Source organism: Quercus robur, chromosome 3, assembly GCF_932294415.1.
Source record: "Quercus robur chromosome 3, dhQueRobu3.1, whole genome shotgun sequence".
NCBI lineage: Eukaryota > Viridiplantae > Streptophyta > Magnoliopsida > Fagales > Fagaceae > Quercus > Quercus robur.
The window spans coordinates 35,658,347-35,946,704 of NC_065536.1; the positions used below are offsets into that span (position 1 = coordinate 35,658,347).

General features: G+C 37.5%; 12 protein-coding genes and 1 pseudogene across 19 annotated transcripts in view; 5 read left to right on the plus strand and 8 right to left on the minus strand.

The window, feature by feature from the left end:
- The window catches only part of LOC126717920 (large ribosomal RNA subunit accumulation protein YCED homolog 2, chloroplastic), a 6,410-nt gene extending 3,892 nt beyond the window's left edge, over positions 1-2,518 (minus strand). Inside the window, exons 1-4 of one of the 3 annotated variants that reach the window (XM_050419911.1) lie at positions 2,331-2,518; positions 1,506-1,688; positions 249-338; positions 101-118 (exon numbers count right to left, since the gene is read on the minus strand). In XM_050419911.1, coding sequence (XP_050275868.1) covers positions 101-118; positions 249-338; positions 1,506-1,688; positions 2,331-2,462 — 423 coding nt within the window. In that variant the 5' untranslated portion in view covers positions 2,463-2,518. Of the gene's footprint in view, positions 1-28; positions 119-248; positions 339-1,505; positions 1,689-2,330 lie in introns of all 3 variants that reach the window. The other 2 variants (XM_050419909.1, XM_050419912.1) reach the window with 2 other exon arrangements.
- Positions 2,519-13,516: 10,998 nt separating this feature from the next.
- Positions 13,517-30,886, minus strand: LOC126717921 (protein S-acyltransferase 11). Its single transcript, XM_050419913.1, has 4 exons — positions 30,609-30,886; positions 29,304-29,526; positions 26,259-26,557; positions 13,517-14,221 (listed from the first exon to the last, which is right to left on the minus strand). The coding sequence occupies exons 1-4, from the start codon at positions 30,624-30,626 to the stop codon at positions 13,742-13,744; spliced, it is 1,020 nt and encodes a 339-aa protein (XP_050275870.1). The 5' UTR covers positions 30,627-30,886; the 3' UTR covers positions 13,517-13,741.
- A 77,302-nt stretch (positions 30,887-108,188) lies between these two features.
- On the minus strand, positions 108,189-125,197 carry LOC126717922 (uncharacterized). Of its 4 annotated transcripts, XM_050419916.1 has the most exons (9): positions 124,964-125,197; positions 124,437-124,883; positions 123,815-123,895; positions 123,326-123,717; positions 120,852-121,266; positions 119,850-120,731; positions 119,150-119,244; positions 109,941-110,082; positions 108,189-109,156 (listed from the first exon to the last, which is right to left on the minus strand). In XM_050419916.1, exons 1-9 carry the CDS (start codon positions 125,124-125,126, stop codon positions 108,477-108,479), a joined length of 3,297 nt encoding a protein of 1,098 aa, XP_050275873.1. In that variant the 5' UTR covers positions 125,127-125,197; the 3' UTR covers positions 108,189-108,476. The 4 variants fall into 4 exon arrangements, with proteins under 4 accessions (XP_050275873.1, XP_050275872.1, XP_050275871.1 ...); XM_050419915.1 differs by having other exon boundaries at positions 119,850-121,266; positions 123,815-123,892; XM_050419914.1 differs by having other exon boundaries at positions 119,850-121,266.
- Positions 125,198-125,378: 181 nt separating this feature from the next.
- Positions 125,379-143,629, plus strand: LOC126717925 (alanine--tRNA ligase). Its single transcript, XM_050419919.1, has 23 exons — positions 125,379-125,692; positions 125,814-126,052; positions 126,150-126,290; positions 126,708-126,854; positions 127,042-127,194; positions 130,487-130,616; positions 131,657-131,753; positions 131,916-132,036; positions 133,040-133,099; positions 135,869-135,919; positions 136,005-136,100; positions 136,306-136,407; positions 138,788-138,910; positions 140,363-140,506; positions 140,601-140,672; positions 140,770-140,845; positions 140,922-141,064; positions 141,163-141,271; positions 141,354-141,541; positions 141,724-141,813; positions 141,952-142,134; positions 142,519-142,698; positions 143,272-143,629. Exons 1-23 carry the CDS (start codon positions 125,386-125,388, stop codon positions 143,341-143,343), a joined length of 3,024 nt encoding a protein of 1,007 aa, XP_050275876.1. The 5' UTR covers positions 125,379-125,385; the 3' UTR covers positions 143,344-143,629.
- A 14,300-nt stretch (positions 143,630-157,929) lies between these two features.
- On the plus strand, positions 157,930-159,852 carry LOC126719578 (F-box protein PP2-B10-like; the record flags this gene model as incomplete). Its single annotated transcript, XM_050422111.1, has 3 exons — positions 157,930-158,094; positions 159,165-159,286; positions 159,399-159,852. Coding segments are annotated over 3 exons (726 nt in total), but the record flags the coding sequence as incomplete, so codon positions are not given.
- A 1,769-nt stretch (positions 159,853-161,621) lies between these two features.
- Positions 161,622-166,411, minus strand: LOC126717926 (uncharacterized). 3 transcript variants are annotated; one of them, XM_050419923.1, is made up of 8 exons: positions 165,714-166,408; positions 165,442-165,615; positions 165,250-165,353; positions 165,079-165,163; positions 164,908-164,994; positions 164,662-164,763; positions 164,445-164,582; positions 161,622-162,343 (listed from the first exon to the last, which is right to left on the minus strand). In XM_050419923.1, exons 1-8 carry the CDS (start codon positions 165,849-165,851, stop codon positions 162,272-162,274), a joined length of 900 nt encoding a protein of 299 aa, XP_050275880.1. In that variant the 5' UTR covers positions 165,852-166,408; the 3' UTR covers positions 161,622-162,271. The 3 variants fall into 3 exon arrangements, with proteins under 3 accessions (XP_050275880.1, XP_050275879.1, XP_050275878.1); XM_050419922.1 differs by lacking the exon at positions 161,622-162,343 and adding an exon at positions 163,254-164,341 and having other exon boundaries at positions 164,908-164,970; positions 165,714-166,411; XM_050419921.1 differs by lacking the exon at positions 161,622-162,343 and adding an exon at positions 163,254-164,341 and having other exon boundaries at positions 165,714-166,409.
- A 2,754-nt stretch (positions 166,412-169,165) lies between these two features.
- Positions 169,166-169,822, plus strand: LOC126719579 (uncharacterized). Its single transcript, XM_050422112.1, has one exon. It carries the CDS (start codon positions 169,166-169,168, stop codon positions 169,820-169,822), a length of 657 nt encoding a protein of 218 aa, XP_050278069.1.
- A 105-nt stretch (positions 169,823-169,927) lies between these two features.
- On the plus strand, positions 169,928-170,770 carry LOC126719580 (uncharacterized). The gene has a single exon (XM_050422113.1). The coding sequence runs from the start codon at positions 169,928-169,930 to the stop codon at positions 170,768-170,770; it is 843 nt and encodes a 280-aa protein (XP_050278070.1).
- A 3,239-nt stretch (positions 170,771-174,009) lies between these two features.
- On the minus strand, positions 174,010-176,084 carry LOC126717927 (F-box protein PP2-B10-like; annotated as a pseudogene).
- A 1,104-nt stretch (positions 176,085-177,188) lies between these two features.
- Positions 177,189-242,191, plus strand: LOC126717924 (MAP3K epsilon protein kinase 1-like). Its single transcript, XM_050419918.1, has 24 exons — positions 177,189-177,455; positions 177,654-177,788; positions 179,960-179,980; positions 189,820-189,893; positions 189,994-190,084; positions 190,165-190,248; positions 205,737-205,838; positions 206,173-206,304; positions 206,610-206,681; positions 211,634-211,737; positions 220,444-220,558; positions 220,715-221,110; positions 222,214-222,552; positions 222,652-222,696; positions 233,130-233,324; positions 233,452-233,535; positions 233,997-234,088; positions 234,224-234,307; positions 236,041-236,924; positions 237,333-237,721; positions 237,829-237,963; positions 239,722-240,128; positions 240,487-240,601; positions 241,797-242,191. Exons 1-24 carry the CDS (start codon positions 177,396-177,398, stop codon positions 241,971-241,973), a joined length of 4,332 nt encoding a protein of 1,443 aa, XP_050275875.1. The 5' UTR covers positions 177,189-177,395; the 3' UTR covers positions 241,974-242,191.
- A 16,090-nt stretch (positions 242,192-258,281) lies between these two features.
- Positions 258,282-258,899, minus strand: LOC126719581 (uncharacterized). The gene has a single exon (XM_050422115.1). The coding sequence runs from the start codon at positions 258,897-258,899 to the stop codon at positions 258,282-258,284; it is 618 nt and encodes a 205-aa protein (XP_050278072.1).
- Positions 258,900-267,806: 8,907 nt separating this feature from the next.
- On the minus strand, positions 267,807-268,479 carry LOC126716391 (uncharacterized). The gene is made up of 2 exons (XM_050417247.1): positions 268,001-268,479; positions 267,807-267,898 (listed from the first exon to the last, which is right to left on the minus strand). Exons 1-2 carry the CDS (start codon positions 268,218-268,220, stop codon positions 267,813-267,815), a joined length of 306 nt encoding a protein of 101 aa, XP_050273204.1. The 5' UTR covers positions 268,221-268,479; the 3' UTR covers positions 267,807-267,812.
- Positions 268,480-279,493: 11,014 nt separating this feature from the next.
- Positions 279,494-282,936, minus strand: LOC126719582 (probable metal-nicotianamine transporter YSL7). The gene is made up of 6 exons (XM_050422116.1): positions 282,493-282,936; positions 281,797-281,960; positions 281,555-281,652; positions 281,290-281,424; positions 280,744-280,933; positions 279,494-280,606 (listed from the first exon to the last, which is right to left on the minus strand). The coding sequence occupies exons 1-6, from the start codon at positions 282,869-282,871 to the stop codon at positions 279,494-279,496; spliced, it is 2,079 nt and encodes a 692-aa protein (XP_050278073.1). The 5' UTR covers positions 282,872-282,936.
- Positions 282,937-288,358: the final 5,422 nt, after the last annotated feature.

The window sequence follows — 288,358 nt, forward strand, 5'->3', positions numbered from 1 at the left end:
GTGAAAGAGAGAGAGTTTAGAGACTTAATGATGGATCATCGCCCCCGATTTCAGGTAGTTGATTTGCATCATTGTCTCTGCTTGAAGGAAGAACCCATACATTGAAGGTTGTGTCAATCTATTACATCATGTACGAAAGTAATTAGTCATGCAAGTGCTGCATAATATTTCATAGCATATTGCTCCTTCTGGAAACAGATTTGTCCTAATTAAACTGAAATCATCTTTCTTGAAAAATGAATGACTACCTCTCTGCAGTATGGTGAGGCACAGATACTACATTTTCTTGTGAAGGATGTAAGAATCCTTCCATCCACTGAAAGACCAAAGCTAGCGTGCTAGCAAAACAAAAGGGAAATAATTAGATACTCATACATAGTGTCATAATATAGGACGAAAATTTTGGTGTGGGTATTAACGAGTAAGTAGATGTTGCTGAAAGCAGGTGAAGTCCATTGAGATTTTAATACACAACACATTAAAGCCCCGAGCTTATTAATAATGCTATGTGTGAGAGTGGGGTGTCTACACTATGCTTTGAACTTTGAAATTGTTATTGCCATGTATAATTAACTTGAAGAATCATAATTTTATTAGCAGTCATTTCCACCGTCACTTTTGTTTTAGTAACTATTATAATAATAGTACGAAAAATGAATAAAGATAAAAAGGTTGTGCCCAACTCACCAAATTCCACTTCTGCATGGTCTAGGAAAGGTTGATTGATAGACAACTTTACTCTTAATTTTTTTTATTTTTAAATAGAAAAGAAGATACTTTTCTCAAACTAAGTAGAAAAAAGAAAGTGTAGTTGTGAATGAAATTTTTTTTTTTTTTTTTTTTTTTGATAGGGTGTATTTGTGAATAATGGCATTATATAAACATAGAAGCATTAATTATTACAGGAAAAAAAAAGAGAGAGAGAGGTTTAACCTTTTTTTTTTTTTTTTTTTTTTTTTGAGAGCTTACATAATACATACTGTAGGACTTGTTTTCTAAAAAAATGCAGAGCACTTATGCTATGTTTAGAAGTATGGAGGAAGAGAAGAATAGAGAGAAATAATTATCCTCCACCATATATAAATGTTTTTAAAATTAAGGGAGAGGGGAATAATTAGTCTTTTCATAATTTGTAATTTTATTAATATGGTAAGGGTAAATTTGGTTAAGCATTTCTATACTCTACTCTCCTGTTAAATCTCTCTAATTTGGGAAAATTAAAAATGAAGGGTTAGAAGTAATTAAAATCCCTTCAAACCCCTCCAAATTCCTCTCCTCCTTCCTTAAAAAACATCTAAACAAGATAATTTAACTTACTCTCCCTTTCTCTAATCTACTCTCCCTCTACTTCCCCCTCCATCCAAACATGCTATTAATTTTTTGAACATCTACCCAAAAAAAGAACCACCAAAATATGCATTAAGATGATTCATAACGAAAAAGTAGTTGTAAAAGGAAAAAAATAATAATAATAATAATAATGTTAAAAGAGGAGTGTGAGTCACCTTGTGGATGGCAAGGTTGATAAAAACTTGTGCATCTTTTTTATGTTCATCTTCCACCAAATCTTGCAACCGCAGGTCCTTCAGAGACAGAAGGTAGTCGCAGGTCCATTCCCCCTGCCATCTCCCGTCGGATGTTGATATTTTGATCATTCGGCGTGGATTCCTGCTACTTTTTCTTTTAATCTTTTTTTGATATATTGAATTGCAAACATCCGGTACAAATAACATTAGTCATGACTCATGATCATGAGAGGAACCAATCAATGCCGCCTATCATTATAATATATAGATAGTTGCTCAAAAAGAACGGTATAAGCTAAAGCTACCAAAGTGCTTGCTGTGCATGCATAGGTATTAAAAGTTTATGCTAGATTCTATAAGTTTATCTTTACCTATAAGAATTTATAAGTTAATCTTTACTAATAATAATAATTTTAAATAAATAAAAGAAGAAGAAGAAGAAGAAAAAGAAGAGAGAGAGACCAAACTTATAGATTCTATGGTTATTTGATCATCTAAATTCAGCTAAAGAAAAGGTGTAGAATGTTTCCAAGGCGGCAAGGCATCTCATGCATGATTGTACGTAGTTTGGCTTTAACATTTAATTGAGCCAGTGGGAAGCCATGTTTTGACATTTAATACTAAAATAATTGCTTGTTTTGTGTTAAATTTGGCCTTCCAACATAGTACTAGTAAAAAATTCTTGTAAAACACACACATAGATGGGTTATGGTTCTGGAAATAAATACAAGATCTTAACAGATTGCAGAGAGTGAATTCAAAGAAGAAAAAGTAAAATCAACTCCCAAATGGGGTTCACAATACCAGTGAGAAGTCATTTCTTTTTGAAGCGGCTCTGATTCTGCACTGAAACTTGAGGGATTTAGCCTTAGTTGGGTAGGAACTGGGAAATGGGCTGACGTTTCTCGCTGATACCAGATGGCCAACTTCTGCCATTTCTCTCTCTCTCTAAAAACCAAGTGTGTGATAAGTTGGAGACTACAACCTTATCTTCATATAATTGGCATATAAAGTGGGATTTTTTTCTCCCTTCCTCCGTATCTTGATTTTGGTCTATGGTTGACCTTTTTCTTTTGCTAAATTATAATTTTTTTCAAACTTTAAAAAAAAAAAAAAAAAAATTTAATGTTACACTTTTTAAGTTTTTTTTTTTTTTTTTTTTTTTTTGGAAAAATAAAATTCCTTAACTTACATTCATTCCTAACACATTCCTTTTTCCATACATTAACTCCTGACTTAATTTCTAGTAAGCAGACCCATGTAAAAACCCCAATTTGATTCTTGAACTTAAACCAAGTGGCGAATCTCAAGAGAAAGCGGGCCATGCAACTCATAAGTGTGGGGTGGTGCGCCCACACACGTCTATTAAATAATTATTAAATATATTATCTATTTATCATTAAACATTTATTTTTATATATAACGTTAAATATATATCAAATTGAGATTGACAATGGATAATAAAGCAAATTCATGACTATTAAATGATATTTAGAAATTAGAATACAAATCAAGAATATAGATATTTATTAATTTCCAAATTCACTATTACTATTCAAAGCATTAATCCTCTCTTTGTCTTGTGAAAGGGTATTTGATTCCTTTTGTTCTTATATTCTGGTCATGTTTTGCAATTTCCTTTTTTTTTTTAAAAAAAGAAGACACGCATGTAGAAGTGTCCCAAGTGTGCTAGTGTCTAACATAGATATGACACCCCAAATGAAGTAACTGTACTTCCTAGATATGAATACTCTTAGAGGTTGATATTTTCCATGGTTTAAGATTTTGAAAATGGGGTTTTAGAATATCAATGAAAGACTATTGAGAAAATTAAAATTCATGCATTGATCTTTCTATATAGATTTGAAAATTAGTATCTAATCCCCAGGTTACAACAACATTACTAATTTTCTTTGGATCACAGTGCTCAACAACTGTGCTGGTATTGATATTGCCCTTAGAGCAGCCCACGAATTGCTCAAGACGTACTGTAACATTTGGGGGACAAAATGGGCTTCTGCCCTTTTCAGGCAAATTAATTAGCCTTTTGCCCTTCTTCCCAAACTAAATAGGGAAATACCCCTCTTTTGAAAATCGAGTTTTTCAAAATCAATTTAAGCCCTATAGTGACGTTTTCAATGACCTATATAGATTCTTAAAATGTCACTATAGGTCTTTAAAAACGTCACTATAAGGCTCCATAATTTTTTTTTTTTTTTTTAACTCAATTTTGAAAAACTTGATTTTCAAAAGAGGGGCATTTCCCTATTTCGTTTGGGAAGAAGGGCAAAAGGCTAATTAATTTGCCCAAAAAGAGCAGAAGCCCATTTTGTCCAACATTTGGGATTCGTGAATTGATTCAAGGTTTATTTTTACTTTTTAAGAATGAGTATTTGGATGACACCCATGTCATGGGTTATTTAAAAGATGTTGGAGCACTTGGGGAAAGTAGGAAAATGGATCTATCGTGTTTATCTTATTTGTAAGCATATAAAAGAGTCAATCGTGAAGGTTTCAGTTGCAATGGTGAAATTTGTGGTTATTCAATATTTCATTTCTTTCACATTATGATCTCACATTCTCTTTCCTATATAATTCTTTAGAGAATTAGAAATCCTAACTTGACTACAATTAGAAATTCTTCACCCAATAAAATTCTTCCAATTTTATAAATTCTCGATTTTTCTTCACAGAGTGAAATTCACTCACCTCCTACTTACTTTTAAGGACAACAACTTCTCCGATTAAATCCACCGGTCCAATTCCCATGTAAGTTTCTTTCTATTTAACTGTGCTTTCAATTCTTCTCAAAAACAAAAACAATAAATAAATAAATAAATAAATAATAAAAAATAAAAAAAACTGTGCTTTCAATTTGTTTTAATGTTTAGAAATTTGGATTGTTTTTAATTAAATTTGGGCTTCAGTTTAACATTGTTTTCTACACACATATATGGTTAGTGTATATTGATGCAGTGATTGAGGCTTAAAACGCATTACTTATGTAATCTCCTTTTATGTTACTTATTGGTTCATTAAATTTGTGTGACACAATGATCCTATAGTTAGATATGGTTTTATCAAGATGGACAAGCTAAGTGGGAGATATAATCATTTGAATAAAATCAACACTAAAAAAATTGATTGGAATATTAGAAGAAGATTTATTACCTTCAAAATGTGTATTTATTATATATTTATTAGGCGTTATCCCCTTCTTACTATGCTTAATTTTTATAATTAAACCAAGATTGCAGTATTCCCTATTATTTGAATTTACATAATTTCTTCAATAAAATGTCATTTATTGTGTTTAATTTTCTCTTTTCAAGAAACCACGTGAAAAAAGAGCTTACAAGAATATGTGGGACAAGTGAGAGAGGATGAAGTTGCTACCTGGAAGATAGTATCCAAACAAACTAACAAATAGGTGGTTTTGTATCAATCTAGTCCTAAACCTAAAGAAATATCGAAATAATTTCATGAAGCATATATGGAGGTCAAACTAGGATAAAAGAGAGCCAAAAAAAAAAAGTCAGTAATATCATGCTTAAATGTCTAAGGAGGGTAGTTGAGCACTATTTGGTATTTTGGGCATAACTCTTTCCTCAAAATCTAGAATGACACAAGGCTGGATAATTTGGAACAACAACTTTGAGCACTACAACTTTCTAGTTTTGAGCATTCCTTTTTTGCAAGTTTTGAAAACTGAAATTAACCCATGAGTTACGGCTGAATTTATGGGCAAAAAATTACTGTGGGGCCAGAGAATTCATGGCCCAGGCTCACTTTACATTATGGCCCAAGGCCTAAGCCGAGGAGAGCCATTGCCGAGGACGCATAATGAAATCCCAAAAAGAGCATAAGGATATTGCCGAGGACTACCTCATGCTCAGCACCTCACAAAATGCCTGAAGAAAGGGGCAAACTCAGTATAGGGGCAAGATAAGGGAAAAAGCTGCCAACATCATAATACAAAACCCAGTATCTGACAAGCCCATACTCTAAACCATGCCCTTTAACTTTCCCAACGACCCCTAACCACTCTAGGTATGGGTTGACAGGACAGGTCTGCACCCCAGAAAGTAAAACTTACACGTGAACCCTAAAAGGGGAAACGAACACTAGTATAAAAGGGAGGAGGAGGAAGCCCCCCAGGAGGAAGGAAGATCCCTGCAAAAGGGAGAAAAGGAAGGATACAAGGCTCCGAGGACGCTGTCCGAGGACTTAAGTCCTACAACCCGTACTAATGGAGGGTTTAGCTAGTCAAGCTAAGTCCGTCTATACATAAGCTCCCATAGAAACTACAACTAAACCGCTCACCTGTGCCCAAGGACATGCCTTTCAAGCCCACTCTCTATAAATCATATTGATAGGGCCCTTTACATACGAGCCCAACGTCATTCTTGGGCCGTTAAAAATCGTGTCCCTACAATTACGAAGTCAAGATTTTATTTTTCTTGTTTTCTTTTAAATTGGGGATTCAATAGGCTTTAGGAGACATCAATTTTGCAGAACAGAATTTGTATTTCCTTTCTTCTCTCATGGCAACTTAAGCCCTTAGCTAGGACTAAGGGTTATATTTCCTCTATAACAGTATCATTGTGATTCTTTCTAAGATTCGATATGACAACATATTTGATTGTTCAATTAGATTGTTATTGATGTATGAGTTATTCCATTCTTTCAATAAGTTCATCCATATTTTTCTTATTATCTAGATGAATTTCTTGTAGTTTTAATTAGAAATAAAGTTTTAAATGGGTGGGTTTCTCCTGAAATTTGTTCTAATCACATTGTTATTGTGGGGCCAGAGAATTCATGGCCCAGGCCCACTCTACATTATGGCCCAAGGCCTAAGCCGAGGAGAGCCATTACCGAGGACGCATAATGAAATCCCAAAAAGAGCATAAGGATATTGCCGAGGACTACCTCATGCTCAGCACCTCACAAAATGCCTGAAGAAAGGAGCAAACTCAGTATAGGGGCAGAACAAGGAAAAAAGCTGCCAACATCATAATATAAAACCCTGTATCTGACAAGCCCATACTCTAAATCATGCCCTCTAACTTTCCCAACGACCCCTAACCACTCTAGGTATGGGTTAGCAGGATAGGTCTGCACCCCAGAAAGTAAAACTTACACGTGGACCCTAAAAGGGGAAACGAACACTAGTATAAAAGGGAAGGAAAGCGAAGGAGAAAGGGGGAGGGGGAGGAAGCCCCCAGGAGGAAGGAAGATCCCTACAAAAGGGAGAAAAGGAAGGATACAAGGCTCCGAGGACGCTGTCCGAGGACTTAAGTCCTACAACCCGTACTAATGGAGGGCTTAGCTAGTCAAGCCAAGTCCGTCTATACATAAGCTCCCATAGAAACTACAACTAAACCGCTCACCTGTGCCCAAGGTCATGCCTTTCAAGCCCACTCTCTATAAATCATATTGATAAGGCCCTTTACATACGAGCCCAACATCATTCTTGAGCCGTTAAAAATCGTGTCCCTACAATTGGCGCCGTCTGTGGGAAAGGCTTGCGCGTTGGCACAGGTGGCGGTGGAGTTGAGCCTCTGTCAAGCAAAGGTCTGCGAGGGCTCCTCCATTTCCAGCGACATGCTGTTATTGTTCCAATATAAATTTCCACTAGGAGCTATGCCTCGCAGTGCCAAGGGCACGAGCAATTCTAGGGGCTTCCAACATCAAGCTAACTCCCCCCACCTTGATCAAGGGGCTAACCTTTGGAAAATAAATCAATAAATAAACGAATACAAGTTTTGGACAGAACTAAGGCCTTGTATGGTCCTTGGACCCAAGCCTCTGGGGAAACCAACTACTTAGAAGAAAACTACAAGTTTTGGACAGAACCAAAGCCTTGTATGGTCCTCGAACCCAAGCCTCTAGGGAAACCAACTACTTAGAAGAAAACTACAAGTTTTGAACAGAACCAAGGCCTTGTATGGTCCTCGGACCCAAGCCTCTGGGGAAACCAACTACTTAGAAGAAAACTACAAGTTTTGGACAGAACCAAGGCCTTGTATGGTCCTCGGACCCAAGCCTCTAGGGAAACCAACTACTTAGAAGAAAACTACAAGTTTTGGACAGAACCAAGGCCTTGTATGGTCCTCGGACCCAAGCCTCTGGGGAAACCAACTACTTAGAAGAAAACTACAAGTTTTGGACAGAACCAAGGCCTTGTATGGTCCTCGGACCCAAGCCTCTGGGGAAACCAACTACTTAGAAGAAAACTACAAGTTTTAGACAGAACCAAGGCCTTGTATGGTCCTCGGACCCAAGCCTCTGGGGAAACCAACCACTTAGAAGAAAACTACAAGTTTTGGACGGAACCAAGGCCTTGTATGGTCCTCGGACCCAAGCCTCTGGGGAGACCAACTACTTAGAAGAGACAATACGGGGTTTGGACACAACCTGGACGTTATATGACCCATAGAATCTACCCCGAAGAAGAGTTCCCCATTGATAGTTGGGTTAATCCCTAGAGTGAATGGAATCCCCAGTCTACCCTCAGATCCTCAATACCAAGGGAACTGATGCGACAGTTGTAGGGTCAGATGTTGTCAAAAACACGATCAAAGTCCCTCACTGCTCGGCTACCCTCTCGGACGAATTATTTAGAGTTTATCGTTCTCGGACGGCCGCCTCGCATGCATTATGAAGCACTCAGCCGTTATCTCGATTAGTTTCATGAGTTTAATCTACTGGGAATTATCATTATTATACTTGATAATGTCGATAAGTTCAAAATTGGTAGGATTCTGTTTCAAGGTTTTTCCTGCTCTAAGCATCATTAAAGGAAAATACACATATAATATCCCATTCACAAAGTAGTTGTTGCAGAAAAGAAAAGTATTTAAGAGGAAGCAAATTCATTTCTTATTAAGACAAAGAAACAGTACGGCGTACAATGAAAGAGCTTAAATAAGCTCATACTGAAACTAACTACATAAGCGAGAAGAAAATATACAAGGGGGTGAAGAAAAAGCCGAAGAAGAGGTGCAGAGAAGAGACGTGCTGCCGCTCCAAAATTTTGTCTAAGGAAACCATTCCTTAATGCTTTTACATGCCTATAACTCAGGCAACAAAAGAACCCAACTTGGGGCTAGCACCGTTGAAGAAAAGGTGCAGAAAGTCCAACTTGAGGCCAGCACCGTTGAAGAAAAGGTACAGGGAGCTAGAAGTTGATGAGCCTCCACCTAACCACACCTGCGATAGAGCAGACGGCGCTGATGGCGGAAAACCTTGCTCCTGACGCACCAAGAATCTAGTGCGACCAGTACCTGCTTCGGATTTTGACTGAAAGAGGGAGAAATACCATTTCCCCCTTGTCAAGACGGAAGATTATCTTGAATCTGTGCCTCCCCTGTCCAGACCACGCCACCTTGAGTCTCAGAAGGACCCGGCGCCTCTGTGGCGGATGTAGTTCCTTTACCCCTGCCCGTGTCTCAAACATGTTGCACAAAGGGTGGATAGCACTGAATATGAAAAATGTGATTATAGCTGAAGGATTATGATTTTGAAGAGAGCCGAAGGGTTTGTATGTACGGAGAATAACCTCCTATCCTACTTATATAAAGGGTAAGGTGGTGGCATTCAATTTGTGCAGTTTTCCAAGGAATGCTACGAACAAGGCAGATTTGACTCAATTTCCAACACCATTCGCAACCGTAGGATCTGAAGATCCTCATGAAGACGCGCCTCGAGTATTGAAGCGTCAAAGGACTCTACGTGAGTGGATAAAGGAATGCCTCTTAATTTGGCACATCTCCCATGTAAATAGAAAAACACAAATATTAGTAGAGTACAGAATTTGAGCGAGCCATGATGAAGGCCCAACATTACCAAAATCCTCCTCCCCAACTAGAAAGTCGGGCAGCAGAATTTTGAGGGGCTATTGTGGGGCCAGAGAATTCATGGCCCAGGCCCACTCTACATTATGGCCCAAGGCCTAAGCCGAGGAGAGCCATTGCCGAGGACGCATAATGAAATCCCAAAAATAGCATAAGGATATTGCCGAGGACTACCTCATGCTCAGCACCTCACAAAATGCCTGAATAAATGGGCAAACTCAGTATAGGGACAGGATAAGGGAAAAAGCTGCCAACATTATAATACAAAACCCTGTATCTGACAAGCCCATACTCTAAACCATGCCCTTTAACTTTCCCGACGACCCCTAACCACTCTAGGTATGGGTTGACAGGACAGGTCTACACCCCAGAAAGTAAAACTTACACGTGGACCCTAAAAGGGGAAACGAACACTAGTATAAAAGGGAAGGAAAGTGAAGGAGAAAGGGGGAGGGGGAGGAAGCCCCCCAGGAGGAAGGAAGATCCCTGGAAAAGGGAGAAAATGAAGGATACAAGGCTCCTCGGACGCTATCCGAGGACTTAAGTCCTACAACCCGTACTAATGAAGGGCTTAGCTAGTCAAGCCAAGTCCGTCTATACATAAGCTCCCATAGAAACTACAATTAAACCGCTCACCTATGCCCAAGGTCATGCCTTTCAAGCCCACTCTCTATAAATCATATTGATAGGGTCCTTTACATGCAAGCCCAACGTCATTCTTGGGCCGTTAAAAATCATGTCCCTACAGTTATAATCTAAGTTACCATGTGTTCTTAAATTGTCTCAGTTCAACCAAATCATAGGCTTTTCTTTTTCTAAAAACAATCAAATATAGATTTTTTTTTCTTTTTTTCTTTTTATTTATCGGATCACAAAGAATTTCATATAAATATAGGGAAAACTTTGATGCCCTAGCATTTACATTATTGATTTATACCCATCATCATTTTTTTATTGATAACAATTACTAAGCAACACTACTTTTCTTCTTTACAACAATTGCTATTTGATCTCATTGTCTTTAAATCTATCCTGCTCCTTTGGTGTCGTTGTTAGGGAGCTGATATTCTGATGCATATTCAAAGATAATTTTCATGGAGCAAAGCACAACCAGTGGAAATTCTTCTATTGGTAACTTCATTCCATTCTCCCTTATTTCCATTTTTATTTTGATTTTTCATTCACGGTTGCATGAGCATCTAGGCTAGAAAGAAGTGAGGCAAAGTAGAAATATTTTAATCTTACTTTGGTAATGTATTTGGCATGCCTTTGCCTTTGCATGCATCATCAATCATGGGTGACGAAACATGTAATAATCATGATGAGAATAGAACTATGTATGAACTGTTGCATTCCACACAAAGTTTTGTTCCTTCATGCATTATGTTTCCACTCAATACACCACATGTAGAATTGAGTCAAGGTTTATTAAAAATACTTCCTGACTTTAGAGGGCAAGAAAATGAAAATCCTCTGTCAAAGCCTCTGAAGAGATAATAGTTTATATGCACAAAATGTTATTGAGATTGCTAAGTTACACTTCCTTTTTCCCTTAAGAAAATGCAAGAAGTTGGCTTTACACATTGAAACCTAGGTCTATAGGTAATTGGGGGGAGATGGCCCAAGAGTTTTTTAAGAAATATTTCCCTCCTTAAAAAAGTCTAGCAAGTAAAAAGAAGGATAGCTAGTTTTGTTCATAGAGAAAATAAGACCATATATTAAGCTTGGGAAATGTACAATTCTCTTTTCAATTTCTACCTAACTCATGGATATAAAGATTAGATGTCAATTAACTATTTTTATGAAGGTTTAGACCTAGGGACCGACAATTTGTTCAACCCTCATGTCAGGGGATATTTTACAAAAAGAACCAAAAGAAGCAATGGACTATCATGACGAGATAGCTGAAAACTCTAACATGTAAGCTGGACCTAACCCTATGTACTCCACAAACCAGACCAAAATAACACTACCACTTCTAGTGGAATTGTTTTCAAGTTGAGGGAAGAGAATAACATGAGTGCCAAAATCAGCATGTACAAAAATAAAGACACTCAAAATGAAAGGAAGCAAGAGTGGCAGTGCCTCCTTTAGAGAGTATCCAATGGAGGTATGTAAAATATGCCATGAGATAAACCATGTTACAAATGAATGTGCATCACTTTCATCATTCTTAAATGTGCCTAAAGAACAAGTTCTTGAATTTAACTCATACCGGCCAAATAATTCTTCATATTCTAACAATTATAACCCAAATATGTAGAGTCATCCGTATATGAGCATAAGAGTGATAATGTGTTGAACCCTCCTACTCCAAGGAACTTTAATTCACCACATGCATCATAATCATCTAGACCTTCTTTTGGAGGATGCACTAAATACTTTCAAACAAGGGCAAATTGAGCAAAATTAAAATTTTGTATCCATGTTCACTATGCTAAATGAAGAGATAAGAGAGACCAAGAGCCATGTAACTAGGCTTACAAATTCGTTGAGTGGGACAAAGAAAAGGAAGCTTTCTTTCCAAACTCAACCCAATCTCATTCATCAAAATCTAAAAATTGGTTCGAAGGATAAACATAAGGAAGTAAAATTTGTGACCACTTTGAGTGGTAGAGAGATTGATAAAAGTGTTCCTTTAGTAAATAGTAACTAAGAAATCTAAGGAGACCCTAGTTGAGAGAGAGAGATGAGACTGAGTTACATGGGCTTAATAACATTGAACAATGCTCATTCCCTACACTATTTCCACAGGCCTTAAAATTACTTAGGAAATTGGACACCAAACCTGAGATATTAGAGCATTTGATCAAGTCAAGATAAATAGTCCATTATTGCACATTATCAAGTGCCTACATAAGCCAAGGTAATTAAGGACCTATACACTGTCAAGAGAAAGCATCATGTGAAGAAGACTACATTCCTAGCTGAATAAGTAAGTGCAGTTAATTGTTATCCAACATAAGATCCTACCACCAAAGTATAAGGATCTAGGTTGTAGTACAATCTCTTGTGTGAAACTTCCAATTGAAATTTGCCAATATATCCCCTTTTGCAGAGTGGCCTTCCAAACCACCCTCCTTAGGCTTAGTGATTTTCTTCCTACTCGCCACTATATGTAACTTACACTGGGTCTCGGAGGGCCCCCTATGAAATTTATGTTCACTCTATCTCAAGTTTCTAATAGCTTAGCTAGAAGAGCAATACCCTACATAATGAGGTAATGCATAAAGTAGCAAGGACAATAATGAGGTTGTAATGCATAAAGTAGCAAGGACAACTCACTCAACGAGAAATTGAAATATTGATTCGTGGATCTCACATGCATTATGGGAAACCCAAAGATACCTTCTCAGGTTAGGGGTTAAATGAAACCCCAAGGTACAGCAACGGTTGGGTTAAGTGAAACCACAGGGTACAGCAAAGCTCCTCCATAGTTTAGCTTGCCACATTTGAAGAGTACACTTCAGATTTTCCTAAGTTAGCTTTCTGGCCTGATAGGTTACAAATGAGGACCAAAACTTTTGGGACGCCCTAACAATATATATATATATATATATTGGGTTTGTCTTTGCAAAGAGAACCCTTGCAAAACAAAAAAAAGTGTGAGAAAAGACATTCATTTCTTGAAACTGATAGGGTTCCAAAGTTTGTATCATACTAAGATGGCTAAGAATTTCTATGCACAAGATAAGAACGTAATGAGAAAGAGGATTCCCTTTGATGAATCCCTCTAGAGGGATGAAAAGGATAAAGGATAAATCCATTAAAAAAAATGGAGACTGTAGATATGATAATACAACGCATAAGTCAGTAACATTATCGGGCATATTAAATAGGCAGAGAATATCCTGAACAAAATTCCATTTGAATCAGTAATAAACTTTCTATAAATCAATTTTCATAACCATAAATCCAGCTTTTCCTCTCTCGTTACTCAATGTGAATCAATTCCAGCACAATAATTGCAGTATCTAATATTTTCCTCTGTTGCACAAAAGCAGATTGGAGAGACAAATAAGCTTAGGACTCAAAGGTCGAATAAATATTGCGTTTTCATTTTCACATTTCATTCCTATCAACCTGAAGTATCAATTGATTCATCAATGGCGGTAATGTTGACAATTTCCATGAACTAAATGCACCCCCACTAGTTTTTTCTTATTTCTTTTTTAAATGTAATAGCAATGACAACAAGGCTACAAATGTCTTCATACAAACCAATGGGATGGAGGCTGTAGTTTCATCTCACAGATGACCAAAATCACAACCCCACCCCCACCCCTCACACCCCAAAAATAAATAATACACAGTCACTGCATGGCACTGATTTTCAGAAATATACATACCTCCCTCTCACCTCTTGTGCCTCTTCCGAGATCTCCAAAAGTTTGGCAAATATCTTGATATAGAATATGGGCAACCAAAGAACCGGAAAAGATTTTGGCAATCTTTTTTCCCTACTTCATCATTTCCCTGTGAGCTTAAATGACTTAAATAAGTTTTCCCTTCATATATATAACAAAGCTGCTGCCACAAAAGCATGCTCAATCCTATTTCCACCGAAACACTTGAAATAAACAGATATACTAGAACAAGCCCTCTTGTGGATAGTAGCGCCGCAGACCTTAGCAAAGAAAGAAAAATTTCCATCACAACCCTGAAAGCCATATCCCTGTTAAACCCATTGAGACGGCCAAAATTATAAGCTAATTGTGGCCATAGATGCAACCCTGCATATATAGACAAGATTGATACATAAATTGTACTGATGACAGCCGAGATGAGGAAGAGAATGAAATGCCGGTGATTTGCTGCACCCACACAATTCCCAATCTGCAAGATGATTATGATTGTTAGTATGCAAGTAACAAGCTATACTTTTCACAGAAACATTTCAAAATCCTAGCGACAAGATCTTCCCAAGTATTTCATGTGGTCAAAATATTGTAAAAAGAATTTGTGAGAAACAATGAAAAACAGATTTTTTTTTTTTTTTTTTTTTTTAGATAAGTAGGAATGAAAAGCAGATCCTAAAACCTCCCTAATCTCCAACATCAAAAGCTGAAACCCTATCCCACTAATTTTTTAAATTTTTCAATATTTCTATTAATTGTACACAACCAAGTTTGATTCTCAAAGACACGAATTTTTTAACAATTGTCTTGGGATAATTATAAATTTCAGAGCAGATGCTATTTCTTCCAAATCTAAAATCACATGATCAAGAACATCTTCAGAAGTTGAAATAAATCCTTAAATCCCCCCTTAAGGCCTCAAGCCCCTATACCTTGAAGCCTTTTCAATCAGTTGGAATCCTGATGTGCCGAATGAAAATTTTATAAAACTTTCTCAGATAAAAGAGAGGAAACAAGAGAATTGAATCGTGTCAACTATATCAAAAGATGATGATCAAACAGTTCTGTTTTTATTTTTATTTTTTTAAGGATATTAAAAAAATCTGGAGGAGCTGTTTTGATAAAAAATTTAATGGAAGTCTAGCAGCGAATTTGGGGAATATAGTAACTCTATTGATTTGAGGAGAGGAATGATAGGCTCGTACAAAGAATTAGGATGATCCAATGGATACATCGAGGAGAATGAAAATGAAATAACCAGTGCCCACAGGATTAACTAAGCCTTTTACTTTTTTTTTGGTTATATAAAAGAACAAAGGAGAGAGCTAAATTGCATGAATTATTGTAAGTTAAGCTAAATAGTCATATCATTAAACTTTGAAAGAAAATGATTGAGCATACAATGGTACGTGAACTAACAAGTGTTCAAGAAGTATTTAAATTGTCATGACAAACATCAATAGAGGCTATTTTCTTATTTGGATGTTTAATGAAGAAATATAAATAAATGGGCAAATATTCCCACCTGGTTTTATAAAACTCTATGATTATTTTTTTATAAGTAATAAAAAGTATATTAAAAAAATAAGAAAGGTGTCACCTGAGTATACAAGAAGTATACATCAAGGACAAAATACAAATCAAGTGCATAAAGTACAAAAGTCCATAAAACCATGAATTGAAAAAATAAGAGTTTAAGATCTGAAATTGTTCTCTAAATCCTCAAAATGCTGGTTATTCATCTCCCGCCAAATGCACCACATCAAACAATGAGGGACAACCATAAAAATAGCACTATTCTAATGTAGCCCAAACTTTCCTTGCCAACAAGCCACTAACTCCACCACAGTCTTTGGCATAACCCAGTGAATGCCAAACAAGGTAAACACCATAGTTCACAAATCAAAAGCAAGAGGGCAATGGATAAGGAGGTGGTCTACTGATTCCCCATTTCTTTTACACATACAATTCCAATCTAAAATCAAAATCTTTCGTTTCCGAAGATTATCAATGGTCAAAATATCCCCAAAGCTGCGGTACAAACAAAAAGCAACACTAGAAGGGACCTTAAACTTCCAAACAGTCTTCCATGGGAAGGACTGATCTATACTTTATACTTTTTGTCAAAATCTGGTAATAAGAGCAAACTGCAAAAGTTCTTCCCATAGTTGGTTTCCAACAAATCTTATCATCCCCAACTTCCCTTAGAGAAACTCCATAAATACTATCCAGGAAGTTAGTTAAGGACTTTAATTCCCAATCTTGAATGGCTCTTACAAAATTTAAATCCCTATAAAAAATAAGAACAGCATTTGGGAACTTCATCAAATCAGCCACATAGACCTCCTTATTTGGACTTATAGCAAATAATTCTGGATAACTCAATCTCAAATGGGTTATCCCCACACCAAATATCCAGCCATAATCTAACAGTAAACCTAGCCCCAACCTCAAACTAGATGTGACGAACAAAAGAAGGCCAGCCACAGCCACAACCAATAGACTTCCACAAACTCACTCCATGAGGGCCAGTAACAAGAAGAGAGCACCAACCTCCCCCTTCATAGCCATACTTCATCCGTATCACCCTCCTCCAAAAGGCCTGTAGCACATTCCCAAATCTCAATAACCATTTTCCAAACAACGCTTTGTTAAAACTTCTCAAACTTCTAATAGCCAAGCCCCCAAAATGAAGAGGAGCACAAATCGTAGCCTATTTCACTAGGTGATTTTTTTTTTATCATCCCCCATACCACTCCAAAGAAAGTTTCTTTGAAGTTGTTCAATATGGTTTGCAACCTCCACCGGGATAGGAAAAAGAGAGAAAATAAGTTGGAAGAATGGACAAAGTACTCTTAATTAAAGTAACTTTACCTCCTTATGAAAGATACAATTGTTTCCATCCTGCTAATCTCCTCTCCATCTTCTCAATAATTGGATTATAAATAGAACTATCTCTGACATTCCCACCTAGTAGAAGACCTAAATATTTCATCGGGAAGGAGCCTTGATTGAACCCTAGCACATCCACCATATCTGCTATATTTGGAACACAGGGACTAATTCAGACTTTCCCATATTAATTTTCAGCCCAAATACAACTTCAAACCAAAAAATCACCGGTCAAAGAAACAAAATCTAACAAGATCAACATCACATAAGACCGAGGTATCATTGAAAAAGAGAAGATGGGTCACCTGCAAAGAGTTACCCATGAGACCCACACTAACTCCGACATAAGACCATCTCTCATTGCCTTATCCAACATTTTACTAAAAGCATCCATAACAATGACAAACAATAAAGGGGATAACAGATCACCTATCTTATACCCCTAGAGCTTTCAAAGAAACCACAAGGGGTGCCATTGATAAGAATAGAGAATTTGACTATAGAGATGCAAAAAGAAACCCACCTTCTCCATTTTTTAGGAAAACCACAATGATCCAACATATAAATGAGGAAATCCTAGTTCACATGAGTAGATGCCTTTTCTGCATCTAGCTTACACAAGAACTCCTAATTTCACCCTACTATCCAAGCATTCATTGGCATTAAGAACGAAATCCAAAATCTTTCTTTCTTTAACAAAAGCATTTTGAGATTTGAAAATAATGTCCCCAAGCACCATTTTCAATTTGTTAGCTAAAACTTTAAAAATAATTTTATACAATCCCCCCCCCCCCCCCACCCAAAAAAATAAAATAAAATAAAACTAATAGGCCAAAAGTCCCTTACCTCCACTACATCAAATTTCTTAGGAATTAAGGAAATGAAAGTGGCGTTCAAACTTTTATCAAACTGAGCATTCTCAAAAAAATACTGAAAGACTTCTAGAAGATTTGTTTTAATAATTGGCCAACAAGTTTGAAAAACACCAAGGGAAACCATAAGGTCTAGGAGCTTTATCTCCATTGAAATCCTTAACCACCCAAAATCTCCACTTCCTCAAAAGGTCGTTCCAACCAGTCAGCCTTATCCTTAGAAATCATGGAAAAATTCAGCACATCTAGGTGAGGGCGATGTATCTTATCTTTTGAGTAAAGACTCTTATAAAACTGAATAATACCATCTTCAATAATTTACTGATCTGATGTCAACACCCCATCAATATTGAGACTGCCAATGCTTTTGTTCCTCCTATTAGAATTAGCCATATGGTGGAAAATTTTCTTATTATTGTCCCCCTCCTTTAAACATAGTACCCTCAATTTCTGTCACTAGCTAATCTCCTCCAACAAGACAGTCTTCTCAATTTCCATGCAAATCCTCTCATTTTCAAGCTTCTCATCCGCAGATAAAGAAACTCTCTCCGTTTTATAATCCAAGGCATTCAAATCATTCCACAACTTCATTCTCTTAATGGTTACACTACAAAACTCTGTTCCATTCCACTTCTTAAAATCTCCCTTTAGAGCTTTCAACTTCATAGCTAACTTATAACTAGGAGTTCCATAGAAGTGATAAGAGTCCCACCAATTTTTTACCTTCCCCACAAAACCATCCACCTAAAGCCACATGTTCTCAAAACAAAACAGCATGCGTCACTTATGAATACTCCCACCATCTAACTTACCAACCATTTTTTATGAAAATTTGGATAGTGTTCCTCCCACTCAAAAGAAAAGAGAAAACGATCTATCTTGGAACTAGACAAAGAATTGGACAAAGTGTAACTGCCACCCTCCAAGGGATATCCATTAACCTATTAAAAAAGAGATGAAATCTGAGAATTTGTGCATAATCTGAGTGATGTTTACATCCCCCAAACGTTCCAAAGAAAAGCAAATAGCATTAAAGTCACCACCCACACACCATGGTAGACTCCACCAACTATTCAGTCCCTCCAATTCCTCCCACATCAATTTTTTCTCCCTATCCACATTAGGACCATACAAACCAAAAAACCCATTCAAAATTGTCCCCCGCATTCCTATTCTGCAAGACACCGAAAATTGACCCACAGCTTCATCCAACTTCTCCACAGCTCTGCTATCCCACATTACCAATATTCCACCTAAAGCACCTATTGAACTCAAATAAACCCAATCAACATGCTGACAGCCCCAAAGACTTCTAACAAAGTCCGTAGTGATAAGCTCCATCTTTGTCTCCTACTGGCAAATGACATCAGCCCACCATATTCTAATAAGATTCCTAATTTGAAGCCTCTTATCCTTCTCATTCATCCCCCTCACATTCCAAGAGACTATCTTCACATTCATTGGAACACAATCACAGCCCTTTCCCTATTGGAACCACAAGATTTACCAGAGGCGGAATCATAATTAATAGAGCTCACCCTAACTCCTTTAAGCCCTTCCCTCCTCCCTTTAATTTTTTTTCTCATAGCATTGCCCTTTGTCTGATTCTTTCCTCAACAGCCAAGAGGAAATTAGAAGCAAGTTCTTCCAAACCTTCTATCGACGTCTCCAAAAAAGAGCCAAATTCCTAGAACTTGCTCTGAAAAAAGGGTGACATACGAGCCTGATTTCCAGACTGACCATCTTCAAACAGACCGGAAAGATCCTCGGTAACATGGGTCTCGATACAATACGATATAGCCAATGGAGTCACATTCAATGGTTCTGAACAATCCGAATCTAGTCGGGCAAATTCCACCATCTCACCACCTTTGTCGAACCAATCCTTAGAATCCACACCCACCACCACTACTCTTTCCCACACAGATTGTCCCTCTACAGGCATTAAAGAATTCACTGAATAATCCACAACATCAAGCTCACCCGAAGTAGAGTCCTTTAAAATGCCTAATGGATGTCGCTCGATCTCCATTGGCACCACCACCCTCTTCCCATCACAAAGTTCTAAAACCCACTTATTAGAATAACCTCACGATTTACTCATGTCAGTAGCTTGATCAAATATAAGCTGCTTTATTTGTCGGTGCACCAACTCATTGTCAACACCAGAGTTGAGATCAATTGCCAAAACCACCATGTCGTTGAATGTTGGCACCGATACTTGTGGAGTGGGGCTTGACTCAGCATTGTGTGGGTTCACATCTTCCTCAGAGATCTACTCCATGGTGGCCGAAATTCGTTCCGAAGTATGGGTGGGAGCTCTATTGAGAACTCGGGATTCCAAAACATTTGAACTGACCTCCGAGTTACGGAACGCGAGGGTAGATATACCAATATTGGGGCATGGATCATCGCCGGTAGTGGAAGAGCCACAGCACTCGACGCATTTGCGAGAAAAAACCAAAGAAGGAATAACTGGAATGGGCTTTTTGATTGAAGCTGGCTGGTCTTTGGGCAGATGAGCAGACCCAACTTGGCCCATAAAAGAGCCCTGAGGCTTCCAAGCTTTAGTTGTGGGCCTAGACTCCTAAAAAACATCTTGATCTAGCTGGACTTTAAGTGTGGGCTTGATTTCGTTTAAAACAGGAGCTGGCTGTCCTAAGCCCACTTCCTTAACTTCAAAAAAAACCACACCCCACCTCCCATCAAAACCTCGCTAAAATCCAAAGTGAACTTTCCAAGCATATCGTTAGAAACAATCCCATTTATAACTGACATAACTTTCGCCCCAGACCCAACCTTCTCTTTCCTAGAATAAACATTGCGAAAATCGTTGTGATTTCCATTGGAATTTTTTACTTTTGAAATTTGAAATTCCAAAATTTTCTCCATCCCTTTATTCACAATTCCATAATTATTCTGCCTCCCCTCCACCATCACCAGAGCAAGCTGCTTGAGATCACCCTTTTGATTTTTGGGATGTCCAAGTTGGAGAAGAGAAGCCTCTAACGTCTTCCTCAAGTGAAGTCCAAATCCTCTTCATCCCCTCCCCAACTTTCCTTCCGGTATCACAATGGACCCCTTAAGCCGGCCTCGGATGAGTTCAGAGATAAGCAAGAACATGCAATGAACATTAGAACCCAACTGGATAATAAAAAGATTTTATCTCCCTCCCTAAATGTTCAGGAAAACTGTGTTGGAGAATGTTTCAACACCAACCCTTCCACATTAAACAGCAGCCTCTTAGCATTCTCCTTCCCCAAAGCAACAAAATGGGATGAATCTTGACCTTTTTCAAAAATACGTAACAATAACAAATAAAAAGTACCACTTTCTTCAATTTAGAATTCAGGAGTTTTGGATTTGACAAAGAAAAACATAGATCCTCCCATAGCAACAACAACAACAACAACAAAAAATTAAAAATAAAGGAAAACATAAACCAAACAGAAACAAAAAAGAACAAGAGCAGAAATTTATGGCTAATTTGAGGTAGCCAGGATGTGTTGAGAGAGAGGACAAGAGAAGGTGAGAAAAATTTTAGGTTTAGTTCCCAAGCAACAATTTCATTTCCTAGTTTATTACCTTCAGTCAATTTGCTCTATGATAGAGAACCTAGAGAGGTAATGTGCTCAATTTTGGAAAAGAAATATGTTTATTGATATAGGTTCACATCAAGGATCAAAATTAAGTTCTTATGTCTTTGCATTGCTAATATAAATGAGCTCACCAGATTGATCTAGGAAGAGATCCTCCTATGATGTATGTTATTTGCAGATGATATTGTGTTAGTCGATGAGACCAAAACGAAGTCAACTCCAAGTTGGAAAGTTTAGGGGCATAACTAGAATCTAGATATTTTACATTAAATAGGTGTTGTAGGATAAATTGAGGAATTTGTCTGTGTGATTGTGGTGGGTTTTGGGATTGGAGAATTTTGGATCTAAGGTTACAGATTTACCCCTGAATATAAAATTGACCATAAATAATAAAATAAAACACAAATAAATAAATAAAATGTTTCAACAGTAAAACACACATAACTAAACCTTTAAAACAGATGCAGGAGGCAGTGAGAAGACAAATTTCCTATTAAATTATTTGATTTTATGTATCAAGGGCAATTTTGTAATTTCCTAATATTTTAGAATGGGCTGTGCTTATAGTCTATTGGGTCTTACTTTAGTTTTATTTTAAGCTTGGTTATTTAGTTTGGGTTGTGTAATAAAGCCCAAGGAGTCCAAGTCCAAGTCTTATTAGGGTTTTAAGAAATCCTAGTTCAACTAGGATTAGGTATTAGTCTTCTATTTAAAGAGTTGTAGTACTTTCTATTGAGTTGATTATTAATGAATGTTTTCAGAATTTAAGAACTATGCTTTCTTTTATGGTTTGTGTGATGCAACCTTCTCCGAGGTGTGATGCCAAGGAACCCTAGGTGTGATGCTTAGGAAGTCTAGGTGTGATTCCTAGAATTTATCTATTTTCTTTAGTTTTACTATTCACATCACTGTTCACAACAACCCAAATCTTGAATTTCACCTTTGATTTCATTCCTAAAATCCTATTAATCCTTGTCCCTTTTTCTAGCCTATTTCCCACCAAAACCTAACCCTAATTCTTCAAAACCCAAGCTATACCAGATCTGTCCCTGGTGTTCTAAATCAAATTACCTTGTTCCCCCTTGTCCTATATCAGTTTGGTATCAGAGCAGGGATTTTGCATCATGTCTACACGATCAGGGAGATTGTTTAAGGGGAAATTGAGTGACGGTGAGTGCGATGATTTTATTTTTCAAATCTTGGCTCAACTCAATGAATTTAACCTTCAATTGAATGATTTAGAGAGTCGAATTTCTAAACCTAATGATCAAGAAGTTGCTGTTACAATAAGGGAAACATCCGAAGCCAATAAGGGTGAGAAAGATAAGAATGAAGCGGAACAAACAGCAAAAGAGCATGTCAACACCAATCAAGGGTCTAAATTGAAGGGGTATCGTACCCAAGGAGTACCACAAAATTCAATTCTTGAGTGGGCTAGAGAAATATTAGAAACAAGGCGATATGAACCTTATGATATAGCTGGTGATATCACAAAGAAGGTGAGGATGGAAGTTCCAGATTTCGAAGGAAAGGTTGATCCCATGGTATTCTCAAATTGGATTGCTTCTATTGAAGAGTATTTTGATTGGTATGATACGGCGGATGATAGGCAAGTAAGGTTTGCTAAGATGAAGCTTGTAGGCTTGGCAAAAGTGTGGTGGTTTGGTGTCGAAAACAATATTAGGAGAATAGGCCAACCGCCCGTAGGCACATGGCAAGAGATGAAGGTTAGCTTCGAGAAAAATATATGCCTGCTAACTACAGAGATAAGTTGTGCGAACAACTTTCTAACTTGAAGCAGGGCAGCATTTCAGTAGCTGAGTATATGCAGAGATTTGATGAAATTAAGACTAGGAGTTAGGTAGCCGAAAAGCCTAGTCAAACACTAGCTCGATTCAAGACTAATTTGAGGCCTGATATACAGAGGGAGATGCTTAGACAGTCTGTTTATAATGTGGAACATGCATTCCAAGTGGCTCTTGACATGGAGGAGTACTTGAGAGATCCAATTACTAGGAAGAATGGGTGTCAAACCGAGGAGGCAGCGTTTAAGAAATATTTTGAGTTAAAAGCATCTACCAATTTGGATGATTCTAAAGGCAAAGGGGTTATGTCATATAATTTTAGTGGAAGAGAGGCTAAATGCTTCAAGTGTGGTGAGGTAGGTCACATGAGTTTTCAATGTCCAAAGAAGAGAAGTTTACACATTAAGATAAAGAAAGGGCAACACAACGAGATGAAGATCATAAGGAGGATGCATTTGATTATGGAGCTTTTGCTATGGATGACTTGGAGGAGGATGAAGTGGATACTTCTCTTTTATCTATAGTGAGATGTATTTTAGCAGCCCCTAAAGTAGAGAAAGAGGATTGGAGGCGAACTTCAATATTTCAGATGTATTTTATTAATGAATGTTTTCAGAATTTAAGAGCTATGCTTTCTTTTATGGTTTGTGTGATGACCTTCTCCGAGGTGTGATGCGAAGGAACCCTAGGTGTGATTCCTAGAATTTATCTATTTTCTTTAGTTTTACTATTCACAGTTACTGTTCACAAAAACCCAAATCTTGAATTTCACTTTTGATTCATTCCTAAAACCCTATTAATCTTTGTCCCTTTTTCTAGCCTATTCCCCACCAAAACCTAACCCTAATTCTTCAAAACCCCAGCTATACCAGATCTGTCCCTGGTGTTCTAAATCAGATTACCTTGTTCCCCCTTGTCCTACGTCAAAAACCCAACAATTTTTCGCTTCATTTGGATTTCATACATGGGGCCCCATAAAATAAATCTTTAAATAGGTGAATTTACAAAGTAGTAACAAACTAATCATCCATGACTGCATCATATGCAATAAAATTTTGATAAAAGTATAGATAAGGATGGAAGCATAATAAAACATAATGATAAATAGATGACAAACAATTATCAAATTCAGTATCTTAGATAAATAAAGCATAAGGATAATGAGCTTAAGCAGGATTTATGTGCTTGAAACAAAGACCTGTTTAGCATGTAAGGGTTAACAAGGTGTTGGAGGAGAAAAGGAATTGGATATGAAGAAAGAGACTAAGGACTTATCCCAGGATGACTGATTAAAGAGAATGGAACAAAAATCTGAAAAATGGAAAAGCTAGCTCATTTGAGGAAGTCACCTGGGGTTGGCAGTCAAGCAATATGGCCGAAGAAAGATGAAAATTATACAAAGACTTTTCATTAATTGGCTAATTCTCTCAAGTAAACTTCTTTGGAAACTTAGAAGATGATGGAGTGTCACGTCCAGAGGATGGTGAGGTTAAGGAATCCTTTGGTTTTACTGGGGATTATATATTGAATCATCTAATTGGAGACCTCAGGTGGGGGTTAAATATGTCCTCTATTGATGAAGACGCTAACAAATGGATGTAATACAATATGAAAAAGAAGAAATACTTCAGCATTGCAAGATATAGATGGTGATAAGGCTCCAAGTCTATGCATGGATACAATCACATTGTTTTTAACATTGATGGGGAATCTTAAAGGCTGATATCATACATGTCTTTCAGAGTTGGTATGATAATTGTAGGTTTGAGAAAACCTTGAATGCTACATTCATAACTTCGATTCCTAAGAAGAGTGGTGCCATTAAAAATTTAAAATGATGCTAAGAATTTGAAAAAAAAAACAAAAAACACAAACATAGAAAATAAAAAGAAACCAAGGAATCAACACCTAGGATTGCCTGGAATCAACACCAAGGCATTAGAAAAATCCTAACTAGAATCTTATTCATAAACTAGTCTTCATTGGAGTACAATAGCACACTTGTATAAAGACTGCAACTCAATCAAAAAAAGGAAAGCAGGAGATGAATCCGGCACATAAAAAGAAACAAACCAACCCAATGGTTACCCAAACAGCAGATCAAAGACCAAAAAAACACACAATTTAAGTCATGAAGGGTCACATTGGCCCCAAAGTTGAAGATAAAGAGGTGGCAGCTCAGCGCGAGAGCAGAAGGCTACTCTGTGGTGTTTTTGTGGGTTGCCAGAGGAACACAACTAAACCTGTGAGTGAATCATGGTCAGGCAATGGCAGTTGTGTGCCATGAAGACCACCACACAGTCTCACTAGAGCTTAGCTGACGTCTCCAGCCAGTGAACCCCATTTTGTTTTGCTCATCGGTATGAAGAGTAGACCGTGGGTGGCTAAATGGTTGTGGATGCAGTTGCCGATGATGGAGAACAGTGGGTTGTGGTCGCCAACGGTGCACAAATAGTGGGTCATGGTCAACGGAGCTAAGAACGCTTGGTGTTGTATGGCTCTGATACCATGTTGACTAAAAAATGTGTTTAGGGTTAATTTTATTGTAATTGCCCTAACACATAAATATTATTTATATATAGACAGTGATTAAAATAATATTATTATTTTGCCCCTAACTTAATACTCACTCATAACAACTTTCTTAATTGACATGGGGGATGCCCCAACATGTATATGTCATGGATCTATTCATAATAGAGTGACTAAGTTTTATGCTGGCTGTGACCACAACCCTCCTCCTTTTTCCAAGCTTAGGATCAGCTGTGAACAAAATACATGACACTAAACATAGACAAATGCAGAGTTAACCTAATTTACTAATAAAGCCTAAAATAAAATCCAATGAAACAACTGAAAAAAATAAAAACAATTGATTTCTGAAATTAAATAAATAAAATTGTATTCATCATTCCCTGCATCTCCTATTCAAGTTATAAACTTCAACTACAACTTAACTACTTAATGCAATTAATCTCTTTAAAAAAAAAAAAAAATTAATTAATGGCAAAGGTTGGTATGAGCATACAGAACAAGAGTAATTTTTGTTTTGCAGAAAACAGAAACCAAAAAAAAAGGGGCAGGATTCCATACATAGGCAAACAATCTTATGCCTCCATAAACTGCTTCTAAGGACTGACCAAAGGAACATGAAGCCAACGTTCAAAGCACAGAAAAGCAAATTTAATAAATGAACCAGCCCCTTGCTTAATGCCACATCCCAAGTCACCAAAGCCCACTAGATTGCAGGTTCAACTCAAATAATAACATGTTTATAGTGGGCAGCAAAACATCTAATTAACATATCTCAAGTTATTAAATAAATTGAAAAGGTCATAACCACTTACAAATGGGCAATGATGATCCATATCCAATATACACATTCCACATGAACGGCAGTGATGAGTCCTAGGTGACTTTGGTTTTGAGCAGTAGTGACAGAAGGTATAGTTCTCAAGGTCACCTTGCCGCACAGATGGAAAGCTACCCCACTGCATGCTTGGAGGCATGCCAGCACAACAAAATGCCGCAAGGCTGAATGAAGAAAGGGTAGTTACAGACAAGATCACCGTTATGATGGAGTGGAATATCCCACAGAAGTAGCTAATAGAAAAAACAATTGGGCACACTGCCCACACCCCACCACCTGCATTTTTAGGAAAATGTATCAAGATGAGATGGAAAAAGATCATCAAGAATATGGGATCCAGTAAAAGGTTAGTAAGTAGTGCACTGAGACTTGAGATGGAAATGAGGGTGTACAAATTCAAGATAAAAAAAAATAATTCATTATATTTAGTTAATGGATAATAATATGGCTATGGGCAGCATTCTTTTGGGTAGACACAACAAACTGCACAAATAAACTTAAGTGGAAGATTCAATATTGAAATGTGTGTTAACCTGCACGACAGTGGTTTGTAGCAATATCTCAAGGACCAGATGTCTTAAGTTCAACTACTGATGCTTTTCTTTCCCTTCTCATAAGACCTAGACTGTTTAGGTTTGTGATTTCTGTGTGATAACATGCATGATATAATCCAAGGGACGTGTGTGTGTGAGTGTCTGTAGAAGAGAAACATAATTTATAAGAACATTTACCAGGCTGGTGATGGAAATACGAAGGTAACTCATGCAGGACCTCTTATACCATATTAAAACTATTTAAGACCATCAAGCAACTGAAAAAGAGATCAGATCCCCCGTGATTAACATCTCACCAAAGCAGATGCCAACACACTATTAAGAAATCAAAAGAATATATGTTTTCGGGAACATTACACCAAGACCCCCTAAATTTTATGTTGTTGCACTAAGACCTCTATTTGTTTTTACCAATTTAGTACAATTACTTTAATACCGTATCAAATAGACCCCTTCTGTCAATGGTCCTTTCATTTGCTAACAGAGAGATCACATGGCTATCATTTGAGCCTAAGATATTGGCACCAATTCATGAAAACAATGGGAGAACCCTAAATCCCCAATCAAATCCATCCCAAAATTATCAATAAAAACCAACAGAAAACCATAGGGTATGTTTGGTAACTGTTTTTTTCTCTTATTTTCTGTTTCCAAAAACAATTTTCTATTTTTGAGACTAAAAATCTTATTTGGCAACCCAAAATAAACAGAAAACAAAAACTGCTCTCAAAACTCAATTTGTGAAAAAAACTGGAAACATACAAAATGCTGTTTTCAGTTTCTAATTTTCAAAAGTCAATAAAAACCTATGAAGCACGGACGCGGCACCGGAGGTGCCGCACCCACGTCGGTCGCGGCCGGACGCGGCGACGCTCGAGGGACGCCGTTGCCCGCGCGTCCGACCGAGTCCTGCCACGTGGCAGGCTCGAGATCTCAGCCGACTCGCGCCGACTCGCGCCGATGCGGCTCCGACTCGGGCCGAATCGGGCCGACTCGGGCCGTATCGGCAGATATCGGCCGATATCGGCCGAAACGGCCGAAATTTAAAAAAAAAAAAAAAAAACACACACACACACACACACACACACACAGAACGCACCGTTTAATCTAAATACTAAACCCTACTCACTCGTTTCTCACTCTCATTAGCTCTCTGCCTCTTTTTCATTAGTTTCAATCTTGTGGGTTGTGTTTAATTTATGAACATCATGTTTTAGTTATTATCTACTATTGTTTATTGCTCTTAAATTTGGTATATATTTGTATAATGTAAAAAGTATGCTTAGCAATATATTAAAAATATAAATAAAAATATTTTTAATAATTTTTTAATCGCCGAGTCCCGCCGCACCCGCACCCACCTTTTTCAAAAATTGCCGAGTCCCGCACCCGCACCCGCACCCGCACCCGAGTCCCGAAACGCACCCGTGCTACATAGATAAAAACATGCATTTGATTTCATGAATCTGTCTCATTTAATGAGTTAGCATTAGAGTTCAAATCCTAGCAACAACATATTTTAGTATTTTCTATTTTTTTCTTTAAAAAACTATTTTTTTAATTTCAACTAACCAAACATGTTTTTGATTTCAAAAATACAAGAAATTTGTTTTTTTATTTATATTCCCAAAAACAAGTTTTTGAAAATAGAAAACAAAAATTGTTACCAAACATAACCTTAATTTCTCTCAAACAAAACCCCATACCAAAAATAACCAAATCTAAAGCAAAATAATCCAGAATGCTCAAGAATATTTCACACAAATCAAAAACATCATCGCATGATGAAGCAGCGAAGGTAGATTTTAGAAATCTTACCTTGCTGGAAAGCTCTATGATTTCTTCACTGGTGATTTACCGTTGTGCTAGGTCCAATCAGTGATACAATTTTCCTGCAATTTATTTTCTTTCATTTCAATACCTTCCCCTCTACATTTTGACATTTTTCTTTTTCTTTTTTCCCCTAATTATTAACTCTTCCAACCTTGATCTTGTGCGATAGACTTGCTCACATCTTGTGATGTTATGGATTTGAAAATGACATCTTGCACATAATTTTTTGATAAGGACATCTTGTTCATAATTATTCCAAATCCACATATTAATAAAGCTCAAATGCCTCCTAAATTTCATCAATAGAAAATAAATGTCTCCTTTCATACTTTCTAAACTAAAACATGAAATTCAAATCCTTCTCTTTATATAATTCTATCTAAACGAACCGTCAGCTTTATTTATAATAGTTATGTAAACCATATTTTCTAGGCTCTCTTTTGATGAAGGAAAGGATGCCCACCATTTGACATACATCAATTAACTTTTGAACTACTAAAGATAACTTGCAGAAGCGAAACTAATAATATACCTAGTTCTAATTGACAAAGAAGGGAGGGGGAGGATCTCAGTCATGCATTCAATAGAGATTAGATATCAATTTTCCAAATAAAGAGAGAGCATTATTGGCTTACTTATCACAAAGAGCATAAACACAATGAGGACACAAACAAAGCACCGGTCACGCAAGCACCTCCACCGAGAGCCCTTGCTTTCACATTTCGACGTGTTTTGATTTGTTATGGCCCCACACCAACCACACTTGAAAATAGGTGCATGAGATGGAAGAAGAAGGCGTAATCCACAACCCCAGCATGTTGCCTCGTGATCGTCATTGACTATTGTTATAAATTGCTCCTATATGTGACCCTTCCATTAGCAACATAGTTTTTAAATCACAACGAAATGCGCAAAAAAGATCATCCAAAAAGCCATATGTAGACAACAACTGGCCATGCACCAATAATCATGTCCAAATACAAGTGAGCAACCAAGGAGACTACAAAGTGCAGAAATTTTAATGACAATTCATAAAGATCACTAGAAAGGCATAATTACAGTATGATTGGCCCTGCACCCATAAACATGCTCACTCACTCATGTTATAGGTGTAAGAGGAATAGGCACTATTGGCAAAAGTGAGCTTAAGCGCCAAAAGCTCAGCAAATTTCAACTCTAAAGTGAGGTATGTTTACAAAAGTGCGCTTTTTGGAGCTTTTCCTATCAGCTCATAGAGCACTTGTTGGAGCTTTTTATTTTAAAAAATAAAACAAATGTGAAACGTAGCGGCCATATCTTAATGGTTTTTATATACACCATGGATTAGTTATACAGAAGTCAATTTTATGGTATGATACCATACAACTAAGTCATTTACAAATTCTAGAAAGTAAAAAATCCATTCATGACCACCCTCTTTTTTCTTCTTCTTTTTCTCATAGGATTGTTTATAGTTCACAAAATCCTGAAGTCCATAAAATCCTCTCTTTTTTCTTCTTCCTTACAATCACAAATCAATTCCTTGCCTAAAACCTCACATAAGTTCTTCTAGAAAAAATAAAGGCATTAAATAACTCATAAAACCACCCTTCGCTTTAATTCTTAACACAAGTCACAGGCTCATAACCCTTTGTTCAACAATTGTAAACTATAGACCCACAAATACTGATATCCCTATACCCACCAAAAAAGCACATGTAAACAAATTCCTAAACTTACAATTCATTATTTGGCTTCCAACAACACAATATTCAGAAACTGGGTATCAGTTATTTATCATATCATATCCATATCCATATCCATATCCATATACAGCCTGTGAAATTAATAACACAAGGAAAGGAAATGGGAGCAAGCAAGAAAAAGAGAAACCCAAACACCAAAAGACGTAGTAAAGCCAAAACAAAAGTCAAACAAAAAAGTTGGAAGTGGGAACTAACCTTGGGGAGGTCAGCCATGTAACTGAGATTATTTCAGAATGATGAGGCTATCTATCTATGTATGTTCACTTGGACCATTTTTCTTCTGAACTCATAAAAGTAATTTCAAAGAGAATATAAATAAATAAATAAAATTTAATAGTTCCTCCCCAGACCCAGAGTCGGAGGAGAGGAAGAAGACTTCCTACTTCTTGTTGGTCCAAGCGTCCAGCTCTGCTTTGGGGAATTTTTTGGATGCTCCAATCATCCAGGAAAAGTTGGGCTTGGAGCATTGGCCTTCCGTCTTTGGTTTTCTTTTTCTTTTTTAATTATACATATATATATATATATATATATGTAATATGTATATACTAACCCCTTTGCTTAAATGTTCTTCTATTTTTTTGAAAAAAAAAATTAATAATTTATATTCATTATAATTTGAAGTTATTACATTTTTAATCACAAAAAAGAAAATTAAAGAGTGATAAAAATTTATTTCACTTTCAAATGCATAATACTCATCACACCTCTAAATCTTTTATTAAAAAATATAATAATTCCAAATTATAATAAATGTAAATTATTAACTTTTTCTAAAAAAAAAGTAAAAGAGCCTCTAAGCACATGCGTAAGCGCATGCGTAAATACTAGTATTAATCTAGTTACCAAAAATGTGAGCAGAACAATTCCCCTCCAAGTATATGCATTTTGTAGAACTGAGGCACATTGGATATTGATCTTTCTAGGCCATTTGATAAAAAAGCTCTTCACTTACATTTTTATTTATTTATTAATGAGACATATGATAGAATATATGCACCACTTTTTTCTTTTGCAACTTCAATTTCTTTATAGGCCATTTCTAATCTACTTCTTATTTTTTGTCTATAGGCCAATGTAAAGAAAATAATAATAATATTTTGACCAATTTTTATATACCCGTACTTCTTATTTTTTGAATTATTTGACTTTTGCTAACTTTGTCATATTCGCTATCAAATAAAAGTAATTAAGTCATGTGAATCTAATAAATATGATTTTTTTTTAGATTGTAATATTTTCATTTAATTTCATAAGTGGACTTAAAATAATTTTAAATGAATTTAAAGAAATTTAAAAAAAAAAAAGTAATACTTCTCACAAAAACTATAATGCACCTAAAATCTGTTGAAACACTCCATAAAAGAATTAAAATATATTGTAACACTGTGAAATCTATTGAAATATTTGATGCAAAAATACTGGGTACAAAAATTAAAGTAAAACTTCATCCATGCTATAGTAATTATAAAATAAAGTAATACTTGACACAAAATCTAAAATGGAATTGAAATCTCCGAACACTCCATACAAAGCTGTATATATTGTAACACTTTGAAAACGAATGGGACGGTTCATACAAAAAAATATGTTTGTTTAAACGATTGGTAAAAAAATATGTTTGTTTAACCATTTGGTACAAAAATTAAAGTGGAACTTCATGCTAGAAATCCCACTTTCTTGAGTTTCCATTGCCACTCTCTTGTATTTGCACATCATCTATATTGATGTCATTAACATAGCACTACAAAATTATATGCAAGCGTTATATAACAATAGCCAAAACAAATTCATCCCAAAACAAATAAACAAACAATAGCTAAAACAAATTCTCTTCAAAAAAAAAAATAGCTAAAACAAATTCAACTCAAAACAAACAAACAAACAAACAAACAAATTGATATGATTCTATAAGGGGAAACTTGAAATCTATGTACAAATATTTGGCACTCCAATTAGGGATCTATAGGAAGATGCCAAAAACATTGAATAAAATTCAAATTTTTAATTAAAAGCAAAAAAGTACAATAATTACTAAATCAAAAGAAAAAAAAAATTCAGGAGATAATCTTCCACTTTCTTGAGCAATTTTTTCTTGAAACCTTTTCACGCTTTCTTCTCCATTTTTCCTTGTGAGAATTTTTTGTGAGAAAATTTGAGGTGTTTGAGAACATTGAGTCTGTCGCTACTCTTTTGAGTTTTGTTCGAGGGGAAAGTTTGAGGTGGTGGAAACACATATTTGTTTTCTATCCTAATATTTATAGGAATATTTATGAGAATTTTTTAGCATATCTCTACGGTTAAGGATGTATGGGTTTTTTTTTTTTTTTTTTTTTTTCAAACCGTATAGGACGTAAAAAAACGTTAAGAGTGTTTTTTTTTTTTTTAAGGAAAGAATAATGAAACTTGGATAAGTTTTTAAAATATTAAACCTGAAAATTTTGGTAAGAGAAAAAAAAGGCGAAAAACACATTTTGGTCCCTACATTTTCAGCTGATTCCCGTTTTAGTCCCTAAGTTTTTTTTTTACCGCTTTTAGTCCCTCTCCTGAAAAACGGTTCCATTTTGGTCCCTGCCGTTACATCATAAACGGATATTGCTGATGTGGCAAACGGCATTGATAATCAATAATAAAATAATGGGTCTACAGTAACCTGACTTGCTACTGTTAGTTATTCCCGCCCTTAATAGTCACGTGCCACTCACGTGACGGTCCCTAACCCAAGCAAAACCCCAAATCACCCAAATAGAAATCCCTAACCCCCAAATTTCCTCAACTCCTCGCTCATCAGTCACCACACGGATTGAAGTCCCTCACCAGTCACGAACTCAAAAACACCTTCAAATCAATTGCTCCTCGCTCACCACACAGCCGAAATCAACTGCTTTCCATGGATTCAAGCTCGATGTCATCGAGTGGAAGCTTGAGGAAAAGGGGCCCAGCCCGATGCTTCTTCTCGGAGAAACCCGTTGTGGTCATTTCGTGGACATCTGACAACCCTGGAAGAAGATTCTACGGTTGTCCAAATTACTGGGTAAGGTAGTATCTCTCTTTGTAATGTTTTTAAATTTCTGGGTTTTTAACTTTGGAAGCACTTCAGGTTCCCTTTAGCCTTTCTGTTTTCCTTTTTCATTTTCGTTTCAATCTTGCAATCCCCTTTAGTCTAAGTCTAACCCCTCTCTCTTTCATTTACAGACCTTTTATTTCTCTTAGTTTTCATTATTGTCTCGCTAAGACCGTCATTTTGATCTTAAACCAACACAGCTTCATAATATTTGACAACCAATTTTTTTTTGCTAATTCGTAGAGAAAACCCAACTTGGTTTTCTTGTCTTGGGAACCCAGAATTTGTTTTCTTAAATAAATAAAAAATTAAAAAAATTTAAGGAAAAAAAAAAAACTCAGCTTGTTGCTGACAATATAAATTGTGCTAATACAAGAACATTGTGCTAATACTATTTTAGTTTCTGGTAAGGTAGTATTTGCTAATACTATTTGTTATTGTTTTTCATGATTCTGGTTGTTCATTTAACATCATTTATCTGGCCCTTAGGTGTCAGGTTGGACGCAAGTGTAAATTTTTTCAGTGCTTGATGATGAAATCTGCGAGCGTGGCAAGGTGCTGATTCTGGAGCAGAGGCAACGGATTTTGACCCTTGAAGCTGCCATTGTAGGCTACAGGAAGAGAGAGAAGAGGCTGCTCATTTGCCTGGGGCTGTCTCTGGTGATAAGTGGGATGCTACTTTGTTTGATGCTTCTTCTGGTTGGCTAAATTGGTTGGGGGGGGGGGGGGGGAAATGGGTCATTAGGTGGGTAGGTATTAGTGGAAAAAGGCCTGAATTTTGTTGTATGTATTAGTGGCAAAAGGCCTGAATTTTGGTGTATGTATTAGTGGAAGAAGGCCATAATTTGTGTTGGAATTTGTTGGTATGTAGTAGTGGGAAAAGGCCTGATTTTTTGGTGTAATTCTCTTTGCAATCCAAGACTTTAGCAATGGAATATGGTCTTTTTAATTAATCTATGATTTGTGTACTAATTTATAACATTGTTGTTAAGTGTTTGTGCCAAAGCAGTTTGTGATATTAACTGTGCATCAATTGTCAATTTTGATATTAAATGTGCAATTTGAGAAAGCATCCTGTTTTAGACAGCAATTTGACACAACAATTTGACACTGCAATTTTGAATGGAAACAGCAATTTGACACAGCAATTTGATACTGCAATTTGACAGCAATTTAGAGAGCAACTGGTTGCAAAATAAAAGAGGCAGCTCTTTATGTATTAAAGGAGCTGGCTGCAAAATATTTAGCATCACTCAAAATGAAGGAGCTGACTGTAACATATTTAGCACACCAACAGCCTGCATAATTTACCAAACCTGTATAATATACATTTATTCATACATACATCATTACATCATTACACATTAATTCATACATCATACATCATTTCACATTAAACTGGCTATTGCCTAGCACATTAAACTCCAATACTCACCAAACCTGCATAATCACCAAACTGTCCAGCAAAGCTAAAAACCAGCAAATTTGAGTTTAGGTCTTTTAAAAACCAAAGCTAAAAACCAGCAAATCTGAATAATGGAAGCTGAATCATCATAACAATGGGAGAATAATTACAAAATATTTAACACCAATAATAGTTTTTGGTGTACCACAATAATTACAAAATATGGGACAAAGTCTACCAAGCACATTCATACAAAAAAGGACTTGGTCAGCCCATAAACATATGCCAATTGTTCTAGCAGTTACATAAACATATGAAGAGTGCTTCAACATATAGCACAACAACAAAAAAAGGTCCTGCTTCAGTTTGCTATCTTTTAGCAGATCTCATTGCTGCCTTATATCTTGCTGCATTCCCAGTTGCATTCAAGGTTTCAGTAGTGACTGCACTTCTCTTCCTCTGTCTTTTTGGTCTTGGATTGGACTGGTTATTAGTGGGGGGTGGAGGTGCACTTGTGGTCACATCATCATTAGAGCTTGGTTGTGCCCTATGTACTGTTGGCTGAGCATCCTTGGCTGCCTGCAAGCACAAGCACAATAACAATTAATAGTTTGCCAACTGAAAAACAAAACAATGAGGATATCTAAGTCAAAGTGTATATTTACCCTCCTAGTGGTCCTACTGGCTTGGGATGCACTCCTAGGCAAGGAGGACTTCCCTCCTACTTCTCCCTTGCAGCTCTTCTTGTTGTGTCCTAATTTCCCACATAACTTACATTGTTTTGAGATGCCTAGGCCTCTATTTTTTCTGTGACTTCTAGGTTCATCAAGCTCCAGTGCCCTCTTCTTCTTAGGCCTGCCAGGAGTCTCCTCTTGATAGGGGGTTGCACAGGTGGCAGTCCACTAGGTCCCCACATATTCTGGCCATTGATGGGCTCTATAATGGGTTCATAGCAATCAATGTAGGTAGTCCTTTTGTAGCAAGCATTGACATACTTTTCAGCATTTTTTTTGTTGAAAAATATACAAGAAATGGCATAGCAACATGGTATGCCAACTATGTCCCACTTCATACAGCTGCATTGCTTCTCTTCCAAGTCCACAATGAAACTCTCAAGCCCATTCTTTACTTCAAACTTCATACGACCAGCCCAACATGCTATCCACTTGCTGCATGCCAACTTCTCCTTGTACAGCCTCTTCCTTATCTTAGGACACAACTCAGATTCCACCTTCATAATCATTTCTCTGTTTACTTGAAATCTAGTCATCAGATATAGCCTAATACACTCAAGCTGCAAGCACATAGAGAGAAATGGAGAATTAATCATTCATGAATTACATAGGTCTATGGATCATAATGCACATGAAAGGAAGAATTATGCATACCATAGTGATTATAGGTTTGCTCCTGAACTTAACTATCATTCTGTTGAAGCTTTCACACATGTTGTTCAAGACTGTGTCACTTTGGCCATCACTTTTGAACATGTGCCTAGCCCAGATAGTTGGTGACTGAGATTGCAGCCACTTGAATGCATCTTCATCCACCTCCTTTAGCTCATTCATTGCCCTCTCAAATGCTTGCCGATAGGTAGCCTTGGCTGCTTTCCAAAAAAGGTCTCTAATAAGGACACCAGGATGATTTTTCCTCAAATTTTGGTATAAATGTCTGCAGCAGATCCTGTGCTCGTACTGTGGCCAATTGTCAACAAAGGTGTTCACCAACCCCTGCAAGGCACAATCATTTAATTCAGCAAGCAATGAAGCTACCATTAACTACAATTAATTCAACAAGCAATAAAGCTACCATCATACCTTCTGCTGGTCAGATATGAACACCCATATCTTGTCATCTCCTATGTCAGCAAGCAATAAATTAAGAAACCAGGTCCAAGTGTCCTTTGTTTCAGCCTCTACTACTGCATAAGCGAATGGGAAGTATTCATCATTGGTATCTCTGCCAACAGCACACATCAGCTGCCCACCAGTCTTGGTCTTCAGATGGCATGCATCTAGACCAATGATTGGCCTGCACCCTGCCAAGAAGCCCTTCTTGCAACCTTCAAGGCAGATGTAGATCTTTTCAAAATATGGCAGCCCGGTTGCCAATCCATGCTCAGCTGCCAAATCACCATCATCATAAGTATGCACCTTCATCAATATTGTGCTCCCAGGACTGCACCTTCTCAATTCATCACAGTACTCCCATAGTTGGTTGAACTGTGCAGTATGGGTCCCATCAACAGCATCTTGAGCTTTCTCTCTAGCCCTACTTGCCTTGCCTGCACTTATGTCAACCACATACTTCTCATGCACAGCATCCTGAATATCCTTAAGCTTTATGCTAGGCTATCTCCTAACCCTCTTCACTAACTTCTTCCCAATGTATGATGCTGTGCACCTTGGATTTCTATAGCTTATGCTGCATGTGTGTTCCATGTTCAGTGTTTTCAATCTAAAACTCTTCTCCCTTGGCACCTTTGCAAGGTAGGCAACAAACTTGTACCCTGGCTGGCATCGGACTCTCACTCTCACCAAGTCATTTTTCACAAATTTTATACCCCACCCACCATGGACTGCATAATCAGTTATAGCATCTTTAAATTGTTTGGCTGAGATGAACAACATATCCTTTTCAAACCTAAGGTTCTCAGCTTTGGCTACTGGCCTAAAGATTGGGTATTTGCTGCTCCTAATAGAATTGTCAACCTCAGCAACAGGGATGTCATCATCACTTGAATCATCACCACCCTCACTGCTTGATGATGATTCATCAAGGCTAAGCAACTCCTCACTCTCATAGTCAGAATTCATGACACCACCACCCATTTGTCCTGCTTCAACCTCAGCATCTTCAGCTTGATTGTCCCAACTATCAGGACTATCTTCACCAATATTCATTGGTTGCACTTTTGGCTTTTCTTCTAAGTTACTCCTCTCATCCTCATTACCCTCACTGCCTTCACTGCCCTCACTACCCTCAATGCCCTCACTACCCTCACTACTCTCCTCAACTTGGTCATCAACAACTGGTGCTTTGCCAGCCCTCCTAGCACAAACTTGCTCATCATCTACCTCATGTGGCTCACCATGGTCAACATTAACAAATTCAACATGATCATGGCCTCCAAATTGTGAAAAATCAGGTATGTACTCTTCATTATCATACTCACCTACACCTACACCTACACCTACACCTTCTACTTCACTACCAGGTACTCTAGCAGCTAAGGGATCAAAATCCTCCATTGGTAACTCAACTAGTTCATGCACTGGATGCTCTACAAAGACATGAATCTCCCCATATCCCTTCACCAAGTCAGTCATGAACATAGCAACATCATCATCAACCACCTGATGGAAATTTGACCGCTCTGGGTTCACACCAGGCATTTTATACCATAGCTTATCTACTTCAGAGTAGCCAAAATCCCTACATATACTCTCAATCTCTACTTTTGACCACCTATCTGGGTCACAATTATCCACTATATTAACTGTTGTTGAGGTCTGAAAAAGAAAAGGCCATAATAAAATAAGCCCAAAACAGAAGAACAAGTCAAGCCCAAAAGAAAAAATTCAGGCTAAGCCCAAAGCAATAGATACGGATGACCCATGGGGGAATAAAAGGCCCAGAGGATTCTGGAGCCCAGAAAAGAAAAAAGCGTCCAAAAAAGAAAAACACGGCAGAGTGTAAAGAAGCAAGGATCCTCAATAAGCGCAGATCCCTTCAAGCACAAATAAAAAGGAAGACTGGGACAAATCGATAGAAAGAAGACAGAAGAAGAAAAACAAGAAATAAAAGACGCGAGCGACCTTTCAATGGCACAGACAGAAAAGGACCTCGGGGAACCAGGACAGGGAAGAAGAATGGTAACAAATGACTTTCAAAAATGGCAGAACAGGATTCCGCCCAAAAAGGAAAGAAAGGGAAAAGAGGAAGACGCCAGAAATGGGGATGCCGAGAAGGGCATACCTCAGCACGTCCCAAAGAGGATAGCCAACCAAAAGCTTTCGAAGGAATCAGAACCAAGAGAAGGAAAGAATGAGAGAAAACGGAAAAGAGACTTACCGAGGCGATGGAGACAGAGCATGCTCTGTTTGCAAAAGAACAAAACAGGGGAACCAACGGTTCCCCGGGACGCCCAGAAAACTCCACTATAAAAGGAGGGGATGGGTTGTGAAGAAGGCATCGAGAAAAAAAGAAAGAAACACAAGAAAGAAGAAATTCTCTAGGAAAAACTATCGGAAAAATCTGTGCAGAAAGAAAATACTAAGGGAAAACAAATACTGCTTCCCAATATCCTGTAAAGGCCACTATGGTACATACTCGGATTCAACGAGAATCAAACTTCGCAAGTTTTGAGGGCTGAAATAGCCATTCAAGGCTGCAATTTTTGAGCTTGATTGGACCTTGTATCACGTCCTAGTGAGCTTTCTGTAATCAAACAGATAATGTCTTAATGAAATACTGTTTCATAATTCCCAGGATCCCTACAGCACTCTTTTTTTTATCGTCTTGCTAATCCTTTTTTTTTTTCTTTCTTTCTGAACTTACGTTGTTAATTTTTTGGCACTCTTCGATATCCTTGTTTGTCATGTTGTCAGGAGTATTCTCTGCATTCACTTGATTCTTAAACAGCTTGTTAGCTGCGGTGAATCAAGGCCCGGTCCACCAAATCCTTCCCTTTTCATTCAGACTCGGGATCCTTGGGCCTGAGTATCCCGAAAAAGACACTCTCACATTTTGGCGACTCCGCTGGGGACTGGGCAAAGAAGAAGGAAGAAACAATCCCTTCGCAGAGAATGCCTCAAAGACAAAGAAACAACAAAGGAACTAATGTGCCACTTACGGCCTCTGAGCCTGTAGGAGAAAACGAGGAAGTCTCCAGGCAAGGAGGTGGGATACCCTTGGTGGAACAGGAGGTTGTGTCGGAACAAAGACACGCAAGACAGGAACCAGACCTAATGGCCAGGATGACAACAATGTTAAAGGATCTGGAGCAAGAAGTTCGTCTTCTCAAAGAAGGCAGGACACAGGAAATCAGAGACAATATTCCCCCTACTGGCCACCAAGATGGGACACAGCCGGAAGGAGGGTCAGCAGTGGGAGGAAGAGCCAACCCTCAGTACTTGATACTGGCAGACGTCAATGCCCTCCTGGATCAAGAAAGGGAAAAACTCTCAGGGATCCCCAAGCAATTCTCTCGGGATCCCCCGTTCCCTCCAGAACTTCTTGGCAAACCATATCCTAAGGGATACGAACCCCCAAAGTTCCATCCTTTCGATGGGAGGAATGGAAGTGCCGTGAAGCATGTGAGCAGGTTTGTCCACACTATGGGCCCCTATGCAGGAGACAAAGAATTATGTCTAAGGGAATTTGCCAAATCCTTAGTGGATAGGGCATACACTTGGTACACCACGCTGAGACCCGGGTCCATCAAGACCTGGGATGAGATGATGGAAAAATTCTGCGCCAAATATTACCCTGGTGAAGACAAAATCACTTTCCAGAACCTGCAAATGGTAAGGCAGAGACCTGGAGAAGATCCTGTTCAATTTATTAAAAGATTCGAAGATGTGTCCCTAGACTGCTATGGAGACCATGAAGAAAAGGAGCTCGTGGAAACCTGTATAGCCAACATGCTTTTTGATTACAGGCTCAACCTTGAAAATTTATGTATCACACAGTTTGCTGACCTGCTACAGAGAACCAGAAGGACGGCGCAAACCATGAGAACAAAAAGGCTGCCCGCGTCCCAAGCTATGACAGCATCAGCAGGAGAGAAAAGGAAGAGGCCAGATGGGAAGGTGTTCGAGGAACCACCGGTGATCCCATGCACAGCTGAGAAGTTAAGTCATGTCCTAGACAAATGGATTGGAGATGGGGTTGTCAGGCCATTCATTGTGTCCAGGCCACCAACCGAAGAAGAAAGGAAGAATCCTCTATTTTGCAGAATCCATAATTATGTGAAGCACTCCACTAAGGACTGCTGGACCCTTCGCAGACTCTTCCACAAAAAGTTGAGAGAAGGAACCTTGGAACTCACTCAGAAGGAGCCAGAAGTGCAGAGGAACCCCTTGCCTAACCACAAAGGAAAAGGGGTGGTAGCAGTGGTAATACACGGGAACCCGGCAGAAGCAGGAGAATCTGAGGGATCCTTCCACCCAAGCACAGTCAGAACCCTCCAGAAGAATCCTAAGTTCAGATCACTATTCAACCAATTAGGATTCGGACCAGAAGCAAGAAGGGTGGCCACAGAATCTCTCATGAGCATAGCAGCAGATTCAGGGATGGAATGCTTTACAGCTGAGTCACATGCTAGTCGAGCTTTCCTAGAAACAACTAATGCAATAACCTTCACTGATGAAGACATGGAGATTGAGCACCCAGACCACCGTAGACCCCTTTATCTCATGGCCACTATAAACGGTGTTCAAGTCAGAAGAGCACTGGTGGATACGGGGGCATCACTCAACCTCATTGCCTTAAGTACCCTGGAAGCTGTTGGCTTAGTTGACAGAAGGATCCTGGGGGCCCCCATGGAAATAACAGGATTTGGAGGATCGGTGGAATCAACAGAAGGATACGTGCAGCTAACCTTAAGGGTAGGGCCAATAGTAGCTTTGACAAGGTTTCATGTGATTAATGCAGAAGTTTCTTATCACGTGCTGCTGGGACGCCCGTGGCTTCATAAACATCGCCTTATTCCATCCACATTTCATCAATGCATTAAAGGGAGACTGAATGGGAGGCCCATAAGGATCCCTGCCAATCATAATCCTTTCAGTCAGGGAGAAGTGAACTTTGCAGAAACGATGTTTTATGATGAGTTGGAGCCAGATGATGAGAACCCCACCCCGGGGACCTCGGGGGCACCTATCCTAGAAGAAGAAGAAGGAGGAAGGGGCACCCGTGACTTGAGAAACCTTTTAGAAAGAAAAAGACAAAAGAGGGAGCCCAGCTCTTCAGGATCCCGAGAATGTGTGGTGGTGCGGGAACCTGGGGGAAGGCTAATTTATCGTTTGTGAAGGTGCGCGGGACCCGAATGCATTGTGCAGGAAGGTCCCGGACCACCAAGCTGCATGATGGCCCAAGAAGAAATCCCAGAAGAACCAGTTAAGGAGGCTCAGATTCAGCCTGAGGAAGAACTAAAGGAAGTAGACTTGGGAACAGAACCAGGATCCCGAAAACCTGTTTTCATTAGCAGTCAATTGGTGGCTCAAGAAAGAGAACAACTGGTAACTTTACTTCAAAAATACAGAGATGTGTTTGCATGGACCTATGATGAGATGCCTGGTCTAGACCCGGAGTTGGTAGTCCATTCTCTTAATGTGGACCCAGGGATGAGGCCAGTAGTCCAACCAGCTAGGGTCTTCCACACTGAGGTAGAAGCTCAAATAGTCCAAGAGGTCAAGAAATTACTAACAGCTGGTTTTATCAAACCCATCCAACACCCAAAATGGCTTTCCAACATTGTACCTGTGAAGAAGAAAAATGGTCAAATCCGCTGTTGTGTAGACTTTCGCAACCTGAACAAGGCATGTCCTAAAGATGAGTTCCCCTTGCCCAATATCGACCTCCTTGTAGATTCAACTGCAGGAAACTCAATGTTCTCGTTTATGGATGGGTACAGTGGATACAACCAAATCCGCATGGCAGCCAAAGATGCAGAGAAGACGGCATTCAGAACTCCGATTGGGAATTTTTACTACACTGTAATGCCCTTTGGCCTAAAAAATGCGGGGGCTACGTATCAACGGACCATGACAGACATTTTCCATGACATGATGCATGAGGAGATGGAAGATTATGTAGACGATATTGTGGTCAAGTCAAAAACCAGGACAGGACATTTCCAAGTACTTGAGCAAGTCTTTGAAAGATGCAGGAAATACAAGTTACGTATGAACCCCATGAAGTGCGCCTTTGGAGTGTCTGCTGGAAAGTTCCTTGGGTTCCTGGTACATCACAAAGGCATAAGCGTGGACCCAGCCAAGGCCACAGCTATTGCCACGATGAGAAGACCAACTACTGTTAGGGAATTCAAAAGCTTCCTAGGAAGGGTCTCCTATATCAGGAAGTTTGTGCCTGGTTTAGCCTCAGCTACAGTAGGCCTATCCAAACTATTGAAAAAGGGAAATGAATTTACCTGGGGAACAGAGCAGCAGGAAGCTTTTCAAAGAATTCAGGGCATTATAAACCATCTGCCCACCCTCCAAGCACCAGTACGTGGGCGACCTCTGTTGCTATACTTAGCATCAAACTCTCAGGCAATAGGAGCTTTGCTGGCATAAGAAGATGACCAAGGAAATGAGCAGCCCATATATTATGTAAGCAGAACACTCAAGGATACCGAGACTAGGTACCCCAGAATAGAGAAAGCATGCCTAGTAATCGTTTATGCATCCCAAAGGTTGAAGAGGTACTTCTCAGCTCACCAAATCCTCTTGGTAACCAAGTCCCACCCCATAAAAGCACTCCTGCACCAGCCCCTTCTCACGGGAAGAATAGCACAATGGCTAGTATTGCTCTCACAATATGATATAGGTATAAGAACTCCCAAGGCTGTCAAGAGCCAGGCCATAGCAGATTTGCTAGCTCAATTCCCAGGAAAGGAAGAAGGCCCACTGAGCGAAGAAATCCCTGGTGAGGTAGCAGTGATGGAGATCCCAGGGAAGAAATGGACCATGAGGTTTGACGGGTCAGCTACAGCAACTTCAAATGGGGTAGGAATTGTACTGAGCTGTGAAAATGGGGATATCATGCCCCTGTCTTTCAAGCTTGGTTTCTCATGCTCTAATAATCCAGCTGAGTATGAGGCATACTTAACTGGGTTGGCTATAGCACTCAGCATAGGAGTGAAACATATGAGAGTGCTGGGAGATTCTAATCTTGTAATCTCCCAAGTGAAAGGTGACTTTGAATTACGGGAACAAAGCTTAGCAGCCTACAGGACTTGGGCACAAAGGCTGGAGATGGAATTTCAAACCTTCAGCATAGAATACACTCAAAAAAGTGAAAACAGGTTTGCAGATGCTCTCGCCACCCTGGGATCCCAAATACCATTTAATGGGAGGGATACGCTGATAAAAATAGGAAGGCAAGAACATTCTATTGTAAGGATCCTCCAAGGGATGTACCCCAGAGAATCCAAACAGTGGGACTGGAGGGACGAAGTTAAAGAAAGGATGAAAGAGGCGAGCCCTAGAGGGAACATCAAAGAACTAATGGATTACACTCAGATAGAAGGAGAATTGTATAGAAGACTGCCAGGAGGGATACTGTCTAGATGTATCACCGAGAAGGAAGGAAAGTTGAAACTAGAAGAATTACACGCCTAAGTATGTGGAGTTGCAGAAAAAGTCAGCCTATACAGAAGGATGCAACGCATGGGGTATTACTGGCCAGATATGGACAAGGAAGCAGCCATCATACAGGGGAAATGCAAGGAATGTCGTTTGGCAATCGATAAAGAAGAAAGCTACGCGGTGTTTATTGCAGAAGATTGACGGGTTCCTTTCATAGGATACCTGGCTCGGGGAATCCTGCCAACCGACAAGGAACTGGCCCACAAGCTCAAAAAACTAGCGTGCAGGTATTTCTTGCAGAACGACATTTTGTTCAAAAAAGGATACCATGGGGATCCCCTCAGGTGCCTGGGACCAAAGGAAGCTAGAGAAGTAGTCAGAGAGGTGCACTCTGGAGATTGCGGAAGTCACCCAGGGAAGAGAAGGCTGTACAAGCAGTTACTGTTGTTGGGATATTACTGGCCAACGATGAAAAGAGACTCTGAGGAGCTGGTCAAAACATGCCATGCTTGCCAAGTCCTAGGAGATGCAATTCACACTCACCCAAATGTCTTACAGGATATGACGACGCCATGGCCTTTTCATACTTGGGGGCTCGATCTCATAGGGCCCATAAATCCTCCATCCAATGGTTATATATGGATCCTGGCAGCCACGGAGTACTTTACAAAATGGGTAGAGGCCATCCCTTTGAAAAAAGCTACTGGAGCAGCTGTAGCAAATTTCATTCGAGACCACATCATTACAAGGTTCGGGATCCCCAGAAGATTGATCAACGACAATGGAACCCCATTCATAAACAAAGATGTGAAGGGATTAACTGAAGCATACCACATCAAGCATGGAAGATCTACCCCATACTACCCACAAGGAAACGGCCAAGCTGAAGCTACTAATAGGGTAATATTAAAAATCCTTAAGAAAATGAAGCATGAGTATGGAGGAAAATGGAGTGACCATCTGGCAGATGTGCTTTGGGCATGTAGGAGCTCTGTAAAGACAGCAACAGGATTCTCCCAATTCTCCCTGGTTTATGGAACAGAAGCCATCAGCCCTGTGGAGTTAATCATTCCTACACCAAGGGTAGTTCTCGAGGAAAATCAGGGAGAAAGTGAGGACGCAAGCAATGAAAAGAGGCTAGTAGATCTGGAAGGAGTAGAAGAAGAAAGAGAACTGGCCAAAAAAAGGAGCCAAAGATACCAGCAAAGAATGACCAGAGCATATGCATAAGCAGTACGCCCAAGAGTGTTCACCAAAGGGCAATTAGTGCTAAGGATGGCGGAGCACGTGAGGAGGAACCTGCCAGGGCCTTCCAAGTTCACCCCAAAATGGGAAGGACCCTACATCATCAATGCAGCTCATGAAAGTGGATATTATTACCTTGCCAAAGAAGATGGAACAGTCCTGACAGAGCCCATAAACGGGAAATGGCTGAAGCAATACTATGCATAAGGACAAGGGGATCCCAGTACCTCAGGGTCCTTTCACCAGCTTCACTATCTGCTAAGTTCTTTTTATTTTTGTCTTTTTATTTTTCAGCCTTTATCAAGAATTCTGGTCTAAGATAATTTTGTTCAGGAACATGTGATAGATTGACACTTTGTGGTCAGTGCTGCACCAAAAGACTTTTTCTTTGTTCCTTTTAAAAAAAAAAAAATGACCATGTTTTAATGAAATTCCTGTTTCTTCAACATTTAAGTTTTTCTTTAAATACTGCAAAGACCAAATGTGGATAAATTTAAGGAAGGATACCTGAGTCAAAAAAAAAAGGGGAAAATATGTAATACCCTTTTACATATGGCCCAGGATTCACCTCACAAATAATTTCAGATATCCCACAAACAGTCCCAAGTGCATAGGTCTAGGATCACAGAATAAAAGTAAAATATCTAGGATACCTAGCCTAGCACTTGGCAAAAGGGGAACCTGTCAAAGTTCATGAACTGGGACCGTATCTCAAAAAAAAAAAAACATACATAGAGAAGGATACTAGTGTACCCAGTTCAGTACTTGCACAATAAATTACCAGGTACCTGGACCAAAACTTACAGTGAAGCCTGTGGAAACCATGGTCCAGGACTCAGGAAAGAAAAGAGTCACAAGAAAGTAAAGGCAATATATATATCCAAGGGAAAGGGCAGATTCACATACTAAGAAATAAGAAGCAGTTTTGAAACACAAAAGAGAAAGCAAAGAGCAGAGCAATGTTCAAAAAAAAAAAACTTATACAACCCCAAATTGTTCATGTAAATCTAAAAAAAAAAGGGCTAAGGAATGAGGCCGGCCAACAGGGAGGCATCCGGAGAAATAACAGGCACAGCCAAAGTAGAAAGGATCCTCTGCCGCTTGACCTTCAAGTCTTGTAAAACCTTGTGAGCATGAGCCAAAGCTTCCTCAGCAGTAGCTATCTCAGTGTCTACACTCTTGAATGATTGCCTCTGAAACAGCATATGAGCCAGCAGACGCAAGTGATCCAGCAGAAAAGACAAATTGAACTTGGCCTCTAGAAGGTCCTGCACCACCCCTCTCCACTCCAGAAGCTTTTCTTCAGACAAGGAATCTACAGAGGAATTCCTTAGGGAAATCAACACAGCACACAGCAACTCCATCAAAATATTGCCTAGAAAAACGCCTCCCCTGAAGCCGCTGGTAAAATCCCCGTGACTCTTGAGCAGGCTCTCTAGCAGCGGCAAGCCTTCCACAGGAACAGAGAAGCGCAGGAAGCTGCCATAAGAAGACCCAAAAACATGAAAGTGGCTGGCAGGAAGACTGTTGAATTCCAAGAGATCAAAGCGAGCCAAGAAAGAGGAAAGCCTTGAATCAAGATCTGAGGCAGCCATCTTCAAGGCATCCCTCATCGCCGTGTCACCACTTGCAGAGGCAGGAGGACTTGCAGCCTTTTGCTCTGGATGAAGGTCAGCAACTTCAACAGGTCTTGCAATTCCTTCAGGGATAACAGGCTCAGAACCTGCAAAGCCTGTATTAGTATTCAAAGAAAGAAGAAAAAGAAAAGGAAGAACAGATTTAGTTCTTTTTAAAGGAAAGAAAAAGAAGAACAAACCGGTTCCAGTTTCTTGGGGCAGAGCCTCTTCTTCCTGATCTCCTGACTTCCCCGAAGATTCTGGAAAGGAACATAAAGCAAGTTGAAGGAAAGGTGAAGGACCAAAAGCAAAGTGGCTAAAGGAAGGGATAGATGCAGGGGGCTTCGCCATATAAAAGAAAAAAAAAAGGGGGGGGAAGAAAAAGGAAACACGATGGGAGCAGCTTGCACTCACCTTCTAAGCTCTCTGATTCTAAAGAAGAGGCAACACTGGGAGCAGATTTCTCACTGGTTTGACCTAAAAGGAAAAGGAAAATGAGGAATTCAAGAAAAAAAAAACTGGAAAAGAAAGTAAAAAAAAATATATATAACGCTATTTCAAGGAAACAAGGTTTACCTGTTTGTTTGGATAGAGGAGTGTCTCCCAAAGCACCTTTATCTGACAAGGATTGAGGAAACACAGTCCTGATAGGACTAGGAGTGCGTTCAAGATGGGGACTTTGAGATGACGGGATCCTAGAAGCTTTGGGATCTTGAGAATCCTGGGAACCTTGCATCGGTTGCCCGGTTTCCTCAGCTGGATCATCAGTAGGGGGCTCCTCCCCCATAACAGGAAAAACGACAGAAAGAGCTGTGATAGTTTCCTCCCCCAGAGCCTTGTCAGTCACAGGAGGGGATACCTCCACCTAAAGGAAGAAGAAGCGGAGAAGGCAATACCAAGTAAAAAAAAAAAACACAACAACAGGGAATGTTAACAACACAATGTCAGAACAAAAGGGAAAGAACAGAAGAAGGGGGAACACACGTACCACGTCGTCTCCAGAAGATTGGCTCTTACCCTTCTTATGATCAGACTTGCGCTTGGACTGCAAAGGAAATCACTACTCGTCAGCAAAATAGAAAATGAGTGCAACAAGGTGAACAGGTAAAAAAAAAAAGAGAGAAGAAGGAAAGAAGTCTTGCCCTTCTCTCTCTCTCTACAGATTCTCTAGAAGTCTTTTGCTTACTACGAGTACGCCCAGAGGGTCCTAAAGGAGGTTGGGATACCAAACCAGAGGATCCTAAAGAACCATGGACTGAAGCAGTCACAGGAACCTGGGGAAAAGAAGACTCTACCTTGGTCTTCTTCCGGGTCCTTGAAACTAAAGGTTCCCTGACATCCTTGCCTTCCTGAGATGCCAAGTGTGTTTGAGATTTCCCCGTTTTCCTTCTTTTCGCCTCAGAGCCTATCTCCACACCCCCTGTACTTTCACCAACATCAGCAGCTTTCATTTTCTTCAACTTGACATCCTTACCTTTACTCGGAGCAATGGCAGCACTTATTGTCTCTGTTGCACCCTTTTTGATGGGCACCCCAGAGGAAGCACCAATGATGAGACTATCACCCAGCCAGGTCTCAGGAAAATCCTGTCCATAAGCCACCCAACCTCCCCTGGAGGCATGCTACTCTGCAAACCCAGTCTTGCTGCTTGCAGCAGCAGAAACAATCCCAGCAGTAGGAAGGGATAAACGTCTATTGGCTGTCGGAGCAGAAACAATGCTAGAATTCGGGACTTCCCAAACTGTACCAGTACCAACATAGTCAACAAAAGATTTTTGTACTCTTCTCCAATAACTGGTATAGCCACTAGAAGCAAAGACTCCTCTCTGGGAGTTAGGCACTACAAATTGGGGGCTCTTCCGTGACCAATAAGAAAAGGCCAGCAGCTTCAAGAAAGGATCCAAGGAAGGAAGGGATGGCACCACATCCTTAAAAACTGGTGGAATGTCTTGATCAAAACCAAACTGTCGGAGCACCCGGTGTGCTGAATAATGAGTATATTTTGGGCCACTTGAAGAAGGCACAGGAAGCCAAGAGGGGCTAATGCAAGCAAGATAAGTCAGACTGCCCTCATCACCACGGCGCAAGTCAAAGGTATTACCTGTAGAAGATAAAAAAGAAGACAACACAGAATCACATGCAAAGCCAGGACCAAACTCACGAGGGGATCTCCAATATAAGCTCCCTGCTTGGTCAAACAACTCCACAAGATTAAGGCCACCACCTTTCAAGCTAATCCAACGAAAAATAATGGGAAAGGCATCAGTAGAATTACCACAAAGACCCTTCACTATGTCGGGGGATCCTTGGAACTTGTCCTTCACAAATTTCAAATTCCTGCACTTAGCCAAAGTAGCTGCAGAACGGTCCCACATGAAAATCTGAAGAATGGCACAGTGAAGAGATGAAGTGATCACATAACAAGAATCACCCTCAGCCTCATCTCCATGAAGCTGGTCCAGTTGAGAATAAACATGACCCAAAAACAGAAGGGCCAAAGGATACTGGGTACCTTGAGCCAACTTGATTGCCAATGGAAAAAACGAAGACTTAACTCCGTACCCAGGGAACTCACTAAACAAAAACTTACTAAGCCAAAAGGCCAGGAAACCGGCCCACCTCACTTCCTTATCCTTTTCACGAGAGAGGGTCATCACCCATCTCCCCATCCTAGCCGGCTTACCACCAGGAGAGGCGGAGCGACCACCAAAATGACCAAATAATTTCTCTTCTACCACGAGATCCTCACCAGAAAGGTTAATATCAAAGGGATTCTCTTCACCAAACACCGGGAGGAGGAAGTTATTAACCACATCCTCCAAGGTGATCGTCAATTCACCAGTAGAAAAGAAAAAAATATGAAGGGAAGGACACCAACGACGTACCAGATGCCTGAGCCCTTTGGCGTCTCTGAAACCCTCAAGGTTTCTGGAAATAGCCATTGCCTTTAGGATGCCGGCACGCTCCAAACGACCCACAAACTCAACATCAGACAGTTCCTTGTCTACCCATATGGGCCAACCCTGAATCTTTCCCGGAACAAAATCAAAGAAAATAGGAACCGCCTCTCGGATTCCTTGTCTGATCTGGAGATTGAAAATCTCTCTAGGGTCAGGAACCTGGGCGGAACCAGCGAAACCCGCTTGGCCAGAAAACATCCAAACGTGAGGGGATGGAAGAGCCTCACCATGAGATATATGAGGAAAAAATAAACTGAGAGAATACCAAGGATCCCGTAAAGGGAAGGCCGGACGTTCAGCAACCTCGTGAGAATCGCTCGGAGCAGAACCAGAAGAACCTTCACCCTCAGAAGGACTGGGAGTACGCTCTCTCCTCTTTCGAGAAGAAGAAGAAGCCATGGAAACAACACACACTATGAGAAGAAAAGAGATTGAAGGTGCGAAAGGGAGGAAGACCAGAGTAACAGAGAAGAAGAGAAAAAGAAAGAGAAACACAGAGTGAAAAACTCAGAGAAGCAAAGTGATAAGATGAAACGGCTACAATAAAGGCGCAAATAGCAGTTGGGGAAAACAGTTTATGGAAAGACGCGCCAGTTGCCAAAAAATTTAATTTGAAGTAGGGATTAATCAGCAGTTATTAATGAGAAATAACGGGAAACGAGAAAAGTGGGTAGAGGAGTTTTACCTCAAATACCCAACTGCCACGTCCCGTATAAAGAGGAAGCTGCAAAAAGTAAGGGAATACAACACGCAAAAAGGAGGTGACTAGAAGCAGCAGAAAAGAGCCGGGATCCCAAGTAAAGAGGAAGGGAACCCAGTAGAAGTTGAAAAAAAGGGGGATACCACAAAAATCTTAGGAAACCTAAATCACTCACGCGTGGGTTTCAGGCAACCCACGAGCTCGGGGGGCTAAATGTTGAGGTCTGAAAAAGAAAAGGCCATAATAAAATAAGCCCAAAACAGAAGAACAAGTCAAGCCCAAAAGAAAAAATTCAGGCTAAGCCCAAAGCAATAGATACGGATGACCCATGGGGGAATAAAAGGCCCAGAGGATCCTGGAGCCCAGAAAAGAAAGAAGCGTCCAAAAAAGAAAAACACGACAGAGTGTAAAGAAGCAAGGATCCTCAATAAGCGCAGATCCCTTCAAGCACAAATAAAAAGGAAGACTGGGACAAATCGATAGAAAGAAGACAGAAGAAGAAAAACAAGAAATAAAAGACGCGAGCGACCTCTCAATGGCACAAACAGAAAAGGACCTCGGGGAACCAGGACAGGGAAGAAGAATGGTAACAAATGACTTTCAAAAATGGCAGAACAGGATTCCGCCCAAAAAGGAAAGAAAGGGAAAAGAGGAAGACGCCAGAAATGGGGATGCCGAGAAGGGCATATCTCAGCACGTCCCAAAGAGGATAGCCAACCAAAAGCTTTCGAAGGAATCAGTACCAAGAGAAGGAAAGAATGAGAGAAAACGGAAAAGAGACTTACCGAGGCGATGGAGACAGAGCATGCTCTGTTTGCAAAAGAACAAAACAGGGGAACCAACGGTTCCCCGGGACGCCCAAAAAACTCCACTATAAAAGGAGGGGATGGGTTGTGAAGAAGGCATTGAGAAAAAAAGAAAGAAACACAAGAAAGAAGAAATTCTCTAGGAAAAACTATCGGAAAAATCTGTGCAGAAAGAAAATACTAAGGGAAAACAAATACTGCTTCCCGATATCCTGTAAAGGCCACTATGGTACATACTTGGATTCAACGAGAATCAAACTTCGCAAGTTTTGAGGGCTGAAATAGCCATTCAAGGCTGCAATTTTTGAACTTGATTGGACCTTGTATCACGTCCTAGTGAGCTTTCTGTAATCAAACAGATAATGTCTTAATGAAATACTGTTTCATAATTCCCAGGATCCCTACAGCACTCTTTTTTTTATCGTCTTGCTAATCCTTTTTTTTTTCTTTCTTTCTGAACTTACGTTGTTAATTTTTTGGCACTCTTTGATATCCTTGTTTGTCATGTTGTCAGGAGTATTCTCTGTGAAAGTTCAAAAACGTGTACAAAAACACTTTTGAACGTTTAGACCCCCAAAAACCAACTTAACCAACACAAGCAATATGTCAAACAACTAGTGTGCGGAAACTTAACATATTCTATAATATGAAATTGGTTAAACAACTATCTAAGCCATAACAAAATAAAACCACAGCAGATAATGTAAAGGCAGAGATAGAGAGGAAGGAAGATGCAAACACAAAGATAACACCCGATGTGTTATCGAAGAGGAAACCGAAGACCTCGGCGAAAAACCTCTCCGCCGCCCTCCAAGCGGTAATCAATCCACTAGAAAATACAGTTGGGATACAAGGACAGCAAAAGACCCTCCAAGCCTAATCTACCCAGTGCACCTAAGCCCTCCAAGCTTCTTGCTCCAACGAGGTTGCGCCGAACCTTTTTCTTTTCTAGCTTCCCGGATTCCGCTACTACACCGTAGCATCAACCAATGAAGATTGGCTCCTTCCTAACTGCTTCCCAGAACTCCAAACGACTGTCTCACAGAGATGATAATGGTGAGAACCAGGTTTGGTATAATGCCTCTCAAGGTTTTGACAATGGAGAGGAAGAGAGTGAGGAAATTTGATGAGACTCTAAGGTAGGGATTGTGTGTGAAACAATCTTGTTTTTCTTTAGGGTTTCTCTCTCAAAATTCTCTCTGGAAGCTCTCCTTCAATCGTGGGTTAAAGGGGTATTTATACTGGAGTGGAGAGGAATGTGAAACGTCAGGTTTTGGCAAAACAGGGGTGGCTCGCGGCTTGACCTCGCGGCTTGACCAAGTCGCGAGATCCAGTCGCGAGTTAACCGTATGGCCAGTTGTCCTGTTTTGTCCTGTAGTGCTCCAGCTAGCATGACTGTTCATCTTCTAGCATGCTTGGCACGTGTGCAGCTTCTGGCGGCTTGCAGCCGCGAGTCCACCCGCGAGTCCCAGCCGCGACACTCTGTTTTCTTGCACACTCTTGAGCAAACTTCACTCTATCTCACTCACTACCCTTACAACAAACCCACCTAAATACAGGGTCACTAAATGCTGAATTACAAGCAAATTTGGCACGGAATAAAGCCAATTAGATGGTTGAATAAATTCAACCTTACAATCTCCCCCTTTGGCTATTCCGTGACAAAACCCTAAAACAGACTCTAGACTTAACATGTGAGTTGGGAACAGTTGAACAAAACTCACTCACACCTAACTCTAGAAGCTGTGAAGCACTTGAATCATATGAACATAAACTCCTGAAACACAACAATACACCATGATCATTGTAAGCAGAAAATTATAAATGCATATGAAACAGGCAATATGAGATCAAGCAAAGATGGAATTAATAAACAAACCATGGCTTGATCAACCAAGTGAACACCACAAGGTAGTGATCACAGTGCTCATTCACACTTGGAATGAACACAAGAACATACAAGTTAACAAGCACAAGGCAAGACACTTGTATGCTCAGCACTCAACCAATGCATATCACACAAGGCATATGCATCTAGGAACAATCCTACAAGGGCACAAGAGTGACAGTACATAAACCAAAATGCATAACATTTAGATTAAAGTACTGATTTCAACATAGCATAAAGGCTGCACTTAAGCAAGGTACATACCATAAAGCCTACAAACTATGCATAAAACATTAACCCTAAAAGCTTACAAAAGCACATGGGTACAAACCAACAAATAACCTGAATAACAGTTTTACAAAACACAATATATCAACTTAAAGAGAAAAAAGAAACAAAAAAAATAAAGACACTCCCCCTTAGGGTAATATCCTCCCCCTCTGATTATGCCTATCACTCCCCCTTTTTGTCATGGAATAGGCTAGTCATCCTCTTCTAGCTTCCTCTGAATTTGATCCAATTGAGTTTTAAGAGAAGTAAACTTCATATCCCATCGGTTGCTTTGATGGTGTAGAGAAGCAGTGAGTCCAGACATCTTTGTATTCAACTCGTGGACAGAGGAGACAATGCGATCAAGTTTCTCATCGAGGGAGAGATTGCTGAACTGAGAGTCATTGTGAAATGCAGAAGTTTCTGGTTTGGCTCTCTTCCGACTATGTCCAACACTTGCATTGTATGTACGCATTTTGATTGGACTCGGTTTGGGGATAGGAGACTCATCAGCCGTTGGATAAATTCCCTTGAGCTTCAAGATCCGTGAAATGAGACTGCAGAAAGGAATGCATATCCGAGACTCACTTCGAAGAACCGTTTTGCGCAGAACATGAAAGATATGAGCACAAATGTCGATTTCTTCATCAGAGATTAGATCATGAAGAAACAAAGCACATCCGAGATTCATATACCCAGTACTTGATAAAGGGTACAAATTGTGAAACATCACAATTGTAAGCACTCACAGTTTCGGAGAAAGGGAGGAAACACTGATGGATTTGCCATTGGGTGAGAACTCCAAGTCTTGACCAAGACTTTGTTTGAGAAGCTCCTCATCAGGACATAGATCATCATAGACCGGTGAATGACGAAAAATGGGTCTGTTGATGTGAAGAATTTCTGCCAGGTATGTAGGAGAGACAGAAAAGCTCCTTTGCCGAACCCAGCACTTAAGTTCATCTCCTTCCACAATTGCGTTAGCATAAAATTCTTTAACCAACTCTTCATACACGATATCCGGATCAGAGAGAAGGTAATTCCAATCCTTGTGAGCAAAACCATATCGGAATGTCAGTGTTATGAAGTGAGGGCAGATCCACAGCTCTCTCTAGTAATGGTGTGGCATGAAGAAAAAAAATTCTCATATGACTGATAGGCTGCATATGATCTGAACTTATTGGGATTGAATCGCTGTGATGAAGAGCGAGTCACTTTCGGGAGAGGTGTGTCTTCATCAACATCAATTACGGGTTCCTTCCCTTTGGAAGAACCTCCTTTCACAGCAGCCTTTTTGAATGGAGACATGACCAGTCTGTATTATAAACAAGGGAAATGACAGAACACAATCCAACAGACTATATCAGCAGTGGGTTAGTGAAAAATTAGGAACAATGAAGAAACCCTAACAGCTGGATGAGTATGGTCAGAAAGTAGCAATGAAGGACACCAAAGGCCCAAATTAGAACTACACAGTATAGAGAGATCAAATATAACCACATAATCAGCTGAAAAAGGACCAAAATCAACACCACATCAACAAGATACCATACAGGATCAAAGTGAAACATGATAGCAACAGCAGATCAGACAAAAAATGCTAACCCTAGCTAAGCACAGGATGAAGAACACAACCACCAACATAAACTAGCTCAAACCCAGAAACATAAGCACCCAAGCGAAGCTAGAACAAAGAATAATAGTTGAGCTAAAAACCCATCACAAAATCACAAACAAATGTGAAAGAGCCAGAGGGAAAACCAAAAGAACAAGTAAAATAGAGTGCAGGACAGAAAACCATACCTGTTAGGCGACGATTTTGAGCTGAAAAGAGACAAGTATGGGAGATCGAAAAATGGAGGCACGGTGATACAGTGTAAGAGCAAATGAGAAAGACAATGAACAGTCACAAAAAGATCGAGGGAAAAATGAAAAGTTTAAAAACTGCCCCTGTTTATCCAAAACACGCGATTTTCGCGACTGGAACGAGTCGCCAAAAAGTCGCCAGAGCAAGCCGCCAAAACACTGAAGAACAAAAAGTTGAAAAATTTTCTAAGTGTTTTTCGCGACTGGAAGATCTACCCGCGAGTGAGTCGCGAGCTGAGCCGCGAAAATCTCTGAGTGAACCTCGCGACTGGACCTTCCACTCGCGAACAAGTCGCCAAAAATGACCAGCGAAGATGCGACTGAGTCTCGCGACTTGACATACCCGCGACTGAGCCGCCAAAACAGGGCAAAACAGGATTTTTGAAATTTTCAGAATTTTCAAATAAAAATACTTTCCAAAAACACCTAAAACACTCAAAAATTTTTTTGTGCTTGAATTAACAAAGATTGAGCATGTGAAAACACATTTTATCAAGTACAATCACACAAATGAATATGGCATTTATTGAACATAAACTTGAGTGTTGTGTGTGGATATCAACAATGAGATAGTCCTTTGTCTAATGTGAAGCTTCAATGATCAATTCAACCAAGGCATACACAATTAGCACTAGATCATGTGACCCATCTCAATTATAGAAATATGTATATATGACCTCCCACACAACTTGATAATCATAACTTGGAGCTTATCATTTTACTCCACTTTCAATCAAAACATTTGATCTTTTTGATCTTTTGATGCAATCATCTCTCATTGTGAGAGGGATAAATAACATTTCTCTTTGAAGAACAGGCCTTTGGCCTTTTTGAATGAACATTCACTTTTAATATAAGGTCGCTTACCCTTTTTCCTAGTCAAATACTAGAATGTGCGACAGGCTTTTGCAGCTCAATATCTCTTTTCATTTGGAGATTTACATTTGGTGAGCTCTTTTTAGTAAAAAAATAAAAAGTGGGAAGATATATAGACACAAGTCTATACATGTCTCAAGATCAACATAGCCATTCACTAATCATTCATGACAAGTTTGAAGATCTATTTACAACAATCACATAGGTTTCAAGATTTTTCCCACAGTGATATGAGTGCATAAAAACAAGCGATGCTCGAAAATGCACAAAGCCATTAGCACAAAGGTACAAGGCAAAACAAGTTTTGAGACAAAACTCAACAAAGTCAATCAAGCTTTTTGATTTCCTAATTTTTTATGTGATTTTTGGATTTTTGACACAAGAAGCAAAAATGATTGAACAAACATAAAAAGAAACAACAGTATTCACAAATGGACAAACAAACAAGAAACATGTTGCACAAAAAGACTAATCAAAATGGTGTGTGCCCCAACACAAACAGATTTAGCATATTATAAATATGTGAAGCACACAACACACAAGAGAGTCAAGGAATTGTACCAACACCAATGGTCTTACGGAGTGATGCAAACCGTGGACCGTCGAGAGGCTTGGTGAAGATATCCGCCTTTTGATTGTCGGTGTGTATGAACTCAAGACACACAACTCTTTCCTCTACCAAATCCCGAATGAAATGGTAACGTATCTCTATGTGTTTGGATTTTGAATGCTGAACAGGATTCTTGGAAAGATTGATGGCACTGGTGTTGTCACAGAAGACACACATCGTTTCTTGAGGAATTCCATAGTCATGAAGTAATTTCTTCATCCAAAGAAGCTGAGTGCAGCAACTTCCAGCAGCGATGTATTCTGCTTCTGCAGTAGATAGAGACACTGAATTCTGCTTCTTGCTCATCCATGAAACCAGATTGTTACCAAGATAAAAACAGCCGCCTGAAGTGCTTTTCCGATCGTCTACACTGCCAGCCCAGTCAGCATCTGAATACCCAGCAAGGCAAGCATTTGAGTCTTTTGAATACCACAGACCATAGTTTGTAGTACCATTCACATATCGAATGATTCGCTTAGCAGCAGTCAGATGAGATTCCTTCGGATTAGCTTGGTACCTGGCACAAACGCCCACACCGATTTGTGGGTTTTTTGTGCTTGCCGATTTGTGGGATTTTTGTGCTTGCCGATTTGTGGGTTTTTTGATCGGTCTTATGATGAGCAACGGGTAAGGTAAGAGATTAGGGATTTTCAGCAACGGGTTAGGTCTAATTGGATGATTTGGGGTTTTGCTTAGGTTAGGGACCGTCACGTGAGTGGCACGTGACTACTAAGGGCGGGAATAACTAACAGTAGCAAGTCAGATTACTGTAGACCCATTATTTTATTATTGATTATCAATGCCATTTGCCATATCAACAATATCTGTTTATGATGTAACGGCAGGGACCAAAATGGAACCGTTTTTCAGGAGAGGGACTAAAAGCGGTAAAAAAAAAACTTAGGGACTAAAACGGGAATCAGCTGAAAATGTAGGGACCAAAATGTGTTTTTCGCCGAAAAAAAATAGTTCAGATTTAAAAAAAAAAAAAAAGAAAAAAAAAAGATAAGATAATAAAGCTTGGATAAGTTTTAAAAATTAAAGCCAAAAATTTGGTAAGTGATGATGCCGAAAAAATCACCAGTAAGCCACACAGTCCTCGCACACTCGAAATAGCACTTGCACAACAAAAAGAGAAGACCTAATAGAGAGCACCGGCGTGGTGCTGGTCAAATACCCTCCAAAGGTCAAGTTAGAACTATTCTCACAACTCTAGAGTGCTAGAGAGGGTAAATTATGCGTACCTCAATTTGTGAGAGCACTGGGGCTTTTATAGTAGTAGAAGGCTGACACCTCTTTCTTTGTGTAGAAGTCTTTTCCTTATAGGACTCTACTTGAATAGTTCCAAAAGTGATGAGCAAGACCTTTCCTTGTAGAGAAGATCTTCCTTCAGTGCGCGTATCTTCCGGAATTCCTTTTGCGCAAGGATTCCTATTTTCTTTGGGATTCTATGATGATTCAGGCGTGGGTAGCAAGTACACTTCATCCAGGGTTTTTGCTGTATCTATCCACGATGGGCCTTTGCGCAAGTTGGGCTAGCTTTCCGTCGGCCCACAGACCAGGATCTGTCAGGCCTATTTAATAAGACCGGTCAAGCTATATTTTATCCCCTTCAGTTGCCCCCTTCACCCTATGGGTCCGTCACAAATAAGTGGAAGGACCTATGGGGTGACGATCCAAAGCTCAGGGGATAACGGTTCAAAGCTAAAAGGATGATAGTTTGAAGCTAAAGGAGATGACAGTTTGAATGCAGACGCCGTGAACTGTGCCAACACCTGACAAGCTGTCCGGAAGTCATTAAGACGCATGACACGCGTCGCCCTTTGATTGGATTTTATCTCAGATCGAAGCATCACTTCGTCTTCCGTGCACCTCCTCTATAAATACCAGAGTCTTCCTCTCTCATTTCTCCATTTTCAGCTAAAACACACTTGTCAGAGCGCAACCGTCATACCTGTCAGAGACAACCTCGTCTAGTTGCTACGTCCGTCATCGCCACACTTCCTCCATTCATTCACAAGATTGGTAAGTGCTTTCTTCCCACAAATCCTACAGATATACTTTGCTCCCTTTTATTTTAATTCATTCCCCTAAATTTTATACACCCATCATAATTTCTAGATCCGTCAGAGTCTTAGGTTTTGTCGTCACGTGTAGGCAATGTCTAGTGCGTCGAGTAACCAATCAGTTGTCTATGACGGGGTGGATTACGAGGAAGTATATCCGTCCGGTCATAAAGACCAAGAGAGTCCAGGCGAAGATAGGAATCCGTTCGCCTCCTCCTCGTCCTCAACAAATGAGGATGTGGAGATGGTTGAATAAGAAGAGGCTTCTGATGACGGTGAGAAACAGATAGTAAGATCCGTCATAGGTGCTAATGGACTTAGGGAGTTCATCATGCTACCAGAATGGACGGTGAATAACTTCGTGTCCACCATCAAGGAAAACCACTTCAAAACACTTAGGGATAACTACCAAATTCCGGATAGCATCCCCATCCGTCTGCCCTATAAGTCAGAGAAATGCTACTACGACGGGGTTGAGGGCGTCCGAGTATATGAGCAGATGCTGAAGGCAGGACTTAGGTTTCCGCTAAGCTCCCTTCACCGTGAGCTCCTCAAATATCTGGGAATATCCGTCAACCAAGTTTCCCCCAATGCCTAGAGGGTCTTCATAGTAATGGAGGTCTTGTACGGTGCTATGACTGACAGTGCTAGGAGGCTGATAGTGAGGGAGTTCCTTCACTGCTACCGTCTGGATGAGATTGACAGGTCGAGGGGGATGTATAGTTTTTTATCCAGGAGTCCGTTGTTGAAGGTTATTTACGACACACCAGACTCAAATAGGGATTGGAAGAGCCGTTACTTCTTCCTAAAAGGTGACGGTTGGATGTGTCGCCCAAGGGACACGGAGCATATGCCCGTCGACACGACTTGGGGCATATTGCACCCGTCCAATATTCACCCATCCTAGTGTGTGAAAATTTTTTAACCGTCCATTTCATAACTTATTCGACAATTTTAACTGTTCTTCTTCTTTTGCAGTTAGACAACGCCCCCAAGTTGATATTAAGGAGTTTGCCTTCCTTGAGAAAATTTTATCTAAGACCCAGCCAGGAGAAAGGACTTGGGCAAAATTGGTTACATTTAATACCATCCACTGGTATTATGATGAACCAGAGCCAACGCCAGCAACCGTCAAGTACGAAGAAAAAATTCACAAACGTAAGTCCGTCGTCTTTATTCTTATTTGAACGGTCTTTATTTCCATTTTAGTAGCTAACATTACCCGTCCTCCTTTTCAGAAATGGACGATGCTAAGAGGAGAGCGTTGATCAGGTCTCAGGCCGTAAAGAAAAAGGAAACAGGTGACGTGGCTCCTACTGGGACGGGCCCGAGTATCCCGTCCACAAAGAGGAAACCGCTACCTAAGGGGGACCGTCCTGCTAAAAAAGACAAAGTCTCTTTGGAGCCCGTTGTAGGGCTTATGGCTGAGGCTGTAAAGACGGCCACCCCAGTGAAGCATGGGGTCGGTAAAGGCCTCATGAAAGGTCCGTTGACCAATCAAGAGAAGCCGCCTGTCCTCTTCTGGGAGGATTCTAAACATGCCTTGGAGCAAATCTCGTCCATTATCTCGTCAGAGGACTACGAGGACTTGGGGAACCACTCCACGAAGGCCATGGGGGAGACGGGCCTTTTTGCAATTGCTCAGGTAACCCAACCCGTCACCTTTATGTTTGTCCTTTCCTTTTGCTTCCTATCTAACTCCTTTTTTTCATTTCAGGCAATGGTTATGATGAAAGGCCTGATGGGACGATGTCTTAGCCACGAGACAACCCTAGAGCGTGTACAGGTGAAAGCAGAGCAGACGGAGGATGAGTTGAACCAACTACGAAGTTGGAAACCTAAGATGGAGAAAAAACTTGAACTTTCAGAAAAGGCGAGAAAAAATCTTGAGCAGAGTACGAAGGAGGTGAAAAAGGCCCTTGAGGGTAAGGATAAGGAGATACAAGACCTGAAGGATAAGCTCCGTCAGGCTTAGGAGGCGGCGATACGTGAGTACCGCGACTCCGACGCCCTGATTTCCAAGCTAGGAGACTCATTCCTTCAAGGCTTCGACGACGCCATCCGTTAATTTAAGAAGGCCTACCCAGACTTGAACATTTCGAACATCAAAGTTGAGGACCAAGCTCAAACCTTCGTCATGCCCGTCGCCTCAGAGGATACTGACGACCTCTTTGCTAATGACAAAGTTCTTGGTGACGGGGAGTCAGCTCAAGCCCAAAATGTACAAGTCCAGCCCGTCGTAGAGGTAGCCCATCAGTCCGTTGCCGATAAAGCCCCTCAGCCAGACAATTTCATAGAGCAGACAATTGACACTTCGGTCCAACAGTTGCTGTAATTAGCTAATTAGTCTTTTTTTTTTTTTTTTGGAGAACAATTTTCATCCGTTGTGGATAATATGTAAACATTTCCTTTTAAGGGCTTTATATTATTTAGTTTTGTTGTTTCTGTCGAATGCATCTGTTTATTTTGTTCCATTGTGATAGCCATCTAGCTGAGTATTTTAATCTTTCGGATTTTTAAAGTTACACCCAATTGGAGTTACTCACATCCCAATTTTGAGGATTTGTTCAGTAAGTCCGGTTTATGGGTGCACCTTGCATTTTGATATTTTCGAGCTAAACCATCCACCCTGGACTTAAAAAGTCCGGTTTATGGGTGCACCTTGCATTTTGATATTTTCGAGCTAAACCATCCACCCTGGACTTTTTAAGGGCGGTCCACCTTGTTTACATCCGTCCACTTATTGGGCTTTTTGTAAAACTTTCACCCTCTTTGGATGACTTGTCCACCTTGAGGACGTTGTTTTTACTTGTTCATTTTTTTATCTGAAGAATTTTTTATGATCCATCACGTTCGTGAGCATTTAGATTTTATCCGTCCACCTTGTGGACATGATTATAATTTTCATCCTCCAGGGATGCTCCGTCCACTTTGTGGATTTTGTTTATACCCGTCCATTTTGGACTTGAAATCTTCATCCTAGTGGGATGATCCGTCCACTTTGTGGGCTTTGGTCTATATCCGTCCATTTTGGACTTCAAATTTTCATCCTCCTGGGATGATCCGTCCACTTTGTGGATTTTGGTTTATACCCGTCTATTTTGGACTAGAAATTTTCATCCCTTGGGATGATCTGTCCACTTTGAGGACGTTGGTTTATATCTGTCCATTTTGGACATGAAATTTTCATCCCCTTGGATGATCCGTCCACTTTATGGACTTTGGTTTATATCCGTCCATTTTGGACATGAAATTTTCATCCCCTTGGATGATTCGTCCACTTTATGATCCGTCCACTTTGTGGACTTTGGTTTATATCCGTCCATTTTGGACATGAAATTTTCATCCCCTTGGATGATCCGTCCACTTTGTGGACTTTGGGTTTATACCTGTCCATTTTGGACTTGAAATTTTCATCCCCTGGGATGATCCGTCCACTTTGAGGACGTTGGTTTATACTCGTCCATTTTGTTTACTTAATAAAAATTCATGTGGAAAGCCATAGCTGTATTTGAATATTCCTCTTAAAAAAAAAATGCGTTTGTAGAAAAAAGTATCTGCCTCTTTGGGCTTAAATAAATGCGTTTGTAGAAAAAAGTACCTGCCCCCTTGGGCTTAAATAAATGCGTTTGTAGAAAAAAGTACCTGCCCCCTTGGGCTTAAAAAGGCACATAAAGGATTGTAGTAAGAATTGTCAAAGAAAAACTAGTAATTGTAGCTAAAGATTAAATAAACTGGGAAATTAGGGATCGTCGTTGTTCTTCATATTATTTCTACTGCCCATAGAACGCTTGGTAATTCGTCCGGCCAGATACCTTTTACCCCCTCGAGTCGGGTCTTGATTATCTTGAGCAAGGATCGGTTCGTGACTTCGACTTGCCCATTAACCTGTGGGTGCCCCCTTGGGCTTAAAAAGGCACATAAAGGATTGTAGTAAGAATTGTCAAAGAAAAACTAGTAATTGTAGCTAAAGATTAAATAAACTGGGAAATTAGGGATCGTCGTTGTTCTTCATATTATTTCTACTGCCCATAGAACGCTTGGTAATTCGTCCGGCCAGATACCTTTTACCCCCTCGAGTCGGGTCTTGATTATCTTGAGCAAGGATCGGTTCATGACTTCGACTTGCCCATTAGCCTGTGGGTGTGCGGGCGACGAGTAGTGGTTCTTGATCCCTAACTCCGAGCAGAAGTCTCCGAACGCGCTATTGTCGAATTGCTTACCGTTGTCAAAAACCAGTACTCTGGTATCCTATACCTACATATGATGTTTCTCCAAACAAAACTTCGAATGCTCTTCTCCGTGATAGTGGCTAAGGCTTCTGCTTCTACCCACTTAGTGAAGTAGTCTATGCCAACTACCAAAAACTTTAGCTGCCTGACCGTTGTTAGGAATGGGCCCATGATATTTAGTCCCCATTGAGTGAACGGCCAAGGTGCCGTCATCGGGGTCAGCTCTTCGGGCGGTTGCTTGATGAAGTTGCTGAACCTCTGACACTTGTCGTAGGACTTGACATAAGCTTGCTCGTCCTTTAGCATTGTAGGCCAGTAGTATCCTACTCGGATCAACTTGTGTACTAATGACCGTGCCCCCGAGTGGTTTCTGCAGACACCCTCATGGATTTCTCCCATGGCGTAGTCCACTTCTTCCGTACCTAAGCATCTCAAATATGGATAGGAGAAACCTCTTTTATACAAGACATCTTTTATCAAGACGAATCTTGCTGCCTAGACCTTCATTTTTCTCGTGGCTTCCTTCCCACCTGGCAGGACACCATTCTTTAAGTATGAAACCAATGGTGTGGTCCAGTTACTCTCAAAGCCAATCTCCTATACATTGTCTAGATCTATTAATGGATAAAATTGAACAAAAGAGAGTACGTTACCGAGAGTGATTGTATGTTCTCCTGAAGTGGCTTTGCAAGACGGTTGGCTTGCTCATTTTCTCCTCTGGGGATCTAGATTACTTTGGCTTTCAAGTCGCCTACTCTTTTTCTTACTTGATCCAGATACCTCTTCATCCTTTCATTCTTGCACTCATAGTCTCCATTCACTTGATTAATAAAGACCTGAGAGTCGCAATAAATGACTACGCTCAAGGCCCCTGCCGCTTTGGCAAGATCGAGCCCCGCCAATAGTGCTTCGTATTCCGCTTCATTGTTGGTAGTGGGGAAGTCGAGACGGACCATACACTCAACCATGTCCCCCTCGGGTGATAGTAGTACAATGTCAGCCCCTCCAGCTTGTTTGTTCGATGATCCTGTATGTATGCTCCATTGGGGAAACTTTCCTGCCCCCTTGCCCTCGACGCTGGTAAATTCTGCTATAAAGTCCACGACAATCTGTCCCTTGATAGCAGTCTGTGGTCGATACTGGATGTCAAACTTGCTCAACTCTATGACCCATAGTGCCAATCGACCAGTGACTTCAGGACTACTCATTGCCCGTCTCAAGGGCTTGTTAGTCAGGACGATCACCGTGTGGGCTTGAAAGTATGGTTTAAGCTTACGGGCTGCTGTGACTACTGCGAAAGCGAGTTTTTCCATGGGCGGGTATCTTTCTTCAACACCGCAAAGCGCCCGGCTGGCGTAGTATATGGGCTTCTGCACTCTATCCTCTTCTTTAATCAAGGCGACGCTAATGGCAGTAGGGGAGACGGCTAGGTAGAGAAAAAGCTCTTCACCTGGCTGCGAGGGACTTAGCAGCGGTGGGGAAGATAGATAAGCTTTTAACTCCTCGAATGCTTGCTGACACTCGACAGTCCACTCGAAAGATTTCTTCAGTGTGCGAAAGAAAGGTAAACACTTGTCTATTGCTCTTAACACGAATCTATTCAATGCTGCTATTTTGCCGTTGAGGCTTTGTACCTCCTTCACATTTCTTGGGGGCGCCATCTCCATTATGGCCCGGATCTTGTCTAGGTTGGTCTCGATGCCCCTTTGAGACACCATAAATCCTAGGAATTTTCCCGTCGTCACTCCGAAGGCGCACTTTCCCGGATTGAGCTTCATGTTGTAAGAGCGAAGGGTGTTGAATGTTTCCCTAAGGTCTTCCAAGTGATCTTCCTCCCTTCGGCTTTTTACTAGCATGTCATCAACATAGACTTGGACATTTCTCCCGATTTTCTGCGCGAACATCTTGTTCATAAGCCTCTGATACGTCGCGCCCGCATTTTTTAGGCCGAATGGCATCAGCTTATAATAGAAAAGGCCTTGGCTGGTTACGAACGAAGTTTTCTCCTAATCATCTTCGTGCATTCGGATTTGGTTGTAACCCGAGAAAGAGTCCATAAAGCTTAACAGTTGATGCTGAGCCATAGAGTCTAATAGAACGTCGACATGAGGGAGAGGATAGCTGTCTTTGGGGCAGGCTTTGTTCAGATCAGTGAAATCCACGCACATCCTCTACTTCCCGCTAGCTTTCTTAACCATCACCACATTTGCCAACCAGTCGGGGTAATAAACCTCCTTAATGAAGCTCGCCTCCTGTAGTTTGCGGACTTCTTCCGCTATGGCCTGATCTCTCTCGAGGGCGAACACTCGCTTCTTCTGTCGGACGGGTGGAAAGGAGGGCGATACATTCAACCTATGTACTATGACCGAAAGGTCTATTCCTGGCATGTCTTCATGACTCCAAGGGAATATGTCCCGATTACTCCTGAGAAAGGTTATGAGCTCTTGGTGGATCGCGGGATTAGCGAGGGTTCCAATTTTGGTCGTTCGCCCAGGATCGGAATTGTCAAGGGATATCTCTTCAAGTTTCTCTACCGGCTCCGTCACCATCCTATGATCTTCTATATTCATGGCCTAGACCTGATCCTCCATTTCCATCATGACTACATAGCATTCACGTGTGACCACCTGAATTCCGCGCAACTCACCCACTCCATAGTCAGTAGGGAACTTAATCATTAGGTGGTAGGTTGAAGTTACAGCCTTCCACGAATTGAGCGTGGGTCGCCCGAGGATAGCGTTGTAGGCAGACGAGCAATCAACCACTAGGAATGTTACGTCCTTGATGATCTACTGGAGGGTAATTGCCTACCATTACAGACAATGTGACCGCACCCAGGGGGAATACCCGGCTCCTTCCAAAACCAACGAGTGGGGCATTTGTCGGAATCAATCGTTCCTTGTCGATCCTCATTTGCTAGAACGCCGGGTAGTATAGGATATCTACTGAGCTGCCGTTGTCGACCAACACCCGGTGCATGTTGTAGTCTCCTACTCGTATGCTGACGACAAGCGCATCGTCATGTGGGTGGTGAAGACGTCACGCATCTTCTTCTAAGAATCCGATAATGGGGCCTTCTCTCCGTGCTATCTTTGGCACGGCTCCCGTTAGCTGAACATTTTGTACTATCCTAAGAGCACCCACACTAGATGTGGGATATGTGCCAAATGCTAAATATTTGGCACATATCCCACACCAAACCCAATTTTAGCCCATTTAGTAGATGTGGTATTTTTTTTTTTTTTGCAACATTAAACAGTACCGTGGCAAATTTGCCACGGTACGGAAGATATGTGGGATATTATTTGTTGTTTGTTTATTGTGTTGATGAGTAGTAAATATTATTTTAATGTGTAGTAAATATTATTTTAATGTATAGAATTGAATTATAAAACATTTGATAAATGGGATGTTGTAAAATGATGTGGTAAAATAATAAAGTAGGCATTTGATGTGGTAAAATGGCATAATTTTTGGAACATTTGCTACGGATGCTCTAAGGTAGGTTTTGCGAGCCTTTTTTGATGACCCAGTAGCCGCCGTTCCTCCCACGATCATCCTTATGTCCCCTATGGGGGGTCTCAGTCGCTCATTATCCCGCCGAGGGTGCTGGTCTTGAGGGGGCGGATATGTTCTCTCCTTACTGACGAACTTCTACAGTTTTCCTTGTCTAATAAGGGTCTCAATCTGCTGCTTTAGGTCATAGCAATCGACAGTGTCATGACCATGGTCACGATGAAAGCGGCAAAATTTATCCCTAGATCGTTTGTTAGGATCGCCCTTCAGCTTTCCAAGGAACGTTAGAGCCCCATTGTCCTTGATTTGCATTAGGACTTGATCTATCGGGGCAGTCAATGGAGTGAAACTTGTGAATCTTCCTTCCAGGGTCTTAGGGCGCCTTTCATCCCTTGGGTCTCCTGTCCTTGCCTTCTTCCTGTCTTGGTCCTGCCGCGTGTCTTCTTGCCTCTCCCTCTTCTTGGGTTTTTCCTCTCGGGCCAGCAGCGCGTCTTCAGCGTTCATGTACTTGGTGGCCTTATAAAGCACTTCTGACATGGTCTTCGAGTCGTTCTTGTACAAGGAGAACAAAAATTTACCCTTCCTCAGCCCATTAGTGAATGCCGCTAAAAGTATCTTGTCGTCGGCTTCGTCAATTGAAAGTGCCTCCTTATTGAAACGGGATATGTAGGATCTTAGCATCTCCTCCCCTTGCTACTTGATGCTCATCAAGCAAGTCGTAGACTTCTTGTACCTGTGTTCCCCGATGAAGTGCGCAGTGATTTGAGCGCTTAGCTTCTTGAAGGTGCTGAAAGTTCAAAAACGTGTACAAAAACACTTTTGAACGTTTAGACCCCCAAAAACCAATTTAATCAACACATGCAATATGTTAAACAACTAGTGTGCGGAAACTTAACATATGCTATAACATGGAATTGATTAAACAACTATCTAAGCCACATCAAAATAAACCACAGCAGATTAATGTAAAGGCAGAGATAGAGAGGAAGGAAGATGCAAACACAGCGATAACACCAGATATGTTATCGAAGAGGAAACCGAAGACCTCGGCGAAAAACCTCTCCGCCGCCCTCCAAGCGGTAATCAATCTACTAGAAAATACAGTTGGGATACAAGGACAGCAATAGACCCTCCAAGCCTAATCTACCCAATGCACCTAAGCCCTCCAAGCTTCTTGCTCCAACGAGGTTGCGCCGAACCTTTTTCTTTTCTAGCTTTCCGGATTCCGCTACTACACCGTAGCATCAACCAATGAATATTGGCTCCTTCCTAACTGCTTCCCAGAACTCCAAACGACTGTCTCACAGGGATGATAATGGTGAGAACCAGGTTTGGTATAAAGGCCTCTTAAGGATTTGACAATGGAGAGGAAGAGAGTGAGGGAATTTGATGAGACTCTAAGGTAGAGATTGTGGGTGAAACAATCTGGTTTTTCTTTAGGGTTTCTCTCTCAAAATTCTCTCTGGAAGCTCTCTTTCAATCGTGGGTTAAAAGGGTATTTATACTGAAGAGGAGTGGAATGCGAAACGTCAGGTTTTTCCAAAACAGGGGTGGCTCGCGGCTTGACCTCGCGGCTTGACTAAGTCGCGAGTTCCAGTCGCGAGTTAACCGTATGGCCAGTTGTCCTGTTTTGTCCTGTAGTGCTCCAGCTAGCATGACTGTTCATCTTCCAGCATGCTTGGCACGTGTGCATCTTCTGGCGGGTTGAAGCCGCGAGTCCAGTCGCGAGTCCCAGCCGCGACACTCTGTTTTCTTGCACACTCTTGAGCAATCTTCACACTATCTCACTCACTACCCTTACAACAATCCCACCTAAATACAGGGTTACTAAATGCTGAATTACAAGCAAATTTGGCACGGAATAAAGCCAATTAGATGGTTGAATAAATTCAACCTTACAATCTCCCCCTTTGGCTATTCCGTGACAAAACCCTAAAACAGACTCTAGACTTAACATGTGAGTTGGGAACAGTTGATCAAAACTCACTCACACCTAATTCTAGAAGCTGTGAAGCACTTGAATCATATGAACATAAACTCCTGAAACACAACAATACACCATGATCATTGTAAGCAGAAAATTATTAATGCATATGAAACAGGCAAAAAGAGATCAAGCATAAGATGGAGTTAATGAACAAACCATGGCTTGATCAACCAAGTGAACACCACAAAGTAGTGATCACAGTGTTCATTCACACTTGGAATGAACACAAAGACATACAAGTTAACAAGCACAAGGCAAGACACTTGTATGCTCAACACTCAACCAATGCATAGCTCACATGGCATATGCATCTAGGAACAATCCTACAAGGGCACAAGAGTGACAGTACATAAACCACAATGCAGAACATTTAGATTTAAAATACTGATTTCACATAGCATAAAGGCTGCACTTAAGCATGGTACATACCACAAGGCCTACAAACTATGCATACAACATAAACCCTCAAAGCTTACAAAAGCATATGGGTACAAACTCATTATATTGAATAAAAACTAAAAGTGCTTAAAATTTCTCCCCTTCAAAGTGATGAGAAGTTGTGATGCACTTAGAACATATATACTTGTAACCTGAAACACTTGCACAAAATACATTAGACCCTCAAGGTAAAGCAAGTAATAAAGAACAAGTATAATATAGCAAGTATAGAAATGGCTATAATGATCACATATCAAAGCAAATGATCAACTGAACATGCATTCAATGAAGCATAATAGCATAGGGATATATGCATGACCAAAGCACAAACATGATGCAATGAGAACACCAAAGCATAACACAAAGCACCATAAAGCCAACAAGAAAACAAACAGAACAAGGTTTTCTAGTTAACACAATGTCTTCTCCCCCTTGGTATATGCATCTCCCCTATGGAATATCTCTCCCCCTACAAATGTGCATGAGAAATAGAATTTCTCCCCCTAAGGATGTGCACAAGAGTCATATAGAAATGACAAAATACTCCGAAACATACTCTAGAGTATACTCTCCCCCTTTTTGTCAGGAATAGACAAAGGGTCAAGAAGAAACGAGGGCAAGAGATGAAGGTATGAACAATGCTAATGATGCATGAGGGGTGCAAGATGAATGAGAAAATGAAGCTCAAACCTAAGTCAAAGTAACATGCTACAAAGCATAAGGTAAGCATGACATGCTAGGATGAAGAAATAAGGTAAAGACCAATGCATGACAAGGGTAGCAAAGGTATGTGCAAGAGGTGGCTAAGTGCAATGCATGATCAATGCATGAAAAATGCACATGTGGGGCAAAGTGTGTTAAAATACACAACCAATGAACCAAACATGTTCCTAATGAGGAAACATGAGAAACCCCAAAATTTGGTACTCATCGGAGTCCAAACAAGCGAGAAAATGTCTAAGAGGCATTTTATCAAACACCTAGCATGCACACTATAAACAAAAATGAGAAACAATGCATGAACATCATGAAAACCACCCTTAATACATGTTCTTACTGCCACAAGGGGCCAACAACCAATGCATATCAACAAAAGAAACCAATCCCATGAAGAAAATTGACAAAAAAAAAAGTTTTCCCAACCCCTATGATGAAAATCCCAACCAAGAGCACAAAAACTCTCCAAAACATAGTCTAAGGATCAAAATCAATGAAAAGAGTTTATAATTACCTTAGAGATGTTAATGGATTGAAAAACCATTCAAATTGGTTGGGTTTTGATGTAAAAATATTGAAAGAGGGGTTTTAGAGAGGATGGGAGAGGTTTAAAACAAGTTTCCCACGAAAAAGCTCATTAAAAAGCTGATTCTGGGCGACTCGCGACTGGCGAGTCGCGAGCCAAGTCGCGAGGGAGCCGCGAAACCTCTCTGTCTGAGCTCGCGGCTTAGACTCGCGGCTTGCAAGCCGCCAAACCGACCAGCCAAAACTGGCAGCTTGCTGGCAGCTCACGCGACCAGCCAAAATGAGTGGCCAAAAAATCTGACACTTGTTTTTCAAACCAGAACATGTTTAAACATTGAAAAACAAAGTAAGCACTAAACATAAACTCAGAGAGTGATAAAAATCACTTCCAAAAACATATAAAATGATCAAAAATCTTTTTGGATTGAACCATATATGATTGAGCACACACACATCACATTTAGACAAGTACAATCTAACAAATGAATGAGACATTCATTGAACATTAGGCATGTGTGTTGTGTGTGTGTATCAAATGTGGAATAGTCCTTAGTCTAGAGTGAAGCTTCAATGATCAATTCAATCAAGTCATACACAACTAGTGCTAAGTTAAGTGGTCTATCTCAATTATAGAAATGAACATATATGACCTCCCACAAGAAAATGATTACATAAGATTGAAGCTTTTCATTTGGCTTCTTACAATTCATATCATATGATCATTTTGAAACAATACAACTCATTTTGAGCAATACATCTCATTTTTGAGATTGATGCCTGAAATTTTTGATATTTCAATTTGATGAACAAGCCTTTGGCTTTTTGGGCATCATACATTTTCATATAAGTCGCTTTCCCTTTTTCCTAGTCGAATACTAGTATGTGCGACGGCTTTTGCAGCTCATTATCTCTTTTCATTTTGAGATTTACATTTATTGAGCTCTTTAAGCAATAAAGATAAAAGAGTGGGAAGAGATATAAGCACAAGTCTACGCATGTATCAAAACCAACATGACTATTGACAAATCATTCATGACAAGCTTGAAGATCGATTTACAACAATCACACAAAGATGACAAGATTTTTCCCACAAAGATATAAGTGCTGAAATTACAAGCTAAGCTCGAAAATGCACAAAGCCATTTGTACAAAGGTACAAGGCCAAACTCACATGTGATATGTGCTCAAACATATACGATCAAACTTTTTGAATTTTTCACTTTTTATGTGGTTTTGGATTTTTACTCACACAAAATAGAAACATAAAAGTAAGATCAAAAACGAAACAATGCATGCAAAAAAATGCAAGATGCACAAAATGCATGAAGATATGACATTTAATGCATGAAGGGTCCTACAAAGATCGAAAGAATTAGATCAAGGACCAAAAGAGCAAAAGCTCAACCATAGGAACCCTTCCTCATCCAAACGGAACAATTGTTTGGAATGAGTGTCTCAAGATAAGCGAGACGAGGGTTGGAAGAATGAGAACCGGAGATGCACATAGTCAAGGAGTTAAGAGCATTAAACATTTTCTTTAACAACATGCTATTTTCACTCAAATCCAGTTTACTCTTTTTAGCACAACTTCCAAAAAGCTCAAGTTTCTCTTTTCTTTTGATTCTCTTAAGAGCTTGAAACTTAGAGCAATGAGGTCTTAGATGACCAAAGGCACCACAATGGTGACAAATAATGTGTTTAGGTCCACTAGGCTTTTTAGGAATGGATCTAGCAACATGGTTTTGTTCCCTCTTCAACTTATGACATTGAGGTCTTATATGACCAATCACACCACAATGGTGGCAAGTTGGAACAAACTTAGATCCATCCAAAACCTTAGGTTGAGACCTAAACGAAGGCTTTGACTTAACAGCCTTTCTCTCCACCTTTTGATTTCTTTTATGTGGAGGAATGTACACCGATTTGTCCTTTAAGGTAGAACACACACTAGGCACAAAATCGGGTACCACAACATGATTGCAACAAACATTATCATCCTTTTTAACAATAGGTTCAGCAATGAAACACTTGGCATGCATCTTAAGAGATTCATTTTCACATTTAAGATCATCAACAAGTTTGTTAGACAAAACAAGTTTAGCATCCAAGTCCATATTCAAACATTCAAACTCTTTCAGCTTTTCAAGAGAAATTTCAGCAAGTTTTTTATATTTCTCAACCAATTTGTTGGATTCATTGAGCTTAGCAATCAAATCATCCTTTTCACAAAATAACTTGCTTAAATTCTTTTGAAACTTCTTAGCATTTTTCTTGAAGAGTTTGTCAACAACACTCATAGATTCAAATAACATGTCATCACACTTATGAGGATTAACACTCATAGAGGCATTTTCACAAACACGTGGCATGTTACATTCATCACCAACCAAATCATGCAAAGAGTCATACAAAGCACAATCCATGGCAAATAAACACAAGGGGTCAAGGATCACACTTAGGTATTTAAACCACAACAAGTGTACCCGTTCTGATACCAATTGAAAGTTCAAAAACGTGTACAAAAACACTTTTGAACGTTTAGACCCCCAAAAACCAATTTAATCAACACATGCAATATGTTAAACAACTAGTGTGCGGAAACTTAACATATGCTATAACATGGAATTGATTAAACAACTATCTAAGCCACATCAAAATAAACCACAACAGATTAATGTAAAGGCAGAGATAGAGAGGAAGGAAGATGCAAACACAGCGATAACACCAGATATGTTATCGAAGAGGAAACCGAAGACCTCGGCGAAAAACCTCTCCGCCGCCCTCCAAGCGGTAATCAATCCACTAGAAAATACAGTTGGGATACAAGGACAGCAATAGACCCTCCAAGCCTAATCTACCCAATGTACCTAAGCCCTCCAAGCTTCTTGCTCCAACGAGGTTGCGCCGAACCTTTTTCTTTTCTAGCTTTCCGGATTCCGCTACTACACCGTAGCATCAACCAATGAATATTGGCTCCTTCCTAACTGCTTCCCAGAACTCCAAACGACTGTCTCACAGGGATGATAATGGTGAGAACCAGGTTTGGTATAAAGGCCTCTCAAGGATTTGACAATGGAGAGGAAGAGAGTGAGGGAATTTGATGAGACTCTAAGGTAGAGATTGTGGGTGAAACAATCTGGTTTTTCTTTAGGGTTTCTCTCTCAAAATTCTCTCTGGAAGCTCTCTTTCAATCGTGGGTTAAAAGGGTATTTATACTGAAGAGGAGTGGAATGCGAAACGTCAGGTTTTTCCAAAACAGGGGTGGCTCGCGGCTTGACCTCGCGGCTTGACTAAGTCGCGAGTTCCAGTCGCGAGTTAACCGTATGGCCAGTTGTCCTGTTTTGTCCTGTAGTGCTCCAGCTAGCATGACTGTTCATCTTCCAGCATGCTTGGCACGTGTGCATCTTCTGGCGGGTTGAAGCCGCGAGTCCAGTCGCGAGTCCCAGCCGCGACACTCTGTTTTCTTGCACACTCTTGAGCAATCTTCACACTATCTCACTCACTACCCTTACAACAATCCCACCTAAATACAGGGTTACTAAATGCTGAATTACAAGCAAATTTGGCACGGAATAAAGCCAATTAGATGGTTGAATAAATTCAACCTTACAGGTGCTGATGGAGTTGGGCGTCGGCCAGCTGAACCAAATTCTTGCTGCACCCTTTAGCGTTGTAGGGAAGGCCTTACACATGATCTCATCTGCTACTCCTTGAAGGTGCATCAAGGTCTTAAAGGTCTCCAGGTGATCTAAAGGGTCCTTGACCCCGTCGTAACTATCTATCTGTGGCATGCAGAACTTATTCGGCAGGGGGAAGGAGTTGATGGAAGCGGTGAAGGGCGAGTCAGTTCGGTTAACAAGGACGTCAAGATCACTGGACACTCGTCCCTTAAGAGCGTTCATCATAACTTCCATCTGTTCTTTCATTGCCTGCATCTCCACGATAATAGGTGGTGGAGCCGTATCCACGAGGGAGGGAAGGCTCACGTTTTGTCACTCTAGTCTGCTTGGGACATTACTGGCTTGTGGTCCCTCTTGATTCCTTCTTTCAGCGCTGCTTCCTTCTTGATCTGCTCCTTGGTTATCCGGTGCTGTGTTTTTCTAGCGCAGCTGCTCTTCCAAGTCGCGATTTTGTTTGGTAAGGCATTCCACGGCAGCGGCGAGAGTTTTAACTTGTCTCTCAAGGGCGGTCGTGGGTGGTTCTTCTTCTTGAATGTCGTTAGTGGTTGCCATTGAGTGAGTGAGCATCATGCACATCTTTTGTCCAAGAAGTGATAATACGGCTTCCAATCTACGAAACGCGTTTCCCACAGACAATGCCAACTGATGATGCCGAAAAAATCACTAGTAAGCCACACAGTCTCACACACTCGAAATAGCACCTGCACAACAAAAAGAGAAGACCTAACAGAGAGCACCGGTGTCGTGCCGGCCAAATACCCTCCGAAGGTCAAGTTAGAACTATTCTCACAACTCTAGAGTGCTAGAGATGGTAAATTATGCGTACCTCGATTCGTGAGAGCATTGGGGCTTTTATAGTAGTAGAAGGCTGGCACCTCTTTCTTGGTGTAGAAGTCTTTTCCTTATAGAACTCTACTTGAATAGTTCCAAACGTGATGAGCAAGACCTTTCCTTGTAGAGAAGATCTTCCTTCGGTGCGCGTATCTTCTGGAATTCCTTTTGCGCAAGGATTCCTATTTTCTTTGGGATTCTATGATGATTCAGGCGTGGGTAGCAAGTACTCTTTATCTAGGGTTTTTGCTGTATCTATCCACGATGGGCCTTTGCGCAAGTTGGGCTAGCTCTCCGTCGGCCCATGGTCCAAGATCCGTTAGGCCCATTTAATAAGGCCCGTTAGGCTGTATTTTATCCCCTTCAGTAAGAGAAAAAAATTAGTTCATTTTTTTTTTTTTTTTTTTTTTTTGTAAAGAAAAGATAATGAAGTTTGGAAAAGTTTTTAAAAAATTAAACCCAAAAATTTTGGATGAGTTTTAAAAATAAATCCTAAACGTGGGATTTGAATTTTTTTTTTTTTTTTTTTTAAATTATGCTTGACTACTAATGTGTGTTAGAAATGTAGAGGTGGGAGAAATGTGTTTAAAAAAAAAACTGCTTTTTTTTTTTTTTTTTAATTTTGCTAAAATATAGGATTTTTTAAAATCAGTAATTATACATATTTAACCCTAATATTTAAGTTTTACAAACTGGTAAATTTAAGGGTATTTTGGATATCAAAATTGAGGAATCCAAACAGAGGAAACCCCATAAATAGTAGTATCGAATATAAATCACTATCCTCTTTGAGCATGTAGAAACTGTTTGAAACAAAATATATATATATATATATATAAATAAATATAATTAATTACCTTTTCAGGTTGCTCAAGATGGTTATCCCTTTGCTGCTATTATCTCAAGATGGTTCTCAAGGTAATTATACTAGCTCGAAATGTTATTTGACCTCGTAGACTAGGGTCTGAGGTTTGGAACCACCGAACTTACTAGGACTTCCTAAAACAACTAAATTACACTACTAGCCTACTTAACTAAATCGGATTGCATCTTCTCAAAATTAAAGAGCTCAAAGTAAGTTATCTAGAACTAAACTAAGGCAAATCTTCTTGATTAAAGTCATATCACAGTAATTCAGTTAATTCAATCCTAATAACACTAAATTGCATCGAAATTGACACTCTTACAAAGCAAATTATCACAAACATGTACATAAAACATCAAACTTCCGAATATTCACAAATACAAGTACTAGGACATAAACTTACAAGCATTTGAAGATCTCCTTACAGGCCTAAACGACTAAGAGACTAAATTCCTAAGAACCTAATTTAATGATTTCTTGAAGTGCTCTAATATGTGCTTTAAATAAGTTTCCTGGTTAGTGATGTCCTTTGTTGAATGAGACCCCTATTTATACCTTGAGGACCCAGAAATCTATGATATATATTATAAAAGTTGGATTCCAAAACTAGTGGATGCATGCTACAATGACATTTATTCATTTTCAAAACATACTGCAATGACACATGGCAACTTCCTATATTTAATTGGTATGATATGGACAGACAAATTCATGTGTCAAAAAATTATTTGTACATGTCAGTATGCTTGCCATAATACTAGACACATGGCATATAATTAAAATTTTTGAAAGAAATAAATGTTTTTTTTTAGTAGGGTATTTAAATTCACATTTTTGTTATTATTTATGGCCACTAATTCTTAATTTTTCATTTGACTTTTTTTCCCAGTTACTCCTCTTCCAAAGGCTATTCAAATATTTTGTTCTAAATAAAAAGTAATTTGTTGAAAAAATACTTTAATTTAGTAATATATGTGTAATCCAATTATCTATTAGATATTATCTATTATCTATTGAGATTTAAAATAAATAAATAAACTTATTTTGGAACCATAATTAAATACATCACAATTAGAAAAGAAGCCTAGAAGTCATTTTATTTTTTCCACTTTTTCAACACATTAAATTAAAATTGTGCATATGGGGGGACGAACTTGAGCTTGGGCTGAGAACCAAAGGCCCAATAGATCATATCTTAATAGATGGGTCCAGCACAAAGATGTGAATATGAGTAAAGAAGCCTGAGGAATAAAAGACAACTCCTAGGAACAAATTCCATAGAGGTCCGAAATAGCTACCACTACCAAGGCTCCCTACCGAGGTAATAAGTAGGGATTTTCCCATAGCAAATACGCAGGGAACCACGGGTAACCAGTTCCCTTCTGGTCCGAGATGCCACTGTCATCAAACTTGCCTCGGGAAATGCCATGAAGAGATAAGGACCACAGAGGCAGTCACCTCCGCATTAATGAGATGTTCTCAACCTAATCTCTTTCACATTAAATGCGAATTGACAACAATGACGACACCCCCAAAAGTCCTATTTCGTGATGAAAGAATGGCAGAGTAGATGGGTGATGGGACAACTATCCCCCGAATCCAGCTGGAAACAATCTAGCTAGGGAGAGAGGCAAGGGGGTAAATGCCTATAAAAGGAAAGGAGGTACAACAGGGGTTAAAAAAAATTGAGAGAGAAGACTTGGAGAAGAACAAGAGAGAGAAAATTGTAACAATAGAATATGACTTAGAGTTTTTAGTTTTCAATCCAACCTTTTGTACCTCAGGAAACCTTTTATATATCAATAACAGCCTGTTTGCTCCTTATCATTTTTCTATCAATTGTTTAGATCTCCCATTGTGGAATTCTTGCCCTTTTGTTTTTCATAAATTAATTGTGTTAGTCACCTACCTGGGCATTACCTTCACAATGTTTGTTTTTTACACCCATTCTACACATATAATAATAAAATATATATGATATTCTCCTAACCTCTAACTTTTGATGTTTCTTCTTTTGACACAAAGATATATATATATATATATACACATACACGCATGCGCACACACACTAGCCTTATGAGCACGTGCTCAAAGGCTTTTCTATTTTTTTTCCCCTAAAAAATAATAATTTTCAACTTGTTCTTTCTTTGTATTCTATATAAAAAATGACAATTTAAAATATACACAAATTTTAGTGTTGAAGAGTGTTTCAAATTTAAACACCTAGAACTAGGAGTGTACAAACCAATACCGGAGCCGACAAAACCGACCAACGCTGATGTAGCTACACCACTGGTGAGACCGACCGACTAGGCCAAGGCTGGCGATTAGAAGGCGAAAGGTAGTCCGATGCTAGTGTGGTGGAGCCAACGGATATATGGATTAAGACAATGTCATTTCACTATATCATTATTTTTTTAATAAACAAATGCATCAAAATGACGTCATTTCTCTTGGTTTTGAAAAAAAAAAAAAATTTTTAACAAAGGCACCAAACAGAGTCGTTTTCTGCTAGGTCAAGGCTATTATATACTATATATATTCTTTCTTTTTTTCTCTCCTCTCATCTTAACTCTTTCTCTCGCCTCTCGCCTCTTAAGTCTCACTAGACAGTAGGTGTCACCAACCAACCCAGTAGCCACAAGCTGCCGGAAAGTCTTTGTCTCTCTCTCACCTCTCGCCTTTAACTTAAGTTCTTAAAATTCTCTCTCTCTAAGATTCTAACTATCTAGGACTTTGTACTACCTTTTTTTTTTTTTTATAAAAGACTTTACACTACTTTGAATTTGATAGTGCCTTACACGACTTTTATGTCTGTAACTGTAAAATATGAAAACAAGAAAAAAGTTGATATAGCTTGAGCTATCTAACAATGTGAATGTTTGTCTCTTTCTTAACAAAAGGTGAAGACCATATTGTAGACACCTCGTCTTATACCCCTTATGACTTGAGCTCCCGTTCCCCAATGACGACATTACTTTAAGGCCCAAGGTTGATTTAGGGTCCAATCTTGTAAAATCTTGACTTGATGAATTATTTATGGCAAAATATAACTTATTTTTAGAGAAAAAAGGTTGCAGGAAACCCTAAGTGTGTGTACACATACACCCATATGTGCCCGCACACTTAAAGCATGTGTACGCAAACTAGGGTGTGCGCATGCATCTAGGGTTCCAAAAACTATAAAAGGAAAGCCTTTTTGGACATAAATTCGTGTAAAGCGAATCCCACATCGTTTGAGAGCTGCCACACACCCCTATTTTACCACTATAGAAACCCATAAAAAACACTTTTTCAAAAGAGGACGAAATAATACAAGATTCACTAGAAAATAAGGTATTGAAAATTAATTCAGATCTGATTTTTGTTTTAGAAAAACAAAAGAAGTTTTAAAAATAAATTTAGATCTAATTTTTGTTTTAGGAAAACAATAAGGTTTTTGAAAATTAATTCAGATCTAATTTTGTTTTACATAAAGAAACAGATCTAGGATTTAATCATATGCATTACATAACTACATGAACAAAACACATACATATAAATAGACATTCATAATATAATCACTAGAAAAAAAAAAATCAAAACAAACAAAAGAAAGAACATGTAAGGGAAAGCTTGGAGAATTGAATCAGTTACATGAACATGTAGATAAAAAGATGGAAACTTACCTGCATCAATGAATTTTACAAGGGAATGGGGAAATCACTTTAGAGTTAGAGAGAGGGTGAGTCTCTCTAAGTCCTAAAGAGATTATACTTAACAGAAAAGAAAGTCCTAAAGTTGAACTTCTAGAATTTCTTTTACGTTAAGAGCAAAGGGGTGCTGATTTTTTTTTTTTTTTTTTTGTATTTATAGAGGTGTTGTACTTAAAAAACAAGCTAAGGTTGCTCTAAAAATCAACAGGCCCGAGTCAGGTCGAATTTTATCTCTAAAAAATTGAATTTGATGAGTTTTAGCTTGATCTGAAGGTTTTTGGGCCGAACCTCAAGGTTGTGCCAACGGCACTTGCCATGTACCGATCAGCACTCCTAGAGTGCTGGGCCCATTCTCCTCTTTTGGTTCCATTTTTTAGGGATTTTCTAAGTCAATAATTGCACTTGGAGGTATCTTAAACTTGTATTCTAAAATAAATTCCTTTTAATTTGATAATCAGATCCTTAAAATAATAATTATCTAAAAGATAATTAAAAAGGGATTTATTTTAGAATACAAGTTTAAGATACGTCCAAATGCAATTATTGAATAATTATCTAAAAGATAATTATTAAAAAAAAAAAAACCTTAATTATCAACAACTCTCCTATTATCTGATTATCCATTTTATTCCTATGCAACCTAGCTTATTTTTTATCAAATCCAACAGCCAATCACATAAATTACTTAATTAATATTAATTGTTGACCAATCAGAATTAATTTCAATTAATCACACGTGTCCAGCTTCACCCATATAAAATGCATGCAGACCATAAAAACTTGATCTTGTGATATCTTTCAATCTGACAGTCTGATTTGGAAATCAGGCATATCGTCGCGATCGTTAGAGTCTCAAGATCATTTTTAAGACATGTGATGAATAATTTAATGCATGAAATGAAATTATGATTTTTTGGGTATTTAGAGTGATCATTTTAGTTATCTTCAAAGATTAAATTATGGGAGCGAAATTGAGTGTCTACAGCATAATTTCGGCCATCTGCTCTTTCAAGAGAGCAATCTCATGAGTGTTTTCCTCAATGGGGGAAGGACCACTAGTAGACATCTCTTTAGCACGAGACCTAGTGATAATAGGATCGTGATGTGATGGTAACTTGGACTGTTTCCTTTGAGCAATCTTTTCTCTTTGAAATCCTGAGAAGGAAAAGAATGGGATGGAAAAGAAGTGGGGTGCATTTGAAAATTTGACAATGTGGAAATACAAAACAAACACGAAGTTAGTTTAGGTTCTTGCTCATTAAAAATGCACCTATCATTTTTGAAAATATTGGCTTGGACCCTTGATTGAGTTTTTATCATGATGAGTTTCTATAGTGGTGCATAGGCTTGGCAAGTAACCAGAACTTTCATATCGTGCTTGAAATTGCAAGATGGACCCTTCTCTTTTGATTGCATAGAAAGCAATGCTTTTACAAAACATTGGCTATTTACAATGCCCTCAGAACATGGGCTATAAACAATGGCTCCAACAGTGGGCCTTTTACAATACAAGGAAATTCAAATTTACAATGAAGAGGCTTCATTCTGGATGGCCTTGCCTTCTTAGAGAAGATCTTGAATTCTTGGCACTATCCTTCTTGGTGCGGAGTTTCGGCTACTTGCCACAAATTTTATTTGTACACATTTACATGATAGAGCCATTAATGTATGCATGCAAGCCCTTATAGGGTTAGAAATCCTTAAGGATTGGGTATGATCTAATGTGCAAGCAATGAGGTTGCTTTTCCCTAGGGGTTAATCACAAATGCTGTATAAACAAGATGGATAGAACCTAGAGTAGAGCACAACTCTTTAACACAAGCAAAAAGGCGACCCTACAAATGGAAACTGGACACTTTCCCTTTAACACATTTTTGAAAGCAATCCTATGAAGGATATCCTATCCTAGGCTTGGATGCTCACATGGCTTAACTAGTGAGTTGGTCCTATTCTTAGGAGGGACCTCGATAATCTAATCCTTCCCTTCATAGAAGTTGTGGGATAGAGCGGATCAAGGGGGCCTTTTCAGCATAATCCGGTCCACCCATGAACTTAGGAAAAACCTAAGATTTGACATCCAGTAACTATCTAAGGTATACACATCTAGCATTTGCCTTCAATGCTGAGTCTAGGTTCGACCCAATATGAGGGGTGATGTCATGCATTTTGAAATGAAAGGGGAAAGACTTTCTAAGCACAACAAATATATGCACAGATAAAGATGTAGCAGAAATTAAGCCTACTATCCTAGGTTTGTACATGTGAAGGAAAGCTGTAAAGCATGCTTTAGGAAAGCAGGAAAGTGTCACGCATACAAAAATACCTTAAAGCCGGTTCTTGGAAAACCATTAGAAAGACATTTTTGGAAAACATTTTTGAGTTTTGAAAATAGTTTACTAGGATATAGCAAAAGCATTTTTCAAAAGGAAAGCCCTAGAGGCTAATGCCAATTTCAATGTTTTTGAAAGCCAATGTCCAAAGATTAAGATCTTATCAAAAGCTCAATAGGCTAAACTCTCTAAGTGTCCCCGACAGAGTCGTCAGTCTATTGATGCCTCACGACTATTCGACCACCCATCGCGGCGATGCTTGCACACTTCTCCTTTCTTTCGAGAGGAGGGGGTTGCACCTGCATACATAGCTCGAAGCTCGGGTGCTATGGAGGAAGGTTGTGCCTCGGGTGTGTGACTAGAATATAAGTCAATTTTAAGAAAATTACCAAGGGTAAGTGAAGTTGCCACCAATCATTGGGTTTTTCTAAGGTGTGATTGGTCACCTGACTCTATTTGATTTTATTACCGATCCCAGGCTAAGAAAAAAAGGCATCTTTCCTAATCTAATGTGAATGGGTAAAAAATATTGATTCTTGAGTTTGGAAGCCTGGTCATGTGTGGGAAAGGTGTTAGGCACCCCACAATGCCTGTCCATAGACAATCCTTTGTTTTGGTAAAATCATAATTTAAGAACATTGTCAGTTGAAAACAAGCAATTGGCATTAGCTTTTGGAGCTTTAAGTGAATTGGGTTTTGAGGTTTGAATTCGGAAAGGGTGTGGTCTCGATCGATGCTTCCTAAGTGTGTTTGGAATCATTGCATTTCACCTTATTTTCTTGGTAGAAATCCGGTAGCATTTCGCCTTATTTTCATGGCGAAAATCCGGCAGTGCTCCACCTCGTGTGCGTTATAGCACACAAAACGCTATCCTCTCCAAGCTTTTGCCATGAGAATACGGAAATGGGGATGCCGCATTTTCACGGCAAAAATTCGGTAAAGTTTCGCGTTTGGTGCGCTATGGCGCACCAGTAGGGTTTCATACCTGTGTATACGACGTGTGCAAACATGCTTATGCTAGGACGAGCTGGAGCCTCTCAAAGCATTGAGCAAATTGATACATGTCACATACATGGGGAAACCGATGTCACTTGGTGACATGGAGCAGGAAGATCACACTGCGGTGATTATGCACATAATATGACATTAATATGCACCTATAGCAAATGCCTTGAGCGCATACTCATGCCACAAGGTCAAGAGCACTCATGACTAGAGAGGGTCGCTCACGTAGCCACAAGGGTCCATCATACAAAGTGCACAATCACCCACACATACACAGGCATATATATATATATATATATATACATGTATCATGCACAATGCTATCACACAGAGTAGGAAAGTAATCAGACATTGCCAACATTCCAAGGGTATGGCCTAACAAGGTACAGGAAATGTAAAACAGACATTGCCATACCTAGGGAATGCGGCCCAAGCAAAGAGCAAGAAAAATAAAGGGTACAAGGAGAGGGGGATCCCTAATACAATGCTCTAGAGAATAGGCTAAGAAAGAGGGAGAAAGATATAACCACTCGGGGAGGCTAGGCCTCCTAATCTACTGAACATTGCCCTTTGTGGGGCTTGCATCTTCTTGCCTGCATCCTTGCCCTTTTTGCTTGTGCCTAGGAGGTTGCACCCTTGCTCCAAGTGTCCATGCTCCATTTGTTTACGTGCAATGACAAAAGAAACAAGCCAACAGACAAGCAAAGAAACAAGAAGGAAAGCATGCTAAAAGACAAGCTATCAGAGGGAGAGCCAAACGGGGGCAAACAAACATGTTATCAAACAAAAGAGGGTGTCCTAGGAGGACAAATGTAGGTTTGAATCGGGTGTTCATAGTTCCATTAGATCAGAGTATGGACGACACACAGACTCATGCATGAACATGTAGGCAAGTGTGCAAAGATGTAAAGAAGCAAAGAAAAGCCAAACGGGTGGCACAAAGCAAGCAAGACAAGCATAACAACATCACATGAAGCGAAGAAATGGTATGCATCAAGCAAACCGACACCACAGAGGTGTGTCTCATAAGTGGTAACACCCAAACAATCCATAAGAAGGGCGAACGCAACCACACAAGCAAGCGACCTCAAAGACTGACAAGCACAAGCCCACGGAGGGCACAAAGCATGCCAAAGCCTAAATCTAGACAAGCAAACATGGATATAAAGTATAGAAGCAAGTAAGCATACACGTGCATAAAGGAAATGATCCAAACCCTTTGATATAGGCCTAGGTGTATGGATGTAGGCCTAGACCACAAGATCTAGATCTACACCCTACCTAAAGGGCTAAAACACAAGAAAAAGGGATAACAAGAGATAAAAAGGCTTTAGAAGCACATGGCATAGCAACTAGCATGTAGATCTAGAAACATGAACATGGCATGGAGCACACAAAGATATAGATCTAAGCATAAGCATGGCAAGGAGCACATAAACAAGTAGATCTAAGCATAAGCATGGCAAGGAGTACATAAACAAATAGATCTAAGCATAAACAATGGCAAAGAGCACCTAGGCATATGGATCTAAGCACAAACATGGAATTTAGGCATATCCTAGCCCAAGAAGACTAGGCCAACATCATTAAAGTATTAAAACATGGCAAAAAGCAAGGAGACATGCTGGGAAAGCTATAAAACATGCTAGAAAGCAAGATAAAACAAAGATATGCTTGGAAAAGCAATAGAGCATATTATAAAGCAAGATAAAGCAAAGAGTGTAGATTGTAGCTAAAAACCTACATCTACACCCTTTAAGCCTCAAATCCAATGTCCTAAGACCAAGGAGAGAAGAAAGAGTGCAAGAACACTACCTCTTGATTGTTGAAAGAAGAGAGGAATCAAAAGTTTTTTTATGTGTTTGGGAGAGAATTTAGAGAGGAAAAGAGAGAGAATCAGCCTAGGAAATGCTCCAAAATTACTCAATTTCTTCTTTTTTGATCTGAGGGGTGTCTGGGGGTCTTTATAGCAAAAAAGTGACCTTTCAGCTCCAGCGGCCACTTAGTGGCTGTCGAATTGGAATGGCCTGATGAAGGCCTTCTTGGGCTTGGATTGGGCTAATCTTGTTGTCCCTGGAAAGGTCTAGATGTGTAGTTTCTGCAACACTAAAGAACTTGGAAATCCAACGGTCAGATCAAAAGTTTGGCCTCGAGAAACAAGTTGATGCGATATGCACAATTTTCAAAAATATCTAAATCATTTTAACTCCAATTTCGACCCATGAATAGTCATTGGAAAAGGAATGCAATAATCTTTTCAATGATGTTGGTCTCAACCCATTCTGACAGTTGGATCAAAATTAGGATTTTTAATGCCCCCGAAAGTCAACTTCGGGTCAAAGTTGGTCAAAGATGACGAAAATCACCAAGCGGCGTGAGTTTGATATAAAAGTATGAAAAATTTTGTTTTGGAATGATTTTGACCAACTTTGACTTTCAGTCAACTCAAGGTTAACCAAGGGCATTTTGGTCAATTTGACATGAAATAGCACTTTAAGTGCTCCAATGTCCGAATGAGTCGTGCCACGTCAATCTAGATGTTTCGGCAGCCTCGTGGAAGAAATTTAATATTTTTGAGATTTTTGAGGTGTGGAACGCAAATCGAGGGCGGACAAAATATGGTATCTATACATCTTTCTACATTGTTGGCTAGAAGTACTCGGCTCTAACGACCTTGTTTACCAATGAACTTGGACCCGAGTGGTTTCCACAGATTCCTTCATGATTTTCTATGAGTACGTAATCTTCTTCTTGTGGGTTTAAGCACTTGAGGTATGGCTATGCATACCCACGTTTCTATAATTAGCCATTGAGGATGGTGAATCTTGCTGATCAGACCTTGGTTCTCCTAGCTTCATCAGGATCTTATGGTAATTTCTCTCCTTGAATGTATGAAAGGATTGGGGCCATCCAAGTGCTTTTGGAATCTACTTGTAAAGCTTGTATTTCTATCATCAAGCCTTCATTCTGGGTCTGCTATTTTGACGAGGCTATCCAAGCAACCTCATCTACTTCTGAATTCTCTTCTTTTGGCACTTGGATGAACTTAATTTCGTCAAAATGACTGGTCATCTGGATGGCTAATCTTTGGTACTTCTGCATCCGTTCCTTCTTTGCTTCATACTCATGGTTCACTTGTCCGACAATGAGCTTGGAGTTGCTTTTGATCACTAAGCTTTTGACGCCCAGAGCTTTGGCTAGTCTTAAGCTAGTGAGTATTGCCTCATATTCTGCTTCATTATTTGTGGTTGGATACTAAACTGTACTCCATATTTGAGGATGTCCTTGTTTGGAGATATCATGACAATTCCTATGCCTCCCAATTCTTTAATGGATGATCCATCAGCTTGGATCGACCAAAACTATGTTTGGTCGTCACCTGAAAAAGTGAATTCAACAATGAAATCTGCCAATACCTATGCTTTAATCGCTGACCGAGGTCTGTACTCGATGTCTAATTGACTAAGCTTGACGGCCCATTGCACTAGGTGTCCGGCTACATCGGGTTTATTCTTGGCCTTCTTAATAGGTTGGTCCATCATGACAATGATCGACTGTGTCTAGAAGTATGGACAAAGCTTCCTCGATGCTACAATCAATGCAAATGTTACCTTCTATAGACGAGGGTATTTTGCTTCTGTAGTAATACACTGGCCTCTACACCTTTGTTTTCTTCCCTAATCAAGGCTAAACTCATTGCTATTTGAGAGATTGCAAGATACAAAAAAAAGTCTTCTCCCTTTACTAATGGGCTCAGGATTGGTGGTCTCGTCAAGTACTCCTTCAAGTTTTTGAAAACTATTTCGCATTCTTCAGTCCACTCGAAAGCTTTCTTGAGTGTCTTGAAGAAGGGCAAGCACTTGTCTGTAGCTTTCGACATAAACCTATTCAAAGCTACGACTTGTCTCGTCAATCTTTGAACCTTTTTCACAGTCTTGGGCGATATCATTTCCATAATGACCTTCACTTTCTCAGGATAGGCTTCTATTCCTCTCTGGAATACCATGAAATCGAGGAACTTTCCTAATTACACTCCAAAGGCACATTTTGCTGGATTGAGCTTCATCTTGTACATTCAGAGCATGTCAAAGGTTTCTCTTAGGTCATCCAAATGTTCTGAGTTTGTCTTGCTTTTACAAGCATTTCATTGACATAGACTTCTACATTCCACTCGATTTTCTTGCTAAACATCTGGTTTACCAACCTTTGATATGTGGCCCTAGTGTTTTTTTAATCTGAAGGGCATTACCTTGTAGTAATAGAGTCTTTGGCTTGTGACGAACATTGTTTACTCCTAGTATTCTTCTCTTATGCGAATTTGATTGTACCCTAAAAAGGCATCCATAAATGTTAGTAGTTCATGTCCTGCCGTTGAATCAACTAACTGGTTGATCCTTGGTAGAGGAAAGTGTTGACACCTCATTTTGCAACCTGCATTTAACCTCACATGGAGGGTAAAAGGGTAATTTCATCTTAGAAATATACATCTTGATTCTAATCATTAGAACTTTAATCTCATTTCACCAAAATGATTATGATATTGTAACGATCAAATCGACTGGTCATAAACCCTAATCGGACCACCAAATTGAAAGTTATCATCAAATTAAATTTTTATAGCCGAGATGCACTATCACAAATTAAGTCTGACTATATGTGATTATGAACAATTGATTCCAATTGGTTATAATTATAATCAATTTGAGATTAATAACGTGTCATAATTTGATTGGTTAAGACTACATTTTGTGATAAGGTTGAGTTGAGGTCTAAGGAAAAAAAAAAAAAGAGATCATAGTAAAATAAGCCCAAGAAAGAATAAGCTAAGCCCAAAAAGAATGAGTTGAGCCCAGAAGCCAAGTCCAAAGGGATTATACGAAAGGCCCAGAGGATCCCGAAGCCCAGAAAAGAAAAGCATCCAGAAAAAAGAAAGGATCACGGCAAAATATAAGAAGCAAGGATCCTCAGGCACCATCAATAGGCGCAGATCCTTTCAGGCACAAAGAAGAAGGAAGATCGGGACAGCTCGATAGAAAGAAGACAGAGAAAAGAAAAGAAGAAAACAAGAAAAAACAAAAAGCGCGAGCGACTTCTCACGGCACAGACAGAAGAGTCCTCGGGGAACCAAGACAGGGAAGAAGGATGACAACAAACGATCTTTAAAAAGGCAGGACGGGATTCCGCCCAAATAGGAAAGATAAGGAAAAGCAGAAGGTGCCAGAAGTGGGGATGCCGAGAAGGGCATACCTCAGCACTCCCAAAGAAGATAGCCAACCAGAAGCTTTCAAAAGGATCAGAACTGAGAGAAGGAAAGAATGAGAAGAAACGGAAAAAGGACTTACCAAGACAACAGGGACAAGACGTGCTCTGTTCGCAGGAAAGCAAAACAGGGGAACCAATGGTTCCCCGGGACGCCCAGAAAACTCCATTATAAAAGGAGGGGATGGGTTGTGAAGAAGGCAGCGAGAAAAAAAAAAAAAGAAAGAAACACAAGAAAGAAGAGATTCTCTAGGAAAAACTATCAGAAAATCTGTGCAGAAAGAAAATACTAAGGGAAAACAAATACTGCTTCCCGATATCCTGTAAAAGCAACTATGGCACATACTCGGATCCAACGAGAATCAAACTTCGCAAGTTTTGAAGGCTGAAATAGTCATTCAAGGCTGCAATTTTTGAGCTTGATTGGACCTTGTATCACGTCCTAGTGAGATTTCTGTAATCAAACAGATAATGCCTTAATGAAATACTGTTTCATAATTCCCAGGATCCCCACAGTACTTTTTTTTTATCGTCTTGCTAATCCTGCTTTTCTTTCTTTCTGAACTTACATTGTTAATTTTTGGCACTCCCCGATATCCTTGTTTGTCATTTTTTTCTGTATGTTGTCAGGAGTATTCTCTGCATTCACTTGATTCTTAAACAGCCACTTAGCTGCGGTGAGTCAAGGCCCAGTCCACCAAATCCTTTCTTTTTCATTCAGGCTCGGGATCCTTGGGCCTGAGTATCCCGAAAAAGACACTCTCACAGGTTGCACACACTTAATTAATTAGATAGTCAAACATTAATTATTCAATGAGTAATTTGTGCAATTATCTTTTAATTAGGGTAAATTTGGAACTAATTATGTTTAAAATGGGAGTGATTGGAGCCTATTAATGTTAATTGGAAACTAATTTGGGACCTATTAATGTTAATTGTGCTAAAATGATTTTTCTATCAAATGACCTCTGCTCATCACTTCATTGATATCACTCATAATATTCTGAATCTATGAATGAGGTTAATTTTCCCAGAAACTAGACATCCGGGGCTTCAATTTGAGTACAAGAACGAAACAATTCCGATCAGAATTGAGTAAGATATGATTTTTTGAAGTTGGCTCTACAGGATGTTACAGTAGCTACGGGAAAACCGAATTTTGCTTGCTCCTCACTCCCACCAATCTCTACATTTAATGCACTAGATTTCCCCAAAAGCTAAAATAAGGTCTAGGTTCATGATTCTTTGTCAACCCTTATTAAATGACATTCTGTTCATATTTTGTCCACCACTACTATATAAACTCCCATCTCCTCTATTCCAAGACACACAAAAACTCTCTCTCTTCTCCTCTCTTGAGGTCTAGTAAAGTAGAATAGTCTTGTCATATCTTGGTCTTCCTAAGACTCAAGGTATTGAGTGAGACTTACTCTCCCTCTCCTAACTCTTCTTTTCCTCCACCTTTAGGATCTCCACCAAAAGTCTCCTCCTCCTCTGTATGGATCTTGCATGAAGGTATAATCCCCTTCCTTAACTGTTTTTTTATGTTGCCATGATGAGAATTTAAAATTAAAGCATGATAGTAATTATTTAAATTTCTTGAATATGTTTGAATGTTCTTATGTGTTCTTCACATGTTCTTAGTTGTTTATTACATGTTCATGCATAACACTAGTTTTGATCTTAAATCCACATCAAAAACATGAAAAAGATGTTTGTTTCATAATTCTTTCAAATCCTTAAATCTAGGATATCACCATCCACACACATTCACTAGAATTTATTTTTCAATCTAAATGCAATGCTTAATAAATTGAATTAGGGTTTATCACATGCACACACATTAAATTCAACATGTAAATTGATTGATAACATATTGGATGATGTGATATGAATGTTGGCCACCATAGTCTAGAAGACTGGTTTCAACAGGCAAGGTGAGTGCCTAACACCTTTCCACCTTGTAACATAGCCTTCGAACTTAGATCAAGGGTTAGTAGATCAAGTATTTATCCATGTAATTTTTAGTCTCTAGATTGTAACTAAGAAACAAAGCCATGTACTTTATCTTAGATTGTATCTAGGACCAAAGACATGTAATTTCCTATGATCAATGTACATTCATTTGCAAATTAATAAAATGAAGAATTTTTCAATTATGGTTTTCTTATTTATTCCAACAATTAAATAAGTGACGATTCTATTGTAAAACCCTTAATCTAAAGGGGGAAAATATAATCAGTCGAACCTCCATTTTGAGAGGTAATAACATGATTCCACCCATTCATGTGAGTTTGGCCCAATAACACCTAAAAAAAAAGGAGCCAAAGGCACGATCTCTCACAGAAAGCTATCCTTTGGGCATGCTTGGTTGAGATCAATGAAATCAACACACATCCTCCATTTCCCGTTTGACTTTTTAACCATGACGATGTTAGCCAGCCACTCTGGGTAATAAACTTCTCGAATGAAACCTGCTGCTAGGAGCTTGTCTACTTCTTCCATAAAGGCTTTGTTTCACTCGGGGGCGAATACTCGTTGTCTTTGCTAGATAGTCTTCTTCTTTGGATAAATGTTTAGACGGTGTTCTATGATACTTTTGTCTATACCTGGCATGTCTTTATGAGTCCAAGCAAATACATCCAAACTCTCTTTTAAGAAGGAGATAAGGTCATCTACTATTGTTGAAGGCAGAGTCGTCCCTCACATGGTGGTTTTGGATGCATCACCTTTTACTAGCTCCACGGTCTTCAACTCTTCCACTGGTTCTTGTTGCTTTTTTTCAATGATCCTGGTGTGATTTTGTTTCCCTGCTAGCACTACTTAATAACATTCTCGGGCTAACACCTGATCTCCATGAATCTCTCATATCCCATGGTCAGTTGGAAACTTGACTTTGAGACAGTACGTTGAAGTGGCAGCTTTTAGGCGATTGAGAGTTGGTCGTCCTAAAATGACATTATAGGGCGATGGACAGTCAACTATAAGAAAATTAATATCTTTAGTTACCTGTGCAAGGTAGGTTCCAGTTGTGATGGATAGAGAAACGATCCCTTTTGGATAAACTTGGTCTCCACTAAAACTGACCAAGGGAGATTCAAAAGGACAGAGCCTTTTTGGGTCGATCTTCATTTTTTGGAAGACCATCATATACATGATGTCAACTGAGCTCCTGTTGTCGACCAACATTCGACAAGTATTACATCCCTCTATTGCAATCATAATCAACAATGGGTCGCCATGAGGCTGTTTCACACTGGCATTGTGTGCCGAAAACACAATGTCCTTTGCTTTATTCCTTCTATACTTCGTCATTGGGTGTCCTGTATGAACACTATTAACCTTTCTTTAGTAGGCTTTTCGCAAAGATTTGGACGACCCCCCAGTGATCGGTCCTCTAGTGATCATTCTTATCTCACCAACAGTGGCCTTAGCATCTTTCTTATTATCTCTCCCAATGTTCGCTTGCTTGGGCTTCTCTTATGCCCGATGATGATGATGGTCCTTTTTCATGAACTTCTGTAATTTTCCCTTCTGTATTAATTCTTTGATTTTCCCTTTTAGATCCCTGCATTCTTCAGTTGTATGGCCATGATCTTTGTGAAACTGGTAATACTTCTTTTGATCCCGTCAGTGTGGCAGCAAGGTCAGAGGCTTTGGCCACTTCAAGCTTGGATTGTCTTAAATCTACAGCATAACTTTTTCCATGGGCATATTCAGAGGGGTGAAATTTACCATTATCTTCAAGAGGTTCGAGCTTCCCTTTTCACTCTTCTGATTAGGGGAGTGATACTTCTTTTCTTTCTTCTTGTGCCGAGGCTCGTCAAGGTCATCTATTTGTCGCTTGCCGTCCATCCCCTTTGTCGTCAATGAGTCTTTTCTGTTCATGTATTTTTGAGCTTTGAAATTCTACACATCACTTCATCAAGTGTCTTCTGAAGGTTCAGTAATGTCTTGGAAGACTCTATGTGATCTAATAGGTCTGTATGCCTATCATAAGATTCCAATTGAGGGAGCCAAAACTTTTATGGGAATGGGCATTCTAGGACTTCACTGGTAAATGATGAATCTGTTTTTTTGATCATCCCATCTAAGTTTTTGGTCGACTTCCCTTTCAAAGCATTCTTCATCTTGTCCATTTCCTTCCTCGTGTCTTCAAAAGTTCATCATTATTATGATTGGGTTGTTCTGTCTGCCTAGAACTGGACTGCCTTGTTTACCTGGAATTTGCCGCTCTGTTTGCTTGGAACTTTCTTCTCTATTACTAATTGGAGGGCTATAGCCCTCATCGTCATCACTATTTCGATTATGCTAGCGAGGATTGAGCATATTGCTATTCTCATGGGAGAGGCGTTGCCTCAATTCCTAATTTTGCTAGGTCAATTCTTCCACACTTACTACTAGTATTTGAATCTACTGGGTCAGCTGCATTGGATTAAGTGGGTTGATGAACTTTGATTCATTACATCGTTTGAATGGTAGAGCTACGAAAATCTGTATGATTTAGATCTATGTCCCCATAGACAGCTTCAAACTGATGATGCCAAAAATGGTTGTTAGCCAAAAGCCTCATCGAAACTTATGACAAGGTCACATTCCTTGTAAAGATGAGAGAGAAAGACACCGGAGTGTCATTAGCCAATGGTTCTTCGATAATTAAGTCAGTAGAGTTCTTAATATCTCTCAGAGAATAAGAATTTAATGTTGTATGTTTGAGATTGTGTACCTTATTTCTTGTGTTTGGTGGCTTATTTATAGCCTTGATATAGCAGTTGGGAGCCTCATTATTAGTGTAACCATTGTTGGCTTCTTAATGGCTCTTTTGGTTGTTTGAATTACGTTTGCCTAAGCTTAAATGGAGGTTTGAATAGCTCATGATTGGCCTTTTTGACCGTTGGAGCTCGTCAGTTATGAAACTATTAATGGCGACGCCATTCATGTCATATGGCCGTCTTCTCATACGATGACCTTATGGACTGTATGCTCGTCATCTGTATGGACGAGCTTATTGACTGAAGGTTCGCCAGTTGTATGACAAACCCATAATTTCAGTACTCGTCAGTAGTAGTTTCAAAAACTAAGTATAAAATTTATTTAGAAAAAGATGGCGTTGGAATCAAATTAAAATTCCTAGGCCTAAACTCTCTAACCATCCCCAATGGAGTCGCCAAGCTATGTATGCCTGGTTCTTCCGGTTTTTTTGTCGGCCCATGGGGTTGTATTAGGTGTGATTGGTTACCTAGATGTCTAATTTATTTTAAATTACCTAATTAACTAAACTAAATTTTAAAGGTACATTAATTAAGGTAAACCAAAAGTTTTTGAACCAAAGATTTGAGATTCGGGAGTTTGGTTACGTGTGGGGAAGGTGTTAGGTAACCCATAATGCCTATCCGAAGATAGTACCTCATTTTAATTAAATCACAAATGTTATCTTTTGGTAAAGAAATTAGATGCTTGGCATTTTGATATTTTTTGAAAAGGGTTTTTACAAACAATATACATATATTCATGTGAGTAAATATTTACACATAGTATTCATGTGAATAATAATGCCATTAAAATATACAAGCAAAAATATGTGATATATATATATATATATATATATAAGTAACATGTGAAAAAACATACAAGTATACTGTACAATAACAACTATACAAAGAAAAAAAACAACATGAAATGAAAAAGAGAGGGTTGGAAGAATAACTCCTTGTTGTCATCCACCATTTTCTCATTTGTATTCATGCAAAAGAGAATGACAAAAAAAAGTTGTTACTGCCAAATTTATAAGGAACAATATATGCTTATGGGATGTTCAAAGACTCAAGAAAATGAGCCTTGAACACAAATCCGCAAACCACCGCTATCCTATGAAAAAGGCTTAAAAAGAAAGAGTTATAATTTTACCGTTATTATTTTGGAAAACCACTTTTTGAAAACATTTTTTTTTGGAAGAAGGGTTCATGAAAAGCATATTTTTCTCTTTTGAAAACCACTTTTGATTCGAAACCCCCCCCCCCCCCCCCCCCTATTCGAAGGAAAGTATTTTAAAAGAAACATTTCAAAAACAACCGTTTTAATTTATTAAAAAAAAAAAACGTTTTTGAAAACACTTTGGAAAGCATTTTTAAAACAACTTTGAAAACTTTTTTTTTTAATTTTTAAAGTTTCGGCCCTCCTTAAAAAAAATCAGATTTTAGTTTCATTTGAAAACAGATTTTCTTTAAAAAAAAAAAAAAAAAAGAGTTTTGATTTAATGCAGAAACAAATTTTTATATAGTGCAGAAAACAGATTTTATACAGTGCAGAAAACTTTTTTTTTTTTTTATCAAAACAGATTTTTTATTAAAACAGATTTTTTTTTTAGGAAATAATGATAAAAAAAAAAAAAAAAAAAAGAGTTTTGAAAAACAGATTTTTTGTTTTGAAATTTTAGGTTCCCCTAAAAAGGATTGTTATTTTAAAAAAACTTTTGAAAAAGATTTTGAAGAGAAGCATTTGAAAAATACCTTTCTTAAGAAACTTTGGGGAAAAAAAAAATTGTATTATTTTCTAGGGTTTTGGCTTTCGTTTTAAAAAGATTTCTTTTTGAAACTTTCTCTCTTTTTTTTAGAAGAGGGAGAAACGTAAAGAAAAGATTTTGTTTTAAAAACTTTCGAAAGACATTTTTTTAGAACCATTTTTGAAAAAGACTTTATCTTTTTTAGAAAAGAACCTTTTTGAAAAAGACTTAAAAAAAAAGGACATTTTTTTTGGAAAAGACTTAAAAAAAAAAAGAACCTTTGTTGAAAAAGACTTTATTATTACTTTTTTTATAAAAAAGAGGGAAAAGAGATTAAAAAAAGAAGAATGAGAAATTACACTTTATTACCTCAAACTATATACCAGATTACACTTATCATCGTAAAATATTTGAATGCACACTTTACACCCTAAACTATCACACTTTATACCCAGTATTATTTTTCCTAATAAATTAGACATAAAATAATAGTACATGACTTGCACATGATCTTTGCTTAGTTTGCACACCGTTTAAAGACTAAAACACCATTCTCACATATAATTAAAAACAAATGCTTATTTCCTTTTTTCTAGGTCTTCTTGTCTCTCTCGCCCAGCAAGTCTTTAAATTCCACTTTTAGATGCATATCCATGAATAATGCATTTTGTGACGGTGGTTTCGAGCATTGTGGCACTTGTATTCCTTCCTGCACGCACGCAAGAAAGGGGAAGACTTGGAAAAAAAAGAAAAAAAGAAAAATGCATTTTTTCTCAATTGTTTGTGAAAAGGGTGTTTTGGTCTTTAAACAATGTGCCACCTAAACAAAAATCATGTGCAAGACATGTGTTATTAATTTTTGTCTAATTTTACAGTGAAATTGATCTTGGGGTGCAAAGTGTAATTTTTGAAAAAAAAAAAATACATTTTCTTAGAATAGGGGGAGTAGGGGAGTTGTATACCCAAGCATTTTCTTCATGCCACAGTATCAACAAGAAGTAGATAGAGAGACAACAACAAGATAAAGTGCATAAGAAAACTAAAGCTTTAAAGGTAAAGACTTGAAATATAAAGACTTGGAATATAAATGACGAGGAAAGTAAAAACTTGAAATGTAAATGGCTTGAAAAGTAAAAGCTTGAAAAGTAAAAAACTTGAAATATTATAAAGTTGATTAAAAATGTTTTTTTTTCCTCCTTAAATAGAGTCTAATCCCTTTCAAGCCTTATGAATCCTTCAACACAAAGAAGTGGGAGTTCTTACGCCATCACCACTCTTGTGAGACAAACCCATATTGTGCCCTAATGGGGGGTTTTAAACACCATTTAAAGAGGAAGATAGAAAATCTTTTTTTTTTTGGTGTCTAGAAAAAAAAAAAATATATATATATATATATATATGTATGTATGTATGTATATTTACATATATAAGAGCAAGGAAAATAAAGGGGGATTGGGATGTGCAAGAAAGTAAAGGGGCTTGCAAGAAATGTAAAGGGGATGGGGGTATTGGAAGAAGATAAAAGGAATTGCAAATAATGTGAAGGGGATGGGAATGTTGCAAGAAAATAAAAGGGATTGCAAATAATGTAAAGACAAGTAAATAAAATCCTAGATGCCTAGGTGGTATGTGATTTCATCCCCTTAAGGGTACTTCCCATTCATTGCCTAGGATGATAGTCCAATGCCCATCTAGGATGAACAACACAAATATAATATCTAACAACAATATTAAAAGCATTGAAAATAAAGGGTTAGATGCAAACATAGAATATACAACAGAGTAATGTAAAACAACTATTTACACAACAAAATAATGAAAGATTTTTTTTTTATTTATAAATTTGTAAAATGATTAATGGTAAAAGGGAGAGATGAGTTTAGTTATCAAGGAATGAAACCCACCCCCAAATCCTTACCCACAAAGATTACAATGGGGGAGGAAGGATGGAGCTTTTAGTATAGGGTTTCCTAGAAAGAGAGAGATTTTTTTTTGGGATTTAGTAGGTTTTTTTTTTTTTTTGGATTTTTTCTTCTCTCTCTCTCTCCCCTAACTTCTCACTTTTTTTTTTTTCTCAGTTTTTCTCCTTACGTTTCTATTTTTCCCCACAATTTCCTTACACTTTTTTCTTCATCAAACTCTACATGATTTTTCCAAAATTGGTGGGGGGGGGGGGGGGGGGGTGTATTTATAGGAAAAGTGAGGGAAAGGGGAGACTCCAATTCCATCCTTATCCACTTCGTAAGCGCCTCGTTAGCATTTTTTTTTTGTCTTTTTTTTATTTCTAGTCTAATTTTCGCATGGCTGTTTGGAGGCCTTTCTGAGCTCTGTTTTCTTTGGATTTTATATGCACAGAAATATTTGGATGTCTACTTTCCAATGGTTCTGGTCTCGTTCAATTTGGAGCTATGTTTGTCCAGATATTGCGCTCAGAAGGGAGGTGACGCAAAGTTGAAAAATTTTGGATGTCTTCCCTTGAAAAATTCATATCTTTTAATTTGGAGCTAATATTGTCGAGCCCTTAAATTAGCCAAGACCTTGTTCTTCAAGATGGTCCAACCCGTTCATTCCAGTTCTTGCCCAATCGGTAAAGTTTATTGCACGAAACTGGGTAAAAAACTACCATTTTTCCTGAAAAATACAATGAAGTAGGGTTTCGGTATTTTTGTGATATCTCATCCGTTTTAGCTCCAATTTTGGCTTGTAAACTATCTTTTTGATGGGGGAAAACATGCCTTATAAGATGGTCCAAAATCTAACATGATGCAAAGGTTGGATCACAAAGTCAACTTTTTGACCATACCAGTTAGGGTTTTGGTTAGATTTTCTGTAAAATGAGTTTTTCAAATGATGCGACTTTTTAATTCACCATTCAAACATGTTGTATTTATTTTTGCCCTTTTTGGCTTTAAAACTTATGTTTTTGCACTGTTTCTATATATATATATATATATATATATTTTTTTTTTTTTTATCTTTGTTTTGACACATGAATCGAGGTCGAACAAAATATGGTATCGACAGTGGCTTATCGTTTTGATTCAAGTAATATCCTTCCTTGTATTAATCATACAAATATCACTCTTATTCCAAAGGTAAAGAGTCCCCGGAGAGTTTCTGGTTTTCGCCCTATTACTGTGTAACATTTTATATAAGTATGTTTCCAAGGTTTTGGCAAACAGGCTCAAAAAAAATAATGTTTGACATTATTTTTTTGACTCTTAAAGTGTTTTTCAGTCAAATAAGGCAATTTTAGATAATATTCTTTCTACCTTTGAAACTCTACATCATATGAAAACCAAGAAGATTGGTAAATCGGGTTTCATGACCATGAAGTTGGATATGAGCAAGGCTTACGATTGCATTGAGTGGATTTTTTTTATGTCAGCTTGTGGTTAAAATGGGTTTCAATGACTGGTGGATGAATATGATGATGGAATGTGTCAGCTCCATATCGTATTCCATCTTAGTCAATGGTGAACCCCAGGGTGATATCAAACCTACAAGTGGGATAAGATAACTTCAAGGGTGGAAGGAAAAGCTACTATCCCAAGCAGGAAGGGAGATACTGCTTAAGGGAATGGTTCAAGCAATTCCTACGTTTGCTATGAGTTGCTTTAAACTTCTGGTGATGTTGTGTCATGATATTGAGATTATGATTCATAAATTTTGGTGGAGCCAATGTGGCGATAGGAGGAAGATTCATTGGAAAAATTGGGAATCTCTTTGCTTAGCTAAGGGTGGGATGGGTTTTAGAGAATTGATTACTAAGTGTTTGGTTAATCAGAAAATAGAAGGAAGGAAGAAAGAAAAGAGTGGAAGAAAAAGAAAGAATTGAAGTAAGGGGTTGACAGTTACTTTGAGGGTAACCACCTCCAAGCAGAGAGAGAGAGATTAGAAGGAAATTGAGAGGGAAAGTTGATTAATTCTCAACATGATCTTCATTTCCCAAAAATTAGCATCTTTTATACAATTCATTACTCTTCCCGCCAAAACTTACAACCTAACTAACTGAATATGTAATAGACACCATAACTGCTACTAACTAATAGAGCACAACCACAATTGCTAATTATCATACATAGCACAGGCCTACTCAATTACAATGCCAATCACACAGTCCACTAACTAGTTTCCTAACTTAACTCCCCCCTTTTAGAACATCTTGCCCACAAGATGAGGAAACTATTGTTGAAGACAAAACAGGTCTTGTCAAGTGGCATCTTCAATTGAACCTCCTTGCCATTGAATAAGGAGCTGAATAATAGTCCTCCTCTGAAGCTGATGAGACATGGATTGAAGCACAGCTGCTGGTTCAGGAGTAAGGATACCTTGAGAGTTAACAGAAGGCAGCACAGAAATTGAAATGTTGTGGTTAAGGCAAGACATATGGAACATAGGGTGAATGGTAGACTCAGCAGGGAGGTCCAACTTGTAAGCTACCTCACCAATCCTCTTTAAGACTTTGTAAGTACGAAAAAACCGAAGGGAAAGCTTGTTAGACCCTCTATATGCATTAGACTCCTGCTTGTAGGGTTGCAACCTGAGGTAAACCCAGTCCCCAACCTTAACAACCCTTTCAGTCTTGTGGAGATCACTCTGCCGCTTCATCCTGGTTTGAGCATCCACCAAATTTTGCTTCAACAAAGTGAGAATCTGTTGTCTAGAATGCAGGATTGAGTCCACTACAGTTACCTGAACGGTGCCAGGAACATAATCAGCAAGTCTTGGGGGACTAAAACCATATTGTGCCTCATAGAGAGTCATCTTGGTAGTAGTATGATAGTTAGTGTTGAACCAAAATTCAGCTAAATATAACCACTTAGCCCATTCAGTAGGGTCGTTAGCAGAGAAAGATCTCAAGTAATGCTCTAAGCTGTTATTCACTACCTCAGTTTGCCCATTTGATTGAGGGTGATAAGTAGATGTCATGGCCAACTGAACACCTTGCAGTTTAAACAACTCAGGCCAAAACTTAGAAGTAAAAACATGATCTCTATCAGACACAATGGAATTAGGTTTGCCATGTAACTTGAGGACATTCTAAGCAAAGAGAGCAGCCACTTTAGCAGTTGAATAGGGATGGGACAACCCCATAAAATGAACATATTTTGTTAATCTATCCACCACCACCATAACCACATTCATTCTTTGAGATTTAGGCAAGCCCACCACTAAATCCATACTCACTGCAATCCAAGGCTTATCAGGTATGGGCAAGGGTTGGAGCAGACCGACAGGATGACAAGTTTCATGCTTCATTTGTTGACACACCCCACACTCTCTTATATGCTTCTTCAAATTTGCTCTCATACCAACCCAAAAATCCTATTTCAATTTATGGTAAGACTTCAAAAATCCTAAATGGCCACCTAGGGGACTGTCATGAACCTGCTGAAGGACCTTAAGCTTTAAACCACAAGAAGGACTCATATACACCGTTCCTTTATACAAGATCAAACCATTATGCAGAGAAAAGAACTTTGGCATATCAGAACCATCTTGTAACTACTGGAGCAAGGACTGCACAACTGAATCAGACTAATAACTAGCCTTGAGTTCATCAATCTAAGAGGGGCAAGGAAAAGAGATCAAGCACAATGAAGAAGGAGTGACTGGACTGACAGTGGTCTGGTTTGTAGAAGCTGAGTCTGATCTCTTAGACAAAGCATCAACAACTTTATTCTCACACCCTTGCTTGTATTCCACCACAAACAAGTAACCCAAGAGCTTAGTTAACCACTTCTGTTAAGGAGGTGTAGCAATTCTTTGCTCTAAAATGTACTTCAAACTTTGTTGTTCAGTTTTGATGATGAAAGGTCTTCCTAAAAGATAAGGCCTTCACTTGTGCATAGTAGTGACCAAAGCAAGTAACTCATTCTCATAAGTTGACAGTTGTAAGACTTTTCCTTTAAGCAATTGTCTCTGAAAAGCAATAGGCCTCTAGTTTTGCACCAAGATAGCCCCTAAACCCAAAACTTGAAGCATCACACTCTATAGTGAAAAGGTGATTGAAATCTGGTAATGCCAACATAAGAGGGTGGCTCACTGCAACCTTTAGCTATTGGAAAGCAGCTTCAGCCTAATTAGACCAAACAAAGGAGTTTTTCTGCAAGAGTGCAGTGAACGGGGCATCTATCTGTCCATAATGCTGTATGAACTTCTTATAGTAGCCTGTTAAGCCCAAAAAACCTTTCAAGGCTTTGATAGATGTAGGGGAAGGCCAAGACATCATGGCAGCAGTTGTTCTAGGATCAATACTCACACCCTGGCCAAAAATGATGTGACCAAGGTACTCCACCTTTGAACTACCAAATACACTCTTACTTCTCTTGGCATACAATTGATGGTTCAACAACAACCCCAACACAGTTCTGAGATGTTGGAGATGTAACTCCAAGGTTGGACTAAAGATAAGTATATCATCAAAGAAAACCAGCACAAACCTCCTCAAATAAGGCCTGAATACATCATTCATTAAGGATTGAAATGTTGATAGAGCATTGGTCAGTCCAAAGGACATAACCAAGAACTCATAATGTCCATCATGTGTTCTGAAAGCAGTCTTATGAACATCCTCCTTTCTCATACGAATCTAGTGATATCTAGACCTTATGTCCAACTTAGAGAAAATTATGGAACCAGCAAGCTCATTAAGCAACTTATCCATCACTGGAATAGGAAACTAATCCTTGATCGTAGCCTGATTCAAAGCCCTACAGTCAACACACATTCTCTAAGAGCCATCTGCTTTCCTTACCAACAACACTAGAGAAGAGAATGGACTCTGACTAGGTCTAATAGAACCAACTTCCAACAATTCAGAAAACTATCTTCTCAATCTCAGCTTTCTGGAAATGTGGGTACCTATAAGGCCTTTGACAAATAAAGGCAGTACCCTCCTTCAAAAGAATCTGATGCTCATGACCTCTACAAGGAGGTAAACCAATAGGTGTGGCAAATACTGAAGCAAACTCAATCAAGAGCTGCTCAATAGCAGGGTCACAAGGTTGGGAAGAGGTGGTGACAAACCCTTAAGGACACAATCTACAAAAGAATGCCCTTCCTCACAGATTTTTTAAAGAATTTCTTGCCTTCCTGTAGAGAGTGATTAGTAGGGTGCAGTCCTACCAATGTCACTCTGGTACCAAAATGTTGGAATTTCATAGACATAGCCATAAAATTTCATTGAATAACACCAATGGTTCTAAGCAATTGAGTGCCTAAAACCAACTCACAATCACCTAAGGGTAGAAATTTAAATCTACTGCAAAAGCATGCCTTTGCACAGAAATTCTAACATTTGCACACACACCTTGAGTCTGAATTATAGCACCATTAGCCACTTTCACTTCAAATGTTAAGGTAGGGTATAATGACAATTGTAAAATAGCTAGGATTGCAGTACAAGAAGTTGTGTGTGCTACCAGTATCAATTAGAATAGAAATCCAGTGACCATTAATTTTACCCCTCACTCTCATGGTACCAGGTAAAGGACTACCCAACAAAGCATATAAGGAGATTTCAGCTACACCATTTTCAGGTTCAGATTTTTATCTTCAGGCTTATCCACGTCTAATTGTAACAAAGTAGCCTCAGAATCATCAAGCTCCACCAATTGAACATTAGAACTAGATTCTTGAAAAGGAAAGAGACCTTTTCACAAGAAAAGCTTAGCAGACTTACATTCAAGTCTAGGTTGGAACTTCTCAACACAATTGAAACAAAGCCCTTTCCTTCTTCTTTCCTCCTTCTATGTGGGTGACAACCTCTGCAAGGGAAGCCTGAATCTGGATTCCAAATTCACCTTAGGCTTTGGACCCAAAATTGAAGGCTTGGTATAGTCAATTGAAGACCTCTGACCTTTACGGTTACTATTCAAGTACTCTTCTTGGATTTTAGCTAATCCAAAGGCTTCATTAAGGTTCTTGGGATTGAGCATCTTCACGGGTAACCTCAGCTCATCCTTGAGACCACTCAGAAAGTAACTTAATTTGTTGCTATCAGACAAACCCTTGATTCTATTTGATAAGGCTTCGAATTGCCCTTTGTAAACCACAACATTGGTTGTTTACTTCAATCTTGTGAGTGATTCCATAGGGTCCTTATATGCAATATTTCCAAACCTTGTCAACAATGCTTCCACAAATCCTTCCCAAGTTGTAAGCACCCCAGTTTCATCACTATCTTGAAACTAGATCAGGGCATCTCCACCCATGTGGAAAGAAGCCATTAACAACCTCTCATTGAATAGGGTTTGGTAGAAATTAAAATACTGATTGGCTTTGTACACCCAAGATGCAAAGTCATCCCCTTTGAATCAAGGAAAATCAAGTCTCACACTTTTTGACAGATTCGAGAGAGGTAGAGAAACAACTTGTGATACTGGGGATTTTGGGGATTGAGATGAAGACTTTGGAGACATAACTTGTTGCCTGTGTTCTTCAGCTTCAATGAGTTTCTATAGATCCAAACTAATGGCGTTCAATTGTTGAGTGTTGGTATTCAGTTGTTGAGTGATCTCTTATAAAGAATGGGCATGGTAGTCTGTGGTAGTTTTGAGAAGGGATAAGGATTCATTGATGTAAGAAGAGGATCTAGTTTCGGCCATGGTTGCAGGAAAGTAGGCTTTGATACCAATTTTTAAGTGTTTGGTTAATTAGAAAATGGAAGGAAGGAAGAATGAAAATAGTGGAAGAAAAAGAAAGAATTGAAGTAAGGGATTGATAGTTACTTTGAGGGTAACCACCTCCATGCAGAGAGAGAGAGAGAGATTAGAAGGAAATTGAGAGGGAAAGTTGGTTAATTCTCAGCATGATCTTCATTTCCCAACACTTAGCATCTTTTATACAATTCATTACTCTTCCCACCAAAACTAATAACCTAACTAACTGAATATGTAACAGAAACCACAACTGCTACTAATTAATAGAGCACAATCACAACTGCTAATTATCATACATAGCACAACCCTACTCAATTATAAAGTTGTTGAGGACAAATTTTTCACACCACATGGCTTCATTTCATTGGCGGCCCGCACCACATCAATATTATCATAGATTTTGGGAGATACTATTTCAAAGCCCAAAAGAGTCCTTATTCACAAAAATGATGCCGAAGTCCATGGTCCAAAACTCATAGTGATATAATCTCATCAAGGCCCATAGTTCGAGCTCATGGCATAACATCTCATTTTTGGCTCATGATCCAAGCTCATGAGTCTCATCGGGGGAATTTTGGGAGTCGTGGTTTGGAGAGCCAAGAAGTATGTTCAGTAAAACTCCAGTGGTTCATAGTTGATAAAGTAAAGTATGTTGCTTGGCATGTCTTCCCCAATTCCCTGAACTCTGACGGGTCAGTATGCAAAAGGTAACATTTGGGTAAGCCTCTCATATCACATAAGCACTTAAAATGATAAAACTCCCCATGCTCTTTACATAAAAATTAATGTCCATCATATAATATAAGTTTTAAAATATAATCATATCATTCCATATTAATTATTTTATTATTTTCATATAAATCAATTCCAAGCACATGACTAAATATATATTAACATCCCATATCTAGCATTAAATACTCTCTTTACTCTCCAAGATTTGGTTAAAATACAAAAAGATCATATTTATATCTCTAAAACTTCATCAAATATTAACCAACTAGTCTATTACTTACCAAAATTATATATGGACTAAACATATAATTTTTCCAAGAGAAGAAACTTAGCCGAAAACACCAAAAACGGCTCTAGCGGAAGCTGCAACAGCTTCTGCACAAGCTGTAACAGCTTCTGCAGAAGCTGAAACAGCTCCAGTGGAAGCTAAAACAGCTACAACAGATCTGTAGTAGCTCCAGCAGGTTGACACATGTCCCAAAATGATATCATTCACCCATAAATGCCCAATCCTAGCAGCTGTGGTACCAGAAATAAGAGGATCCCTTAAAGATCACCTCACCATCTTTAGTTAAATCATGAATTTAATGCCAAGTATTTTTTCTCCAAGCAAAGGATGTCATCCACATGACATCATCCAGCTGTGTCAACAACATTTAAGTCTCAAAATTTCTTCTTTTGGTTAAAAAACAAAGGACCATTTACTTTGTCAAATATTTTCCCTTATTTGCTAATTTTCTTTCAACTAAATTCTGATCTAGTTACATAGCTTGGCTCTATATAAAAAGGACCAAGCTACACACTAAAGACATCATCCATCCCCCCCTCTGTCTGAATCCTCTCTCTAATCTTCAATAATTCTGAAACTCCATTCATCTTGCTACCATATCTCTAAAAGATCTCCATGTCTTTCTTCATCCCTCTCTCATCTTCCATTTTCTAAAACTCTATTCATTTTGCTGCCATATCTCTAAAGATCTCTAAACTCTTCTATACTTCTCCATCTCCCGTATAAAAATATATCTTCCTAGACAACACCATTACACATTATCCATCTCTCCCACACTTCAATACTCTGAAATTTCACTCATTTTTATTGCCCAAAACACATCTCCATCTCATTCTTTATTTCCCATACAAAATCTCCCTTCTTAGAAAGCAACATAACCCATAACACGAATAATCTCATGTATTTACTATATTCAACCTTCATATTATCTATCTCACACTTCCATATATTTTATAAATACCTTCCTCACAAAATACCCATACATACTCATCATATATCTTTAAACTCCATGCCTCACATAGCATACAAGATCCATGTCCAACAAAGTATTTACCTACAATTCCTATACATATTACAAATATCATATCTCACAATATATATATTTCTTACCATCTCTACACATCTTAAAACGTATCAAAATATTCTTCCAAGAACACATCACAAAAGCCCTTTCTCATGGAAGACATATATTTATAATGCTAAAAGCCTTTCTTATGGAAGGCAAAAACTTATAAAAATTAAAAACCCTTCTTATGGAAGGCAATATCACTCGTGCTTGACTAAAAAACTAAAAGAGCATTATATGGGGAAAATCATTTAAGTGCATGATTAAGGGGACAAACTTAACTAGCCGATGCACACGGCTGGATATATTCTCTCTCCCTCCAGTTGCACCCATTTTTCCCTTTTCAAACATGAAGTCACCATGAAAGGATTCACTTCACCATGCTGCTGAAATGTTAAGCCCATTGGTGTTGTACGGCTGGAGCTGCAAAGTCTGAAGGTTGTTGAAATGACTAAGTCCACTGATGTTACGGCTAGAGCCCCAAATTATGAAGATAAGTCATTATATTTTACTTTCAAACTTATATTATTAAGTATATTTTATTCACTATCATTATACCACTCAACTAATGTTATTATACTGTTGGAATGTCATCAGCCCATTATTGTTACATGGCTTGGGCCACAAATCACATAAAGAACAAAGTGATGCTATATGACTGGAGTCAGAAACACACAAGATAAGTCAATCTTTCTCTATTTTCAAGATTACATTATTAAGTACTTGTTAATTCATTATTATTTTACCGCTGGATGCAAGTTATTTTAATATCATCTCACTAATACTTCATTAATGAACATACATATTAATAAATCGATCTACCATCATCTCACATATATTATTTGGACATGAACCATCCTTGGACGCATATCTTTTTTGGACATGAACTACCATTGGACATTTATTATTTAGATATGGACCATTACCGGACATACCTTATCATGTTGAACATAAACCATGAACCGCAACTAGACATAGACTATCGGACTCATCCCATTATTGTACATTGGACACCTAATTAAACACTTTCTAATATTGGACATCACTTAACAAACATAATAATAACGTATCAACTTACCATTTAATCAAAGCTATCATGCTAAGTATATTTATTTATTTATTTCAACAATTATCATGATTATAAGACTTTGCGTTTTATCTATTTTGTAGGCTTAAAAAATACACCGGTAGTCATTGGTCTATGCGGCCCAATGTCGAGTTCTGGGTTGACCTCCCCAAAACAAATCCGGACCTAGCAAAGTCACACCTCCGAAAGCCACGTGGCTACGCGCAAAAAACCGCCCCCAACAAAAGCTAATCACATAGTCCACTAACTAGTTTCCTAACATTGGGTATGTTAAACGAGGCCATGCTAGCTAAAAACAAGTTTGGAGGCTAATCCATGGCACCGATTCATTGTTCTATAGGTGTTTAAGGTGAATTATTTACCAAATGGTACAATCTTTGATGCCAAATCAAAATCCGGGTCCTATGCATGGAAGAGTATTCTTAGAGCTCAGAGAGTAATCTCTTTGGGAGCTGTATGGTGAATTGGTGATGGATGCACTGCTCTCATTTTCAAAGATAAATGGATTCCTGGGCTTGAGGGAGGAAGAGTAGTTTCACCTATCTCCATTCTGCCTGATAATGCTATGGTTGATCAATTGATTGATGGGGACTCAAAATTGGTGGAATTTTAGTCTCATAGATTAGATCTTCTACTTGTTTAAAACTCAAAAATAAAAGCAATTCCCCTCTGTTCAACTGCTCAAGCTGACTCTCTCCTTTGGCCGAATACTGGGAATGAGATGCACTCGGTCAAATCGGGCTATAATCTCTTATGAGAGCAAGATTCCAAGGACATGGATGCATCTTCAAATTCTGGTGATTCTTGGCGGTTCTGGTCCTATGGAGGTTGAAAAATGAAAACTCCCAATAATATTAAATATTTTATTTAGAGAGCTTGTACTAAATTTTTTCCGACCAAGACGAATTTGTTGAAGTGGCACATCAGTCCATCAGCAACCGTAGCTTTTGTCAAACCAAAGAAGAATCTACAATCCATGCCCTGTGGTCCTGCAAGAAACTCAAACCGGTCTAGAATTCCATTTTCATTGGTCTCCCTTATGAGTTTTTCAGGATTCATTCTTTTTCTAACCTTCTAGATTTATTCTTTTGTTCCCACTACAGATCGAATTTATTCGCGAGAACTTGTTGGCCTATTTGGAATAGGAGAAACAAACTTCGAGTGGAGGAACTAGTAATGCCATAGAACAGGTAGCATGTTCAGTTCGAAAATATCTCAAAGAATTCCAAAGGTTCCCGCCCAGCCCTTAGGTGAACCAGCAGCCTAAGAAACCAGTGTGGAAGCCCCCCAATCCAAGACAAGTGAAAACGAACTTCGATGGCGCCATATTTGAGGATTTACAAGAGGCCGGTATTGGAGTTATAATTCGTAATTCTAAAGGTGAGGTGCTGGCAGCTTTGTCAAAAAGGATCCCTACGCCCTCGTCAGTGGTTATCTTAGAATCGTTTGCAGCAAGGAGAGCAGTCCAGTTTATCCATGAAATTGGTCTACGTAGTTCCATCTTCAAACGTGACTCTACAACATCCATTAGTGCTTTGCGGGGAAGGACTTTTTTACACTTCCTCTGGTCATTTGATTAAAGACATTTTGTCTTCGACTAGCTCTTTACAGAGTTTTTCTTTCTCTCATACTTATAGGCAAAGTAATGCTTTAGTTGATGCTTTTGCCAAGAGAGCAAGACGTTTTTCTTTAGTTTGGATGGAGTCTATTCCTCTAAATCTTTATAATTGTTACTTGTCTGATTTTCAGTTTATGAAATAAAGTGGCTGTATTGGCATTCTTTTAAAAAAAAAAATTGTAGCCCATAAATATTACAAACATATCAAACAGTAAGATATGCTAAGCTCCTCTTTCTAATCATACTTCAGTGGTTGTCCACTGCTTGACTTCCCGCTTGAGTTACCCTTAAGCTCTATCATATTTGAGATGAAATATCCCAGCTGATTAAATAGTCAAATTCACGGCCAATTTAAATGTTGTATACCATCATCCGTTACATTCCAGGCTCCTTCAGCAATCTCACCAAACAGCTGTTCCCAACCCCAACTAGAGTAGCCCACGAAAAACCAAAAGTCAGCAATTGATTGATCGTCTGACTTAAACTCCTTGATTTCATGAATTGTCGCTACTTGATCAACAAAGTAGACACCTGGTAGGACTTCAGGATACTGATCTTTAGTAGCACTTCGAGTTAAAGAGACAAGAGGCATTCCGCGTATCATAAGCGGCCCCCCAAAGGACAGAGGAGCCTCTTTTAACATTTCTAACCTTTCTTCCAGTTCATGCAGAGATTCCCATCTGATATGCTTGTTGATAATTAGACCTTGAAATCCATTACTCTGATCAGCTTTCACAATGAGAATTACTGACTTATCAAATGGTTGTACGCCAAGAAGTTTTTCAGTAGCAACTAGGATAGAACCAGCCACCACATGAGGAGCCCTTTCGTGCAAGTCTTTTGATGTGTGAGATTTGATTTGATTGTATTCACCGACTCTTTCCATTTCCCTGTCTTTTAATAGGACTTCATGGGATTTGTACTTGGAAGTAGAAATTTCATCACGAATTTCAGTGGGTGACACCTCCTTGAATGGATTCTGATGCCCGCCACCTCTTTTGGCAACATTCCAAATAATGCCTAACAAAATAGACATACAAGGTCTATGAACGAGGTGAAGAAAAACCATAGAACCAGAGACCACCAACTTGTCCGTGATGCTTCAAAGAAAAAATGTTAAAAGTAAAAAGAAGGAATTAAAAATAAAGCAAAACAGCGTTTCTGTATTTCACAGGTCATTTGGAACTCCTACAGTTTCTCAGGAAACTTCTGTAAATTATTTTGTTGGAATGGAAATCAAAATGTAAGATCATTAGACATATATGACAGGTAAGTTCTATTATTTACATGAACGTACTTCCAACCAAAATAGACAGCATGCATGGCCACAATCACCTCTACTTTAACAAATGAATATAACAAGTTATTATTATCCCACCATGATCAAACTGGTGCATCAAGTACTCAATCTGACTCCACATTTTAATAACAAAACTGTACTCTGCATCCATGCTGCATTTCAAAAGGTGTGTTGTACAGCAATTGACATCAGTATCCAGTATGGAATTCGCATATACCAACCCCAGCAGTGTAATCATTGCCAAGAATTATTTATATAAAAATTAAAATTAAAATAAAAAAATAAAAAAGAAACCAACTAGCACTTGGAATTAAAGCCATAGTAGGAACACCCTTGATCTCAGCCATAAGGCCAAGAAAGGTATCTAGTAGGAATACCCACTACCACTTGGAATTGCTAAGAGAAAACAGGCAACATTTAAGTACTAAAGTTAATTTTTTCCTTCATTTGAATTGTAAATATCAATAGTTTGTCATTGAAATGTACCCTATCAAGAAAGATTACCCTTATTGCTGATAAGATTACGCGAATTGCTGCCTTGGTCAGCTATGAACCTGATTATGTCAGCTACAGCCATATCTCCATCATAGAGAATGGCATTCCGGCTTTCTGCTGGAAATAATATCAGAGCAGGATAAACTTCTCTCTGCACAGCTCAACACATCAAAAGAATATAAATAAGATGCCACATAATCTTCAATCAAAGAATGAATCTGATTGCATAACTGTTTAATAGTGTAGGCATGATAACAATAACTTGCAAGCAGGTCAAAGAGCTCCTAATCATCTACATATTACAGATGCACAAAATATTAAAAATAAAAACAAAGACCAAGGACAAGTTAATATAAATTACTTAACAACGTTTTGCAAAAACATGAAACTTTAAAGACTCATTTAGGATGCAACTGCTAAATCACATATGAAAGGCTCCAGCTTAAATTGAACTTAAGAAGCATACACATTTTTCCTAAATTACATCAATATTGGCAGGAAACTTAACTCAAGCACTTCCAATAGGTTTGATAAATGTTTAAACACTAAAGACCAGACACAGCTACCTGGTTGGACCATTTGGACAGTCAACTGACCTTAGTTCTGATCTAGTTTCCCCCTGCAACTCAAGTTTTAGTCAAATCCACTTTGGGCCATTCAACCACTCAATCAAACCACTGGACTGGTGAACTGAACTGACCTGACAGGTCAATTTTCAGAAGTGCAATGGAGAAGTTGTAAGTGGGAGAACGAGAACCCTAGACACATATCACTAGTTTTTCAAAATCTTTACCACAACTCTATATAAGATATTTGTGTATGGTTTTACAAGAAAATCATGTAGTATACAAATTTCTTTCATTCAAGTTGATGGTAAAGGATGAACTTAATCACTTAACCATTATTCTAATTGTTATGGATATAAGCTAGGGGCAAACTAGTAATATCACTGTAATCCTTTACATATAAATAATATTTTGTGTTAGGGTTAATTTATCAAGCCCTAAACACTTTTACTCTGAGAACATGGTATCAGAGCACTCAACCCATTGTAGTTGACCCTCCGACCGCCACCCATTGCTATCTATTGCCGACAACCACAATGGTAGACCCTCTTCGCCTAACCTTAGATTCAGCGACCCTAACCTGAGCTCCAACGACCATGATTTGTAGCTGGAGTCACCCAATGCTGGTGATCTTCTCGAGTCTCACAACACCGGATTGATGCCGCCTGACCACAAAGCCCATCACGGTTTTACTCACCCTCCTTTGGCGACCCACCATAGCCCTCACACTACCATTGGATTTTCCAAAATAGGGTTTCAACCATGGATTTATATGGTTTGAATCTGATTTTCTTCAATACATTTATTTTTATCTTCTGTCTTCTTTTGATAAGTTATTTTATCTTCTATTTGGGCAGCCTTAGGTTGATTTGTTGGACTAGAACTTTGTTGGTTGATGTCTAGTGGTGGATTGGGCATATTGACGTTGGTATGGATTGTTTGCTGCCTTGATTGGAATAGTTTGGTGTTGTTTCTTTTGTTGGATTTTCTTGTTGGCATAGTTTGTGGTTGATTTTGTGATAGATGTGTTGCTGTTGGATTTGCTGACTAGTTGGAGCATATCGGTGTTGAGTTTGTTTCATGGTAGTTAGTGTGGTTCTTTTTATACAGGTTCACTAACCTATTTATTTATTGTTAGTTTTGTTCTTAAGATTGCTATTATGGAGACCAAAGATAGTGTTTAGCCCACTAATTATTTCTTGCCCCCTGATATGTTATCTATTACTTTCATTTGTCTTAATGGAAGTAATTATACTCAGTGGGCATAGGTAGTCGAAGTGTTTCTCCTTGGTAGAAAGAAGTTTGATTACGTGATTAGTGAACCCCTCTATCTACGGACTCTAAATATGCTAATTGGAGAGTCAACGGTGCACAAATTAGGAGTTTCTTGTGAAATAGTATGGAGTCAAAGATTAGTTGTAGTTTGTACTGGCTGCTAAACTTGTTTGGGAATAGAAACTTTACTCTAGTGTTAACACTTTGAAGAGAATTTTTGATCTTCATCAATCTTATTTCTCAATTTCTCCCTAACTCTTAGAGATTTGTCTTTCGAAGACTAATATAACAAGTTTAAGGGTATATGTGAAGAACTCAATATTTATCGACCCATCTCATTTAATGTTAAAACTATGAAGAAACAACGAGATTATATGCATGTTACCTGCTTCCTATTTAGCTTATCTAAAATTTTGGATCCAATGAAATCACAGATTCTGGCTAGTAAAGACCTCCCTTCTTTGAGTGAAAGTTTTGGTAGACTTAGACAGGCCACATTATCTGAGTCTAATATACATTCCTTTCCTCTAATATTGATACATTACCTTCTAGTGATAAATCTGCTTTTGCCACTTCTATGGGGAGTAGTAGAGGCGATTGTGGAGGCTGAGGTCGAGGCCGTGGAGGTCATGAACAAGGGGGTCGTGGTAGAGGACGTGGCCTTCGTAAGTGACTTACTGTTATAGTGAGAATCATACGGTAGACTTTTGTATGGTAATCCCTCGGCTCACCAAGCTTGTTTTCATGCTAAAGAACCACCTTCATAGTCACTTCCACCAACATCTAGAGTAGTCTCAGATGCAGGCAACACTATGGTTTTTCAAAGATGTTTAATATTTCTTAAAATCTTGTTGGATTATTATTTAGTGTTTTATATTGTAGTTTGTGTAGAATTTAAGTCAGTCAATAAAGTCCTAATTTGAGTCAATAGTCTTATGTGACCTTTTGACTGCATGAGCTTGGAACTAGGGAGAATAATTATTATGCAAGTTGTCACTAGAGAATGTACTGCTATTTAATGTTGAGTATAGGCTGGTTGTGGACGTGTTAAACAGCCTACAGGTCATCCAGTTGATCAGAATTTTGGTGCCTATGATGTTGAGCAATTGAAGAGGAAGATTAAGTTTCTTACTCAAAGAGTAGTCGAGTTAGAAGATTCAAGATCTTTTGAAGAAGGAAAATGTTTTATGCCATCATAGTCTTTTGGAGTGGTCTCGTTGTTGGGGTTTTACTGATTGTTCTTCTCTCTCTGAGTTTTTGTCCTCCCTTAGCTTAGTTTCCTGACTTCCCTCTGTTTGTTGTGCTGTTTGTTTCTTTTATTTCTTGTTGTTCATCATCATGAACTTCTTGTATTTTTCATTTTTCTCTCATTTATAATAGTTTTCTGATTACCTATCAAAAAAAAGAAGAAGGAAAAGGGTCAAATAGTGACTTTGAGAACTTGTTTCATGGTCATGCTCCTCATAGGCAGCTACCTATTTGGGATGACAGAAGATGGGGAGATGAATATATAGCTTGAAATACCAGAATTCAGTGGTAGTTTTCAAGCTGAGGAAGCCCTTCCTGTGGATTTACTTTATTCATCTACTATTGTGACGTTGATGGATTATTGTATTCCAAACATATTTGAAGATAGTGAAAAATGCTCTAAAGAAGATATTGCGGATTGGAATTCTTCGCCAATCTATGACAAGTACCCTAATGAAGATTATAAATTGTGCAAACAAGAAGTTGAGGAAGATGATGATAGACTTTCTTTGTTCAAATACAAAAGGTTGTTGATTTTACAAAAGAGAATTATTCAAAGGTAAGATTCATTGTTGTAGCCATAGAGCAATTGGGTGTGAAGACATTATCTCTTGAGCAAAATCCACATGTTGATTTTCTTGGGGTTGACAAATATATATTCTTGATGATAAATTTGATATTGATTTTGGTCCATCAATGGAGATTAAGGGTCTTGTCCTAAAGAGATAAGTGAAGCTTTTGTGCCATGTGAATCAAAAGGGAAACAAAATCTAGGAGCTTAAGGAATAGTATAATCACTTCTTGTCTATGCATTCTAACTTTGTTGGGTTTGGTTCTACAGATACTTTGGCTCAACAAGGTACTTCCACTGCTTGTCTTGCCACTTAGGACTCTTAGGTCATTGACTCAGGTGCTACTGATCATGTGATAGGTACCTCAAGCTGACTCTCGGACCTTGGGCACTCTAGCAGTCTTCCCAATGTTACTTTGACAGATGGCTTAATCACTACAGTTTCTAGTTTGGGCATTGCCAATCTTAGTCCTAATCTTTCTCTCTTTTGTCTTATATATTCCTAATTTTCCTTTTAATCTTTTGTCGATTAGTAAGCTTATTAAACTTTTGAATTGCACTGCCATTTTTTTTATCCACTCTTTTTTTTTTTTTTTTTTATCCATTCATTGTATCTTTTAGGATCTCAAGATGGGGAGGATTCTTGGTGGAGGGCATGAAGACGATGGACTTTACTATTTGGATCGGCATGGTTCTTCCAGTTTTGTGGCTTCTCACTTGTCTATCTCACCTCTTCAGCATCATTGTTGCCTTGGTAATCCATCTCTCTAGAATTTGAAGTTGTTAGCCCCATCATTTTATTAGATTGAGTCCTAACAATGTAAAGCATGTCAATTGGGCAAACACCATAGGGTGCCTTTTATCTCTAGGTGTGAGAGCCGTGTCAGTAGTCCTTTTTATTTATTTCATTTTGATATTTGGGGTCTAATAAACACTCCCACATTGTTGGGATTTAGATGTTTTGTCAATTTTTTATCTTATGAAAGAATGGTCTGAAATGTTATCAATTTTCAAACCATTTTTTACGGGAATAAAGACTCAATTAAATGCTTTACTTCGTATTTTTCGGTCTGATAATGCTCATGAATATTTTCATGCATCTTTGTCTCAATTTTTTGATGATCATGATATAATTCACTGATCTTCATGCCCCCATACTCCATAACAAAATAGCGTTTTTGAATGCAAAATGCATCATTTATTAGAGGTCACTCGTGTCCTATTGTTTCATATGCATGTTCCCAAATCATACTGGAGTGATGTTGTGCTAATTGCCTGTCACTTGATTAATCGCATGCCATCCACTGTTCTAGGTGGTCAGATCCCCTATGTTGTGCTTTCTCCTAATGCATCTTTGTTTCATCTACCTCCTAAGATCTTTTGGTTGTGTGCTATGTTCATATCTTAGGTCCAGGGAGCAATAAACTTGATCCTAGATGAATTTAATGTGTTTTTCTCATGTATTCTTGTACTAAAAAAGGATACCGATGTTACATACCTACTCTTTGTCATAGTTTCATTTTGATATATGTCGCCTTTGATGAGTCTCAATCCTGTTTCTTTCCTTTGGTTGGTAGTGATAGTTCTCTTCGTTGTCTTCCTCGCTTATTGCCTATGTCTCCTATTGAATCTCATTCTCAAAAACTGCTCCAGGTGTATCATAGTTGGCAGAAGCCTCCAACAAAGATTTCTTCCCCACCTAGTGATCCACCTCCTGACCTTGACTCTCTTACAATTGCTCTACGCAAAGGTAAGCGTACTTGTACCTCTCACCCTATCTCTTAATTTCTCTTATGGCCATTTGTCTTCATCTATCCATGCTTTTACCACGTCCTTGAATTTTGTTGTTGTTCCTAAGTATGTCCAGGAGGTTATGTCCATCCCTGGTTGGAAGTCTGTTATGGAAGCAAAAATGTCCACCCAGTCTCAAAAATGCTACTTAGTCTTTGGTTGTTAGGTGTATACAATAAAGTACTTGCCTGGTGGTTCTAATGAGCATTTGAAGGCTTGCTTGGTTGCCAAAGGGTATACCTAGATATACGCTGTTGATTATGCAGACAAATTCTCGCCTGTTGCTAAAATTTCTTCTGTCTGAATTTTGATCTCCTTTGCTACTAATTTGGTTGGCCACTGTTTTAGTTAGACATTATAAATGCCTTCTTGAATGGTGATTTGAAGGAAGAGGTGCATACGGAGCAACCACTTGGGTTTTTTTTCTTCTAAGGGGAGTTTGGAAAGGTGTGTAGGTTGCACAAGGCCATCTATGGTCTAAAACAATCTCTTGGAGCTTGGTTTGGTAAATTTAGTGAAGCCATGTTAAATTTTGGATTGCAACGTTGCCAATCTAATCTCTGAGTTTTCTCATACCTTTGCAAGAGGAAAGATATTGTAGATAGTATATATTGATGATATTATAATCACTGGTAATGACAGGAAGGTTATTGATGATTTGACGAGATACCATCAAAACTCCTTTAGAATTAAGGATCTGGGTAAACTTTGTTAATTCTTGGGTATTGAGATAGCACGATCTAAAGAAGGAAGCAGTTTATCACGAAGAAAGTATATGTTGGATATTTTGGAAGAAACTAACTTGTTAGGATCTAAACTAGTGGAGACTCCTATGGATTCTAATGTCAAATTTTATGAAGATTAGGGGGAGCTATTATCTAATCCTAAGAGATATCATCATTTGGTTGGAAAACTAAATTATCTCAAAATTATTCGCCCAAATATATCATTTGCAGTCAGTGTTGTGAGCCATTATATGAAAGATCCTTGCCTTCCACATTGGGAGGCAGTTATTCGAATTGTGAGGTACCTTAAAGCACATCCAGGTTGGTCTTTTGCATAAAGCTAATGGTCACCAAAGGGTAGAAGCCTATACTAATGCTAATTGGGCAGGATCACTGTCAGATAGAAAATCCACTACTAGGTATTGCATTTTTCTAGGAGGAAACCTGATTTCTTGGAAAAGTAAGAACTAGATTGTTGTTGCCAACTCTAGTGCAGAGGTTGAGTATAAAGCCATGGCACACACATCATGTGAACTTATGTGGATTAAGCTTTTACTTTGAGGAATTAAAATGTGAGCTTATGTGGATTAGGAATTTACTTAAGGAATTAAAATTTGTTGTGAAGGTGCCTATGACTATGCATTGTGATAATCAAGCAACAATTCACATTGCCTCCAATCTTGTGTTCCATGAGCAAATCAAGCACATAGAAGTAGATTGTCATATTACTTGGCAAAAAGTAGAAGATGGTGTAATTGTTACTCCATATGTTTCTAGAAGAGTCCAAATTGCTGATAAGTTAACCAAAGCTTTATGTAAGACTCGTTTGGGTTTATTATGTAACAAGCTAGGATTGTATGATATATAAACTCTCCCGCTTGAGGGGGAGTGTTATGGGAATAAGCTAGGGGAAAAATAGTAACATCATTGTACTTCTTTATATATAAATAATATTTTGTGTTAGGTTTAACTTATCAAATCCTAAACACTTTTACTCTGACAACACTAACAATATTAGAAATGATAAATTTTATATTGATAAATACTTAAATTTATTTAAGACATTACAGTCAACAACTATCGATTTGACGGTTGAACCTTTGACCCTAAATATTTTTATTGGTAAGCTACCAATAAAGTTAGCGATTCTTGAACCCATGACATTATCATCAGCCTCATTCTTAAGGGGGGATGAAGTGCCTCTAAGCTAGATCCCTTTGGCTAACATTCTCACTTTCTTGTTTATTGGATAGTATGGTTTTTAAAGCATTGGGTTTGAAAACGTGAAAAGCAACTGGAAACTACCCACCCATAACTTCAAAGCAAGAAGACAAAGGCAAAGGAAAAGCCTGAGAATTGATGTTAATATAGGATAGGTTCTAATTTTCATTAGATTTCCTGTTTCATTGGGTACACTTTTAACATCTCATCATCAATTGTTAAGCGAGAGAATAATATGATTTTCAAAATTTTAATAATAAAATAGTGATTTAAAGTTTAAGGAATTTTGGTAATAGAATTTCATCTAGAATAGAATTAGCTTAATAATCTTAAATGTATATATACTGCACTGAGGACTCTTTTATTATACATGTGGCATAAAGGTGGAATATCCATTTGTTACAACCATTGCCTCCAGGACCCAACTTTTAATGGTAGATGAACAGAATAATTTGAAATAAATAAAGACATTAATTTTCTTTTAAAAATTTCAAGCTTCTAATATAGAATTTTAATCAAAATAGTAATTTAAAGTTATTGGAATTCTGGTAATAGAGTTTGATCTATGAAAGAATTAGCTTTATAATTCTACTGTGGTGAGAACTCTTTTATTATACATTTGGCACGAGATGATGGTACACCCACTTGTCACAACCACAACTTATTTTATATCTAAAAAATGAACATAATAAAACAAAATTTACCAAAATGCAAACTTGACACAAACTCAAATGAGAAATATAATTTCCAACCAGAAACTAACTAACTATGCCCACCATTATCCTTGGCTCTAACCTCACCCAAACTCATTATAAGCTTCTGTTTGAAATCCACAAACCCCAAATATTGTCTTCAGGGGAGCAGCTAAACAAATGTCCACTAGCCTCACATAGAATGCTGCTCCTCTTTGCCATATGTAAACACTTCGACGAGAAAGGATGAATCATACTTCCAATGGTGTTCAAAAGCCTATAATTGAGATCAAATCTGTCTTATTGCATTCTTTGTATGAGCAATCAGCCGTCATATGAGGGATTTCTACTCCTTTTGTTGATTTTTTATCGACTACATATATTTTAAATTGTAATTTTTTCCAGGATTCTCTTTATACATCCTCTGTACAAGAGTTTCTTTCTCAATATATATATATATAAGAAATAAATTTTATTAGAAAAAATTCAACAAGTACCCCAAGAGTATACTAGCTGAAAGTTACACAACAGCTCTAAAATTACAATGATCAATAAGCTCAAATCAAGAAGAGATGCATATAATGCAAATCAAGTTCTTAAACTACATGATTAAAAAATAGAAAGTTCTTAAGATACACAGGTCAACAAAAATCTCTACTTTGAAAGTCAACCTTCTAAAATACTTATAAAAAAATAAAATGAATCAATTTTCTAAAATGGAAACTAACTTATTCTGAATGTTGATTGATAATAGTAAAACTTTTAAAGTTCTGAAAAATAATGAGGGAAATCAGTGACAAGGGACCTCTAGGCTCTAGCATGCATTTGCACCTTCAAAAGCACCAAAAAAACAAAAAAGTAAAATTTATTGATATCAAAACTACATCATTTCTCAATATACAACATGACAAATATACACAATCAAAGATTCAACACCAAAAAAACAGAAAAATAATAGCCAAAGAAGAAAGTGAAAATTTGTGCCAATCAAGTATCAAATTTTGGTTTATAAAAAATGCAGTAAAGCATCAGATGTTGGAGAAGATCATAACCTTCAAACATAAATTGCATAAAATAATGAAGATACAAGAAAAATATACAAAAATTAATATGGATACCCCAAACAAACCTGATCCATTGATTTGAGTATCAAACTGCAATCATTCAATGTGCAATCCATTAAATAGATCAGTGGAAGTTCAACCAGGGCATCCTTCAAGTTGTCTGCCACACAAATGGCCAATTGTCAATATGTGCGATTAATAGAAAGTAAATTCTAACATTCCTATTCCATTTCTTAATTCAAGGGAAAACTTTACTGAGAAAACAAATGCAAAAAAACCAAAAGTAACTAAATAATTAGGGGGTCAAAAGAAGTAATTGAATGTTTGTGGACTAAATTGTGAGTGGACAAAAGCAAATGGGGTAAAATATCATTTTCCTTTTTTTAATTGTCAAATACTATATATCTTATGCACCCTTATAATATTGAATCCTCAAACCTAACCTTCACCCCTTGTTAAGAGGAACAGGAGATGCCATTTGGACAAGAGACAACTGGCTAAATTTATAAATATGTCCATCATACAAAAGACAGCTGTTGTACTTTAGTGTAGAAGTTGAAAATCCATGGACAAAACTCTATCCAGTATTCCCCATTGTTTATATCAACTCAAAGTTAATAAAGGTAAATTATTGACCTACTAGTTTACTAAATGCTATGAAAATATTTGTCATATGAACCAATGAAAGATGCATCTACTTTTTCCAAGGCAAGAAAAAGGAGATAGTAATGTCAATTTTTAAAAAACATTTTACCAGGCACTTACCACCATTAAACACCTTTTCTCCATTCCTTGATCCACTCCTTAACACATTCATGTAACCCTTCACAGCCCGATAAACCTCACGAACAACCAATTCCATTCTCTGACAAAACCCACACCAACTATTGCTAAAAAGGACCAACACATCCCTATTCCATGCATGGACCACATTGTTGGTGTTAGATTGATTAACACCAAGAACCAGCTCAGACAATCTATGAATCGTAATTTGAGGGATTGAATCCACCTCGTGAAAATCCACATTAACAAATGGAGGGACAGTGGCCTCCCTAGGGCTTCGAATAATGGATTCAGACAGTTGATATGGAGGAAGAGTCCCATTAAGAAAACCAGAGAGAAAATCAGCCAGTGAAGAGTAGCTGAAATCTGACTCTTGGGGTAATACATAATGCTGCTGCAAAAGGGGATCAATTATTACCAAGGATGGAATGTTTGAGCCACCGGTCAGAGCTCTAAGTAACCGATAGTTGCCATCAGAAAAGAAAAAGGAACCCTCAAAGCCTTGAAAGTGAAGCTGTTGCTCCCTTAAGTTGTCCACCAACAAAAAACCTTTTTCTTCCAAGACTGCATCTTCAGAGCTCTTTTCTTCAACCACTACATTTTCAAAACTTTTTTCTTCCACTACCAAATCTTGAGCAGTGGCAACTTCTTCAAGAGCGGTTACAGATTGGTGAGCTTCTAATGATATTAACTGCTTACTTTTATCATCATAAAAAGCCGTCTTCTCTTCATCATACTCAGAAGAAGGCTCACCATCTGTGAGTTCAGAACTTTCCTCATTCATCTTAGCAGATAAACTTGCCCTTTGTGGCAATTGATCTTTATCTAAATCAACACTGTTTGAGACAAGGCCTTCCTTAAACACTGCAGGTGACACTTGATTAGACTGAACTGCATCCGATGGTAATGTATTTACTGACTTAATGTCAACATCATCAGATAAAAGTTGGAAACCCAATTCCTTTGCAAGGGAGCTTAATTTACCTTCTTTATTTTGCCGAAGAAGGTGTGCTAGGATCTTATGCAAGGAACTACCTTCTTGATCTGAAGATATTTTATCCAAAGTGACATGTTTATCCTCATTTAGGATCATGATAGTAGACAGCTTCTCTTTTAATTTAATCTTCTGAGCTGTCAGAGATAGTTTTAATCTAGGATGTTTAGATTTACCACCCCATGCTTGATAATATTGGACTGAGGATTTCTCAGGCTTGGCCCTCTTAGGCTCACCCATCTGATATGAAATATGATAGTGCAGTGCCAGTTCTCTAAAAGTATCAAGAGCCTCTTTGCCCTTTCCTCTGGTTTCAGACGAGTCAGATGATCTATCCACAAATAAAAGTATTGATGGCTTATTTGCAGGTAAAACAGGCTCAATATCATGCCTATCACCTTCCAGCTACATTATGAAAAGAGACAACTATGGTATTAATGAATGAAACATGCTAGCAAAGAAATTACTAAGAAAAAAAAATGTATGGGGGAAATGAACAAAATAAAAAAGGGAACAAACATGTAGAAAATTAGGACACAGGTACAGCAATGATCCGTATATTAATTAATTAATTTTTTTTTTTTTCAAAGCTTATAAAATTTTTTTATAACAAAAATATTATTTGTTTTTAAATAATTGTTAATTTTTTTTTTAGAAGAATATTAAAGCCTAGCTACTAATAATATATATACGTGTCTACTGTCTACCTAGGTAATGAAAAAAAAAATGTAAAAAGTTACAAGTTTAATTACTTACGTGGCAGTGGCATGATGGGTGGTGGACTTTAACTCATTATAGACAAAAATTTAAAAAGAAGACCTCTTTACCTTTTTTGTTCACGTCTTCATGTGTGAGGTGGACAAAACAAGGAAAAAAGAGAAATAGATATAAGAAGCTGGGACATGCGTGCAGCCAGAGGAGAAAGAAGAAGAAGAAGCTGGGCTGCTGAAGAAGAAGAAGAGGGAGAAGATCAGCATGAGAGACTATAAAAAGAAGAAGAAGAATAAGAAGAGGAGGAGAAAAGAGAGATAGATCTATGAAGCTGGGCTGCTGAAGAAAAAGATCGGCATGAGAGACTACAAGTGGGTACAGTACAATGCGTTTCAGCTTTTTTTTTTTTTTTTGGCACATGCCGTGTCGCAACCGTGTCCCCGCGATGTCCTTGCAGTGTCCATCATTTTTTCAAAAATTGAAAAAATAAAAAACAGCTAGGACACACGTGCCGCAGTGTCCAACGTGTGTCCCATGTCCGATATGTGTCTAACATGAACACAGCATCCTAAATGCCATATCCATGCTTTCTAGCCCATAACCCACACCATTGATGAGACTTTCTGTGTTCAAGTACAAAAGGTTATTGATTTTATTGATTACAATCATAAGTTGGGACAATTGGTTTGTTCAGTAGTAGATGAGTTCTCTATTGATGAACGAAGTTTCAATCTACTAAAGCTTGAACTTGAACACATTCAACACTATGATTTCATTGGGGTTGATGAGCTTCTCTCAAATTTTCCTGGTAGTACAGTTAATATTAATTTGGAAAGATTAATGGAACACATTCCTAATCCTTTTTGGGAGGATTTTATTGAAGAAGAATTAATAGAGGTGAACAAGAGGCGTGAAAGAGTGATTTTAAGTAGCCTTTGTGGAGGGAGGCAACATGAAGTTTATAAACGCATGCATACAACATAGATGTGTAGAAGTAAAATCTATAACACACAATTACTATAACTCTTCCACAAAACTTAAGTTCTACAAGAATACTAGGCTAGTAGCTAAACGAATAGAGAAAACCTCTCAAAACAAATTTTTATTAATAATCCACCTCCCTATAACGAGTATTTTTAGGAATAGAATTTCTCCTATTCCTTTTAGGAAAAGAAATAATAAACCAACATCTACTAGAGAGAGAAAAACAACTTCACTAGGAAAAGAAAGACAAATAAAATCCTAATTCAACTAGAAAAAAATCTTAACTTGAAAGAGCAAATAATCCTAATTCCATTAGGAAAGAGAAAACAACATAAATTATTAAAAATTTCTTCTTCTCCCATAATGGGAGGGGAGCCACTGTGAGTTTTTGTAAAATGTGTTACCAAATTTTAAAGGTAAAACATTTTATAACTTTTTATAAAGGATTTTACGGTCAAATGAGATGCTGAACAAATGAAGCTTAAATGAACCCCATGGAAAAAGAAGGGGCCCTCAGCTTGTATATGAAGGATGAGATAAAAGATTATGCGCATCATGATCTTCTAAATTTTTTTCAGATGAGTAATTAAAATCTGTAACCACTTTGATGAAACATGCTAGGCCAAGCCAGCTCCTACTGAACTCAACTTGAATTGAATCAGCACGGTTTTAGCCACACATAATTTTTGGCAAAAGATAACATGACACAAAGAAACCTCGTATAAGACTAGAATCAACAGCAAGTAAAGAGCAAACTGATTAAAATTACCTCCATAACAACAGAACTATCCATCTGTAAAACATCCTTGAGGTCATCCTCTTCTTTAAGAATCCTTGAACATGTGGGACATCCAGCAACATGAAGTACTGCTAACCATGAACTAGAATCTTCAAGACCAAGAGACGAAAGCATTGATCTTTCTGATACCAAACCAAATCTATGCCTTTCAGGGGCCAGGAAAAACTCTCTTGCAACATTCATAAACTTCGAGAAGAAAGACTCAAACTGCTGAAATTCTTGTAAGGTACAAGATGATATAACACCAGAGCTTACATTCTCAACCTCCTCGAAGGAAGCAGTTTCATTTACCGAGCTGAATTGCCCAAGCCAAGGAACTCCGTTGAAACTATTTTCAACACCACATTTCAATATTTCATCCCCTGATTTTATAAAAGAAGGAAAAGGTGACAAACATATTAGTTTTGTTTTATTTTCACTTCAAAATCAGTCCCATAACGATGTGCAATTAGAAACTACCAGCCACCTTCTGATTATTCTTCCTTGTATCTGCCAGTGTTTGATTTGCCTCTGCATTAAAGTCATTTCCAAGAAGATCTTCTACAAAGAAAACTATTGTCAGTATCATGAAAGGACAAATTAACCCTGCAAAACCACATAGTTTCCAATAGAGACACTTCCTATCTTACCATAACTTTTGTTTCCACTACCCCAAAAAAGTTGATGAGGTTCATAATCAACAATAGTGTTGCTAATGGAAAATCCTCCCTCCCCTTGTACGAGCAAGGTGGAGATTGGGATCATGGCTTCAAAACCTAACGGGTGTGTGTGTAACTAACCAGTATTGAAGTAAACTTAAAGAAACACGAAGCGGAACTTGATTACTTGAAACAAAAACTCATAAAAGCAGCTAATCACAATTACTACAAAAAATATTTAAGGTTTTCTGAAAAATAATGAATATCTCTTTTTTTTTTTTTTGGTTGGGAAAATTCAATAGTTACAATGGGGGAGGTGGGATTTGAATCCTGAATGTAATGGGCACAGCAAGAGGTGGCAAGCAGTTGAGTTACAACACTCTTGGGCGGCTGGTAGAACATAAAAATGTTAAAATTTAAAAATGTTCAAATGTGAGACTAACCTTGCACACCAACACCAAAATGATTAATGTTGTGGTTGGCCAGCAAATTAGGAGTCCATCCGCAAAATTCGAGGAGAAGTAAGGCCTTGTCAGTTGAAGCAAGAAAAGAGTTCAAGTGGTCAGGAGTGTTGAGGAGGGGAGGTTGAGGTTGAGGTTGATTGGAGCTGGAGTTGGAGTTGGAGATATGGGGTAAGAGTGAAGACAAAATATTGAGTGCACGAAATGGTCCTCGATATTTGTAAGATACAGAATGGAGGTAGAATAAAATGGTAATTTCCTCCTCCTCCTCATTAGGAGGAACAGCAGCAGCAGCAATAATAGCATCTGCTAGCATCTTCTCCGTATTTCTAAACATAAACATCAACTTCAAGGATCTAAACTCCTCCTGTTGTCTATCAGAAACCACATGTGCTACTTCTTTCATAAGGGAACGAGACTCACCAGACCCTGTGCAATCAATTTTTTAAGATAACAATACAATTAATCATCATAATCAATTACAACATTGTTAATCAAATCATACATACAGGGAAGAGTGATGAAGAGGAGGATATAAGGGTTTTGTCGGATCTGAGAAGAGAAGTTTTGTTTGGTTAGGAGCTGCCATTCCGATGATGATTCACTATCAACCACGGCTACAACAACAACCAACAACAATAACAACACCACCACCAATTTGGCTTCCTTCATCGCACTCTCGCCCTCGCACTCTCTCAAACACCAGTTCGGTGGGCTTTTGTTTTGTCTACTGCACTCCTCCACTTCGGGGGTTATTTATAGAATAAAAGAAACGACCCCGTATTGACATCATCATCAGTAAATTAATTTAATTTTATGACAAGAAGGTTAAAAAAAAAAAAAAAAGGGTAAATAGTAAATAGTAAAAAAAGGAGATGGATGGATATTATAAATAAAAGAGAAATATTTAAGAGAGTTAGCGTGGAAATGAATGAGGAAGGGATTCGTTGGGAATTCGAAGAGGAGTGTGCTGTGGTTGTGCGTATTGAATAACAGAAACCCTCGTCTTTCTCTTTCTCTTTCTCATTGTTATTCTCACTCGCCGCCACCACTGCCCCCACTATCTCTATCTCTATCTCTATCTCTATCTCATCATCATCATCAAATGGCGGAGGAATGGCCGGCGAATCGCGTGAGAGACACGTTCATAAAGTTCTTCGAGGAGAAGAAGCACACAAATTGGAAGTCCAGCCCTGTTGTCCCTCACAATGATCCCACTCTTCTCTTCGCTAACGCTGGTATCTCTATCTCTCTCTCTCTGTCTCACTCAGAAAATAAAAAAACGTTTCTACTTTTTTTTTTTTTTTTTTTTCTGATTTTGATTTTGCTTCTTGCTGCTGCTGCTGCTGAAAAATAAAGGAATGAACCAGTTCAAGCCCATATTTTTGGGCACAGCTGACCCAAACACTCCCTTATCCAAATTGAATCGTGCTTGCAACACCCAGAAGTGCATTCGAGCTGGTGGGAAGCACAATGATCTGGATGATGTTGGGAAGGACACTTACCACCACACCTTCTTTGAGATGCTTGGCAATTGGTCCTTTGGGGATTACTTTAAAGCTGACGCCATTCAATGGGCTTGGCAACTTCTTACACAGGCACCCATACCAACCTCCTTATCTCTCTCCTTTATTACTATTTATTTGGAACTTCCATTCAAACCTTTCTTTCTTTCTTTCTTTCTTTCTTTCTTAGGTTTATAAACTACCTAAGGATCGCTTCTATGCCACCTATTTTGGTGGTGATCAGAAATTGGGTCTTGCTCCTGATGCTGAAGCTAGAGATATATGGCTTCAATTTTTACCACCAGAACGTGTGCTGCCTTTTGGCTGCAAAGTATGCTTTTCTACACTTATTGTTTCTTCTGACTTTACTTACACATGTATGTTTCTTTGTGTTGTTGGAATTACACATTAGTAACAACTGTAATAATACACGAGACTGTCATTCAATATATTTTTAAGAATCTGAATCAAGCTTTTCTGTTTTTTTTTTTTTAACTACGTGCCATCCATATGCCTTTGAACTTCCTCTCCCCCCATAAGAACGTGTTTGGGAAAGATCATGGGTTCAAATTCAATACCCACTTAGTGCAATGGACATCTTTTTCCTGCTTACACTACAAAGGTTCCATCTAGGAAAAAATATTCTTGTCCATTAATTTCATTTAAATTGTGTGCCATATTCAAATTATTTTTTATAAATAAAAAATAAAAAATCTAATTGGTTCATTGTTTTTGTTTCTTTGTACAGGACAATTTCTGGGAGATGGGTGATACAGGTCCTTGTGGACCTTGCACTGAAATACATTATGATAGAATTGGTAATCGAGATGCTGCGTCATTGGTTAACTATGATGATCCTACGTGCCTTGAGATTTGGAACCTTGTCTTTATTCAGGTATAACTTTGCCACCGTGTCTTGTGGATTTCCATTTAGCATTCCTGATATGATTTGTGTACTTCTTCTTCAAAAGACTCCTTACTGTATTTATGTATATTATTATTATTCTTCTTCTTCTTCTATGTGGCCTAAGAATGAATTTGATTTATTATTTACTCTTGTTTGATTTTGATTTTTTTGGCAGTTTAATAGGGAAAGTGATGGTTCTTTAAAACCCCTGCCTGCTAAGCATGTTGATACCGGCATGGGTTTCGAAAGGTTGACTTCTGTACTTCAGAACAAGATGAGCAATTATGATACCGATGTGTTCATGCCCATCTTTGATGCAATCCAACAGGTAAATGGTGATGCTGATGGTTCAGTGTTGGTAAAAGCGCGCTTAAGCTCAAAGCTTGAAGCCCCAAGGCTCTAGTGCTTTTTGCCTCAAAAGCTAGGCTCATTCAAAGCGCGCTTTTTTGCACTTTTTCAAAAAGCTCAAAGCTCTTTTGGCACTTTTTTATATTTTCCCAAAAAATAAACCAAAACAGAATTAAAACTATTGACATAAACCATTGATTTGGCATATTTTTAGTGTAACTTGTCCTGAAACCCACAACCTCCCCATTATTCTCTATTTTTATTTTTATTTTTCTTGATTTTTTCTCCTTGTAACAGTAATCCACCCAGCTTCTTCTTATTTTATTTTTTCCCTTTTGGATATTTGCTTGGTACCAATTACCATATTGCAATGTCCTGATATTCTTAGCTCATTCATGAAAAACAAAAAGTATGATATAATATATTTGTGGTAATTATTTAGTTACTTTAGTGGTTGATGTTGACCATAGCAAACTAATTCTTATAGACTTATAGTCATTAAGTGATTAAATTATTGACTAATATTACTAATTAGTCATAGGGCATTATAGATATTAGAGATTTAAGAAGGATATTACATGGAAGTACTCATATCTAGCTGATCCAAAAAAAAAAAAAATGAATTGACTTGCAATTTTTGTGTTAAAATTGCAAAAGTAAGGCTTATCTAAATGTTATATGAATTATATAAAAATTTTAATATCAATTTATATGATAATTTGATTGTTGCATTTCTCATTAATAATTATTTTTAAATTTATTAAATTATTTTTTTAAAATGTGCGCTTCACTCCAATTAAGCATGCGTTTGCGCTTTTTCGCCTAGTTTGCAAGAGGCCTTAGCGCTTAAGTGCTCCCCCCATTTTTACAAACACTGATGGTTCTACAAATTCTTTTTGCTTTAATATTATCATTTAGCTCTCTTAAAATTTTAGTCAGTTTCTATAATTACTTTGTTGAGCTATAATATTGAAATGATGCAGCCATGGAAGTTTAGTTTGCTATTACTTTGCAAATTTGCACATACAAGATTTGCATATTCAAGATTTGTTTTGTTAGGTGCACGTGTGAAGTCTAATTGAAGTAAAAGTTAGTGGTTTTTAAGGTCTAAGTATGAGTCTTTTAGGGTTAAAACAATATTTTATTTGGCTTCTTTTTTTTTTGGTCAAATTTATATTCCAAGGCAAATCTGTAAGTTTTGTTTTTTGTGAATTATGGGTATTTTGGTAATTTAGTCGAGTCCTGAATTTTCTAGAAGATCCTTTGTAATGCCCTAGATTGATTGGATATTGATTGAATGTAAAAAGTGACCTTAAGGTGTCAGAGCCTTGTATCGCTTGAGGCGTGAGGCAACAAAAAGGCGCTAGCCCGAGTAACAGGCACCAAATTCTTAATATATTTATTATACATATAGAACTTAAATCCTATGTAGCTAGTGTATTGAAATATTATAATGAAGTGTTTTTCAATGTGTTGCATGAAGAAATTAAGCCTATCAAATTATTTCAAAATATGATTAACATGGTTTGGCTTCTTTTAGTTATTCTAACAATAGTTTTTACGACAAGCTTCTATATAAAATCAATTAATCTAACAATAAGTTTCACAACAAACTTTTATAAATTAATTTAACTAACAATAGGTTTTATAACTTGCCTTTTGTAAATTAATTATCTAATAATAAGTTTTAAATTACAACAAATTCTATAAAAATAAATAAATAACTAAACATATATATATATATTTTTTTTAAAACTTAGGCCCTCTCACCTTAGCGCCTTTTTCATGGCTTGAGGCGCCGCCTTACTCTCCTAGGCTCTAAAGGCGAGCGCCTTGCCTTAGAGCCTTTCTTTCTCTCTTCTTCTTTTTTTCTTTCTGTTATTGTTCACAGGTACTGTTCATACAGCCCTTAAACACCATAAAACCTCTATTTTATTCATCCTTATAACCCTAAATCAAGCCCTTTCTTTTACCTATCAAAACCCTAAATTCCCTCATACTTCTCCCAAATAGCCATCAAATAAATCATCAAACCACCTTTTAACTTTTAGCACAACCCATAGTACTTTCGTCAACAACTTTAAATCCTATTTCCAGTAAACCTCCTAAACCTTAATCCATCACAGCTACACATAGACAAATTCCTCCAATTTGTCCTACATCAAGAAATATGAAGTAGACATGCAGTTTCTACATTGACATGTTTTTGCAACATGTTTAAGATGGACAAGATTGTTTTGTGTTGGATTTGTACAAAATTTTCTTCTGATTCAATGCTTCCATTCTATATTTTCATTTTTTTTGTTGCTTTATTTTTAATACATTATGTGGCCTTGCAAGTGTACAAGTTTTCTTGACTTGTCGTTGTAAGGCTAATTGCAGTTATCCATTCTAAATAAAGTGTTAGATCAAATCTGCATACAAGTCATGAATAGTGCACGTGAACAATTATAGAATGTCCAAGAGAAGGGACAGAGACTAGAAAGGAGGAAAAACACATTTAGTCCAATTTGCATCATTACTCAAAAGAATCAATTTTTTCAATTAATGAACTCCATTTCTTGAGTACATTGAGGAGAAGGGGCTCTTTTTTGTACTTGTATTAGGCCTCCTAATTTGAGTAGTAAGCTAAAAGTCAAACCCAATATAGTAATGAAAGACTAACTTAGCCTTAAAGGAATCAGACCTAAGATACTTGGAATTCTGGACACCAATTAAATTACCAAAATACGCTCAATTTGCAAGAGCTTTTGAAATTACATTTCTGCCTTTGTATACAAACTAACCATAATATGTAAAATATAAACCCAATTCAAAATTTCCCCCAACAATACTTATAACTTGACCTTTAAACTATATTTTGCTTCAGTTGGACTTCACACATTGACCCAACACAATAAGTCTTCAACGAACAAAACTTTGAAGTTACAGCAAATTAGTCTTCCTTGTCTGCATCACATGATTGTGTGTATATCTCATCAGCATTATTTGTAAACCAATTTAGATAGTGGGGTGAGAATTGAATTGATTTTAATTTAGGGTGTGATTTTTAAAATTTTATAGTTTAGGATGAATATTTCAAATGTCCCAAAAATTTAGTTTTATTGCTACAATAAACGTAATATTATATTCCTAAAATGTCTCTTTCAATCTTTCTCCATTTTGGTCACATTCTTTGGCTTGAATAGCAGTAAATTCTGCACCCAATCTGCTTATTATTTTCATCCAGAATGGTTGATGATGCTACATGTATATGATCCATTTATTTGCAGGCAACTGGGGCTCGGCCATATTCTGGGAAAGTTGGACAAGATGATCTGGACAAAGTTGACATGGCATACCGGGTTGTTGCAGATCACATTAGAACTCTTTCATTTGCCATTGCCGATGGGTCTTGTCCAGGTAGGGTACGACAGACAAGAATTCTTGTCCACCATTTTTCCTACTTGGCTCTTTTAGTCATCTAGTTGAGGTCTGTGGTTGTGATTTCCTATGGTGTACCTCTAGTGGAACATTATTGACTCTACTGATCTTTTTTTGTTAAAAAATATATTTTGCTCTATGGAGAACCTCTTGTGGCTTTTGGAATATTGTCATTGATTTGGCCATGTTTGCTTGCTAGCATGTGCATATGTAAAGTGGATGGATTAATAATTTGGACCACCTTATCAATAATTTTTGCAACTGATATTGACTAGATGGTTGTACACAACGTGGTTGATATTTTTCTTCTTTTTCATATTCCATAAAATTATCTGTACAAATGAGAGTATAATTTTTCTCTAAGGAGAGACTGCCCTTTATAATTGTATCCTTTCCCTCCTAGAATTTTGATATTTAAGTCTCTTATTTCTGGGCAGTGTGTTTTTGTGCATCAGAAGGTATTTGGTGGCTAGGTAATTTTTAAACATGTAAAGGATTCAGAGAGGTGATTTCATTCCTGTATGTTGAAAAATTAGGAATTGTAATAATGTGAAAAAATTATATTTGGACAATGTTTGTGCGTTTGTGTAGTTGTTTTGTTTTGTTGGATTATTTTTTGGGGGCAATATTTTGCGTTAAGGCTAGATGGCACCTTAAGAGTGATTTTTTAAAAGATTTATTTCATTTACTGTATCGCTTCTTGGCTGTCAAAATGTTGGAGTCTGTTGCTTTAATCTAATATAACTGAAGATCAAAATGATGGAATTTCATCTTTTAATGATAGTGGTTATTCAAAACTATCATATAGGCCCGAACTTATCTTTTGTAATCCTCTAATTGGTTTCTTATTTTTTTTAGTCTATTTATAAAATGTTTTCCTATGCTATATTTCTCTTTCAATAAAAGTGTGGTTTAGTTATTTGTGAATTTGTTTTCAATAAATTATTCAATCTTTTGCATGCTAGCAACTTCTCACAATTCTTTGTGTGTAACTTATGACAATTTTACTTGATGTGTAGGCAATGAGGGCCGTGAATATGTCTTGAGGCGTATTCTTCGTCGAGCTGTTCGTTATGGAAGTGAGGTCTTAAAAGCTCAGGAAGGATTTTTCAATGGGTATAGAGATGTATTTTAATTTTTGTGATTATTTTCTATTTTTGGTATTGTTGCATCTAAAAGTTTATCATGCAACACTACATCTCTCTCTCCTTCATGCCTCTGTTCTTTCAGAACAAATCTAATTGCCATTGGGAAATTAAATTCTTTTGTTGAATTTAGGCTTGTAAACATTGTGGTGAGAGTGATGGGCGATGTTTTTCCGGAGCTAAAGCAGAATGAAATGCGCATTAGGGACATAATCGCAGAAGAAGAAGCAAGTTTTGGTAAAACTTTACTTAAGGTAAGTGTGGATAGCATTATATTTGTTGGTCCCCCTATTTGTGAGTATTACAAATTTACAATATTTAGTTACCCCATATAGTTAAATGTAGACACTTTCTGAACGTACTCTATTTATTTATTGATAATATATTATGGTATTAGAAAGAGTACTTATAAATAAATAAATATATTATCAATAAATAAATAAAAAAGAGTACTTATCAATAAATAAATAATTAGAAAGAGTACGTTCAAAACGTTATAGCCAAGTCGATTACTCAGAATAAATACCAGAATGTATTATCAATGAATGGATCATAGGAGATCAAATATAAACACAACCCCAAGGGGTTGGCTCAAGCGGTCAAGGCCTTGGTCTTGGTGGTATGCTCCCTCCTAGTCTAAGGTTTGAATCCCCTTGGGTGCGAAAAATTTCTGGGGGCCACGCCTCGTTGGCAAAGCCAATGACTTACCTGATCCATGTTATGTAATTTTAGCAAGATAAATACTAAACAAGTCCAGGATGAAAATGGACAACGAATAGTGTTATGAAAAACTGGTTCTTCATGGATTTGTGAAACACATTTATGAATAGCCTGCTTACTTGAACTAAGACTCTCAGTGATTACTGTCTTTTGAAAATGCTGACCATGTCTATAAATCAAATTTAGATGACATTGGGGGCCTTACAGATATCTGTCACAAATGATATTTGTAAGCTAATGTATAACTAATGTACTTAAGAATATTGAATGCATATATGCGATTAAGAATGATGGGTTATCTATTTTGCTACTGGATTCCTTGGAAATATGACTTGTGTCACTTGCTAGATTCCTTTTTTTGTGCGAGAGAGAGCCTTAAGTACTTATTCATTGAGTTGCATACATTATTTTTTATGGTATTGAAATGGGAACTTTTCCTTTATGATGTGTTTTTAGCTTTATATATCCTGGCTTTGTGGAGAGATCTGTATAATTTGTCTAACATATCACGTCTTGGCATCATTTACTTGTATTTAGGGAATCGAGAAATTCAAAAAGGCTGCTCAGGATGTACAAGGGAAGATATTAAGTGGGCAGGTAAGTATTGTTATGATTACAATCTCTCTCTCTCTCTCTCTCTCTCTCCCCCCCCCCCCCCCCCCAATATCCTGTTTTAAGTTCTGTCCAATCATTGATATTATTAGAATTTTTATATTATGACCAATGTTGGTAAAAGTTTCAAGCGCACGCTTAAGTGCATAGGCCTCTTGGAGCCTAGGCGCAAAGTGCAAGCGCAAGCACACCTGATTGAAGTAAAGTGTATAGTTTTCAAATATAATATCTTATAACTTCTAATAGAAATATTCGTAACATATAATAAAAAATAATAATAACTCAAAATTTGTTCCTTTACCTATTAAGTGCAATTGTATAATGTTTGTAAGTTCATATTGAAATTATTTCAATTCATAAAATTCTTATATTGTAAATTGAAAACAATTTTCAATGGTCAATATCATAATAATCTAATCATATAAGTTTTAAACATAATATTTTATATAATTCTCTTGTGCTTTATAAAAGTTCATAAACATGATAGTTGTGACCAAGTGATATGTAAAAGATGTATATGGTTCTATCAACATACATCTAAAATTCAAAGATCAAAAAGCACAAGAATTGTAAATTAACCTTATTCGTATCTTATGAGTTATGACGTGTAAATTAAAAAAATTGTTTGTGTAATACAACACTGTAATGGTGTTGGTGAAGCACACTTAAGCTCAAAGCACAAAGCCTCAAGGCTCCCGTGCTTTTTGCCTTAAAAGTAAGGCAAGGTGCATTCAAAGATGCGTGCTTTTTTACGCATTTTCAAAAAACACAAAGCGCACTTTTTATATTTTTCAAAAAAATAAACCAAAATTGAATTAAATCTATAGGATCTTGACATTATTGATATAAACCATTGGTTTGACATATTTTTAGTGTTACTTATCATATATATATATATATATATATATTTTGAATGTAACTTGTCCTGAAACCCACAACCCCTAGTTCTTCTCTATTATTTTATCTTTTTTCTCCTTGAAACAGTTACCCACCCAGCTTCTTCTTCTATTTATTCTATTTTTTCCCTTTTGAATATCTGCTTGTTACAATTACCATATTGCTATGTCCTGATATTCTCATTCATGAAAAAAAAGTATGAAAGTATGATATAATATATTTGTGGTAAATGTTTAGCTACTTTAGTGGTTGATGTTGAACATAGCAGACTAATTCTTATATACCTAAGTCATTAAGTGATTAAAATTATTAACTAATATTAGTACTTAGGCATGGGGCATTATTATGGATATCGATGGAAGTACTTATATCGAGCTGATCCCAAAAAAAAAAAAAAAAAATACTTGCAATTTTTGTGTTAAAATTGCAAAAGTAGGGCTTATCTAAATGTTACATGAATTATATAAAATGTTTTATTTTAGTTTATATGATAATTTGATCATTTAATTGTTGTATTTTTAATTAATAATTATTTTTAAATTTATTAAATTATTTTTAAAAAATGTGCGCTTTAATTCAATTAGGCAGGTGCTTGCACATTGCGCTTTGTGCCTAGACTTCAATAGGCCTTTGCGCTTAATTGTGCCCACGCTTTTACCAACACAGCACTATAAGGATAGTGGTTGTGTAGTAAATCATTGGTCCTTGTCATTTCTTTCAAGATCAAGCAATTAATTTTGATGATCAATATCTTTTTTGCAATAAAATTAAAAAGCGTGCCTAGGCATGCTTTGTGCTTCTTCAAAAAGCTCCAAAAAAACATGTCTAAAGCAAGCTTCATTAAACGAGCTTTTTTTTGGCCTAGGGAAGCGTTGAGAGCTTTGGGATTTGAGCCTTGAGCTTTTAGGCACGCTTTTAACAACACTAATTATGACTGCTCATTTTCCAAAATTGGCTTTATGTTGTTCTCTTTAATTAGGTTGTTGTCATTCCTCTAGCATATGTAGAAGTTTATAAGTAGATTTTATTGACTTAAGGGGTTTCAAGTAATAGCCTAGTGTTAATGGCATCCTTTGTGATGTTTTTTGTTCAAACCCCACTTCACCCTCCCCCAACATATTAAAAAAAAAAAAAAGGATTTTATTGACTTAGGATGAAAGACCTATTTCTTGAAGTGCCTTACTTTACCTGCTTTCTTTGGCTTTCTAGGTTTTTTTCTTTATTTTGTACAAGTTGTACATTCACTTGAGTTTAACTCCTAAGCCTCCCAAACGGAGGGGGAGGGGGGTGGAGGGAATTGTCCATTCAATTATCCAATACATGTTATCTTCATCGGATTATGAAGTTATGATTTTAATGATTAAGCCACAATACATTGTTGAAGTTAGTGGAAATGAGTTCTTCTCTAGCACTCTGCTCCTTTTCAACAAGGTCTTAAGTTCTTATATCTGTCAACCTCATCCGTTTCCATAAATGTGTTAACCAAGAAAGCGTTGGGTCTCAATGCTTTTTATGGCAAATACTACTTCCCTTGTTGAATACATACCCCGACAATAAACTCGATGGACTTGATTCTAAGTCTGGACGACCATATTGATTCATCTTATGGAATTCAGAAATTTTGATTGCTTGCCCACAAATGCTGTTAAGAATCTATTAAAGCATTGCTTTTGAATCTTATACCTAATTAATAAGTCTAGTTGAAAAAAATACAATAAACTCTTGGGTAATTGATTTCTCATTTAATTGATATTATGATTTAGGTCTTTTCAAAATCTTATGATTTATGTCTTTTGAAGATCCATCCTCCTTATCATACTAATCACTGTTTTTAACCCAGTTGATTGCTTTCTGCAGGATGCATTTGTTTTGTGGGACACATATGGGTTCCCATTAGATTTGACCCAGGTTCCTGAAGTGCTTTGCTTTTCCCCGCCTTCTTGTTTAGTTGCATATAATTACTTTTGGAAGTTAATAATCTTTTGTCTATCAGTTGATGGCAGAAGAAAGGGGCTTACTGGTTGATGTTGACGGTTTCAATAATGCCATGGATGAGGCAAGAGAAAGATCAAGGAATGCTCAAAATAAGGTTTGAAGAGTTTTCTTTCTTATCTCTTTATACATATGCCCTTAACTATATACTGAGTTTTTTGGCTTAATCTTACATGGATCTTGGGAAAAATAAATATTGATGATTTGGCAAACTGGATAATGCCAAAGGAATGTATGGCAAAAAAATGATAATACAGGTTATATTCAGTTCTCATTTTGTTCTAATATTTATTTCTTGGCAGCAAGCTGGTGGTGCTATTATTATGGATGCTGAAGCTACTTCAGCATTGCACAAGAGGGGGGTTGCTGCAACAGATGATTCCTTCAAATTTATTTGGTTCAAGGTTTGATATTGAATATTACTTCTATTATGATTTATAAATTGTTACCCTCCTGGGTTTGAAAATAAGTCTTCAAGTGTTGGTAAAAAAATATAAATAACAACACTAGTATCTTAACTTTGAAAGAGAAGAAATAAATTTCCTTTTAACCATGCTAAGAGTATACATTCTTGGATGTTGTACTTTTTAATTTCTTTTCTTGATGAAATATCACAAAATTTGACTTTTTGGGTAGCTGATCGATTATATACTCATTTGAAATTAGAAATATGAATATACATTCTTAATCTAACAGTTTGCTCGGTGTTTACTTTACATATGCCGAGAATGGAAGAACATTTTGAATCCTTTTCTGTAGACAAATTATGTTGAACTGTTCCCTTTGTCATTTTTGAGAATATTAGGGATGGAAATAAATAACATTGTTTTGAAAAAAATACATAATTGGAGATTTGAATAGAGAAATGTTAGCTGCTGTCATTTGGTGCTTGATTTGGAGAAAAGGGGTGTGTTATGGTTTCTTTTTCTTTTTTCTTCTCTAAGCTGGAATTTATATAATGGGATTATGTTTTTCCTTTGGTCCCTCCAAGAGGAAATAGCTCCGCACTCTAGCATATTTATTCATTTTAGAACAATATGTCCACTCATGATTTGAAGGATATTTTGCAGGTTTCCCATCTGCCTGCAATTTTTGTAAATAGTAAAGCTAGTTAGTTCTTGGTCAAAGGATAGTTCTTTCATAAGAATGGATGGAGGGTGAGGGCTTGAGTTCAAAAATTTCACTAGGTTCTTTTTTTTTTTTTTTTTTTTGATAAGTAATAAGGATATATATTCAAGAACACTGCCTTATGCAGAAAAACAAAAGGCAGAGAGAAAAATACAGATAGAGCAGATAAAGAAAAGAGAAAAAAGAAAGGGAACGAAACTAAATGCAAAGGAGAGAGCTAAGGAACATAGGGAGAGAGTCACTAGAGGTGATTCCCCAAGCCCTAGACCAGTCAAACAAGGAGCCACTGAAAGCAGCCAATAATTGGTCATCCGAGCTTTCCAAGTCCTCAAAAGTCCCCCAATTTCGCTCCCTCCAAAGACACCACATTAAGCACAAAGGAGCTAGATTCCAAATGCACGAATGTTTTTCTATTTCTCATTCTAGATTGAGGGGAGACTGTAGAGCCTCAGGTCCAATTGTCAATAGCTTTTATCTCCAAGATGCAATCTGGCAATTATACAATAGCTTTGTATATTATCTAAGAGCAATGAGGTTTCATTCACTATTTTCTTCTACCTTAGAAATTCATTCATCCCCAATTGGATTTTTGAAATCAAGATTTACAAAGAAAATAAATATGGGTTGTTAAGTTTCATCCTTTAATTGAACCTATCAAAAAAAGGGTTCCATCCTTTCATTGAAAAACAAATCCTCACCTCAAAACCATGAATCATCTTAACTCAAAGAAAAACCAACTAAGAGAACTAGGGAAATAGAAGTTTCTTAGACCAGTTCTAGATCCAAGAACCAAAGTAAACACAATTAAGATGCAAAATTCTTAAATCTCAAATACCCATGTTCATTTTTACCTAAGAATAATACCAAAAATTCAAAAAAAAAAAAAAATCCCTAGATCAACAAAACCCATATCAAAATTAAAGGCTAAACTTCTAAATGAGCTTCATGGAAGGCTGAGGAGCCATGGAGGAGATGACTAAATTAACTTCATTGTGGCTGAGGTGTGGTTGATGGAGAGAAAGAGATGGCAGTTGACAATGATCCTAGTTGAAGAGTGAAGAAGAGCATTTGAATTTTTCCTTTTTGTTGTTGTTTGTTATGTAGGTATTATAGAGCTATTAGAGGGGAATAACTACTCACCATTAGTGAAAGTGCAACAATTGTTAAATACCTATTCTAGAGGAATAATTGTTCCATTACAAGCTCTATTTAACACGCCAAACATGCTCTAGTTGTAGTCACTTGTTCTAGAGAAATTAGAAAAGCTCAGTCCAATTTCTCTTACTTCTCCTATTCTTTTTTCCTTGGACTGCCTCTGTTTTTCATATTTTAAAGCATAGAATACAGAAGTGACCATCAACATTGTTAATCCTGGGTGTTAAGGGCTTTTTTTACGCTTAGAATTATAGATGATGAAATTGCACAACGGCATCAATGTGCAGGAGTGTTTTGTTGTGATTAGCCATTCTGATGATTAAATGATTCCCCACCCCCCCCCCCCCCTTCTCTCCTACTTTGCATATAGTACTCAAAGGGATTGATATCATTTAACATTTACTGGTAGAGATAATTTGTGCATTATAAGGATTGATATACTGGTTATTAGACTACTGTTTTTTGTATTAATGTAATTTTCCTTTTTATATGCTATACCAGGACCATGAAAGTGTGATAAGAGCAATTTATACCGGTTCCCAGTTCTTGGAAAGCGTTGGTTCTGGCAGTGAAGTTGGTATAGTTCTGGAATCCACAAGTTTTTATGCTGAGCAAGGTGGTCAGGTATTGTATACCCTAGGTTTTTTTTTATACCTAGTTTTGTCAAGATACCAGGTACAAGAAATATGCTTTTAGTTCTGACTTGTTGAAACCTGAATGGTTCAACACTCATAGGTTATCATGCTTGCATTGACGTAAAAGTGGCTTGGACTCCATCTATAAAAAGCTGCTTTTTATATCATATGTGTGTGTGTATTTAAGTAATAATAATGACACCAAAGAAGCGTCCGACCCAATGCTTTATTTCTGTCCTAGTTGATCCCGATTTGATACATGAAAATGTACACAAAGAAATCTAAACTACAAGCTATGAAGCACAAGTACCAATGCAATACAGGGTACAACATGTCAAGGATACAACAACTAATTAATTAATATTTAGTTTTAGGTATATTTTAGGACATAATTTATGTTTATTTAAAGAATAAGTAACAACTATAAAATGTTTGAAACCATAACAAAAATTAATTCAAAAGCAATAATAAAATATGTAAAATAATGCTAATAAATCTTGTGCACAATAACATGTTTGTACATTTAGATTAAATTCTATAAGGACATGGTGTAAAACCCATATTTTACCTCTTCAATCCTAATATGCCACATCATTTTATCACATATTTAAGAATAAGCATAACCACACTCAATCAATTCTAATACCCATATATAAATCTAACCAAATTGGAAGTTTATTGAGATTTTTTTTTTTTTTTTTTTTTTTAAGAAACGAGATGTTATTAGGAGTGGTAGAATGTATTAAATTTTAAGTAAAACCAGATTCCAAATATGGGAAAATTGTTTGCCTAACCAATTCCACCAAACAAACAAAAGATCAATGACTGTACTCGGTAGCACCCACGAAAGCCCAAAGGTGCGAAAAACAAAACTCCACAACTCAAATGCAACATTACAGTCTAACTAAAGATGCTCCATTCTCTCCCTACTACAATGGCAATACAACATCATTCAACTAACGTTTATCCTCTCTTAATGAGATAATCACAAGTAAGGATCTTCTTTCATGCTGCCTTCCAAACAAAGAAAATAACCCCCGATATGCCTGAGGAATATGGCCCATAGAAGAATACAATACATAAACTAAAAATTTAAGATGGTGTGTATGTGTAAGCCTATAGTTTTTGGAAATTGGTGTTAGTACCTAAATCAGTTGATAAAAGTATCGAGAATTTGTCACTCAGGGAGGTATAGGTGATTGCTCCATCCCAACTGTAAGAGCTGGGTGTATATATTCTCATGCTAAATATATGATACTGAGCCATGTGGTTTGCCAACATAGACAAATGCCTCCAGATCTCAATTAAAATGGTGAAAGTTGGGAGTGTTTTTGTTATGTTTTTAGTTTCTGGGTTCTAACTGCTAATTATGCAATTTTCTTGGCTTTTTTCCTTCTATTTAATTGGTCTTTTAAATCTGATATAGTTCTTGTGGTTCTAGATTTTTGATACTGGATCACTTGAAGGCCCCTTTGGTTCGTTTCAAGTTGGCAATGTTCAAATTTATGGAGGTTTCATTCTTCATATTGGTTCTTTTTCTGGAGAGAATGGTAGATTCTCTGTGGGGGAAAAAGTAATTTGTAAGGTATGATGTGCATTATGTATTTGCTATTTTTTTCTTTTTTTCCTTTTTCTTTTTTTCCCTGTAACTCTTTTCCATGCTTTAATGTCTTCTGCAGGTTGACTATGACAGGCGTAAGCTCATTGCCCCAAATCATACATGCACACACATGTTGAATTTTGCTCTTAGGGTATGCTCCTAGTTCCAAGTTATCATGAACTTGGAAAATTATCTTTTGTTTATCACTGACTCAGTATTTCTTAAACAAACTTGTAATATGAATGCAGGAAGTGCTTGGAAATCATGTTGACCAGAAGGGTTCTATCGTTCTTCCTGAAAAATTAAGATTTGATTTTTCGCATGGTAAGCTTGATTTGAATAGCCAATTAGGTTATCTGTATATACATGATCTTTTTAACATGCTGCTGAACTTGGACAGGCAAGCCAGTAGATCCTGATCGTTTGAAAAAGATTGAATCAATTGTGAATGAGCAAATAAAAGCTGAATTAGATGTATTTGGTAAGGAGGCAACCCTTGCTGAAGCCAAGCGTATCAATGGTTTACGAGCTGTTTTTGGTGAAGTAAGCTGCTTAATTTGTTTCTGTTTCTTTCCTCAACTAGTTATATATATGTCTTGTGAGAGCGATGTCTTTTAACATGTGTTCTGTCTTTGCTGTAGGTCTATCCTGACCCAGTTAGAGTTGTGGCAATTGGACAGAAAGTTGAGGACCTTCTGGCTGATCCAGAGAATGATGAGTGGTTATCCATTTCTGCAGAACTCTGCGGAGGTCAAATCTTATAAATTAGAATGCCTTTTCTTAGGGACTTACTCCGAATGTTGTATTGAATTTGATTTATGGATACATCTAGGTACCCATATATCAAATACAAGGGAAGCTAAGGCCTTTGCCCTGCTATCTGAGGAGGGAATTGCTAAGGGAATACGAAGGATTACTGCTGTTACAACTGACGGTGCTTTTAAGGCAATGGAATTAGCATACTTACTTGAGCAGGAAGTAAATGATGCATCAAAAATAGAAGGCAGCTTGCTTGAAAAGGTTTTTTCTTCTCTTTTTGGTTTTTTTTTTTTTTTTTTTTTGGGGCGGGGATGGATTTGGTGGTGTGCTATGGGATGGGGGTGGGTGTTCAGCCTGATTTGCCCGCTTTTAGTAATTATAATGTGCAAACACCAGTCACCTCCTGCCATCCGCTGTCAGTTAAATCTGTTGCCTCTTTGCAGACAGTAGCTTCTTTGAAAAGTCGTGTGGATTCCGCATCTATACCAGCAGCCAAGAAGGCAGATATCAGGGCAAAGATTTCCGTACTACAGGTATTGCAGTAGGCAAAACAGGTCGCTGGCTCATTGCAGTTTTTGCCCATTGTGTCTGATTTGTCTGATATTGTTAACTGTTTCATTATTCTGCTTGTGTCTGGTTCTATGTTGTACTTAGTTGCTTTGTTGTTATAGAATCAAGTGAGAAAGGCGCAAAAGAAGATTGCTGAAGAAAATATACAGAAAGCTGTCAAGATCACAATTGAGAAAGCTGAAGTAGCTGCTTCAGAGGGAAAGGCTTTCTGCGTATCCCATGTTGACGTTGGTTTGGATGTGGCAGCAGTTCGTGAAGCAGTTCTGAAAGTCATAGAACAGAAGGTCATTACTCTTCAGTTCTTGTTCTTTTTTTCTCTTCTTTTTTCTTAACTTTTAATTTGTCAGGCTTATCCGTAATTTGGATAGCATTACTTTTTCTTCATTTGGGAATGCATAATCCATCTCTTTAAATTGGAGAATTCAAGAACAGTTGTCATGAACATAATTACAAATCTTTCACATCTTCCAAAAAGATTGTTTATTTAATCCGTCATGGTGATGGATCCCTTTCTCTGAAGATTTAATTCTTGCTGATGGATTGTGTGTCTTAGACATCATAAATAGAGGATTTGGGCCATTCAAATTTCAAAGAACAACGAAAGAGACCCTTACTCCTTCGTGTTAACTTGAGCATAAAATATTGAGATTGTTCTGATGGATGGACAGGGGATATCTGCTATGGTGTTCAGTACAGATGAAACCACTAATAAGGCTGTAGTGTGTGCTGGGGTGCCAGAGAAAGGAGATAGGAACAAGCATCTGGAGGTGTCAGAGTGGTTGACAGAAGCTTTGGAGCCTCTAAAAGGGCGATGTGGTAAAGGAAAAGGTGGTCTTGCATCTGGCCAGGTTAGTGATTTTGACTTGTTTATTTTCAATTTCAATGAAATAAATTGGTCTTTGTCATGATAGAACTTTGCACGAGTCCTTGGGAACACTAGAAGCACAAGCTTAGGAGCTTGGGTCCAAGCAGTTAATAGGTCTTTTTTTTTTTTTTAACCCACAAAAATAATAATAATAATAATAGAAGAGTAATGCTACAGACACAAACTATTTTACAACATTTTTACAAAATGTTGATATGGCCAACTTCTTATTGGTTTTCATCTAGGCCCACCGTTAATATTACTTTTTCATTTACCAATAATCATTCACCACATTAGTAGTTTGTAAAAAATTTTGTAAAATAATTTATATCTCTAACATTATTCATAATAATAATAAAGAGAAGAACAAAAGAAAAAGGCCCAGAAAAGCCTTCACTTTTGTTGGCTGAGTCAGTAGATATCTGCCTTGGGTCAAAAACAATCTACTTTATGATACTGTTGAGTCTTTCCTGCAACATTTTTTCCTTGTCATATGATTGACCTGGTGCCATACTGGTTTTTTTTTTTTTTTTTGGTTATGAAATATCAATTTCAGGGAACGGATGCTTCGCAAGTCAATGAGGCGATTGAATTGGCTACAGCATTTGCATTGATGAAGTTGAGATGATAGATCTTGCAAATTCTTTTCCTACAGAAGAAACATGGCCTCATTTGCAGCTTATAGGAATTTGATTTGAATCATTTGACTAAATGAGACAGTTGTTTGAGAAATAACTTACTTTACTTACTTTGATATGTTACTTTGTTTAGAGCTTCCTTAAAATCGTGTTGCAACTTTGTTATGTTACTTTGTAGTTCCACTGTTGTAAAATCGTTTTATCAAATGTGTCGACCTGTTCTCATACCCAGTTGAATGAAACATTGAATGTAGGACCAACATACATTTCCAACAATCCAGTCTTTTCTTCTTTCTTTTGACTCTGCATATATTCAATGTCAAAGAACTGTGTAAAATACTCTAGGAGATGGGAAACAATGTAAACAATAAGCTTACCTTGTATCTCTAGAGCCCTAAGATTTTATTGCCTAGTGAATTCACTGGTTGGTTTGTCCGCTGACGGGTTTGAAATAGAGGCCTAAGATTTCATTTTCAAGCATTATGTTATTAAACTTAAAGCAATTGCACTTCTTGAATATTCAACTTTCTCTAATGCAAAATTTTCCCAAAACAATTGGCCATGATTGTCTCTGCATTCTCTCTCAATAAAAGAGTATATACATACTCAAAAAAAAGAAAAAGAAAAAAGAAAGTATATATACATTTCCGTCTACTTGTATTATAGAAAGGAGAAAGTTTCTCTACAATCTGAATTGGAGGAAGTCTCTCCAAACTGTGACGCGTCAATATCAAAGAATAACACCTGATGGTGTTACAAAAAAAACACCAACTCCTGAACTCGTCCAATGAAAGACCGACTAGGGCGAACCAAGCACATGAGGTGATCATCCCAAGCGTCCTTGATGACGTTGTTCATCTTTGGTCGGACGAGGTCCCATAAGAAGCTTGTCCATCCTTAGAATCGTTTGGACGGACGAGCTCTACAAGAAATTAGGAAAAAGTAAATGCACGAGGAAAAGTCGTCCCTAATAGCCTCGTCCGTCCTTAATAAAGGATGGACGAGTTTATTGGATTGAATTACTATGTGCCAAGTTCTCCATTAACCACTATGGAACACAAGTCCAATTGAGGTAACTTCCATGGCGGTTATGGGAGTTACCTCCAAATCCTCTGGACTCCTCGTCAATAGGAACGGTTATTAAACAGATAACCGTTTTACACATGCTATATAAGCATTCTTCGATGAGAAGGTAAGATTCATTCAGACACTTTTTTTAGAAATTACTTCCTTCTTACAATGAATTACAAATCCACTGACTTTATCATCGGAGGACTTTTGGCCGGTCCCCTCTAACTTAGTATTTGTTTTCAAGATCAAGCCCTAAGATCATCAGCGCCCGAGACTTATCAACCTACTGATTTCCAAGGAACCATCAGTTGGCGCCGTCTGTGGGAAAGAGATTGTTTTGCAGTTTTCTTTTCCGTGACAAAAGGTTGGATGGTTCGGACCAGATCGAGGGCTACTAGCCCAGGCCATCAGGGAAGCAGAGACGCTTCAAGTAATCCTCATCGCAATCGCTAATCTACATCGGTCATGCAGACATCGTCTGTCCAACATGTGCAATCTATGGCGGCTACAATGGCGGAGTCAACTCGCCAAAACCAAGAGTTAAGAATGGAGATTAATCTGAGAAGGCAGGCACGTGAAGAACGTGAAGGAGGAGGACAAACACAGAGTCATGATGATAGAGAATGCTAAAATTGGAAGTCAGTTAAGAGGCACCACTTCACGAACGGTACCACACTTGAAAGAAGAGATGGACCAAATGAAGAAAATCATGGAAGAAATGAAAGAGAACATGAGAAGGACCAATCCTATAGAAGATTTGGTCCATAGAACTAATTCCCCCTTTACGGCTTCCATCAACGGTCACCCTTTACCATCAAAGTTCAAGTTGCCTTCTCTGGATTCGTATGATGGAACGCGTGACCCATTTGATCACATTGCTACTTTCAAGACAACAATGCATTTTCAAGGGGTCCTTGATGAAATCATGTGTAAAGCCTTCCCTACCACCCTTAAAAGTCCGGCACGAGTCTGGTTTAATAAAATACCCCCGAATTCCATAAGTTCTTTCGAAGAGTTGAGCAAGTTGTTTGTTAATAATTTTATTGGGGGACAAAGACACAAGCGTTCCTCGTCCAGCTTGTTGACCATAGAGCAAGGAGAGAATGAGAGCCTGCGGTCATTCATCACTCGTTTCAACAGAGAAGCCCTAAGTGTAGACGAGGTAGATGACAAGTTTCTATTGGCGACCTTCCATAATGGGGTGAATTCGGACTTATTTATACATAAACTCTATGAAAAAGAGCCTCAGTCCATGGCCGAACTCGTCCATTCGGCCCAAAATTTTATGAAAGCAGAAATTCATTCATAAAATACCCCCGAATTCCATAAGTTCTTTCGAAGAGTTGAGCAAATTGTTTGTTAATAATTTTATTGGGGGACAAAGACACAAGCGTTCCTTATCCAGCTTGTTGACCATAGAGCAAGGGGAGAATGAGAGCCTGCGGTCATTCATCACTCGTTTCAACAGAGAAGCCCTAAGTGTGGACGAGGTAGATGACAAGCTTCTATTGGCGGCCTTCCATAATGGGGTGACTTCGGACTTATTTATACATAAACTCTATGAAAAAGAGCCTCAGTCCATAGCCGAACTCGTTCATTCGGCCCAAAATTTTATGAATGCAGAAGATGTGATCATTGCTAAAAAGGAAGAGATCTGAGAGAGTAGAAGCAAACCCCAATCGTCATTCCGAGCAAGGCTCTTGTCCAAAGAAGGGACAGACGGAAGAAAGGAAAGACCGAGATAATAAGAAGTCAGGCTTTTCAGCATGGAATCAGCAATATACCCCTTTGAACACACCACTTGAGCAGGTCCTTATGCAAATCAAGGATGATCCTTCCTTGAAGTGTCCGGAGAAAATGAAGGAAAATCCCAATAAGTGCAATAAGAACAAGTATTGTCGCTTCCATAGGGATCATGGGCATGATACAAACGAGTGTTTTGATTTAAAGCAGCAGATTGAAAATCTCATAAGGCAAGGGAAGTTGAGGAATTTCCTTGGATGAGACCACAAGGACGAGAAATTGAAAGGGAAGATAGAAGAATCATCGCGGCCACCCCTCTAAGAAATAAAAGTCATCATAGGGGGAAGTTCGACAGGCCAATCGTCCAGGTCCAAGAAAGCATACTTGAAGGTGGTGCAAAGCGTCCAACTTTCTGGACGATCACCAAGGGCAAGGTCCATGGACGAACAAGCAATCACTTTCACGGACGAAGACGCTGAGAGAATTCATCACCCTCACGATGATGCTATCGTCATCACCTTGCTTATTGCTGACTACACAACCAGAAGAGTGTTAGTGGATAACGGAAGCTCGGCAGACATTTTATATTATCCAGCTTTTCTATAAATGAGATTAGGACGAGACCAACTCTGTCCAGTGAACTCCCCCCTAGTAGGTTTTGGTGAAATGAAGGTACAGCCTGTGGGTATTATTTCATTATCAGTGATAGTGGGAGCATACCCGCGACAAATCACCAAGGATGTGAACTTCCTTATGATAGATTGTTCATCCTCCTAACGCGTCATAATTGGAAGGCTAACTTTAAATAGTTGGAAGACTGTTACATCTACCTACCACCTATTAGTCAAGTTTCCAACAGAATACGGAGTAGGATAGGTACAAGGAGACCAACTAGCAGCAAAAGAGTGTTACCTGGCCATGTTGGCCATGGATGAACAAGTTCAGACCATGAATATTGAAGAAAAGAGAATTGTAGCAGAGCCCACTGTAGCATTGGAAGATATTTCCTTGGATGAAAATAACCCTGAGAGGTGTACCAAGGTTGGAGCAGATCTAAAAGAGAAGATTAAGAAGGACCTCGTCCAGTTTTTGAAGAAAAACATTGATGTGTTTACTTGGAGTCATGAAGACATACCGGGTATAGATCCTAGTGTCATTACCCACTATCTGAATGTATGTCCTTCCTCAAAGCTAGTGCGACAAAAGAAAAGGGTGTTTTCCCCTGAGAGAGATAATGCTATCAAAGTCGAAGTTCAAAAGTTAATTATGGCGAAATTTATTCGAGAAGTGTACTATCCGGATTGGTTGGCCAATGTAGTAATAATCAATAAGGCAAATGGCAAGTGGAGAATGTGTGTAGACTTCACCAATCTAAACAAGGCTTGCCCCAAGAATAGCTACCCGCTATCACACATTGAGCAGTTGGTAGATTCCACTGCGGGGCACAAGTTGCTTAGCTTCATGGATGCTTTCTCTAGATACAATCAGATAAGGATGGACGAGGTAGACCAAGAGAAGACGTCCTTTGTCACCAGTCAAGTCTTGTTCTATTATAAGGTGATGCCCTTTGGTTTAAAAAATATGGGGGCAACATATCAGAAATTGGTTAACCACATGTTTCATCTGCAGATTGGGCGGAATGTGGAAGTCTATGTAAATGACATGCTGGTGAAGAGTCAGGACGAGGGAAGGCATCTGGACGACCTACAGGAGACATTTGAAACACTTAGACAGTACCACATGAAATTGAACCCTAGCAAATGTGCTTTTGGGGTATCATCAGGGAAATTCCTTGGCTTTATAGTCTCCCATAAGGGAATTGAAGCGAATCCTGACAAAATTCAAGCAATACTGGACATGAAGCCTCTGTAAAATACCAAAGAAATCCAATCCCTTACCGGACGAGTTGCTGCACTTAACAGGTTTGTCTCTAAAGCCACTGACAAATGTTTGCCATTTTTTAAGGTTCTTAAAAAAGCATTTGAATGGACCGATGAATGTCAAAAAGCTTTCGAAGATCTGAAGGCGTATCTCACCATGGCTCCTTTGCTAAGTCCGTCCATGGTGGGAGAAGAGTTGTATTTGTACTTAGCAGTCACCTCACATGCCGTGAGTTCAGCATTGATAAGAGAAGAAGACAAAGTGCAAAAGCCTGTGTACTATCCAAGCAAGGCATTGAGGGGGGCAGAAGGACGATATCCACAAATGGAGAAATTAGCTTTCACATTGATAATCGCTTCCAGGAAACTAAGGCATTATTTCCAAGCACATGTCATTAATGTCATGACAGATCATTCGCTCAAGAAGGCAATGAACAGACTAGAAGCTGCAGAACGATTGATCCAATTAGCTGTAGAGCTCAGTGAGTTTGACATTAGATATAAACCAAGGCATGCCATAAAAGCTCAAGCCCTAGCAGATTTCATTGCGAAGTTTACTCCAAATCATGATGAAACGGAAAACAGTAAGAGATAGGTCGTCCATATGGATGGTTCGTCTACACGGCACGCAGGAGGAATTGGTGTGGTCCTACAATCCCCAGAAAGAGATAAACTGAAACACAAAGTTCATTTGCAATACTAAACAACTAATAATGTAGTCGAGTATGAAGCCCTCCTCAAAAGGCTAGAATTGGCTAAGTTTATGGAAGCCAAGTCCATACTCGTCTTGGGGGATTCTCAGTTGCTTATGGGCCAAGTGAATGGGGTATATGAGGCTAAAGAAGAACGGATGAGGAAATACCTTAGTAGGGTGGTGCGTCTTATCAAAAGGTTTGAAACAGTTGACTTCGTTCAAATCCCAAGGGAGGAGAACGTGGAAGCTGATACCATAGCGAAAGAAGCCTCAGCAAATGAATCCATGGACAAATTTGATGAGATTCAGTATATGCCAAGTATAGATATCCCAGAAGTACAACAGGTAGAGAGCAGAGGAAATTGGATGACCCTGATTGTATCATACCTGAAAGACGGACGACTCCCAGAAGAGAAGGACGAAGCCAGGAAGTTGAGGGTAAGATCGGCTAGGTACGTTCTTATGGACGAAATGCTATACAAAAGAAGTTTTTCTCAACCTTATCTTAGATGCTTGGCTCCGGACGAAGCAAACTATGTATTGAGAGAAGTTCATGAGGAGCGTGCGGCAATCACTCAGGAGCCAGGTCACTTATCCACAAGGTCGTTCGTGTGGGGTATTATTGGCCAAATATGCAAGCTGATGCTAAAGCATACGTCAAGGTCTGCGACCAATGCCAACGGTTTAGCAACATCCCCAGACAACCATCAGAGTATCTCACCCCGATGATGGCACCGTGGCCCTTTGCACAATGGGGACTAGACATTTTGGGTCCCTTCCCACTAGGCATAAGGCAAATGAAGTTTCTAGTGGTGGGTATTGATTATTTCACCAAATGGGTGGAAGCTGAATTGTTAGCAAATATCACACAACAGAATGTTAAAAATTTCGTGTGGAAGAACATTATGTGCAGATTTGGAGTGCCTAAGGTATTAATGTCTGACAACAAACGATAATTTGACAATGCACTCTTTAGGGACTTCTGTGCACACTTCGAAATTCAAAATCATTATTCCTCGCCCATCCATCCCCAAGCCAACGGTCAGGCTAAAGTTGCAAACCAATCCTTGTTGAAAATCATCAAGACTCAACTTGAGGGGGCAAAGGGAATATGACCAAATGAGTTACCAGGTGTTCTATGGGCGTACAGGACGACAGTGAGAACCCCTACGGGGGAAACTCCTTTCAAGCTAGCCTATGGAAGTGAAGCAGTCATACCTGTAGAAGTGCATATGGCCAATCATAGGGTGATGAAGTATTAAGATAAGGATAATGAGGAGCAACTCCGTTTGAACCTTGATCTAATAGACGAGGTAAGGGCAGATGAAAAGCACAGGGCAGCAAAGTACAAAAACCTCATGGCTAGGCAATATGATGCAATGGTGAAGTCAAGGCATTTCAACATAGGAGATCTTGTCCTGAGAAAGGTCTCTTTGGCAACCAAAAACCTAGCTCATAGGAAATTAGGCCCTAATTGGGAAGGACCCTATAGAGTTATCAATTGTAAAAAGCAATGTTCCTACTACTTGGACGACTTGGATGGGAGAAAATTGGAATATCCTTGGAATGTGGAGCACCTGAGGAGGTACTATCAGTAAAAGTAAGCCTGGACGAGTATCACTATGGACGAGCTTGGAGCTTGTCTGTCTACTTACGTTCTACTTATGTTTGATGCTGTTTGTGTTTGATACTATTACTTTATTATTTATGTTGTGGTTATTTGTGTCGTGATTATTGATGAAGTTATGGGCGTACAAGATGATAGTGAGAATCTATACGGGGAAACTCTTTTCAAGCTAGCCTATGGAAGTGAAGCAGTCATACCTGCAGAAGTGCATATGGCCAATCACAGGGTGATAAAGTATCAAGATAAGGATAATGAAGAGCAACTCCGTTTGAACCTTAATCTAATAGATGAGGTAAGGGCAGATGCAAAGCACAGGGCAGCAAAGTATAAAAACCTCATGGCTAGGCAATATGATGCAATGGTGAAACCAAGGCATTTCAACATAGGAGATCTTGTCTTGAGAAAGGTCTCTTTGGCAACCAAAAACCCAGCTCATGGGAAATTAGGCCCTAATTGGGAAGGACCCTATAGAGTTATCAACTGTAAAAGGCAAGGATCCTATTACTTGGAGGCCCTGGACGGGAGAAAATTGGAACATCCATGGAATGTGGAGCACCTGAGGAGGTACTATCAGTAAAAGTGAGCCTGGACGAGTATCACTATGGACGAGCTTGGAGCTTGTCTGTCTACTTACGTTCTACTATGTTTGATGTTGTTTGTGTTTGATACTGCTACTTTGTTATTTATGTTGTGGTTATTTGTGTCGTGATTATGGACGAAGTTATGGAGTTTGTACTTATTAAATAAAAAAGGCATTAGCATGCATGTGCCTTATCTGTAAACGATATTTATGTTATGTACAAAATGTTGTGTGAATTTCAAATCTCCATGCTATTCTTGTTCAAGCTAACCCAAAAGGGAGCTAAAAGATTCAAGACGAATAAATTCTCTGTACGCAGAGATATAATGTCTATAGGCATACTCGTCCAAGTCATGGACGAGGGAAAGCCTTATGAAGCATGTCCGTCCAATTTAAGGACGAGATTCAATAGCCAACTAAAACAATCCAATCCTTGGACAAGTGAAAAGTTAGGCAAAAGAAACTGGATAGTATGTAAAATTAGCTTGCAAGTCTTAGGACGAATAAAGCAAAATGAAAATACTATCCACAAAGACGAGTTACATTAACAAAAATAATATAAAAATATATATATTTTCGCCATGGACGAGCCAAAGTTGGAATTGATATAGATAACAGCATTTGTCCATGCAAAGATAGAAAATAAACTTTCATTCAGTAACTAAAGGGTGGACATCCTACGTCCAAAAACCCTTGTTAAGTCAAAAAACTGAAATGATTGTTTGAAACTCCATTCTAAAACCATGGACGAGGCAAATGTACTTAGGTCACATAAAAAGGTCCCAAAATAAAGGATCGAACAAAAACCAAATGAAAGGAAAAGAAATACAAGGATTGCTTTGAGTAAAAGTCTCGTCTTTAAGAAGAGGGGGCATTAGCATTGGGGTCGTCTTGGGGTGGCTGAGTACTGGCATCATCTTCCACATTGACGTCCTCGGAGCTAGTTTGAAGAAAAGAGCTGGTAGCAGCAGCAAGGTTAAGCTTAATAAAGCTAAAGTCCACTTCTGGGAAGTTTTCCATAGCATCCGCTTTGAAGTCCTCAAAACCTGCTGCATAATTGGTGTCCAAAAGATCAGTGTATTGTTTGGACGCCTTAAATTCAGTTACTGCATCCTCTTTAGCTTGGATAAAAGAACACTCAGCTCGTCGTTCTTCTTCTATAAATGATTAAGACGAGTGCCTTTTTCAGCTACATCAGTCTTCAACTCCTCAATCAATTTCTGGAGCTCTGTTGTCTTCTCCTTAGCCTGAGCAGCCACCCCAGCCCATTTCTTGGATTCCTCCTTCACCTCTTGAATCCTCGTCTCCAGCAAGACTCTCGTCTTGTCCAATCCTATAGCCTGCCTAGACGTTGCTATAAATTTTGACATAGCCTAAAAAAAAAATATATATATATATATATATAAATAAAATAAAATAAAAAAAAGAGAGAAATGAGATGAAGGTTAGATGAAAATGTATATATATTGGCAAAGACGAGGAAAAATATAAAATTACTTACCTTGAAAAGATCGTGAACACCAGAATGTTCAAAATCCTTCAAGGACATGTCATAGCAAACATTTATGTCCTCGTCTAAAATAGCCTTTTGAAAACGCTCCCAAGCCAGGTCTTCATTTTCAATGATATTTAAAGGGACCTGTTGAGAAGGCTGGGATGTGGCAGGCACAGTCGTCTTGGACAGAGTAGTCTCAATTGGAGTGGACGAGTCCACGTCGTAAATTTTGACAGGCTGTTGAGACTAGGAAATGTTGGGCTTAATTATTTGGGATGACCCATGCTTGGCCTTTTTGCCTCGACGGTTGGGGAGATTTCCCAAATCAAGACTTTTGGATAGGGATCTCTTCTTATCCCCAGCCAATGGACGAACTTGTGGTTGGGACTCAGGACGATCTTCTTCATTTACAACCTCTTTTCCCTTATTTTCTTTCATGGTTGACACTCCTAAAGGTGAAGAACAATGACAATAAGTGAGAAATTTTAAGTAGATTAGGAAATAAGTTAAGTGTTCAAAATGATATTAGGTAGAAACTTACTTCTTCTGACTGTGACCTCGTGAGCAATAGCCTCGTCTGATGGTTCAGGGCCAAGTCCCCACTTGGCAAGACGTCGTAGGGTGACTAAAGAACGAAAATCCCTATCAGCGAAAAGACGAGCTCTATGGACGTGATCACGGTGAAACTTGCTTAAGGACAAACGTTTAACACCTATTAAACAAATAACGAACAAAAGTTAGAAGAAAATAAAAAATAAGTTGAAAGAAAGAAAGATGAAAAAGGGGAGGGACGTACTTTCAAGACAAAGGTTCCCTAAGTCCCCAGAGTAAGGAGTAAAAGGGTCCCTGCCAACGTCCACAGGATTCCCTGCCCAAAAACCAGAGACAGATAAACTCTGTCTTCCAATTTCTGTCAGACGAGGCCAAAGACCTGATTAACCTACAATCCTTACCCCTGGCTATGAATTGGTAAAAGCCAAGGGATTGATTTATTTCTGAAGGTTTGTAACAAAAAAGGAACTCGTCCATAGTAAGGGGACGGCCCCTTCCAAATACTTCATTCCACAAAACTTGCATAGAGATAACTAGTCTCCACGCATTAGGGTTAAACTGACACATACCTAAACCTAACCTAACCAATAATTCTCTAGCAAATGCATTCAAGGGTAACCTGAAACCCCCCAAGAAATAAGCCTCGTAGACGCCCACCCCAAAACGGGGATTGCAGCACCACTCTCCACGGACGGGCAACCTAGGGTTAAGCTCATCCGGGATCTGGTACCATGCCCTAAGATTGTTTAGCCTTTGCTCATTCGTTTTAGAATGAACACCTACAGCACAACTATAAACTGTCTCCTCTTCGTCCAAAGGACTAAACGGAGGCACATTGGACAAAGTGCCAGCCTTGGAACCAGAGGCTTTCCTAAGTTGTTCTTGGATGACTTCTAAAGGAAGCCTGGGCACACCAGAGGTATACCCCTCGTTCGTAGAACTCTCCCCACTACTATGACTACTGTTACTTGAACTACCATTACTGGTTGAATCATAATACTCGTCTATAGCTTTCTTTGTACTATCGCTAGACAAGGAAATAATAGTTTGAGACATTTTTTGGAAACCAAATACCTAAAGACGATCAGGAAGAGAGTACCTGGCTCTAGATGAGAGAGGACTATGGACACAGAGAAACTTCTAAACGAGGGCCCTAGACGAAGAAGGATTTCAGAAATGTAAAGGGTAAGGGAGAAATTCCACTATTTATAGACATCTGACCTAGGTATTCGAAACGGTACGACCAACTAGGATGCGACACGTGGCCTAGCCCTCGAAAAAATAAATCGACGAGACTGGACATCAGTTAAGTTATGACACATGGCACGTATAGTTTCAGACATTAAATGCACAAATCCTTTAGACGATCCATTTGGACAAGGGGGCAATTGATGGTGTTACAAAAAAAACACCAACTCCTGAACTCGTCCATATGGCTCGTCCAATGAAAGACCGACTAGGGCGAACCAAGCACATGAGGTGATCATCCCAAGCGTCCTTGATGACCTCGTTCATCTTTGGACGGACGAGGTCCCATAAGAAGCTTGTCCATCCTTAGAATCATTTGGACGAACGAGCTTTACAAGAAATTAGGAAAAAGTAAATGCACAAGGAAAAGTCGTCCCTAATAGCCTCATCCATCCTTAATAAAGGATGGACGAGTTTATTGGGTTGAATTACTATGTGCCAAGTTCTCCATTAACCACTATGGAACACAAGTCCGACTGAGGTAACTTCCATGGCGGTTATGGAAGTTACCTCCAAATCCTCCGGACTCCTCGACAATAGGAACGGTTATTAAACAGATAACCGTTTCACACATGCTATATAAGCATTCTTCAATGAGAAGGTAAGATTCATTCAGACACTTTTTTCAGAAATTACTTCCTTCTTATAGTGAATTACAAATCCACTGACTTTATCATCGGAGGAGTTTTGGCCGGTCCCCTCTGACTTAATATTTGTTTTCAGGATCAAGCCCTAAGATCATCAGCGCTCGAGACTTATCAACCTACTGATTTCCAAGGAACCATCAACACCTGTCCCACTCCACTAAAACTCAAACTCAAGAGATAACTCCCATTAACTCAGGCACTTTTCCATATTTTTTTATTAAAAAAATGATTAATTATTTCACACCACCATCACCTAAACTATCAGTCCTTTCTCTCTCTCTCCTTCAACACAAATTGGTTCCCCATTTCTCTGTTTTGTTCCAGACCCTTCTCCCTATATTCGATCGTTTTCAGCCCCAACCAATGCTACCTCCGCCGGTCCCCCCGATTTGTCTCTTGTCTATGACGATCCCACCCATCCACCACTTCCACCATTCCACCCATACCCAAAATAAATAAATAAAAACTCAGCAAACCCCATCACCCCACTGGTCCACAACCTACGTTCACCACCACCGGTCCACCACTACATCGCCAGCGACACTAGCAAGAGGTGGCTGACACCTTCATTGCTGCCATTCACGGCTAACCTCTACCTCTGAAAAACCCATCTCTCTTCCACTTCATCCCTCTCAAAACCCACCCACCGCAACAAAAAACCCTGTAAACCCCAACTCCCCACCGGTCCACCACCTACCTTCAATGGGAACACTAGCAAGAGGTGGCCGAAGCCTTCACCACTACCATTCACGACCAACCACTGCCTCCGACAAACCTATCTCTGTTCCATTTCATTCCTCTCAAACCCACCCACCCACCCACCACCATTTTCATCTTTACGCTGAAGGATTAATAAGGATTTGTTATGACTACTCAGATCAACCTGCAATAATCTCATTTATTTTCAAAATGGTATTGATGATTTTGCTTAAAATTGATGGGATTGTTGTTTTAACCAAAAGTTCGATTTGGGTAATTATTTTTGGGTGAAATTGGTGGTGGGTAGAAGGGAGATAAGTTCGTTGAGGCAATAAGTAGGCCGTGACTGGTAGAAGGGAGATGAGTAGGACTGGTGGAGAGTAGGAATGGCAACGGGTTTGGTTCGGGCCGGGTTTCTTTATACCCAAACCCGACCCGCGGGCCTATACCCATAACCCGAACTCGACTCATTTAATAAACGGGTTTTTTTGATTGCACCCGAACCCGCCCCGTCGGAGCCCGTGGGGCCCGTGAGCCTCGACCCAAAATACAAACAAAGAAATCGGTAAAAACCCAAAAGCACAAATCATCACAAAACAACATTTTCCTGGCAATTTTCTTGGCAGCCAAACGAATGCCAAGATCTAACAAACCCAGAAATTTTGCAAATCCAAAAATAAAACTAGTAAATCTGAAAATTCCACCAAAAAAAAAACCAACAAATTTGGCTCACAAAAACAAAACCCAAACCCAAATTTTGCTCACAAAAACACGAAAATGAAAAATCCCCAACCCATCCAGTGGTGGGTCTGTAACTGGTGAGGGGTAGTTCACGGTGGCTAGGCTTGTCGGCGAGGATTTTCTTGGTCGCTTAAGGAAGGGCTAGCGTGGGGCTTGATCACTTGAGGGAAGGCTTGATCAATGATCGCTTGAGTTGAGATTGAGAGTGAGAGTGGAAACTAGAAACTAAGGTTGAGGCGTGAGAGGCAGAGAGGGGCGGCTGCTGAGTGAAGGTAGAATGAGAGAAGAGTGAGACTTAGGGTTAGATATATGGTAATATATATAGTTAGGTTTTTTGGTAATTTTAGCTAAACTAAGTGGGTCGGGTTCGGGCCGGGTTTTTCTTAAAACCTGGACCCAACCCTATTCTTTATCAGGCCGGTTAAAATCCGACCCATTAGGGTCGGGTCAGGTACCCGCGAGTCGGGCAGAAATTGCCATCCCTAATGGAGAGATGGGGTTTGCTGGGTTTTTTTTGTGGTGGTGGGTGGGTTTTAAGAGGGATGGAGTGGAAGAAAGATGGGTTGTCAAAGGCAGAGGTTAGCCGTGAATGGCAGTGACGAAGGTGTTGGCCACCTCTTGCTAGTGTCATCGGCGATGTAGTGGTGCTCCGGCGGGGTGATGGGGTTTGCTGATTTTTTATTTTATTTACTTTGGGTATTTCTGGAACAAAACAAAGAGATGGGGAACGGATTTGCGTTGAAGGAGAGAAAGAGAGAAAGGACTGAGTTTAGGTGACGGTGAGAAATAATTAATTATTTTTTTAATAAAAAAATATGGAAAAGTGCCTATCGTTTGAGTTAACGGAAGTTATATATTGAATTTGAGTTTTAGTGGAATGGGACAGGTGTCGCTCTCTGATATTGAGTTTGGAGAGACTTCCTCCAATTCAGATTGCAGAGAAACTTTCTCCTAAAAATATACAGCTAATATTTGGGTGGGTACCATACCCACTAAAAATATAGGTGGGTACGATAGAATGACCCCTAAATAAGTCATGATTGAACATAAAATTGGCTCGGCTAGTTCACCACCAAGCCAAAATGGGTAATTAACCTTGATTTTCCAACTATTTAGTTAGTAGGCCCGGTTGTCAAACTATATTATTTACTAACATCTCGAATTTATAAGACTCGATTTTGACCTATAAATCGAGTCTCAAAGACTCGATTTCCATGGTTTGATGTATTACACATGGAAATCGAGTCTCTAAGACTCGATTTATAACCCTTATATTTTTACACCATAAAGAACCCAGAACATCAGAGAAGAACCCAGAGAGAGAGAAAAAAAAAAACAGAAAGAGAGAGAAGATCGAGATTGGAGTGGGAGAGAAGAAGACGGCAGAGAGAGAGAAGAATCAAGCCTCAAAACTTTCCCGATCCCTCACTGTGAGAGAGAGAGAGAGAGAGAGAGAGAGAGAGAGAAGAAGATGGCAGAGCCAGAGCGGCAGAGATTACGCTCAAATCTAGAATTACCGGAAGAGTGCATCAGGGAAATAGTATCACTGACTCATTGTTGAATCCTAAAGAATGGTGCAGAGGGTGTGCGGTTTCGTGAAAATTCCGTGAGGCTTCTGAGTCCGATGAAAACTGGGTTAGATTATTGCCTCCTGATTGGCTGGCAATCCTTTCCAGATCATCGGCTCACTTGCATTTCACTTCTTTGAAACAGCTATACCTCGATCTTTTCGATAACCCATTTTTAATTGACGGCGATACAAAGGTACTTTCCTTGTTTTCCTTTTTTACAATACAACTCTTCAAATACGGGTTCATTTTGTGGGTTTGGGTTCAAATTTCAAAACTCTTTTGACAGTGTCCATGGAAACCGTCCAACCCGCCGCCACCCAATCCGATGACTACGGCGGTCAGACGCAGGTTTTGACCTCACTAACCCGACCCCAGCGAGTCGGTTGTCGGTTTTTAATTTCAAAACCCGTGAAACATGACCCGAACCGAAGTCCATTCAAAATCCGGCCATTTTTTTTCAGATTCCGGCCACTTTTTACATTTAATTCCGTCAATTTTTGGCACAATAAACACCGGATCTGGCCAAACCAGTGATTTCTCATCACGATTTGCCAAAAATCTCGCCGGATCTAACGGCATCTCACCGGATCTTGGATGGATTTGGCAAGATCTCGCCGAATCTGGCGAGATCTCGCCGTGTTTCGAAGCATTTCGGTGATAATCGGGTTCACCCGAAACCGACCACCTTCCGCCAGCAACTCAAATCGACAAATCCAGAGCTTTCAATATCTTTTTATCAATTTTGTGTCAGCCTCTAGTTCCCGTTCACATACTTTATTGTACGATGCTATGTTCATCCGGGATAAGGTTATTTTTTGGGATTAGTGTCATAATTTTCCATTCATCTCAATTTGAGACATTTCTCTTTTCTATCCAATTAAATCACACGCATAGTGATTTTTATTTTGGACATAGAAAATAAATTCATTAAAATGAAAAAAAAAATGTAGTATAAACAGACGTGAAAAGAAAACAATTCGAACACCAACATAAATAAATAACGGTGAGCACTTAATATGTTACAAACTGTCTTCCTAGTTTTCCACTTCTAGAACACTTAATTCTGTTTCTGAATTTGCTGAATGAAAAGAAGTAAAGGGGTCAGTTCTTGAATGAATTTAGTTATAGCGCCATCTGCAAATAGAAAAACAAAATAAAACACACACACAAAAGGAGCTTTTATCTCAGTGTTCAAAATATGAAAGATTTGGTTGTATGTATGCTTGTGGCCATATCTGTACTAATCTTCTTTGTTTCTAGCAGAGCTTTTTCTTGGACAAATCGAGTGGTAAGAAATGTTACCTTCTTCCTGCAAGGGAACTGTCCATTATATGCGGTGACTATCCTCAATATTGGAGATGGATTTCTCTACCTGAGGAATCCAGGTCTGTCCCTATTATATATTAGTACTCCTATATTTATTTATTATTTTTAAATTTAGACTTCTTTTTTTTTTTTCATCTAGTTCTTAACGGTGTACATGTAAAAATCAAACAGGTTCCCAGAGGTAGCGCTACTTCATGATGTGTGGTGGTTTGACATCAGAGGTAAGATGAGTACTTCCATTCTGTCTCCTAAAACACGCTATGCCGCTTACCTTGTGTACAAGTTGTGGAGCGGAGCCCGTGGATTTGATGGCCCTCCTTTCAAGGCTTCAGTGGGAACTGTTGGAGGTGAAGTTTATAAACAAACTGTTCGTTTGGGCCTTTTTGTCATGGAGCCAAGCCAACAAGACCGGATTATACTGCCGTCGCAGCAACACACTTCACATCCCAAGCAGAGAATAGATGGATGGTTAGAGATTGAGTTGGGTCAATTTTTCAATGGGGGAGGAGAAGATGACAAACTGCAGATTAAACTTAAGGAGGTAGAAGCTAATACCCAGAAGATTGGCCTCATTGTTGAAGGGATCAAGATCAAGCCAACAAAGGGTTAGTAAAATTTGTGTTTTTATTAGCACTAATGGCCTGATTGGATGGAGGGGGAGTAGAGTTGAGTTGACTAAAAATAAGCTAATTTTGTGCTAAATCTACTCTACTCTATTTCCCCTCCCTCTCGTTCAATCCAAACAGACCATAAGTGACATTGATGATACACTAAATTGCAATTCTATCAAACTTGATATTGGTCCCAAGCCAATTGGATGAGTATAAAATTTATAGTGGAATTACTATCTAGATCTCAGATCTGTTGGGGCATATTTGAGTGTACTAGCTTGTATGATTTTTATTAAATTGTATTTTTAGAATCTGGCTTTCAGAATTTTATGGCATGTGTAAGACATATAGGGTAATATCCTTGTAAATTGGTATGACATGTTGATGTGTTTTGGTAACTCAATTGAAGTTTGGAAGTAAGTTGCACTTTGTTGGATAAAGCAGTAAGAATGAATTGTACCACCTAACTTTGGGGATTTATTTCTCAAGTTAGGGTGAATGGATTGAGTTGTAAATTTGTGGGAGCTCTATTTAGTATGTATAAAGTATGGATGAATGTTCATGTACCTTAGTTCTACTGTTTAGTACACAAAGGAAAAATTATAAGCCCTGCAACTATAGTTTTTTATGATTAGTGCTCAGTTTTGTGTGTTTTGATGTTTTAAACTGGTAATTGCATGTTTGAGTGTTTGGTTGCATTTGGGATGGTTGTAGGAATTCACAGGGGCCTAGTTAGGGTGAAGAATTAATAGGTATAGGAACTTGAGGGTGTAAGTAACGAAATTATGGATTATAACACTCCATAAGTTGAATAGTGTGCTTAATAATGAAAGTGGCTGCTTTCTATTTAGGAGCAGGAGAAGACCAGTAGGGGACTCCCCTACAAGCAAAAGCATTTGCCTTGAGGTAAGGGATTGTGATATGAGGGTCTAGCAGCCCATATTTTTGTAAACATGTGTTTTAAACAAAGCTTTTTGATAAACATGATTATGCTTATGTTTCATTGAAATTAAGCATGTTTTTTTTTTGTCAAATTAAGCATCTTCAGTGGATATGGCTTTGGATATAATTAATTTAGAAGTTTGCTTTTATGTCTTGTGATTTCTCTACTCTCTAACTTCAAATATATATACTACACATTGTGCTTGCTATTTGCATATTGCCAGTATTTTGGTCATTGATCTTGTTGGGCATACATGCTTACCATATGGTCCAATGTATCTATTATTATAGGTTTCAACCCAAACAAGTATTGCTGGAAGTGGTGGAGTTGGTAGATATGGAAAAGGAGTTGGAGCTGGAAAAAGCATTGGAACTGGTGCTGGAAAAGGAAGAGCTGAGAAGATTGAAGGGCAGTAGTAGTGTTATTTTTGTAGGACCTTTTATATATTAGGACCTTCGATTATTTGAACCTTTTATGGTTATTGTTTTGTACAACTGTCCATAAGCTTATTTGATGGTGTTAATGGACAAAAGTAACCTATTTTATGTTGATCTTAGGTAGGACCTTTAGTTTGACAAACATTACCGGTCACTGTCTTGTAAAGCCTTTCATAAGCTTCTATGATGGTGATACTAGACATAAGTATCCTATTTTTTGTTGGATAATAGTTTACAAAACCTTTATGTTAACAACTAAATATTAAAGCAACTTGACTAAATTTATTTATCTTATGTGGTGTTTTTGTTGAACAAGCTATTGACCAATTTGATGGCGATACTGAACAAGCTTATGTGGTCTTTATGCTAAACAAGTTGTTGAACAATATTAAGGAAAATCAACTAAATGCCAATATCCATTGCAAGAAATGCATTTCAATTTTCAGTACAATATAATATGACGAGCGGCCATTACAATTGTCATTACATTAAATAAGATTAGAAACTAACTACTTTTTCAAAACAATTGTCACCACAATCTTTTACAATAACTAAACTACAATTTATCTATTCTAAATACAAGTCCTTGGCCATTTGCTTTCACATTGCCAAACTAATTAGCCTTCTCCAACTGCAGAATTTTAGCTTCCAACTTGTTAGCCTTTTGTACTAATCCAGTGATAATTTGCTTAGCTCTGGTACAAATTTCTCCATCAATCCATTGTACAAAGTTGCAATTTACACTTTTCTGCAATTTTAAAATATGCAGCCAATTATCCAAGTTTGATAATCTGAACAAAACTGGGCAAGCAACAAGCATTCTATCCTTAGCAAGCATGCCTTATCAGCCATCGCTTATCTCTACGCCCTTATCAACACACACTCTATCAGCATTAGCAACATGCACTCCTTGCTACTTCAGAAAAGCTTGTGTCATATCAGAGCCAATGTAGAATAAAAAAAATTTATAAGCCACATAGCCAAATTCCTCACTATCTATGCTACTAAGTTTCAAAATCAACCACATTGTGGGAGTATTCATGCTACTTAGTCTCAAACTCCATGCCAACCGAAAGGTACCAAATCAACCACAGTATCCATGCCCTGAGAGGAATTTTTGTCATCCTATTAAAATAACATCAAAACAAACAAGTTAGCTTAAGTTTTATACAAAGAAAAAGACTATGACTAACAAATTCAAAAAATATACAAAACAAGCCTAGGAATAAACAATCGACTTCAAGAATATGCATAACAAACCTAGAAATATACATAACAAGCCTAGAATCAGGACAAAAACACTGCTAAGAACAAACATTATAATCAAAATAGAAAAAAAAAGTGTTTTCTTTTCCATACACTTGAGTTCAAGATATATACAGGACAAGCTGGGCAAATGGGACACAAACACTACTAAGAACAAACATATCATCAAAATAGAAGAAATCAAGTTTCTTCTTTTCAATGCACATGAGTTCAGAAATATACAGAACAAACCTAGAACGTAAAAAATTGCCTACAATAAGAAATTGGTTCAAAGCAAGGTGCTAAGAGAGGGTATACAATCCTCCAATGGTCAGAAGTACCACAATACGACTAGTTAAAGGCTACAATGTGGACTCTTCAAGATCCAAGAGACTTGCCTGACTTACTTCCACCATCAGGTGCAAAAATGATAAAGGGCTAGCTGAATTCATCCAATCAGCATACATAAATAATAAACTGACCATAAATCATTCAAAATGTATTCATCCAATTGACAAGGTGCTTAGAGTGACTTGAAATCATCTTTTTTATTCTTTAGTTACAAGGGAAATTCAATGTTGCTTGCACCTTAAAATCAATCATAAAAAAATAAATAAATAAATAAATAAAACCTAAACAATAGCATCCAATTATTGCCACGAGGGAAAGAGAATGAAAAAAAATGTGATAAACGAAACCAAGAAAGTTTCGTTTATATCATAATAGAGTCACACTATATCTAAACCTTCACAACACATTCATATATCAAAACATAAAGATTGCAAATAAGAGAAGAAAGCATAAGAAGTTTATAACTTTGAGTTGACAAATAGCTCCTTCACCATATAAGAAATCTCATCATCTCACATTTTTAAAACATATAAGAATTTAAAAAATGTGTATAATCATATAGAAAGCCAAGATTTGGTATATAGTAGAGAGTAAACAAAGAAATATTACTACTTGTCTCAAAGATCTGCACCACCAGACATGACCCAAAGAAATGTGAGGAATCATATATAATTAAAATTCAAAGATCTACAGCCACTGGCACTACCACCAGAGAAATGAAAACAACGAAAACACAATAGATAGTTTAAGCAAAATGAATCCATATAGCTGATTATCAAAAGATCTATTATTTTTAACAAAATAAATTAATAATTAACAAAACAGAGCAACTGAAATCAAAACAGTTTGTGCACACAGCACAAACGTATGTGATAACAAAAAATAAAAATTCAGCCTCACATTCATTAGAAAAATAAAAAACAATTTACTAAATTGCTGTATGAAAGATAAAAATTCAATCTCCCATTCATTAGAAAAAAAAAAAAATTCAATTCACCAAATCACTAACTCATAAACAATATCCTATTCATTCTTTTATACTAATCTTTGAGTGACCGAAAATATTCCTATAGTGGAATGTTTCTAGCAATTTCAACAATTCTCGAACATTGATCATTATTCTTTGAATGCACTAGACTTGTTGCCAACTTGTACCGTAAACGTTCCGACCAGCTCTCCTACAAATAATTAGACATGTAATTAAGAAGTAGTTTAAACAAATTATGTGAAAATTTGTATTTAATTCAAAGAAATTTTTTACCAAAAGGGGTATATGCTTGCTGGAAGTATTTGTAAACATGCGTTTTATAACATACATCCTACAATCATACCTGAAAAATGAAAATTGTTAAAATTCTGCAATTTGAAAAATGCATAGAATAGTTATCCATATGTACTAGTACAATTTGGTACCTACCCATTATTTTGTTGAGGATTCGAGTTGGGTGATTTCAATCTAAATTTGGTAATACTATCAATATACTTGTCTTTCTCCAAAAAACTCAACAACTTATCAAGGCCTGTAACCTATTGCAAAGTTGGATTTTAACATCAGTTATTTTTAGTACAATACTTAACAAAATTACATTAAAAACAATCATTATTGAGTAGAAAGAGTAAGAAACAATACCACAATTTTAACATTTTTTGTTTGAATGTCTTGACTAGTTGTGCTTTGCAAAGAGTCCAGTATATATATAAATCTTTTTGCAAAATCAACGACACATAAGTACCAATGACAATTATTGTCATTCATAGGGATAAAAATCTACAGGTACAAATGAACAATGTATTAGCATGTGTCAATTTAATATACATGTGTGTGTGTGCGCGCTAAGTAAAATTACCCATTCACACTTCACCAAATTTGACATATACTTGTCATCGTCCCTATATGTCTTTTTAAACCATTCTAGTGCGGGATTGCCATCTTCTTCGAGCATTTTTTGCTACAAAAATATATAAAAATTTCAAAAAAATAAGGTATTAATTAAACACTACAAGCACAATCCAAAACATATATTCAAGAAAAAACAACTTGTGTACTAATTAAACACTATAAGCACACAAACCAAAATATTATGAAAACTTACAGCAAAATGCGTTGGCAAATACCACACAAACATGTCTCTATATCTGTTCTCTTCCATCCTCATCTTGCAAACGAACAAATTAATAATCTAAAATACAACATAATTGCTATAATTATTGTATAAATAAACAGCACAAATATTTATTACTGTATTTAAATTTCATATACTAACCTGACTGCTTATCCATTGGTTAGGGAGCAAGGTATTGAAAGCTGCACGATCACCATACTCATATTTCATGGAAACAAGAACTTCACTAAACATTATTCATTGACAAATTCTTATGTTAGAGCTTATTCAATAAATTCATTATTTTTAATACCAACTTCAAAAAGGATGAACCTCTTCTCAAAATTTTTATTAAAAATGTAGTTACATATGATCTTCTCCATTTTAGTAAATGGTTCGAACTCATTCATATCCTCGTCATCACCCAGTATAGATTCCTAAAAGAATATAGTATAATCAAATTAGCATATAAAAATATGTTGTATTCGCATCCTTATATATCAATGTACACATTCATGAACTCACCTGCAATGAATCTGTGATTTCTTTCCTCTTTTTGACTTTTGGAACTTCAGCTTGTAATGTGACAATTGGGCTATGTTTTTGTGATCTGGTGACTTTAGGCTTGCTAGAAGGTGTAACACATGATGCATTAAGTTGAACATTATGAGGGAAAGTTAATTGCAGCATATCCACATCCTGTGCAATAAAAAAAATAAATAAATAAAAACTCATGTTGCTACTAAACATCCTAAACACATTTAAAATAAATAAATAACAAATACTAATTCACTTACCACATTATGAGACAAGGGTGTTTTGCTGCCAGGTTTTTGATTAGATTGAGTTAGCCCAGCAATGTGAACATTGCAGTCTTCCTCCATTGACACTATCTTAGATGCTTTTTTAATGTGCTCTGTATCATCTTGTTCCATTTTGTCTTGAATTGGAGATGTAGACTCTATCTAAGATTCTTTTTTAGCACATACTGTATCATCTTGATCCATTGTGTCTTGGATTATATACGGAGATGCAGACTTCATTTCTTCTTTAACATCTACAATATCATTTAAGTTGAGGTCATTGGAATGTCCATTATGTTCCCTTGCTATTTTCTTTAACTCCAAAAGAATGTCATTCTTAAATGTGTCCATATTGTTTGCAATGTCTGCCACGGTTTTCTGCTTGACTAGCATTTCATCTCTAACACTTGTTATTGATTGCTCAATCACAGTTTTCTGCATGACTAGCATTTCATCTCTAAGACTTGTTATTGATTTCTCAATTCTACGAATTGCTTCATCAGAACCTTGTGGATTAATTTATAGGTACAATCATCAACAAATGTCCAGCACCAAATTATCATCAAATTCATAAGATTTATTGGTTGAAAAAAGATACCATATTTGGCTTGTCTTCATGTTGAGATGGCATAGCATGAGATTCATTAATATCTTGTTTCTCTAGTGGAATATTTTCTGTCTCATGTCCACCATCCATTTGTGTTACAACCAACTATGATAAAAAATATATATATATATATATATATATTATGCCAACTACATGGGGTAATAATTCACATATAAAACATATTTAACTTATTTATAAATAGTCAAACATTAAAAAAAGTCAATTATTACCTTAGGACTGTCAAAACTTCCAATTGAATGTAATTTAAGCATCCTTTGGTTAACTTCTTTCCCCCAATAACAGATACGTGGTTGAAGTCGTTTGGACACATGTTCAAGATTCATTTCAACATTGACATGCTAAAAAAAAAACAATTGCAATATGTATAAAAGGGTCATAGAAATTTAGTCAAAAGAGTCATAGAAATTTAATAAACAAAATCATATTCTTGAAAGTAACTATTTTCTACAAATTACCATTAAAAATAGCAAGCAACCATTAACGCCAACACGATTCTTTTCTTTATATTTGTGCACACCTCGAATAAGAAAATCCAACACCAACTTCGCTCAATTCAAGTTTTTGAACTCATCAATATTAAGGAAAATTGAGATAAAGGACCGCTTGATATAAGGTTTTGGAGTGGGACATAATAAAGTACCCAATACAAACAGCAAAAAACAACCAACAAATTCTTTTCCCGATATTTTCATCTCCTTCAGCTTACCCTCTAAGAGGGTAATTGGTATATCCCCTACCACATTTAATCCATGTTGTTGGCATATATGATTTATCTCTTCAACGCTTGCAACAATAGACACATCTACCCCACTTGATTTTATTCCTAGAATAAATTCTACATCTTCAGTGGATATTGGTAACCTCCTTCCACACAAATATCCAATGCACAAGAATTGTGGTCAAAATGATCAACTAACCATTTGCAAAGATCTCTATCCAACTGTATAGACCTTAAATCCAACATACTACCAAATCCCATTTCTCGAATAACAAATCTTTGTCTTTCATTTAAATTTAAAGCCATCAAACGAACACGATTAGGGGCACACCGAGTATATAATGAAACCTGCATTATATAATGAACAAAAAGGGTTTCATTACGAAATTTAATACATAGTCCTGAATGCTAAAAGTTTCATAGGTAAATACTTACTTTACATGATTTGCGAGGAATATCATGTGACAAATTAGCATACTTTTCAGAATTCTCACGTGCTTCCTTCTTGTACTCTAATTTCGAGTCTTCATCAAGATTCATCCACTTTTCTCTAATCTCCTTCTTAACCTGTAATAGGTATTCATACTCTATTAAGATCTCCATGAATATGTCATGTCAACTAAACAATAACAATAACCTAAAAACTATAAGTATTATTCAACTTACAGCTATGCTTATCTTATTGACAATGCGCATAGCTTTCATCAATTCTATTTGCTTTTTACTGAAAATCAAAATTTAATAAAATAGATTATTTTAAATATAACAATAGAAAAAATATTATAAATGGATATATAATGAAGATGAATCTTACTAATAAATTAAAAATAGTCCAACTGGTCTTTCCGGGGAGGGGGGGAACTTGGACAGCACCCTGCTCTTCAATATTTTCCACTCTCCCCATACTCCTATCTCAATATAACATGAAATAAAAACAAGGTAAGCTGTACGGCACCGAGGTCCCGAGACCCAAATGGGCCCTGGGCTCAGGCCCAATGGCACAGCCCTATCGCCCTAAGCTCTGCTTGAAACTGCCTTCAAAGAATACGAGTTTTGGGTCTCGGCTCCTGAACTATGCTCGGCATAAAGCTTCCCGAACAGTCAGTGAAACCTTGTCCGTGCGTATCATAGGATGCTCAGGGAACATCACTACCGAGCAAATTCACCTGAGTTGGAACCAAGTTCTAAGGCCATAATCGTTACACTCCACTCTCACCTAAACATCCATTTATAACAGATAATATTGGACCTCCAATTGCACTAACAATGGCAATAATCATGATCTCCCCCATTGACTTAAAGCTATAAATAGAAGAAGTTGGGGAAGAAGAGGGGGTTCAGAAAAAAAAAAAGAAAAAAAAAAAAAAAAAAAAAAAAAACAGTGATTTAGAAAGAGATGAGGAACATTACTTTGAGTCTTTGTGCCAAGAACGACCCAAAGTAGGAAATCCTGAAGCCCACTTTATAAATAAATTGTGAGCCCAAGTGAGGTTGAGCCCAACAGTCTCATTTCAGGCCTGCACAATTGGTGCCCACCGTGGGGCTCTCCTACGAAGCTGTGGTTCGATTGAGACTCAAATAAGAGAAATGTCCGAGGGACGTTCGGGAGGGTGTGCCCAGAGCGGTTCCGTGGGATCTTCTCAGGGATCCACGTGGCGGGAAAGAAGACAGAAAGGGTGCGAGGATAGGGAGCGCCTGCGAGGAGAGGAAGGGTCTGGCCTGGGAGAAGGGTCGGATCAAACCCGCTGAACGGTGTCAGGTGTTTTGGGACACAGGCAGTATAATGATAGAGACCGAGAGTTGGAGCGGTTGCGCAGACTGGCGATGGATCTAGAGCTGGAAGCAAGGGGTCGACGCCAAGAAAGGGACCGCCACCACCGGCAAAGGGGAAATGATAGCACGGGAAATCGGGGCGAAGAGGGCTCTAGCCAATCTGGTACACAACGATTTCGAAATTGATCACCCTCTCAAGAATCACACCGGCGTAGGAGCCACTCACACTCCCGAGAGACACGTCATCGCCGGAACCGTTCGCGTTCGCATGGATACGAGGACCGAGGGTCGGACTCGCCAGAGGAATGGCGACCCCACAATGCTGCCATGGATGCCATGAGCCGAGCCTTACGAAGGGCTGCTCGGTCATCATTCTCTAATGAAATTGAATGGGCCTCTATGCCGAGTAGATTTACAAGACCGCCATTCAATTCCTATGATAGGAAGACGAATCCTGTGGAGCATGTCAGTCATTATATCCACATGATGTCCCTGCATGCATACAATGATGCGTTGATGTGTAAGGTTTTCCCCTCCAGTCTCGGCTCCACGGCCCTGAGATGGTTCAATGGGTTACGAAAAGGCTCAATTCGAAGCTTTGCCGAGCTGATTCAAGAGTTAGGCAGTAGATTCGTGACATGCAGCCGAGTGCCACAGCCGGTGGATGCGCTACTTTCCATAAAGATGAGGGTCGGTGAAACCCTTCGGAGTTACGCCAGTCGGTACTGGGAACTCTACAACGAGATCGGTAGAGGAAATGAGAAGATAGCGGCAAGCACCTTCAGGATGGGGCTCCCCGAAGATTCTGAATTATGGGAGTCGTTGACGAAAAGACCTCCCGAGGATATGCTGCTTATGAGACGCATTGAGGAGTATAAACGCCTGGAAGATGATCGGCTGCAAAATAAGGGGAAAGCCCCGTTACTCGGGAGATCTCGGCAGGGCATTATCCCGGCAAGACCGAAAAAAGATTTCATGATGTAAGAGCTAGAGGCGCAAATTAAGGGAGTTAATGTGGCGTTCAAAGAACCTGTGCACAAAATTCTAGATCAGATTAAGAAAGAATCATTCTTCAGGTGGCTGAACAAAATGGGCGGTGACCCATCTTGGAGGAACCAAAACTTGTATTGCACATACCATAGGGACAAAGGGCACACCACCGAGCAGTTTCGGGTATTAAAAGATCATCTTGGGCAATTAGTAAAAGCAGGGTATCTGAAAGAGTTTGTAGTGGACTCCGCAGACCGGGATGCCAGCCAGGGTGTTCAGCAGAAAAGGAATCCCCTCCCACCACCGCTGGGAGTGATCGAAGTCATCCACGCCGTTCCGAGAGGTACAGTAGCAGCTAAAGGGGTATTGATAGTGGCTTGCACGGAAGGAGAATCACCCGAGAAGAGGACGAGAGTTAGTCGGCTAACCATCTCTTTTGGCGAAGAAGACTTGGAAGGGACGATCCAACCTCATGATGATGCGTTGGTAGTAATAGCTCGGATAAGCGGGTTCTTGGTAAAAAGAGTGATGTACCAAGGAAGCGGAGCCGACGTGATGTACCCGGATCTGTTCAAAGGGCTCAGATTAAAGAGTCAGGATTTGGCGAAGTATGACACACCGCTGGTCTCGTTTGACGGAAGAGTCGTGGTTCCCGAAGGGCAAATTTCTCTCTTGGTGGACATGGAAGGCAAGGAAGTAATAGTGACCTTCATAGTAGTCCGGTCATTCTCACCGTACACCGCAATCCTAGGAAGGCCGTGGATCCATGCAATGAAGGCCATTCCGTCCACCCTGCACGTAAAAGTGAAATTTCTCACCGAGTATGGAGTCACCGTGGTGCGAGGGAACCAACGAGTGGCTAGGCAGTGCCTGGTCACCGCGGTCAGATGGAAGAGTGAACAACTCGGACAAGCAGAGGAGACCGAAAAAGAAACTTTATAGCAATTACAGAAGCCCTGAGGGGAAACGGGGGTGGACATTGCCGAGGAGGTTTTGAAGGTCAGAATTTTTCCAGACAATGATAGGTATTTCCAGATAGGCATGAGCATGAATGACCGAGAAAAGGTAAAGATGTTGTTGTGCCTTTTACAGAACGTGGTTTTTTTTGCCTGGAGTTCATACGAAGTGCCCGGCGTAGATCCCGAGTTCATTGTCCACAAGCTTAACGTGGATCCTTCATTCCCCTTAAAAAAGCAAAAACCGAGGAGAGCATCGAAGGAGCATGTTGACGCGGTGAACTTAGAAGTCTAGAGGCTGAAGGAAGCAGGGGTGATAAGGGAAATATACTTCCCGAGGTGGTTAGCGAATACGGTGGTGGTGAAGAAAAAGAATAGTAAATGGAGAGTTTGTGTGGATTTCACAGACTTGAATAGGGCATGTCCCAAGGATCCATTCCCAATGCCCAAGATTGACCAACTAGTAGATGCCATGTATGGGCACTTGAGGATGAGCTTCTTGGATGCTTTCCAGGGGTACCACCAGATTGCCTTGGCGCCCGAGGACCGAGAAAAGATAGCATTTATTTCCCCGAGTGCAAACTATCACTACGAAGTCATGCCATTTGGATTGAAAAACGCCGGTGCCACATACCAGCGGATGATGATGAGGATGTTCCAAGAGAAAATTGAGTGCACAGTGGAAGTATACATTGACGACATGGTGGTAAAGAGCAAAAAGGAGTCGCAACATACGGAAGACCTCCGGGGAGTATTTGAGATACTCCGGTAGCACAAGTTGCGCTTAAACGCCGAGAAGTGTACTTTCAGTGTGGGGGCTGGCAAATTCTTGGGTTATCTGATTTCTACTCGGGGGATAGAAGCCAATCCCGACTAGATAGATGCCGTGAATCGCCTCAGACCGCCGAGCAATCCAAAGGAAGTACAAGTGTTAACCGGGATGTTAGCCACCCTAAACCGATTCATCTCCAAATTCGCCGATCGCTGCAGACCGTTTTATCAACTTCTGAAGAAGTGGAAGGGGTTTCATTGGGACAAGGAATGCGACAAGGCCTTTCGAGAACTGAATGAATACTTGGCAAGAGCACCCATGTTAACGGCCCCGGAGTCCGGGGAGGATTTGTTTATGTACCTCTCAGTGTCTGACCATGCCGTGAGTGCTGTGTTACTAAGGGACCAAGGAGTACAACAGCCAGTGTATTACATAAGCAAAACCTTAGTAGATGCCGAAACGAGATACCTGCCCCTTGAGAAGTTAGTTTTGGCACTGGTGCACGCCACAAGGAAGTTGCCGCATTACTTTCAAGCTCATATGGTATTCGTCCTCATCGAGTATCCCCTGCAGTCGTTGTTAAAAAGATCGGACTTCACGGGCCGAATAGCCAAATGGGGAACACGGTTGGGTTCGTTCGACATAAGGTACCGACCACGAAGCTCGGTAAAGAGACAGGTTCTTGCTGATTTCATTGCAGAATTCACCCCTAAGAATGACGAGAAGATAATCTGTAATGCAGAACGTCGTCCGTGGAAAGTGTTTGTAGACGGCGCTTCGAATGTTATAAGGGCTGGAGCTGGTATTGTCATAATCACCTCGGAGGGCATACGATTAGAACACTCCTTCAGATTAGGATTCAAAGCCTCAAACAACGAAGCTGAGTACGAGGCCTTCCTGGCCGGGTTGAGGGCCATATTGCGTCTGGGCGCAAAAGATGTTAAGATTTATTCGGACTCTCGGCTGGTCATTTATCAAATCATAGGAAGCTTTGAAACTCGGGACTCTCAGATGAAAGCCTATTTGAGTACGGCTAAGTAGATCATTGGCCGGTTTGGGACGGTGAAGGTAGCCCAGGTAGGTCAGGCATAAAACAGACATGCCGACTCGCTGGCCACGTTGGCTTCATCCTCCACCGAGAATATATCTCGGCTGGTCAAAATAGAGCTTATAAGGGAGCCGAGCATCAAGGTGAAAAGTGATGACAACCTGGCCGGGGTTGACGTTGCCATGGTGTCAATGGCAAATCCGTGCTGGATGAACCCGATCATAGACTTCCTGGCTGAGGATAAAGTTCCGGACGATGAAAAGGAGGCCAAAAAGATTCGTCGGGTGGCTCCCCGGTACTGGCTGTCGGCAGATCGCAAATTGTACCAAAGGTCTTTCGCAGGCCCTTACCTTTTATGCCTACATCCTGAGAAAGTGAACGAACTTCTAACCGAGCTGCATGATGAAGTGTGTGGTGGCCATGTCGGGGGATGGTCTCTAGCGCACAGGGCTATGACCCAGGGGTTTTGGTGGCCACCGATGTAGAAGGATGCCGCGGAATATGTCCGGAGGTGTGAACAATGCCAAAAGCACGCCCCTCTGATCCACCAGCCAGCAGGTCGTCTAAACCCCGTCAGTAGCCCATGGCCGTTCGCACAATGGGGGCTAGACATCCTCGGCCCTTTTCCAGCAATAGGTAACCGCCGTTTTGTATTGGTGGCATTGGATTACTTCACGAAGTGGGCGGAAGCCGAAGCCTTAGCCAACATTCGGGATATCGACGTGAAAAAGTTTGTGTGGAAAAATATAGTCACAAGGTTTGGGGTACCGAACTCACTAGTATCAAACAATGGGCTACAATTCGATAGCAAAGCTTTCCGGGCCTTCTGCAACGATCTCGGCATTAAGAACAAGTATTCAACTCCAGCATACCCTCAAAGTAACGGCCAAGCTGAGGCAGTGAACAAGACGATTTTAAACGGGTTGAAGAGGAGGCTAGACGGGGTAAAGGGGAGATGGGTTGAAGAGCTGCCTAACGTTTTATGGGCTTACCGTACGACTCCCAGAAGATCCACGGGTGAGACCTCTTTCTCTTTGACATATAGGGCGGAGGCCGTAATACTAACCGAGGTGAGCTTGTGCAGTGCACGGGTCGTAGGATTTGACCTTGCCCAGAATGCGGACCTGATGATGGAGCGCTTGGACTGGTTAGAAGAATGCCGGGAGTCCGCAACCATACGGCTCACGGAGTATCAGCAGAAACTGTCCCAGAGATACAACCAATTGGCTTGGGACCAATATCAAGTTTGATAGTATTGCAATTTAGTGTATCATCAATGTCACTTATGGTCTGTTTGGATTGAAGGAGAAGGAGGGCGAGTAGAGTAGAGTAGATTTAATACAAAATTAGCTTATTGTTAGTCAACTCAACTCAACTCCCCCTCCTTCCCCCCTCCATTCAAACAGGCCATTAGTGCTAATAAAAACACAAATTTTACCAACCCTTTGTTGGCCTGATCTCGATCCCTTCAACAATGAGGCCAATCTTCTGGGTATTAGCTTCTACCTCCATAAGTTTAATCTGCAGTTCGTCATCTTCTCCTCCCCCATTGAAAAATTGACCCAACTCAATCTTTAACCATCCATCTATTCTCTGCTTGGGACGTGAAGTGTGCTGCTGCGGTGGCAATATAATCTAGTCTTGTTGGTTTGGCTCCATGACAAACAGGCCCAAACAAACAGTTTGTTTATAAACTTCACCTCCAACAGTTCCCACTGAAGCCTTGAAAGGAGGGCCATCAAATCCACGGGCTCTGCTCCACAACTTGTACACAAGGTATGCGGCATAGTGTGTTTTAGGAGAAAGAATGGAAGTACTCATCTTACCGCTGATGTCAAACCACCACACATCATGAAGTTATGCTACCTCTGGGAACCTGTTTGATTTTTACATGTACACCGTTAAGAACTAGATGAAAAAAAAAGAAGTCTAAATTTAAAAATAATAAATAAATAAAGGAGTACTAATATATAATAGGGACAAACCTGGATTCTTCAGGTAGAGAAATCCATCTCCAATACTGAGGAGTGTCACCCCATATAATGGACAATTCCCTTGCAGGAGGAAGGTAACATATCTTACCACTCGATTTGTCCAAGAAAAAGCTCTGCTAGAAACAAAGAAGATCAGTACAGATATGGCCACAAGCATACATACAACCAAATCTTTCATATTTTGAACACCAAGATAGAAGCTCCTTTTGTGTGTGTGTTTTATTCTGTTTTTCTTTTTGCAGATGGCGCTATAACTAAATTCATTCAAGAACTGACCCCTTTACTTCTTTTCATTCAGCAAATTCAGAAACAGAATTAAGTGTTCTAGAAGTGGAAAACTAGGAAGACAGTTTGTAACATATTAAGTGCTCACCGTTATTTATTTATGTTGGTGTTCGAATTGTTTTCTTTTCACGTCTGTTTATACTACATTTTTTTTTTCATTTTAATGAATTTATTTTCTATGTCCAAAATAAAAATCACTATGCGTGTGATTTAATTGGATAGAAAAGAGAAATGTCTCAAATTGAGATGAATGGAAAATTATGACACTAATCCCAAAAAATTACCTTATCCCAGATGAACATAGCATCGTACAATAAAGTACATGAACGGGAATTAGAGGCTGACACAAAATTGATAAAAAGATATTAAAAGCTCCGGATTTGTTGGTTCGAGTTGCTGGCGGGCGGTGGTCGGTTTCGGGTGAACCCGATTATCACCGAAATGCTTCGAAACACGGCGAGATCTCGCTAGATTCGGTGAGATCTTGCCAAATCCATCCAAGATCCAGTGAGATCCCGTCGGATCCGGCGAGATTTCTGGCAAATCGTGATGAGATCACTGGTTCGGCTAGATCCAGTGTTTATTGTGCCAAAAATCGATGGATTTAAATGAAAAAAGTGGTCGAAATCTGAAAAAAAATGGCCGGATTTTGAATGGACTTCGGTTCGGGTTGTGTTTCACGGGTTTTGAAATTAAAAACCGACAACTGACTCGTTGGGGTCGGGTTAGTGAGGTCAGAACCTGCGTCTGACCGCCGGAGTAATCGGATCAGGTGGCGGCGGGTCGGACGGTTTCCATGGATACCTCAAGTTTTGAAATTTGAACCCAAACCCACAAAATGAACCCATATTTGAAGAGTTGCATTGTAGAAAAGGAAAACAAGGAAAGTACCTTTGTATCGCCGTCAATTAAAATGGGGTTATTGGAAAGATCGAGGTATAGCTGTTTCAAAGAAGTGAAATGCAAGTGAGCTGATGATCTGGAAAGGATTGCCAACCAATCAGGAGGCAAAAATCTAACCCAATTTTCATCGGACTCAGAAGCCTCACGGAATTTTCGCGAAACCGCACACCCTTTGCACCATTCTTTAGGATTCAACAGTGATACTATTTCCCTGATGCACTCTTTTGGTAATTCTGGATTTGAGCGTAATCTCTGCCGCTCTGGCTCTGCCATCTTCCTCTCTCTCTCTCTCTCTCTCACAGTGAGGGATCGGGAAAGTTTTGAGGCTTGGTTCTTCTCTCTCTACCATCTTCTTCTCTCCCACTCCAATCTCGATCTTCTCTCTCTTTCTGTTACTGTTTTTTTTTTTTGGGTTCTTTGCTGATGGTGCAAAGTTATAAGAGTTATAAATTGAGTCTTAGAGACTCGGTCTCCATGTGTTCGCCACGTGAAAAAATATGTCGCAAAGTTATTAGAGTTATAAATTGAGTCTTAGAGACTCGATTTTCATGTATTCGTAGAAAAATATGTCACATCAGGCGTGATTAGACCATAGAAATCGAGTTTTTGATACTCGATTTATAAGTTAAAATCGAGTCTTATAAACTCGAGATGCTAGTAAATAATATAGTTTGAGAACCGTGCCTACTAACTAAATAATTGGAAAATCAAGATTAATTACCCATTTTGGCCGAGAAAGAAGTGTGACAGAGAGAATTTTGTTTTTGAGAAAGAGAAGCGCACAGTGAATACTGGGTTCTTTTTGTTTTTTTACTTATATATATAACTTGTTTGACCGGTAGACAGTATTTGCTCTAAATTACTCTAAATCAAATGAACAGTTTGGATCAAATTTTTATTCATTTAATGGTTTAGATTTAGGTGGATACCATACCCAAAAAAAGAGTGGGTATGATAGAATGATCCTTAAAAATGAATGGCACAAGTTGAAATTTTCTTTAAAAAAAGAAAAAAGAGAAAAAAGTAGAAAGGTTGCTCCCGAAGAGAGAACATTCCATTCCATTTTGACCATCCATTTTAAATTTGACAGTTAATAGTTGGCAGTAGTAGTGATACTCAAAACTCAGCGCCAATCTAAAGTACGTTGGACTAGTAGTGATAGTAGGCCAGATCTGGCTTTTTAATTATTAGTCGAATTGTTATCCAAAAAAAAAAAAATTATTAGTCGAATCGGCCACAAATGGAAATAGGAATACTACTACTTCTGCAGCTCTGCTACCATACTACCCAAATTACCCCCACATGAAAAAAAAAAAATAACGAAGGAGTATCCGAGTCCGAGTCACAGTCGGGGTCCGGGTCCGGGTCCGAGTATTTGGGTTGTAATTAGCAAAGCATTATCTCTCTCTCTCTCTCTCTCCTCCATCCTCACCCAACAACACTTTGTTGTAGAAAGAAATGGAAATGGAAATGGAAATTGAAATGGAAATTGAGCACTGGTCTGTTAGGGTTTATTTTGAAAGAAAGCTAAGCTAAGCCAAGGTAAGGTCGAAATTGAAGGCGATCATCATCATCAGCATCAGCATCATCATCTTCATCATCATCAGCCATGTCTCGCCAAATGACCTCCTCCGCCTTCCACAAATCCAAGACTCTCGACAACAAATACGTATCATCTCTTTCTCTTCTTTGCTTTGCTTAGTGCTTACCCGCAATCAAATCATTTTTCATCCATCAAACTAGCATTAGTAATATTCTAGTTTGAATGAGTAGTAGTAATATTCTCAATCTGTGGCTCGTACTCGTACTCGTACTCGTACTCGTAGCGAAAGTAAAATTCTTATTAATTTTTTGGTTGTTGATGTAGATGCTCGGAGATGAGATAGGGAAAGGAGCGTATGGTCGAGTTTACAAGGGTTTGGATTTGGAGAATGGTGACTTTGTTGCAATCAAACAAGTTTCTTTGGAGAATATTGCTCAAGAGGATCTCAATATCATTATGGTTTGCCCAATCATCTTTTCCTTTTCTTCGCTTTCCCACGTCACCCCTTCATCATTTTCTCTATTATTAATGTCTTCTGGAAGATTTTTTTGGAACAGTATGGACCTTGTAATTAGTCACATTTGTAGAAGATTGTATATTAAAGTTGTAGTCGATAATAAATATAATTTATCAAAAAATTATTTGGGGTGCTTCTAGTTCATACCAGTTTGGGAGCTGAAAGCTGTCCTGCCAAAAAAAAATCAAATTCCATATACTTACATAACCATATAATTACTTTGCATATGTGCATTGTTTTTCTTTTCACCATGTAATTTTAAAGCTGGAAATTTGTATAGTTATGGAGTCGAGCATAATGAACCCCTTGACCCAAATACAGTAATTGATAGGGTCATTATTAACGTTATCAATGAAGAAGTTGCAAATTAGAAATGGTACAAAATAAATTTCTGGGCTTGTTTAGGTAATTTTGAGTTTTGCTACTTAACCAGAACCTAATTCAAACATATTTTGATTGAAAATAATACCTTCATCTTCTTTGCACCCCCGCCATTAAAAAAAAAATACCTTCAACTTACTACATACCATTTTATTTGAAAAGCAGAATTTGTTCAGATCCTCTAACATGTTCAATCTTTTTTTAGTGGTATCTCCAGAGATCTTTATTATTAATGCAACCTCCATTTTTCTCATTCATGGAATTGTATTTAGTATCTCTAAGAAAGATAATTATCCACTGTTAGTCAGTAATGTGGGTTGGATTGGATTACTTAGTGTTGCGCGCCCTTTCTACATACTTTTCACATGAGTTATTGGATAATATGTCTTGGTTTGGGTTTTGATAATGTGAGCTATTTGGGTATGAGGTGACATTCACAGTGACCGACTTACCTTGTTGGCTATTGGACTAGAGGTTATCACATATATTTTGTTTTTCAATTTAATCCATGTTTTCTATGCTTAAATCATAAAGAATTATTTTTCTTATAGCAGATGATGGACTCTTACAAAAGGGGTATTACCTTCTTTTACTGCCAAATTTTAATAAGCTTTTTTATTGCCATTTTTTCAAAAGTATTTCTTGTATGTCCCCGACCTTATTCCTGGTTCTTCCAGATTCTGTAGAGCATTTATTGTTGTTTCTGTTTGCCTAATTGCTTATTGTATTTAGCCTCTGTTCAGCTAATGCGCAGCTTAAAAGGTACAACCTTTTAAAACCTCACGTTTAAGTAAAACTGTAATTTTACCCAGCTTATATTTTGAAATAAATAAATCAGTGAAAATAAGCTTGTGTTTTGGAACAACTTATTTACATAGTGTTTTTCAAAAGATATAGTTTTTGGTAACATTTTTGTTAAATGTGTGACAAAAAGCTAAAAGTTAGATTATTTGCAAAAAAGTTGAGACAAAAAACAAAAAAGCAAAAGCCAAATGTACTGTAATGTAATCACCTTGTTTTTTGAAATAAATAAACCAATGAAAATAAGCTATACCAAACGCGGTGTAATCAATTTAAATCACCTTAAGAATCCATGTTTTGAAAATGTTGAAAAAAAAATCAGTGTAGTAATTACTTTGTTTGATCCTTTTAAACGATTATTTCTTCTTTTACGAAATTTTTGTTGGTTAGATATTAATTCTTCGGTGGGGCTCTTGTATACTGCCCATGTACTAGGGCGTGCTCTATTTTCATTTAATAAAATTTTAGTACATATCAAAGAAAATGAAACCTCTATTGGATGTGAGATGGGAAATTTCATGCTTGTAATGGAGTGTGAACCTTTAAGGTGTTGCAAATATATACATCTACATCTCATCAATACATGCATGGAAACTTTGGGACTTTCTCATCTTCTTTTGTATTACCTTGTATCTATATAACTTCTAGTTACCCAGCTGCCTTGTTTCTCAAAGCTCATTTTCTATCTTAGCGCATTTTTATTGTCAACCTTAATTATGAAACCTTTCTTTTTCTGAGGTTAAAAATGAGTGTGTCTTGTTTAGCAGAGTAGACAATAAATATAAGAATTGGATTTATATGTGTATTTGGTCCTCTAATATGTTATCTTTCCATATATTATTGTTTCATGTATCTACCATGTTGATTTGTCTCACTGGGTGCTTTTTTCCTTTGATTTTACTCTCCTTGGTCGGACGCTTTAACGGTTTAGCAAGAGATTGATTTACTGAAGGTACATTTTTTTTTCTTGATTTTTTAGTTGTAATGTCTTAATTATGGTTTTAATTGTGTATTCCTTTGCTTAATTCCAACCATGAGATTTAGTGTGATCCACTAATGCACACTAATACCTGTAGTGCTTGAAGGCATTGGGTTAAATGAGAAGCCTTCTTGAGATATGCTGAAGTTGTTGCATACCTAATTGGCTATGGCTTTAACCATTGATACATTATATCTTTAATTTCCAATGAGTGCTAGCTTCTTCCTTTGAGCCTTTGGCATTGCATTTCTGGTGTTAGTGTTCTACATGTTCTCTTTTCCGTGGAAGGTAATATGGAGAGTGAAGGCTACAATGAAGGTAGCTTTCTTTGTGTGCATTGCAGCATTGGAAAAGATTCTCATGATAATCAGTCTTGTTAAACGGGAATGTTTATAGCGAATCGGTGTTGTATGTGGAAACAAAACTATGACTATTGATCATTTGTCGCATTTATAGTTAAATGGGTGATGCCTAAAACAGTGAGAGGGAGTGCTTCAATATTGGTGACCAAGACCTGATTCCTTTGGAAGTAGGGTACGGATGTAGCAAATATTGAGGGCGAGGAATAGAAGGATTTTTGGGGGGCAAGAGCTGTAAATAGAGAGATTGAAACCCCCAATTTATTGTGTCTTTTCTATTGGATGCCCATGCACACTATTGGAGCCCCATCCCCCCTCCTCCTCATCAATTTGCCATATATAGTGTCCACTACCCTTCTCCACAAGGCATCCCTCTCCATCGCTTTCCTCCGTAGTCACTTCTCCAATAGAGGTTGATTAAATAGCACCAGATCTCGGATGCCTAACCCCCCATTTTGAAAAGCTGCACTGACACACCTCTAACTAACCAGGTGATGCAGTTCATTTTTAAAGCTAGCTAGCTGTTTACTAGTGCCTATATTGTATGACAAGTAGTTCCTTTATGTGTAACAAAAAGTTAGTTAGTTGATAAGATTGTTAGTGATAAGTGCAATAGCCTATTAGTTAGTTAGAGAAGTTTGTTAGGCTTTGGCCAATCACGTGGCAACCACATGGTAGGTTCTTGTAACTAACTCAGCAACTTGCTTATGTAACTATAAATAAGCAAGGCTGCCCTCAATGTAACTAGTTGAATTTGAATCCAAGAAATCTCTACCTATGAGGTAATATTCCAAGAGTGTGTCTCTTGAAGAGTTAGTTCATTCTTTCTTTTCATTAAGCAACTTAGCTTTCTAAAACAACTTTTTTTTTCACCATTTTCCTCCGTCATAATTTGGTATCAGAGCTTGAGATCCATTTGGAAATTCAAGTTCTTTCTTGTCCTTTCTATTCTACAGCATAGCCTATTCAAAGATTCAATCCTTGCATTCATTTTTTTATCCTCTACCAGTGAGCCTAAGGATTAATGTAGATGGCACCAGTAGTATTCAAAAGAAGGAACAAGAAAGCTTTTGTAGCACATGAACTTGACCATGGAGAACCCTAGGTGACATTGGAGCAGGCTATGGAGTTGCTAAGGGGGCAGCTTGCTGCCTTGACTGAGGAAGTGCGAAGAAACCAGTGTCATCATCCTAGAAATGATGGTGAACAATCTGAAGATACTGATGCAGATAACAACGGCAACTTCAACAACCCATTTGGCCAACTTGTGAGAGGAAATCAGCAAGTGCCTGTGCAAGAACCAAGGCCAGCCGAGTCTTGTGCATTTGCAAGTTCCTCAAAGAGAAGAGCCAAAATGGAAGCCAAACATCAAACTTGACCTTCCAAAATTCCAAGGGAGCCTGAATCCTTAAGAATTTGTGGATTGGTTGAATCAAATTGAGAGTATATTTGAGTACTATGAAGTCCAAGATTCCAAGAAGGTGAAGTTGGTCTCTATCAAGCAGAGAGGGAGAACTTTAGCCTGGTGGGAACAACTCCAAGTTCAGAGAGTTAGGAGGGGTAAAGGAAAGATTCGAGAATGGTTCAAATGAAGCGTTTGCAATTTCCGCCTTTCAACTATATGCAAGCTATCTACAAAAATGATTCTTGGCAGACCAAGAATGATAAGGGAAGTGCAGCAATGCGCTTTATTGCTAATGTGGCATCTGATTCATCAAAGGAAGCCAATACATGCAAAGAAGAAGGTATAGCTTTAATCCTTGATAACGCCTTTCTAGCACCCAAAGAAGATATGTTGATGAATGCACCCATGTATGATCAATATGAAGAAGAAGAAGAAGAAGAAGAAGAAATGTGTTTTTTTTTTTGATAAGTAAGAATGTTATATATACGAATGGCTACTCTATGCATAAAAAAACATAGAGCAAACCCAGAAAGTACAAGGAGGAAACAACGAAAAAGCAAAAAAGAAAACCAAACCACAAATTAATTACAAAGAGAGAGAGAGATAATGAAAGAAGGGAGAGAATCACTAGTCGTGAGTCCCCAAGCCCGAGACCAATCAAAGAGTCCCACTGAAAGAAGCCAGCATCTGATCACCGGAGCTAATCAAATCCTCAAAAGTCCGCCGATTTCGTTCCTTCCAAATACACCAAAAGATGCACAACGGAACTAAATTCCATATCTGAGACGAGTGTTTCCCCAGCCAATTCCACCAGCCAAAAAGCAAGTCTGGGATGGAACTAGGTACAACCCAAGACAAACCAAAAGTTAGAAAGACAAAGCTCCATAACCGATAAGCTATCTCACAATGAAGAAGTAAATGATCTCTCGACTCTCCACAATGTCTACACATAATGCACCAGTCCACAAAATGCACCAGTCTCCTCAATCTTAGGTTATCACCCGTTAGGATCTTATTCCAAGCTACACACCAAACAAAAAAGGAAACTCGCCTAGGGGCCTTTACTTTCCAAATAGCTTTCCACGGAAAAACAATTGAAGGAGAATTCCTTAATTTGTTATAATATGACCGGATATCAAAATCCCCATTAACCTTCAACTTCCACCTCATCCGGTCTCCCACATCCATAGGAGGAGTATTAGCTCCCAACATACAAAGAAAATGTAGCCCTTCCTCCATCTCCCAATCATTAAATTCTTGAGTAAAACGAACATCCCAAGTTCGTCTATCCTCCTCCCCTTGCCTTGACAAGGAGGCTTCAACAGATATCTCCTTATCAATAGCAATACCATACAACCTTGGGAAGGCCAAGTGAAAAGGTTGACCCCCACACCACCCATCCTGCCAAAACCTCACTCTATTCCCCAACCCAACAACAAATTGACAATTCTTACTAAAATCCTCCCAACCCATGCGAATGCCTCTCCACAAACCACACCTATGAACTCCCCTACCCAGTTTTGAGGTCCACCCCCCCCCCCCCCCCCCCCCAACACTCTTCCCCATATTTTGAAGCCACCACCCTCCTCCATAGCCGATCCTCTTCCTTCCCAAACCGCCACAACCATTTCCCCAATAAGGCCTTATTGAAAGTAGTAAGTTTCCTTATCCCCAAGCCACCATTAGCTATAGGCTCACAAACTTTGTCCCATCCTACCAGATGAGTTCTTCTATCACCCCAAAGAAAATCCCTTTGTAGTTTTTCAATTCTATTAGCCAAATGAGTAGGAATTGTGAAAAGCGATAGAAAATAGGTAGGAAGACTAGATAATGTACTCTTGAGTAACATCAACCGACCCCCTTAGACAAATACAACTTCTTCCACCCAGCTAATCTCCGCTCAAATTTTTCCAGAATAGGATTCCAAATTGAAGGGGAATTATGTGAAGCCCCTAAAGGCATGCCAAGATAAGTCATAGGTAACTTACCGACTTTACAACCCAAAATTTCAGCAAGGGCATGCACATCATCAACCACCCCTATTGGAACCATTTCACTCTTATGCACATTAACCTTCAAACCTGTTACCGCCTACAAACTAAGTAACAACAACCGAATATGAAGGATTTGCTCCACATCCGCATCACAAAATAGGATAGTATCGTCTGCAAACAGTAGATGTGTAACACATTCCCCACCACCCCTCCTACCTTCAACTTTAAAGCCACGAATCAAACCGGCTTCCTCCACTCTTCTCAACATCCTACTGAACACCTCCATCATAATCAAAAGCAGCATAGGAGATAGCGGATCCCCTTGTCTTAAACCTCTTGAACTACCAAAGAAATCAGCTGGAGACCCGTTAATCAAAACAGAGAACTGAACTGTGGATATACAAGTACGGATCCATTTACACCACTTCACTACAAAGCCCATTCTATGCAACAAATTCAACAAAGTCTCCCAATTCACATGATCGTAGGCTTTCTCAATATCAAGTTTACAAATGACTCCAGGAACCCTACTCTTCCCTCGACTATCCACACACTCATTCGCAATAAGAACCGAGTCAAGAATTTGTCTTCCACCCACAAAGCTATTCTGAGACTCAGAGATCAACTGATCTAATATCACTCTCAATCGATTTGCCAAAACCTTAGACAAGATTTTATACACACTCCCCACCAAGCTAATAGGTCGGAAATCTCTAATATTAGAAGCATCATTCTTTTTAGGAATTAATGCAATGAAGGTAGCATTAAGGGATTTTTCAAACTTACAATGTTGAAAAAACTCTTCAAAGACCGCTAAGACGTCTTTCTCCACTACTCTCCAACAGAGATGATAAAAAGCCATAGTAAACCCATCCGGACCTGGAGCTTTGTCCCCTTCCAAATCACGTACAACTTGAAGTATCTCCTCCCTCTCAAACTTCCTTTCAAGCCAAACCCTCTCCACATCTCCAATACGATCAAATTCCAAACCCTCCACAAAAGGCCTCCAACTCTCAGTCTCCTTGTACAAAGTTTTATAAAATTGTACTACCTGATTAGACACCTCGGATTCCTCCTCAAAAACCACCCCATCCACCTCCAAACTCCTTAGATGATTAAACCTTCTATGAGAATTAGCCATTTTGTGAAAAAACTTGGTGTTATTATCCCCTTCCTTGATACATAACATCCTAGATTTTTGTCTCCAGGAAATCTCTTCCAAAGAAAGAAGATGTTCCACCTGGGACCTCAAAGCTACCCTATGGCCTTTCTCCCCATCAGTGAGACCAAAATCCCCCTCCTTGGCGTCTAATTTTTTTAGTTCCTCCAATAATTGTTTCTTCTGACGCTCTACATTACCAAACTCTCGGCGATTCCATTGAACAATATCCTCTTTCAGAGCCTTCAATTTTTTTGCAAGCACAAAACTAGGTGTACCCACAAAAGAATGCCGATTCCACCAGAACTGAACTCTATCCACAAATCCCTCCGTCTTCAACCACATATTTTCAAATCTGAACGGACTTTTCCCCCTTGCCATTCCCCCTGCCTCCAAAAGAATTGGACTATGATCTGAGATAGGACGTGGTAAAATCCTTTGAAGAACATCAGGGAAGTGGTCCTCCCAATCTGGAGTGACCAATGCTCTATCAATCCTAGACATCACTGGTTGATCGGTGCCACTGGACCATGTGTATCTACCTTCGTCTAAAGGCAAATCTACCAAGTTAAGATCCTCAATAAATTCAGAAAATTTTTCCATAGCCAATGTCAAACGTGCCTCACCCCTACGCTCACTAGGAAAGCGAACAATATTAAAATCGCCAAAGCAACACCATGGTAACCTCCAATACTGCTGAATACCCACCAACTCATCCCACATGTGACCCCTCTCAACATTCTCATTTGGGCCATAAACCCCTGAGCATGCCCATATAAAACTGTCCCCCACCCCTTGCCACTAAACCGAAACTGAGTAAATGCCGTCCATAACCTCTACCTTCTCCAAAACCCTTTTATCCCACATAAGCAAGATACCACCAGCAGTCCGATCAGCCTCCAAAACAGCCTAATCCACATATGGACAACCCCACAAACTACAAACCAACTGTCTATTCATGCTAGCAATTTTCGTCTCTTGTAAACAAACAACATCGCACTTCCACTCCCGCAACAAATTTTTCACTACAAGTCGTTTTTGAGGATCATTTAAACCTCTAACGTTCCACGAAATCATTTTTATCTTCATAGACACTAAACTATCCCCAACTAATGACACCAACACAAAACCACCCTTTATCTCCTCTCATAATTCACCGAACATATCAAGTTTTGCAACTCTCTACGTCCATTGTTTTTGGACTTAGCCAGTTTTTTACTACCCATTTCTCTCCTGTGTAACACATTGGCTGTTTCCATCTCAGTTTCTAGCCTCTGTAAGAGAGCAATGCACAACTTCTCATGTCGATTCGTTGACAACCCAACCAATTTACTGAACCCAGGAATTCTGTGCTTCACCCAACTAGAAATATCTAACTTATTCTCAATACTCAATACCTCAGTGCCCTCCTCCAACTCTACTAACTTTGTTGACACACCCGGATCAATGATTTGCAGAGGTAAACAATCTGACACTTCAGTTTCACCAAACCCCACAGAAAAATCAACTGCATCCTCCACAAGTATGACCTCCCTAGGAAGACTTAAAAGTTCCTTAGTAGAGAAAGTATTAACTTCCTGACCCGATGCTCCAAAACCCATTAATCCAGCTCGCAAAAACTCCAGAAACTGATCGGGAAAAGAAGGTCCGATCAATCTCGGCACAAATTCGAGAGTTACCAGCCTCTTACCTTCAGAAATCGACCCACCCGACAGCTTATTATGTCCCAAAACACTATTCCGGTCAGAACTGAGCTTGAAACCCATTTTCAGAGGATTCTTGGTGCGCCCCGACACTTCCACCGGTGAAACCCAACGCTGATTAATTGGCATAACTCCCTCTGCCTTGGTCTGCGTCGCCCCTACCGGCAAAACCGCATGCAATGGACTGACCGATAAACTCCTTTCATCTTCATCGTCTCTCAACAAAACCTTCGGCGTCGCTAACCCAGTTGTAAGGATCCTGGAGCTCTCTTCAGTCTCATCGGGACTAAGTTTAGATGAGAGTGGGCCTAAAAAAGTGTTGGAGCATTCTCCAGCCTCTAAACTGCATGGGCTTGTACTCAATGGGCTTAAGTTAGACACAGAATGGGTTACGGGCTGTTTTGGGCCCAACCCGAAACTCAGCTTCTCTGTGACAGCCCGTGGCACCCATTTAAAGGAAGTTTTTCCTTCTTTATAATTATCCCAGAAAACCTGTCTCTTCCCATTCTCAGCCACCACCACTATTAATCCCTTCCCAGTCCATCGTGTATCCCTCAAATCACGCCCCTTCCCCTTTTCAGTTTTATTTGAATTCAAACCAAAAATTAATGGAGATCTGATTTGATTCTGTACCGGTAAATTCTCACCTACATTAATGCCCAAATTAATGCTCCTCCCTCTCCCCTCCCCTCCCCTCACGGTTGCTGTACCAGGCTGACCCGCCGGACCAGCAACCACCTGCTTCCGAGATTGATTCAGCGGCACTGCCGTCGTTTCCTTCATCCTATTCTGCTGTTTCCCCCCCATCGCATCATCTATAATATTCTGTCCTACAGCCTTGGTTTTATGGAAAGGATGAATACCACCCTTTGCCTGCATTGGACCCTTCACTGTCTCAACAAAAGACCGAGATGGATTACGTTTCTGTGCCTGAGGAATAAACTTTACTTGGCCTGAACCACCAAAGGCATATTGGTTGGGTTCTAACATCTTCCTCAATTCTAAACCAAAAACCTTCCAACCATATTTTTCTTTCCCTTCCGGGATTATGACAGACCTCCGAAGCCCACCAGTTTTGAGTTCAGTCACTAGCAAAAACTGACCAAAAGAGTTTGATCCCCGTTGCAAGGTATATGCAGTATCTCCTTCCCTAAGCGTGAAAAATTGTTTGGGATTCACCCCAATCACCATAAGTTCTATATTTTTCATCAACCATAATGCCGCGCTTTTGCCCATAAACATTGACTTCATGAAATATTTGCCCCGTTCAAAAATACGTAACGCAAAATAATTCCCTCCTTCCTCCACCACCAACTGAAAAAGCTTCGCTTCAATGAAAAAACTACGTATCCCTCCCATACTGATGAGAATCAAAAAGAAATAGAAGAAACAATATCTAACTAATCTGAGGTAGCCGGGCCTCCGCTCATAACCTCACACAAGTTAATCAAAGAAGAAGAAATGTGTGATAGTGTATTGATAATTGAAGACAATAAAGGAGGGGAATGCATTCAAGAACCTGTATATGATCAATATGTGGAAGAAGTAGATGCTCATATAGAGGAAGAAGAGGATTTATCATGAGTAATAAACTTCTTGCTAGTTCCAAAGAAAGAAATGGAGGATGACAAGTGTCTTAGAAGTACTTATGAGGATATGGTGTCACAAGAAGTTTTTAACAATCTTGAATCTTGAATCAAGACCAGCCCCAACCACAAAAATGATCTTGCTTTAAGAAAGGAGGTGAAGTTAGATATTCAAGAAAGTGCTTAGTGTTCGTAATTAATGACATTCAAGATTATTTTCTTTGTGATGTGACAACCATGGATGTTTGCCATCTCTTACTTGGGTGTGAAAGATTATGTCCATTTCAAACCATTCTGGGTGGAATGAGCAACACATTCAGCTTATACAACGGAGATTGTTACGCATTGCAACCAAAGAAGGGGAAAGCTAGCCCCAAACCAATGGTCAAAATGAAGAAGGTTGGATGCAAGAGCATCTACATGGCTGCTTACACTTGCAGCCTTGACACAAAGCAGCAACAGTCCTTAATCTCTAGCATGCTTGATACAACAACTAATGAGAATGCAGATCAGTGGAACTATCAGATTGTATGCACATCTCCAAAAGTTTCAATGTGCATCACTTAATGCCCTATCATGCACCAGATCAGCTTACAACTAGCCACACTTGAGGACAAGTGTGTTCCAAAGAGGGAGAATCTTGATGCAGTTCATTTCTAAAGCTAGCTGTTTACTAGCATTTATGTTGTATGATAAGTAGTTCCTTTTACTTGTAATAGAAAGTTCATTGATAAGATTGTTAGTGATAAGTGCAATAGCCTATTAGTTAGTTAGAGAAGTTTGTTAGACTTTCGCCAATCACATGGCATCCACATGGTGGGTTCTTGTAACTAACTCAACAAATTGCTTATGTAACTATAAATAAGCAAGGCTGCCCTCATTGTTACTAGTTGAATTTGAATCCAAGAAATCTCTACCTATGAGGTATTATTCCAAAAGCGTGTCTCTTGAAGAGCGAGTTCTTCATTCTTTTCTCGAAGCAACTTAGTTTTCTAAAATAGTTTTCCTATTCACCATTTCCCCCCATCACCAGGTCATATTTAAATTCATTTCCCAACCCTCCCCATAGAAAATCCGTGTAATAGGCTGGCTATATATAGTGCTCTCTATTTTGACCTCCCTTAGAAAGGTTCATCCTCTGTCATCTGGCCAAATGCCTCTCCATTTTCTCTAGCACACCATTCCATATGGCTTTTGCCTTGAAAGTGGAGCCTAAAGGAACGCCCAGATAAGTTACGGGCAGCTGGGCTACCTTGCATCTCAGAATAGCAGCCAAAGCTTCAACTCCCGGCACATCACCAATCAGGACCAATTCATATTAATTTGAAACCACGTAAAAACTGCTTTCCAGTGCCAAATTTGTTCTGGATATTGCTTCATAGATTTGTTCTACTCTTGATCTCATGGGAGAGGTTTTCAGTATGTAGCCAGTGCACTCTAGTTGTCCCCTATGTATCATTGTATAATCTTTTTGGTAATACAATTGCTTTCTTTAATGAAAAAGAGGGTATGCTCAACACTCTAAAAAAATAATAAAACGAACAAAATAAAATTGTCTGCTCAATGTGTTATTGATGTTGTTTGGAATATGATTCTTCTATTGCAGAACTTGAATCACAAAAACATTGTGAAATATCTTGGATCTTTAAAGACAAAGACTCACCTTCACATAATCCTAGAGTAAGTCAACCCCATTTTTTTGTTGGAAAGATTTGATTACAGCGTTATTTGTACTCTCTGCTTGAAAATCTGTGCTTTCTGTTTTTTTGCTTTCACATAGGTATGTGGAGAATGGCTCACTTGCAAACATTATCAAGCCTAATAAATTTGGGCCTTTTCCGGAATCACTGGTTGCTGTTTACATTGCTCAGGTTTGCTAGTGTCCTTGCAGTTCATTTCTATTTGCTTGGTGTTAAGGTTTGCTCAGGTTTGCTAATTCATCATGAGACAGGTTTTAGAAGGCTTGGTCTATCTACATGAACAGGGTGTGATCCATCGGGATATTAAGGGTGCAAACATATTGACAACGAAGGAGGTAAATTCCTGGCATTGTTTCTAGTCCTATATTATATTTGATCTTCTAAATATGAATTTAGAAGCAGTTTAATAGCTATGGTTGCCTCATCTTATTGCATCCAGTGCAAAGTTTACAATTGACATAGTTTAGAAGGATTTTTTAATGCTTATTAAAATATTTTCCACCTTATGCTTAAAGTATTATAGTCTCTGGAAAAAACTCATTAGCACAAAAAAATGATTGATGTAGCTTGCCAAAGGATCAAAGTTTTGACAGCATGAAAAAGCTCCTTGGGTTGTATCAAAAGATTTTACATTTAATGTGCATAATATCTTTATTAATTTATTCATTGTTGAAGTGCTGTTTTGAAGTTCAATGTGCCTTTTGTTCTCTAGACAAATCACATGGTGAAAATTTTTCTGTTATTCCCTAACTTGGTTTGCAATATGTTTTGGAGATATTGCCAATCTGCTATAGCTCAAACTGCACTTCCTCTCCCTGTTAGGACAGAGTTGAGGGTGAGGTTGTGGATTCAAAACTCATTGGGTTTGTGGGTAACATACTAATAGAAAATAAAATCTTGTGGGTCAGTTTAGAAGAGTGATTCAAATGGTCCAATGTTGATGGTTTTGAGGCTAGAGAATTATCTTAAAAGTTGGTGGACCACCGCGAATTGGATGATGTGAGAGTAGATCAATTTTTAAGTGGGGAAATGAACTGTTGCAATGGGGAATGTGTGTGTTTTTGTCTACATCCCTATGGTTTGGGTTTAGTTTAAACTGCCCTTGATTTGCTGGTAGGCTTGTGTCAAATGGTGTTATATGTGTAAGAAAGCTAGGGAGACTATGGATCAGTTGTTCCTTCATTGTGCGTATGCTTGCGAGCTTTGGTCATTGATATCCTGTCTATTTGGCATTCAACGGGTTATACCTCATAATCTAACTGCAGTTCTAGCTTGCTGGAAGGGGAGCTTTTTTAGGTGAGGTCTTCGTACGGTTTGATGTGCAGTGCCCTTGTGTGTTCTGGTTGGTGTGGAGTGTAAGCAAAGAGCATTTGAGGGGCCAAGTTTTTTTTAACGGACCTGAAACTGTTCTTGCTGCATACTTTATATGAGTTAGCGACTGTTCTATCCATTCATTCATTTCTTCTTTGCTTACCTTCATTGGTAGTTGTAACTTTTCATGATTTTTACTCTTTCGGTATATCACTTGTGTACTGAATTTCCTCTTTTTAATAAAGTTTTTTATTAATAAAAAATGTCAGTTGCCTTGGGTAACTATAATGTTGCTTCTTGACTCTACTAGGTAGGATCTGTGTTGTTTATCTTGCTGATTCATTTGGCTCTCCGAGAAGTCCTGTCCACTAGACCCACACAATCAACTTTCCAATCCTTGCTGCAGCCTGTCGGATTGGCCATAGCAAAACGTCAAGCCCCATTTTGTTTTCTAGTGAAATTTAGGAGTATCATGCTAATGTTCTTTATGATTTTGGTATAACTTTAGGTATTGTAGATGTATCTGTCGTGATGGGCCAAAGTGATACCAATAAACAAATTATCTACCTGACAGGTTCATGGAAAAAAATATGTAGGTTTGTTGTTGTAGAAAAATCAATTAAAAAGAGTCTAGATGCTTCACAATTTGTGAGGTACACTGCCTGTGTACATGAGCATACTCTTTTTCATTTCAATACAAGTTTTATTTTATCAAAAAATGCTTTAGAAAGCATAGGTCACTAGTTCGAATTTCTCTTTCCCTGTCCCCTTGAGCCAAAATTCACTTCTTTTTTTTTTGATAAGTAAAAGATATATTGATAAAAAAGGGAACACCCTAGTGCACAGGAAGTGTACAAGGGAAAAGAAATCAAATACAAAAATTACAAGAGTCTAGGAAATCAATAAAAGAGGGGAAAGGTTTATCTTGCAAAGCAAACAACCAATCCCTTAAAGTTCTAAAAAAGAGAAGTTTGAGGTCAGGAATAGAATTCTCAGTATCTTCAAAACATCTACTATTCCTCTCCCTCCAAAGACACCACAATAAGCAATGAGGAATGATGGACCAAATATAACCATTTCGATGACGACCAAAGCTGCCTTGCCAACACCATAACAGCCCCAGAACAGAGTGCGGCATAACCCAAGAAACTCCAAAAAGGCCCAAAACCATAGACCATAGATCCGAAGCAAAAGGACAATGAAGAAATAGATGGTCAACCGATTCACCATTTCTCTTACACATGTAGCACCAATCTAGAATCCACACCTTCCTTTTACGTAAATTATCAATCGTCAAGCATTTCCCTAAAGCAGCAGTCCAAACAAAGAAAGCTACTCTAGAGGGAATCTTTTGCTTCCATATACTTTTCCAAGGAAACCCAATGGAAGCGGTGCCAGCTAAAATTCTATAATAACCACTAACCAAGAAACCCTTAACTTTGTTAGGAATCCAACACATTTTATCATCACCTCGCCCCCTTATATGCGAACCATAAATAGATGCCATGAAGTCGGACATAGAATCTAGATCCCGAGCATGCACACTCCTAATGAATCTCACATCCCAAAAGAGGACACCATGAGCGAACATCATAAGCTCAGCCACACTAGCATCCTTATTCCTACAAAATCTGAACAAGTCTGGAAATCTAACAGCAAGAGAAGTCTCTCCACACCACCGGTCTTGCCAAAACTTCACTCTAGATCCATCGCCAATATCATACATAATATGGTGAGAGAAAGAAGGCCATCCCTGACTGATATTTTTCCATAAACCAACACCATAAGGGCCAATCACAGCTCTGGAGAACCAGCCCCCCCACATACAACCATACTTTGTCTCTATCACTTGCCTCCAAAGGGCATCTACCTCAACCCCAAATCGCCAAAGCCACTTTCCAAGTAAAGCTTCATTGAAAAGTCTAATCTTCCTTATCCCTAAGCCACCCGCAGAAATAGGAGAACAAACGGAAGCCCATTTAACCAAATGGATTTTAGGATCCTCTCCAAGACTGCCCCACAAGAAATTCCGCTGGAGCTTCTCAATACGGTTAGCCACACTAGCAGGAATAGGAAATAAAGAAAGAAAATAAGTGGGAAGATTAGATAGGGTGCTTTTGATAAGGGTGACTCTACCTCCCTTGGATAAGTATAAACGTTTCCAACCCGCCAATCTCCTCTCCATTTTCTCTAGAATAGGATTCCAAATAGACTTATCCTTGAATTTAGCTCCCAAAGGAAGACCTAGGTATTTCATAGGGAGAGAGCCCTGCTTGCAGCCAAGAACAACCAAGAAAAGGTCAAAATCATTGACTACCCCAACCGGAACCAATTCTGACTTGCCCAGGTTGATCTTAAGGCCAGACACCGCCTCAAACCAAATAAGAATCATGCGAAGGAACAAAATCTGATCTAAATCAGCCTTACAGAAAATAAGCGTGTCATCTGCAAAGAGGAGATGAGACACCGCCATGGATCTTCCCTCCAAGTTACCTACACTAAAGCCCGACATGCGACCTTCAAGCACTGCTTTGTCCAACATACGACCAAGAGCTTCCATCACCAAAACAAACAACAAAGGAGACAACGGATCACCTTGCCTCAAGCCTCTGGTGCTACCAAAAAAACCACAAGGAGAGCCATTGATCAAGATGGAGAAGCGGACAGTAGAAAGACAAAAGCGAATCCATTGTCTCCATTTGGCAGAGAAACCACTTCTTTCTAACATCTGAAGCAGAAAATTCCAGTTTACATGGTCAAAAGCCTTCTCAACATCCAGCTTACAAATCAGCCCCGGCAACCCAGACTTCAATCTACTGTCAAGGCATTCATTAGCAATAAGAACAGGATCAAGGATTTGTCTGCCCCTCACAAAAGCATTCTGAGATGCAGAGATTAAATCCCCCATCACCAAGCGGAGACGATTAGCCAAAACTTTAGCAATAATTTTGTAAACCCCCCCAACCAAGCTAATGGGCCGAAAATCTCCAATCTCATTAGCTGCATGTTTTTTAGGAATAAGAGTAACAAAAGTTGTGTTTAAGCTTTTCTCAAACTGACCATTGGCAAAAAAATGATGAAAAACAGCCATGAGATCCGGCTTAACAATCCCCCAGCAAGCTTGGAAAAAAGCCATAGGGAAGCCATCAGGACCAGGGGATTTATCACCATGAAAACTTTGAATAACATCAAAGATTTCTGCCTCTTCAAAAGGCCTCTCTATCCAATCCGCATTCTCCCCAGATATCATTGGAAAAACCAACGAATCCGGAAACGTCCGCTCAATCTGCTGCTCAGAGTACAAATTCATGAAGAAATGAGAAACGTAGTCTGCAATTATACCCTGATCCGACGACAAAGTACCATTAACCATAAGGCTTTCAATGGCATTATTTTTCCTGTTGGAATTAGCCATTCTATGAAAGAATTTGGTATTGGCATCCCCTTCTTTCAAATGCAACACCCTAGACTTTTGTCTCCAACTAGTCTCTTCCATAAGAGTCAACTTTTCAATATCTGAACGAAGGTTAGATTGAGCTAACTTCTCCTCAGCAGATAGACTATGAATCTCCTCTTTAGCATCCAAATCAATCAACTTACTCCAAAGGGCCTGTTTCTTAAAAGTGACATTGCCAAACTCAGTTTCATTCCACTTTTTTAAGTCCGACTTCAATGCAGCCAACTTCTTAGCAAGAATAAAACTAGGGGTACCATGGAACAAATAGGAAGCCCACCACTCCTTCACTTTGTCTACAAAGTTATCCACCCTTAACCACATATTTTCAAAACGGAAGGGAATTCTGCCTCTTCGCTGACACCCACCCTCCAACGAAATAGGAAAATGGTCAGAAAGAACTCTAGGCATCCTTTTTTGGGTGAACTGAGAGAAGTGATCAGCCAAAAGAGGGGAGAAAAGGAACCGGTCTAGCCTAGAAGCTGAGGAAGTATTAGACCAGGTATAAAGGCCCCCTTCCATATGAATATCCAACAACCCATGCAAAGAAACAAAGTCAGAAAAACCAAACATAGACCTGGAGAAGCTGGCAGCCCCCAAACGCTCAGAAGGGAAGCGGATAATATTAAAGTCCCCTCCAAGGCACCAAGGCAAATCCCACCAACTGATCAGCCCGGTTAGTTCCTCCCACATCAACCTACGCCTATTGTTCAAATTAGGCCCATAAACACCTGTGAAAGCCCACTCAAATTGGTCGCCTACATTTTTAAACTTGCAAGAAACTGAAAAATGCCCCACCGCTTCCTCCACCTTTTCCACAACCCGGCTATCCCACATCAATAAAATTCCTCCCGAAGCACCTTCAGAGCCCAGGTACAACCAATTGACATAAGGACAACTCCAAATACTTCGAACAATACCTCTAGTAATCCACTCTAGTTTGGTCTCTTGCAAACACACAATATCAGCCTTCCAGGATCGCAACAAGTTACGGATCTGAAGCCTCTTGTCAACTTCGTTCAGACCTCTGACATTCCAGGAAATAAGCTTTAAATTCATTGAGCAACGGAAAGAGCCCGATTCCTATTACTACCACATCGCCTAGAAGATGAAGAGCCATAATTAATAGAACTAAACAACCCTTTCAACTCTCTTAAACCTTTCACCCCCGAACCTTTTGAACCACACGATTTCTTTTTCACCTCAGCCCTCCGATATAATTCAGCTTCAACAGCCAATAAAAATTCTGTTGCTTGATCTTCTAAACCCACAAGTGACGTGCCAAGGAAGCTATCAAAGTTATTGAATCTCTTTTGAAACCAATCGGAGTAAGGTTCCTGACTCCTTGAAGTGTCCACACCCACAACACTATCCCCATCTACAAGAGACTGCTTCTCCTTGGCCAAGGGTAGAGAAAAAGCAATTGGATCAACCACTAGGGGCTGATTAGCTTCCTCTGAGAAGGAATCCGAAGCCCAATCCTCCACCAAAACATCATCTTCTTCGAACAGAGCCAAAGACATGTTCGTGACTTCAGAAAATTCCAACGTAACAAGCTGTTGTTGCTTTTCCAAAACCTCTGTAGCTTCACAAGGAGGCAAAGCAATCTGCACCGGAACCTCAACCCTCCTCCCATCGCGTAATTCAAGAAACCACTGCTCCGAGTTTCCCCATTTCTTGTCAAAAATGCCGGAATGCTCCTGGAGAAACAGTCGGGGAACAAGCATTAAGCTCTCATCGTGAACTGTGGAGCAAACCGACCCATTCCTGAACTCCTCGGAGTCGTCGGAGCCGAGAAGCACAGACTCGGCTACATCGGAAACAAGATTCGAGTCCGTCGTCGCCGGTGGCTCAAACCTGGCTTCGACGGACTTGTCGGTTCTGAGAGAATGGGCAGCGGCGACATCGGAGACCCCATTCCTGGCCTCCTCGGACTCGTCGGAGCCGAGAAGCACAGACTCGGCTACATCGGAAACAAGATTCGAGTCCGTCGTCGCCGGTGGCTCAAACCTGGCTTCGACGGACTTGTCGGATATGAGAGAATGGGCAGCGGCGACATCGGAGACCACCGACGACCTCAGAGGCAAAGTCGAAGGGCACGGCGACGACTGGAAGGATCTCGCGCCAGGACTTAACCAATCTGGGGAATGGGTCTCTCGCGACGGGCAAGTCATGGTAGTCAGAAGTTCTTTACAAGCAGTTCTTCTGGGCTGCCAGACCAACGAAGTCTTGGGCTTAAGTTTGGGAACATGAGGTGGGATAAGTGGGGGGGCTTCAGCTAGAGCATTGGGCTTAAAGACATCTTTCAAGGGCCCAACACCAGAACAGCCCACTTCCTTAATGTTTGAACTCTTAATGTCCCACTTGCCATTCAGCCCACGTACCAAAAGTAAAGAAACTTCTAGCGAGAGGGGAGAGTCAGCCATTGTAAGAGCGTCATCCTGAAGTTCAAGCGTGACTTCATCCTCAGGAACTGTGCTTACCTGCCCAGCACCCCTATCACGCAAATCCAGGCTCTGAGACTTCTGACTGCTCAATCTAGACTTGTGAGCTAGATTTGATTTGATAGAATTTTGAATATTGGGCATTGCAAGCTTTCCAGTTCTACTATCACCAAAGGATTTCCGATCACCTTCCACCGCTGCCGCCAGAAAAGACTTATGCTTTCTGGACTTTTGCAATGACGGAAACGGGGCAGAAAGGGGTGGCAACTTGACGCCAGGAGAGACGGGAGCAATGGCCTTGCGAAGATGAAAGCCAAAACCTCTCCACCCACTACCCAGCTTTCCTTCTGGTACAATGATGAGGCCCTTCCGACGACCATGAAGAAGCTCAGAGATCATAAGAAAGCTTCCATGTGCATTGAATCCCATTTGCAAAATCAAAACCTTATTACCATCCCTGAAGGTTCTAGCAAAGATATCAGGACGGGTATTTGACAAGTGATCCTCAATATACGTAAGCAACCGAAAAGCACTCTCTTTTCCCATGAAAACCGATCGGAGAGAATCCTTATATCTTTCAAAAATGCGTAACAAGAAGAAAGAACCACCCTCTTCCACAGAAAATTCAAACGATTTGGATTCGAGAAAAAAGAAAATGGAACCACCCATAGTTTCAGAACTCAAATACAGAAGATCACAAAGAAAGAGTTTGATAACACAAGCCTAGCTATCTAACCATGCAGTCATACAGATGTACCATCTCATGCAGAACTCAAATACAGAAGATCCAGTAATCAATGCTTGAACATGTTTTCACATTCACAGCTGAAAAATTTTAATAAAAAAAAAAAAAAAAATAGAGCAATGGAGAAAAAAGGAAATTCACTTCTTAAAAAAAAGTAGATATTCTTTTTCGCTAGATAATTATAGCATTAAAGTCATACCTAGCTATTGAAGACTGATAGGGCCAACAATCATTTTCTGAATTTATAAAGCACATACAATAGGAATAGTGTGAGTGGTAGTATAGTATGTATATTTTTTTTTGATAAGTAATAATAATGCAGGAGCATAACCAAAAGTTATTTCAATATTTCATTTTAGATTTTCAGTGGATAGTTTCAGATTGTAACATGGTTATTTGTTTAGTTTGGATTGGTATTTGAGTTTGGTTAGGATTAGTAGTTTATCATTATCATTTGTTTAGGATTATTGGATTAGTATTTGAGATTGTTTAGGATTATCAGATTAGTATTTGAAATTGTTTATGATTTGTTTAGGAGAGTTTATCCTTATCTTTGTGATTCCTGGAAGCTGCATATAAAGCTCTAGATGATTTCTTTTGTAGGAGATTATTATTATTATTGAGATTATTTGTAGAGATTGCATAGTATTTGTTTGGTGGTGATTCCAAACACCTTAGGTGGGAAGCCTAAGGTTCTTCCGTAGGACTAATCTAGGTGGGAAGCCTAGGTTGTCCTACATCAACTTGGTATCAGAGCCAGGTTCGATCTATCAAAATTTCAGCAACCCAAAACCTGTCATTCTTTCAACCACTGTCAATCCAACATCATTGTGAACTCCTTTCAAGCCAAACAGGAAACATCCAGCCACTTTGATCAACTCTACAGCCCAACCAGCAGTACAACCCATGATCATCAACACTCCAAGCATGTCTCACAAGATCTTTGCAAATTACCACCAATCAAGCCATATTTGCTCAGAAACAAAGAACCGAAATTCCACCACAACCCCAGCCCATTAGATCAAGAGAAAGAGAGTTTGAAAGTCAACAAGCAGCCACCGATGTCACTATTGGAGCAACGCCGCTGAGATTTGCCATCATTGATCTCTCCATGCCGCTTCACGAAGCTCGGAGTTCTGCCACTAGCCACCGAGATCTGACTTACAAGTTTCGATGTCCACCTTCGAGTGCCACCACTAGCCATTGCCAATGAGTTCATGCTGCCTCTGCTTTGAGGAACCTAGCGAAGCTTTCGTGATTGCTCTCTCTGAAGTTTCTTCTTTCTTAGTTTACTCTGAACTTCTTTCTTTAGTTTCGGTGTTTTAATGTTTGACGTGCTACTGTATGGTAGGTTTTAGTTTTATATTCTAGTTCTTTCTTTATTGTATTGCAAAAAAAAAAAAAAAAGTCTAAGGTAGAAAAGTTCCGGTAGACACTAGAGTTCACTTACAAGCCACGCTCATCAAGCCCCACATAATGATCAGTACAGAGCACCGGCCAAAGCCCAGATTACCAAGCCCATGTTCATTTCAGATTGTTGAAAGTCTATTCCCATGAATCATGGTAGTCTTAGAAGCACCAATATTTGATGGACGTCCAGGTCCATGGACCTTCATTATTTGGTTAGATGAAATGGATCAATTCTTTGATCAAATATGTCTGCCAGATGCTAATAAGGCTAGGTTTTCCAGGTTGAAATTGAGAAGTAGAGCTAGAGACTTTTGGCGTAGTATTGAGAATAATCTCAAAGGAAGGAGCAAGCCTGCCATAACTGATTGGAATGAAATGAAACAAATACTTAGAGAGAAATATGTTCCCCAATGCTATCAAGAGACAATTGACAATTTAAGGAAAAGAAAGGTTTGCATTTTGGGTTGGTGTTATATGTGCAAGTGTAACAGTGAAACCATTGACCGTCTATTCCTTCATTGTTCGGTTGCTCTGGAGTTGTGGGATATGGTTTTTGGTTTATTTGGAGTTTGTTGGGTTATGCCAATGTCTGTTGTTGAGCTTTTTGCTTTCTGGCAAGGTTGATTTGGTCGCCATCGCAATGGAGATATATGGATGGTTGTCCCTCATTGTTTGATGTGGTGTATTTGGAAGGAAAGAAATAGTAGGTATTTTGAAGACAATGAGGGCCCGTTTGGTACATGTGTTTAAAAACTGAAATTTGTTGTTTGAAAACATTTGTAGAAATACGTGTGGGTGAAAAAGTGTGGAAATGCGTGAAATACTGTTTAAAAACTAAAAATGGTTGTTTGGAAACACAAACCAAACACCCCCTGAGCGTTCTATGCCTGATTTCATGCTTCTTTTTTTTAGAACCTTACTGGATTGGTTCTCAGTATGGAGAAACCATCATTTTTCTTCTTTTTTGGATTTTCTTGATTTATGTAATTTATGTATTTGATATGTACACCCCTGTATACTTCCTGTGTACTTGGGTGTCTCTCTCTTTTCGTTATCAATAAATCCTTATTACTTATCAAAAAAAAAAAAAATGCTATCAATAGAACTATCAACCTCAATCCTCGCATGGGAATTTTCTACACCACAGAGACAATACTCAGCAAGAAAACTCCTCATCCTTCTGTCAAGAACTCCCTGCCATAGCTCAAGACTTAAGAAAAATAATGGTTTTGCTAGACTCTTTTACTCAGAAAAAGGATGCTCAGGTTCCACCAAAGACTAATGTTGAAATAGAGGTACAAGTGCCAATAGATGATGTTTCAACATTCATGCAGCAAGAAGAACCTATTACAGAGTCTACACAAGAAGAGAAATTTCAACAAGTGAGTGAAGATTTAGAGGGTGCACTTGATGTGGAGGTTGATTTTGATGAAAATAGTATTGAGCCCTTCATGATCCATGAGGTTGATGAACATCTACAGGTTGTTGAAGTCCAAAAGGTTGATACTATGATTCAAGATAAAATTGTGCCTGTTCAACACATTGATTTTGTGTTTCCAGAGGAGTTCTATGGTGTCATGGAATTGAAGGTTATTCTACTCTTAGTGCTTCCTAGGGTGATTTCTGATCTGAAGGAAGTATTAAGCACCAACGTCTTAATTCTTCATCACTGCAAAACTCGAGGTTGAGTTTTCTTAAACTAGGGGAGTATAATGCAGGGGCATAACTAAAAGTTATTTCAATATTTCATTTTAGATTTTTAGTGGATAATTTCAGATTGTAACATAGTTATTTGTTTAGTTTGGATTGGTATTTGAGTTTGGTTAGGATTCGTAGTTTATCATTATCATTTGTTTAGGATTATTGGATTATTATTTGAGATGGTTTAGGATTATCAAATTAGTATATGAAATTGTTTAGGAATTGTTTAGGAGAGTTTATCCTTATCTTTGTGATTCTAAAGCTTCAGGATGATTTCTTTTGTAGGACAGACTTTTATTATTATTATTGAGATTATTTGCAGAGATTGCATAGAACTTGTTTGACGGTGATTCCAAACACCTTAGGTGGGAAGCCTAAGGTTCTTCTGTAGGACTAATCTAGGTGGGAAGCCTAGGTTGTCCTACATCAAATAAACTTCATTGAATAAAATGCAAGAAAATACAAAGGAAAAAGGCACTTAGGCAATGTGTTAGAAGCTACAAAAGAAAACACTAAGTAACAATGAAAGTACAAAAATCAAGCATATCAGGCAAAGAAATGAAAGTGAAAACCCCCGAAGTGTTGGGGAGATAACACCTTGGGGAGCCTCCTACTGAGTAGTTAATATTAACTACTCCCTCTTAACATTCTTATTCAATGTGGGATTTCACTCACTTTTTGTTCCCAACAATCTTCCCTCACGTGTGAGTCTTTATCCTTCTGTGGGGTTTGACCTAGTCCTACATGCTCCCCCTTGCCTTATGGGCTTTTTCGATCACCAACACATTATTCATGGGCCTTTCATACACCATCCATGGGTGTCAACCTTGCATGTTCACCCGTGGGAACCGGCCCCCACATTCTTGTCCATTGGAACCACATGCTTCATGGTGATCTAGCATCATTGTCAATACTCCTTTTTGGGCCTTTCTCCATGATCATTTGTGTGGGCCCTTTAGGCTTGCTCTATCCCCATTGTGGAAGGGACATTGAACACCTCGCCACCTTTATCACACAACTTTCTTTGTAAGGCCTATTTTTGGGATCATTTGTGTGGGCCTTTAAGGCTTGCTCTATCCCCACTAGGAAAGGGACCCTAAACACCTTACCACCTTCGTCGCACACCATACTAAGCTCTAATACCATTTGTTGGGGAGATAACACCTTCGGGAGTAGTTAATATAACATATAGGGACACCACCTAATCCAAAAGACTTAAGCCTATGAGTTTGTTCTCAATTATGTTATATTAACCACTCTCTCTTTACATTCTTATTCAATGTGGGACTTCACTCACGTGTATTCCCAACACGAAGCATTTGCCCAATCAAGCAAAGTTCGAAAGAAGAGAAGCTTCAGCTTATGAATTGATCTTTCATTCCCTTCAAAGGACTTGTATTCCTTTCCCTCCAAATGACCCACATAAGACAATGAGGGATCATTCTCCAAAGCACCTTAGTTCTGACTCTGTTAAACTTGCTATAAGTTCCACAATACTATGCGACATGACCCAATGAACCCCAAATATTGTACACACTATATTCTACAACTCTTGAGCTACTGGGCAATGTAGGATTAAGTGGTCAATGCTCTCCCCATTCCTCTTGCGTGTGCAACACTAATCCAACACAACCATTGCTTTCTGCCTCCGTAAATTATCAGTGTTTAATATTTTCCCCAAACCTTTGTAGGAACTTTTGGTTTCCATGGGAAAAGAACAAGGTTTATGGGTTGTAAGGTCCTATAAAAGACCAAACATCAAAAACACCCCTAGGAGAGAGTTTCTAAAACTGATTTATCTGCCCCACTCCTCCAAGATCCAGAATATATGAGGTCTATAAAGGTGGCAACCAATTCTAACTCCCAATCTTGAACCGGTTGAGTAAAACTGATTTTATAATGGTAGTTTGCCCCTGAGGACGATAACAACTCAGCCACTGAAGTGTCCTTTTTACTGGCAAAATTGTATAGTTTTGGGAAGTTAATTTCCAAGGGAAGTCCCTCACACCAAGGATCATGCCAAAACTTAATACAAGAACCATCCCACACCTAATAGGATAAAAGCCTTCCACCCCTTCCTGATATATTTCCATAGACCAACCCCATAAGGCCCCTGCACACTACAAGAACACCAACCCACCCCCTTCCCCCCCACATGCTACTTGATGTAGATTGGTTAAGGAAGAATAAAATATTTTAATATTTTATGTTGTTTTTTCTTTCCTAGTGGAATTAGGATTTATTTGCTTTTACAAGTTCAATTAAAATCCTTTTTCTAGTTGAATTAGGATTTTAATGTTTTTCTTTTCCTAGTTAAATTATTTTTTCTTTCTCAAGTAGAAGTAGGTTTATTATTTCTTTTCCTAAAAGGAGTAGGAGAAATTTTATTCCTATAAATGCTCTTTATAGAGGGGTTGATTATTGTTATTATGCATTTATTAATAAAAGTTTGCTAGAGAGGTTTTTTCTATTATTTTGCCTACTGGCCTAGTGTTCTTGTAGAACTTAGGCTTCGTGGAAGAGTTGTAGTAATTGTGTTATAGATTTTGCTTCTACACGCCCATGTTGCATCAGTTGGTATCAAAGCAAGGCTAGGTTCCTACCATGGCACAAAGAGGAGCATGTGGGGGAATACCTATTGCCATAAATGACGTGTATGAACGCGATGAGGTTGCATGTGATGCACAATTAGAGGCGTTCTTTCAATGAATAAACGAGTGGTTTGATGCACTTTCAAAGCAACTCACCGCCTTAGCCGTTGAAAACCAACCTCAAAACTGCCATCCAAATCCACGTTATGTGGAGGAGGAGTATTTTGATGTTGAGGAGGAGGACTACGATATCAAAAAGGAGGATGAATACATTGTTAGAATTTGTGCAGTAATTTGGGATTCTCTACCAATTTATGATGACTATCTTGAAGATTATAGTCAAGGAGACAAGATTGAGCTTGATGAAAATAAAGTCATGTACATATGAGGTGAGCTTATAACTCATACCATTGATGAGACTTTCAACATTAAAAAACAAGAGATAATTGATTTTATTGATTACAATCATATGTTGGTACGATTGGTTTGTTCAACAAATAGATGAGTTCTTTATTGATAAACGAAGTTTCAATCTACTAAAGTTTGAACTTGAACGCATTAAACACTATGATTTCATTGGGGTTGATGAGCTTCTCAACAAAAATTTTCCCGATAGTATATTTAATATTATTTTGGAAAGATTAATGGAAAACTTTATTGATCCCTTCTGGGAGGATTTTATCGAACAAGAATTGATAGAGGTCAACAAGAGGCGTGAACAAGTGATTTTAAGTAATTTTTGCGGAGGAGGCAATATGAAGTTTATGGATGTGTGCATGGATTCTTTTTTAGTACTTGCTTCATATATCCCACCGCGGCAAAAGAGGTGAAGAATAAAAATTCGTACGTCAAGATTTATTATGAGTGAGAAAAGATTGATAAGTAGCATATTGATTCGTCTTGTCTTGCACAGAAGAATAGGATAGAGAGGATTATTCGAGGTTCCAATTGATTGTGGAAGATTGCCACAAAACTCGAGGACGAGTTTTCCCCAACCCCGAGAGAATGATGTAGATTGGTTAAGAAAGAATAAAATATTTTAATATTTTATATTGTTTTTTCTTTCCTAGTGGAATTAGGATTTATTTGCTTTTACAAGTTCAATTAAAATCCTTTTTCTAGTTGAATTAGGATTTCAATTGTTTTTCTTTTCCTAGTTAAATTGTTTTTCCTTTCTCAAGTAGAAATAGGTTTATTATTTCTTTTCCTAAAAGGAGTAGGAGAAATCTTATTCCTATAAATACTCTTTATAGAGGGGTTGATTATTGTTATTATGCGTTTATTAATAAAAGTTTTCTAGAGAGGTTTTCTCTATTATTTTGCCTACTAGCCTAGTGTTCTTGTAAAACTTAGGTTTCGTGGAAGAGTTGTAGTAATTGTGTGTTATAGATTCTACTTCTACACGCTCATGTTGCATCACTACTATATTTAGCTTCTATTAGCCTTCTCCAAAAGGCATTCATTTCCATCGCATGGTATGTATTATTCTTTTTCTTCATGAAATATGTCTCTTTTTTTTGTGTGTTTTTTGACAAATGCATAGCACTGAAATTCATTTTGATCAGTGAATAAATGCAAAATCTTATATATCTTGAGTTATTGAGTACTAGGTGTTTAACAGCCTTTTCCATGGTGTTCTGTTTATGCTCTAATTCAATGTTTTATAATATTATATCCCTGTGGTAGTGACTGTTATGAACAGTTGGAGTGTTTTACTTATTCCCTGAATTGGTATAACTTTCATAAACCAGATTTCTGCTGTGTCAGTGCTACCTAATGGGAAAGTCTCAGAGATTATGCCTCTGTGGTCTTCAGAATGAAGTAATCTTTGGTGGTAGAAGCTTTAAGTGACTCATGTTATGCGAAGTTTTTCTGATACAGTGGCTGATAACAGTTTAGCTTGATAGTTAGCTAATTTTAAGAGATTTTTAGCTTGATACGTTTCTTAATGAGGGTAAATCCTGAGGTGCTTCAGTCTAATGTCATGTGTGCGCTCCTATAGCTATTATTATTAGTGCAATGTCATTCTGGCTTCATAAGCTTTATATGTTTTTTTTTCCAACTTTGTTTCGCCTATCTCTGGTTTCACTGTTCAATTCACAGTTTTTTATCAGGGTCTGGAAAATTTCACTAATTCTATGAATTACATTAATCTATATGCTTTCAGGGTCTTGTGAAACTTGCTGATTTTGGTGTTGCAACTAAACTGACTGAGGCTGATGTTAATACACATTCTGTTGTTGGAACACCTTATTGGATGGCCCCGGAGGTACTTCTATAATATATTTTATTTGTAATTTTGTCAGCTTTTGTTTTTTCTGATGTGGCTTGAGCCCTGTGGGGAGTGACTGATACAAATTGTTGAATTGATGTTACAAGTGGTGACTTTGACTAGTTGATGAGTATTCATAGCCGACCCCCATTTAATTAGGATCAAGGCTAGGTTGAGTTGAGTTGTGCGTGTTTGTGTCCTTTATAATGTTTGTTCCTCATAGTACACATTATTTCTTGTAAGAACTGATGTTGCAATTAATTTCTTTTCCTTTTATTTTTGTGCTAGTAAGGAGGAGATCTCATCTTGACGAAATTTGTGAATGTTTCAGGTGATTGAAATGTCAGGAGTTTGTGCTGCTTCTGACATTTGGAGTGTTGGCTGCACTGTGATTGAACTTCTTACATGTGTGCCTCCTTATTATGATCTACAGCCAATGCCGGCTCTCTTTCGTATTGTTCAGGTGTGCCCATCTGTCTTTATTTATGGTTATGAGAGCATTCTGTATTGTGTGTGAATCCTATGGAGTTCTCTTTGCCAATTTTGTTTATTGTATATGTTACTTTAGACATCTCCAGTTATCCATTATTTTTACCATTTGCTGGAGAAGGCTCAGTTCCTAATCATGCTTTTACTGGTTGAATGCTATCACTCTAAGTAAATTTCTTGTTTGTCATATTTTGTCTGTGAAATGTTTATTTATTTTATTATCTTCTTTACACTTTGGATAGCAACGCTGACAATTGATTTTCCTCACCTTTCTTTCAGGACGAGAATCCTCCTATACCTGATAGTCTATCTCCTGACATTACTGATTTTCTGCGTCAATGCTTTAAGAAGGTGTGGTTGAAGTTAACTTATTTAGTAAAAAAAAGGTTCTTGTGTATAACGTTATTATGACTGTTACCATCTAATTGTTGCTAATCTCTTCTCTTCCACTATATATTAAAATACTTATTTAGTGAAAATAAGTTTTTATTCATTTATTGGTAATTAGTAATGACACATGCTTCCAATGGGTCTTCCACCCACCACCTCATGCTCTACATTACCCTTTTTCTTTTTTTCAAATTATTTTTAAACAAGAAAGTAATTACTGATTTTATGCATTTATTGGTAATTAGTAATTACACATGCTTCCAATGGGTCTTCCACCCACCACCTCATGCTCTACGTTACTTTTTTTTTTTTTCAAATTCTTTTAATTATTTTTAAACAAGAAAGTAATTACTGATTTTATGCGTCAATGCTTTAAGGTGTGATTGAAGTTAATTTATTTAGTAAAAAATGGTTCTTGTGTATAACTTATTATATGAATGTCACCATCTAATTGTTGCTAATCTTTTCTATTCCACTATAGATTAAAATACTTATTTAGTAGTTTTTTTAGATTTATTTTTTTATTGGTAATTTGTTTTTTGAGAAACCTTTTTTATTGGTAATTATTCATGCCCCAGATGGGTTTTCCACCCACAACCTCATGCTCTACCTTACTTTTTTATTCAAATTCTTGTTAATTATTTTTAAACAAGAAAGTAGCATCAAATATTCCTGAAACTAATATTAGTTAATGGATTTATTGCTATATCCTTACCATTTCATATTGTACCTGTGTCCATATCAGTACTTTCTAGCTAGGGACTACATAAGTTTGCCACAGATTTGACTTCTTAACATTAAAGTCTTCCTTGGGAAGTTCTCAGTTGCTATTTATTCTGAAGCATTTATTTACTCAGTGAAACTACTATTTATTACCATGCATTAAGGATCTGGAAATGCCAAAAAGGAAATTGTACTTGTTTTATTGCAAATATATAATTAAGATCTCGTTGTTGATAAAAAATGTTGCTTTGTATTTTTTAATGTATAACCAGCCTGAGAATTATCTTTCTTGAAATCAATATTGTAGGGTGAAGCAGGATCTTTTTAGATTTCAGCATCGTAGATATGATATATCTTTATGATATATATTTGGCTATAGTATGATGTAGCATGACATAGGGTGGTTAGGACTTGTAGGATAAAATGTGTAAAATCAAGGCAATCAACCTGTGTTTTACAAGCAATGGAACTAACAAGAAGCAACTATAGTTACTATACTCTCTTTGAAAAGTGTTATAGTTGCTTGAGAACTTATTTTCTATATCTATATTTAGTTGAAATATCATAAATGGGCTACAGGACACCTCGAGCATTAGCATCTGAGGATGCAAAAAAGTGTCTATTATACATCCTTAAAACTTACTTTATCTATTTTACCATCCCATTTTACAATCCACCAAACATCCTAGTTTCTATTTTTATATGCAACTCATTAAAATAATATAAACTATACCCACAAATGATATAAATTATAGATTAAAGTATGTGTTTTTATTTTTATAACCCATGAATAGTAAGGTTGCATCTATACAACCTTACTATTCACAGTTGACAAAATATTTTAGGTACCCATACTTAGGTAAAGCCCTCTTTTAGTGTCTTGGTAAAATAGCAATTAGGGGGGTTTTTACACCCAAAATATGCTAATGCTCTTATGCTATTAGATGGAGAATTCTAGTTATAAGCTGCAGAATATGGAAAGTGCATCGATTAAAGCAAGTTTTAAACAAATGAAGGCCACATAGAATAAGATCCATGGATCCACATAGAATAAGATCCATGGATCATATCTACAGTTCATGTCCAGAAAATTTTAAAACTACCTAATGTCTTTGAATTGAGATTAAAGGAAATTCAATTAAAATAAGTTAAGCATAAGACTAACACGATGAAACTTATGGATGGGAATTAGTTTTAACTTGGTCAGGCAATGAAGGATCTAACTTAGAACTTTAACAATCTTTTGTGGATTCTTTTGCCTCTATGCTTAATCCTTGAGCCTTTGATTTTCTAAATTACAGGATGGGCACCTCACATGTAGCCCATCTATTTGGAATTTGGTTCTAGGCTGTTTAATGTGGACTATTTGAATTGAATGGAATCGGCGGTCTTTTGAGGATGAGGCGAAAACTGTGGTTCAGTTATTAGATTTATGCCAATGGACCCTCTTTGATTGGTCTCGGTGTTGGGGTTTCTCGGATTGTTCTACCCTTATGGATTTTCTTTCGTCTATTAAAATAGCTTAGTGGTTGCTTGTGTCTTTTTGTTTCTTTTGTCTTTGTTCACTACTGTGATCTCTTTGTATATTTCTTGCTATTCCTTTATTAATAATATTTTCTTCTTACTTATCAAAAAAAATTGATGCATTGAATTTTCCCTTTCATTTATTTATTTATTTTGATAAGTAAGAAAGACGTATATTAAAAAAGCTGCTTTATGCAAAAAGGGCACAAAGCAAACCAAAGATTACAAAAAAGAGGAAAGCGAAAGAACAAAGAAGAAAATTAATTACAAAGGAGAGAACTAAGGAACAAAGAGAGAGAATTACTAGATGTGAGTCTCCAAGCCCTAGACTAGTCAAAAAGGGAACCACTAAATGAAGCAAGCAATTGGTCATTGAATCTATCCATGTCTTCAAAAGTCTGCTAATTATGCTCCCTCCAAATACACCACATTAAACGCAATGGAACTAAATTTCAAATTTTAGACAAGTGCTTCCCTAACCAATTCCACAAACCAAAAAGAAAATTTGCAATTGATCTTGGTAAAACCCATGAAATCCCAAAAGATCTAAAGACAAAGCTCCACAACCGATGAGCCTTCTCACAATGGAGCAGAAAATGGTCCACTATCTCCTCACAACAACGACACATAACACACCAGTCAACAAAATTGAAACCCCTACTCCGCAAATTATCACCCGTAAGAATTTTATCCCAAGCTAAAGTCCAAACAAAGAAAGAAACGCCGAGATTCCTTAACCTTCCAAATACCTTTTCAAGGAAAGGCAACGGAAAAAGACCTCGCAACTTACTATAAAACGAACAGATGTCAAAATCCCCATTCTTCGCCAACTTCCATCGCATATGATCTCCATCATCTGTTGAAGGTATATTGGATTCCAAGATCTTAAACTCTTCTTCCTCAAAGACTCTTTTGGATTGGGTTGCAGTGTTAGGCTTTTGTTCTTTTTCTTCATTCCATGGTTTCACGGACTTTTGTACTTTATGCACTTGATTTGTTTTTGTCCTTGATGTATACTTCCTGTATACTCAGGTGACACCTTTCTTCTTTTTAATATATTTTTATTACTTATCAAAATGTTTTCCCTTTTATTTTTTATATGTTGGTAAGTTAAACATGCACCTAGCGGGTCGTGAACCCATGAACTTACTCTTCATCACATCATTGTGGGAGGAGGAAGTGCTTTTTGATCTAGAGCTCATTGGCTTCTAGTTAAAGACTTGATCTTCTCATTCTCCATGTTCCTCAACCCTTTAACCAATTGGGCCTTCTTCAAGGATCCAAGAGGTCTAATACCTAAAACCGTCTTCCCCAAGGTCATAGGCTTCCTTATTGTTAATTCGATGACACTTACTTATTACATTTTTCTGCTCATAGAAAGTTTCTCTTACTATCTTTGAGTATGTGTAGACTTGAATGTCAAGGGGGTGAGTAAGTAAATATTCCTATCTTTGATACATACACAACTTTAATTTAAGAATGGTAAATGGAACTACCACCTAAACTTTAGAAGGTTAAATCAAGCTTTATTAGGGAAGTGGTTGTGGAGATAAGGAACTGAGGGAGGGTTACTTTGGCAAAAAGTCATTGAGGTGAAATATGGGAGCCATTGGGTGGATTGGTGTACTAAAGTCGTTTGGGGCCCTATGGTGTTCTTTTGAAGTCTGGGCCCTTATGGTGTTCTTTGGAAGTCTATAGGACGGGACTAAAGGTCTTTTTCCAGGTTCCTTCAGTTTGATTTGGATGATGGTACTAGAGTGAAGTTTTGGCATGATTTGTGGTGTGGTGATTCTCCACTTACAGAGGCCTTTTTGGAGTTGTTCCGTATTAATCATGATAAAGATTCTTCCATAGTGGATCTTATGCAATTCTGTAATTCGTTTCTTCATTGGGATGTTCATTTCTCTACTAGTTCAAAGTTGGGAGTAGGAGCCTTTGTATGTTGTTATGGAATTAATTTATTCTACTTCTATGAGTGGAAGAGAGGAAGACAAACTTTGTTGGAGGCCAGGGGAGTGTCGTGGATTTGAGGTTGGAGGATGTTACCGTTTGTTGTCTATGTCTCATCTCATGTTGTTACCTTGGAAAATTATTTGGAGATCTAAGGTTCCTCCTAGGGTTGTGTTCTTTTCCTGGGCTGCAGCTTTAGGTAAGATCCTGCCTACAGATAATTCTTGGAAAATAGGCATTATTGTAGTAGACTGGTTTCCATAGTATATCCCCTTGTGTACTTGCAATCCTTTTTCTGTCAATAAAACTTTGTTACTATACCAAAAAAAAAAAAAAAACTACTGACTGCATCTTTGGATAAGATCCTGCCTACAGATAATTTGCGGAAAATAGGCATTATTGTAGTAGACTGGTTTCCATAGTATATCCCCTAATAAAACTTTGTTACGCAACAAAAAAAAAAAAAAAAAAAATTGCCACCTAAGTCTGAGACACCTTCTGCCTAGTCCCCACTCTCCTTAAATTTACTTTGGCTGTTCCAAACATACTCTCAAAACTGCAATTGTTCTGCTCTGTTGTTAATTTTTGTTGTGGTCTATGGACTGCTGAGATATATATGTGCAAACCAGAATACAATTAGTTGATTAGACTGAATGACTAGATGATGTGTGATTTATTGGTAAATATGTTTTCTGACATTTAGTTACATATTTCAGGATGCTAGGCAAAGGCCTGATGCGAAAACACTGCTTTCTCATCCTTGGATACAAAATTCTAGGCGTGTCTTGCAATCTTCTCTCCGTCATAGTGGAACATTAAGGTAGAAGTTGTGAAGTTCATTTTATTTGGTGTCTTTGATGGAGCAAATCCTTGTATCATTCATGCATTTCTTGGCCATGTGATCAACAATATCACCTATAGTTCATTTTATTTTGTTCAAAGAGTTAGGATGGTTTAGTATCAATGGAAAATAAATAAGTTTTCATTTAAAATTACATGTTGATTACACATGTGTGGACATAGGCCCCCACACAAAAACATACTCGTTCTTGTACATACACATACAGAGTTATCCACTTATGAGACTTTTGGATGGGTGTTGTAGCTGTAATAATTGATATTGGTCTTATCTTTTAAATATTTCAATTGAAGTGTGATGCACTGTATTTTATGTGTTGCCTGTGATGTTTAGGTAATTAATTTTTCTTATGGGTCAATTTATTTTAATTTCTGTAATTCTTCTATGCTTTTTTAATAAATATTAATATGGGTATCAATTTGTTTCTGTATAGATTTGGGTTTCTTTTAGATGGTATCAATTTGATTCTAGGGTTTTGAGACTCTTCTTGTGTAAAATGTAATGGGTATTGGTGGTGAATAAAGCTGATATTTGGAGGAATAAAATGTAATGTGGCTCCTAGTTGCTGAGGTTATTACTCTATTACGGTACCATGTGGTGTGATAGTTTTTATCTGTTCTATTACATTGGTAGTGCTACATGGAGATACTACAAACATATTAAAATGCTAATTACTCTGAGGCTTTGTGCTTGTATTCACCGCATGTGTTTGATTAGAATGCATCTCAGTTGTAGTTCAAAACTGTATAATTTTTTTTTTTTTTTTTTTTTTATAATTGAAAATTTTATTAGAAAAGGAAACATGAATGGCACAAAACGATATGTGTGCAAACCCTTTTTGAAATTGTGTCTCTAACCTTGACAATGATTTTCACACAATTAGAGTATAAATGATTAATAATGAGGACATTTAAGTATGTTTCAGTTAGTTCAACCGATAAAGTCTCTTGTCTTTGAATAAGGGAGCAGTTTGATGGGCTTAAGATTGGTGATCCATTATCCCCTTTGTTATTCATTATGGTGATGGAGGTTGTGAGTAGAGTGTTGAGAACTGAGGAGGTAGGTTTCATGGTTGGCTTTGATGTTGCTGATCTGTGTCTCTCATTCATTATTTGTGGATGATACAATCTTGATTTGTGATGCTAATCCTTAACAATTTCTTTATATTAGAATGATGTTGACTTGTTTTGAAGATGTGACAGGTCTTAAGATAAACCTATGAGTGACATAGTTCCTGTTGGTGAGGTTTGGAATATGTTAGAGCTTGCAGGTTTCCTTTGGTGTAAGATTGGGTGTCTGCTCCTTCAAGGCAACGTTGGCATGATCAGTATGGAATCCTCTTATAGAGAAGATGGAACGCAAATTATTAGGTGGGAAGAAACTGTATTTGTCTCAAAGGGGGTGGATAACATTATTAAAGCGTACACCATCGTCTTTGCTTACATATTATCTCTCCTTGTTAGTGTGGCGAATAAGATTGAGAAATTGCAGAAAAACTTTCTTTGGGGTGGTATAGGTGAAGAGGTGAAACTTCATTTGGTGTGGTGGATTTGGTGTGCACTCCCAACTGCTAATGGCAGTTTGGAAATAGGAAGTTAGTAACATTTAACGCTGCTTTGTTGGGTAAATGGTTATGGCCTTTTGGGATGAAGGAAAAGCAATTATGGAGGTGTGTAGTATCTGTGAAATATGGAGAAGGGTGAGAAGGTTGGTGCACGGAGGGTGTTTGAGGAACTCATGGCTGTGGCTTGTGGTGAATTTAATCATTTAACTATTAAAATTTAATGCAAGTGTGGATAAAGGGACGAAATGTTTGACATTTTAAATTTTCAAGGGATGAAAATGGAAAATTAAAAGGTTTGAGACAAAATAGAACATTTATTATATTTCACGGGCAAAAAGAATGTTTTGACCCCCCTCCCCCCTCTTTTTTTTCAACTGATGTAATGTTGTCAAGGCTCCTAGGTGGTTCACTATATTGTGGTAGTTTGTCTGGTGACTTATTGACCTAGCATTGGAATAATTTTTATACATTGATATGTGGCTCATTGGTTATGCTGAAAGCATTGTGGGCAGAAGAGTTTAAAATCTTAGCATTTGACCAATTGCTGGCTGAAAATGATACCAAGGTGAGAACCTGGTAGGTGTGGTTTGTTCTTAGTTCTTATGATTGTCCTTCCCACTTGTGGAGTCTAGTAATGGTTTCATGTCAAATGATGACATTGTGGTGTAGTGTTTACAGGGTTTACCTGCTTTGTCGCAGATGTTTGCATGCCCGCCCAGGGTGCACCTTTTTTGTGTGAGGACTTGGTATATGGCATAGTTTTCCTTATTGCCTGTTATGAGTTAGTATAATGTTTGGGGCAGAATTGTAAGTCTCCTACTATACCCATATATATAAATAATATGTGTTAGGGTTATAAACCTAGGAAGCACCTGGGTGTGGCAATCTGGTTGCCACACCAGTGTCAGACTCTTGGGGACGATGCATGTCGCTTGTGACGCGGCTGCACGCGCGTCCCCATGAATTAATTTTTTTATTTTTTATTTTTACAGCAAACAGCCTCTTGGGGACGATGCATATCTCTCCTTTTGCTGGGTCACAACTCACAAACAGCCTTTCTCATTCTTTGATTGCTATATCACTCTAGCACAGAGGAGGTGAAAAAATAAAAGAAGAAAGAAGAAGATGATGATGAGAATAAGAGGAGAAGAGATTACTAAGAATCACGGTCTGATGAGGAAAGAGAGGAGACTGAAAGTTTGAACTTTGAATAAGAGTAAATGGTCTTTCACACGTGTAGGAGCTATGAAATGACATAAAGTGCTAAAAGGAACCTTCATGGAAGGTTCCTTGTTTACAATTACCCAAAATGGTAGTTGTATTTACAAAAAAACCATAAAGAAATATTTTTTTGCTCACAATTTCACTCTATTTGAGGTTTTTTTTTTAATTTTTATTTTTTATTAAAAAAAACTATACATATTAATTTATAGTATAACAGTAATAATACATTAATATTTATTTAGTATAATATAAAAAATACTTAACAATATATAGAAAATATAAATAAAAATATATTTAATAATTAATTAATAAATGTATTCTGCTGCACCTGTGTCTTACTTTTTCAAAAATTGCTGTGTCGCCGCGCCGCGCTACACCGTACCTGCACCCAAATCCGCACTTGTGCTTCCTAGTTATTAACTAATAAACCCTAAAACACTTTTTCATCCAAAAAAAATGGTATCAGAGTCCTTAGTCTGCTGTTAACGCCACCGACCACAACCCACCTCTTTTCTGCTGCCAGCCACCTTCATTGTTGACAATGATCACCATTACAAGCTCCAACAACCAGACCGAGCCTCGATTCTCCTCCCTAGCTCCGGCGATTCAGTCACAGTTCAGGTCACCACCTCCCTCCGGTGACACATGTTAGCCACAAGCCGTTGCTTCTACCTCGCGCTGCTGCTGGATTCTTTAGTTTAGGGTTCTGATCTGGTTTGTTAGGTTTTTCTCTGGTGTATTTCTTTGGCCAATAATGATTTTATTAGTTTTTGTTCCTTTGTTGGTTGCTATCAATAGTTGTGTTTGTTGTTGTTGTTGGTTCTCGGTGTTCTCAATGGTTGCTGTTGTTGTTGAGTATTGGTTTGATTGTTGATGACTCTGGGATGTTAGACTTATTTGGTGGTTGAGTTTGTTTAATTGTGGTTGTTGATTCATGGTTTTAGTTGCTCTCCATGGGTCCATTGGCTTATTGTTATCCGTTAATTGGTTCTTTCATACAAGTTTTTATTGTTATGGATTTGAAAGGTGGTGTTTAGCCTCATTTTATTTTATCTTTTGATATGCTTTCAATTACATCCATTTGCCTTGATGGGAGTAATTATGCACAATGAATATCTTCTTGGTAGAAAGAAGTTTGATTATGTGGTTGGTGACTCCCTTGTGTCTATGGATTCTAAATATGCTGATTAGAGAGAGGAAAATGCACAAATTAGGAGTTGCTTGTGGAATAGCATGAAGTCTAAGATTACTTGCAGTTTGGTTTTCTTACCAATTGTTAAACTTACGTGGGAACAAGCCATGGAATTGTACTCCAGCATCTTCATCAAACTTATTTCTCCCAAACTTTTAGAGCATTCACATATGAGGATGTAAAAAAAGACCTATATTACATCCTCAAATACTACTTTATCTATTTTACCAACTCATTTAACAATATACCCAACATCTCAGTTATTATTTTTACATACAACTCAATAAAATAATATAAACTACCTAATAAAATAAATATAAAACAAACCTCTCTCTCTCCTCTCCCAACTTTCTTCTATCTCTTCCTCTGTCTCTCTCTCTTTCTCAACCACCCATCACACAAACCCAAACCTAGAACAACCTTCCACCACCACCACCACCACCATTTATTTATTGTCTCTCTCTCTTCCTCTCTCTTACTCTTTGTTACTACCTCTTCCTTTGAAACAAACCAAACAGGGCAACATCTGGCAAGCCTACACCCAAACCGGCAAGCAACCCACTATTGCCAAGCAACCCAAACACACCACTGATGAGACATGGAGACAGATGAGAGATGAGAGAGGAGATATTTTATCTTTATTTGGGAAAAGAGAATAAAATATTATAAAAAATTTTACATCCTAAGCTATAGTGGGTTGTATATATAAGAGGCCACTGTTCACGGTTACTAAAATGTTTTAGCAATAGCAACCCGGTTAAACTAGGTTTTGAGCATGTGAGGATGTAAAATAGCATTTTGGAGGTTTTACAGCCCCAATGCTACTACTCTTAATGATTTCTCTTTAGGAGACTATTATAACAAGTTTAAAGGTATATGTGAAGAACTCAATATTTACTAACCAATTTCCTTTGATATTAAACCTATGAAGAAATAGAGAGATTAAATGCATGTTGCTCGCTTCCTCTGGCTTACCTAGAAATTTGGATTTGGTAAAATCACAAATTTTGGCTAGTGAGGACATTTCTTCATTGAGTGAAGTTTTTGGTAGACTTAGACATGCCACATTATTTGACTCTAGTACTACTCAATTACCTTACCCTAGTATTGCTACATTACCTTTCGATGATAAATATGCTTTTGCCACTTCTATGAGGAGTAGTAGAGGTGGTCGTGGAGGTTGAGGCCATGGGGTCAAGGCTGTAGAGGTCGTGAGCAAGGGGAAGGGGGTCGTGGTGGAGGATGTGGCCCACGCAAGTGCATTTATTGTCATGGTGAGAATCATACGGTAGATTTTTGTTGGCAGTTGTGGGGTAAACCCTCAGCTCATCAACATCCAGAGTAATTTCTATCCCTGAGGAAGAGTACAATCACCTCTTTTTTATGCGTTCTAATTATGTTGGGTTTATCTCTACAACTACTTTGGCTTAACAAGGTACTTCCATTGCTTGTCTTGCTACTCAGTAACCTTAGGTCATTGACTCAGGTGCTATATGACTGGTACCTTAGGTTTACTCTCTAACCTTGAGCATTCTAGCAATCTTTCCAATGTTACTTTGGCAGATGGCTTAGCCACTAAAGTCTCTGGTTTGGGCACTGTCAATCTCAGTCCTAATCTCTCTTTTGTCTGTTTTATACATTCCTGACTTCCCTTTTAGTCTTTCATCGATTAGTAAGCTTGCTAAAATTTTGAATTGCGTTGCCATTTTTTTATCAACTCACTGTATCTTTTAGGATCTCAAGATGGGGAAGATTCTTGGTGGAGGGCATGAGGCCGGTGGAATCTATTACCTGGATTAGTGTGGTTGTTCCAGTTTGGTGGCTTCTCACTTTTCTATCTCACCTCTTCAGCATCATTGTTGCCTTGGTCATCCATCTCTTAAGAATTTGAAGTTGTTAGTTCTGTCATGTCATCCAATTGTGTCCTTACAATGTGAGGCATCGCAATTGGCTAAGTAGCATGTGGTGCCTTTTGTCTTTCGGTGTGAGAGTCGTGTTAGTAGTCATTTTTCATTTAGTTCACTCTGATATTTGTTATCCAATAAGCACTCCCTCATTGTTGGGATTTAGATATTTTGTCACTTTTGTTGACGATTATTCTAGGGTCACCTAGCTTTATCTTATGAATGGAAGCAATAATTGTACTCAATTTTCAAATTATATATATATATATATATGGAAATAAAGACTCAATTTAATGTTTCATCTCATATTTTTTCAATTTGACGATGCTCATGAATATTTTCATACATCTTTGTCTCAATTTTTTGACGATCATGATATATAATTCACCAATCTTCATGCCTCTATTCTTCACAACAAAATGGAGTTGTTGAATGTAAAATACATCATTTGTTAGAGGTCACTCGTGCCCTATTATTTCATATATATGTTCCTAGATCATACGGGAGTGATGCTGTGTTAACTGCCTGTCACTTGATTAATTGCATGCCATCCACTGTTTTAGGTGGTCAGATCCCTTACTCTGTTCTCTCTCCCACGTTTGTTTCATTTACCTCCTAAAACCTTTGGTAGCGTTCAGGGATTGATAAACTTCATCCTGGATCAATCAAATGTGTTTTTTCTTGGGTATTCTTGCACTTAGAAGGGCTATAGATATTACGCACTTACTCTTCGTCATCATTTCATAAGTGCTGATGTTTACTTTTGATGAGTCTCAATCCTATTTCTCTCCTTCGGTTAGTAGTTGTAGTTCTCTTCGTTGTCTTCATCGCTTACCGCATGTGTCTCCTTTTGAATCTCCTCCTTAGAAACCACTCCATGTGTATCGTTGTTGGTAGAAACCTCCAACTGAGACTTCTTCCCCACCTAGTGATCCACCTCCTGACCCTGACTCTCTTCCAATTGCTCTGCGCAAAGGTAAGCATACTTGTACCACTCATCCTATCTTTCAGTTTGTCTCTTATGGCCATTTATCTCCATCTCTCTATGCTTTTACCTCTTCCTTGAATTTTGTTGTTGTTCCTAAGACTGTCCAATAGGCTATGTCCATACCTAGTTGGAAGTCTTTTATGGAAGAAGAAATGTTTGTTCCGTCTCAAAATGCTTCTTGGTCTTTAGTTACTCATCCTCCAAGGAAAACTACTGTTGGTTGTTGTTGGGTACTATGAAGTACTTGGTGATGGTTTTATTGAGCATTTGAAGGCTCACTTGGTTGCCAAAGGGTATAGCTAGACATACGGTGTTGACTATACCAAGACATTCTCACTTATTGCTAAAATTTCATCTATTAGGATTTTGATCTCCTTAGTTGCCACTTTGGGCTGGCCATTATTTCAATTAGACATTAAAAATGCTTTCTTGAATGAGGATTCAAAGGAAGAGGTGTATAAGGAGCAACCACTTGTGTTTGTAGCTTAAGTGTAGTTTGGAAAGGTGTGTGCAAGCTGCATAAGGCTATCTATGGTCTTAAGCAATCTCCCAAAGCTTGGTTTGGCAAATTTAGTGAAACAATGTTAAATTTTGGAGTGTGACGTTGCCAATCTAATCACTCTATGTTTTCTCATACCTCTGCAAGTAGAAAGATTTTGTTGATCATGTATGTTGATGATATTATAATCACTAGTGATGACAAAAAGGGTATTGATGATTTGAAGAGATACTTTCAAAACTCCTTTCGAACTAAGGATTTGGGCAAACTTTGTTATTTCTTGGGTATTGAGGTAGAACGATCTAAAGAAGGCATCATTTTATCACAAAAAATATGTCTTGGATATTTTGTAAGAAACAGGCTTGTTAGGATAGGATCAAACCAATGGTGACCCCTATTGATCATAATGTTAAGTTGTCGTTTGGTTAGTAAGTTAAATTATCGCCCAGATATATCATTTGTAGTTAGCGTTGTGAGCTAGTTCATGAAAGCTCCTTGCCTTTTACATTGGGAGGCAGTTATTCGGATGGTGAGGTATCTTAAAGATCATCCAGGTCATGGTCTTTTGTATAAAGCTAACAGTCACCTACAAGTGGAAGCCTTTATAAATGTAGATTGAGCAGGATCACCTTCAGATAGAAATCCACTACTGGATATTGCACCTTTCTAGGAGGAAACTTGATCACTTGGAAAAGCAAGAAACAAACTATTGTAGCCAAATCTAGTATAGAGGCGGAGTATAGAGCCATGGCACATACATCATGCGAGCTTATGTGGATTAAGCATTTACTAGAGGAATTAAATTTCGTTGTGAAGGTGCCTATGACTATGAATTGTGATAATCAAGCAGCAATTCACATTGCTTCCAATCCAATGTTCCATGAGTGAACTAAGTTACTAAGCACATAGAAGTAGATTGCTACATTACTCCGCAGAAAGTAGAAGTGTAATTGTTACTCCATACGTGTCTGCAAGAGTTCAAATTGCTGATATTTTTACCAAAGATTTATGTAAATCTCGTTTAGATTTATTATGTAACAAGCTGGGATTGCATGATATATACTCTAGCTTGAGGGCGCAGTGTTATGTTAGGGGCAGAACCATAGGTTTTGTACTGTACCCATATATATATAAATAATATAGTGTGTTAGGGTTATTAACGAACATATCCAAACAACTCCTGTTTTACATCTGATTTTAATTGTAATAGGTTTTTGCATTTTCTGATAGAATGAAGAGAAGATAGCATAGGTGATGGTTGTGTTGATTACATTTTTTTTTTTTTTTTGGGTACAGAAATATACAGGAAGATGTTTCAATGGATGCAGAGATCTCTAATGGAGATAATCAGAGATCTGGTGAAAGTCCTTCTGTTGATAAAGTGGAAGTAGCTGATCCCAACACTAAAGCTGTAAAAAAAACTTTTTTTTGGTCCTTTTCTTCTGGGAAAATTATAGGCTTTTGTTAAAGATTAGAATTTTATTGAATTTAGTTGCTCATAATATTTGCTTGAAGCAATTGAATTCTATTTCTACTATGTTAGTGACTTTAAAATTTTGAATTCCAGGATTCTAGGAAAGGCGAGTTATCAACTGAGGTTTCTGATATGAGCAAGTCTGATCAAGATCATGCTTCAGATACTAATAATATTGAGGAAAGGGCAGCTCATCTGGAAGATTCAGATCAAGTTCCCACCTTTGCCATCCATGAAAAGTCATCCCTCCAAGCTGCTTCCGGCCAACAATCTTCTAACAGGGAGGTGGCTACCTCTGAGCCTACCGAGCTTCATGAGCTACCACATACTAGTGCCCATGGGGAAGTGCTGATGAATGGTGATATGGGATCCCCTGAATCAAGAAAGAAGGTTGTAACTGAAAAACATGGAGGAAAAGGAAGTTCTACCCATGTTGGGAATAGATCGTTGGGCTTTGGACAAAGAAGTCAAGTAAATAATTTTCAAAGGGTAAGGTTTTACTATTTACTGCTGTATTCATTTTGATTAGTTACTCAGCATTTTATTGATTATTTTATTACACATGAATGAGTGGTTATTGTTATAAGATGCACCAACTACCGTTCCAAACCTGCAAAAGGCTTGCAGTTGATTCACTTCTTTTGAATTCATTTGGCTCATTTTGTTTAGGTGTCCTCATACTTCATTGCTTTACTTGTATGTTCTTATCTTATTTTACTCGGTGATTGTGTGTACTGTCTAATGGACCTAAAGTAAAAATGCCTGGCAATGATTTTCTGGATGATTTTTTATGGTGTTTCTGCTGTTTTCTGTGGTTGATTTTTTTGACCATCCTCTCATGTCTTATTTAATTAAGAAACTTTTTCCTCTAATTTTCTGATTGTTCTGTCTGCTATGGTTGCAGAGCTTGTCAAAAATTTTCCCCTGATTTTATCATCTTTGAGTTTCATGTTATACTAGTTGGTAACCAGTGCAATTCATGGGAAACTTTAACATAATATGATTTTTTTTTTTTTTTTTTTCTAACTATGAAATATGATAATTATTGTAGTTAGTAATAGACATTTATTATAATTGTATATGTATATGGAACCATATATTCTAGCATTAGACATTTATTATGATTGTGTTTATATATGGAACTATATATTATAATATTTAAATAAAATATGAAGTGCTAGATTCTAATGTTGGATTTAAATATAAAATATAATTAAAACTCAATTAAAAAAAAATTGAAATAATGATGTGTAAAATCGTGAGGCCTCAAGAGCTTATGTGGCACAATATTATGAGGTCAACTAAAAGTCAAATTGCTTCATTTTTAAATATATTATATATTATAGATTATAGATTATAATCTTTTTAATACCCTGGGCTTTTTGAGTTGAATGTTGCTTCACATTTTTTTCCTTGCATTTAGGTGAAGTCTAGTTATGGTTGTACCCCAGACTTAGGATCAAGTTTCATAACGAGCTTGGAATTATCATCACCTGCTATTGTCCTACCTTGTCACCACTGATATGAATGTATAATAAAGTCAATGAATATGTAAATTGAATCTCATGGTAATATAACTGCCACTTTTGAAGGCTGCAAAGATGTCAGTCACTTCAGGGGAGAATGAGCTAAGTAGATTTAGTGACACTCCTGGAGATGCATCCTTGGATGATCTATTTCATCCATTGGATAAACATCTGGAGGATCGGGCTGCTGAAGCATCAACATCAGCATCAACATCAACATCATACTTGAACGAAGCCAATGCATCTGTAGCTGATGCCGGGAAAAATGACCTGGCTACAAAGTTGAGGGCTACAATTGCTCAAAAACAAATGGAGAATGAAATGGAGCAGGCAAATGGTGGCGGTGATCTATTACGCCTAATAATGGGTGTTGTTGAGGATAATGTTATGGGTATTGAAAGTTTGGTATGTTAAGTCCATGTGGTATAAGTTTCCATACATGCCCCTTGTCCTCATTTATTAATCCTAATGCTTTCTGTTTTTTTGTGTATTTTTGTTTAACAGGTGTTTGATGACAGGTTGCCTGGAGAAAATCTTTTTCCCCTCCAGGTACTATGGAATTTTTTGAACAATAGGTCATAATTCGCCTATGTAATTTCTTGGTTATTGATATTGTTTCTGTGCTAAACTTGATTACTATGATATAAAGTAGTTTAAAGTTAATAATGATTTGCATTCTCCATGTTTTCTCCCTGATTCTGTTGCAAATTAGTTTATTGTTGGATTCTCTTCAGAGTTGGAGTAATCAAATTTCATAAAAAGTGATGATTTTTAATGTGCTAAGGCTGTATTATTGACTAATTCTTGTTTAGTTTTAATGTGCTTAAAGTAACATTCTTAAATCCATTTTGATACTGCTTTGTTGCGCATAACAGTTAGGGTTATATACTTATATGTGTCCCTTGTTAGCTGTTCAATTCTACTCAACACTACTATATCTTCATAGCATCTGATTTGAAGTTTGGCTACATGAATTCTCATTCCAAACTAATTGGGGCGGTGGATCTCTTTTTGCAAATCAGTTTAAGTTATATTCTCTGCTTTAACTTTATGATCAATATTACTAATTCTATTTTTACCTATGTCATTTTTATTCTGTTCAACCATTTTTTTTTTTTGGTTTAAATTGTAAACTAATGCAGGACTACCCCAAAAAGATGCAACCTAAAAATTGAAGAGAAGGAAAAATTGAAGAGAGAACCTGTAAACAGACCATTGGGAGTATTTCTAGAGAAATTTTTATTCATCGTCAAATTAATTCGTCTTATTATTGTGCTCATATAGACTACTAAACTAAGTTGCACCGACACAGACACGGGTACGGATACGGGGGTATGGCAATTTTTGAAAAATAAGGGTATGACACGGCGTGAGTACGGCAAATAAATAATTAATTAAATTTTATATTTAGGCATATTTTTAGAGATAAAATACGTTAATGTCTAGAATTTAAATTATGTAAGAACTACAAATAAGTAAACTAACACCCAAAGTAATACAATAATACACATAAAATGTTTAGAGTACAAACCAATAGTTTAAATAGGCTACATTCAACATCAAACTAAAAACATAAGAGGAAAACAAGCTTTAAAATTTCAAGATGACCATAGAACTAAAAACATAAAAGGAAAACAGAGGGCAGTGGGTTTCACGGTAATGATTTCTCCAAGGGAGTCAATACCGTACTGAAGATTGTTTCGGTTTAGCTAAAAAAATGAAATATTTCTGTACCGGTTAATACCAGTGTACTGTTTTGAAATTATTGCTAATTTATTTTATATATATATATATATATTTTTTTTTTTTCTCTGAGAATTCAAATACTAATACTAATACTAAAAATAATAGTCAAAATAATAATATAAATTATTTTCTTTTGGACCAATGGCATATCAATGACATCATGGCACTGACATATGGTACTCAATGGTTAAAATTTGAAATTGAAAGTTTGAAATTGACCTTCACGTGGGGTTGGCAGAAGACACAAAACAAAGAGGAAATATAAAAAGATTAGAAAAGTTAAAATGAACTAGACTAGAAGGCAGAAGGCATTTGGGTGAGAGAGCAAAGAAAAAGAAAACGAAAAAGAAGCAGCAGAAGAAGAAGAAGAAGAAGGAGAGAGGAGGAGCTTGCCAAAACCTAAGCTAACTGGCATCATGAAGGCGAAATGGTGGTGGCAACGTCAATGTGTCGGAGCCGTGTTGGCACCATGTCGGAGAAGCGAAAAAAAAAAAAAAAAATGGACACCACTCAGACACCGGAGTTCGGTGAGTCTTACTAGTATCGGTGTCTGACACGTGTCGGACACTGGTACTTTGCCAGAAATGGCGTGTCGGTGCAACCTAGCTACTAAACCCTCATTCTAATTGACTTGGGAAACCCTTTTCTAATTGACCTAGGAAACCTAATTTCTAATGGACTTGGGAAACCTTTTTATTTTTTATATAAGAACTGACCTGGGAAACCTAATTCTAAATGCCTAGGGAAATCCCAATAATTAAAAAATAACCCAATTATTTGAAATCAAGCTTTAGTCAGACTTTTGTTTTTGTCTCCATCTCCCAAATGAAGGCTTGGCTACCTTGAATTAGCCATAACGAGGCCTGGCTACCTTGGATTAGTCATCAAATTTTGTCTTTTCTAGTTTCTTTTCTGTTGTAATGGGAGGTGCCATTTTCTTCTTTGTTGAGTCAAAAAATTTTGAATTTTTGTTGGAAGACGGAGGTACTTTTTACATGTTACGTATTTATGAGAGAAGTACGGACTCTTTACATTCAGTGTTCATGGCCAAAGAGAGTGCAAAGCATTTGCTATCCATTGTTGAGGACCTCATGTCCAATGTATCTCCTGGGCAATTTGTGCGAACCTTTAGGGATGGAGAAAAAGTCTTCATTCTGCATTGGGTTCTAGTGCTCATGGTTCTTTTCTAATGATCTCAGAGCTTTTGCATGGTTGTCGAAAAGGCTTCATTGTGGTGCTGGATGGAAAATTTTTGATAAGTAAAGGAAATTTTATTCAAATACTTAATGAGTCACCCCAGTATACAAGAAGTATACAGCAGGGGACCAAAATAATCAAATATATAAATTACAAGCATCCATCAAATCATAGACCGAAAAAATAGAAGGACTTCCTATGAGAGACATCCAGTCCAATAGAGTTTTAAAGAAGAAAAGTTTTAAATCAGCTAGTCCTTTTAGAATCTTCAAAACACCGGTTGTTTCTCTCCTACCAAATGCACCACATCAAACAATGAGGGACAGCCATCCAAATAATACCATTACGATGATGACCAAAATTCCTTGCCAACAAGCAAGGAGCTCAATATAGTCTTTGGCATCGCCTAGTGGATACCAAATACGGTGAACACCATAGACCACAACTCATAAACAATAGGATAATGTAGTAAAAGATTATCTACCGATTCTCCATTACTTTTGCACAGATAACACCGATCTAGAATTAACACCTTCTTAAATAAATTATCAATAGTCAAGATAGTTCCTAAAGTTGCAGTCCAAACAAAAAACTCAATTCTGGATGGAACCTTTTGCTTCCAAATACTTATCCAAGGGAAGGATTGAGTATATACACCCAACAAAGCCTGATAGTAACTGCTTATCTCAAAGCCCTTACTCTTAGCAGGTGTCCAACACATCTTATCCTTACCAATACCTCTCAATGAGACTCCATATATAACATTCCAAAAAACAAACAAAGAATCTGATTCCCTATCATGAATTTCTCGTAGGAATTCTAAGTCCCTAAAAAGAACCCCGTTAGGAAACTGCATGAGATTAGCCACATAAGCCTCTTTATCATTACTGATTCTGAATAAATCTAGATAACACATAAGGATTATCCCCATGCCAGACATCATGCCAAAATTTCACTCTAGTCCCATCTTCAATCTGAAACTGAATGTAGCGAGAAAAAGTAGATCAACCACTACTATAGTTTTCCATAAACTCACCCCATAGGCGCCTGGAACAGAATTAGAGCACCAATCTCCCTCCTCAACTCCATGTTTAGCCCTTATAGCCCTTCTCCATAATGCGTCTCTCTCATACCCAAATCTCCTCAACCATTTTCCCAATAGTGCTTCATTAAAGTATCTCAAATTTCGAATTGCTAGACCCCCAGATTGGATAGGCGAGCATAGCTTGGACCAATTCACCAAGTGATGTTTAGAATCATCTCCCAGACCACCCCAAAGAAAATTTCGTTGAAGTTGTTCTATACGGTATGCTATATCTTCTGGAATTGGAAAAAGGGAGAGGAGATAAGTAGGTAAATTGGATAAAGTACTTTTTATGAGAGTAAGTCTCCCCCCTTTGGATAGATACAATCTTTTCCATCCTGCTAACCTCCTTTCCACCATCTTAATGATGGGATTCCAAACTTCTCTATCTTTCCATTTTGCACCCAATGGAAGGCCTAAATATTTCATAGGAAGTGAGCCCTGCTTAGAACCCAACGCATCTACTAGCATCTCAAAATTTGGAACCACTCCCACAGGAACTAGTTCGGACTTATCCAAATGAATTTTCAATCTCGATACAATCTCAAACCATGGCAAAATCAGGTGTAAAAACATCTGGTTGATATCAGCATTGCACATAACCAACGTATCATCTGCAAAAAGAAGATGAGTTACCTGTAAGTGATCACCTGTGGAGGTACCCACACTAAATCCGGACAATCGACCTTCCGTCACCGCCTTATCCATCATTTTGCTAACTGCCTCCATAACAACAAATAATAATGAAGTCAAAGGATCACCTTGTTGTAAGCCTCTACAATTCTCAAAGAAACCACATGAAGCTCCATTAATCAAAACTGAGAATTTGACCATGGATATACGGTAAAAAATCCATATTCTCCATTTTTCTGGGAACCCAAATTGCTCAAGCATATACATTAGGAAACCCCAGTTCACATGATCATGAGCCTTCTCCACATCCAACTTGCATAACACCCTTGGAATTCCTGATCTCAACCTATTGTCCAAACACTCATTTGCAATGAGACATGAGTCTAGAATTTGCCTATTCTTAACGAAAGCATTTTGAGACTCCGAAATAACATTCCCAGTCACCTCTTTCAACCTATTAGCCAATACTTTAGCAATAGTTTTGTATACCCCCCCTATCAGACTAATAGGCCGAAAATCTTTCACCTCTATTGCATTTGACTTTTTGGGAATCAAGGAGATAAAGGTTGCATTTAAACTTTTCTCAAACTAGATAGTGGTTGGACAGGCTTTGGATTTAATCTGCGGAAGGCCATTGCTCTAGATTCACTTGCTGCCTAGCCACCATCCCAGAATTTATCTAGGCTCAAATAGACTGTCTCGTTACCAGCGGAGAGGTGCTGACAGAGTTATTCCAATACACTGATGTTGGCAGTGGCGGAGGGGGTTGGGGGGGGGGGGGGGGTGGGGGGGCAGAGCAAAGGTGGTTGAGCTAATAAAGGAAAGCAATTAATTCCAAATTTTCAAAATTCAAAATTTTCATTCTTAGGCAGTCAATTTCATGATTCAAGCGAGGGGAATTCTGGTAAGGCGAATGCTCAGATTTGGGCCAAAATTTCGTCAATTATAAATGGTATAGATTCTAATGGAATTAGAGATGGCTTGGTTTTAGATGTCTCTATAAGGATGGAATGTGGGTTTGATGGTAAGTGGGGGGTCAAACGGTAAGACAAATTGACGAACTATCTTGCCATATGCAACCAATTTGTTGAAATTTGGGTATCAATAGACATGGTACAAATTAATTTTTTGAGTAATGCAACATCTACAACAACTCATAGATGACAAACTGTTGAAGCTAAGCTATACCAAAGGGTTGTTGAGGAAAAGAATCAATAGAAAATGAAGAGTTCGGGAGTAAAAGGAATAAGCGAGCTGGGGGGTCTATTCAACTCTATCATTTATGGTTCAGCATTAGCAAGGTGTAGTGGTAATAGTAGAGATAAGGCTCTGCTTGTTTCTCAATAAATTTGAAGTTGCTATCTTGGAATGTTAGAGGGTTAAATGAGTTGGAAAAGTGGCTTCTGATACGTAACTTACTGTGTACTTGGATGGCTGATATTGTTTGTTTGCAAGAGACTAAACTTGAGTGGATTACCAGAGGAATTGTTCGAAGTATCTGGAGTTGTCCTTATATAGATTGGATGTATTTGGGTTTTGAAGGTGCTTCTGGCAGTATTTTTCTTATTTGGGATTGAGGGGTTGTGGAAAAGGTGGAGGAAGTAGTGGTGCATTATTTGGTCTCTTGCATGTTTAAAAATGTTGGTGATCAATTTGAGTGGGCTTTCACAGGTGTCTACGGTCCAAATTTGAGCAAGAAGCGTCAAAAAATGTGGGCAGAATTGGCAGGACTTATCAATCGGTGGGATGTGTCATGGTGTTTGGGAGGTGACTTTAATGTAAATCATTTACCATAAGAGAGATTAGGGGTTGCAAGTTTTTCTTAGGTTATGTATGGCTTCTCTAATTTCATCTCTCTTCATGGGCTGATGGATATCCCTATGGAAGGGGGCCTTTACACATGGTCTAATTCCTCCTCAGCATCTAGAATTGATTGGTTTCTTTTCTCTCCACTTTTGGCATATAATTTCACTCTTTTCTCCCAAAAAAGGTTGTCTAGAGTTTTATCGGATCACTTTCCAATTTTGTTGGAGGCGAGAGCCAACGGAGAGGGTGAATTCCTTTTATTTTTGAGAACATGCGGTTGAAGGTAGAGAGGTTTGTATACAAAGTGAAGGGCTGGTGGGATAAGGGCATCTTATCTGTTTCAAGGGACTCCTAGCTATATATTGGCTAAGAAGTTGGCAGCTTTGAAATTAGATCTAAAATTGGATCTAAAATAGTGGAATGAAACAGAGTTTGACAATGTCACTATTAAGTAGTTATGGATTAATTTGAATGCTTAGATGTTAGAGGAGAGACCCACCCTCTAATAGCTTGGGAAAAATTATAACAGGTACTCCCTCTGTCCTAATTTGTTTGTCCTGTTTAAAAAGTCAAACTTTTTAAGAGAACATTATTTATTGTCTTGTCTGCCTTATAAAAATGTATAAGTTTACAAAATTACCCTTAAATAAATTTATCAATTTTTTTTAAGAGTTATTTTTAATGAGGCAACTACAAAGATGCTCCAATTAGATTGATTTTTTAAATATTTTTTAGTTTTCTTTTCGAATAGTTTTGAAAATAAAATAGAGGTATAATAAGAATATTAGTAAATTAATGAATTTTATTTTTAGAAACATGACAATATTTTGGGACATACCAAAATAAAATAGAGGACAAACAAACTGAGACAGAGGGAGTAAATTTCTGTAAAGAAATTGAGTTCACTTTATTAGAAGAGATTAGTTGGAGACAAAAGTTTAGGGTGCTACAGTTGAGGGAGGGGGATTCCTATACAAGATTTTTTTCACAAGATGGCCAATTCTAAAAGAAGAAATAATGGTATCAAGAATCTTCTAGTTAATGGGAGTTTGTCTTCCAATAAAAATTTGATTGTGGATTGTATTACTCAATTTTTCATGGATTTATATTATGAGCAGCAAGTTGAAACATTTTCCAGATGTGTTGGAATTTCCAACGATATCCAGAGATAATGCGAATTGGTTGAGAGACCTTTTGAGGAGACAGAGATATTTGAAGTCATTAAGGATTTCAATGGTGACAAATTGCCTGGGCCAGATGGTTTTCCCATGGCATTTTTGGGAGATTCTCAAGCCAAATCTTATAGCTGTGTTTCACCATTTTTTCTGCTTAAGGTCAGTTTGTAAAAAGCTTGAATGCAACCTTCATTACTCGCATTCCAAAAAAAACTACTATAGTAGAAGTCAGGGACTTTCTCCCTATTAGTCTTGTTGGGGGGTGCATAAAATTATTATGAAAGCTTTAGTTACTCGACTACACAAAGTCATGGGAGATACAATTTTAGCTTCACAGAATGCTTTTGTTCTAGACAAGCAGATTCTTGACCCTGTCCTTATTGTTAATGAATACCTTGACAATAGATTGAAATTTGGTCTGCCAGGATTACTTTGTAAACTAGATGCTGAGAAGGCTTTTGATCATGTGAATTGGGGCTTTCTTATGAATTCGTTAGAGCGTAGTGGTTTTCCTAATAAGTGGAGAAGGTGGATTTTCTTTTGTCTATTTACTGTAAGTTCTACTCTTAATAATGGTTCTCCCTATGTTTTTTTCAAGAGCTCCTAAGGTTTGAGACAAGGCGATCCTTTGTCTCCTTTGTTATTTGTTTTGGTCATGGAAGCTCTTGGAAGAATGTTGGATAAAGTGGTTTTCCTAGTAAGTCAGAATTGGTACATGTGGGATTGGTGCATAACATTAAGATATTGTTGAATGTCCTCGGCAAGGTTCATAATATTCAGATATTGTTGAATGCCCTTGGCTGTAAGCATGGTACTCTCCTAATGAAATATTTGGGTCTTCCTTTGGGTACAAAATTTAAGGATAAGACAATATGGAACCCGATTTTGGAGAAGGTGCAAAGTAGATTAGTGGGATGAAAGTGTTTGTACTTATCCAAGGGAGGTAGAGTCACTTTAATTAAAATACTCTATCAAATTTTCCTACTAATTTCCTCTTTTTATTTCCTATACCTGCTTCTGTGGTTAACCATATTGCAAAACTTCAGTGGAATTTCTTATGGGGTGCTCAAGGGGATGAACCCAAGTTTCACCTAGTTAAATGGGCCACTGTTTGTACTCCTCTTTCTTCTGGTGGTTTGGGATAAGGAATATGTAACTTTTTAATGAAGCTTTTCTTGGGCAGTGGTTGTGGAGATTTAGGCTTGAAAAGGATGCTCTTTGGAGGCAAGTGATAGAGGTGAAATATGGATGTGCATGGGGTGGCTGGTGTACCGGTTCAATTGCTTGTCCCTATGGTGTTTGTGGAAAAATGTTAGTCGGGGATGGCCTTCTTTATCTCGTATATTTTGTATGAAATAGTTGATGGGTCGAGGTTGAAGTTTTGTCGAGACCGATGGTGTGGGGAGACTTCTTGCTATAAGCTATCCTGAATTATTTAGAATTTGTCGAGATAATGAGGCAAGTGTGGTTGAGCTTATGAAGTTTACTAATGGAGTCCTCCATTAGGATGTAAGTTTCTTTAGGGCTGTCCATTATCCAGAATATGAGGCTCTGTTGAGCTTCATGGATACCATATATGGAACTTCTGAAAGGGGGATTGGGGAGGATAAAATGAGCTAGAAACCAGATAGAACTAAGGGGTTCATGGTTAGCGCTTATTATTGTCTTCTAGTGAGCTCTAATGATTTATGTTTCCCTTGGAAAAGCATATGGAAGCAGAGGACCCCCTCTCGAGTGGCTTTCTTTGTCTGGACTGTTGCTTTGAGGAAATGTTTGACGATTGACAATATAAGAAAAACTAAGGTTTGGATATTGGATTGGTGTTATATGTTTAAGTGTAATGGTGAATCGGTTGACCATGTTTTCCTTCATTGTCCAATTGCTATGGATTTGTGGTTTATGGTTTTGGGTATATTTGGAGTAAGTTGGGTTATGCCAAATCCAGTTGTGGAGCTCCTAACTTGTTGGCAAGGTTGGTTTGGTCGTCATTTAAACAGTCAATGACGATCATATATGGATAATTTTTCCCCATTGTTTACTGTGGTGTCTTTGGAGGAAAAGAAATAGTAAGTGTTTTGAAGATAATGAGAGATCCATATCAGACCTCAAGTTATTTTTCTTTAGAATCTTAGTGGATTGGCCTTTGCTTTTTGAAACCAATCATTCTCTTATTTTCTTGAATTTTTTGATTTATGTCATTTTTGTACTTGATTTTCTTGACCCCTATACACTTCCTGTGTACTAGGGCGTCCCTTTTTTTTTATATCAATAAATCTTGTTATTAATAAAATAAAAATTACAAAAATAACCTAGACTCTCGGAAATTCAATAACAATACTCATAAACCTAATTAACTAGTAATACCTTAAAAAAAAAAAAAAACACTTGACTTCAAAATCAAAGAAGACTAAATTAAAATAAATCTTTCCTCTTTCGCTTCCTGCATCATAAACCCTTCACTTACCTTGTATATATCCTTTGTACTAGGACCACACACTGTTTTAATATAATCTTTTTACTTTTTTCAAATAAATTATTTCTACATTGACTGATGTACAGGCCTTCTATCGGCATGTTCATGCCATCTCGTACGACTTTCATTCTCTTTTTTAACGAGTAATAATTTTATGAAATGTCATGTATGCAGGTGACCTCAATTGATGCCCTCCAACATCAAACAGACATATTTGAATCTTATCCAATTATATTGACATCTTGGTCGTAATTAGCTTTTTTTGTTAAAAAAAAAAATCCTTGTCTTAATTAAATTCATTTTGTGGAAGTGCTTTTCAATGATACTTTACCATTAAAGCATAGTTGGCCTTATGGTAGTCATATAAGTTTTTTCTGAAATTAAATATATTCTACAGTTATGTATTATCCAAACACTTCATACACTCAGTCTAATTCTATGGGTGACATCTTGAATTTCCCTTTGCTTTTGGTGGTCGGACTAAGACTAAGTTTCTGAAAGTGATTATCTATTTTGCATTCTGAACCTTCAAATTGTTGCTATTACCTCATCCCTATTCTTTCATTGCCTACTGTTGAAGTTATAATTCTCTAGTGAGATTAAAATTTCCTCATACTGATCAAGTTTCTAACTTTCCTAAAATAATAATAATAATAAACTTAGCATTTTCTTATGATTGATATAATCTATCTCCTATTGTATAAATGTTCCATTGTCCATTACACTAACTCAAATATGCCATACAGATTGAGTAGTCCTGCCCCGCATGCATATTGAAATGGAATGCATTTTTTTATTTTTTATTTACAGCTATAATGCACTTGAATATGGATAACAAATAAAGTTTAACATATTCCTCCTTTGCTAGGCTGTTGAGTTTAGCAGATTAGTTTCATCATTGAGACCTGACGTATCAGAAGATGTGATAGTGTCTGCTTGTCAGAAACTTATTGCCATCTTTCACCAACGCCCTGAGCAGAAAATTGTTTTTGTGACCCAGCATGGTCTGCTCCCTCTAATGGAACTGCTTGACATTTCGAAAACAGAAGTTTCTAAAACTCATGTATGTTAGTTACTTGCTACCTGGTTATTATTTAGATCCCCCCCCTGCCGCCCCCCCTCTTTTTTACAGAATTGCCAACTTAGATAATTGTTAAATTTGTGGTTATGAATGCATCAAATGATTACAGGTCATATGTGCTGTGCTCCAAATTATAAATCAGATAATTAAAGATAATACTGATTTCCAAGAAAATGCCTGTCTTGTTGGATTGGTAAGTACTACATTTATTCAGGTTTTTATGTTCTCTTGTTGGACAATTATTAATATTTTTGAAAAATTTCTTTGGATGGAACCAAAAAAGAGGTTGCTTTAAATTATTGTTAGTTCCATCAAATATTCGTCACTTCTTTGTATAACTTGCAACATTTTATTCTTCCTTAGGAATGGGGCAGTATCCTCTTTTGGATTTTAAGGCAGATTAAATCTTTTTATATTATCTTCCAATTGAGGAAGATATGACTATTGGGTGAAGCTAAAGCCTCTTTTTCAGTTGGTAGTAGTAGAGTACTCTTTTTACCTTTTTTTTTGTTTTCTTTTTTTTGGGCTGGGGGGTTTGTGGTAAGTATTAAGTATATTGTTGTGGTGGGTCTAAATGTCCTGATTTTTTGAGTCTATGGACTAGAACATTGGTTACTGTAGATGCCACTGTGTTATTGATTTATTACTTTATAGATCCCTTTAGTAATGAGCTTTGCGGTACATGATCGTCCCCGGGAAGTTCGAATGGAAGCAGCTAATTTCTTGCAGCAGCTTTGTCAGTCAAGGTACATCTGTCTCCTTGTGGGTTTTTTTTTTTTTTTTTAATTTTTAAAATTTTTTTTTTTTATCAACTTGTATCCTCTCTCTCTCTCTCTCTTAAAGTAGTTTAGGATTCACCGTGGAGTCTTCTTTCTGTGCAGCTCCTTGACATTGCAAATGTTCATAGCTTGCCGTGGAATTCCTGTTTTGGTTGGATTTCTGGAGGCTGATTATGCAAAGTACAGGTTTGTGTTTGTTTTTGCTATAACAGAACAATATATGTTTTGGAATTTTAGGTATTGAAGTTAATTTTAGTGGTTAATTTTGGTTTAAAAGAGAGAGATTCTATGGAAATGGAAAGAGCAGGCCCAATTAATACCAACAGTATAACCCCTCGTTAGATTATATCATGTGTCACTTTCCGTTCTCTGTTTTTTTACTTCTCAAACAAAAAAACTATTCATGCAACACCCCTTTTTTTTTTCTCCTGTGTTTTGTGCTCTTGCTTTCTCCACCTTGTAAAATGTTTTTATTTATTTATTTATAATGTTATTGTTAAAATGTAGTTACCAAATCAACCAAAGACAGAAAGTGAGGGTGATCAACCCAAAAATCTTAGAATTTGAATGACTACCTTAGTTGCAATTTTTAATTATTTTTTTAGTCCAATATTTTCGTTGCTATCTATTATTACTTCTAAAGTAATTTTAGATATGTTTTCAAAAATTTGATGGTTTATTTTTAAAACCTAAATAAACAAAAATATTTCTAAAAAGATTTATTTATTTATTAATTTATTGTCTTGTCTCCACGTTGCTGTCTAAAGAAATAAAGCCACCTTTTTGTGTGTCTTTGTACACCATTCACTCCTCCATGGAAAAGTCACTCCATGGGAGCCCCTAAAAGCCTCATAGTTGGTATGAATATCAAACTTACATTGCCTTTTAGCTTTGGAGTCAGAATTACTAATAGTAATTCCATAGCAAAGTTGAAAATTTTATTTTTGAAGACACTATATGAGTGGAACTCTGTGCTTGCATCCTTCTCGGATGTGGGGCTACTAGATTTTATGGATTCTTTGTACATTAGTTAGTTTTGTTGTTCCTAGCTGATGCTTTCTACTTCATTTGCACTCTTTTGTATCATTTCAGTACACACCGTGTATTGGAATTACATTTTTTATTTAGGGAATTTTATTTACCAATCAAAAAGAAAAAAAAAAAGAAAAGAAGAAAAAGTATTTCCATAGCTGAATTTATTGAGTTGTTACCTTTTTGTACATGATACTTTTCTTTGTAATTCTTTAGACTCCTTTGTTGTCATTGAACTTATACATGAAGTAGCCTTCATTAAATGAAAATTTTCTTTACTTAAAATTAAAAAATAAAATAAAACGAACCACTTAGTGCATTTTGACCACAATGACCGTTAGTATATTTCTTTCCTGAGGTTTTTGAGTTGATATGTGGATTCTCTCTGTAAAAGCAAACCTGTACCCAAAGGCTTTTGACTGTCAATGATGTGCATGTTGTAATTTCTTTACCTAAATTAAAAAAAAATAATAATAATAAAACAAACCACTTAGTGCATTTTGACCACAATGACGTAATATATTTCTTTCCTGAGGTTTTTGAGTTGGTATGTGGATTTTTTCTGTAAAAGGAAACCTGTACCCAAAGGCTTTTGACTGTCAATGATGTGCATGTTGTAATTTCTGAGGATCTAATATTATATTTATGTGGCAGCTTATTTCAGCTAAGGTAATATCTTACTTTAGAATGTCATTTTTGACATTATTCGTGGTTGGCCTAATTGTTTAATGTCCTATTTGGATTTACTGTTTAGATCAGACTTGCTTGCCTATTTTTCTTTTTTCTTCTTTCTTCTATTTCATCTTCTCCTCTCTCTTATTTGTCCCATCTATTTTTCTTCTTTCATATTTCTTTATAATACAGCTAATAAAGCTCCTTATATCCAGGGAAATGGTTCATCTAGCTATTGACGGCATGTGGCAGGTCTTCAAGCTTCAGCGATCAACCCCTAGAAATGATTTCTGCCGAATAGCTGCAAAGAATGGAATACTGCAGAGGCTTATCAACACTCTTTACAGCTTAAACGAGGCAACTCGACTAGCGTCTGTTTCTGTTGGGGCAGTTGATGGTTCCACTCAACGACCTTGTTCTGGTCAATTGGACTCTAGCCATCCGATATCTGTTCAATGTGAGGCACCAGTTTCCACAACTGGTCAGTATGATCTTCCCAGGGTTAGGCATGGAATAATTGATCATATGTCAACTGGAATGCAAGAAGCTTCACGGGCTTCAACTTCACATTCTCAGAGATTGGATCCCAATCAATCAGATTCACGATACCTCCCAATAGATCCTGATAGGCCTCAATCTAGCAATGCAGCAATGGAAGCTTCAGTTGCTTCTAAATTGCCAGACCCAGCATCTTCAGAGAAAGTCACAAATCTATCAATTAAGGAACCTTTAGCAAGTACATCTAAAGAACGAGACAACTTAGACCGATGGAAGATTGATCCTTCTAGAACTGATGTTGACTTTAGACAGCAGCGTATTGTTAATTCTGCCAATAGGACATCCACAGACCGGCCTTTGAAATTAATTGAAAATGCATCAAATGGGTTTCCTACAACAGTGACCAGTCAGCAAGAGCAAGTTCGACCTCTTCTGAGTTTGTTGGATAAGGAACCCCCTTCCCGACGCTTTTCTGGTCAGCTTGACTATGTGCGCCACCTGCCAGGGTTAGAGAGACATGAGAGTGTACTACCTCTGTTACATGCATCTAATGAAAAGAAAACAAATGGTGATCTAGATTTTCTGATGGCTGAATTTGCAGGTAATTGACTGCATTTATCTACTCTGTTTTAAACTCTGTTCAGATTGGTAAATGCATTATTTGGATTCTAGGTTTATATCCTTGAAACCATATCATGATTAGGAATTAGGACAGCTTGTATCCCCATATGTTATCCCCCAGGGTTAGGTATATTATCATCCAGAAATTGACCTTCTATGTGAACCTTCATAGGTGTACAGAAAACTTCCCTATGTCCTGTCGGCGCATGAACTTAACAGCTGCTTTTCACCATCTCTCTCTTAGCGCATATCTACCAAAAGAAATTTTAACTCGTCTTCCCTTTTTCCCTCTTAACATTGTAAAAGTAGAAGCAGTATGTATCAGTTTTTGCTTTGACGATCTTCCAAATTTCTTTAGAGGGTAAATAAGTTGTTTATGGTTTCACAGATGTTTCTCAACGTGGAAGGGAAAATGGAAATCTTGAATCTAGTGCTAGAGTTTCGCTTAAAACAGCAAATAAGAAGGTTGGACCACTGGCATCTAATGAGGGACCTGCTTCGACATCTGGGATTGTATCTCAGACAGCATCAGGTGTACTATCTGGTTCAGGTGTTCTAAATGCTCGACCTGGGAGTGCAACATCCTCTGGGTTACTATCCCATATGGTTTCGACATTGAATGCAGATGTTGCTAGGGAGTACTTAGGAAAGGTGTCGGATCTTCTGCTTGAGTTTGCCCAAGCAGATACAGTTGTAAAGTCATTCATGTGTAGCCAAAGCTTGCTAAGCTGTCTTTTCCAGATGTTCAATAGGGTAGAACCTCCAATTCTTTTGAAGGTACGTTAGAGAATTTCTCCATTTTGTACGTTTAAAAAAAAAAAAAAAAATTGTTGCAGTGTATCTTACAATGCTTTATAATATTGTTGGTCATTATCATCTTACAGATACTGAAGTGCATCAATCATTTGTCAACTGATCCAAACTGCTTAGAGAACCTTCAGCGTGCAGAAGCCATGAAATATTTGATCCCAAATCTTGAACTCAAAGAAGGGTCTCTTGTATCTCAAATACATCATGAGGTGGGCCTTCTTTATTCATGTCTGAGAAGTAAAAAGAAACAAGCATGGCTAGGCTAAAAGATACATTTGTGCTTGATTTGAGGTTTGAATATCATGCACTGAAAATTGTGTTCAGTTATGAGATATAGGGTTGCTGCAAAGTTCCTGTTTTTTTCTCTGATTATTTTTATTGGAATTTTTACACACTTGCCATCTAGTCGAGTGTTCTCCTTTTTCTTAATGAATCTATTACATAGCAGAAAGAAAACAAAGTGGCATTTGCTGTTAAAATGCTTTACATATGGGAAACTTTTGTACGTGTCCTGTGTTCTTGCGTGCCCTTCTTTTTCTTGGTCAACCTATTACTTTAGAAATGATCATATGCATCTAATATGCTCTACAAACCTATTTTAATTTCTTTATTCTTTTGTTATGTTGTCATCACATCTCTCTCTCTCTCTAAAATTTGTAGCTCGATCAGAACAATTTAACAATAAAATTGAAAGATAGGAAAATAAAGGGACATGACCTATTAGTTAGCACGTGAGTGCACCTAGGCCTGTCTTGGAGTAAGCACCAAGCAGGAAAATCAGTAGAAGTCGATACCTAGGGTGGACCTCGAGTTAGCACCAGACCAAAGAGAACATTTTTTTCACTCATCAAAATATCAAATATCTCCAAAAGGAGTACAATAGTTTTCTTATTAAGGATTGCTAAACCAGTTTTAATTGACTAATTGGCTTGAAAATCTGGTTCCGATGACTGAAAATTTGCGGGTTTGATCTTGGGTTCACTGGATCTGGTACTAGCAGTAGAGATGGGCTTGCAGCACTTTGGGGTTTGTGGTGTTGTTGGTGGTTTGAGATGGACGAAAAAGGTGGTGCCGGCTGGTGTTTTGAAAGATTTTGGGTTGTAGGCTTGGGGGAGACAACCTTCTGATGGTGGTGGGAAACTGATGGTGAACAAACTTTTTTTTGTTGTGATTTTCTTATGGTTTTGGATTGACTGTGGTGATACTTCAAGGAATTGAGACTTGCTCTGTTACCAAAATGGTTCAAGACAACCAAAACAATTTAACAATAAAATTGAAAGACAAGAAAGTAAAGGGATATGTCCTAGGAATTGGCACCTAGGCCTGGCTTGAAGTCAACACCAAGTGGGAAAACCAATAAGAGTCGGCACCTAGGGTGGACTTGGAGTCGGCACTAGACCAAAGAGAACAGAAGGCCATTTTTTTCACTTATCAAAATATCAAATATCTCCAAAAATAGTACAATAGTTTTCTTATAAAGGATTGCTACCCTAGTTCCTAATTGGCGTAGGAAACCCTAATTGCCTTATTACAAAAATAAACTTGCTTCCAAATATTAAAATACTAATAGCCTTATAAACTACTAGGACTTAAAACATAAAAATATAATTGACTTGCAAACATAAATATTACTAAATTAAAATAAAAGTCTTCTTGTGTCTTCTGCATCAAGTCTTATGTTACTACGTCGTCCATATTCTATTTAATGTTATTTAATAGTAAAAACATGGGAACTTCATAAAAAATTTTGATTTTCAAGATTTTATTCTTTATATCACAACTTTTTTGTGTTGCTAAATGGACAGGTGTGTTTTTAAATTGTTGATATCGTCCATGTTCCCTTAAGCCTTCTTTCCTTTATTTATTTATTTTTTGGTTGGCTTGCCCCAGTGATTGTACTTTCTGCAAGTTACCCAGTTTCTAATTATATTTTAATGATTTTTATTTTCTTCATTTTTTCCTTGAAGGTCCTCAATGCGCTTTTTAATCTATGCAAGATAAATAAGAGGAGACAGGAACAAGCAGCTGAAAATGGAATAATTCCACATTTAATGCAATTTATTATGTTGGATTCTCCCTTGAAGCAGTATGCATTACCTTTACTGTGTGATATGGCTCATGCATCTCGTAACTCAAGGGAGCAGTTAAGGGCCCATGGTGGGTTGGATGTGTATTTGAGCCTCCTCGAAGATGAGTTTTGGTCTGTGACTGCATTGGATTCTATTGCTGTTTGCTTAGCTCTTGACAATGACAACAAGAAAGTGGAGCAAGCATTGTTGAAAAAGGATGCAGTTCAGAAATTGGTGAAGTTCTTCCAACGCTGTCCAGAACAACATTTTGTACACATATTGGAGCCATTTTTGAAAATGATCACGTGCGTAATTTTGTTTCTTTCTTAAATATTATAATTTATGAATTAGATTGTTTCTTATGTTCGGGAAATTAACATCGTTGTGAGAAATTTGATAGAAAGTGAGTTAGTTGATATACATAGTTGGGTCCTAAATCAAAAGGCTTAATCTCTTCAGTTGAAGTGGTGACCTATCATTTATCTCAATGAACTGTTGGACAAGTCACCATGTGTTTTTTCTCCAACAAAAACTTTTTGGCTGGATTAGAATTTTATATAGTGTAGCATGCTTGTATATGGTTTACAAATACAGTAAGGGAAGGGATGCATGCATACACCAAGGGTATTTTTGATTTAACAGCTTAACATTTCTGGATGGCAGGAAATCATCTCGAATCAATACGACATTAGCTGTTAATGGTTTGACACCATTACTCATTGCAAGACTGGACCATCAAGATGCTATAGCTCGCCTTAATCTGCTTAAACTGATAAAGGTGAGAGCTTTTTTCCCTCCCAGTTCATTTATGATGCTCATTGTACATGGTTTTTAATGTCATCTATATTAGTTGGATCAAGAGCGAAGAATGACTTTATATGTTGACAAATGTTGCTTGCACTTTTTTGATTTATCTTCAACCTTAATCAAGAAGTGATTCAGGAAGTGGTGGTACCTTTTCTAGGGGGTTGTTGGGAGAAAAATAAGGGGTGGGGAGGGTGGGAATTGGTATTATGAATGAAAAGTTGGTCAGTGTGCTGTTCTTTTTTCTTTTCTTTTTTTCAATTAATGTTTTTTGTTAGTGGTTTACTTATTATTAAATAAATAAATAAGAGAGGGATTAATCTTCTGATTAAACCCTGAAGAAACCATATTCAGATCTTCCCTTCCAGGACCTGTTTTGGCAAGATCAACAGGATAATGACCTTTATAGAATAAAGTTATAGTTTTATAAAACATAGGTATTTGTAGAATAATCTTTGACGTGGTTAATATTAAACATTTAGGTTGAATTTTGATCGGGTTATGCTTAAATGTGTTTTGGGGTATATGCTGCTTAAGCAATGAGCATGATTAAGTTAGTATTGGAGATTATTGTGATATTTGTTTAATGTTGGCTCAGTACAGTGTTTGTGTGTTTAGTTTTTTCTACTTTCTGTATAGAATTTCTTCTCTTCACAGAATGAGTAGCTTTAGAGTAAAGGTTATGTGCTTGGCTACTTGTTTAGGCTGTTCCCCTGTTAAGCTATTGGTGCGTTACATGTGTATTGTCGTGTGAAAGTGCTGTTTACATACTGTATTAGCAGGCCTGTTCATTGGAATGTATTTTCTTGAAATGTGATTCTTGAAGCTAATCTGTTTTGACGATTTTGATTTTGATTCTGATTTTTTATTTTTGATTATTATTATTATTATTATTATTATTATTAAGTAATAGATTTTCTGTGATCATGGACATATAGTTTCTTTCTTTACTGGCTAGTTTTAGTTACGTTTCCTTCTGATTGGAAGTTTTAGCAAAGATATTTGATTTTTTGGGATATGGTTATTTTGATGTTGATATGAGTTTTCAATTTTAATAGACGTTGCTTAGTGTTTTACTACTAGATATTTGGTGAAAATTTATATTGGAATTGTGGTTTCCTCCTATGGTTAGTTAATTTTAATGGGCACATTAATTTTTGATACTACAGGCTGTTTATGAGCATCATCCGCGGCCCAAGCAGCTGATTGTGGAGAATGATTTGCCTCAGAAGCTTCAGAATTTGATAGAGGAACGTAGAGATGGGCAAAGCTCTGGGGGCCAAGTTTTGGTGAAACAAATGGCTACTTCGTTGCTAAAAGCACTGCATATAAATACCGTTTTGTAAATATAGGTCCTTCAAATATTTGTCCCCAATATTCTTTTCATTTTTGCTAAACTATAAATATGAGACGTACAATTAATTTAAAAGAAAAAAAACAAAGGTATATGAGCTTGAAGTTGTGGCATTTTATACGTGTGGCTAAAAAAGTTTCTATTGTGATCTATTGTGGCGGAGTAGTTGCCTTAACAGAAGACAATGAAACGGATTTTTTCTCGTGCTTAGTAGAGATTTTTCATTTTAACTACCTTTAACTTTTAGCCTTTACAAATACATGAAAAGTGAATGCTATTATTTAATTGGGGTAATTACACTCTTCCCTTGAGGTTTTGGGAAATGACATTCAACATTTTATGTTTTGTACTAATCATGGTTAAACTTTGGTAAAAAAAGATTTTATAGAAATTTAGAATATTTTGTATAAAAAGAATGAGAGGGTTATTTTCTTCAAACATCAAGGAAGGTGAGGGTTATATCCATCCAGGTTTGGAATGGAGTGGCATTCTTCCAAACCTACAGGGAAGGTTTCAATGTTCAAAACTGTCAAATATATTTGTCAATTCCTCTCATGTGCTTTTTCATATTTTTGCGAAATAGATAGTAGATGACTCGTGCCACTATGATTTGAACTTAGGAAGCTGTCAAAATTAGAATCTCTCTCTCCCAGAATAGAAGCTGCAAGAAAGTAATACTCAAGACTATTTAGAATATCCTTTTGCCATTTGTATCAGAAGTCAGAACACTATTTTTATCTTCTAACGCCTCTATTGAGTTCCCCTAAAATGTACCTTCGTTTCTATTTTTGCTAGTCTCTCCAAAGCGCCAAAAAAAAAAAAAAAAAATGAAAAATGAAAAAAAAAAAATAGAAAGAGAATATTTTCAAAATTGTAATACCATAACCATATTTTTTAAGCCTCTCATCAACTAATTGAGGCATTAGTACTTAGTTTGATCACTTCCCATTAATTGTTATTATTTTTTCCCTGTGGTTTGCATTATGGGAAATTTGGGGATTCTTGTGACGGTTTTATCTAAATACATTTGTTTCTTTTTTTTCTTTTTCCTCTTTTTGATTAAAGTTTGGGTAAATTGTAATGTAGCTACTTATTCATACCCGAACAGAAAACTTCTAATGATGTGGGTAAAATTGTACCAATATAATTACTTATTCACTACCAAAAGGTAATTACGATGTTGTGGATAACATTGCCAAGAGTTGGTGCGTTTGGTTTTTTCTACACATTTTAGCATTTTACTACTTAGCTTCAACTTGAACTCTATCATGCAAAAGGGTTCATGGGTCTTTGCGCCATAATAGTGTGACAATGTGGGGAAAAAAATATTACATCCATACGATGAAGAATGTATGTGGGATATGCATGACCAAAGATATAAATTCCGTTTTGTATCCATAATATCCCAATCAATGATGTCACTAATTAATTGAGAAACTATTTATATTTTATTTAAGAGAAATGCTATGTCTATAATATTTTCATAACAAATCATAAGCGTTGTTACAAGTTGTTATTGGTAGATAAAAAAGTTATTTCAATAATAAATTTAAATTTAAACCAATAATAACTTACTACCTATAATTTGTTGTGAAAATGTTATGAATGTAGCACTTTGCTTTAATTATATTTTCTTTTAAAATAAAACCTTATGGTTCCTTAAGTTCTCTAATCAATTTATTATGCAGTTGTATTGATCAATAAACCAAATGGTTGAATTTATTTGTCATTGGAATGTATAATATCGTTTTTTTTTTTTTTTTTGGTTGTAATAGATCAATAAAATTGTATGGTTGAATCAATTGGCAAATTTTAGGTACACTACCTAAGAAATTGTACTTAAACTTTACCATTTCTTTTATTATTAGAGAGACATTTACCTAAAATTTTGTCTTGATAAGACATTAGGGTTTTTTTCCCTTGACAAGTGTGAAATAGCTGATCTACATGAGGGCTACCGCCCAAAATGTTTTGAAAATTTAATATTATATATAGTAAAAGTTTCTGACTCCATCACCGAAATGTGAGTGAAAAGTTTCATACTTTGTGAGATGATTAAACTAACATCTCAAAAAAAGAGTCTTGATTTTATTTCTCTTTTGGACTTTTTAATTTGTAAGTTTCGATTACCTTTCATCTACAATTGAATAAGAAGTAGATTATTAAGTAAATGAAAATTTACAAATGATATAAGAATTGAATTAAAATTGAGCATTTTTTTCATATCCATAGCATATGTTTAGTTTATTCACGTTATATAAGATAATGTTTGCTTTATTGAAACTTTTTTACGCTAAATGCTTAGCATGCCCACATGGTACCCACTGTTGAGGACAAATTTTCCACACCACATGGCTTCATTTCATTAGCGACTCGCACCACGTCAAAACTATCATGGATATTGGGAAAAATCTATTTTAAAGCCCAAAAGAGTCCATATTCTCAAAAATGATGCCGAAGCCCATGGTCCAAAACTCATGGCGATATAATCTCATCAAAGCCCATAGTTCGAGCTCATGGCACAACATCTCATTTTTGGCTCATGATCCAAGCTCATGAGCCTCATGGGGGGAAATTTGGGAGTCGTGGTTTGGAAGGCCAAGAAGTATGTTCAGTAAAGCTCCAATGGTTCAAAGTTGAAAAAGGAAAGCATGTTGCTTGGCATGTCTTCCCCAATTCCCTAAACTCTGACGGGTTTGTGTGTAATAGGTAACATTTGGTACGCCTATCGTATCACATAACACTTAAAATGATAAAACTCTCCATGCTCTTTACATAAAAATTAATGTCCATCATATAATATGAGTTTTAAAATATAATTATATCATTTCATATTAATTATATTATTAATTTTATATAAATCAATTCCAAGCATATGTCTAAATATACATTAGTATCTCATATCTAGCATTAAATGCTCTCCTTACTCTCCAAGATTTGGTTAAAATACAAAAAAACCATATTTACATCTCTAAGACTTCATCAAACATCAACCAACTAGTCTATTACTTACCAAAATTATATATGGACTAAACATATAATTTTTTAAGAGAGGAAACTTAGACGAAAATACCAATAACAGCTCCAGAGGAAGCTGCAATAGCTTCTGCAGCTTTTACAGAAGCTGTAACAGCTCTAGCAGAAGTTGTAGAAGCTCCAGCAAGTTAACACATGTCCTAAAATGATGTCATTTGCCCATTAATGCCCAATCCTAGTAGCTGGCTATCAGAAACAAGAGGATCTCATAAAGATTATCTTGCCATTTTTAGCCAAACCATAACTTTAATGCCAAATATTTTTTCCTCCAAGCAAGGTTTCATTTGGATGACATCTTTCAGTTGTAACAACTGTGATTGATAGCTGTTACAGCTATAACATCAACCTTAAAGTCTCTAGCTTTCTTCTTTTGGCTAAAAAACAAAGTGCCACCAATGAAACCACTTACTTTGCCAAGGATTTTTCCTTATTTGCTAATTTTCCCTTCAACTAAGTTCTGATCTAGTTACATACTTGGCTCTATATAAAGAGGACCAAGCTACACATTAAAGGGGGCACCATCCATCCCTCTCTCATCTTCAATATTCTGAAATTTCATTCACCTTGCTGCACATACCTCTAAACTCCTCCATACTTCTCCATCTCCCTTACAAAGATATCTCTTTTTAGATAACACCATTACACTACACCTATCACACCACACCATTATCCATTACCCATCTTTCCCACACTTCATTATACTGAAACTTCATCATTTTTGCTGCCCAAAACACATCTCCATCGCATTCTTTATTTCTCATACAAAATCTCACTTCTTAGAAAGCAACATAACCTATAACACAAATAATCTCATGTATTTACTATATTTAACCTTCATATTATCTATCTCACACTTCCATATGTTTTACAAACACATTCCTCACAAAATACCCATACACACTTCTCATATATCTTTAAACTCCATGTCTTACAAAGTATACATACACAAGATCCATGTCCAACGAAGTATCTACATATAATTCCTATACATATTACAAACACTATATCTCACAAAATATATATATATATATATATATATATATTACCATCTCCACACATCTTAAAACACATCAAGCACTCTTCCAAGAACACATTACAAAAGCCCTTTCTCATAGAAGGCATATGAACATCAATACTAAGACCTTTCTCAAAAGGCACAAAGACTTCATATTAAAGTCATTCTCATTGAAGACATACATTTCTAATACTTAAAGCTATTTTTATGAAAGGCACAAACTTATGAAATTAAAAGCCCTTCTTATGAAAGACAATATCACTCATACTTGACTAAAAACTAAAAGAGCATTACATGGGGAAAGTCATTTAAGTGCATGTTGAAAGGGGATAAACTTAACCAACCTATGAACATGGCTGGACATGCTTTCTCTCCCTCTAGTTGCACTCATTTTTCCCTTTCGAATATGAAGGTTGCTGAAATGTTAAGTCCACTGATGTGATACGGTTGGAGCTACGAAATATGAAGTGTTGTTCTACGGTTGGAGGCTGGAGCTACAAACTGTAAAGATAAGTCAATCTTTCTCCCTCTTTGAAATTACATCATTAAGTATATGTTAATTCATTATTATTTTACTGCTGGATGCAAGTTATTTTAACATCATCTCACTATTTAATGAACATGATCTCACTAATACTTCATTAATGAACATACATATTAATAAATCGATCTACCATTGTTGCACATATATTATTTGGACATGAACCACCCTTGGACACATTTTTTTTGGAAATGAACTACCATTGGACATATATTATTTGAACATGGACCATTGCCAGACATACCTTATTATGTTGAACATGAACCATGAACCGCAACTAGATATGGACTATTGGACTCATCTCATTGTTGGACATTTGACACCTAATTAATTATTTTCTAATATTGGACATCACTTAATATACATAATAATAACGTATCAACTCACCATCTAATCAAAGCTATCATGCTAAGCATATCATTTATCTATTTCAACCATTATCATGATTCTAAGACTATGGACTTCATCTATTTTGTGGGCTTAAAAATACACCGGAAGCCATTGGTCTATGTGGCCCGATGTCGAGTTCCGGGTTAGACTCCCTAGAACAAATCCGGGCTTAGCAAAGTCACACTTCCAGCAGGAGACATGTGGCTACGCGCAAAAACTGCCCCCGACACTCGTTAAGCAAAAGTTAAGGCGTATGAATACCGAATGGCTTATAAAGATCAAAGAAGAGGTCACTAAGCAATTGAAAGTAGGGTTCATCAAACCTGTACACCAAGCTGAATGGATAACCAATGTTGTGCCTGTACCAAGGAATGATGGAAAAGTAAGGATGTGTGTGGATTTCAGGAATTTGAACAAGGCTTGCCCTAAGGATTATTTCCCTCTTCCCCACATAGATGTCCTAGTAGATAATATAGCCGGTAATTCCTTGATATCTTTCATGGATGGTATCTCAGGATATAACCAAATCAACATGGCTCCTAAGGATATGACTAAGACCACCTTCACCACAGAATGGGGGATCTATTGCTACACGGTAATGCCATTTGGGCTCAAGAATGCGGGAGCAACTTATCAAAGGATGGCCACAACTTTGTTACATGACATGATGCATAAGAAGGTTGAGGTGTATGTTGATGACATGATCGTGAAATCCAAGGATAGAGAATGTCACATCATTAACTTTGAGAAAATTCTTCAAGAGGATCAAGGAGTATAGGTTGAGGTTGAACCCCCAGAAATGTTTGGAGTAACAGCTAAGAAATTGCTAAGCTTTTTAGTAAATGATAGAGGGATAGAAGTTTACCCATCCAAGATCAAAGCCATATTGGAGATGCCTCCTGTGAAAGACCTCGAAAGTTGCCTCTAAAAAAAAGAGAGATTTTTGGAGTGCTTTTTAGGGTATCTCTCTTTTTGGGTAAGTGGTATTGGGTCGCCACTTACTTTTTAAAAAAAAATAAGAAAAACTAAATACATGACTGAATTATTCTCTTCATTGATTGAATAAAAAATTACATATTTGGAAAATTTAAAAATTACATGGCTTTGGGTCCTAGTTACAAACTACCAAATAATTACATGCCTTTTTATCCTAGTTACATTCTACCCAAAATAAAAAGTAAAGACAAGGCTTAGATCTACTTAACCAAAGACGTAAATTCGGAGGCTAGGTTTCGGAATGGGAAGGTGTTAGGTACCCATTCCGCTCAGACAGAGTTTGGTCTTCTAGACTCTTGTGACCAATGTACATTTTTATGCATGTCATGAATGATATGTTGAACATGTGAAACAAAAATTAAATCACACAAATTTATTTATGAATGAAGTCTCTTCTTTTGAAAAGAATTAGATCTGTTTTGGTGATGAAAAGAAATTTGATTTTGGTTTATTAAAAATATCAGATCTGTTTTGTAGTATATAGAAAAAAGTGGTTTTTAGAGATAAAAATTCAGATATGTGTTTATTACATAAAATAAAGTCTTTTGATTTGAAAAATATCAGATCTGTTTTTGAGAACTAAAAAAATGGTTTTTTGGTTTGTAAAAGATCAAATCTGTTTTATGATAATAAAAAAATGGTTTTTGATAACAAAAAAATTAGATTTGTTTTGTATATGTTTTAAAAGAATGAAAAAGATTTTTTAAGAAGAGAGTTTCACTCATAATATGAATTTATGCAATCATAAATTAAACAAAACAAACACAAACACAATCATGTTTAATCTTTTTCTTTATTTTAAAAATCTTTATATGTTAAAGAAAAATCAGATTTGTATCTAAGAAAGATACAAATCAGTTTTTGATTGAGAAAAATTCAGATCTGCATCTTATAAAGATGCAAATCTTTTTTTGTTTGATGAAAAATTCAGATCTACATCTAAGAAAGATACAGATTCATTTTTAATTGATAAAATTTTAGATCTGCATCTAATAAAGATGCAGATTTGTTTTTATTTGAAAAGAAATTCAGATCTACATCTAAGAAAGATGCAAATATGTTTTTGTCTTAAGAAAAAGAATTGTTCACATGCAGATTATTGGAATTAAGAAAAAAAGATCATAACAATTGCATAAAAACAAAATCATGCTTTATCAAAACAAAGAAGCATAAAAAGATAGGGTGATTAAAAACAACCTCTTGCATGAGCACTCCTTGTTCTTGAGAGTATGTTTTAGGGTTCAAAGAAACTTATTTAGTTATCTTTGAAACCTAAAAACCCTAATTTAAGCAGCAAATCTCAGAGAGGATCAGCAAATATCAACAATTTGAGAGTTTCAAAACATATGCCTCTCAAAGCGTCAAAAAAAAGAGGTGCTGAATTATGAGACCCAACCTCTATTTATAGAGGCCAGAAGACTCCAAAAAATAGCTTCGATGTGTAGAATGCGAATCGGGACTCATTCTTTTGCAAAAAGATCGAAAAGGGTGTGCCTTATTGTCACCCGAAGGGCGTTGGGCCAAAGCCCAAAAGGGGGAAATTCGGCCCTTTTAAAGTGTCGTTTGGCACTCCAAAAGTGCCTAATGGGCTCTTGAACACCGAATGTTCTTCCGTGTTTGGGTGCGTTTTGGACTTCCCTACTAGGGTTTTTTGATCTGGTCCTGACACCTAGACTTGTTTTCATCCTTAGTCTATGATTATTTTTATCTCTTTTCTAGATAATTCAGGCTTTTTTAGGAACAATTATCTTGTAGATAAATACCCTAAAATAAATCTTGATAAAGTTCAGATTATCCACAATTTTATTGTTATCCAATCATCCCTTTTATTCCTATGCATGCATCCCTATTTTAAACACTAATTATCAACCAATCACAAAATTATTTAATTAATTTTAATTATCTCACCAATCAAAATTAATTTAAATTAATCATATGTGGTTGACTTTACCTAGACATAATGCATATTGACCGTGCAACTTGATCCTGCGATATCTTTTGATCCGATGGTCCAATTTGGAAATTGGACACACCATTATGACCGTTAGAATCTCAAGATCATTTTTATGATATGCAATGAATGAATTAATGCATGTAATGCAAAGACAAATTGATGCATGTAATGCAAAAACAGACTGATGCATGTAATGCAATCATGATTTTTGGGGTACGTTGATAGTCATTCAAGTCATTCTTCTTAATTAAATCATGGGTGCAAAATTAAGGCCTTGTTTGGATTTTTTTTCATCACTCATTACTCCTCACTCAATTTCCGTCACTCATCACTTAAAATACCCCACCCCGTTTGGCACTATCACTCACTTGTCATCACTAAATATTTTTCAACTGTTTGTGGGCACCATACCTGTCACTTGGTTAGAGCAAACTGTTTTATGGGCCCCACCATTTTATCTTTTCTCATTTCTCCTCTTTCACCCCTGTTACTCTCCCAAAACACAAACCCGAACCCAGTTTCAATCACAATAACAAAAATAGCAACAACAACAACAACAAAACAAACTCGAACCCAATTTCAACCACAATAACAAAAACAGCAACAACAACAACAACAACAACAACAACAACAAAATGCGGCCAATCAGACGGCTAATTCCACCTCCACCTCAGCCGGCGATGACGACGAGCTGATACAAAACCGATATGGTGACGACAAGCGGATAAGCATCATGATGTGGCGGATCAGATCTGAAAGGTGGCGGATGAGGACCCGGCCCACTGCAAGATCTTTGTCCATGGTTTCGGCTGGGACACCACGCCGAAACCCCAATCGTCGTGTTCAAGGAATGGGTATTTTGAAACCTATTCATGTGGGTATTTTGAAACCCCAAATCCAAATCCAAACCCATCCTTACCCGGTCATGGAGTGCAGCTTCAGACTAAAAAAATTCTGTGATGAAGAACAAAACCAAAAAAAAAAAAAAAAAATAGAACTGCAGAGCTGAGACAAAAAAAAGCTTACAACGAAGAAAAAAAATTTCATGATGAGATAGAGGAAAAGAGATGGTTTGAAGGATGGGCTATGTTAATGGCAGATGGGTATGGAGAGAAGAGAGTGGCTTGGGAAGAGAAGAGGAAGAGGAAAAAAAAAAAAAGAAAAAGAAAGAAAAGAGATGGTTTGAAGGATGAGACAGGACACAGTAAATGGGGCCACCATGTCAATATATTTACGGAAATGCCTTTGAAAACAGAGTTATGAAAACTGAAAACAGCTAAAATGTGTTTTCAGTTTCCATAACTCATCACTCAAAAACCAGAGAATTTTGTGATGGAAAAAAAAACTGGAAATAGAGTTATGAATATCCAAATGGACTTCTCAGCTATAGGTCCCACCATTTTTGAGTTTTGAGTTATGGAAACAGAGTTATAAGTTATGGAAACTCAAAATCCAAACAGCCCTAAGTGTCTACACCTCCACCCAAGAGTGAGAAAAAAATAAGGGGATTCCTAGGTCGACTACAATACATTAGCCAATTCATCGCCAAACTCACCTCTATTTATGAGCCCATCTTTAAGCTCCTAAGGAAGAATGAACCCCACACATGGAACGATGAATTTCAGAAAGCTTTTGAACTTATCAAGGAATAACTCCTTCATCCACCCATCCTAGTGCCTCCACAACACGGACAACCATTACTACTATACCTTTCTATCATAGGAGATGCGGTTGGGAGCATGCTTGCTCAAGAAGATGATGATAAGAATGAGAGAGCAGTGTACTATTTGAGCAAAAGAGTCCATGATTATGAGACTAGATACATCCCTATAGAAAAGTCATGTTTTGCACTCGTATGGGCCGTGCAGATGTTGAGACACATCATTCTACCATTCCAGATATGGATAGTAGCCAGAATGGACCCATTGAAGTACCTATTTGAGAAACTCGCTTTGAGTGGGTGATTGTTGAGATGGTTGATCCTATTATCAGAATTCGATTTGAGGTATGTGAAAAGAAAAACTATCAAAGGAAGCGTGGTGTTAGTTTTTTGTGCCGAGAACCCCATAAAAGGAGATGATGGAAAAGAAGATTTCCTAGATGAGGATATTTAGGATATTGAACTAGGGCATGGAAAATATACTTCGATGGAGCTGTGAACCAATATGGGAATGGGATAGGAGTACTTTTGATCACCCCTGATGGATCCCATGTGTCTTTGGCTGTCAAATTGAACTTTGAGGCGACTAATAACATGGTAGAATATGAAGCTCAACCCAAGCCTTCGAGCCTCTAGTTCTTCTGATTTTAACTCTAATAGAAACAAACGGTAAGCTCTCCGCTCTATTTGATTACAATGCTATACCTATCAAAGTGGGCGAACACTTCTATAACGTTAGACTCGTTACGCTATTTGACTAAACTCGTTGGCTCCGCATCCATCGAAAGTCGGTAACCTTTGTCACCGTTAGTATTTATTTCCGAAAAGAAAGCTCTCTGAGAATTGGGGGTAAAAGAAGTAGAGGTATTTGAAGATTCGACCTTAGTTATAGCTTAAGCACAAAAATTGTGGAAGGTAAAGTAAGAACATTTAAAGGCCTATCAACAATATTTAGAGGACTTGGCCAAAACCTTTGATAGGATCAAATACACTATCATCCCTAGAGTTTAGATTCAATTTGTAGATGCCTTGGCTATCTTAGCCTCCATGGTTGAAATACCTAAAGAAGTATGGACATAACCCTTAGAGATTGGGTAGAGCTATGAACTATTACACAAGGGGAGAGCCGAGTCTTTAGTCTTAGCTATAGTAGAAGAAGGGGTTCCTTGATATTATGACATCATGAAATTCTTGGAATTGGGAGTATATCCTGATGGCATCAATAAGAGAGAACATCGTTCGATAAGGATATTGGCTATGCAATACATCCTATATGGAGGACAACTTTATAGGAGGTCTTATGATGGTATACATCTCCATTGTTTGAAGAAAGAGGAAGTCGATAGGGTTATGGAAGAAGTTCATCAAGGGATTTATGGTCCTCACATGAATAGGAGAATGTTAGCCAAAAAGATCCCTAGGATGAGATACTATTGGAATACAATGGAGACTAATTGTGTAGACCTTGTAAAGAGTTGCCATGACTGCCAAACACATGCAAACTTGAATCACGTGTCGCCTAATGAGCTGTACGGCATGACCTCTCCTTGGCCTTTCTCAGTTTGGGGCATAAATGTGATTGAAAGGATAGCCCCAAAGGCTTCGAATGGACACAAGTACATCCTAGTGGTGATTGACCTTTTCACCAAGTGGGTGGAAGCGGCCTCCTACTTCGTATTGAAAGCCAAACATGTGGCTCAGATCATAGAGAATAACATCATTTGCCGGTACTGGGTACCACAAGAGATCATCTTGGATAATGGCTCCCACTTTGGTGGAGAGGTTCGAAAGATCATGGAGTTGTACAACATTGAGCATCACAAGTCTTCTCCATAAAGACCACAGACTAATGGGACCGTAGAAGCAGCCAATAAGAACATCAAGAACATCCTAGCCAAGATGGTAGTAACATACAAGGATTGAGCCAAAAAAAACTTCCATTTGCTTTATGGGGTTATAGAACTTCTATCCGTGCATCAATTGGGTCAACCCCTTACTCTTTGGTCTATGGATGCAAGGCGATCCTTCCCATTGAGGTAGAGATACAATCTTTGAGCGTGCTAGTGGAAATCAAGGTCCTAGAGGAAGATTGGATGAAAGAAAGATATGAACAATTGGCTTTGATAAATGAGAAAAGAGCTAGGGCACAATACCTTGCACAAGGGTACCAGAAAAGGATTGCTAGAGCATGCAACAAAAAAGTGAAATGTAGAAACCTTAAAGAAGGGGACTTGGTCCTAAAAGTGCTCAAAGATGAAACCTTTGATCCAAGAGGGAAGATGAAGCCAAGATGGTCTGGGCCTTTTATTATCAAGAAAATCATGTCAGGAGGTGCTATAAGAATTACAAATTTGGATGGAGAAGAGATGCATTGCCCAATCAACATGGATAGGCTCCAAAGATATAACATTTAAAAGAAAAATCCTACTAGGTTGAAAATCCGAAAGGGCAGCCTAGGAAAAAATTAAGGCAAAAGAACCTCGTTAGATTGAAAACTCGAAAGGGCGGTTTGGGAAAAAGATATGGGAAAAGACCATGGGCATGGCGAAAATTCTTATAAGGACATCATGGGTAAAAATTACGTGGCATGAGAAAAAGAAAAGAAAAAGAAAAGAAAAAATAATGACAATAAGCAAAGATAATAAATGGATGATTCTCTTATTGATCAAATTAAAAGATAATAAATTGTTTCCATAGAGGATTTGGAACATTCCAATCCTTTATTAAAATCAAAAGAAAAGACTTGAGAATTATAAAGTGTAGAAAAGTAAAATTTGGGGCATATCAAGGTAGTCAATTAGTCCTCTTTCTTTTGTTTGACCTCTTGTAAGCTTTTTCATCTATGGGAACCCACTTCATGTCAACCTCTAGCCATTTCTTGTACCCTGAAGTTGGATGAAGGAATTGAGGAAAACAAATGCCTTTGGTCACCCTCTATCGCGGCCAAGACTCATGGATCCTACCTAAGATCCTATCAGTAAATGCCAAGGTATGGAAGGAACCATCATCACTAGGAGCCCCTTGACGGTCACCAAATTGCCATGTAATGCGACATGTAGAGTAGTAAGAGCAACAGCGTAGCCCAACCAAAGGAACATAGTTATCCTTAAAGCTGCGATTGACCATGCTTGAAATGCACCACCATTCCACTACCCACTGAATGCCTGTGACATCAATGTGCTTCATGAACTAAGTGAACTCATTAAAAACCATCTCAATGCGTTTGGCCTACAGTCTCAATAGTGCTTAGGGAGATGTTGAATAGGAGGAATAGTGGGGAGATGAAGCAATCGAAGCCTCTCATATAGCCATATTTGGGGGGGGGGGGGGAAAAAGAGGAGAGAAAGAAAAGAAAAAGAAAGCATGAGTGGAAAAAGGAGAGGTAAAAAGAAAAAAATGATGACAAAGATGATATAAGGAGCCTCAATGGGTTGAAAACCGAAAGTCAATCCATGCAAATATTAGAGAGATCCCGCTAGGTTGAAAACCTAGGCAAAAATCAGGGATTATACCTAAAAAAGGAGAGGGCTCCCCGTAAATAAATTTGCTTCCTTCCTATGAAATGCATTCAAGCCATTGAGAGTTTCAGCCAAGATCATGCCCGCAGGGTTTCCACCCCTCAGATTGCTAACCACCAAGCACATTCTTTGATCTATGCGAGCTGTCTTTTGTACCAAGAAGTATCTTACAAGGATACATAAAGAAAAAGCATTAAGATAGTGGGAACGTGGCCTGTCGGTCACAGGAACAATTAGCCCAGAGAAGTATGCAAAAATTGAACTGATGTTCAACTTGTCAAACATGCACCAATGCTGCGCCATGTCAAGAGAAACACCCAAAAGAGCTTGGACTAGGGTAAGAAGATCCCCACCAATAGTAGGAAGGATAAGAGTGCTAACTTTGGGTCTCCCATGATTGCACTAAATTCTTCAAGAGTGGGGCATATCTTCACACCATTGAAGTGAAAAACATGCTGAGTAGGAATCCAAAAGTTGGCAACAACATGAAGGAGAGGTTCCTCCACCTTGATTGGTGATATGGAAAGATACAAGAGAGACCAAAAGGAATGAGAGCCTCTTTGAAACTAGGGCCAAGCTTTTTGATCCATGCTGAAACTTCTAAAGGAGAGAATTCTGCCATTGGAAAGCCTTAAAGAGTGTTTTCTAAGCTTAAAATGCATTTGGTTGCCCCTAATGGCTATTTTATACTTGAATAGGGGGGATAGGTTTTTTTTGACCAGCAACACATGTATGCAGAGTTAAAGCTACGTACGCATGGTCAAGTCCTACGTATGCAGGCATGCGTACGCATACGCATGAAGGGAGGTAGAGTCGAGTTCCTTTTCCTACTTGGAGTGTGATTCCTCCACCAAGACCCCTCCGATGACTCCTACAACTTAAGGGACTACTTAAGGCACACTCATGCTCAAATTTTCAAGCATCAAAGATCAAGAAAAGCAAATTTGCATAAAGTTGTGCAATTATCCCCATAAGTTGTAAATTAAGTACATGTTCTAAGCATAAATGAAAAAAAAAAGTTCTTAAATACAACCCAATGTCTCAAATAAAAGATAAACTGCAGAAATACATGCTGACAAAAAGAGAAAGAGAAATATGCTATGTGTCTGGGTTTGTCTATCTATTTGTTTGTAGGATCACTAGAAGTGCCTTTTCCTTGGCTGGTAGCTAGAAGTCGCCTCTGAATCTCCACCACCATCACCACCATCATCATCATGATCATCGTCGTCATTATCATCACTCGTGTAGGCAAACCCTCCAGGACCATAAATCTGCTGGGAGTACTCGGTCATCTCCAGCTTGAGGTTCCCTGTAAGCTAAACTAGCTCCTTATGCTCCTGTACATTGGGCTGAATTTTTGAAGGAAAAGAGTGTTAGAACAAGTGTTGGGATGAAAGAATAGAAAGAAAAGAGACAAGAATGAAGAAGACTCATTGCTCGTGTACCTTCAAGAAAAGGGTAGCTCATGACATTTGTGGTGTGGCCCACCGGACGCTCATAAGCAAAGCCATCAAGACCGTAGACATAGATTGACCACAGTAAATGAGGAGGGTCAATGGGAGCACCAGCAGCAGGGCCAGCATGACATGAGTATCCCATGTGAAAATCATTATGCAAAGCAATGCAAAGAAAGGGAAATGAATAAGAAGGGGAGAACACATACTGCAAGAGTGAGGGAAGTCATGAGACGAGTATTGTTGAACTCCTCATAGTCCAGCTCATCTAAAACCCGCTGGGTATAAGGGATGCCACTTCTCCACAATTGGTATTCCGCATCCGTCATGGAAAGTGGGGAAAGCACAAAAACTGGAGGGTCCATCGGAACCAATAGGGCATCCTCACCCACCAACTGGCAACGTACCATCTCCGCTGGGTACAGCACCCTCAAGCCAGCCCTATCGGAACCTGTGGGGCATCCTCACCCACCAACTGGCAACGTACCCTCTTCACTAGGTAGATCAATCCTTCCATGTAAGTGCGCTATATTCATGGTTCCTAGACCATAAAAGTAGGTGGCAACTCCTTATTTCTCCGCCCCAATCCACTCAGCCGAGGCGTACTCCCCAAACCACGTGTTGCACCCACAGTAGATGCATATTTATACTACATTGTGTGCATGATCATTGCGGTGTGATTGCTTCAATCCATGTTAGCTAATGACATTGGTTTCTCCCATGTATGCGACACACATCAATGTGTTTGATGCTTTGGTGAGCTTCAACTTGCCCTAGTATGAACATATTAACACGCGCCATATACACAGGTATGAAACCTTGTCGGTGCACTGTAGCGCATCAAATGTGAAACTCTTTCGGATTTTTACTGTGAAAATGGGGCATCTTTTTGCCGTATTCTCACAATTAAAGCTTGGTGTGAGAATAGTGTTTTGTGTGCTATCATGCGCCTAAGGCGAAATGCTGCTGGATTTTTGTTGAGGAAATTTGACATTGATTCCAAATGTGCTAGCAAAGCATTGATAAAGGCCACACCCCTTTCCAAAATCACGCACCTAATCAAAATTTATTCATCACAGTCATCCTATTCAATCACCTATTGTCTATGCATAATATCTTTTCCACATGGAAATACACCGTTGAATATAACCCCTATTTGGAACTCAAAAGTATCATGGTAACCAACCTACATTATATCATATCAAAATCTCAAATCTTAGAGAGAATTAAGTCAGCCATTACTTCCTTGTCTACTATCATAACCATACAATACTTACATAAACTCGTCAACCATTGTTTCACTTAATAAGAGAAAATAAAGAGATGGTACTTGACTTAGTTTCCTCATCACTTTGTCCAGTAATAGCAAACAATCGTCCTTGGATTTTTGGCCGTTGATTTACATCATTAGGCTTAACCATCGGCTCATTCTTCAAAGCTGGGCAATCCTTGATATGATGTCCCATTTGTCAACGCTTAAAACATGCCCCATTTTCACAATAGCAAACACCATTATGCTTTTTACCACACTTCGAACAATTCTCTATTACTTGTTGCACCACCTTAGGCTCTAGTTCTATTGCAGTCTTCTTTTTGAATGGTTTGTCATTTTTATTTTCTTTTTGAGATTCTTCAGACTTGGATCTCTTTTTATTTTGATCCCGAATTTTCTGATAGTCTTCACATTCCTTCTCAACAACTTTTGTTGTCTCCACTACCTCAGAATAAGCCTTCAATCATAAGGCTGTCATCCTAGTTCTGATACTCGGTCGTAGTCCCCTTTGAAATTTCTTAGCCTTCCTAACATCATTAGACACAACATGAGAAGCAAATCGAGCCAACTTAGTAAATTTAGCCTCATACTGTAACACCGTTTTGTTCCCTTGAATGAGCTCCATAAACTCCACTTCTTTCTCATCCTGTACACTTTCTGGAAAATATTTCTCATAAAAAGCATCAAGGAAAATAATCCAAGTCAATATCTCATCTTCCTCAAGTGGCAAAGTCTTTTTAGTGGATCTCCACCAATGCTCTGCTTCCCCTTTCAGTATAAATGAAGCAAAAGAGAATTTTTGTACCTCAATACAACCAACCACATCAAATATTTTCTCCATTTGCATTATCCAAGTCTCGGTTTCTGTAGGATTAGGGTTTCCCAAAAATGAAGGAGGACCCATTTTCCTAAATTGCTCAATGGTACATCCTTCAATCTCAGCATCTTTGGGCTTAGCTGTTCCATTAGTACTAACATGTTTTTCCACCACCTTAGCAAGACTTCTAATAGCATTAAAAACACCCTCATGGTTTTCAGGATTTGGCTCAGAACTAGAAGGGGTAGAATTGCAGGGTGGCATTTTCCTATAACCAAACAAACAACACTTTAGAGTTGGATAAACCTCAAAGAAAAATCATAGTATACAAGAGATACTAACGCTTTTACTATTCTTATGATTCTAAGCATACAGTCACATAGCTTCTAACAATGATCAAACCTATAAAATACCCATTGACTATCCAATGATTCAAGCCTATTCTTCCACATCTTATAAAAAAAACATCAGAAGTCCTAATTGTCTACAGAATCATAACCTAGAGCTTTGATACCAATACTGTCATGACCCAAATTCATGGAACATGAATTTAGATGCAGGACAAACTTGCTGAACTTATATAACTAAATAAACATAAATATCCAAAATAAATTAAAACTCCAAAGAAGCAATACTCTTAAAAACAAAACCTCTTACAAAAATCTAAACTCCACAAATTGGAAATAATCTCCACTATATAAAACATGAATTACAAAATAAAGGTAACTAAAACTCTATAAGTCTTCAAGTAATACTAAAGTTGCCTACAACTTCCATGCTCTACCTTGCACCTTACAAAGTGATCCAAATGTTTTATATTCCCAACTACACTTGAATTTGAAAACAATAATTGATGGGGTGAGCCACACATCTTATAAGTAATTATACAGGATACATAACAGGATAGAGTCAAGCAAAGCACGAGTATTTTGATTTTTCACAAACTCATTCAATGATATCAAAAATAATTATTCCAAAACATATAATGAATAACTTAATACATATGTAATCACATCTTAAAATCATTAGAAAATACATATATATATATATATATATATAATTGATCAGAGCACAGTGTCACATATACACATCACATGTTCTCACATACAATCCTATGAGCGGATACCAACATCTAACCCCTGCTTAGTGAGGGATCAACACATATTCTCACATACAATCCTGTGAACGGATTAACTTATATATCTGATCAATTCTAAAAACACTCATTTTGAGTCACATATCACAAAACAACATATATACAAAATAGAATAATTTTCTTAATATTAACAATTATTCCAGATATATAGAGACATATCGAATATCACAATATTGAATTGAAACAGAATCAAAGGGTGCTTAACTCCCTTAGGGAACAAATAGGAACCGAGGAATTATATAAGTATTTTACAATTCTTGAGTAAATCTGAAAATTCAATTTGCTAAAAGAAACATTTTAAATACCATTTGGAGAATAGGAATATGACTTTGAACTCACTTGGTTTTAACAAATTTAAAGAACAAGAACCTTTTTAGAAAACTTACTTTGAAACTCAATTATTTTTATGAAAATAGTTTAGTTTAGAAATCATCTTTTAAATGAGATTTGAACATTCAAAACATTATTTAAAATTTGAAGTTTCTCTTTAAATGACATAAAGAAATGCATTTTGATAAACTTTAGAAAACGTAAGCTTAAAAACATTACTTTTGAAAACTTTTGACTTCTAAGAAACTAATGAACAAAACTTGTGCATATTATGCATAATTACTTACAGCACTTGAATCACTCTAAAAGTCCAGTCGAAACAACCTCCAAAAAGCCTCAAAACACTCTTAAATAAGACCTATAATCAATCATGGGAATTACTTAATAACCTCCACAAAAATATAAAGTTAATCGAATTATACAAACTAACTCACTAAGATTATACTTTGTTCAACTAATTAATAACACTAATGCAAGGAATCTCTACCCAAAAATTTCCTTGACTTTATCAAACTTTAGAGGCAGTAACCAATATATTGTAAACTCAGGATTTGATATATGCCCCAACGGAAAGTAAACCCTTATACATTATTTAAGCTTTATAATCTTGACTTTGTTCTAGACTACAAGCTGTAGGGACCCTATGATTTAATATATATAGATATATATAACCCAAAGAAATGTAAAAGCCATGTACATAATCAAACTGTGTAACCTGTGGCTTTACTCTAGCAAGTTTTGTAATCCATGGCTTTATCTAGATACACACCGTGGGCAACCTAGGATTTAATATACATATAACCAAAAGGAGAAGTAAAGCCATATACATAACCTTTTTCAATTTACAACTTGTACTAGAATGCACACAGTGGCTTTGTTCTTAAATGTAATCCGTGGCTTTATAATCCCAAAGTAAAAAAAACATTAAGCCAATCTAATCTATATAACCACCAGGAATCGTAAAAGCCATGTTTTCCTTGAATTATGATTTGCAATCTAGGAATTAATATGTATATAACCCAATGAAGAACGTAAAATCATCTACACGAATTAAGATTTATAGTGTAAATCCCCTTTTAAACAATCTACCCATCACTACCGATTCCATGACAAGGTTCTAACTTTTTAATTCTTTGATTCTAACAAATGAGAAATCATACCTAGAATTCTTTGGTTGTCTCTTTAATTAACTCCAAGGAAAGAATACACCTCCTACCCTCCTTAGTGATAAATCCCTTTCTATGAAAAACCCTAATTTATCTCTTCATCTACCTTATATTTGACGCATCAGAGATATGGCTTAGTAGGGTAATGGGTTGTAGTTTAAAACCCAATTAAACTTATCTCTTTATTCTCCAAGAGGTCCATAGAACATCTTCCTCTTTTATTTATTTATTTATTATTTTAATTGCTGCACTAAATTGTATGCACTAAAACTTTAATTTTCTCACCTATTTGTAGCACCACAAAATTGTCTACTCCCATCTTACTGTGCACACACATATAGTACCTCAACTTTATATTAAAAATGACAAGGTACAGTGATAATCATAAAAACAAAATTGGGGTATTACAAAAGTTTTGTAGCATTTTACTAAGATCGTACATAGTCATTGCGCCACTTGTCATCGTTATGTACATTCATTAGTTGTAGGATCCAACTTTTATCATGGATATATTAGAGAATTTTTTTTTTTTTTTTTGGTAATTGGAGAAATCCTAATTTTGAGGATTTTTTTTTTGATAAAATGGAAGAGGAATCTTAATTTACAAGGGTTTTTTCTTTTCTTTTCTTTTCATTATATTGATGATTTGAGAATTTGTTATATATTTTTGGTATTTAGATTTATTGGGGCTAATTGGGCCAAGGAAATAGGCTATATGCTTTTATTTTTTAGATTCCTTGTATCAATTATTTTTAAATATATATATATTTCTAAACCAATTCCAAAATATGAGGGAGAACAAAGCAATCGAATTTTAATAGGCCCATCGATCAGTAGCATATTTTTTTTGCTCAAAATCTAGTGGCATGGTCACTACAAGAAATCTAGGTTTAGGCGGCGTTTTTTTAGCAACGTTTTCAAATCCGCCACTACAAGTAGTATATTGTGACATTTTTAAAATACACCACTAAAGAGTGAGCCTTTCGCGATGTTTTTTTAAAAATGTTACTGTATCCCAAAACAATAGTTGTGTTTCTTAAAATGCCACAACAAGTACAGTTTTAGTGGCGTATATTTTGTTTATAGCGACGTTTTTAGAAAACATCGCTATAGTTATTAAAGAACACTTCAACCAACTGTTTAAAAAAAATCTATAGCTATGTTTTCCCAAATTTTTTGTCATTTTCCCGCACAAAGTTTCACTGAGTTTCATTTCCCACAGTTTTGTCCCTCCTTTTTCCCTTTTTTTTTTTTTTTTTTTTTTTCATTGTTTCCCGCTTCTATATTCTCCCCCAATATCACTTCTTCACACCTTATTGCCGCCAACCCTTGCTGTCACCGTTGCCCTTGCCACCCATAGCCACCGCCGACCCACCTATCTACAAGCACTTCCCTCTCTAGCCACCACCCACTACCACCACCATAGCCACCGCGGCCGTCATCGACCTCCATTACCACCCATTGCCACCGCATACTTTTTTCCCTCTTTTTTGGTGTTCAAGTTTCTTTAAAGTGTAAGTCTTTGTGTTTTGACTTATGGGTTTGCTTTGATTTGGTTTTTCTTTATTGGGTCATGGAACTTTTGTGCTAATTTTTGCTGTTTGCTTGTTTTGGTTGGATTTTGGTACAAAAAGTTCTTATTCAAATTTGGCTTTTTGAGTAAAAAGACCTGAACATCAAGGGTTGAATCATTGTAAGTTTATATACAAGTTTGTAAATCTTGTATTTTTTTTTGACAAGTGATTTATTTTGATTTCTTTGACAAGTGATTTATTGTTTGGCAACCATGTGAGTTGGGTTTCTTGAGAAATCATTTGGGTTTTTGATTTATATGGGAGATTGGGTTTAATTTTTGAAAGAGGGGTTCCTTGCATATTGAAATGTCTTTGGCATATGTGGTTGTGATTGTGGTGTTAACTATAAATTTGTACAAGTAATGTGAGCATGTGTCTTTTTCTTACCAAGTATTTGATAAATTGCCTATATGAGTTATGGGATTGAATTTCTTGACTTGTGTTGTGATGATTGTTATATGAGGTTATGGGTTGTAATCCTAGTTGTTTATATGTGTTAATACATGTAACTTTAAGGTTTAATCAAGTCTGAAAGCTTTTGGCATGGTGTTAAAATTATAGTATTTTTTTTAGTCAGATGCACTATGTGATTTTTAATAAAATATAGAAAAATTATTTTGTCTGAATTTTTTATGGTACATACTAGACATATAAGGGCTTCTCCATATTTAATTTCAAGATTTTTGGATAACATTAAGTGAACAATTTTTTTTTTTTTTAAAAGAGCTAACCTGCTACAAATTTAATCGGAAAGTATGATTAGAATTTTAAGACTTTAAGGAATTTACTACAAGCTTTTGTTGTGTGGTTTATCTTGTAAGTTCATATGTTTTTTCTTTGACAAGTGTTTCACTTTGGCTAATTTTATCATGGTTTGGTAATGACATGCTTTATATTAACTCACCGGTGAGGTAATATACATATAAGTTTCGTTATTTTGTAGTATTGTAAATGAAATTTTTAAAAAAGTCAGGGGTCATGGCATTGGCCACTTTTTTGTAATATCACTTTTTTACATTTTTATTAAAATAACTCGTTGGAAATGAGACTTAACATATTCTTTTTTGTAATATCATTTTTTCTTTTTCAATGTTTCCACGTGCATATTCTCATTAAAATCTAGTTTTAAATTTGAAAATTTTGCTATGCATGCTAACTAAAAAGGATTCTAGCACATTTAGGATGAGGGACCTTTTTGAGGTTTTGACAAGTTAGGATCATATTTTTTGTAATTGGCTAATCCTTTGACAAAATGCACTTTACTTATAATTGGGTAGATCTAAAATGAGTTTAGTACTTTATGAAACATGTTGTTCAAGTCAAGTATTAAAAACATGAAGATTGATCCAAGAAACAAGTGAAGAAAAACTGCTCATTAATTCTCGACAGATAGCTGCGATCGAGACTTAATTCGAAACTCGATAGATAGCTCGACGCCAACTTGATCTATCAAAAATTACGATTTCAGAATTTCTAGATTTGAAATCCGGCTCAAGCTTATGTGTATGTGTAGGGTTTCTTTTCCCACGACCCTAGACATATATAAGGCTTATTTTAAAAGCCGTCAGATACGGATATAGTGACCAAGTGCTTAATTTCTCTGTAAGAAGTTACTGCGTTTGTATGCCATTGGATTTTGTAATCAAGTGCTTCTTGATCTTCATAGTTGATGAAGTGAAGAACTTTGCAGCCAACAACAATCATTCAAGTTGCTGGAGTTAGTTACATACTAGGATCCATGCAAAGGAGTTAGTCACAAATTGGAGGTTTGTGCATCAAAGGAGAGAAGGCTACTACAAGATCAAGTCCAATTGGGTATTGGAGTGAAAGTTCAACTGTAAGTTGGTATTTTGGGATAGGCCAGGGTAGTTGGTAAGATTCCTTAAACTTTTAACTGCTTGATTATTGATTAGTGGATTCTTGGGAGGGGTGACCTTAAAATCACCCGGTGGGGTTTTTACCTTGTGAGGTTTTCCTCATTTGTCAACAAATCACCATGCTGAATTTATTTTCCACTACATTTAGTATTTTTGGTGATTTGTTGGTGCCTCCATGATTTGCATGCAATTGAACCTAATTAATCAACTTGGGTAATTGAATTAATTAATCAAGGTCAAGTTATCTTAACCCAACAAGTGGTATCAGAGCAGGCACACTCTGATTAGGTTTTAATCATTGCTGTGTGATCCATTGACCCTTGTTGTTATGGATCATGGGGAATCCCTGATTATTCCTCCTTTATTTGGTGGTACTAACTATGCATATTCGAAAGTACGCAATGAGAGCCTTTTTGCAGTCTTTAGATGAGAAAGTATGGATTGCAATTGAAGTAGGTTGGAAGAAACCTGAAGAGCCACCAGCAACGTGGGATGATACTAAGATCAAGCTGCAAGTTTTAATAGTAAAGCACTAAATGCTTTGTTTAGTGCTGTGACCAATGAAGAATTCAAGAAAATCTCTTCCACTGACAATGCAAAGGAAGTGTGGACTATTTTTTCAGAATACCTACGAGGGCACAAAAGCTATTAAAAAGTCCAAGCTTCAAAGGCTCACTACCTGTTTTGAGGAAATAAGGATTGATGAGGATGAGTCATTCAATGAATTCTATGCCAAGCTCAAGGACATAGTGAATTCAGCCTTCAATCTTGGAGAACAAATTCTGGAGCCCAAGATTTTCAGGAAGATCCTCAGATCTCTTCTAGAAAGATTTCATGCCAAGGTAACTACCATAGAAGAATCAAAGGATCTTGACTCTATCCCTTTGACAGGGCTAATTGGAAACTTGCAAACCTATGAACTAGGTTTAGTAAGGGTTGGCAAAGTGAGCAAGAGCAAAAACATGGCATTGAAGGCTAAAAGTGATGAAAAGATGAATCGTCTGAAGATAAGGATGCTAAGCTAAAATCATACATCGCTAGACAATTCAAGAAGTTCATCAAGAATGTGAATGTCAAGGGCAATGACAAGGATTGCGAACAATCTGTATTCTTTCAATTCAAATCCTAAGACAAAAGTAAGAGAGAAGCCAAAGATGGTGGCCAAAACAGTAATGTTCCTTCTGAGCCTAAATGCTATGGATGCCAAGGGTATGGACACATGAAGCAAGAATGTCCTACTTATCTCAAATCCATTGGAAAGAGCAAAGCCCTAGCTGCTACCTTGAGTGATACGAAATCAAAAGTCGAGTCTGATTATAGTGATCAAGAAGGGATAGTAAGTGCATTCATTGCTACTATTGATTCCCTTGAGGAAGCAGTTGAGTCAGTTGACGAAGAAGAAGAGCTAATGGAATCCAAATTTGAGAAGATGGATGAACAAGATTACATCCATACAGCCTACTTAAAGTTGTAAAAAGTTTTTGAGAAACATGAGAAACTTTACAGACTTGCTACAAAGAAGCTCAGTGAAGTGGAATTGGAACGAGAAGAACTCTCCACCAAGGTTGATGTAGCTAATTAGACCATTGCAGCTTTGCGGTTTGAGAACAATTTCCTGGCTGAAAGGACCAAGAAATTGGATGCAGAATTGTTCCCAATCAGAGCTCAATTGGAAAGGGCTTTAAGTGCTAAGCTGGATGAAATGCTCAACTTCTAGAAAGCAACTTCTGACAAAATCGGTTTGGGGTATGATCATTCTATCTCTTCTCATAATACTTCTACTAGTGCTCATAATAAAGTCATTTTTATCTCTCCTACTAATAATGATAACTCTAAGGATAATGAACTTAAAACTGAAAGTGCAAGTTAGAGTAAAAATATAAGGGAAAATCTATTCTAGGAGCACCCCCAAGTAGGGCTGTCCCCGGGTCGAGTCAGCCCAGGTTTGGGCCCAACCCGCAATCGACCCGATTGGGTCGGGTCACTGAAAAACGGAACCGCAATCAATCGAAATATGGGTTAGGCCCGCCAGGTCGGATCATCGGTTCAAACAGGTCGGATTCAACGGTTTAGCAGGTTGGACCTCTTGTTGGGCCTTTCTGTAAATTTTATTGGATTTAATTTTTTTTGGGTCTTTTGGTTGAAATTATTGGGCTTTTCAAGGAATTAATAGTTTTTGAATCTTAACATATCAGATTGGGCCTGTTTTTTTACTAAATTTCTTTTAAAATGGGCCTTCATCTCTACTTGAATTTGTCCAAAACTCCAAATTCATACTTCACAGATATTGAGTATGAATTCAAAGTAAAACTTGGGTACCTGTTAAACATCAATAGAATGTAAAACCTAGGCATTAATCAAACAGATAAAAACACAATTACCATTTTGTTACCACATGTTCATCATTCACACATTATAACAAATATTTTCCAAATTGCCTAAGCCTTAAGGCCTGGGCAGTACCATTTTGTTTCCACATTCATCAATTTGTCAAGGTGAAAACATACCTAGTACCTACCAACCATTCCACACATCAAATAAATTTCCAGAACCACACAGGCTGCAAGCACTACTAAAAATACATCATCTTCATAATTTGATATATAAAGCCATAGAGGCAGCAGAGAAGGCAGTTACTGCACAAGTCAGTAAACTACAAAGCAGTAGGCAATATTCCCAGCAGTATATATAATTAGTTACAATTATGAAATACTATAAGTATTTCCAAAAAATAGCTTTCCTAAGGCAGTAAAGAACTACTCTATTATCTATAGTTAAACAAGTCCATAACTTATAGAGAGGAAAGCCTACACAGATGCTAAGTTTTCCTTCCTCTAAGCAAGACAAGAGTTCATGTATAATTAGAAAAGCTACACATCTGCCCAAAAAAGCTTCAAAATATATCCAAAAAAACTGCCTCCTATACAAAAGGCGACCTTCCATCCTCCTACAATACAAGGGGGAAAATATTTATCAATAATATATAAAGACAAAATAAGAGCTACAAAATAACCAAAAGGAAAGTTACCAATATGAACAAAAATTATAAGGGCAGAAACATACCCAATCAGTGATCAATCATCAATATTAACTGTGGTACGAGTACCACCTTTGTTTGAACAGGAACTAGAACTTGCTGCTGTTGTTGCTTGATTTAAAACTAGAAAAGAAAAAATTGAGACAATAGATTAAATTTTGCTCAAGTATATGACACATTTAATAACACTTAGTAGACAAGAAGATTGGAAGTTAAACATATTACCTAATTCATGAAATTCATCCTCCAAGGCCTCCATCTCGTCCTTTGACTTGCGAAAGGAAATTGGGACATGGGCTTGCAGCCAGTTTTGAGCACAAACAAGATTTTGAACCATGAGAGGGGAGAGTGAACTTCGAAATGGATCAAGCATGCGCCCTCCAGTACTAAAAGCCGATTCAGAAGCAACCATAGAAACAGGTACAGCCAGCACATCCCTAGCCATTTTGGACAGCACTGGGTACCTATCTGAATTGGCTTTCCACCACCCCAAAATCTCAAATTTCACATCCCTTCTACTCTCACAATTTTCAGCCAAATATTTTTCAATCTCATTGCTACACCCTATAGACTTCTCAGCCTCTAAAAACCGCTCATATCATTAATTAACCATTGCATATGGATCACTACAACCAACTGTATCACCTTCCATGTGTGTCCTCTCATTCTCACTTGGTAGCACCACATTTGGTGAATCAACCCTAGAGTAATCACATACAACCTAGCCATGAAATTCCCCACCAAGTCAACCATCTCATTAGCCACTTCATCCCCATAAATTTCAGAGAAAGAAAACTTCAAAAACCTCATTTTCTTCCTTGGATCAAGAACCACAGCCACATACAAAAGCTTATTAATTTTATCCCCTTTTCCCCAGTACTTTTCAAATTTAGCTTCCATTTTAGTTGCCATGTTTTTCAAGAGATGATTTTGAGATTTAATTAAATGAGCAATATTCTCTTGAATCACAAACATCTCATCAAAGAAGGTATTTGAAGTCACATACAAAGAACCAGAGAACTTTTTTGTTGCATTGTAAAAAAGTTTCAAGAAACCCACAAATGTCCTACAATTTTGAAAATCAACCCCACAAGGAGATCCCAAACCACCACCATTTTCCTTGTTCAAAAAGTATGAAGAATAGCTATCATCCTCAAAGTCCATTCTTAGGAACACTTTCTCAAATTTTTCAGCAGTATCTAACATGAGATAGGTAGAGTTCCACCTAGTAGGTACATCAAGACTTAGTAAACACTTGGATTCAATACCTAATCTCTCCATAATACTCCTAAAAGTTTGATTTCTATTTGGTGAGGACTTCACACACCTCACTGCTTCACGCACCCTAGCAATGGACGTATCAATTTCTTTCAAACCATCTCCCACAATCAGATTTAAGATATGTGCACAACACCACATGTGCAAGAACTCATGTTCTAAAACAATCCCCTTCCAATCTTTAATTACTGTTTGTAAAAATTTAATGGTAGTACCATTAGAGGAAGCATTATCCACTGTTAAGGTGAATATGCCATCAACACCCCACTCACGCAGACACATCTCAATCTTTCTACCTATAGTCTCCTCCCTATGGTCTTCCAGTTGACAAAAATTCAAAATTCTCTTATGCAAGCTCCAATCATCATCAATAAAATGACCTGTGAGGGACATATAATTTAGATTTTGAATACTAGTCCATGTGTTCGTAGTAAGGCACACCCTACGACCTTTCAAGGCTTCCCTTAGTTTCTCTCTCTCAAGACCATAAATGCTAATCACATCCCTAGCCACAATTTGACGAGATGGGATATCCCTAATTTGCAAATTAGGTCATAAGGTTGTTGAATATTTTTGAAACCCATACCCTTCAACAAACCTAAAAGGCAACTCATCTATTATAATCATTTCTGCGAGTGCCTTCCTAGAAGCCTCAACAGTAAAGGTTGTTGGTACAAGCTTAAACCCTTCCTCCCCATCCATTTTGGGTTCAAATGCTAAGGTTTGTTGCCCTTTAAGTGAAGCTCTATTAGGGTTCTTAACACAGTTTGGTGTATAATTCAATAAATTAGTAGTACCATGATCCTTACTATTAGTATGATAAGTTTTTTTGGCAATAATGGCAAACAGCCTTAAATTGGCCCTCACTCATTTTTATTTTTTCAAAATGATCCCAAGCAATAGACTTTTTCCTATTATTACCACAATCAGCAGCTATCTCACTCACCTTGGTTTTATCACTAGGTTTAGGTGGAAGTGCCTCAGCATTAGTTGGAGTGGCAATAGGTTCAGCTTGGACAGTAGGTTCAGCTTGGGCAGCGGTGTTGTTTGGGAAGGGGGGGCATCAGTAGAGGGTTCCATGACCTAAAGACATCAAATTTAAGCATTAGCAAACCATAAAAAAAACTAATACTAAGAAAGATCATTGTAGTTGACCTCTTAAAGGGAAAAATCACATACACTGGAGCTTTGTAGAATAAGAAATATCATTATGCATAAGAATTGACTTCACAAGTACTAATTTCATTTAACACTCAGTGTTCTGTATCAAGGTAAATTACATGGCACTTCATGATTTCATTTAAATTACAAGTATGTATGTTTAAGAGTCAAGACAAAACTAAGAACTGATATAACTATAAGCATTTGAAAGAAATTGTCCTTGTTCAAAACATGGAGGCCCAAAACATTTTCCCAAATCTTTTTTTTTTTATAAAACCAGATCATAGACACAACTTCAGTTGAAGTAATCTGAGACTCTCATTGTCTTTAGTTCTCTTTTTTTTTTTTAGATTGCTTAGTTACACATAGCCAATGGTTTTTGAACAAACTTCCTCAACATCACAGTGTTCTTACATGGAAAGGAGGTGCTTGAGCTCAAACTCACTGCCTATTTGTTGTAATGTCTCACTTTTCACAAATGTTGATGCAGATGTACAATAAAAGTAACGGTGCACTAATCACAATCCGTCACCTCAAATATTTTTTTACTTCAAAAAGTTACAAACATTGTTTGGTGTCTGTATTATTCGTTAGATCCTCACCACTCTTTATACAATAAGGCAATCAAATAATCTTAAAAGCATCAAAAAACAATCAGAAGAATCTAAATAACCAATAAAAAAGAGAAAGAACAGATTTTTAAGGTTGTTTAAGCGACACGAACCAGTTGACGAGGAAAGCGAAACCATGGTCGCTGAGCTTGAAGGCAGAGAGGCGATGGACGGTGCCCTTGGTGCGACGGACCAGCGATAACACTCCGATCCTCTACTCAGCGAGGATACGTGTGAAGATGAGAACCAGCAAGGTTTGGTGTTTGGTCTGTTGGAGACTTGGAGAGTTGGAGTGAAGTCAAGTGTTTTAAAATATAAGAGAGATTTTGAATCAGCCCTTGAGACTAGAGAGCAGAGAAAAGTAGAACAAAGAGAAGAATCAGATTCATTTAAATGAGAAAGAGATGAGGGTTGAGGGCCTCTTGAGGCTGAGGGAAGGTAACCGGCCATGGCTTGGGGAAGTGGAAAATTGATTATGATTTGAGGGTTAGCCATTTTGAACCTCTGAAGAGAGATTTTGTGTGATTTTCTTTGATTTTCTTTTGTGTGTAGGAACTAGGAATGATTTGGTTGATCTTCAGAAGGATCAAGACCGTTAATCACGCTCAAATGGCACGGCCATGGTTGCTTTGCGTGTAAAAGTCTTAGCAACAGGCTGTTGATTTGAGACTTAGAGTGTAAAACTAAAAAAACTCAGTGCTTTAAGTCCAATCAGTCTTCTCTCTTCAGTCTTCACGGGTTCCTGAATCTTGAATTACCCTTTTTTTTTCATTTTTTTTTAATATCGGTCGGGTCGGGTAATACGAGTTTTTTCTTCCTTAAACCGCTACCCGACCCGAATAATCGGGTTTTGAAAGAAGCACACCCGAATCCGACTCACTATAGGTTTCGGGTTCAGCCGTTGGGATGCAGGTCGGTCGGACCCGGTCGGTTTGGACGGGTCAGAGAACCGCTGGACAACCCTACCCCCAAGACTGTTAAGAAAGAGACCAATCAAAATGGCCATCACTGTACTAGCAAGAAGTCTCAACCAAAGAAGCCACACTTCTGTCATCACTGTGGAGCATCCAGACACACAAGTCCAAATCGCTATAAGTAGCTAGCCACTCAACAGAGCAATAGTGTGTCATCTTTTGGCAGCCAAAATCAACTCCAACTCTCTTTGGCTCCTCTTAGAGAACTTCTTAAGGTTGTCATGCTTCTTTTGAACTTCAATGGATTCAATTCTCCTTCTTATCCACCCAAACAAAGGTTCATGCAAAGGAAACGTTCCTCATCCAGGTCTCCCATCTGGAAGGAAAAGGACTCCAAGTGATTCTATCCCTTTTCTCCCTTGTTGTTTGTGTGTTTGTTGTTTTATGTTTTCTATGTTGAGTTAGTCTAGTTTTTATACTTTCTTTTTATATGCTTGCTTTGTTTGTTTGTTTTTGTTTGTTTGTTTGTTTTTTTTTTTTTTTTTTTTTTTTTTGTTTTGTTTTTTGTTTTTGGTCTTGTTTTAATAAAAAAAGAAGGAAAAATCAGAAAAATACAAAAATAGTGCGTGTTTGTGTATGTTGGTACTTGTGTATCTTGGATGGCCTTTGAAATAAAGTTTCTTAACTTTGTATCACTTACCTTAGATGAGCATCTTTACGCACAACTAAGCAATGTGAGCTTTGTGGATCTTTTATGTGATATGTATGATTTGGTTGATCTTTCATCTTTCATATCTTAAATCATTCTTTTTGACGAGAAGGACTAAAAAATCCTAAGAGAAATGTATAAATAACCATCTCGCCACTAAAACTCTTTAATCATAAAACATCTGTGTGCAATTCATAAAAGTCATACTCGATAAGGTGTAATACTTGCACAACAAAATTAGGATGTTCAGCTTACATAAATGGTATTTTCTTTTCTCTCTCCTATATGCCCATGCATGATATGCTTAAAAGAAAAATATGCAAAGAACATGAAAAACAAAAAGAATCAAAATGCTTTTAATATGGTTGCAAGTGTGTTTCTAGGAGATGTGAGAGTTATATGATGTACCTCGAAGGTGATGGCACCCATCAAACAGTTATAATTTTGTGAGAATCTATTTGATCCTCCTATATCATTACTTTTCATATAATGATTTACTTATGCTCTTTTGCAAAAGTTTCACACACAACACGCATAATTTTTGCTACTCTTGATACTATTGTATAGGTACAATGTGATTTGGCCATCACAAGGAATACATGTGGTAGTATATGCTCTCTAAACTGTCTAAACATGTTTTTGCAATAAAATTGGTTAGACTTGTTTAGTGTGTTTTTGGTCTAAGAATGCTTTGCATCTAGAGTTAAGGATGTGTGTCTATGCTTAACATGCTTTTTGATTACTTGTTTTGGGTCTATCTTGATTGCATTCATCTTGTGCTGCTTCTTCTCCTTGAAAACTCTCTTTCAGGCTTCTCAATAGTAGCTCGACACCTTCTCGATAGGTCCTCAATACATGCCTCTTCTATCGAGATTTTTGGGTTTGTTCTCTATACATTTCGATAGATAGCCCAATCCATCGAGCCAATTTTTTTTGGAATCTCTGTCTACTCGATAGATGCTCGATACCTCCTTGATCTATCGAGGTCTTTTTGTCATCAATACCTCCTCGATACCTCTCAATCTATCGAGTTTTTGTTCTCGATAGAAGCTCAATACCTTCTCGATCTATAGATGCTACATTTTTCTATATACATCTGAGATCCAATCCGATTCATTTCAAACTTAAGTATCTCGATACCTCTCTCTTCTCTCTCGATCCAAACCTCTTCTTTTCACAAAAATCCCTCTTCCCTTCAAGATTTCGGCCTTGTCCAAGCATCCATTCCTTGGTAAGTGTTCTAAATCTCATCTTTTCTTCTTCATTCATGCATTTCATGCATTTTGTGACCTAGGTTTTCTAGTTTTGGGAAAATTTTGGGCTTTTGTGTTTTTGCTAAAATTTTTGGGATGGGTCTTGTCTAATTGTTAGCACATGTTCATGCATTGCATTCTAGGATTGTGTAATTAATTATATCTTGTGAGTGATATTAGATTGGATTGGGTTTTTGCTCATGATGCAATTTCTTTAGCACGTAACATGTTCATGCATTATCATGCATTGCACGTTGTCTTTTTCTTATTTCCTGTGCCTCATGTTCCTCCTGTGTTCTCTCTCTCTCTCTCTCTCTCATTTAGTTTCCTTCTCATGGCACCTAAAAAGTCTATTCCTTTTTAGAACCCGATAAGACATTGTGGTTCCTCTTCCTCTTTTTCTGCTTCTTTCCCTCCTGATTTTGTTTGGTTCCGTGATGAGAAGGCATGAGATGACTTCTTTGAGAACTTTTTTGATCAGGCGATTCATTCAAAATGCCAAGTCATTCTGTCTAATTGTCCAGACAACCTCTACCCGATGCGTTTAGCTCTCAGGGATGGGTTTCTTTGTGTGAGAAACCCTTAAGGTGTCCCAACGTGTCCATACAAGAGTTTTACTCCAATATGCTCGCCATCGATACTTTTGTGCCTTGGTTTACTATGGTATAACGTGGTATACATATCATAGTTACTCCGAAGCTCATTTCCAAGGTACTATGCATCCTTACGGTGGATCATTTGGATTACCCTAGTCATGAGCATCTCTCTTCTATCTCTAAAGACGAGTTGGCCTCACTATTTGTAAGAAGGTCATGCTGTGGGGAGGTACCCTAAATTTCTCCACAACCAAGTTTGCTAACGGTTTAAGAATCCTTAATATGGTGATGACCTTTGTACTCACTCCACAATCTCACTATAACACTATCACCAAGCCTCGTGCCTGTTTCCTTCTTTCTTTCATGGAAGATCTTTTTATATATTTTTCCTCACACATGATAGTATCTATGATAGATTGCTATCAAGACATAGCTACACGTGATAAGCTCATCTTTCCTTCAGCTATCACACGGATCCTGACCTACATGCACGTCACCATTCCTCCATCTCCTTTCTTCTATGTCATGGGTGCCATTAGTAAGGAGTCTATCTGGAGGAGTGCAGTGCAGCTGGCTGTAAAGCGGCTTCATGTGGAGATGACGAATGCAGGCCCTACCCCTAGACCCTCTTCTTCATCTGCCCTTTCTTCCTCCTCTAGGGGAGATGTCTCTCTCACTTTATGGACCGGCTTCAGCATAAGCGTGCTAATTTTGGTAGTTGTCTTGACCACATTTCTGATGAGATGTGTCAGATGAACACCAGGATCAGTCGCATAGCTTACTGACAGTCTCGTCTTGGAGGTTTTGCTCCTTCACCTTCACCCAATCCTGCTAAGGAGTCCTCTTCTGATGGAGATGATGTTGATGGTACTGATGGTCTAGCTCTTCTAGTGATGATGAGATGACGTCCTCTCAGTGATGCATCCTTTGTCACTCGTGACAAAAAGGGGGAGTAGTTTTGTATATGAGAGTAGTCATTATGTTAGGAGCAGAGCTAGCATAGGATATTCTAGATAGGGGGAGAGTACTTTGAGGGATGTAGTGAGGTTTTGGTGTATCTTCTCTCAATTCATGTACCACAGTCTTGTGACCATTTTTACATACATTATATTCTTTTTTCTATATATATATATATATATATATATATGATTATGTATGTTTTTCACCTTATCTCACATGTGTTGTTTCTTTTCTCTCTTTATACACATGTTTCTTCTTTTATACAATTTTTCTATGTTTCACACTTGATGCCTTGATGAATATTGTTTAAGTGTTTCAGTTAAGATAGGTTGCAAGAGTACCATGCCATGATCTCTCTTCTTGCAAAAATTTTTCAAGAGTTTGTAGTAGGGTTAGACTTATGTACTTTAGTAAGTTATGGGATAGTTGTGTTAGACTTATCTCATAATTGTTGTTTGTGGTTTTGTCACAGATTGTCAAAAAGGGAGATTGTTAAGGTAATATTTTTTGTAATTGGCTAATTCTTTGACAAAATGCACTTTACTTGTAATTGGGTAGATCTAAAATGGGTTTAGTACTTCAAGAAACATGTTGTTCAAGTCAAGTATTAAAGACATGAAAATTGATCCAAAAAACAAGTGAAGAAAAGTTGCTCATTAATTCTCAACAGATAGCTTGACAGATAGCTGCTATCAAGACTTAATTCAAAGCTCGATAGATAACTCGACACCAGCTCAATCTATCAAGAATTATGATTTCAGAATTTTGTTGACACCCCATTTTGCAACCTGCATTTAACGGGTAATTTCACTTTAGAAATATGCATCTTGACTCTAATCATTAGATCCTTAATCTCATTTTACCAAAATGATCTTAATATTGTAACGATCAAATTAACTGGTCATAAGCTCTAATCGGACCATCAGATTGAAAGTTATCATCAAATCAAGTTAATGGCTGAGATGCACTATCATAAATTGAGTCCGACTATATGTGATTATGAACAATTGATTCCAATTGGTTATAATTATAATCAATTTGAGATTAATGACGTGTCATAATTTGATTGGCTAGGACTACATTTATAGTAAGGTTGCACACACTTAATTAATTAGATAGTTAAACATTAATTATTTAATGAGTAATTTGTGCAATTATCTTTTAATTAGGATAAATTTGGAATGAATTAAGTCTGAAATGGGAGTGATTGGAGCCTATTAATGTTAATTGTGCTGAAATTATTTTCTAACAAATGACATCTGCTCACCATTTCATTAATATCTCTCAGAATATTTTGAATCTGTGAATGAGATTAATTTTCCCAGAAACTAGACATCTGGAGCTTCAATTTGAGTACAAGAACGAGACGATTCCGATCATAATTGATGAAGATATGATTTTTTGAATTTGACTCTACAGGCTGTTACAATAGTCACTGGAAAACCGATTGTTGCTTGCTCATCACTCTCACGAATCTCTACATTTAATGCACCAGCTTTCCCGCCCAAAGTCTGAAATAGGGTCTAGGTTCATGATTCTTTTTGATCTTTTGTCAATTCTCATTAAATAACCTTCTATTCTTATTTTTTCCACTACTATTATATAAACATCTCATCTCCTCCATTCCAAAGCACACAAAAACCTCCTCACTCTCCCTCTCCTATCTCTTCTTTTCCTCCACCCTTAGGACCTCCACCAAAAGTCTCCTCCTCCACCGTATGGATCTTGCATGAAGGTATAATCATTTTTCCTAACTTTTTTTTTATGTTGCCATGATGAGAATTTAAGATTAAAGCATGATATTAATTATTTAAATTCCTTTGAATATGTTTGAATATTCTTAAATGTTCTTATGTATTCTTCACATGTTCTTGGTTATTCATCACATGTTCATGCATAACACTAATTTTGATCTTAAATCCAAATCAAAAACATGAAAAAGATGTTTGTTTAATAATTCTTTCAAATCCTTGAATCTAGAATATCACCATCCACACACATTCACTAAAATTTATTTTTCGATCCAAATGAAATACTTAATAAATTGAATTAGGGTTTATCATATGCGCACACATTAAATTCAACATGCAAATTGATTAATAACATATTGGATGATGTAATATGAATGTTGGCCTCATAGTCTAGAAGACCGGTTTCATCGGGTAAGGTGGGTACCTAACACATTCTCACCTTATAACATAGCCTCCGAACTTAGATTAAGGGTTAATAGATCAATGTTTATTTTTGTAATTTTCAATTTCTAGATTGTAAATAGGAAATAAAGCCATGTACTTTATCTTAGATTGTATCTAGGATCAAAGCCATGTAATTTCTTATGATCAATGTAAATTCATTTGCAAATCAATAAAATGAGGAATTTTTCAATTTTGCTTTTCTTATTTATTCCAATAATTAAATAAATGACGACTCCATTGTAAAACCCTTAATCTAAAAGAGAAAATATAATCACCAGGGTAGTTGGTAAGATTCATTATACTTGTAACTGCTTAATTGTTGATTAGTGTATTATTGAGAGTGATGACCTTAAAATCATCCGGTGAGGTTTTTTCATTGCAAGGTTTTCCCATTTGTCAACAAATCACCATGTTGAATTTATTTTCCGCTGCATTTAGTATTTTTGGTGATTTGTTGGTGTCTCCACGATTTGCATGCAATTGAATCTAATTAATACATTTAAGTAATTGAATTAATTAACCGAAGTCAACCTATCTTAACCCAACATGACAAACCCAAATCCAATTACATGGCCTAGATAGGATTGTGGGTGGTGAACCAATAATAATAATATATATTAATTAGTTTATTATTTCATTATACTGTATTCTTAACAATTTATATATATAAATTGTTAAGAATACAGTATAATGAAATAATATGGATGGGTTCCAACTTTCACAGACTTGGACTTTGACCCTATAAGAGATATTGTGAGATTTGAATGTGAGCAAAGATGGTTTTTATACAAGATCCTTTCTTTTTTGCCTAATGATCTTAATCTCTACTATCACAATAAGCTACTACGTACGTACTGCATGTGCTCTCTCCCTAGCTATTTTCTTTTAGTGATAAATGAGATTTTTGCTCGTCTTGGTTCTACGTACTCGACCCTTTTCCCCACTGCTTTTGGAATTAGAGTCCCTTGCCCAAATATAGTGATTCCCCTCTGATTCCTGAATTGGCTCTAGACGGTGTGAGCTCTGTAGAACCAACACTAAATGCTTCACAAGGAAAATATCTTAATTTGCTAAAGTTTTTAGTTGGGTAGTCATGGATGGATGAGGATGACGATGACGTCTGTTTTCTCGGATTTTATGGCCAAGGTTCACCATTGGAGTTGGTTGTATGAATTATTTGGTTCCTGCTGCATGACTAATTTTTTTGGTTGTATTTCTTTGGGGATTTCCTTGGTGGCGGGACTCAATTCTCCATGGGCCACCTATATGTGTTAATTTTCTCTTTCCATACCCTTCATTGCTTTTTATCGTTCAATGCACCCATTCTTGGGTCTGCCAGGCCTTAGGTATTTCTTTACAGACCCACAGACCTCATTTCTATTGGCATGCGTGTTTCTTCTTAGTTTTGGGTTCAGAACCCTGAAATTTTGGATATCAACAAATTGTAAACCAAACTTGATATAAAATTAAACCAATTTTGAAAATAAAAAAATAAAAAAAAGAAAAGAAAAAGAATTGAGTTAGTTTTGTATATATCAAAGCTAGATGAACCAAATTTGTGTTTTGCGAACCATCCCCTTCAAAACCATGCATGTCATATAGATTTATTCGAGCCAAATTGAATTATATACATTTAAAATAACTGGTAATTAAGATATTTCTGGAGTACCATAAATACGTACTCCCCCTTTCATATGAATGGTGGATCCCACCATGAATTTAATTAGTAGGATCCACCATTCATATGAGAGAAGAGAATATGTATTTATGGTACTCCGAAAGTACACAATAATTTTCCGATATCCATGACCAAGCAAGCAAATGACTAGCTTGACTCACAGTACAAGCAGCATTAAACTAAAGCAACCTTTTCTATCCTCACCAGTTCAAATATGAAAGAAACAGTACATTGGTTACAAGGCAGGGAAAATAAATATTCATATCCTCCTAAACAAGAGAAGAAAGAGAAGACCCGGCTATGTACAAAAAAAAAAAAAAAAAGACATAGAAGGATCATATATCATATATGATCATTAATTATTTACCCAGCCAAAAAGGCATCAACCTTGTCATTGACAGAGGAAGATAGGAACTTCATGCAAATAGGAGCTTTAACACCGGAAAGAGCAAGAATAGCAGACGGAACACCCCACAAAGAATCACCACAGATGAGACCTGATGCCACAGCCGGTGCAAAGTCATTGGCCTTTTGCTTGTTCTTCCTTCGCCACAAGTAGAGAATCAAGCTCCCAAGACACATGTCAATGGCGAAGTATGCACCAAGGTAGAATGGGATGGCCATGCACATTGGGCTTGGAATAAACCTACAGAGCCCGTACTTTGTTTCATAACGTCGCAACAGCTCGGTGAGTATATTCATGGCAATTGCAGCACAGAAGAATATGATAGAGAGTTTGACACAATTTTTGGGAAGGGAATCAATACCCTCGACTCCAAGAAGCGATATTCCACGGTACATTAAGCCGTAAGGTGCAGGATACGACCCTTCAGGGTCTCCAACTGAGTAAGCTTTGTAGAAAAACCAGAAGATCAATGGTGACATGATACAACCCATGGCTGTGCCAAAAACCTGGCTAAAGAACATAGAACGAGGAGATGCCAAAGTGAGATAACCAGTCTTGAAATCCTGCATGAGATCAGAAGCTGTAGAAACAATGCTCATCATTACACCACAAGAAGCAAGGCCAGCAATGACACCCCCATTGTCAAGTCCAACCCAAGAACTGAAAATTATGATAGCAACTTTGCCGTAGTTGGAGGCAAGAGACCAATCAGTAAGACCACAACCATAGGCATTGCAGAAGGCCAAAACCGGGGCAATTGCATAAGCAACCAATACATGGTACCATTTCAATTGGTGGAAGATGAAGGGAACGACAGTAATGGATATGGCTGCGAGGATAACATAACCAAGAAAAGCTACCCAATTGGGAATCTGATCTTTCAAGAACGACTGCGTACGTCGTTGCTCGTCGTAATTTACAATCTCTGTGTTTGAGTACTTTTGGCCAATTTCTTGAGACGATTGTTTCTTCTCAGACTTGTGCATTGCTAGACTGGTTCCAGTTTTGATCAGCATGTAGACTACGTGAAACAGACCATCACCAAGCATCATGGCAATGGCAATAAAAACCTATCAACACAAACAAGAAATTATGAATACATATCACAAGACAAGGGATGAAAAATCATTATTTTCATATTTATTTAATATTCATTCACTAAAGAAAAATAAAAACAAAAACTAGTAGTGCAAGGAGCAATTAATACCCTATATCCTTGAATGCCATGGAGACTGCTTTCACTTGTTTCAGCACTATACCAGTTACCTTTCTTCTGCTCAATCAATGGCCACATGACTCCCCATGAGAGTACGGCTCCAATAAGCAAAGAAATATTTACCATGTAAGGGCAAATTATTCCAACACCAACATATGTTGATGAGAAATCAAAGTAGAACCTGCGAGCCATACAATTAATATTATTTAATGAAATTAAGATTCTTGTAAGTTCTTACCATGGTTAAATGATTAAATTTATTATTTTCTTATAGTTTAAGTTTTTGAATTTAAGTGATAATCTTTCTTTCTTTTTCTTTTTCTTTTTCTTTTTTTTTTTTTTTTTTTTTTTTTTTTACAAAGTGATAATCTATTTTAATATCACAACAAATGGTCTTTAAGTTCAAACTCTAATTCCACTCTACCTTCCATTTAAAAATAAATAAAAAGTTTAATGCCAATGTAATTTATCAACTATAATAACATTTGTTTGAAAAGGCACTTAATAAGAATGGTCTTGAAAGGAATGGTATTAAACCTCTTGTCATAGGCTTGGAGACCAAATGTAGGGAAGCTTGAAAACCCACATCCATCGGCAGCAACAAAGAACCACTGGAAAAAGGCAAACACAAAGCTAAAGCAGAAGGTTTTAAAAAGCACAGCAACTTGTTTCCTGTATTCAATTTAAAAATCAGTGCATTAGCAGTTAATCATAGCTTTAATTAAGATCGCAAATGTAATAAGTTGCATGTAAAAATAAAAAATAAAAATAAAAAAAGCAAAACATTAATATAGATGCTCACTTTGCTAGCTTGGCTCCTTTGGGTGTATGAAAGCTATTGATGAGATATGCAGTTGCAGTCCCACTTGGGTATGTTAACTTGTACCTTAAGATCATCATCTGTGGGACATTCATTTTGAAAGGTTAAGGGTGTGAAAAAAAGATGAGACATTAAGCTAGCAATGATTATATCAAAATATATGGTAATTAGAAATTTTGTTAAGGAAAACCAAACTAGGATTTATTCAAAGTGTATTTTCTAACCTTTCTTAGGGGCACAATAGAGAATAAGCCAAGGAAGCTCACGGCAAAGAGGAAACCAATCATCCAACCCAGAGAGAGTTGCTTCACGTTGTTTGGGGTGTTTGCTCCTTCTGCTTGGCCAGCCACAACTGGACTCATCCCTAGCATATAACTTGCAGTGCCACCTAATAATATGGGGGAAAAATTATACATTAAGAATGAGATAATTTATAATGCTAGCTTTTAAATTATTAACAAGCTATAAGCAAGAACAACTTCACTACAGAGTAGGCCATTTCACAGTCGATTACCCGAAGATTCATATTTCATGAAATGCATAGAGATGAGTTGGAATAGTTAGGCTGAGAGAAATAAAATCTCTGAACTTCATATATGAATCATACACCCAAAAGTTGATCTTTAATTCTATTGAGAAATAGAGTTGACAATTAAATTTCATTAACAATATATATATATATATATATATATATATTACAGATAGGCGACTAAGAATGTCTTCAACTATATAACACCAAAGATTATCCCAAAAAAAAAAAAAAAAACACTTTATTTTTGGCAAGTAACCAAAAAAAATAAAGTCCATGCATGGGTTGGAAAAAGTAAGTTTTCAACTTGAAATGAAATCTAACCGAAATCTCAAATGAAAACATTAGCAATAGTTTCAGATCTAAAATAAATAAAGTTAGAAAAACATACTGCTAAAGGCGATCCCGGAGGATGCAACAACACATGTTTGAATAACAGTGTTTTCTTGCCTAGTGAAGGGTTGCTTGAGGAAACCACATTTTTGAATCAAGGCCGTATAACTCCTCAGAATGGCAAATCCCAACAACCCAGCTGCAACGTTAAGGGATGGTATGACACCAGTAGTTAAATTAAGTTTCATCACAATGAAGATGAACACAATGCTCAAAATAAAACTGGTCACCATGGCCCTTATTGTTATCTGTTTTGTCCATGGTGGCACAGCAGTGTCCTTGAACGCCTCCTCCACCATCACCCTTTGATGCCCACCATCACTTTTCTTGTAATCATCTTCATCGTCATGATTAAAACCATCTCTTTCTCTCTCCATGCCTCTGTGTGTGTGTCTCTCTCTCTGAGTGTTTTCCTTGGCCAACACTGAATCTCAAGGAGGAGGCGTTGGAATAATAAAAACAAATATAAATATAAATATAGTATGGAATAATATATATATAGCTTAGCTTAGATAAGACAGAATTCTAAGGAGGTTATCGTATGGATGAGATAGTTTCAAGTGTAACCGAGTCAAGCTGTCATGTTCTGTAATTCAATCAAGTTTGACTAGGTTCGGGTGAATCTTGGAGAATCTGGTCTGGTGTGGGATTAATTAAAGAAAAGAGATTTAATTCAGGTCAATTTTGGTCAATCATAGAATCGGTTGACACTACTGGATTCATTCATGTCATGTAAGTAAGACCAGACCACCTGTTTTTTTTTTTTTTTTTTTTTTTTTGATGGGAACCTTTTTTTTTTTTTTTTTAATAGTAAGTACCTACGTTACGTACTACCAACAAATTCTTTCACCTACTTAATGGGAATACAGTTGAGTTGTAATACTAATCTCTCGACTTGGGGAAGATTCTGATATATATATATACTTGAAGCTTTTCTTTTTTCTTTTTTCTTTTTTTGAGTAAGTAGTTGAAGCATCTAGATTCAAAAGGACGAGAGAGTTTTCATTTCAAAAAAAGAAAAGAAAAAAAAGACAGATTAATTAATAATTGTATGCACAAGGAAGAAAACATTTAATATTATCAAATCTATACATATATATATATATATATATTTTGATAAAGTTAGGAGAAAATCCAATTAGATTTCAAATTAGAATTCAATTAGAATCTAATTTTACGTCACATATTTTTTTTTTTTTTAAGGAAACGGTAATACTTATTAGAACACACGAACATGAAATTAGTATATAGAGTTTTTTAAACAAACTTATAATATATTATATAACCAAAGTACCACTACAAAAAGGTCTAACCTTTGTAGCAGTAACCTGGGGTTATAAGGAGTGAAACTCTAATACACACAACCAATGTGAGATAAACATCCCTATATTTTTTTTTTTTTTTTTTTTGAGGAAACAGTAATACTTATTATGCAAGAGGAGTTAATTCAATGCAAAAATTGGATTTCAATTAGAGTTTAATTTTGTGTCATTTGTCCAATCTAATTTAAAATTTTTAATTTTTGTGTCAAATAAGTTAATTTAGTGTAGAAAATGAGGAGCCCAATACAAATAATCTATAAAATAAAAAAAAATAAAAAATAAAATGTAAATTTTGAATGAATTTATATTTATGAGTTTTTTTTTTTTTTTTGTATTACTAAAAAGAATTTAAGTTTATAAGTCATTTATGTAATATACCATGACTTATTTATATATATAAATATATATATATATATATATATCATATCATATCATATTATATCATCATATTATATATAATAAAAGTTGGACTTAGATGTTGTGGTTGCACCACGTGGCTTCATCAAATTGCAGAAATTTTATTAAATTTTTAGATTTTAAGAAAAAGTATATATAATTTTACTTCTCCTATAATTTCTAAGTGGATAAAAATCATAATTTAAAAAAAAAAACCAGCAATTTTAATTTCTCTTATAATTTCTAAACTGATAAAATTTATAATTTGATTTTAATCCAAATTCTATCTTAATTTGAGTACAATCCAAATTCTTCATCTAAATCTTTTGTTAAAAAAAAAAAAAAAAAAAAAAAAAAAAAAAAAAAAAAAACAGCAACATGTACACGTTTAAGTTGAAAAAAAATCTTAATTAAAAAGTTTATATGATTTTAATTTCTTCTATAATTTCTAAACGGATAAAATTCATAATTTGATTATAATCCAAATTTTTCATCTAAATCTTTTATTAAAAAGAAAAATCTTCATTAAAAAAAAAAATAGCAACATGTACACGTTTAAATTGAAAAAAAAAAATCTTAATTAAAAAAAAGGTTGGCTGCCCCAAATTGCAAGAAATTTATAGATAAAAACAAAACCAAAAATAAATAAATATTAAGCCTTATGTATATCACTATATCCTATTTGAATTTGACCATAATTGAAATACTAGTCCGCATCAAATGCCACTTCTAAAACTAATTAGATAAGTTTATCAAAAAAAAAAAAAAAAAAAGAAGCTAATTAGATAAAGCGTGTATATAAAAAATTCTAATTAAAATGAATTACAAGGACCAACAAAGCTAATTTGATAAAGCCTAAGACACCTAAACAAAAAGCAACATGTACACGTTTAAGTTGAAAAAAAAAAAGGGTTGGCTGCCCCAAATTGCAAGAAATTAATAGATAAAACCAAAAAATAAAATCAATATTAAGCTCTATGTATATCACTATATCCTACTTGAATTTGATCATAATTGAAATACTAATCCGCATCAAATGCCACTTCTAAAACTCATTAGATAAGTTTACCAAAAAAAAAAGAAAGGAAAAAGAAGCTAATTAGATAAAGCGTGAATATAAAAAATTCTAATTAAGATGAATTACAAGGACCAACAAAGCTAATTTGATAAAGCCTAAGACACCTAAACAAAAAGGAGAATAAGCATTTTTTTTTTTTTTTTAAAGCAACATGTACACGTTTAAGTTGAAAAAAAAAAAATCTTAATTACAAAAAAGGTTGGCTGCCCCAAATTGCAAGAAATTTATAGATAAAAACAAAAAACAAAATAAAATAAATATTAAGCCCTATGCATATCACTATATCCTACTTGAATTTGATCATAATTGAAATACTAATCCGCATCAAATACCACTTCTAAAACTAATTAGATAAGTTTATTAAAAAAAAAAAAAGCTAATTAGATAAAACGTGAATATAAAAAAATTTAATTGCAGAATTTTTTTTAGATTTTTAGATTTTCAAAATATATATAATTTTTCTTCTCCTATAATTTATAAATTGATAAAAATCTTAATTTGATTACAATCCAAATTTTTCATCTAATCCACATAATCCTTATTTTTCAAGTGTAGTGTATTATAATCTAAATTCTTCATCTAATCCATTTAATCCTTATTTTTAAGGTGTAGTGTATTATAAAAAAATAAAAAAGCAGTTTTAACAAAACATGCAACTTACATTAAAAAATAAGTGTTTTGACGTAAAATTTTAAAAATAGATTAAATTTAGTTGGTTTTCTTCTTTGAAAAGTAAATTTAGTTGGTTGGTGCCACACAACTACAACCTACAATTGTGTCTATCTAAATATTATCAACAAAGCCTAAAATAATAGGATAGAAAGAAAAAAAAAATCCAAAGCATAAAATATTAAAATGTGTAGTTGTGTAAGTAGAAGTATAGCTAATCCCATGAATTTAAAAAAATAAAAATAAAAACCACTTTCATTGGGAGGATATACACACGGAAGGAATTAATAATAAATTTGTTATCTACTTTTTTTCAAATATATTTTGTTTTAATCTATTTATTTTTTGAATGAATATCAAATTTTTGGATAACCAAAAAAAAACTAATAACGTTAACAACTTGATATTTACCGTATATTAGGAAAAAAAAAATTGTAATTAACGTTAATAACTTGATTGTTATGGTATTTGATTTTAAATAAATTTATTCTTTTTTTTTTCCTTATAACAACTTCTTAACAACTTAAAATTATTGTTTTAAATAGAAATAACTTTTTAACATTTTATTTTTTGGGGGGTTGAAGTTTACCATGGTTGAAATTTTGTTTGTTGGATAAATGTAGGGATGATTATGGATAATAGTTTTATTATACCATGACTCTCATCTTTAGATTTTTAGGTCACTATAAATAATAAGGCCAAATTCATAATTTATTTTATTAATATTTTGAATGTCCAAGCATCTATCAATTTTTAGGGTTATTTTTTATTTGTTTTTTTGTCAAATTCAGTCCCTCTTCGCTTCAAAAAATAACTTCCCAATTTCTTATTAATATTATTCATGTTGTTTTTTATTATTTTTTTCAGTGAATTTTATTATTATTCATGTTGTTTTTTATTTTTTTTTCAGGTAGTTTCATTGAACTTCCGAAGCACTCGATCAAAAGTTTTTCTCAAAAAAATTTCTTGAAGTTTATATTTACACATTTTGTTTTGATAGGGTGAAATTTGGTGTCTCTCCCCTCACTTTCAAAGATAAAAATTTAATTCTTATGTAAGTTTAACTACTTTTATTTTTTAATGTTTAGTAATTTGGGTTGTTCATAATACTTAACTATTACATTGAGGTTACCACTTAAATATGCTTTCAATTTTTTTTTTAATTATTGAATTCAAGGTTTTTCATTTAAATATGCACTTGAGTTTTAATTAAGCAAACTCCCTTTATATTTTTAAGGCATATCCTTTTATATTAACTGCATAATTATCCACCATATTCCATTCAATTAATTTTGGACTTATATATGATTTTTTTTAATAAAAAATTAATCTTACACAATATATATTCATTATATAACTTAAAGTTACTTTATTTATAAAAAAAAAAAAAAAAAAAAAAAAGAGAGAGAGTAAAAGATTACTTTATTTTTATTATCTATTTAATTTTAATTAATATAAAAATTATTATTTTTTATTTTCATTAATTTACACGTGATTCTTGATTAAACCGTGCATCGCACGGGCATAATACTAGTTAATAGATAAAGTTAAGAGAAAATCCAATTAGATTTCAAATTGAAATTCACTTAGAGTCTAATTTTGCACCACGTGTCCCATCTAATCTAATTTTTTTAATTTTTGTGCCAAATGAGTTAATTCAGTGTCAAAATTAGATTTCAATTAGAGTTTAATTTTGCGCCACATGTTTGATCTAATCTAAATTTTTAAAATTTTTATGCCAAATAAGTTAATTTAGTGTAGAAAACGAGGAGTCCAATATAAATAAACCATAAAAAATAAAAATAAAAACATAATTTTTGAATGATTTTATATTTATGATTTTATTTTTGTATAACTAAAAAGAATTCAAGTTTATAAGTCATTTATGTAATATACCATGACTATGTACGGTCCATTACTAACTAGGTAATATATATATATATATATATATATATATTGCTTTTAAAACCAAAGTTTAGAGAAAATTCAATTAAAATCAAAATTGGATTTTGCATTTGTTAGGTTTCCATAGAAATTAAATTGCTTAGATTTTTGCTATTATTTTTTCTCTGAACTAATGAGCATTTTTTTTATAGTGTTTCTATTTAGATATTTTGTATGCAAAGATATTAAACGTAACAAACTGTAATTGAGTTGAATGATCCCATGCACCTATCCTCATTCAATTTAGGAGATACTATTTAACTAATTTATTGTTTTATTGTGTTATATTTAGTAAATTTTCACAGAAAATAATTGTGAATTGATATTGTACATGTAGTATCCAATAGTGATTTTCAAAATTATATACGTATGTAATAAGAAATTTGGCATAACCAATATCATGAAAATTGTAAAAAAAAAAAAAAAAAAAAAAACTATTTTAGTACGTCCAAATG

What these genes read in the sequence shown, in the direction of transcription:
- LOC126717922 (XM_050419914.1), bottom strand. Translation starts at nt 125,126, where the DNA reads ATGAAGGAAGCCAAATTGGTGGTGGTGTTGTTATTGTTGTTGGTTGTT. An exon ending in GAATAATCAGAAGGTGGCTG is followed by an intron (nt 123,718 to 123,814) that starts GTAGTTTCTAAT and finishes TTATAAAATCAG; the next exon opens with GGGATGAAATATTGAAATGT. An exon ending in ATAGTTCTGTTGTTATGGAG is followed by an intron (nt 121,267 to 123,325) that starts GTAATTTTAATC and finishes TTCATAATGTAG; the next exon opens with CTGGAAGGTGATAGGCATGA.
- LOC126717924 (XM_050419918.1), top strand. Translation starts at nt 177,396, where the DNA reads ATGTCTCGCCAAATGACCTCCTCCGCCTTCCACAAATCCAAGACTCTC. An exon ending in AAGTAAATAATTTTCAAAGG is followed by an intron (nt 221,111 to 222,213) that starts GTAAGGTTTTAC and finishes CCACTTTTGAAG; the next exon opens with GCTGCAAAGATGTCAGTCAC. An exon ending in ATGCCTGTCTTGTTGGATTG is followed by an intron (nt 233,536 to 233,996) that starts GTAAGTACTACA and finishes ATTACTTTATAG; the next exon opens with ATCCCTTTAGTAATGAGCTT.
- LOC126719581 (XM_050422115.1), bottom strand. Translation starts at nt 258,899, where the DNA reads ATGCCACCCTGCAATTCTACCCCTTCTAGTTCTGAGCCAAATCCTGAA.
- LOC126717921 (XM_050419913.1), bottom strand. An exon ending in GTTTATGCTCTTTGTGATAA is followed by an intron (nt 26,558 to 29,303) that starts GTAAGCCAATAA and finishes CTAAAAATGCAG; the next exon opens with GTGGTGGGGTGTGGGCAGTG. An exon ending in TGGATCATCATTGCCCATTT is followed by an intron (nt 14,222 to 26,258) that starts GTAAGTGGTTAT and finishes ATCATCTTGCAG; the next exon opens with ATTGGGAATTGTGTGGGTGC.
- LOC126719579 (XM_050422112.1), top strand. Translation starts at nt 169,166, where the DNA reads ATGGATGCCATGAGCCGAGCCTTACGAAGGGCTGCTCGGTCATCATTC.
- LOC126717926 (XM_050419921.1), bottom strand. Translation starts at nt 165,851, where the DNA reads ATGGAACAAGATGATACAGAGCACATTAAAAAAGCATCTAAGATAGTG. An exon ending in AATAAAAATTTTGAGAAGAG is followed by an intron (nt 165,164 to 165,249) that starts GTTCATCCTTTT and finishes AATAATGTTTAG; the next exon opens with TGAAGTTCTTGTTTCCATGA. An exon ending in ATTTGGTGAAGTGTGAATGG is followed by an intron (nt 164,583 to 164,661) that starts GTAATTTTACTT and finishes TTGTACCTGTAG; the next exon opens with ATTTTTATCCCTATGAATGA.
- LOC126717925 (XM_050419919.1), top strand. Translation starts at nt 125,386, where the DNA reads ATGAGGAAGGGATTCGTTGGGAATTCGAAGAGGAGTGTGCTGTGGTTG. An exon ending in CTTGGCAACTTCTTACACAG is followed by an intron (nt 126,053 to 126,149) that starts GCACCCATACCA and finishes TTTCTTTCTTAG; the next exon opens with GTTTATAAACTACCTAAGGA. An exon ending in TTCTGCAGAACTCTGCGGAG is followed by an intron (nt 141,272 to 141,353) that starts GTCAAATCTTAT and finishes GGATACATCTAG; the next exon opens with GTACCCATATATCAAATACA.
- LOC126716391 (XM_050417247.1), bottom strand. Translation starts at nt 268,220, where the DNA reads ATGGCTAGGGATGTGCTGGCTGTACCTGTTTCTATGGTTGCTTCTGAA. An exon ending in GGATGAATTTCATGAATTAG is followed by an intron (nt 267,899 to 268,000) that starts GTAATATGTTTA and finishes TTTCTTTTCTAG; the next exon opens with TTTTAAATCAAGCAACAACA.
- LOC126719580 (XM_050422113.1), top strand. Translation starts at nt 169,928, where the DNA reads ATGGGCGGTGACCCATCTTGGAGGAACCAAAACTTGTATTGCACATAC.
- LOC126719582 (XM_050422116.1), bottom strand. Translation starts at nt 282,871, where the DNA reads ATGGAGAGAGAAAGAGATGGTTTTAATCATGACGATGAAGATGATTAC. An exon ending in CTATTGTGCCCCTAAGAAAG is followed by an intron (nt 281,653 to 281,796) that starts GTTAGAAAATAC and finishes AATGTCCCACAG; the next exon opens with ATGATGATCTTAAGGTACAA. An exon ending in AAAGGAGCCAAGCTAGCAAA is followed by an intron (nt 281,425 to 281,554) that starts GTGAGCATCTAT and finishes AATTGAATACAG; the next exon opens with GAAACAAGTTGCTGTGCTTT.